Source organism: Pipistrellus kuhlii, unplaced genomic scaffold (genome assembly GCF_014108245.1).
Source record: "Pipistrellus kuhlii isolate mPipKuh1 unplaced genomic scaffold, mPipKuh1.p scaffold_m20_p_10, whole genome shotgun sequence".
NCBI classification, from domain to species: domain Eukaryota; kingdom Metazoa; phylum Chordata; class Mammalia; order Chiroptera; family Vespertilionidae; genus Pipistrellus; species Pipistrellus kuhlii.
The window spans coordinates 27247146-27535503 of record NW_023425405.1 but is presented as its reverse complement, the minus strand read 5'-3'; the positions used below and the strand labels follow the sequence as shown (position 1 = coordinate 27535503).

Sequence of the window (288358 nt, the reverse complement as noted above, 5' to 3'; positions counted from 1 at the left end):
CAAAAATACTTTTAAAATCCAAAAAACAACTCCGTTTAAAAATGAGCAAAGGACAATGGACATCTCCTCAAATCTCTTGCAATGTGTATTATTTTTTTAAAAAAGATAACAAAGGCTGATAAGGATGTGGAGAAAAGGGAACTTTACCACTGTTTTAGGGCATGCAAATTGGTGCAATCGTTATGGGAAACAGTCTGGAGGTTCCTCAAAATATTAAAAATAGAACTACCAAAAGTTCTAGGTACTAGTATATACCAAAGGAAATTGAAACCAGAATCTCACATCTAGGTACTAGTGTAAACCCAAGGAAATTGAAATCAGAATCTTAAAGAGCTAATTGCACTCCAATGTTCATTGCAGCATTGTTTACAATAGTCAACACATAAAAGCAACCTAAATGTCCATCAACAGAAGAACAGATAAAAGTTGGGATATACTTACAATGTAACATTCAGCCTTTTGAAAAAAAGAAACTTGTGACAACATGGATAAACCTAGAGGACATTATGCTAAGCGAAAAAAGGCAGATCCAGAAGGACAAATACCACGATACTACTTATATCGGGTATCTAACATAGTCAAGCTCATAGAAACACATAATGATGGATGCTGGGGACTGGGACAAAGGAAAACAGGAAATATTACTCAAAGGGTACATTAATTATGTAATATGAATAATCCCTAGAGGTCTACTCTATAGCATATTCCCTATAACTAATGATACCGTATTATATGTTTTTAAATTTGTAGAGTATATCTTATGTTAACTGTTCTTACCATTAAAAACGTCTACATGCTGTGTGATTCTATGAGGACAATCTACAGATAGGGAAAAAATCAGTAGTTGTAAAGAGGGTTGATTGCAAAAGGCACAAGTGAATCATTGGTGGAGAGAGGAAACGGATCTATATCTTTTTTTTTCCCCCCCCTGCAAAAAAGCTTTACTGTTTCCATCCGGTCTAATGCATGAAAGAGGGGTCTAGCTCGGTTAAAAGAATGGCTAGTCATTTTAGGGAGTGGCTCAGGCAAAAGCCAGACACCAGGGCATGCAGAGGGGTCCCTCAAAGACCTCTGGGCTCTAAATGCTCCTTGTGTTTGAGGAAGAGCCGTTCTGAGATCCTTCCTCAGCCCCACCTGGGTGCTGGCTGCCTGCTGAGGTGAGTCAGGTGTTGCCCATCTTCCTGATGAGTTTCACTTCTTCACCCCGGAAGTGGTTCTCCCTGAAGTCCCGAGCTGAGCTGAGCTCTGGGCAGGCAGCACCAGGGGCACGCAGCTCCTGGAGGGCCTGGTTTGGGTTCCTCTCCCAGGCCAGGGCGGCTTCCCTGGCGCCCTGAGTTTTGCCCCACTTATCTTGGGGAGGCTTCAGCACATCCTGGAAGAGAACGTGGTCACCGTGCTGATTTTGCATGTTTAAGAGTCGCTTGGGACCCTCGGCCTTCTCCCAGAAGTGGCCCACGCCCTCGGCAGCCTCATTGTCACGGTTGAAGCAGAAGCCCAGCGACAGGTAGGTGTGGCGGGCCCCACAGATGCGGGCCGGCCAGGCGTGTGAGGGCAGCCCCCACCTGGGTGGAATAATGCTGACTAATTTGGGAGCCCATGGTTGTTTGGCAATAAGGTAAAACAACAACAAAAAAGCCCACAAACCCCCTTCCTCCACAAAAAAGGGTGTTGGATGGTCTCGGAGGCTGAAGATGGTTGAGGTGGTTCCAAAGGTGGAGACTGGAAAAGTGGCTGGAAAGTGGTCAGAGGCTGGAAGAAGGGGTCTCTTCCGTCCAAACACCGTTGAAGCAGGAGTCAGATCTGGGGGAGGGAGGGCACTTGTTCTATATATTGATTGTGGTGGGAGTTAATATTGCTGAGTATATTTGTCAATATTTCATAGAATTGTATACCAAAAAGGGTGAACATTATTGTGTGTGTGTATTTCAATTAATTTGATTTAATTACATATATTATATATATATGAAAATGAAGAGGAAATCAAATGTTTTCTTAAAAAATTTTAGCAAACACAAAAGAAGGCAGTATTGGAGGAGATGAGAAATAAGAAAGATATAAGACATATAGAAAATAGCAAAATGGTAGAAGCCCTTCATTATCAGTAATCACTTTAAATGTAAATCAATTAAATTCATCAGTTAAAAGATAAAGATTTGCAGAATGAAAAACAATACATAATTCAATGATATGCTGCTTATAAGAGACTTATTATAGACCCCAAAACACCAATAGATTGAAGGTGAAAGGTTGGAAAAAGATACTCCATAGCAATCGTCACCAAAGGAAACCTAGGGTAACCACACTAATATCAGACAAAATAGTTAAAGTAAAAAATTTTTGCAAGAGACAAAGAATGAAATTATATACCAATGGAAGATATAAAAATTATTATAAACAAATACACATCAAACAACAGGGCTCCAAGAGCAAGCATTGACAGAACTGAATGGAGAAATAGGCAATTTGGCAATTTTAGTCAGAGAGTTCAATAATCCACTTTTAATAATGGTTAGAGCACTTAGAAAGAAAATGAATAAATAACAGTTTGAACAACACTCTAAAGCAACTAGCCCTAACAGTAATATATCACCTAACAGTCACATATATAGAAGGTCTAATATATACATATATGACCGAACAGCCACATACAAAGCACTTCACACCACAAAGGCAGGTACACACGGAACATTCTCCAGGTAGAAGGTAAGTAGGCCATAAGACAATTCTGAATATATAGCCAAAGAATGAAATTATATTACATGTCTTTCAATTACAAAGTAAATGAAGCTGGAAATCAATATCAGAAGGGAAAGCGGAAATTTTGCAAATACATGGACATTAATCAACACACTTAACCAGTGAATTGTAGAATAAATTAGGGGAGTTAGAAAATGCTTGGATATAAATGAAAATTACCAAAACCTGGGATGGAGCAAAAATAAAGAGCAATAAATGCCTACATTAAGGAAAAAGGATGATCTTAAATTAACAACTCAACTTAGATCTTAAAGAATTATAGAAAGAAGGGGAAATAAAATCTTAAATCAGTAGAAGTAAATATAAAGATTAGAGGAGAATTAAATGAAATAAGAGAATAGAAAAACAATGGAGTTAATAAATCCAAAGTTGATTGAAAAGATAAAGAAAATTGAGAAATCTTTAGAAAAAAACAGACATAAATCAGAAATGCAAATGGAGACATTACTTCTGACATTGCAGAAATTAAAAGAATGATAAAAAATACCATTAGCAATTGTAGGCTAAAAAAGATGTGATATAGGTGAACAAATTTCTAGAAAAACAAATCACCAAAACTGACTCAAGAAGAAGAAAAAATCTCAACAGACATATAATAAACATTACAGACATTGAATCTGTAACAAATCAAAATCTTCAGATTTAACAGATAAAATTTGTGGTCCATATGGCACATATAAAAATTAACATCCTGTTAATTTTAAAAGGCTTTTAACCAAAATTTTCTTACAATTAAGTTAACAGGTTATTTTTTGTTATTAATTCACTGTTATTTTTTAAATATTTTAGCAAATAGGACATATGTTGAAAAAACATTATAGTAATTCTGCTGATATAAATATTACATACCTACAACTGTAGTCTATATATTTAAATGCAAGAGTCACCACTCCTAAACAATGTTCAGGGAATGATTAGCAGGTGATCACACTTCACCTCGTGGTAATTGGTTTTGCTGTCCTGTGGAGGGACTTTCTGCAGCAGTTTTAATCCATGAGGCTGACATTCCTACGTGCCCTAAGCTACACTCTATTTGTTTACTCAGTGACTGGTGAATGCATCCGTTCACTAGACTTACTCAGTATACATTTAAAACTACTGTAATACATATAGAAAATTTTCTTTGAAATTAAACTTTTCATACATACTTAATTTTAACTATGCACACATGTCTATATAAGTAAAAACAGGTAATGGAACTAATTTGTCAATTGTTTTAACATAAGCATTCATTTGGAAAAATGCTTTATTATATAACACTACTTTTGGCTTTAACAGACACCCCCTTGTCTGAATTAATCTGTTACATGAAGGTTTTACTGTATATTCCTAAAGGAATTAAAATCAGAGACTCAGACAGATTCTTGCATGCCCATGTTCATTGCAACATTTTTTCTCAGTAGCCAAAAGGTGAAAACAATCCAAGTGCCCTTCATTGGATGAGTGAATAAACAAAAGGTGGTATATACATACAAGAAAAAGAACAGTATTCTGACACACATGTTACAATATACATGAACCTTGAAAACATTGTGCTAAGTAAAAAAAGCCAGACACAGAAGGTCATATATTGTCTGATGCCTTTTATATGAAATATCCGTACTAGAGACAAATCCATAGAGACAGAAAGCAGGTTTGGGGTTGTCCAAGGATAGAGGAAGTGGGGGGTGGAGAGTGATTATGTAATGAGCACAGGGGGTTCTGGGGTGACAAAATAGTTTTGAGATGGAGATTGTAGTTGCCCAACATTTTAAATGCACTAATTGCCACTGAATTGAACACTTTAAAAGGTTAATTTTTTTGTTATTTGAATTACATTTCAATGAAAACTTAAGTTGTTTAACAGTTATATACTTGAGTTCTTACCACTCAGCAGTTATAAAAATTAAACAATTCTTCGGTTCTGAAATTAATGGCTTTAAACATCATCTTACTCTTTCCAAATTATCTTTCATTACTAACTTAATCGTGACTCCATATACATGCACAGAATGAGGTGTGGAGCTAGGGAAAGAGGCTTTTTTCTGTTTTATTTGCTTCATTCAGTGATCATAAGTTGAAATACTTTGGAAAGATAAGTATGTCTGGATGAGTGTTCTGAAGCATTTTGGTCTAAGCCGCATGTAACACTGAGACACTTCAGTGATCTAGAGGTCTGAGCTGTGAGCCACTGAATACTGTTTCAGCCTGCTTTCTTCCTTTTGGCATTTGTGTTTGGATTATATCTGTTGTTCTGCCTAATCATAGCGCCTGAGTCACATACAGGGGACATCAGGCAGAGAAGTGCTATGGGCATGTTATGTCATGACTGTCAAGTCCCTGAATTCTGCCCCAGTGGCCTGAGCTTCCAGGGAGAGCAGTCTTGCTTGCTCTGACTTAAAACAGCATTGAGTAACTGAAAGGAGGTGCCTTTTGCTATAACCCAGCTAGGAATTATTTATTGTCAACAACAGACTTTGTTTTGGTAAATCAGGTGTTCAGCATGATGCTTCTAAAGCAATCTAGGCCGAAACCGGTTTGGCTCAGTGGATAGAGCGTCGGCTTGAAGACTGAAAGGTCCCAGGTTCGATTCCGGTCAAGGGCATGTACCTCGGTTGTGGGCACAACCCCAGTAGGGGTGTGCAAGAGGGAGCTGATCAATGATGCTCTCTCATCGATGTTTCTAACTCTCTATCCCTCTCTCTTCCTCTCTGTAAAAAAAAAATCAATAAAATATATTTAAAAAATAAAAAAATAAAGCAATTCAGTAGCACAGCCCCATTTTCAAAATAATGAAATATATTAAGAACTGTTTTTTAATACAAAGTCTGCATTATTGCAAGGAATACATAATGTAAAAAAAAAATCACCAAAATGGTAGAGTGTGCCAGGACCCCTGCCTTTGAAGAAGAAACATACATAATATAAAGGAAATTAAATACCTCAAGACAATATACATAACAGCTCCACAGGATCAGAGATTTCTTTGCTTCTATTGAGGGTCAAGTGAAATATTTATGTTTAATATTTTTCTTAATTATACCTACTATTCCAAATGAGTCCTATAAAGTTCAAAATTTTAGTGCCCCAAATTTCATCAACATATACTAAAACCCCATTTTACTATTTACCCACATAAGAGAATTAATCGAGTTAGGAATGTTCAGTGTAAAAAGGCCCCATACTTAAAGCAATACTCCACCCTGTGGTAGAGTATAAAAACGCATAGAAATTCTTTTAATAACAAAGAAATGATTGCAAATTTAATGCCTCTGAAATAGGCTTTTTTTCTTTTTTCTTGACTTGGAGATAATGCAAGATGTATAGATTTTTTTTATAATGACTTCTCAAATAATGATTATTCAAAAGTAAAATTTCCATCTAAATAGAAGAAAACAGACCTTTGAGATAAATAAAATACTCTCTGTGATATTACTGACTAATTTTAATGTGCATATATTGATAAAAACACATTTTTAACTTAAAAGAGGTGTTGAGTTAGTTTTCTTGAATAAAATACAAAGCATAAACTTTCTAAAGTATTAGAAAAGTCAAATATAAAACTAAAATTAATATATGCACATGTTATACATTCATAATATAAGTGATTTTATAAATCATGATTCCACCATAACATACTTGATAACAAAAGAATTATGGTGAAGAGTAGCCCAAAGCTTTAAAAAAGAACTAAAAATCCCCACTATTATTCAGAAATCTATATAGCCATTACAGTTTCTAATTTAAAATCTGATCAATCATTTTAAAGTTTAGTAGTAAGTGTTAAGAGAGTAGTAAGTAGTAAGAGATTTTTAAGGATATATTTTTCTCGATGGCATTTTTGTTTTTACTTTTTCAATAAGAACATATCTAAAGTATGTTAATACATTTTGCAAAAACAAACATTCTTTGAAAAATCTGTGCATAGCAAGAACTGTTGTTTAAGCTACCATTAGTTGTGGGTAACCATAGCTAGCCAGTGAATCACGTATTTTTCCTACACTACCTCTAAATCTTTAACATTCCCACATGACAAACCTTATTGTCCCTACTTGAGGAAATAGGTTAAGTAATCTGCCCAAGGATTTGGAACCCTAATTCCGCCAGGGTTCAAACCCTTCCACTCCATAAATACCCTTCTCCTTTCCAAGGCAAGGAAGGGCAAAGGGGCAGCTCATTTACAAAACAAATTTTACAAGTTATGTGAGGATTGTTTTTTATTTTGTTTTGTTTTTTTTTAATATTTTTAATGATTTCACAGAAAGAGGGAAACACCCAAGATGAGAGAGAATCATTGATTGGCTGCATGCCCCACACTGGGGAGCAAGCCTGGGGTATGTGCCCTGATGGGGAACCGAACCGTGATCTCCTGTTTCATAGGTCGATGTTCAACCACTGAGCGACATTGGCCAAGGTATATTGCTATTGTCAAAAACGTTTCAAAAGGTATATGTCAGACAATGTATGAATTCATTGTGTGTAAGTTAACAAGCCAGGAGTTAGAAGTTTCACCTGAGATCAGGATAAATTAGCCTTTTATTAAAATGTCAGGTCTGATTTTTAAGTATCATGATGAAATTACAGGTGAACAAAATTAGAAAGATCCAACAGGAGTTATTCACTCTTCCACAGGCTGAAGTAACGGGCAGGTGGTCAGTTAACCTAAATGAAATATCTTGAAAGTACTTATGAGGAAGAGCTGAAGGGTGGAAACATTACTTAGGGCAGTGATCGGCAAACTCATTAGTCAACAGAGCCAAATATCAACAGTACAATGATTAAAATTTCTTTTGAGAACCAAATTTTTTAAACTGAAACTTCTTCTAACATCATTTCTTCAAAATAAACTCACCAGGCCATGGTATTTTGTGAAAGAGCCACACTCAAGGGGCCAAAGAGCCACATGTGGCTCATGAGCCAGTTTGCTGACCACAAACTTAGGGAATAGGCAAAGGACATATTTATCAAAATTGCCAACCAGCCGAAACTGGTTTGGCTCAGTGGATAGAACATAGGTCTGAGGACTGAGAGGTCCCAGATTCAATTTTGCTCAAGGGCATCTATATTGGTTGCAGGCACATCCCCGGTGGGGTGTGTGCAGGAGGCAGCTGGTCTGTGTTTCTCTCTCATCGATGTTTCTAGCTTTCTGTCCTTCTCCCTTCCTCTCTGTAAGAAAATCAATATATATATATATATATATATATATATATATATATATATATATAAATTGCCAACCATGTCAAAACTGTGATATGGAGTATATCTCTTTGGGGGAAAGAATGATTCATTTCCATAAAGTGTTTACTTTTAGGGAAATGGAAAGTAATGTGCTTTGGAGATGTTCTCAAAAGTTTGCAAAAACCATCCAAATGTACTTGCATTTCTGCTTTTTAAAGGGGCTTTTTAAGGCAGTAAGAATTCCCTTAGAAATGAGAAAAATACCATCAGCAATCGTGGGGTCTTCATGATCCTCACTCAAAGAGCTGGTATCCTAAGCCTTTCTTGTTTAGCTTACATTTCTTTATCTTTATTATTGAGAATATTACAGATGTCCGTTTTTCCCCCATTGACCGCCTTCATCCTGTTCCCCACCCTATTGTCTGTGTCCATGGACAGTGCATATATGCATCCAAGTTCTTTGGTTAAACTCTGCCTGCTCCTTCCCCTTCTCTCTGGGATGTCAGTCTGTGGCATGCTTCCATGCCTCTGAACCGATTTTGTTCACCAGTTTATTCATTTTATTCCAGTGAGTGAGATCATGTGATACTTGTCTTTCTCTAACTGGCCTATTTGACTTAGCATATTCTCCAGGTTTCTTCAAGCTGTCTCAAAGGGTAAGATAAGAAATCCTTTTTTATTGCTGCATAGTATCCCATGGTATAAATGCACCAGATTTTTTTTTACCCACTCATCTACTGATGGGCACTTGATCTGTTTCCAAATCTTAACTATTGTATATTGTGCAGCTATGAACATAGGGGTGCATGGTTTTTTTTCTGATCAGTGTTTCAGGTATTTAAATATATTCCTAGAATTGGGATCACTGGATTAAATAGTTCAATTTTTACTTTATCTTGAGTCAACTCCATTCTGTTGTAGCTGCACCAGTCTGAATTCCACTAGCAGTGTACTAGGGTTCCCCTTTGTCCCCATCCTTGCCAGCATTTGCTTGGTGATACACTGATGGTAGCCATTCTGGCAGGTGTGATATCTCATTGTCCTTTTGTGTCTGACAGTGACTTTGAGCACTTTTTCATATCTCTAGGACATCTGTATGTCCTCTTTGGAGAAGTGTCTATTCAGGTCCTTTATTCGTTTTTTAATTGGATTGTCTTGTCTTCCTTTTATTGAGTTGCATGAGTTCTTTATATTTTTTGGAAATTAACCCTTGATCAGATGTATCATTAGCAAATATGGGTTCCCTTCCCTTTGTATTTTGAGGGTGGTTTTTTTTTTTTTTTTGTTTGTTTGTTTTTTTTTGTGTGTGTGTGTGTGTGTGTGTTTTTTGCTGTGCATAGCTTTTTAGTTTGATTAGTCCTATTTATTTTTTGTTTCTCTTGCCCCAAGCAATGAATGCATCTATGAAAATTCTGCTATGTGAAATATCTAAGGTTTTGCTACTTATAGTTTTCATCTGAAATTAATAATGCAGTCATATAGTGACATTTTATTAAGAAAATCATCCTTGCCCACAAATCACTTACATTAATAGCAAAAAAATAAAAAAAATAATCAATCTTTAGAAGTCAAACTAAAGAAATATGTTAATGTTATTTTGTAAGAGTTCATATTAGACATAAGAAAAGGAATATTGAATAGTTTTTTAAAACAACTGATTTCAGGGAGTAAGGGAGGAGAGGAAGAAATACCGATGAATCGTGGATTGGCTGCCTCTTACATGCCCCCTACTAGGAATGTGCTCACAGCAACTCAGTCATGTACCCTGAATGGGAGTCAAACCATGATCTCCCGATTCGTGGATCTACAATCAACCACTGAGCCACACCAGCTGGCATTTTTTTTTTTTAAACTCAAGTGTGAAGGTTCTAATTAGGATGTTTAAACTAGATTATAGAATTAAGATGCTTAAAAGAACTGTGCTTGGGTCACAGTTAATTTGCACACCCAATGGTGCAAAAAAAGGTCAAAGGGTCACATGAACTGGAAGTTATAAAATTTTATACACAAATGTATATTCATTATAGAGAACTTGAATGTCTTAATATACTGCATGCATTTTTTTTCTTAGAAACTGATAGCACTACCTATCCATTACAATGGCGGGGTGGGGGGGGGGAGGCTGGCAGTGCTAATTGCTGGAGAGGATGCAGAGCAATAGGAACTCTTATTCACTGCTAATGTGAATGTAAAATGAGTCAGCTATTTTGGAAGGCAGCTTGGCATCTTCTTACAAAGTTGAACAGTCCAGCAAGTGCACTCGGGTATTTACTGAACTGATCGGAAACACTGTAGCGGCCTACTCATAATTGCCAAAGTGTAGAAGCTGCAGAGGCCCTCCACAGGGTGGACACAAACCACAACATAGCCATACACTGGCACTCTTCTGCAATAGAAGGGGAAGAGCTTTTGGCCATCAAAAGACACAGATTAAATGCATATTGTTAAACAAAAGAAGCCATCATTGTGTAAGTTAGCTGTCCTTCCTTTATGTATACCCAAGGTTCTGAACTATTTTATTTTGTCTCTTTGAATAACTTTCTACTTTTTTTTGATAAATCAGAGATAGAAACAGTAATTCTTAAAAGAAATAGGCTTAGGAAACAAGTTATGGAGATACAGGACCTTTGGAGTTTGGGCGTGAACTAATGGTGAGGTGCCTGGGTGGGGAGGGGTAGGAAGGGGAATAGAAAATGCAAGGGCCTGCTCTCTGGAGGGAGCACACTGGGCCCCGCACCTGTAAAACTGCTGAGCATTCTACTGGGATCTTCCCCTGGCATCTCTAATTGCTTTGTTTTTTTGTGTTTGTTTTGGCAAAGCTAGTATACTGGCAATAAGTTCCCCCAATTTTTGTTTGAGAAAGTAGGTTGGTGTTATTTTTCTCTCACCACTACAGTATTTCACCCCATTATCCTTTTTACATGGTTCCACAGGAGAAATTCATTTTTTTTTTTTTAAATATACTTCTTTGATTTCCTACAGAGAGGGACAGAGAGTCAGAAACATCGATGGGAGAGAAACATCGATCAGCTGCCTCCTGCACACCCCCCACTGGGGACGTGCCTGCAACCAAGGTACATGCCCCTGACCAGAATCGAACCCAGGACCCTTCAGGCCGTAGGCGAAGCTCCATCCACTGAGCCAAACCGGTTTCAGCTGAATTTGTTATACTTGTCCCTTCATAGGTAAGGTGATTTCCACTCAGGATTTTTCTTTGATTTACTATAATTGGGAAGTGATATGCCTAGGTGTTGTTTTTTGGCACTTATTCTGTGTTCCTAGTCGCCTGGATCTGTGGCTTGGTGTCTGGGCAAATTCTGTCATTACTCTTTCAAATATATATATTTTTTAATCTCTGACTCCTGATATTCACATTATGTGTATATTATGCCTTTTGTAGTTTCTCATAACCCTGGATATTGTTTTAGTTTTTTGTCTTTTTCTGTTTTGGGGGTTTCTATTGAGATTTCCTTATAGTCAGAGGCTCTTTCCTCAACTGTGTCTGGTCTCTCTAATACGCCATCTAAGGTATTCATTTCTGTCACAGCATTTTTAATGTCCAGCATTTCTTTTTGTTCCTTTCTTTGGATTTCTCTCTGCTCATATTGTTCATCTCTCCTTACATGATATTTCATGCATTGAAACACTTAGCATATTAACATAATTATTTCCTAGTCAGATAATTCAAACATCTCTGGTTTTGATGCTTGCTCTGTTCCCTCAAATTGTGGGGTGTTTGTTTTGTTTTTCCTTTCAGTATGCATTGTCAGTTTTTCTTGATAGCTGGACATGATGTACCAGGTTAAAGCACATAGGCTGTGTGAAGGTGAAGCATCTATAGTCCTAGGAGTAGGAAGCTGTTTTGGTGTGCTTGTGCCTCTGGACTGTGACCTTCACAGGTTATGTTGTCTTCCTCTTAGGTGGTAGATGGCCAGAGAGGGCCGGAATTGTGTTTTCCCTTCTCCCACAGAGCAACCTAGAGCTGAACAGTTATTTTCCTTCCCCTGAGCTAGACTCTGCACGTCTCCCAACAGGTCAGGCTCAGGTGAACTAATTTCCAAAGGAGAGCTCCTTAAGAGTGGTCTGGCATATTTCCAAGTGGCTCTTTTCCCTTCCCTGGCCAGAAGCACAAGGGGATTTCCCCCCAATTTTACTATGAGAACCTGGTCAAGCTCCTGGAGGTAAATCTCTCAATAGCGTACACACACACACGCCGCCCCCCCATGACGGGGTTCCCCTGGAGTCTTTTAGACTTGTCAATGACAGCCCAGCTTTTCCTTCTCTGGCACTGGCTTCTGCTGGAAATAGTAAATTTTCAATACACTTTTTAAAGTTTAAAAATTAAATGCAATAGTTTTTTTTTTAAATCTCATGTATTTGCCTCTCTCCAACCTGGGGGAGTGGTTTGCCCTGTGACTTCTCCCTGTGGATCCAAAAATTGTTTCAGCTTCTTTTTGTTAGGATCGAGTGTCGACCTCCAGGCTCCTCCTAAGTAAAACCGGAAACTGAAAGTCCTCCCATGTGTTTGTTGATTTTTAACAAGTTTCTCATAATTTAGGTACATTTGTAGGGAGTAAACTAATGGGGAGGATGCCCTGAAACAAATACCTATATTGCACATTTACTAACTAGAGGGCATTTGAAGGAGTTCACATGAGAAGAGTTTCAGGGGAAGGATATGAAAACGTGAGAAGCGTTAACAGTGAAAAAGGAATTGGAGTTATTACCCTGGGAGCTGTGAAATTGGAATGTTTCTTTAAATGCTCTATGAAGAAAAAATGTTAAAAGTAATGAAATGCAATCTCTCAAGTGCAGATATGAGATATTAACCCTTTTAACTGTCATCTTCACCCCATCGTGTTGGGAGGGCCCAAGCATACTCCGCTTTCCTCTCACAGAAACCTGAACTATTGGGACTTGTTGCCTGGCTACCTCCAAGAAAAATTATATGAGGTTTTATTTAACACAGTTGACTGTGCATGAATAAATTCACTTATTCTGGAATTATCAGTTCAGTTAAATTTTACTTTTTACCTAATCACACCTAAGTTTTTGTCTAATTTTATACTATTATAATCCAATAGTATAGTAATCCATTTTACTTTGGGCTTAACTTTTAAATGTTCAAATTATTTTAGTGATTATTTTGTCATGTAGTTAACTCAATTTTACCACTTAATTATAGTTATTTTAATCTTGCATATATCTCTCCAGTCCTTAATTATTTCTATTCTTCTCAAAACAACCTTCAATTTGTTAGCCAGATCAATGTCTTTTATATATAGCATTATACTTTATAATAACTCCTTGAAAGTTTTTAAGATTTTTTTTTTAATATATTTTTTTATTGATTTTTTTACAGAGAGGAAAAGATAGCTAGAAACATTGATCAGCTGCCTCCTGCACACCCCCTTCTGGGGATGTGCCTGCAACCAATGTACATGTCCTTGACCGGAATGGAATCTGGGACCCTTCAGTCCGTAGACCCACGCTCTATCCACTGAACCAAACCAGTTTTGGCTTAAGATCTTTTTCATATTGAATTTTAGGACTGGACAGTTTTCATTAGCAGAAAAATGTAGAAATTGAAAAAATATGTCAATATCTTCCCCTGCCCATTCATCTTATCAGATCTGCAATCTGAACAATAAAACTTTAGGACTGAAATTTAATGTGACAGACAGCCTTACAGTATAAATACAGAGGGTAAATATTGTTTCATTTATCCCTCACTTCATTGATCTAACAGTTGGCTGATTGATGATTAAAAATAGTTAATTCCTCTTCCCCACCCCATACACATTTTATCTGTTGGGGGGGGGGGGGGAGTGGTTTTTAAAGTGTAAACTATGTCTTTTATAAAATAACATTACATGCTGATACCGGTTTGGCTCAGTGGATAGAGCGTCAATCTGCGGACTGAGGGGGTCCCAGGGTTGATTCCGGTCAAAGGCATGTACAGTGTGTGCAGGAGGCAGCTGATGGATGTTTCTTGCTCTCTATCCCTCTCCCTTCCTCTCTGTAAAAATAAATTAACATTACAGTGATTTCCAGATTTACCTTACAAATCTTGCCCATTTCGTGAGGTGACATAATCAGCTTTCTAAAAATGGTTCTCCACCATAAGCAAATGTTAACTCATTCACATTACTTGGCTATCAGAAGTTTGAACTATATTAGCATAATCCAGAACATGGCACATTGCATTTTAAAAGATTTTTAGTTCAAAGATTTTAGCTATAGGGGAAGGAACAATGTTTGTAGCCTTTTTGTCTATATATGGAAACTGCAAATAGTATGTTTTCAATACATTCTTTTTAAAGTTTAAAAATGCAATACAGAGTTTTTTAATCTCATCAATGTTCTTTATATACTTTGGTCACTCATAAAATGGAGAGGAAAGGAAAAGAGGTAGGAGAAAAATTGTTTAATAACATCCATTCACATGCAAATAATAGTTACAAGTCTAGATAGTTCCTCCAAATAGCGAACATGTCACATGCTCACCAGTGTAGCTTTACAGTGCCCAAATGCATCAGGGCTGTCACTAAACTTAGCCTTACTCAGATGAGGAAAGAGAAGAGAAATGCCTTATTTATTTCAGTAATGGATACTATCAGAAACCTGAGCAACTTTCTATCATCCTTAAACAGTATTTTAAATACTGCAATAAGCTTACATGATTTAACATAAGTGAAAGCCTTACAATAACCAGTCCCTAATGGTAAAGGGTTCTATGGTTGCAAAAAACAGAACTCTCTCAAGGATTCCAATTAAAAGAATGTTTATCATTCATAAAGAGAATACCCTCACGGAAGCCAAAAGCAGGAACTATAGCCAGGACTTACATGAGGTAGACATTTGGCTGGCAGCCAGTCTCTCAAAGACTACCCCTCTGGGTCTTACAATCTATCATCTTCTCACAGATAACAAGCTCTCTTTGCAAGGTCCTAATTTTTGCTTGTCAGTAGTTTAGCTTGCACCAGAATCTAGCTGACATTATCTCTGTTCTTCATGAATTTACAACTCCAAAGTCCATATAATATGCTGGTTCAGTTTCTGGTTTTCTATCTCACCTTTTTCAGAAAGAGAGCATGACTGTTTCCGCTTGTGTCACTGTCCATCCCTGAGAAAATCAGCGTGGCCAGAAAACTGTAGGTGTATGACACAAAGTCCCTTCCTGGAACTGTGGGCCAGACTTGATTGGGTTAAAAGAGAATGTGCAAGGAAGAGAGAATTCATTTTTTATCATAGCTAAACAGCATTTCTCTTCACTTACTTGTGATGAGGATTTTAAATTACATATTTACTTCTGTATGCTAGTTACTCATGTGGTTTCGTTGCGATGGTTATTTTTATAGACTTTAAGTATTATATATATATTTTTTAATAAATATATTTTATTGATTTTGTACAGAGAGGAAGGGAGAGAGTTAGAAACATCGATGAGAGAGAGTCATCCATCAGCTGCCTCTTGCACACCTCCTACTGGGGATATGCCCGCAACCAAGGTACATGCCCGGGACCCTTCAGTCCCCAAGCCGACGCACTATCCATTGAGCCAAACCGGTCTCGGCTAAGTATTATATTTCTTAAGCATATTAAAAAAAACATACATGAATCAGTAAATCAGTAAATTATACTTACTGGAAGAGAAAATAACACCTGGAACCATATAATTGATCCTGGAACCATATTATTGCACACAGGTTGAAAGCCATGAATGAATGAAAAAAAATTATATATAATTTGAAATCAATAGATAAAACATGTTTCACGTGACATGTAACATTTAATTATATTTTCCCCTGATGACAGGTCTTTACTTATCCTTGAAATAACTAAAACAATTATTGAGCAAACACCATTAATTCCTTCAAAATAGTTTCAATGGTCGGGAAACTCATTAGTCAACCAAATACCAACAGTACAATGATTGAAATTTCTTTTGAAAGCCAAAGTTTTTAAACTTCTAATGCCTCTTCTTCAAAACAGACTCACTCAGTCCATGGTATTTTGTGGAAGAGCCACACCAAGGGGCCAAAGAACCGCATGTGGCTTGCAGTTTGCTGACCACGGGTCTAGATTATTGGTCAAGGCTAAATCATGTCAATGATTCAAAAAGATGTAACTTTATTTGAACTCATCATGTCTCATTTTTCTACCTTGCTCACTCTAGTTTAGCCACACAGGTATCCTTGATCAGGAAATACTTCAGAAATCTGAAACCCAGAACATTTCTCCTATCTGTAGGCCTTTACTAAACTAATATTCTCTACCTCTAGAATCCATCTCCTTCCAATAGTGTCTTCATTTACTATCCTGTTAAAAACAGTAAACCTCACCACACTAACATGTCTTCTGCCTTATTTTTTCTCAGAACATTTATATGACATACCACCATATAGTTAAATTTTTGTCTGTGTCCTCCACTAATTAGGCAGTTTTGTGTCTCTCGTTTTCTGACAATTCCAGTGCCTAAAATCAGGTCTGACACATGATAGGTATACACCAAGTACTGGGTGCAGGAATGAATGGCTTAAGACAAAGAGGAAAAACCAGAAACTGTCTTAACTGCAACAAAGCAACTGACCTTCAGCCTCACTCAACTGTAGCCCTTATGGTACGCCAACCTGTAATATTAAGTAGGTTATGCAGTCTGAAACCAAATTTGACAAAAAACGCGATTGTAGCCCTGGCTGGGTGGCTGTTAGCATCGTCCCAAACACCAAAAGGCTGCAGGTATCATTCCAAATCAGAGCAAGTACCTAGATTGTGAGTTTAATCCCCAGTCAGGTCCAAACAGGAGGCAACTGAATGATGTTTCTCTCAAATCAATAAAAATATTTTTCCTAAAAGGATATTTCTAATGCAATTTTAGTTAAAAAAAATTCCATGTAATACATTAAATGCAAAGCTTTTCAATTTTATTGGTATTATATATGTTTCTAAGACAAATTGATAGAAACTCCCCAGCAATGATTTCTGGAACCATACTGATCTCTACTTGAGATTAGAGCTGTCACTTTTATGATCTGAGTTGTTTCGGTCTATAAACTCTATTTGGAAAAAATTCAAAGTCCTTAAAATGTAGGTGGAGGAGTATTACTTATGATTTAAAGAGGAAAGAAGATTGGAGTAATAAGTGATGTTCTTAGAGCTGACAGTATAGAAATATGCATAGAAAATACATTATAGAAACTTGTTTCACTGCATAATTTACTTTTAAGACATAAAATAGGTGTCCAACCAAAAACAAAGCTGGCCTTTTTTTTTTTGAGCTTAGTCCTGTCTAGTCCAAAGTGTTCATTTTGGACATTTTAGAGGCCAGGGGAAAGTTTTCACCATTTATTTTTAAATGGGTTGGCAGAACAGGTTTTCCATATTTTGAAATAAATCAAACTCAAATGCAAAGACAGTTAACAAAGGAACCCAAATCCAGGCTGTTCTCTCCCTGTCACATGTGGATTGGGAAAATATACAGACTCTCCAACACCAGGCTGGATGAAAACAATGCTGCTCTCGGCTTTCCTTTAATCTGCTGACTACACCCAAAAGGGCACTTTAGCATTTCTTTCTGTTTTCATTTGTTTTTCTTGCACAGAGCAATAAACAGCATGCCAGCACCACAAGCCACAGCCTCCAGGCCAATGAATGGAGAATCAAACAATGAATGGGAAGACTGGAATAAACTCTGCTGCCCCCGGCCTGGTTAAAACTAATGAGTGACCTAAAAAACAAATGGCTTCTTTCCAGTTTATTTTAATTTATGATTTTTGAAAGGAGGAAATGAATAAGCCTTGTATTTCACAGAAAGAAAAAAAAAAAGAAAGAAAAAAACTTCCAGAACTATAGCTTACTAAATTTATAAATGCCTCGCCTAATCCTCCCACCACTTATGACCCCTTTGTGATGACACAGGCATATTACCTCTGGGTTATAAAAACAGAACATACATCTTCTCAAGGCTGTATGTTCCCAATTTGGATGATTCATTTAGCAATAGCCTGAGGTTGCAATTTGCTAGTAGATTCAGATGTTAATGTATAATTAAGATGATTCTCCATGAATAAAATGTTGCTACTTCAATCTCATTACTTTTTCACTGAATAATAGAAGGTACAACTCGTCAAAACTCTATTGGGAAAGAAAAAATACAAAAAATGTCACCATTTCAAAAATAATCTAATATGAAAATACTACGTTGTTGAGTATCAAAATGTAGAGGTCACATTTGGAGTATCTGCCTTTTGGAGGGAAACATAATTTTACAAGTCCTTACAAGTTATCGTAAGTCCGAGTGCCAGGCTATCTTAGTGCTACCAGGAATACACCACATCCCTAAACTGGGCCAGTGGGACTAACACTCTCCAAATGGTTGGGTTTGCAGGGAAGGCCTGGGAGTGGTCAAGAAAAACTCAGCCCTTTCCAGAACCTTTTAATATTTCTTGAGGTCCAGCTGCATTCTTGTCCTAGAATCAGAATGGCAGCCCTGAATTTTTATAGCCAACTCTTATTCCCACTTATGCCTTCATTTGCTTGGGGGGAAAAATAATTCTAAATTATAACATGGGAAGATGACTCAATAAACTGAAATTCTTATTTGTTCCAACAAAGATACAAAATGTCAATGTAACGGGTCAAGTCAATGTAGCTTTGAAAAACAAAGCAAAACAAAAATGTTGTTAGTGGCATATAGCTCTAGAGAAGGTAAAGCTCCCTATGAACCATATTAGAATTCAGAAGTGCTCTTCTCTCTACAGATGAATTCCTCAGACCACTGGCCTGCACTCAAAAGGGAATGGAATAGGGGTTCTCTCCAGCGCATCTCCTGGACTGAAGGAGTACACTTTCCATGACTGTCCTACATACTCGGTAATAATCGGTTTTAAAGGGTAAGAGGGTACAAGAAGAATTGAGTGTAATTGTTTTCATAACAATGCATGGTACCAGATGGGTACTTGAATTATAAGAGGTTGTGGTGGGGGAGGAGAATCACTTTGTAAATTATGTAATTGACTATTTTTTATGCTATATACCTGAAACTAATAAAATAATATCAACTTTTTAAATTAAATAGGGTTTTTTAAATTGCCAAATATATCTTTAAAAAATAAAAGGGTTGATGTAGTTAGGGCCACCCAGATAATTTCTCTTTCTTAAAATCAACTGTGCATATAATTATAATCATTGTAATCATAGTTATAAATAAAAATCATCATCTACGGTTATGAGAATAAGGGTGGGACATATCAGGGGCCACGTAGGTCTTCAAATCTGTAGAGAAAATATGGATTGAATTAAAAGCTTGGAAACATGTGAACATCAATTTTGGGGGAAAGTAAATTCCTGCATTAAACTACATACCAATCCAGATGGATTAAAAATTTTAAATGTATAATCATAAAAAATATCTGAGTGTCTCAGTGGTTGAGCATCAACCCATGAACAAATGGTTCAGTCTTGGTTAGTGCAGGCAGTTGAGTTTCAGGCTTGATCCCCAATAGGGAGCATACAGGAGGTAGCCAAGACGGATGATTCTGCTATCACTGATGTTTCTATCTCTCTGCTCTTTTCCCTCTATGAAATCAATAAAAATGGTTGTGTTTTTGTGTTGTTTTTTTAAATAGAAGTTATCTTTTAATCTTGGGGCGTAAGTGCCTTTATAAGAAAAACAATGAGATAAAACTCAAAAGAGATCACTAATTAAATACCTGAACAGCAAATGATAAAGTTAAAACAAATTACAAAAATTGAACATATGCAGGAAAAAAAATTATCATCCCAATTATGGAGAGAGCTCTTGAAAAAAGTTACAAATGGAAAAACACCACACAAAAATCAAAGTGCATGAAGAGAAATTTAAGGAAATAAATGCATAGACAATAAGTGGTTCAAGCTCACTAAAAAACAAATCAGTAACAATTAGTTACACAGCGTAACATTTTCATCTATCAGATTGTCAAAATTTACAATGACAGGTAACCTCCGTGTTGGCAAGGCTGCCAACCACACATTGCTGGTAGGATTGCAAACTGATACAGTGTCCTGGAGGACAATCTGATGATCTATATCAAAAAGTAAAATTATTTATTCCTTTCATACAATTTCACTTCTGTGCTTTTTATCAGTCAAATAAGGATGTATGCTCAATGTGTGTGTTTGAGAGGAAAAATATAAATCTAAATGCTCACCATTAGCAAATGAAACAAATTACATATTGAAATTCTGCCTACATTAAAATTAAGAATACCTTTATAGTCCTGACTGGTTTGGCTCAGTGGATAGAGTGTCAGCCTGTGGAGTGAAGGGTCCCAGGTTTGATTCTGGTCAAGGGCATGTACGTTGGTTGCAGGCACATCCCCAATGGGGGGTGTGCAAGAGGCAGCTGATCGATGTTTCTCTCTCATTGATGTTTTGAACTCTCTGTAAAAAATCAATAAAATATATTTTTAAAAAAGAATACCTTTATATATTCATATGGAAGTATATATCAAATGAAGAAAGTAGGTTAAAGTTCTATGAATGTTTGCATTTATAATTTAAATATTTTAAAGTCCATTTAAAAACAAAAATCTAAGACTATAAAGATGACAATAGTACTTATTTTTGGGACATAGATTATTACATGGGTATGTTGAGGTGGGGGGGTTGTAGAGATCATAACTAGAAAAATGGGGAGATACTTTTGCACTTGGAATTTTTAAAAAAAAATGAATACATACTATGTTTGTGACAAAGTATAATCTTCTTTGTGGATGAAAATGTCCAAGGATGATCCTAGTGGTGAATACATAAGCAAGTAAGAAACTCAATTTTGACCATTTAGAAATTTTCCATTAGGTTATCACTGACACACTGATGGGATAAAAAAATAGTAGAAAACCACATCAAATATAGGCAAAGCACTTAATGCATTAATTGAAGTAACAATGTGTGAAAAGGTTAAAAAAATATATATAAGAGGCAAGGGAATGCCACTTGAAATTGTGCTTTTCATTTTATCAATTTAAATGAACCCTAGTGCACACAGTGTTAATGGAATGCAGACTGGTATAGCCACCTTGGAAAGCAGTATGAAGTATCTTCAAAAAGTTAAAAATGGAACTGCCTTTTGACACAGCAATTCCACTTTGGGGAATGTTAAGAATCCTGAAACACCAATTTGAAAGAATATATGCACTCCTATGTTCATAGCAGCAATATTTACAATAGCCAAGATCTAGAAATAGCCCAAGTGCCCATAATGGATACAAAAGTTGTGTTACATTTACATAATGGAATACTACACAGCCATAAAAAAGGAACTCTTACCTTTTGTGGCAGCCTGGATGGACTTGAAGATTATTATGCTAAGTGAAATGAGCCAGTCAAAGGAAAGCAAAAACCATATGATTTCACAATGGAATCTAACAAAACAAGTCCAGAGGCATGGAACAGACTGACAGGTATCAGGGGGGAGGTGGGAGGAAGGAGATTGGATAAAAGACAGTGAAAGGATTAGCCAAAGAACAAACATACCAATTATTTTTAATTGTATACAACATGAATGAGAAAAGCACCAACTGAAACTATACAATGTGGAAATTTGCTTCTTTTGCTAAGCCCCAATTTATTTTTTCATGAATAACAATTGGAAGCTTCCCTGGTATAAAGGGAAAATTGTTTCACAAAATTTAATTTTCTACATTAAGTCAGACATGATTTCAATTATGTATTCAAATATTTTTAAGGAAGCACTTATAAAACATTTTCAGGGCATGCCACTATATTCAACACTGAGAATATAGCTTGTTTTAAACCTTTTTCAACTCATCCTTCCTTTAAACCAGTGTTGTTAAAAAGAAAGATAATGTGAATCTCATATGTAATTTTAAATCGCAGATCTTTTAGCAAAATTAAAAAAAAAGCCAAAAAAAACCCCCGAAAAGGCTGAATTTTAATATTTTATTTAGCCACCAAAAATAATTTCACTAATATACTAAATTGAGATATTTTATATTCTTTGTACATCCTTAAAATCTGGTATGCATTTTCTACTGACACCACATCTCAGTTGACTATCCACATTTTAAAAGCTTCACACTCATGTGAAACTAAACTGTGTGGGAAGACACTGGTTCGCACATTTTCCCGCTGTCTGGCACACCTATTGTAGACTAACATGGCAAGCTCTGCATTCTATCATTACAGATTTGGATCAAGAAATACTATGAGCCCTAACTGGTTTGACTCAGTGGATAGAACGTTGGCCTGTGGACTCAGGCATCCCAGGTTCTATTCCGGTCAAGGGCATATACCTTGGTTACGGCACATCCCCAGTGGGGGGATATGTAGGCAACTGACTGATGTTTCTCTCTCATCGATATTTCTAACTCTTTATCCCTCTCCCCCTTACTCTCTTTAAAAAAAAATCAATAAAATATATATTTTTTAAAAATACGAGAATTTATACAGTAACGAAAATTAAACAATGTGAGACCAGTACAATTTCTAATGCTACTTAAAATGGCAACAAAAATGGCTCAGTTCAACCATTCACCCATTTACGCATGGTAACACAACTACCAGTGAAAGGAAAATTATTTTTCTTTGTAGCACTTACCAGTTACCAATTTTCTGTGTGTGTTCTTTTATTGTATTGGCATCTGTTTCTCCTGATATTCTGTGAGGGGAGGAACTGCATTTGCCTCACTGGCCATTATATTCCTGGGCCTTAGTAGAATGTGTTGCACATAGAAGATGGTCAAGTACCTGTTGAGTGAAGACTGCCATGTATTGGTTATCAACCTGATCCGATTATCATTTCATCACTCAGTTATCCAATAGTCACGGACTTGGACATGTTAATGCTTGGCATGTTCTCAGTAAAAGCAATGAACAGCTATTTTCTCTTCAGAACAATTTCTAGCAGCCTAACCCAATTATTAAAACGTAATTGGGGAAAGTCCCCACTAATCAGAATCACGTTTTTCCTGTCTTCATCCAATTCTACTTCTCCAGCACTCAACAGAAACAAAATGGCTGAGGCACCAATGAGGAAGTACAAGTGGAACAACTTTCCACTAACCTCAAAGACTTAGACAAAAAAGAAAATGATACCACACGTGCACCTGGAAGGAAAGAACAGTGAATACTGTTCCTACTAGCCAGTACTGACATGGTTCCTAGGAGTGCTGGAGACTGCAGAAGCTCCTGTGGCAAACCACTCTCAGTTAAACAACAGGAATACTGGAGTAGCCATGATAAATGAAAATCGGAAACTGGCAAATGCCTTGAATTTTTTAAAAAGCTGGTAATTTCATGATAAAGGTAAAATCCATTTTTAAAAAAAAGAGCAATATTTGATCTAGTGATCTCACTTCTAGGAATATGTCATAAGATCCCAAAACACCAACCAGAAAGAATATATGCACCCCTATGTTTATAGCAGCACAAGGAATAATAGCTAAGATCTGGAAACAGCCCAAATGCCCATTAGTAGATGAGTGGGTAAAAAAAAAGATGTGGTACCTTTACACAATGGAATAGTATACAGCAATAAAAAAGAACTCTTACCATTTCAGACAGCCAGGGGGGATTTGAGTATTATGCTAAGTGAAATAAACCAGCTGGAGAAAGGTAAGTATCACATTATATGACTTATATGTGAAACATAATGAATACAATAAACTGACAAATAAAATAGATCCAGAGACATAGAAGCATGGAACAGACTGAGGAATCTCAGAGGGAAAGGGGAAGGGCCTGAAGAGATTAACCAAAGAGCTTATATGCACAACCCATGGACACAGACAATACTGCAGTAGGTCTGGGGAGGGGGAGGTGGGCAGAGGGGACATGTGTGGGGTTGAGTTAATGGGGGCGGAGGGAAGGGGGAAGAAGGGAGACATCTGTAATACTTTCAACAATATATATATATTTTTTAAATAAACCAAAAATCCAAGCTCAAATTGACTCTTTAATATAACACTGCATTATAAAGTCTTTTACTGGTATTGAGTTTGTAGAAATAATTTTATTTAGAATGTAAAAACTGGAAAAATGCCAAAGTTATGACTAAGAGCAGATCTTACCTTTCACTCTGTATACAATAAAATGGCAGTTTAATAGTTTCCTGTTTTGAGAATTATTTCATATTATTCAAACATTTCATCTACAATCTTTAAAACAATTGTATTTACAATGTACTAAAGGAAATCATCTTTTCCTTTTCTTTTTAGGAGAGTGTTCCAAAACGGGGGTCAATTCAGCCTCCTCACTGTGCTTTCTTTTCTTTTTCTTCTTTTTATGGTCACTCTGGTAACCACTGGAGTCACTGGCCAGAAAAACAGGGTCGTGGCTCTGATTGTCCTGGTGCTGCTTCTTCTCTGGCTCTTCCTGCCAGGGGCCACCATTCACATTATCAATCTGCAGGTCTGTCTCCCCCCTCAAGGCGACGCCTGGGAAATCTGCTAGCTCCGTGCTCCCACCCTCTACTTCACCTGGCGCTGGGTCTTTCTTCTTCTTTTTCTTTTTCTTCTTCTTTGGCTCTTCCTCCCAGAGGCCATTCACATTCATGGTGTTATCGATCTGCAGGTCTGTCTCTTCCTTCATGGCCACTTCTGGAACATCTGCTAGCTCAGGGGTACCACCCTCTGCTTCATCTGGCTCCGAGTCTTTCTTCTTTTTCTTCTTCTTCTTCTTTGGCTCCTCCTCCCAGAGCCCATTCACATTATTACCTATCTGTAGGTCTGTCTCTTCCTTCCCGGTGACATCCGAGAGATGTGCTAGCTCCGTGGTACCAGCCTCTGCTTCTTCTGGCTCTTTCTTTTTCTTTTTCTTCTTCTTCTTTGGAAGTTTTTCAACAGCTTCTTCAGTCCCAGTTTCTATTACTTCTTCAGAAACTGCAGAGCACTTGGTTTGTAAACTAGAAATGAACAGTTTAAAATTTTAAAGAGCAGTAAGCAAAAATAGAAGAACAAAAACATCAAGAGCATCTCAAGCTACTATGATTTTTCTAAGTGACAGCAGTATGCTGCATTCTATGGTATAAATTTCAAAGTCTTTCCCATTATCCTCTAGCCCTTTGAGATGTTAAAATTACCGTTTCCCAAGTACTTCTCCCAGATTGCTTCCACACACGTGAACGGCATGAAAAGGTTGTCAAAAATATGGCTTCTAAATTCTGCTTTTGTTCACAAAAATTTGGTCCCTACACTACACATCACAATATCCAGGCTTATTAGGTAACAAGTATATTTTCTGTCAGTTTGTCTACCAAAATAATGGAGTTTCCTGTCTACTTTCTCAATCCTTGTTTCAAATAATTGTTCTTCCTAACTTTTGCTGAAGCACATTTCACAGTTGTGAAGTATATCACTAAGATAAAAACAAGGCTCGATGAAGCTGCCTTCTTTCTAGAACTCCCACTTTTTTTCTAGAACCAGAGAGAGCCACATATCTCACTGAAATTATTAAATTTAAATATTTATAACTTTAAAATTTAGCTCAGTTACACTACTCTTATTTCAAGTGCTCAATCGTGAGACTACAGAATTGTACAAATACAGCACATCTCCATCATAATCACAGTTCAATTGGAAAGCTGCTCTAGAACTTGAATCCACATGCTGGTTACTTATCAAAGCAGAATCCAGAAAAATTGCTAAATTAACATTAGCAGTATTCCAAAAGTATCCCACTCCCAAAGTGAGCTCCTAGAGCTCAAGATTCAAGATCAAAGTAATTCTTATAAGAATTTCAATACAGAAAAATATAGAAATTAAATGGTCTACCTGGCATGATGACATTAATCAAATTATTTTTGTTTCAATCATGTACAAACAAAAGCAGGCTAATACTTACACAATATGATTAAATTACTAATTTCAAGCTCAGATATTAGCTATTTTAAAAAATTAACAATTAGAAACTATACAGTAAAACTGAGTTATTAAAATACAGACCATTTAGCTAGATGTAGAGCTTTAGAATATTTAATGCATTGTCTTAGCACTTAAGATAATGATTTATAATGACTTTCTCGTTTGAAAGCATAAGTATAATAAACAATTTTTAAGAGGGCTTATGGTCTCTAAATTCAGAATTAAATAGAAACAAGTACCAAAATGACAATAATGTGAGTAGGAACTGACCTAGTGGTATTTAGTTTTCCCCGAATGCAGAAGACTCCAGCAGCATCTGAGTCTAAACGAAATACTTCAAATTCTAGTTCATCACCCACATTTATCTCCAGGGTCTGCCACTGCTCAGTTGGCATCTGCTCAGGTTTAGGGATGGAGGCATTGAAACACCCATGTACTAAACAGCCAATGTGGCTGGAAGACACTTTATTAACTGTACCCTAAGAAGAAAAAAAGGAGAGTATAACATTAAGAAGGGATCCAAAGAGTTAACAGAAAAATCAAACTTTTTAAGATTCAAACTGATCTTCAAAGAGAAAACATCAAAATAATAGTACAATTTGGTATGGAAAATGTATCTCAAAATTTACATGTTATATTAAAGCAATGCTTTAGAATTTAGAACACTGTAGAGGTTTTAGAAAGTTCAAACTTGATTAAGCACGTAACTGCTTATCAACTGCCTAACTGGATAAACATTTACCCACCCTTTTACCCCTTAAAAAACCCACCTTAACTCTCATCTAAGATTCCTAGGGGAGTGGAGTACTCTACAACCATATTGAACCAAGCAGAAATTACTCTTTAATATGTCCTACACATAAGAAGACCTCAAGGCAGGAAGCAAATGCTTTTTATCACTAGGATTCACACTGTATTTCTATAAACAGTCTGAACTTCAAAGCTCAAAGAGCATTCTTTAATGATTAAATTGAGCATGACGTACTAGTAAGCAGTCCTAACTATTAGAAGACAGCTTACCCTTTATATGTAAATCTTGAACAGCTGTTTGGACTAAATTACAAAAACACTAGAAGCTTAAAAACTAAGATAAAAGGATGTACTACAGAATTTTAAGCTTGAAATAAAAATTTCCAAAAAATTTAGTTTTCTATTCTTCCTATATAAGAACATAGATAAGGTATATGAATAAAAACCCAAAATAGTTTAAAACTATTTTAAATTATAGATTTTTAAATAATATTAACATGTATAATGTCAGCAACTCCTTGTACATGTAATAGAATAAAACTTCAGTCATTATCAGGAGGCAGCTGTCCACAGTGGTACCTTCTGCAAGGTCTGGAAAAATATGGTACATCTGTAAAATGGAGTAATATTCAGAAATAAAACGAAATGAACCAACAAGTCATGAGAAGATATGGAGGAATCTTAACTGCATAAATGGTAGGTGAAATAAGCCAATCTGAAAAGGCTGCCTATGGTATGACTCCAACTATATGACATCCTGACAAAGGAAAAACTAGGGAGATAGACAACACAAAGAATGAACTCTAATATAAAGTGCAAACTTTATCTAATTATCAATATTGGCTCAACAACTATAACAAATGTACCACACTAATACACAATGTCAATTATAGAAAAAGTGTGTTTGTTGCATTTTTTCTGTACCTCTAAAGCTGCTGTAAAAAAAACAAGTCTATCAATTAAAAAATATTCAGTAGGGAAAGGAAAATCTTTTCAATATGTGGATCTGGAATAACTGAAGCTAATGAACAAGGAAATGGACCTCCAGGGCCTACCTCACATTATACACCAAAAATTAAAGCTTGAACACAGACCTACATGGAACAGCTAAAACTACAAAAATTATAGAAGCTTCTAGGAGCAGACAAGTTTCTTAGATAGGATCCAGAAAGCAATATCCATAAAAGTATACTATGCTGAATTGGACTTCACCAAAAGTAAAAGCTCCTGGAAATGCTAATTAAAACCATTATGAGAAGCTACTATACTAAAAGACTGACAGCACCAAATGTTGGCAAAGATACATAGCACCTGGAAGTGCTGTATGGGAAGTTAGTCTACCAGTTTTTCATAAACACACATCTACGCTGCAACCTAGCAATACTGCTTCTAGTTTTTTACCATAAGAAATGAAAATGTGTGTTCTCAATAGTTTTATTCTGAAAACTACCCAATGTCCCTCAATGAAGATGGTTAATCAAAATGTAGTATCTATAATAATAAAAGCATAATATGCTAGTTAGACCAGATATCCTTCTGGACAAAGCCAGGGCTGCAAGAGAAGCTGATGCCAGCAGCTGGGGAAAGAAAGGCCTACTATTGCACGAATTTTGTGCATCAGGCCTCTAGTATTCATACAACTGAATACCACAAGTGCTGAAAAAAAGAACAGTACACACAACAGTATGGATGAAACTCATGGTGAGCACAAGAGACTATTTGAGAGTTTATAATGTAATATCCCACTACTATGAAATTCTAGAACAGGCAAAACTAATTTATGGTCAATGAAATCACAACAGTGGTTGTATCTAGGATAGAGAGAAAGGATTGACCAAAAAAGGACATGAGGGTCATTTCTAAGAACACATAATGGTATATGCCTTTGTCAAAATTCATTTAGTTGCACACCATGATCTATACATTTTATTGCATGTACATTATCTCATATTATTAAAAATAAAGAAGAACTGGAAATAAAAGAGTATTTAAGGACTGGATATTATTGTAGAGGATAGAGTAAAAGGGATCACTTTACTTTTCATTTTATATTTTCTTTACAGTTAGAATGTTATTTCCATGGACATGTTTGCATTTGTGGTAATTTACACAAAACAGATGACAGCTGAGTTGCAGAATTTTTAACTATAAACATACTGCCAACTTTAACAGTTGAAGGCAGGTTGTAGGATTCCAGTTTGGCAGTCCAAGCATACTATTTCTTCCAGGTTAATAGGTATTAAAATTTTTTTAAATTAGAAATGCCATGTAAATCTTGCCGTAGTAAAATCTAAGCTATATTTTTATTAACAGTATCAAGGCTTAGTTATTGTTATTAAACAATTCCTCTAAAAAATTTAAGGTAGAAAAAAATTGCATACATGCATATATACATACACATATATATGAACATATACACACACAGAAGTGCAAGTGAAGAGGATAAATGCATAAATTTCAGATTTCATGCCAATTTTTGCATTTCCAGCTTCTCAAGGAGTAGACTCACCACCCCTCATCCTGGACTTATTTTTATTTGAATTTGCAACTCCAGTTTTATATTCTACAATATGGTTTGAATCTTTTATAAAGTAACCATATTTGTGTATTATTGGGAAATTTTAAAATAATCAAAGCTGATTTTTTTAAAAATGAATGTGTTCTTTTGTGGTTTGTGTTTGTTTTGTCAATTCTCACCCAAGAATATTTTTCTATGGATTTCTAGGGAGAGTAGTAGAGAAAAGGAGAGAGAGAGAAGCACTGATGTGAGAGAAATACACTGATTGGTTGCCTCCTGCACAAGCCCCGACCAGGGCCTGGACTGGGGAGGAGCTTGCAACCAAGGTATGTGTCCTTGACCAGAATCGAGCCTGGGACCCTCTGTTCTGCAAGCCAACACTCTAGCCACTGAGTCAAACCAGCTAGGGCTTTTTTTTTTTTTTTTTAACCTAAGTTCACTTTGGTACTATATGAAGAGTAAGTTGGATGGACACATACTCTACACATGCATGTGAGTTTTAGGATGATGAAATTTCAAAATGTACCTAGATTGAAATGATGGAAATTAATTTCCTTTTATTTTTTAAAATAACTTTTAGTTATCCAAATAACAGTCCCAAAGTGTATAGTTTCTAAAATTTTCAAATTACATAATTATAATATAACTATACAAAAAAGAGACATACATACCATAATCTTTTGCCCTGGTTCAGGACAGAAAATAATGAAATCGGCTTCAATATTAAGATGAATATGTCCTTGATCATCATAAATATCTCCCAGTTCACCAACTACTTTAATGTTATCATAAGCAATGGGAACACCTAGAAGGCTTTAAAAAAAAAAAAAAAAGGAAAAAAAATGGTATTTTTTTTTACCCTCTTTTAATTGGCATTGTCATATCATTTAAAAACTCTTAGTCCAAAAAGTATATCTCTAAATATAACCACCCAAACCAAAAATACCATATAGCATATTACAGGTTAGCCCAGTGGTTGGCAAACTCATTAGTCAACAGAGCCAAGTATCAACAGTACAACAATCAAAATTTCTTTTGAGAGCCAAATTTTTAAAACTTAAACTTTTCTTAACGCCACTTCTTCAAAATAGACTTGCCCAGGCCGCGGTATTTTGTGGAAGAGCCACACTCAAGGGGCCGAAGAGCCGCATGTGGCTTGAGAGCCGCAGTTTGCCGACCATGGCGTTAGCCTGTAATAATTTTAGTAGTCCAATTTCACAATGTTCCTAATATATTGGCTAAGTTAAAAATGATTTAACCTAACTTTAAGATAGATACCCAGAAATGTCCAATTACGCAAGAGCAAAAAGTTGACCCTTCTTCTCTATTTGCTACTCATTTGGATTCTAGTCATGCTAGAATGACAGGAAAACCTGGCCAGTGTGATTCAGTGGTTGAGCATATACCCATGAACCAAAAGGTCACTGGTTCGATTCCCAGTCAGGGCACATGCTTAGGTTACAGGCTCAATCCCCAATAGGTGACATGCAGGAAGCAGCTGATCAACGGTGTTTCTCTGTCATTGATACTTTTATCTCTCAATCCCTCTCCTTTTCTCTCTCGCTTAAAAAAAAATCAATCAAACATATTTAAAAAAATAGTAATGAAAGGAAAAAATAGGACTTGGCAAGAAAAATGTATTTTTCTGAGTATGACTTAGTCAAAGAAATTTTGGCATTATCCAGCATTACTGAATTTCTGTACTAGGTGGCACATAGCAAGAGAAATGTTAAGGTTAAAGCTGAAGCCCCTGAGCATTATAGTCAATGACTTAATAGAGAAAAATCCAAACTGCAACTGTTGCTTAGTAGTGGAAAGGCTAAAAATACAATTATCTTATTGCTGACAATGACTCTGACATTTTAGTCTACAGGCTTGACAGTCAGGATTAGGGAGCAACTATTGCAAAAAGTCATTTCCAGGTTCTTAAGGAATTATACTACAGAGGTAGACCCAGTGGCTTCCACTACCACACCCACAACTCTTTCCAGAAAACTTCCCAGACAAGGCTGACACCTAACGCTCCTTTACTCTTAAAGGAATCCATGCATAGCACGATCGTTCTTAATCTCATGCTATTGAATCTATCTGTATATATGTTTGGATTCCACTAAGATTCCTTTGAGAGAAGAGAACATTTTTGTTGAGCTCAATATTCTAGAATAATCTCTCTATATAAAAGGCTAAGATGCAAAGTGTCCCCTTGGGAGTTTGACCAGGAGTTTGGTCATTTACTATAATATGACGTGTGCTGACCACTAGGAGGCAGCACAGAACGAAGGAAAGCCCTGACCGGCAGCCAGAAGGCCCCGATCAGCCTACTCGCCAGCCAGGCCTAGGGACCCTACCTGTGCATGAATTTATGCACCAAGCCTCTAGTTTATATAGATTAAAAGAAAGAATTTCTCCTAATAGCAGATGTTTAAGCAAAACAGCCAGGAGTCACTGGAAAGGAACTTTAATAACTACTAAATTAGGAAAAACTTAAACTCAGAGACTATTCCGGAAAGCACCCTTCTGAGTTAATTTCTGCATGTGACATTCCTGAACAGGACCACCACAACTGAGACAATATTAGGGGCACCAAAAACAAAGAGTTAGAGAGCAAGGGGAGTAGCTGCCATATTAGACAGAAAAACAAAATTAAGACTGTTTCCCCTAATCAATTATTAGGTGGTGAGTCTCAAGTGTGGGGGGAATACTGCTGTCCCCTAGGCAGCACTTGGGGATTTGTGGTACTGACCATGGCTGTGACAATCACTGGCTAAGGCCAGAGATATGAGACATTCTGCCCTGTGCAAGACAGTTCTATACAATGAAGAAATGTCCCTAGCTCTACACCACTTCTGAATGAGGGGATAGATTAATTTTAAATATCTGGGCATAGAATCTAACTTAAAAACACACACATTAATATTAAAGTCATTTTTGAATGGTTTTAATATGCATTATAAATTCCAGGAATGTAGCTGGACAGATTTAAGGCTAGACTGTTTTGTTTGAAACTTTCCTGAGAATTTCCCATTGTTTCAGAAAAGCATTAGACCACTGGAGACACTGTGTTTGTGAGGTGTCAACTCAAAACCCCTGCATCGATGTACTTTTGTAACTGACACACTCACAATTATTTTAGGTGTAGGTGTGGGAGGCATCTAACTACTTTGCTCTTCCCAGGTAATCATGCTTACTACGCATTACCACATTGAAATGCATTTTACTGTACGGTGTTAGAGCACTGAATGTATTTCTTTTCTTTTTTTCTCCTTTTTTTGCAATTGCGTAGGTAGGTTATATTATCTTTTAATTTTCATTTCATTTCAGCACAACAAAGAGCATTTTCATTTCATTAACAGCAGAACTGCAAACTATTACAAGAGGGAGGGTATAGGGTTCTGTAGAATTCAGAACTACTGACTAGGGAATGAAACTACAGAGCCTAACTAGGCCCCAAAGGATTTGTATAAATCCATCCAATCTTCGGGAAAGCAACTCCCAGCATAAAACTCACTAACGTCATCGGATATATAATGACAAACCCCTTAACCATGTTAATAATACCTGTTTTACTTTTATTTTCAGACACCATCCTGGATAGGTTGGTAGCTTTAGGTTTAGATAAACAACAATTAAATCAAGTTTAATGGCTGCTTAGATTGCACATTTAAGGCTTCTATAGAACTAGTGGGAAGGAACATTATTTATCACTTCCAACTATACAACTCAAGAGAGAAAAATCAATGTGAGACACATGGATTGGTTGCCTCCAGCATATGCTCTGATTAGGGCAGGAATCGAACCTGCAAACCTAGGTAGGTGCCCTTGACTGAAAATCGACTGGAAATTGAACACGCAACCCTTTGGTAGGAGGGCTAACACTAACCACTCTAAACACCAGTCAGAGCAATAATTTTCCCCCTTAATGGCCTCTCAAAGATATAACTTAGAAATTATGTGATTTAGAAAACTACTTGCTCTAAGCAAAGTTTTCAAAATTGATGTGAAATAGCTTTTAAAAAATTATGTCACTGGGGAAAAAGGGTGCAAAGTCTGTCAAATGGAGGATGCTGCTGAGATAACTTGTATGCTACTGAGAGCTATTCTCAATTTCTTTCTTTTCCTCATTTGCTAAACAAAGAGAAGCAAGTCCTCTTGCCTCTACAGAAGTGTTTCCCAAACTTCTCTCATGATGAGAATCACCTGGTGGAGTTATTAAAATACAGATTCCTGAATCTCAACTAAGAAGTGCTAAACTAGAATTTCTGGGAACATATATAAAATTGTATACTTAGCTAGTGCTCTCAACTCCTCCAGGTGATTCTCATCATGAGAGAAGGTTGGGAAACACTGCTCTACAAGATGGCCCCAGTCTGCGGACAAACAGCTATACCTGATATATGGTTGATTGCTATAACAACTTCCTGCGGGTTCAATGTTTGCCCCTCATTAGTAATCACAGTTAAATGTGTGGTGCCTGGCTGCACTGAATACACTGGAGTCTGAGCACATCCCAGAAATAATGGGTGTGAGCCGCAGGGTGAGGTAGGCTGGGTGGGGAGCTGTCCGATATGTTCAGAGTGCAACCTGCTCTATAAACTGACATGACAACACTGTCCAATTCATTTAAAGGAATTATCATCCAATCAGTTCCTAGTCTCTCTGGTGGAATGGCTCCTATTGGAGGCATGTGGGTGAATTTGCCCTAGACCAGTGGTTGGCAAACTCATTAGTCAACAGAGCCAAATATCAACAGTACGACGATTGAAATTTCTTTTGAGAGCCAATTTTTTTAAACTTCTTCTAATGCCACTTCTTCAAAATAGACTTGCCCAGGCTGTGGTTATTTTATGGAAGAGCCACACTCAAGGGGCCAAAGAGCCGCGTCTGGCCCGCGAGCCACACTTTGCTGACCACAGCCCTAGCCTGTCAAGTTGAGACACTGATGTATTTTACAACTTTCTGAAAGCAATTAAACAGTTGCCTATGTTTCCACATTTTCTGACCACCCTGTATATCCATCCTCTATGAACTGGTCTTTTGTCTAACCTATCACCTCCCTTAAATCATCATCTACCACTACCAAATCGTAACCAGATTTGCAGTGTAAGAAATTTTTCATGTCAATTTTCTTTACACCCCAAACATCAGGGACATGTACTATTCTCAACAGTGTGCCAAGCATCAGAGTTAAGAGGATAATGTGCTAATCCTGGTTAAGCAAAAAGTAGAAAACACACACACAACACACACACACACAAAACACACCCAACAATTGGCAAAGCCAAGAAAGAAGAGCAAAATGGCCATCTTCTCTGATTTGTCCCCCCACTCTGTCTTTGGCCCACTGCCCTCCTCCAACTGTGCCCATCGTCTTTCCCGACATAGACTATACTCCAGTTATTTAACACGTCCAATTCTCTGGTCAAAGCATCTTATTTCACATCTACCACCCACTTGCTTATGCCACTCTCTTTGCCTGTAGCACTACCATCTCCTCCTCCTCCTCCTCCTAGTAAGTTGTTCTCAAAGATCCTATGAAGGAATTCACCACTCAATATATATTAACAGACTTCTGCAAGGTTTTAACACTTCATTGCATTTGGCTTGCCGGTATACCTCTAATAGAGCCTAAAATCCCTTAAAACACAGATCTTGTTTTTACACCCCAACTCCCTATTATACAAAACAGGCATAGGGTGTGTTGGTGTTTGGAGGGAAGCTGTATCTTCTATTTGATTCTTAACCTGTGTGAGGTTCAGGGTTTTCTTTGAGAAAGTGGAGAAACGTCTGGATGCTTTGATGAAGAAAATGGACAAGGAAAATTCCTGCAATTTCCAGAGGCTCATGAAATTGGTAGCAAGCAATCTGCTCGAGAGTCTGCTCGGCCTAGTTTTGGGGCGATCCCAGGGGAAGAGCCCAATGGAAAATTCAGCAGCATCCCAGGTGTGTCCGCTCAGGGTCTGGTCTCCCCTGACTGGCTGCTCAGCGCCAGGGCTGCGGGTCATTACTCCGCGCAGCCGGTCCCGAGGGCATCGGTGGCTGGTTTTGCCTCTGAGCCCGAGCAGCCTGGAAGCGCATTAAGATACATCTACCCACCCTCTCCCTCGACCTCTACCTACCCTAGCAACTCCGCGTTTGCAAGTTATTCTTCAAGGTCTTCATTCAAATGCACCTACAGGTTCTCTCACCCCGATCGGAACCAAGAGACGAGGAAAAGTGCCGGCCGCAGCCATGACCATAAAAAAAACCGCCCCTTCGGCCACCGTTGACAAATACAAATTGTACCAAGGCTTCAACAACTTTCTATACAATGAGTGAGAATCAACTCAAGTGCCACACTCCAAACGTTCACTGTCTCCCTTTAAAAACAAAAACACCCACATACAGACCTGGGCCTAACGGGTCTCCAGACCCCCGCTCTAGTCTCAACCCTACACCCCGCTTCTGGAGCGAAATCCCCCCCCCCAAAACCCCCCGCCGACACAGAACACACCATCTTCACACGCTGTCTTTCCTGCTGAGACCGGGGCGCCGCACGGGTCCGGACCCGGGAGGCGCCGGGGGACCAAGCGCACGAGGCCGGCGCGCTCCTCCCGCCACCCTCCCCCACCCCATCCCCCGTGCGCCCCTTTCTCCGGCGCCACCGGCACCTCCACCCCGCGGACCCCTCCCGCGCCCCAAAGGAAGAAGGGGCCGCGAAAGGGGAGGCCAGGCTACCTTTCGGAATAGCGCAGCAGCTCCGCGTCCAGCTGCTCGCGGATGCCCGTGCGTTTCCGGTGCAGGTAGCGCGGCGACAGCGCGATGTGCCTGCTGTGGGGCCCCGCCACCAGGCAGGAGTAGCGGCTGCTCAGCAGCGCGCACGCGGCGGCGTAGGTCGGCAGCTCCAGGCAGGGCAGGGCGCCCGCGGGCCCCGCCACCGGCCCCTCCGAGGCCGCTGGGGCCCGCGGAGGCTCCGGGCAGCCGGCGGCCATGCGGCTGGCTGGTCAGGTTTCCCGCGGCGCGCGCCGCTGACGCAGACGCGACCTACTTCCGGTCGCCGGTCTGACGCAGCCCACCCGCCGCCCCGCCCCCTTGTGAAGGGCTTTGCTTGATTGAGCCGCAGTACCCAGCGCTGACCAGGAGGGGGCGCCCGCTTTCGCTTCGTTGGAGGACAACTGGAGCTGTGGACTGTGGATGGAGCATGCTAAGAAGAAGGCTTAACAACCACCACGTTTCTTAAGGGCTGGCAAACCTGTGTTTTTACTAAGGTTCTCTTTGGATTTAGTGTGTAGGTTTAATAAGAGTTCACAAGTGGGTAAGGTGGTTTGGTAGATTTTTGCAAGCATATGGAATGCATCTATAGGCAGCCTTGATGCCCCAAATGAAACAGTCTGTAAAGGAACCCCTCCCCCCACGCCCCTCTCTCTTTCCAGTCCCTCATTCTGAAATTGCTAATTCAGGAAATCTTACCGCTGGCTTTTAAAGGGCTTATCCAGCTGTCCTCCGTGGGGGGCTTCTCTTGTCCTGTTGTGGGCAGCAGAATGGCACTAGGGGTGAGGCCAGTGGGGTAAGACAGGACCTGGGTTCAGCAACTTCGATACTTGAGTTTGGGCTAGGAGAGGATTCAGAGCCAAGACCCCAGCTATCACAGTTAGAAGTAACTGATAGAAGAAATGGACCAGGGAATGAGTTATGGAGGTAAAGGAAGGGCCGTGGAGCTTAGGAGTGAGGAAGCAAATGGTAATACCCTGAATAAGGGGAGAGAAAAGCACAGGCAGTGTTTTAAGGTTAAAGAATTTAGAGGAGGTCCCAGGGGAAGATCCCAATAGAATATTCAGCAGCATTCCAGGTGTGTCCCTTCAGGGTCTAGGTCTCCACTCATTGGTTGCTCAGCGCCAGGGCTGCAGGTCATTCATTATTCAATGCAGCTGGTCCTGAGGTCATCGGTGGCTGGTTTTGTCGCTTTTCTGGGCCAGCAGCTGACATACAACTGAGGCCTAGAGATTATCTCTAAGGAGGAAAGGTCAGGGGTGTCCAAACCGAATGACCAGCGATGTTAGGGGAAGAAAGGTCACCCTGGGGGCTTGGTCCCACCCTACATTGTCCATTGTTAGGTATCTGGGGCTTTCCACTAATTGCCTACCACTGTCCTCCCAAACATCAAATCCGCCCCAAGGCCTGCGGGAACAAAACCAAAACATGGCTCTCTTGGGGCACTTCTCTCCATTCTAGCTCTAAAACTATAGAACTGCATGTGGAAACTTAGCCTAATGGTCAAGAGGGCTCTTTTGGAGTAGCCAGATTTTCTCTGAAACAGATATGAACATGGCTTTCTCTGTTTAAAGCGCCACCAAGGTGCCCCATTTTCTTCAGCACAGTACACACTCCACAAGTGTGTGTTACATGGCTCTCCAGTCACAGGGCCATTGTAGGATCCACCTACAGCAATTTCATTTATCACACTTCGTCTGCTAGCCAGCACCCATGCTCCTTGATCCGCTTTCATCGCTCTCTCCTCTCTCAATCCCCAGTCCATTCTATTCTTTCTTCCAGGGAATATAGACGCTTCTCTCATAAGGGGAAATTCTACTCCTGCATCAAATTTTAGCTTAAAAATTATAAATATATGTTTTATTTTAGAGAAGAAGGGAGAGGGATAAAGAGACTGAAACATAAATGGTGAGAGAGAATCATTCCTTGGCTCTCACCTGTGCACCCCCTACTGGGATTTGAGCCCAAACCCAGGCACATGACCCCACTGTGACCTTCTGGTTCATAAGCTCAACCTGGTTCATAGGGTCCATGAGCAACACTGGCTGGGCTAGCTTAAATTTTATATTCTTTTCTGCAGTTTACTGCCACCCTTTCTTCTCCCATTAAGAATCAGGTAGTTCCCCATCTTTGTAAATTACCATCATCAAGAACTTGTTTTATGTTGATTTTATGTTAATTGCCTGTTTGCCAGTCCCTTCACAAGACTCCAAGTTAAGGGACCATATCTGTGCCTTCACCACTGCAATCCCTTTTATGACTAAATAAAAAACAACAACACACCACCAAAAAAAATCTCTGTAAAAAGGTCACAGTCTAAGTGAGGAAATAGAAACTAAACATAAACATAAAACACAGATTACACTGTACAAGTGCCAAGAAAATTGTACAGCAATTTAGTGGTGTGAGCACTGGCACACTTGTGCCTCCCATAGCTCCTGTAAAAAGGCTCTCACCTCCTTAAACCAGTTCTCACACTTGTAAAACAGGGACAAGGATGCGGGTTCTCAGTTCTTCTTGCAAGAAAGATCTCGCAACCTGAGTCCATTATGTTCAGTAAAGTTTAACAAAGGAAGGGCTTAGGTAGAAGAGACAAGACATAGGCACAGCAGGGAGCCCAGGTGGAGCTGCCTTGGTCCTTAAGTCATAGAGGCAGAAGAAGTGAGCCATCTGGGCTGCGTGGACTCAGGAAACAAGTTACTGATTCAAAAGAAGGGTCATTGGAGAAAGAAAACAAAGATCTATGCCTTAGGAAAGATGGGGGGAAGGCAGAGAGAGAGAGAGAGAGAGAGAGAGAGAGAGAGAGAGAGAGAGAGAAGAAAGAAAGAGAGAGAGCGCGAGCGAGCTGGAACTGGGACCATTGCTTTAAGAGCTTTTATCTGCTTTCCAAAGGCAGGAATTTTAGGTGAGGATCTCACCAGAATAGTCATCAGCTTTCCAGGTGTGCCTGTGGTAGGCAGTTAGACAGGAGCAGAGCAAGGACAATGGGACAGAAGGTCACCAGTATGGAAAGCCCTAGGTGCCTAGCAAAGGACAGTTGTAAGCAGAACCTCGCCCTCAGGGTGACGTTTGCTTCCCTAGGATTTTGCTGGACGCGAGGTTTGGATTCCCCTGACCATTCCTCCCTATAGATAACGTCTAGGCCTCAGCTGTATTTCAGCTGCAAAACCAGCCACAGAGGACCTCAGGACCAGCTGCATTGAATAGTGACCCTCTGGTGCTGGCAAATCAATGAGTAGAAACCACAACCCTGAAAGGACACACATGGAAACCACGGAATATTCTAAGAGATCTTCCCCTAGTACCTCCCCTAAAATCTCCACCCTTAAAACCCTTAGGCCCAGAATACAGAGAGCTCTCACTCTTGGGAGCATGCCCTCTTCTTTCCCTTTCCCTTCCCTTGCCTTCCTCCACCTCCACCTCCTCCTCTCCCCACATGTGTTATGACTAGATTCCTCATTCCCAAATTCCAAGGGTGCTTCCTTTACTTTTATAACTTTCTTCCTAAGCCTATTTCTTCTAGGAATGACTTCTACCCATAGGATTTTATAAATAAATGTTCTCTTGTTGTTTGAGCCTTAGTTCTGTATTCTTTCCTAGCCAGAACTCAAGTACCGAGGTTGCTGAGCCCAGGTCTAGTGAGACCCTGCGGGTCTAACACCCAATGTCCTTTCAGGGAGGTGGCCTCTACTGATTGGTCAGGGCTAGGTCAGGGGTCATTAATCCATGCAGCTGGCATTGCCTGGTCTGGTTTTGCCACATTTCTGGGCCTGGATCTGAAACACAGCTGAGGCCTGGACATTATCTCTAGTTCAACCAAAACTCTGTGTCTGTGGTCAACAGATTCTTTGACGCTAATCAGAGCCTCCTTGTCCTGAGGACTTAATGTTTGAAGGACTGGCAGTGCCAGAGAGGAGGAGGCAGGTGAGTCAGGGTGCTGATGGGGCCAGTTTGAATGGCCAGCTGTCTCACTTTCCCCATTCCACTAGTAGAGGAACTTTCCTGGATTTTTACCCTCCTGCCTCAATAATACTTGCCCTGGCTACTATAGAGAGGATAAGAGGCTCAAATAAGATAAGTAAAAAGCATTTTCGGTGGTATTCTTTAGCTGACTCCAAATTCAGCAGGAGATGGATGAAACGGCTCCCTAAGCCCAGTGAGAAACATGTTAAGTTCATAAATGGGAAATGTACGAGCCTTTACCTTGATTTTTTTTGCAAAGTCCTACCACAGCCCTGTTGGAACTTTAAAACCTGAGGAACTTTAAAATCTCCTGATGCCTTGATGGCGCCCAAACCAACTAAATCTAAACCTCTTCTTGCAGTCAAGATGCCTCTAGAATGCCTGTGAGTCATTTGAAATAAAACAATTTGTCCAACAGCAATTAAGCAAAAACAATAACAACACAAACAAACAAACAAAAAAACAAACCAAAAACCCAAGCTGGAAACCAGGATAATTCTGTCAAAACAAAACTTACCTGAAATAGCCCAGGTTGGTATGACTCAGGGTGGTCACAGTAGGATTCCCAGCATGAGGCATGCAGGAGGCAGCAGGTGGATAATTCTCTCATCACTAATGTTTCTGTCTCTCCTATCTTTTCCTCTCTGAGATCAATTTTTAAAAAATCTTAGCTGAAATCGATGATCCAGGAATGATTTTCTGCAAATTGTAAATATGGAGTTTTGTAACTGCTTCTGTGTTCATAAACAATTTAGAACTTTGCCTGTTTTCTTTTGAAAACTGTGTTTTAGTTCTCTTAATTCTGGTCTGATTGCTAGTCACTATTCACACTCAGCATTGTTTGGAAATTAAAAGGTAATTCAGCCTACATGTACACAGTCACCATTATGAACTTCCTTTATCAAATTAACCGTTTCTGCCTATCACCCAGGGAAGAGGAAGGGAAAAGAACCATGAGATCCCTCCTACTAACCTCCCATTTCACATACATACACAAAGTTTATTTGATCAGGGACCTATCGTTGGAAGGCACCATTCTCTTTTCTCCAAAAATGTAATCAAAGTGCCATAGAAAGTCAGGCATTGGCGGTCCCGTCTCAGGAAAACCTGTGGAGCCAAAGGTAAGTACATGTGAGGAGAATCTGCTTTCTCCAAAGTGAGGAGAGAAGGTTCGAAACAGCTTTGACCCCGTGTCCACTGACCCCTGAGAACAATGTCCCAGGAATACTCTGTATTATTCTTTTTTAACCATTGACTTCTCCCTCTCCAACATGCACGTATTATGTTAGCATGTTTCTATTCCTCACACCAAAGAATCTCTGGAATAACTAAATGTGCAATGGTTAGCAGTTTGCTGAAATAAATTATGACATGCTCCAATTTTTACAGCTAATACACACGCTTATTTAATTTAAAAAAGAATCTGGATATTTAAACCCCATGCATTCAACTTCCTAATCTGTAGCATAGGGATATGATGATAGGGAGAAGTTGTGAGGATTAAAGAAATAATGACAGTGCAATACTAAGCACAATGACTGGCCACCATTAAATGATCAATATAAGTGATCATATATACCATAAATAAATGATCAATAGTATATCCCTTTTTGAGTCTGTGATCAGCACTTCGGTTACCATATGCATGATTTCAGCGTAATTAAGACTGTAAAAACTAAACTTGGGAGCAGGAGCATATGGCCTCCTTGGATAAATAGCAAGGTGGAGCCCTGGATTTAGGAGGAACATTTTGGAAAAGAGTATGAGTAAAAACTGCAGAATGCCTTGGCAGCCCCTCTGGGAAGGATGTTTTGTTTTGGTATTATTAGCATGATTAACTTCAACTCCACTTCAAGGTACTGTTATTATGAGCAATCAACACATATAAACATTTGATTCAGCTTAAAACACAGATTTCAATATAGCATCCTCTTAAAATATTTTATTGATAAAATTCACTGTGTATATGCACTAGGGATACTGAGATACAAGTGCGCGATTTTATTTTTCAGTAGCAAGACTTACAATAGGTCTAACACAAACTGGTTGTTTGAGGTAATTTGTAAAATAGAGTGCTTCTGGGGGAAACACACATTTTGCCTAATGGGTTTTGAAAATGAAAAAACAAACAAATATCTGAACATAATGCATATCAGTATCCACCAGCCCTTGTAACTCACAAATGTGTCAGCAGATGGCAAACGTGAGCTTTAAATGGGTAAAGTCTCACTTTACCGGAAGTACTGCAGGAAAGGCAATTACTTGCTGAGGACTTGTTTTTAACTACAACCCTTCAAAAGAGGACTTAGGATCAACTTTTGACCCTGAAAGCCCTTCTCACTTCCCCATTAGACTGTTGAACTTAGAGATGTATGCCATGTTCACAAATGTAGAAGTGTTACATTTTATTAAGTGGGCTGTTACTGAAAATACACAAAAATGAAATAATTCACATGTATCTGTCTGTAAGATAAGACCCAACCCCTTTCATAGGGTTACATTTTCTTGGGGGTCCTCAAAGTTAGGTCCCAGAAGTCAGTTCCCAGACCAGGGACCTGGGCATCACCAGGAAAGTGGTTAGAAATGCACATTCCCAGGCCCCGCCCTGGCTTACTGACCCAGCAGCTGGGGTGGAGCTCAGCACTCTGTTCACCAAGCCCTCCAGGCGATTGTACTACCTGCTGAAGTGGGAGAACCAGCACTTAAAGTCCTGACGGACTTACAGGACAGTAGCTCTGAATTGATCCTTTTTATTCATATTGATGTAAAGGCCGTAATAATTAACAATGTAGTTGATTATTTCTTTCATATAGTTCAGTGTTCCAACTCAGTAAAATTTGCAAAATAAGAAACATAAAATACTGCACAATTTACACTGAATGGCCAGATTATTATGATCTCTGAATGCATAATCTGGCCACTCAGTGTATATCCTATATAATAAAAGGCTAATATGCAAATTGTCCCCTCGACCAGGATTTCAACCAGCAGGCAGGCTGGCCAACCACCCACATTCCCTACCTCTGGCCAGGGTGGCCGGACCCCACCCATGGAAGAATTCATGCACCAGGCCTCTAATACACACACACACACACACACACACACACACACACACTCAGAAAGGTAGAATGCCATTACTTAATTTCCACACATTTCTTATGCTGAATGAAGAATTTTACTTTGTATTCCCCTTTGGATTACACAAAAAGTGACCACATTCTGGAAGTTTTGCATTAAAACTTAACTAATGAAACAAGTAAAACTAAGAAAAAAATATGATTCTTCCCAAGGAGTATGGAGCAATCCTCAGGAAAGAAAAGAATTCTCTAGAAAACATGTATTATTCTCATTTGTACTTGCACATATGTACGGTCCACTCTCAAGTGTAGCCAAATCCTCCTGTAAGTCTTCTGTCACTGAAATAAGACCAATGAACAAAAAATGCTCAGGCCATATTTCATTTGTAAATAAGAGAAGGTATACAATAACTGTTTACTTTGTGGTAACTTTATCCTAAACACTACTTTTTTTTTTGCCTCAATTATCTTATTATTTGAAATTACCTTCTTATTAATTAGGAATTTCTCAAGGAATATAAACTACCACTTCCCATCAAAGTGTTTATTCTTCTTCAATCCAGAAGCAACCTTTCCTCATGTCCATAATGTGTAAATACAGTTTTTACATAGTTTTAATAAACAGATTATTTGTATATCATATTAGGTGTTTATGAGGGTAATAATAAGAGCAAAAAACGTAAGTTAATCGTTGTATTATTACTCTCTGAATATGTAATTATGTGTGTCTTTCTCACTTTTGTAGTAACCAGATATAATATTGTAAACTCTGAATGTTATCTACAAATATAAGCATGTGTGTATATACACAATACATATAAGTTTTAAATCTGAACTTTAAGACATGGACTTTGATAAAACCATACCCATGTTCTAGCTTCACCTGAAGTTGCAAGTATCTGTCTAGATGTCTAGATTTGTGGTGTGTTTTTTTTTGGACCTAAGTGTATACAAGATGCACTGTTCAGTGGAATGGCTTTAAAATACATGCCTACAGCCAGACATCATTTCACCTTTTAGCTGAAATATTGATGTATTCCCACATTTTCCTTATTTCATATTAAATAAATTATATTAATATCATAAAGGGATATCTACACTTATAGACAACGCAGGTTAAAATAGCACTTGATAAATCCTTATGCTTTCTCTGCTGCACCACATCCTTTTTACTATTAGGTAACAATAGCCAAAAAAATAAAATAAAAAGGATAACAATAAGCTAAAATTACCACTATTCACTCTATCCTCACTTGGAAACTTGACATTCTCTCCAAAAGTTTGCTTTATTAGAGAGAATGGAGAGCCTTTATTTTATTTCATTTTTCTCTGAGGTTGTATAAGTATAACTATACCTAGAAGGCAGCAAAGACAGAAAAGCTCAGATCTCAAAAGATTTTGAATTGTAATGAGGGCAGTGGACATCTAGACAGCATTGGGCCTTTAGGGTGTGTCTATACGATAAGGTTGAATGTTACCTCTTTGCTTGGCTGATTTATTATGAAGGACAGAGAGAGGGTTAGTCTTGGCTGGTAAAGCCACCCACAAAGAAAACAATAGCTTTTTTAAAATCTTGGCAGTAACATTGGAGGGCCCAAGACATGCATTTCTTCCAGCCCTCCTTACCTCTGCCTGAGTAAGGTGGGGACCAATAGATTAATAACAAGGAACAATCATGAGTCCTGATTTCTTGTGGTTAAAGAAAGGTGTTTGCTTTTGTTGTTGTTTTTGTTTGTTTGTTTTTTCAAATTTGATAAGATTTTAGCTTTTTCTGTAAAGCTTCAGGCAATATCTAGAGGCAATTTTCAGTAATATTTTGAATTGTTGGGGTAAGGCTTGCAATATATTGTATGGCAAAGAAGCAGAACTTTTGGGTGTTAATGAAGAAAAAATTTTGAAATCAAGTTTGTAGTTGATGTGAAAGAAATAAATATGGACCCTGGTTCTTAAAGATTTCCAATTAAATAAGGCCTATCTGCCTATAATTAGTTGATATAGATAATATTTAACTGTGAAAATACCGAAAATTTCTTTATTAGATTTGGAATTTGACTTTTCAAAATATATCGCTTGGGAAAATCATTCTTGATAAGAAGACTCCTGTCCAGTAAGTAATTTTGCTGGCAAAAAGAGTTTTAAAAAACTCTTATGTGTAATTTTAGGTGGCATCTACCTTTCCAAGCAATTTATGTTTTTTTTTTTTTTTAAATATATATTTTATTGATTTTGTACAGAGAGGAAGAGAGAGGGATAGAGAGTTAGAAACATCAATGAGAGAGAGTCATCGATCAGCTGCCTCTTGCACACCCCCTACTGGGGATATGCCTGCAACCAAGGTACATGCCCTTGACCGGAATCAAACCCGGGACCTTTAAGTCCCCAAGCCGACGCTCTATCCATTGAGCCAAACCGGTTTCGGCTCCAAGCAATTTCTGAATTGGTTTCCTCTGCTATCACTAACTGACAACCTGTGATTTATGGATTCAGAATAATTGAATTCTTGGCTGTCATATACTTTGAGCAAGAAATATTACATATGTTTCCAGAAGAATGATCTAAGGAAGAAAAGACTGGAGAGACTCCAGGTTCTGAAACTGTATTTGCAAACTGTGCTCTTAACCAAACGGTCCTAAAGATGCTCTCTCTGACTTTCTGAAACATGTTTGCTAAAGAAGCTTTGAATAATTTTTGAAAGTAGGATTGAACATAAGGTGTCTAAGCATGCTACTTTTGAGCTAAAACAAAGCAAAGAGAAGAGAGCAGCCTATTGTTGTTCTCACCTTTCCCAGAGCAACCAATATAGATTTTTTTTCATTGACGCATGAAATAGGCTGAATAAGTTTCCTCAGAAATAGGAGCTGCACATCTCTTTTTACCTGTCAAATGGAAAATATTTAGTGAAAGCTTGCCATGAATAGAATTTTTAAAAAACCAAACATGAACCCTCTAATGCACCTTCTCAACTTGGTTATGTTTTTGTCTCCATTGTACTTTTGTGAGTTCAGTCAATGGTTGAACTGGTCCATCGACTTCAAATTCCATGGAGTATCTTTTCATACATCCTACTATAACGTCATTGGTTGACAGTGGCACAGCCTAAGTACTGAGTGTTAGGAAGCAGGTCTCCTCTGAGTTTTTGACCAGCGTTGTCCCATAGGACTTTCTGAGATGATGGGAATATGCTGTAACTATTGTCTTTATGTGGCTATTCAGAAGGTGCTAGTTCAATTGAGAAACAGAATATTTGCTTTTGTTTTAATTACTTTATAGTCAAATAACCACATGAGAGAGGATAGTGGTTATTGTATCATAATATAGGCCAACTTTAGAACCGTGAGTTTATGACCCTGAGTAGTTCAGGCCTACATTGATGGGTAGCATTAACATTGGCTGCTCTGGGTAATGTTCAGAGGTTCCTCTGGGTGATTCTAAATGAGGGGGCAATGGTTCCCTATCAAAGAGACAGGTAAAAATTTGCTAGGACATTTTTGGTTGTAACAACTGGAGAATCCTCCTGGCATTGGAGAGTGGGGCCCAGAGGTGATTAAAGGTCTGAAATTATATTGTACGACACTTTGCTGATGAATTATTGTCCACCTCAAATGCCAATGGCAACCAATTTGACAAACCCAAATAGATTAGTAGAGTCCTCTAAATACAGATATACCTTAAAATAACGTTGGAATTACATCACAATAAACCTATCAGACATTGAAAATATCATGTGAGAAATGCATTTAATATACCTAACCTGCTGATTATCAGAGTTCTTAATATAACCTACCTTAACTGTCCTCAGAATACTTAGATCATCAGACATAATCCTACCTTAAGTCAAGGAGCAGCTGTAATTGCCTTCCTCTTTCTTCTCACCAGAAGCAAGAGACACATTGGGCATTTTGTAAACATGATGGGATGAAAAACACAAAGCATGCTATCCAAAAATACTGGCAATACAGTCTTACATTGTAGTGTATCGGTTGTTTACCTTCAGAATCACATAGCTGACTGGGAGATGAGGGTCACCACTACTGCCCAGAATCTCCAGAGAGTATCTTACTGCAGAAGGAAAAAATTCAAACTTCGAAATACAGTTTCTCCTGAAAGCTGATAGCTTTTGCACCATCAGAAAGTTGAAAAATCCAACGTCCAACCGTTGAAAGTCAGGAACCATCTGTATTGTGGTTTCATTTGTGAGGTCTCCTGTGGTCTCCGTCCTATCTGTAGGTAATACTGCCTCTTGTGATCCCATCTTGTTTTCTTCTGCCTCCTCAGGGAACTCACTTTCTAATTATGCTCATTTTATCTTCTATCTCCAACCACTCTTTCTCTATATCTACCACATTCTATCTAATCCAGTGGTCGGCAAACTCAACAGTACAATGATTGACATTTCTTTTGAGAGCCACATTTTTTAAACTTAAACTTTTTCTAACGCCACCTCTTCAAAATAGACTCGCCCAGGCCGTGGTATTTTGTGGAAGAGCCACACTCAAGGGGTCAAAGGGCTGCATGTGGCTCGCAAGCCGCAGTTTGCCAACCACTGTTCTAATCTATCCTATCTCAAATAATGTCTTTTCTTAATTCCAGATACTCAAGCTGGAACCATCTCTGCCCTCTGTCACCTGCCAATCGCAGAACAGAACATTTATTCACCTAGCTATCCGGGGAAATGACTCTATTGTTGTTGTTGTTAATCCTCACCAGAGGATATTTTTTCCATTGACTTTTTGAGAGAGGGAGAGAGGAAGAGAGAGAGACGCATTGATTGGTGCCTCCTGTACACTCACCCTGATCAAGGTGGGGAATGAACCTGCAACCCAGGTACGTGCCCTTTACTGGAAATCGAACCCAGGACCCTTCTGTGAGCAGGCTAACTCTTTAGCCACTGAGAAAAGCCAGCCAGAGGTAGGAAATTACTTTTTTATCATGATGAAAAGAAAGCACACCATATATAGTTTCAAAAGACACAATTTTTATTACATAGACATATCAATAGAGTCATCATACCATGTTCTACTTTTAAACAATTGTAAATATTTGTGTGTAGGTGTGTACACATACACACACACATATGGTTAAAAAATTTCAAGACGAGTCCACTTTTAATCTTCTATGCTTATAACTGCACCTTTTGTAGCTAGTCTCTACACCACCACACTAATTTCACATACTTTTTTTCTATTTTAGGATCCCATTACTTTTTCCCCAGGGAAGGCTCATACTAAAGCTGTAATGCAGTCACTTAAAAATGCTCTAGTTCATAGTTCATTATTTTGTAAAAATTAAATGTTCAAGTACTGCAACAATGTCTCCCTAATCTCCCCTATCTCAAAAAGTATTACTATACATCCCAAATATATCACTCTAAGTAACTGAGCCTGAAAATGGTGGGTTAAAATAACTTACATTTAAAGATATAGCTCTACTTGGTTAAATACACCGTAGGCTATTTGGAAAATTGTGATGATTGTATTTCTCCTTAATTCTATGTCAAAGCAGTGGGATGCCTACTTTTGTCCTTTAAGTGTGATTTCATAAATTATTTCAAAGGCAATAAAAGATCTTACTGATGTATTATAACTGTGTATTGTGCAAACATGTCTATGAGGAAATGTAACCTGAAGTTAGAGTTGGTGATTATTTTTTCAGTGCATCCTTGGATAAATTCAGTAGGACCACATATACACAAAATATCTGCATTGTATAGTTTAGATCTTTCCAGAAACGAAGATCATGCCTGCTTGTGGCATCCAATGAACAGTGCTGATGTTGATTCACCATGTGAGGTTGCATTTATGGCAACTTCTATAATCTACTGGATAATGAATTATCCAAATGAGTTGGGAGAGTTCAAAAACTACACTACAGCCATAGTCCAGTTATTTCTTTTGACTGGATACAGCCAGAAATTTTTAATGAGCTGATTGAAATATGGTGATGACTAGGTTGCTCTAAAACTAAAAGACCCTCAGATTTCCATTAGCGGGAATTATTATTTCTTAGCACAATTAATACCCATATTTTGCTTCTAAGTTATATGTCCTCATACTAGCTATTAAAGGTGTTACTTTACCTAAGGTTCAGTAGGCAAGTCATAAAAAAATCAGTTGAAAATGTATTAGCTTTGGGGAAAAATAAAAGTATGCAATACAGTCAGAGTTATATATTTTAAAATATGAGTTCTTTATCTGCTGCCAGAGGTTATGTTCTTATAAATATTATCAAAAACCATGCTATTTTCTTGCCTATACCTATTGTCTCAGGTTGCTATTTTAACATTCCATCATGGAAGTATTGAATCTTGCTACGTAAATGTGAGCCTATACTTTTATTTTCTCCTACAGATAAGTCTTTCAGATTCTTTGAAGATACGCATTCTTAAAAATGGCTTGTCTGTATTATTCTAGAATTATAAAGCAAACAAAACACTAAATTAAATTATAGCAAAGCTAATGGTGACTTCATCATTTGGGCATACTTCTCCCATCCTTTTATATAATATAATTGGGCTGTAAAATGTTTAAAATGTAAATACCAATAATAATCAAAAGTAATTATGTGGCAGTATATAATTTAAAGTTATGTTTATAAATAAATATTAATAATTGCCATCACATAAATACCATAATAAAATAGCCAAATAACTAAGTAATTTATCTTTATATTACACTATTCAGATCACTCAACCCTATAAATCTCAACTGCAATAATTTTTACAGCAGACATAATAAAAAGAATGAAAATGAACCAATAAAGTAGAAATTAAAATATGATTTGGGGGTATAGAAAAGCCTTGAACAATTGCTTTTCCATCTCTGTAGGAATGGAATCTTGATAACATCCCAAGATATCACAATTTCTTTTCTACTACCTACTTACATTCATGATGCTATACATATGTGCTGTATATATTTTCAATATTTACAGAATATATACACACATACACACACATAGTTTGTTTTGTTCTTAGGCTCATTCATGAACATGCAGATCAATCTGCACAGTATGATCAATACATGATTATTTGCCTTAAATGATATTTAATTACAACTTTTCACTCTTGTGCAAAAATGCAAAAATATCATACAGATTAGTGTTCTCTCTCTAAAAAAAATCTTTTTTATGGTTTACATTGTTTTGTAATTTACAAATAAATTATGAAATATAGTTCATTCACAAGTTGAAAATAATAACAATGTTTTTACAACAAGGCATTGTTGAGGTTTTGAATCATGGCTTTCTTGAAGCCACTATCTTTCAAAACAAAGACGTCAACAGTTATTGTTATTTTTTATACTTGCACTTTTTTGAATACTTATATGAGATAGGTGATAACAAATCTAACACTCATGCTAGTCAAATAATGTTTGTATAGAAGAGGAATCTTTCAGTTTTATCTTTTCCTCTTCCCCCGAAGAGTCTTTTTTAGGACTATCTGTATTAGAACATTTCTGGAAAGTTTCCCCCTAAAAAACAAACAAACAAACAAAAAAACCCTGAAGACACAAGTGAGGCAAAATAGAGAAAGAATAATTTTAGTGGGTGCTCAGGAGAGATAACAGCAAACGCAAGAACTGTTTCAGTTTTATCTCCTAGTCCTTTGGTATTTCCTTGCCTCGTGAAAATCCTAAAAAAATTGTTCAGTCCTTTAAAACATTAATTATACTCTTCCATTAAATATCAGGTGTGGTCCTCCATTGCTCATGTTGTCTGTCATTTCCTGTTAGGAAAATAACATGAATTAATTAACATTTCTTTCAGAGTAAGACATTTATTTGGTTAATGGGTTTGCAAAACAGACATTTCAAGCCATTGAAAAACTTGCTGAGTTTTGGGGAAGGTCAATGATTAATACTGGTGTTGCGTTTGAGAAAATGAAATTTCATGGCATCTCAGGCACATGAAATTGCTGAAGTGACAGTCTCTGAGACCAAAGTCTTCTGCTCTCATAAACAATTCATTCTCTCCCCAGTTCCGATTGATTCCCCATTGGTTCCTTAACTGTCTTTTGGGAAGACCTACCTAGAAAGAAGAAGATGGTTATATGCCCAAGTTTCTCCAAGGCAGGCTCCTTGGCTGAGCATGTCAACAAAGGGCCAACACCTTCATTCTACAGAAAAGTGTGTAGCCTTTTTGCTAAGAACTGAAAAAGGCCCCTGAGGGGCTGATGCTTACTTGGAACTATAAATCACGATGGAAAGAGTAATTTTCCCAACACTGTTACTCATACAGTTAAAAAATAAATAAAATTCTTAATATGTTTTTAAGGATCAATTATTAATAAGGAAAACTACATGGGAAGGCAATAAAATTTAAGTATAAAAGGTAACCCAATATGGTAAGCTCCATTTGCAGTGATAGGAAATATATTAATTTAAGAAAAATTTAGAGGCTTTCCATTTGTGTTTTATTAAACATTAAACTCTTCCCTACACAATAGAAGGTAGCGAGGAGATGTGCGGCCCATACACATTTATAAGTGCACCAGATTATAAATAATTTGGCAAAACTGTGTAAAAGTAGATGACAACATCTTCCCTCTCTTGAACAAGACTATTTAATAATTCAAATGGAAATTATTTTCTCAATGATTTCATGCCTATCAGTTTATATCGACTTATGGTGTGGATGAATGAACAATTACAAAGTAAAGCATTTGCTGTTATAAACTTTATAAACTCTTCCAAATACTTATTTGAAAACGAAAAGTCATCCAAACCTCATTTTTAGCCTTTATCTCTTTGAAAATTCAATACAGAAGGTAAAAGAGTGAACAGGCTTGCTTTTTCGGATTGGGTGGTTTGGAAAGTTGCTTTGGAGGAGCAATGAGGGACTTGAAGTTAGGAATCAGTCTGGTGTTTGAATCTTACTTTTGAAAACTTTGGTCTTTTAGAGGATGGGTAGAGTTTCTTCCAAGAAGATTATGGGAAAGGAGACACTAGGCACTTTTCTTCTCACATCAAGAAGACCTGTCTTGCCAAAACCTGTTTGGCTCAGTGGATATAGTGTCAGCCTGCAGACTGGAAGGTCCCAGGTTCAATTCCAGACAAGGGCATGTACATTGGTTGCGGGCATATCCCCAGTAGGGGGTGTGCAAGAGGCAGCTGATCGATCTCTCTCATCGATGTTTCTAACTCTCTATCCTTCTCTCTTAAAAAAAAATAAATAAAAAAAAAAAAAAATATATATATATATATATATATATAATATATATATAAAATATATATATATATATATTAGTAGTAGTAGTAGTAGTAGTAGTAGTAGTAGTAGTAGTAGAAGAAGAAGAAGAAGAAGAAGAAGAAGAAGAAGACCTGTCTTTGCATGCTATGTGCCCTGACCCCATCCACGCTCTAGGGGGTTAATTGTCTTGCTCCTGGGCAGCCATTATGTCTCCCCTGGCAAGATGGCAATAAATTACTAGAAATAAAGAAAAAAACAAACAAACTGAAAACTCAAACCCATTCAGATACAGCTATGATGGGAAATGTAGAACATCCTTTGAGCCAGCAGCTAGCCTCAATGATCTGGTGATGGTTCAGCTCACTGAGGGGCTGTCTCTGTTAGTGATATATGAGGTGGAAGTAGTCTAAAAATACACTGAGATTATTGAGCTGTGGTTAAGTCAGTAGATAAGAAACTTGACTTGAGGCTTCATTCAAGAACTCAGTGTTGGTGGCAAGATAAGTAGAACAAATCCCTCCAAAACAAAACAATCTTTAACAAAATTTACTCATACATCTTTTTCTGCTTTTCTTACTAGAACAAAAATACAATTTCCTAATGAATTTATAAGAAATAAGTTCCTTAGATTTCTTTTCTTCTAAAATGCTTTAAGAATATAGCTTCAAAACTATTTACAAATTTAATCTAATGTATAATCTTTTATAGCAGTATTTAAAAAATCCAGTTTTTAGAAATATTACCAAAAAAAAAAAAAAGAATTTCCTTAACTAAATTCATCCTAATACAGATACAATAAAATTAGCGATAAAAAATAACAGTGAAAATCAGTTTTTAACTGGATGAGTATCTTTAGGTTATTTGCAAGTGGGCACATCCAACTTAACAAGATTATACTCTAACTTTGGGCCTGACCAAATGGGATTACTTGCAATTGGACATAGTACGTCTACAGTTGGACCACGGTATCTGTGTGACCGTCTGTGGTTCCAATTCTGCTGTTTAACCAAAGCAGGAATGGAGACTACTCTCAGCAATCCACATTAAGGGAGCTAAATTTGAAATGCATCACATCAGATAATTTTACAAGGAGAAAGTTTGCCTACAGAATTGTTACTGTCTTAGTGCGAGGCTTATCTGCTCGTGCAGATGCAGTCTGTCTTTATCAGATCCATCTATGATTAAAAACAAAACTCTGGTCTGTGAAGGATGAGACTGAGTCGGAATCATGATGTAGCAGAGAATAGAGGAGTCAGGAATCATCCAAGCAGAGAGGTGTTTGGATGCTTAGAGGAGGCTGAATATTTTAAATACTCAACCAAGTTTCAAGCTGCAAAACTCAGCCATGTAGGTTTTGGCAGGTCCTCAAAGTCGCTCTCATGAAAGCAGGACTTTGAGGAACCACATCCAGCATCAGTCGAGGCTGATCTGCTGACACCATGGCTTCCTGGAAGAGGCAGCACTTTGGGCAGTGACATTACAACATGGCAACTCCCTAGAAATTCGCGTACCTTGTAGGTAACTCTGGTGTCGGGGGCACCACCGGGCAGCTGGGCAAGTCGGTTATTTCAATAGCCCTCAATCTCTAATATAAATATAACAATTATACAGTAAATATTGCACACACATTTACACAAAAAAACGACATCACACTAGCATAACAAATAGAGCATGATACCCTCTATTAAACATATAATAATAATCTACTTTGAACAACCCATTTCTATAAATGACTAGTTTTACTATTAACTCTTTTTTCAAGGACACATGTAAATCTGTTTAAAATTGCTTTCTTGAAACAATTTAAGAGCATTTATTCTGTTTACTGCGACGTATACAAAATTGAAACACATAAAACTAAGAATAAATACTTTCCCCTCAAAACAACATCATATAGAAAAACTTGGCACTAATTCTTGCTGTTCTTTCCTCTGTTTTGTGGTAATGCAGTTTTATTTCCCTGATCTCAAGTAAATTATGATGTAGCTATTATCTTAGTGAGTTTATGTCACAGATACTTGACTTTTCCTTAATAAATCCAGTAGCAGGAAGTAAATTTTAAAATATATGCAAATATAGTAGAAACACAGACAGCTCACTATATCATTTGTCCTTTTCTGTGGTAAATGTAACTTCCTGTTTGAATGGGTTTCATGAAACAATTATGCAAGGAACACTGTTTAAAATACAGGCAAAGCTACCCAAATATGCATGACATGTTAGACAAGAATTAAGTGAAGCTTTATGTGAATTGTAATTTCTGCACTGGTAGGCAAGGCTTTTTGTTGCCTTATTAAAAGGCCCCTTTATGCTTGAAAATCTAATTTACATAATCAAATGCATCTCCTTACAAGTACAAGGGTGGGCTAGAAAGGCGAATTCATCCGATTTCTAAAACTGGGGTTATTGAGTTGAGAGTGTACTTAGTGTTTTTCCTCAGCACAATACCTAAAAATCCATCTTTATTAGGCATTTGGGTATTTTACGAACTCTTACTTTAGGAGCTGTGCTTTTGTATAGAGAGGCTACAAAAATTATGCTCAAAATAAGTGTACCCAGAATTGCAGAGGAAAAAAAGTAATACATTCCTATCCTTAGTCCAACTGGACCTACATTTCACAAAATCTAGTTTCTCACTTTCTCATCTAAAGCAACGCGTCGGTTCACCTAGATTTGCCTGCAGTCTTCATCACATACCAGCCACGAGCGGAAAAGGGACGAGACTCACTTTCTCAGCCATCTCATGGGAGTGGTGCAGGGAGTGCTCCCTCTCCGAGAACATCCTCCTCTGTTCATAACTGGCCAGCCGACAGGTGAGCCAGGAGGAGAGGGTGCAGCCCCCGATCCCGATGCACGCCAGGGACATGGAGGCCACGTGCAGCGGGTACAGGGAAGACGTCCTTCTGGTCACGGCCCGGAGGAACTGGAAGTTCAGGATGCCCCCGATGAGGCCGCAGATGCAGCAGGCGGAAAAGAGGATCATCTGGCAAGAAGAAAGGAGCGTTAACGTCGAGGAAGGATGGTTGAACTGTTTTTGTGCTTCCTACAGGACAGGAGCTGTGCTTTCCCCAGGATTCTATGTCATCAGACTGAATGGAGAGGGCATAGACCACAGTGTTCCCAGAATGAAGTGCTGACTATACAGAAGCCAGGGATACATCTTTAGAAAACTCTGAGGTGAGCAGAATTGGTCTTCTAAGTAGATTCAGATTTAACTAATATTGATTTAATATCTACTATGTGCTACTATGCAAGGTACTTGAACAGAAATCTCAATGAACCCATCCAGCAATCCTCTGGGAGAGGCAGGTAACAATCTTACTCAGGGACTGAGCCCATATTTTCTGACTCCAATCCAGTTTCACTATGTGAAACTCCCTCTCCCCACAACATATCTAAAGACATTTTCATTGAACTGCCACTAGGTCCACAGGCTTCAGATATTTATACTTCTTTAGTTTTGTGATGTGAGGGAATTTAATTGACTATCCTATATACTAAAAGCCTGATATGCTAAATATTCAGTTGTTCAACCAATCAAAGCATAATATGCTAGTGATATGCTAAGGCCACTCAATCTCTCACTATGACTTGCACTGACCACCAGGGAGCAGACAGTTGACCAACCAGTTGCTATGACGTGCACTGACCACCAGGGGCAGATACTTAGACTGGTACGTTAGCTTGCTGCTGGTGTCTGGCCAATCAGGATTGAGTGAGACAGGGTAGACATGCCTTGGAGCCCTCCTGTGGTTCCTCTCTGGCTGGCAACTTCCTGCATCCCTCCCTGGCCCTGATAGTGCACCAGAAGGGTTCCTTGGCCTGGCCTACTCCCTCTCGCAATCTGGGCTTAGTGTTCCCTCTGCCCGTGAGTGCATGAATTTCATGCACTGGGCCTCTGATTTAATTTATAAAATGTTTATCCCTGTGAACTGACCCTTCATCTTGCAAATCTTGTGTTACCATGAGGTGCCACAGTGAAGCATACACAGTAGATATTCCCATAATACCCTTGGACTGGCTGCTTTGGGGAAACTCGGAATGTGGCTTTGCTTTTGATCCTCCTATTGGCTTGATGTGGATTTCCATTAATAAAACCAAAGTGTGTGTGTTTTTTTTTGTTTATTTGTTTGTTTTTATTCAAAGCAAATATCACAGGGTCTCTGGTAGAACTAAGTATAATTCCTGCTGTGTAACAAATGTTTTGTGAATATTTAATAAATTTAATATATTAATAGTATTCTAATAGCTTTAATAATTTTATTTTATTTTGCACAAGTATCTAGGGTTTTCATGATACCTTACAGTGTAATGCTAATTTAATTAGCATTATCTCTATCATTCTCCTGGCACAGCATCTGTTCCAGTCACCTCTCTTATCCATCAATATAGCTTGTACATTCCTACCTCAACAATATGTTCATTTCCTGAAAATAACTTTGCTTTTTTCTTTGGACTCTTAGATGAAAGGCCCAAAGCCTGTCCTAACTTTCTCAGAACGTTTCCATGATTTTATTTATCTCCTCCTTTGGCATAAATCTTCAGGGCAGACAACTATACAACTGACCTGAGCATTTAATTCTACAATATCAGGTATTTTGGCTGTTGACAGTTGAATCTAGCAAACACATATTGAGCACCTAGCATCTGTTAGGTCTTGAGTGAGGTTGCAGTTGGCATTATAAAAAAGAACAGCTCATAGTTATTCCACTTGAGTACATTGCAGTCTTGGAGAAGATCCAACATTTCAAAGAAGAGAGGTGAATGGGCTGCCCTCAGAATAAGGAGCAGGAGAATTCAGTCTAACCGGTGGTTTCAGACAAGACTTCCCTGACCATATGTCACCTAAGCTAAGTGCATGCAGTTCCCAGTAAGGGGTAAGGCTATGGATGCAAGAACTAGCACAATAAAATAGCATAATAGAGAGAAAGAACTATAAGTAGTTGTTTTTTTAATTTCTCTAACTTTATTCAGCACTCCTTATTGTCTGTCTCATGGTACTCATCATCAAGGCTAAAAATCTAGTAATGGATAAGTAAAATACTTTTATAGTAATTAAATGTAATACTAGGTATCAATTACCAAAAAACTGAATCATCCCCAGTGGGAACCTGTAGCTCCTTCTGGTAGAATCAACCAGTTATATTCCATTTTAAGTATATTCAGGAAATGTAGTTTCTGGATAATAAATATATTTTGGTGTCTAGTCATTCTCAGAAAATATGAAAAGAATTAAATGTTAGCTTTTTATTAAGTCATTACTGTTCATTAAGAAAAATGGCCAATTCAATTGACTATTAGAGGAAAATATATTTCTTCTGATTTTTTTTTTTTTTGTAATTCTTTAAAGGCACCAGACTTTATTAACAAGTGCAGATAGAGCATTCTCACCTAGGAATTAAAATGTAAAATCTACACCCAAATATATGCATATTTGCATATAAAGTATTTGGTTAAACTCTTCCTGTCCCCTGGCCCTGCTTCCTCTGAGATTCAACAGTCTGTTCCATGGATCTATTTTGTTCGTCAGTATATTTTGTTCAGAGTAGGGAGCAGAAAATTTAGCCCAACCAATGGTTTCAGACAAGACTTCCTTGACATGAGTGAGATCATGTGACACTTGTCTTTCTCCGACTGGCTTATTTTACTTAGCATAATACCACTCTTCAGGTCGCACATGTCTAAGCAATGGGGCCTTCATCCTCTTTGTCACAATTGACATTCTCACAGAGAAAGATGCGATTAGAAAAGGAGATAAACAAAATAGCTACACTTCCCCCCCCTTCCTTCCCTTCCTCCGATAATTGGTCTCCGCTTGGAAACCCCTTTTAGGCTCAAAGATCACTTCCTCGGGTCCATGTATATTATTCATTTCGCCAAACTTTAAAAGTGTATTTTCCTATTGTACTCAATAAAGTAAACCGTGCCTTTTCCTTCTTTCCAAAACTCTCATAAAATGCAGGGAAGCCACATTGGAGCACACAGAAGCTGTCCTCCAGCCAACATCTGAGTTAACTGGGAGCATGCTGCCTACCCCGAAGCCCAGGGTAGTTCCATAAAGCATCTGAAAACACTTACATCTGCATTCACAGTAATAAAGAAATAAAATAAAACATCTTTGTGAATTAACTGTCACTATGACAACACAGCTGTTCTGCTGCTTTGTAAAATTATCTTGACAGTCCAACAAAGCCAGCAATCCGTAGGCCCAGGTCCATGTTTAAACAGTTAAATCTCCCATGAACTCATGTTATGTCTTTTTCAGTTTACTGAAGGATTCATGCGAATGTTTAGGAGTCTATAAACTGGAAAAGTAGATACTGTCATCCACCGAAGTCATGAAGGCTGCATATTCAGGCATTTACAGAGTATATCAAAGCCTTTCTTTTTCTCTCTTTCTTTCCTTCTTTCTTGCTTATAATCTGTAATAATCTTTTTTTAATCCTTAAGCAAAAATATTTTTCCATTGATCCCTAGATAGAATGGAAGAGAGAGGGAAAGACAGAGAGAAATATTGATGTGAAAGAAACACCTCGACTGGCTGCCTCCTGCATGAACCCTGACCAGGGCCTGGGTCTGGCCCCACTGGAATTGAACCTTGGACCCTTCGGTCCACAGGCTGACACTCTATCCACTGAGCAAACTGGCTGGGGCTCTAATAATTTTGATGGTTTTCTTTGAAGATAAAAAAAAGCCAGGATTTATTTGTCAGTCTTTTTTCTACCCTAAATGAGTCACATTCAACATATGAAAGTTGACCAGTCACCATTTCCATTTCTGTGTTCTGACATTTCAAATACTTCAATGCACAACGCAAACAAGGCAGAAACTTACGATAAGTCCAGACTTTTTTTTGGCGCACAATATTCCACATATGCCACAAAGAAGAAACTGAAAGGGAAAAGAACAACAATCATTTCACATTCAAAGATAAAAGAACGCCTAGTTTTTAGCTTGTAGTTCACTCATGACATTTGCTCCAGGGAAGCTGGAAAAATTTATGCTCTCATTAAGCTGAAAAGGAACATTCTCCATTCCAGAATAGGAAGAAATAAGTGTAAGCGCTAATGAAAGTTTGTTTTTGCTTGGTTGATATGGGTAACTGTGGGATCTAAGCAAAACTTGAATCAGTTTTACCACCAGTCAAAATTCAGAAGCAAATGAATGTAGACTTGTTCCTCCTGTGTCTATTCATCATCTTCTTGTCCTTTCCCACTTTCTCAGGGAGAACAGTGGTGAGACACAATCATTCCTACTAAGCAATCAGAAACCAATGGGCTATCCTAGCACTAATGAAAAGATAAGGCATTGGACAGGGACATGTTTTTCTACAGAGACATTCTTTATACCTCTCAGGTAAAATGGCTTCCCCCTCCTTCTGCCAGAAATACTGTCCTTGGAGATACATCAGAAGAACACGGGATAAAGCTACAATAGTTCCCCCATCCACTGGGGACACATTCCAAGGCCCCCACGGATTCCTGAAACCGCAGAGTACCAAATCCTATATATACACTTCATTTTGTCCTATTCATACATACCCATGATAAAGTTTCACTGATAAATCAGGCACAGTAATTAATTTATAACTAATAATAGAAGAAACAATTATAATAATACTAGAGGCCTAGTGCACAAATTTGTGCACTGGTGAGGTCTGGGGCCTGCCCTAATTGAGGTATTTAATCTACACTTTATTAGGAATTCCCTAATAAGGTGTAGATTAAGCTTATAATCATTTAATTTTGGAATGTTTCCATTTAATATTTTCAGACAACAGTTTTCTATAGGTAACTGAAAGAGCAAAAAGCAAATGGGGGAAATATTATATTGATGGCATCTAATTTCTTGTAAGAAAATACATGGGTGACGTACTTGCTTGGCAGAATTAATTGCATCAACTTACCTATCAATGATAGTTGTCAAAAAACAGTAAATTGTTTAAGTTATATAGAAACAGGGCCATTTAAATGCACATTTATACATAATTCTGGTTGAGAGAAACCCATGTAATAAAATAATCATTCATTAATAAATAGTAAGCTTACTAAGGGCTTTCAGATTAGCAAAGAAAACTTTGAGTTGTTTTAAGACAGCTTATTGAATTTTCCCCCCACATAATGTTTACCCACCCCAGATGAAACAATTTTCACTGAAATTTACTTCTCTAGAAATACACTCATTGGTGAATAGAAACAGGCTTACATTTTTCTCCTCAAGATAATGAACTGAATCTCAAAGTGAGCTTTAAAACGCTGATAACCTTTAAAGATTTTTATATGATTTTATCAAAACAAATCAATTTTTTTAAAAAGAAGCATTATGCTAAGTGAAATAAGCCAGTCAGAGAAAGATAAGTACCACATGATCTCACTTATTGGTGGAATATAATGAACAACATATCGATCAGACTGTCAAACCTCAGAGGGAAGGTAGGGGAGGGTGGGAGGTAAGGGGGAGAGATCAACCAAAGGACTTGTATGCATGCATATAAGCCTAACCAATGGACATAGACAACAGGGGATAGGGCATGAGTGCGGGACATGGAGGGACAATGGGGGGGTGGGGGAGAAGGACACATATGTAATACCTTAATCAATAAAGGGGAAAATGATGTAGAAAAAATAATAGGAAAACACAGACAAATGTTAAATGTTGACTAATTGATATGGGAGAAATCTATCTTTGGTTCAATAGTGCATTTTCCTTGTGTCTGGATTAAAAGTTTGGTGATTTACTTTGCTACCACCAATTCTTGGATGTTTTTATTCTACTTCAGTCACCAGTTAAAGAAAAACAACTGGCCTCTTTTAAAAGTGTTATTTTGTAGTTTAGTTCACAAAATGCCAGTGTGCTGAGCAATTCCATTTTTTTTTTTAAATACTGTGTTAATAGGATTATGATTTTCTTAGAGGACACCCTGGCTAGACATCTAAGGCTGTCTTCTAGGCCATCAGCTTCCTCCCATTTGGGATCCCATGTCTCTAGTGATTCCAATATAAATTACCTGTGTGAAATGTGGAAAGTTTATTAAGTTGGCAAGCCTGCCTGATGGCAGTGATTCTTGGCTGCGTATTAGCGTTTAAAATTCCTGATACCTTGACTAGCAATTAAAAACCAGAATTTCCAGGTTGGGATTCAGGCATCAGTATTTTTAAATCTCTCCAGTATTTTAAAAATTTCAATGTGTTCTTAACGTCCAGAACTGCATGCAGGTTGCCGGCCAGTGCTTTATCAGCAGAACTGCTCACTTTAGAGCTCATCGCTGAAGCACCGATGTTCCCCTTAATTACTCTCAGGGAGATATGGAGGGACACAAAGCTACATAAAGTGCTCTTCAAGGGAGAAACATCAAGTGCTTGTTTATGACGTAAGGTCAGAGTGTCAAGACTGTTTGGTCTCTAATGGATCTTAAAAATAGAGATCCTTATTTCATTATCTTTTGACTTATTCTACCCAGTGCCTTTCTTTCATCATTGCAAACATGTTTTCTCCCTATGTTCTTCAATTTTTAGTTAACTAGACCTAGAATTATCTGGAAGAATCTGACTAAATTTATATTGGGAATTGAGAAAATAGGCATAAAAAGTCACATATACAAATAATCATCATTGTAAAAAGTATAGGAAAGTAATAGATTGAAACCAAACAAGATCAATGTCAAGGAAATAGCAATTGAATTAAAATATGGGCAAAGGGACTTGACTAAAGAACATTTGCCAATGTCAAGTAAAAGTAGGAAAAAACATTCCACGTCATTTGTCATGAAAAATTATGGATTTAAACAACAATGAAGTGCACTACCCACCTATTAATTGGCTAGAATACAATAAAACAACAAACAAACAAATTGGTGATATCAATTGCTGGTGGTGTAGAGTGACAGGAATTTTCATTCCTTGCTTGTAGGAGTGGAAAATGGTGCAGTTATTTTGGAAGTCAGTATGACAGTTTCTTACAAAGCCAAACACAGACATTCTAAATGATCCAACAATTGTGCTTTTTTTTGGTATTTACTCAACCAACTTGAAATGTTACAGCAGTGTTAGCCATCACTGACAAATACTGAAAGTAGCCAAGATGTCTTTCAGTAGGTCAGTGGATAAACTGTGGTATAGCCATACAATAAAATACCATTCAGTGATATAAAGAAATGACTCCTCAAACTATTGTACTCAGAGACATAGATGAAATTTACAAATATTGCATATATGCAATATTCATATGTTGCTAAATAAAAAAAATAGCAGTCTTTATAATGTATGATTCCAATTATATGGCATTCTGAAAAAAAGTGAACAATAGGGACAGTGACAAGATCAGTAGTTTCTAGGGTTTGGGAAAGGTAGAAAGAGTTGAATAGATGAATAGAGGACATTTTTTAAGACAGCAGAACTATTCTATATTATCCTGTAATTGTGGACACATGATACTATTGTTAAAACCCATAGAAATGTACAACACAAAGAATAAACCCTAATGCATGCACATTTAAAAATTATTTAGGGGGTCAGGGAAATCCCACAATAGAAAGCAGAATATGATGACAAATCTAACTGTATAACAAATGTATAAAGTACTTTCACTGAAGGAGAGGGGAGAAAAGATACTGGTCTAAGTAACTTTGGAAATGAGTGGAGTCTGTAAGACTAAAGGCAGAAGAACATGTACATAAGTACTAAACTCTATTTGATACAGTGTTACTGGTTAATAATTCTTATAGTACTGTACATGTTCTGAAATTGAACAAGTAAATTCAATGGATAATGGGTGGTGGGAGCAGGTTCTCGCGGTTGGATAGAGTTTATAGATAAGCAAGGGCACAAGCTAAAACGATCCTTCTGGTAATGAATTAGCACTGTTGATGTCAGAATGAACTGATTTTTAGCTTAACCTTTATATATTGTAGTTATATCTACTTATAGATCTGTTCAACTTCACGTGTAACGAGAGAAATGCAATTTCAAACTAACTCAAATATACTTCTTTTCACCTGTCAGATTGCTAGTAATCCTGAAGATTGGTAATAAATTAGATCATCTTGTCAAAAATATGGGGAACTAGATGGTCATACATTGCTTCTAGTCACCCAAAGTGATAGAACCTCTACTGAGAGGAACTCAGCAATAATTATAAAAAATTAAATACATACACATATATACAATTATAATGTATATGTATATCTCTTTTGCTTCAGCAATCCTGGACTTGACAATTTATCCAAAAGATATAGCTACATGTCTGCAAAACTATCTGTGTCAGATTATTTATTTTAGCATTGTTAGCAACAATGTAAGGGGAGCAATCCCAAATGTCAATCAATAGATAATTGATTAAGTTCAATGGATTTCTTTGAATCTATTAAAAAATGTGAAAAAGCATTCTATACACTGATCTGGAAAGTTCTCCAACCTGTCTGGTTAAGTGAAAAAAATAAGCTGTAGAACTGTGTGCAAAGAAAGTGACATTTTGTGTAAAAATTCAAGAAAGATGTTAATTTACATACATATTTGCTCTTACATGCATAAAATAATTCTAGAAAAATATAAGAAACAAAGAGCTGTGCTTACCTTGTTTGGAGAAATGCTGGAAACTGAATGAAGTGGCTAAATTTTCATCGAATACTTTTGGTAATTTATGTTTGAGCCATGTATAAGTGTTACTACTTAAAAAGTTCAATGAGTAGCCTTCTATTTGTTCAAGACAAAACTATTTTTGAGGCATTAGGAAACAATTGCCCATCATAATTCATCCTTACTAGTGAATGACTCCCAGCCTTGGGTATAGGCAGGCAAGATAATGGCCTTAGGGTTGAGACTGAAGAAACACCAGCAGAACTCTTTGACTCCAAAGTACAGGCTGCAGTCATCCGGACACATTCTGAATATGTATAGATTGGTGAATGACTCAAAGTTCCATACTCCTTTATGGGTATTTACAAAGAAAAGAAATGAATGAAAATTCCCTAAACTATATGTTTTAAAAATATTTTTAATCTGTATGTTTTAAAAAATATTTTTATGAATTTTAGAGAGGAAGGGAGAAGGAAAGGGTGATATAAACATCAACAATGAGAGATAATAATTGATCGGCTACCTCCTGCACGTCTCCCCACTGGGGATGGAGCCAGCAAACCAGGCATGCGCCCTGATTGGGAATGGATCCGTGTCCTGGTTCAACCAGCTAGCAACACTGGCTGAGTATCTGTTTTTAGAATGTGTCTTTGGAAAGGAGGTTGGACGGCCATATTTTGGGGTCTAGGAGCTCTGCTTAGATTTCTTCAATTTCAACATGTAAGGAGGCCTTGTCTGCTTTTACACAGGTTGGTTTTGCATGTTTGATGGAATCGAATTTGGAACCTGCTAGGGGCAGAACTTTCAGGCACAAATCCAAAAGTGCCAGAGAAATTTACAAGAATTTGAGGTCATCCTTCTGAAATAAACAGAGCTTATATGGTGAATTGAGATTGAAAGCTGAATGTGGATTATTCTGAGTTAAATATGACAAATCATAAACCACTGCATATAAAAGTAGATGTGGTTTCATCTTCCATGACCAACATACTTCATCTTTATTCAGATGAGATTTTGTAGTATTATACATTCATGATAGTAGTGGAAATAAAGGTGTTCTTGTCCAAAGCATTTTAAATCCCTCAACTCTCTAGAAAAAATAAATGGACTGAAAAAAGGAAATTTTACTCCATGATGAGCAAATCAATGAAGAAAATACATTTTGGAACAAAGAAGCAGTTTTGAACCTCATATTACACAAAATACAATCGAATGTATTATTTCATTTGCCATTATTGGTATGGTTATGGTGTGAGAACTTTTATTTTTATATCTAACTTTGCAACAGCTACTCAGACAAAGCTGTGCTGTTGAAATAAAGTTTCTAGATGACATAATGGAATTTGAAACTGAATGAATGAGTTAGTAGATGGATGGATGAATGTATTTACAATATACATGGGAAGAAAAAAATTAATCAAATTTAGCCAATTTCAAGACACATAACTGGCTGTAATTAATCTTTTCACTGAATAAAATCCAATTAATTTCTTTTTTGTTTTTTTGAAATACTCTTGGTTGATCAGATTAAGCTAATTCTCTTCTCAATGGTAGCATTTTAAAATAATTTGAATGGTATTGACCTTTTAAATGTCACAATCATAGCTTTATGGGTTTCAAATTTCCTTCTCAAACCTCAGATGCTCTTTATATGTCAGCATTAGACCTTTCAACACAAAAATCACTGAAAAAGATCTTACCTTCGCACTGAGTGATAATTGCCACATTCTTTTTGAAGGTGAGAAGTCACTTCCCAAACTAGAAAAGGTTATGATCTTTTAAAAAAATTAAAAAATTTTTTTATTGAGGTACAATTGATATACAACATTATGTTAGCCTGTGTTCATAATGATGTGAAACAAGATGACTCGGGAAAGTAACCTATGAGTATATTTCCCAGCTGTCGATTCATTTTCTCTGAGAACACCAGGATTGGCTTCTGCATAGACACAAAATAGCCTTTTCCACTTCCTGAAACTAGAAACTGGGCAGTGTCTCCGGGGCACTCTCCTCTGAATGCTACTGTCCCGCATTGGCTGTTCTGCAGTCAACTGTGCTTAGTGATTATAGTTCAATGTCCCCTATAGTACACACTATATCCCGTTCAGCAATTTGATCCTGGAAGAAATCCAGATCCTTTTTATTCAGTCCAAGATCAAATAGTGTAAAAATAATCACATAGTGTAAAAACAATCACTAAAAGCTTTAGGACGTTAAAATATCAGAATACACATTTTTAAAAATTGGTTTGTTGCTTTGTGGTTGTGTGTGTGTGTGTGTGTGTGTGTGTGTGTGTGTGTGTTTAAGCCATTAGGTACTATACCTGGCAAATCAAACCTGTATAAAAGCATAGGACTGATCCACGTTTCTAGTTTGACTTAATGAGCTGGCCCCATCAAAAGATGGCTGGAGGTTCCACCATATGCTCCACCATAGGAGCAGCAATGGACATCTGATATCTGACCTGAACACTAGGCTTAGCTGACGAACCCCATGTTTTCTCTTTCCTGGAGGGTTTAAACTCTCCTAAAGAACACTTATTTCTCCATTCCCAGGGACCAAGCCAGTTAACAGAAGCACCCTAGCAGAAGTAAGAGTGTTTTGTTCACACATATTTCCACCAACCACAGGAGAGGAAGTTGTGCTAATTTTTCTGGATCCTATTGTAGACATTTTATGCCTTTGCCTGGCCAGTTTTATGTGGTTTATCTTTTAAAAAAATATAGTTTATTGATTTTTATTTATTTATTTATTATTATTATTATTATTATTATTATTATTATTATTATTTACAGGGAGGAAGGGAGAGGGATAGTGTTAGAAACATTGATGAGAGAAAACATCGATCAGCTGCCTCTTGCACACTCCCCACTGGGTGTGTGCCCACAACCAAGGTACATGCCCTTGACCGGAATCGACCCTTGAGTTCGCAGGGCAAAGCTCCATCCACTGAGGCAAACTGGTTAGGGCTTATGTGACAGGTTCATTTTCCCATTATAGAACTAGGGGTATATTTGGACTTTTAAGATCCTTTAAGCTTTTTTATCCCCCCTTTGATTCTCATGAGGGTGAATCATTTTTGGTGATCAGAACACCAAGATTTAAGTGAAAGTGGGGCCACCAGCATTCCACATGGAGCCTCCAAGGAAGGAGAGAATTGCTTCTCTAAAGGGTTATAACAAATGGGAAGTTTTCTTTCCCAAATGTTTCTTATTCATCTCTTTCTCTCTCTGCCTCCCTCTATCTTCTTGTAAGAAAGTCTGAACCAGCTGATTGGAGTCTTGCAAAATAAAAACAGAACATTTTTAATTGCACGGTGTGATTCCACATTATAATTTATATTATTTAGCTAGGCTTCCTCTGTTCCCAACAGTTCTTATAATAAATACTTTGGATCAGGTGGAAAAATTATAGTTTTCTTTTTGAATATATTTACGCCAGGGCCTGTCAGTAAACATAAATGGACTGTGAAAGCCGAGAGGTTGGAAAGAGTCAATCAGAATAAGGTGTTTCCAAAAACCAGGGGTAACCAAAGAGTCGCAGAGCATTATTTATAACTCACCCGAAATTTCCTTAGGGAAAAGCGTCCCTTCTCTCCACAAAGCTATTTAGTTCAGTTCAAACTGGTTTGAAACAAGAGCAAACATGTATTGCATCTTCCCCGTACCTGTTTCAAGTAGATTGCCTAAAACTTTGACAAGGCTAAATAGAGAGGCTTGTAAGTCAAATCTCAAAAAAGGTCACTGGAAAACTTATAAAAGTGAACTGATCATAAATTTCTCATTGCCTTAATAATTTGAAATATCTTATAAGGACATGAATCAGGCTGTTAAAACAAGCATATTCCGGGAAATGATTCTGAAGAGAGGTTTTTGAGGCCTGAGCTTTGGAAGCAATCATTGTAATTGAAGTGCCACAATGGTGAGGAAGATTTATAAACGTAACCTAATAAAGGATCCAGGGGAGATGCCGCGTTTCTGAATTCTCCAGCATACCTCTGAACGATGGTTTCTGAGCCTCGCTGATTTGGGTTACTCTCACGATGGCTTTCAGCTTTCCCTGGATGAAGAGGACCATCATAAACGATTAGAACCCACCTGCCAGGCTTCTGCTGACTCATTTCTTCATTACTCAGCAACTTCATTATGCCAGTGTAGTTGTATAGTCACGTAAATGATTTGGTAGTATTATGAGATGATACTATAGTGTATAAAAAAGTAACATCTACACACAAAAGAGTCATGCAATCTGTTCTGGTATTTATTGAAAAAGGAGCAAAAAGATTTAAACTGACAGATTTCCTATTTCCTGGAGTTAAGGTGTGCTTTTACTGAAAACCACACAGAGATGGCAGGAAGAAATAATAACATGGCAAAAAAAAAAAAAAAAAAAGGAATTTTGGAGCATAAATATACACTTTGGAGAGAGTCCTTGAAGAAAATATGAAACGCTGCACTCTCCATCAATATACTTCAGCGCAAAGAATATTTGCCTTACTGGAAGAGCATGCGCAGGAGATCTTAGCAGATGGGTCTTTCCCTTCACCATACAGTCCCCCCCTTTTTTAAAATTCTTATTTATTGTAAAAATGTGACTCTCTGCAATTTATCTCTGATGAACCAGAAGACATTTTAATTTTAGGTTCCTCGGTGTCCAGGGATATTTTTCCAAATGGAAACACTTTCTTAAGTATTCTGTTGAGATCAATTCTCAAATTTCCGCAGTTTACTTTTGCAATAGTTCATAACACTTATTATTTGGGTTATTCCTCTAAGTATTTCTGGGAAGGCTGGAAAAAAAACACCCTCTTTAATATTTCCATTTTGTGACTATAGGAATTCATATGCCAAAAATCACACAGCAAGTCAGTGGCATTAGTTCAATGAGAACTGAAGATTGGGGTTCCCAAATTATTGCTTGTTTTGTGCTACACCTTGTTTCTCAACAGCTCTCTGTATATTAGAGACTTCTCACCAAAAATATTCTTTTGATAGAAAAGTCATAAAATGTTCCCATGGAAATGCTTTGAGAGAAACTTTTCTGGAGAGAAGAACAGCTGTACAAGTGTGCCTGTCACCTTAGCTTTAACCTTCCCCTTGACATTCTGTTCCGTCTTTCCTCACATTCTCAGGTTATGTATCTCCATTTCCACTGTGGATAAAGCCTAGTATTAAATAAATCCTTTCCTATTCATCTTCTCAAGACAACTAAGATAAGCTGATACCATAAAAAACAAAACAAAACAAAACAAAAAAAAAACCTTGGTAAGATAACCAAGGGGTATGACAGCAAAACTAACAAAGAAAGTGTGAGATGCGGGGCCATGATCCCCTCCCTACAGCACAACTCACCCATATGCAGGCTGTGTTCTTACCACATCCTGTCTGAAGGACCAGGACTGATGATTTCAAGAGGATATCAAACCTGAGGAGAAAAGGCCCAGAGGCCTCCTGCAGGATCACCTGCTTCCAACTAACAGCATCCTATGGGGTATTCTGTGAATTGATTTAATGAAAATGGTGACCTCTTTGCTTTTCACTCTGATCTCTATCCAGATTTTTTTTTAAGTGGATTTTCTCTATGTGCAACTTTCTATCCAGATTTTTAAAAACTGAGTACCTCAAGGCTCTTTATCTTTATTGATTTTAAAGTGCTGAGAACATAAAAATACCTGTCCATTTGGTCACATGATTGGTCAAAGATAAGCTATGCAGAATAGGTGCCTTTTGTGCTGTAGCATGTACCAATTCATAGGATGAAGGTAATAGTACCAAAAGTTTGGTTCTTTGGACTATCTGGGACATGGGGGTGGTTTAGGATGTTGACTATTATTCTTGGATTTATATTCTAGAACTAAGAATAATGCATATGAGTTACATGGAAGGATTTTTTTTACTCATTACCAGGAAAATCTTTCTAATGAATAGACCTGTCCACAAAGTAGCTTGGTGGGAAGGCATAAAATTAATGAGGTCCCTTTGGAGGTGTTCAGGGAGTAACCCAAAGACCTCCCCTTGGGGTACAGAGGACAGGTTGGTATAATTCTGACAAGGAGCTTAAGTAGGATCCTGTGAACTATACTGACATTCTGTTGGCAGTAATTTACCACATGGCTAGATGATCAATTTTTACAGAACTGGAGTTTAGCGATAAACATGTGACTCTATGTAACCTATCTCTAATGAAACAGAGGACATTTTAATTTTAGGTTCTTGAGTGTCCTGGGCTATTTATTTTTCTGACCATAAATTAGTCATGACAATATATAAATGTATGGATGTACTGCTTAATCGAGGCTGCTGAAAATAGAATGTCAGATAATAGTTTACTATAACTGCAAAAGCAGCCTTGCTATTTTTACCTTTTTTTAAAGTTAAGGTTAATAATAGATGACATTTTATGGTTCCTAGTGTATAAAATTATAGTTGGCATTCATATATGGGTTTTGTTTTGCAGGCAACTTTCCAAAGAATTAATTAATTCATATTCTTTTGAGCACTGTGAGTTAGGGGAACTATAAGGGGATTTAATTGCCTTGCCCAGAACCTCAGCAGGAAGTAACTACTGCCAGATCTGATTTAGAATATAGAGGGTTTTTCCATTCCTGCCTTCTCTCCTTAGTTCTTCTCTCTTTGGAATTAGAGAAATCATATAACATCCCTCTCACGACTGGCAAAGTTTGCTGTTGCATTTATTTTGCCTACTTAGCTTCTACTTCTTTAGGTTGGGTTGGATTGTATTAACAATCATTGTATTGACAATAAATATTTAGGTTTATGGAATGTAAATGTAGTGTCATAGGTATAGTAATAAGAATGGCGTGGCTGGAGGGTGTAGTTCAGTGGTTGAGTGTCAACCTACCAATCGGGAAAACACAGTTCAATTCCCAGTCAGGCACATGCCTGAGTTGTGGGCTTGATCCCTAGTAGGGGGTGTACAGGAGGCAGCTGATGAATGATTCTCATCATTGATGTTTCTCTCTCTCTCCCTATCCCTTCCTTTCTGAAATTAATAAAACTATATTAAAGAAACAAGAATGGCCTAACATTTATTGAACACTTGCTAGAGACCAGGCCGTGGGCTAAACATTGTATTGTACAAACATCATCTAATTAAATCCTCATATTCCACTTAGAAAACGGATCCTGAGACCAATCCTTTCACCTCCTGCTGATAAGCGGCAGATCAAGTATCCAAGCATTGGCCTTTCCAACTCTAGAGACTGAACTAAATTAGGAGTTCCCAATCATTGTTTCACCCCAATCCTCTCAGCATTCATTGCAGTCATGTGGCTTTTTCCTTTCTGTACTAGAGGAAGCTCCTGAGACAGAGATCAAAATGAGCCTTAGATTTCTCTTTTGAAAAGAGGATATTTTTGGCAGCGTGGTAACAGAAACCAAAGACAGCTTTCCATTTAATGATGATCACAGCTTGGGTGGATGTGATGCAATGGGAAGAAATGGAGTAAGTGCGGGTCCACCACATAATCACTAAGTTGTGACAAGGGAACTTTCCCCCCAAAGGCTATGGATTCCAGTCTCTAAAGAAACACTTTCCTACCACTTGGTGGCAGTAATGACTAGTTAATTTACAGGATGGTTTTTCAATTTACCACTAAAATACTGGTCTTTATCTCCAGCTGGGAGAGATTAAAAAAAAAAAAAAAAAGATTTCTTCCTTCAATTAATCAACCTTTTAATGAAGCACAATTACCTCTATGAGTTCCTCTCCCATGTATATATATATAATGCCCTCCTGCCTCTCCTTAGTTAAAGTTCTCCTGCTTTCTCTTTAGAATAAAGACCATACATAATTTCAACAGAGAAATCTCTGCCATTCAACCATTATAGCTTTGGAGGTGTTCATTGTGTGTCTGACCAAAACATGATGATGAAAGAACTTGGGGGAAAAGGATAGAAGAGCTTATCAAGGCATAAATGGAAGGGAATTTATACTCACTGAGTATTAACTTATTAGTATTGATTTATAATAACCAAGGAATTTCAAGCATGTTGTCTCAATTGATAAAACCAGTTCATTTTACAGAAGAGGAACTAAGATTTAGATAAAGATAAATGATCTTGTCCAATATATACTCGGATGGTGATAATAAATGGCAGAATCAGAATTTAAATTCAGATCTGTCTGATTCTACAGCGTGTGCACTCCCTGCTGTCTCATGCTGACTCTAATAATGGTATTATTATGTCCAAGGAAAGAAGCAGTTAGGAAAGACATCTAATTTTCAAGCTCGAAAATGAATAACATTCTAAGGATGCCCAACTCTCTAATCAAGAGATAAGAAGAAATGAGTTTATCTTGATAAAGAATACATTTGGTTAGCTTTGATGTAAGGTAGGCAGTTGGAGAGGTCTACTAAAATGAGAAAAAGCAAATATTTTTTTTTTAGGAAGTATAGATTGCATGGAAGTATTTGGAAGAAGAAAACTGGGCTAAATAACTAAAATTTAGTCTTTAAAATCATGTTTTCTTAGAATGTGTTGGGCTGTGATAAAATGCTTATAACATTTATGTTATAAACACATTTTAATGCTTATAATACTTATGTAAACATTTTAATTTTAACATTCATAACAGAATACAAAATGTTATGTACTTTTTATATTGCAAAAATTATTATTTTCATACTAACAAAGCTAAGGCAATATATCACAATATAATCAGTGATTATCTCTGAGTAGTGGTGATTGCTGACTTTAATGTTACTTTTGCTCTTTTTTATTTTCCCAATTCTCTATAGTGAACTATAAAATAACAGAATATTTCATTTACTATTTCTAGAACTTTGTTCTGGGTACATTTTTAAATCAATGATTATGGCTTTAGCCTTTAGAGGAGTTAATGAACATGAACAAGATGGAAAATAAGCTAGCAGAGACAACCCTTCTTAAAAACACAGGACACAAAGTGTAATATGGAAAAAAACTAATCGAAATATTTCTCTCTCTGGTTTTAAGTTCCCACCATGTGAATATATATTTGAATTAAGTCACAGAATCCCCAAAGGGCATTCACTTAAATTCCAACATATCACTTGGGTGGGTTAGACACACAAAAAAATTAGTATCCATATGGGGGAAACATCATTTTCTTGTTTATGTGTACGTCAGAACCTTGGTAGTAATCCAGGGCAGTGCTAAATGTCCAAGAGAGTTCTGTTCCCAATGAAAAAGAAGGTCAAGGGATTGGGGAGTTGGCCTTGTATTCATTAACGGCTCCTCCAGATTCCTCTCTTCCATTTATCTTCCTTCCTTTGTCCTACTCCCTATTCCTACTTCCAAATAAACAACATTCACAAACAATTCTCCTACTTAGTAAGCTGGGATGTCAATGACTCATGTGTCCAACACCACTATTTCTTTTTTTAAAAAAATATATTTTATTGATTTTTGTACAGAGAGGAAGGGAGAGAGATAGAGAGCTAGAAACATCAATGAGAGAGAGTCATCGATCAGTTGCCTCTTGCACACCCCCTACTGGGGATATGCCCGCAACCAAGGTACATGCCCTTGACCGGAATCAAACCCGGGTCCCTTCAGTCTCCAAGCCAACGCTCTATCCATTGAGCCAAACCGGTTTCGGCACCACTATTTCTTTTAGGAAAATTTCCAGATCACTGAGGTCCCCAATGATCACTATGTCTAGTCCATAATATTTACCCTCCTTATGGATATTTGTAGAATTAACATGTCCTAAACTAGTGGAAATTTGCTGTTGGCTGGCAGATATCTTTAAGCAGTGGCCTTCTGTTGTTGTTTGATATTCCAGGCCACTTTCTCTATTCCCAAATAGGATAGCAGAGGTTAAAATATATAAGATCTACAATGTTTAGACCTTTATAAACAAATATAATCCATTATCTAATTCCCTTCCTTTACAGTTTGTTCTATGCTTTACAGAACTCAATCAAATTAATGTCATTCTCTCGGAAAGAAAGTGAGGCTTGTGCAATTTACACCCAAAATACAGCTTCAGAATCTCCAAAGGAGGAAACATAGTGTATTATGTCATTTTAAATATTTGTTTTAAAGCTTCCAGTTTCCCCAAAGCTCATTTCCTTGAATAATGTTTTGTTTTCAAAGGTATATGAGAGAAGTAACTCTAATACTTAGAACAAGGTGAAGAGAATGGTTAAATGTGCAACACAATTTTAAGTTTTACACTCATTTCTTGGGGAAAAATAAAAAGGCATCTGAATAGAGAAAAAATATCATAATTATTTTGGGGTTTAGGGTAGAACTAGGAAGAAGCAGGTTGAGCATCTGGTAGATCACATGAAGAGGAAACAAATATTGGAAGGGAACATATAGCTGACAGATAGCATGGTGGTTGTGCATTGACTATCACATAAGATTACAAGGGAGAGAAGGGGACCCTTGGCTTTTCAAGCAGAGCTGCTGGCTACTAGGAAGCCTTAGAGGAGTCATATTTATGCTTCAGGTAATTTATCGCCCTAAATAAAGATCAATCTATGGGTGCTGTCCACTAAGTCCTGGGTTGTAGAGCCAGCACTACTCTTTATAGCGAGGGTTTAAAATAAATGGATTCCTATTAAAATACCAACAGCATATTTCACAGATCTAGAACAAATACTCCAAACATTTATATGGAACCAAAAGAGATCCCAAATAGCCACAGCAATCTTGAGAAAGAAAAACAAAGTTGGAAGGATCATAATATCAGATATCAAGTTATACTACAAAGCCACAAATCAAATCAAAACAGCCTGGTACTGGTACAAGAAGAGGCATATACTCTGAGTGGCTAGATTATTATGATCTCTGAACATATAATAATCTGGCCACTCACTGTATATCCCATATAATAAAAAGCTAATATGCAAATTGTCTCCTCGATCAGGAGTTTGACCAGTAGGCAGGCTAGCCAACAACCCATGTCCCCTCCCCCTGGCCAGGCTGGCTGGACCCCACTCATGCAGGAATTCATGTACCGGGTCTATCTATCTATCTATCTATCTATCTATCTATCTATCTATCTATCTATACACACACACACACACACACACACACACACACACACACACTGAGTGGCCAGATTATTATGTATTCAGAGATCATAATAATCTGGCCACTCAGTGTAGATCAATGGAATAGAACAGAGACCTCAGAAATCGACCCAAGCCATTATGCTCAATTAATATTTGACAAAGGAGACAATAGCATATATTGGAGTAAAGACAGTCTCTTCAATAAATGGTATTGGAAAAATTGGACATATGCGTGCAAAAAAATGAAACTAGACCACCAATTTTACACCATACACAAGAATAAACTCAAAATGGATAAAAGACTCAAATGTAAGTAATTAAACCATAAAAATCCTAGAAGAAAACATAGTCAGCAAGATGTTAGACATCTCTGGTAGCAATATGTTTGCCAATACCTCCGTTAGGGCCATGGTCGGCAAACTGTGGCTCGCAAGCCACATGCGGCTCTTTGGCCTCTTGAGTGTGGCTCTTCCACAAAATACCACGGCCTGGGTGAGTCTGTTTTGAAGAAGTGGCATTAGAAGAAGTTTAAATTTTAAAAATTTGGCTCTCAAAAGAAATTTTAATTGTAATTTTGATATTTGGCTTTGTTGACTAATGAGTTTGCTGACCACTGGCCTAGGGCAAGGGAAACAAAGGAGAAAATAAACAAATGGGACCACATCAAAATAAAAAGCTTCTACACAGCAAAAGAAACCATCAACAAAATGAACAAAATAAAAAGGGTGCCAACTGTATGGGAGAACATATTTGCCAATAATACATTTCATAAGGAGTTACTATCCAATATATAATTAACTCATATAACTGAATCAAAGGAAGATAAACAATCTAATTAAAAAATGGGCAAAGGGCCTAAATAGACATTTCTCCAAAGTGGATGGCCTAGAGACATATGAAAAAATGCTCAAAGTTACTAATCATCAGAGAGATGCAAATTAAAATGACAATGATGTATCACCTCACACCTGTCAAAATGGCTATCATCAAATCAACAAATGACAAGTGCTGGCAAGGATGTGGAGAAAGGGGAACCCTAGTACTTGCTGATGGGAATGCAGTCTGATGCAGCCATGATGGAAAGCAGTATGGACTTTCCTCAAAAAATTAAATATGGAACTCGAATTTGACTCAGTGATCCCACTTCTAGGAATATATCCTAAGAAACCCTAAACACCAATCAGAAAGTATATATGCACCCCTATGTTCATAGCAGCATTATTTATAATAGCTAAGATCTGGAAACAGCCCAAATGACCATCAGAGGAGTGGGTAAAAAAGTTGTGGTACAGTTACACAATAGAATACTATGCAGCAGTGGCAGGAAAAAAAAAAAAAAAAAAAAAAGACCTCTTACACTTTGAGACAGCATAGAGAGACCTGAAGAGTATGTTAAGTGAAATAAGCTGGTCAGAGAGAGACAAGTATCACATGATCTCACTCTCCAGAGACCATAGAAGCATGGAACAAAGTGAGGAATCTCAGAAGGAAGTTGGGGTGGGTGGGAAGGAATTAACCAAAGATTGTATATGTGCATATATACACTAAGTGGCCAGATTATTATGATTTCTGAACGCATAATAATCTGGCCACTCTGTATGTGTGTTTATGTGTATGTGTGTGTGTGTTTGTGTATGAGGCCCAGTGCATAAATTCGTGCATGGGTGGGGTCCAGCCAGACTGGCCAGGGAGGCGACATGGGTGGTTGGCTGGCCTGCCTGCTGGTCGAACTCCTGGTCGAGAGGACAATTTGCATATTAGCCTTTTATTATATAGGATATGCATTTAGAGATCATAATAATCTGGCCACTCAGTGTACATAACTCATGGACACAGAAAATAGTGTGGGGAAGGCCTGGAGCAAGGGCAGATGCAGGCTAGAAGGGTTCAAGGGGGAAAGAGGGAACATCTGTAATGCTTTCAACAATAAAGATAAATTAAAAAAAAAAAAAGAAATGGGTGGAGAACAGCATACCTGTAAAGAGTACAGACTTTGGAATCAGGAAGGCATGGGCTTTAAGTTTGGGCATGCAACATATTAGTGGGACTTCAAGCAACTCCTTAAACTTCCCCATCAATAAAATTATACACTACAAGTATCCTAATACTTATAGTGCTATTAGAAGGATTGAGATAATGCTCATGTTGAACTTGTTATGATTTCTAAATACCCAATACAGCATACATAAATGAATTACTCATAATTATAAAAATTGTATAATATTGTTGAGCATCTGATAGATACAGACCAGTGTCTGAATTACTGAAAAATTAAAAAATATATTTTATACATTCTTTTTTATATTTATAGAATCTTGTCTTATGCCAACCCATGTGTATATTTGATTACATAACCTCCTTCATGGAAGTGGGTTGTTTGACATCAAATCAATATGTATCCAGGGATTTGGGTATTATAATTCACTCTAGCTTCTTCTGGCCCTGCTATTCCGAGCTGCAATGCTGAAGACTCTAAGGCTTATAAGTGGACTACATTCTAGAAAGTAATAATTAAATGTACTAATTTCTATTTGATACAAGGGAAGCCTTTCAAGTGTTACTGATATTACTTGCCTCTGAATGTGATATTCCAAAGCAAAATGTCATGTGTAAAGTGGGTTCATGTTACAAGAGACCAGAGAATGACACAGGATGTTGGTCGTCATGAAAGCTCCGTCTATTATTAGCTCAGCCTACAATCAGGCTGCAATTCAGCATGCTCGCAGCCAGAAGCTCAAGGATACTGTTAGTTCCAAACACTCAGACAATACCTCTCAACTCTGCTTCTACTCACGACTTCCCCACTTTTTATTACTCTTACTACTATTCTCTCAAAAAGTCGGAGGCCCTTTTGACTCTGCCCCCCCTATCCATAGTGTTCCCATCAAATCAATCACTGCATGCCATTAATTCTACATCCACAGTGACCCTCTCATTTCATTCAGGCCCTCACCAGCTCTGGATTATTTTAGAGTCTCCCTGGCCTCAGATGCCCCTTTGTCATTCTAAGCATGATTTTTCCCTCCTCTGTTCATTCTTTTCAATGGCTGCACACACTTCTTGGCCTGTAATCAGGGCCCAGATGGCCGGGTCATAAACATTTGCCCTTTTGATTTCCATTCCCACTGGAGTTGCCCTTCATTCTGATTCTAAATTTTAACACGAAAGATGCACATAACCCCCCTGGCTCTAATCCTCTGCACTGCTGACTAGGCAATTATCCCTAAAATACTCATGTTACTACTCCTATCCTCAAAACCATTAAACCATGTTTAGTACCTGTCAAGTTCTTTAAAAAGTATATAATTCAAATTTCATAGCATAGTACTCAGGCTCCTCACAGGTCAAGCCTACCTCTCCCGGCTCTCTTCCTCCTTCCTGCACGTTCTGTGCTCAGAAACCAACATGCTTTACCATTCTCAGGCTTCCCTCGGATCAGGCCTCCACACACCTGGAATGCCTTTCTCTCCTCTCCCCCCATCAGTCCCTCTACTTCATTTTCCCAAACTTGTTCCCAAAGAGGCAGCCCCCAGGAAGCCATCTGTCTCTCTCTTCCCTTTCCTTTGTGCATCCATGGAATCAGCATACATTGCATTCTATATGTATTTGTTTTTATTTTCTTTAAGCTAATGATTAAGGGAGACAGATCTGAAGTGAAAGTGGCTGGGTTTGAGTCATGGCTCCATCATTTTCCAGCTGCGTTATTTTGAGAACGTTCTCAATTTATGGTATCATGGTGTTCTCTTTAATTAGGTGCAGGAGAGTCCATCCCTCATAGAAGTGCTGTAAATATTGGATAACACAACAGATGTAAAGCACTTAGAAGAATTTACGTGCTTAATATGCAAGATCATTTCCCCTACCGGCTGTAAAGACCTGGGAGTCAAATTCCGGGGGTATTATCTATCCCCACATTCTTAGCAAAGTGCTTCATTTAAAGTTAGACTAGTAATTATTTGCCAAATTGATATATTGGGACGCTCTAGGATCCTGCATGTTCTGAGGCTTTGTATTATCATCAATCAGCTCAGTCCTGCTACCGCAACAACTACCCTGTTTCCCCCAAAATAAGATGGTGCCTTATATTAATTTTTTCTCCCAAAGTTGTGCTAGGTCTTATTTTCAGGGGATGTCTTATCTTTCCATGTGCTAGGTCTTATTTTCGAAGGATGTCTTATTTTCGGGGAAACACGGTAGGTAGGAAAGGAATGAAAAGAGGGAAAAGCAGCAGAATTTTAAAAAGGGGAGATGATAGGGTAAAAGTGTTAATAATATTATAATTGTGACTCTAGATAGAACACAGAGAGGAATCTTGAACGAACCAGCCGACAGCTTGCAGGAGGCTGCAGTTACACACTAATGAGGAAAAGTTTTGCACCAGGCTCCCATTCAGCCTTCCTTTGCCATTTACTTACATGAGGCCAGTCAATGGGCTTCATCTTTAAAAGGAGGTCATTGGAGTGGATGGGGTTTGTGAGATTCCCCCCAGCCCTGACATTCTCTGATCACCGATCTCAATGGTCCTGTTTTTCTACTCATTTTTAGCAGACGTTTCTCTAGTATCTCCCCTGACACATATCATAGCGCTGTGACACTAAATATATATTGACTCCTTTTATACACATGAGGAAATTCATTCAAATACCCCATGATTATGAATTTAAAAGAGGCAACCATGTGAGAGAGCTTAGCTTTGGGACATAGCAGCAGCCAATAAATGTTTACTTTTTTCATTCCACTTGAAAATTCTTTTTTCCTCCCCCTATTTTGAAAATTCTTTCTTAAACATCAAGATCCAGTGTAAATATTAACTTTTTTTTTTGTGAAGCACTTTTAATGTCGCTATGCATTCCTAGTCAAAACCTAACAAAGTATATGATACTCATGTCTTGCAACACTGATCATATTTTATGGTAATTATTCTCTATATATTTGTCACTCCATAAGGTGTTTTTTTAATCTTTAATTCTTTAGCACTAACACAGGACCTTGCATATATAAGAAGTTCAAATGAATATTTGTTAATAAACAGATAAATGAATGAATGAAGTTCAGGTTAGTAGAAGAAGTGGGGGGAAAAAAACCCTTCTCTCCCAAATACTTTTGGTACTTGCAAAAGGACAACTGAAATCCCCTTTTAAAAAGTCAAGCAGCCAAAACCGGTTTGGCTCAGTGGACAGAGTGTCAGTCTGTGGACTGAAAGGTCCCAGGTTTGATTCCTGTCAAGGGCTTGTACCTTGGTTGCGGGCACATCCCCAGTAGGGACTGTGCAGGAGGCAGCTGGTCCACAGTTCTCTCATCAATGTTTCTAGTTCTCTATCCTTCTCCCTTCCTCTCTGTAAAAAATCAATAAAATACATAAAATAAAAAAAAGGCAAGCAAAGGCCCTTGTCAGTTTGGTTCAGTCGATAGATGGTTGTCCTACTGACTGAAGGGTCCCAGGTTCAATTCCAGTCAAGGGCACATGCTCAGGTTGTATGCTTGATCCCAGTGTGCAGGAGTCATCCAATCAATGATTCTCTCTTACCACTGATGTTTCTATCTCTCTCTTTCTCTCCCTTTCTCTCTGAAATCAATAAAAATATATTTTAAAAAAGTCAAGCAAAGTGCAAATATGATACGATCTCACTTACGTGTGGAATCTAATGAACAAAATGAGTTGACCAATACAATAATACCTGGAGCAGGGAGGCATGGAATAGATTGACTTACTTCGATGTGGGGGTTGGGGGGGAGAACTTATATACATACTAGAGGCCCAGTGCACAAACTGCATGCACTGGTAGGGTCCCTAGCAGCTGCTGGCTGCAAACCAGGTACTCCCTCCCTTCCCCCAGTCACCTACCCTCACCGCCACTGCTCCCTGGTTAAACTCCTGGATGAACTCCCAGTTGAGGGGACAATTTGCATACTATACTTTTATAATATAGGATATGCATAGCCCTTGGACACAGGCAATAAAGTGGTGAAGACCTGGAGGTGAGTGGATAGGGGCTGGGTTGTGAGGAGTAAAGGAGGGGTTAATGTGAGACAGCTGTAATACTACCAACAATAAAAAATATACTTCCCCCCACCCCCCAAACACCCCCCCAAAAGAATCTGTTTTTAAAGACTTCCTGAAGGAAATACAGGAAGGCTTCATAACCTAAGTTGATCACCAGTTCTTGTGGGTTTGGAAACATTAGCGAACTTTAAAAAATTAGCTTCAATTTCTTTGGAAAAGCACCATGGAGAAAACACTACTATTTTTGTAGAAAGTCATTTCCTTGAAACTCCAACTGGAAGGAAACCCCTCAAATCTGTTAAAATGCTTATTATATCTGTGTGATGGTTGAGCAGTGCCAGTAATTTGAGATCATCCTTATTCAGTTTGGGGCGGCAGCCAAATAACTGCATTTTCCCTTTGGTTGAGCACTTATTTTAAGGATCTGTAATATTTGGAGGCATCTGTGGAAATCTTGGTGGACCAGGATTTGGACTCGTCCCGCTTCTGTATCAGCTGTGCTAGTTTTCTGGGTTCCAGTTTGCTTACTTGTGAAGTGATGAATTTGGAATAAATTATTCTCAGGTCATTATACAAGATTCACAGTGCAAATTCTAATTCTCAACCAAACAGGGAAAGAAACACTTTAATGAAATTCTCCTCAAACCCCACTTCTATTTCTTCTTTTCCTTAGCTATCAGATCTCTGATTAGACAGAAAACACAAGAGCCATTCGAAAGGCCTCTCACCACTCACCCTGAAGTGTGAAAAATTCCACATCTTTACTCATATTCATCTTGCTCTCTTTCTTTTACAATAGAAAAAGACAAAACTTATCAACATGAAACCTCCACATCAGCTCTAAATTCAATCACACTTCACCTACTCAGAGTTCCTCGCTCATTATATTTTCACTTCCTACTCCATTATTCACCAGCATTCAAAAGTGTTCCAAAATCTCCCGTAAGTAAAAACCTTTCTAGATTCCAAGTCTTTTTACATATGTTGCTTTATTTTTCTGCTCAGACCCATCTTCCCTTCACCAGGAGGCGTCTACACTGAGCTATTTCCATGTTCTTATTCCCATTCTCCCTTTAGCAGGCTTCAGGCAGCTTACATGCCCATTGCTTTATTGTAATGACTTCTGCTAAGGCAGGCCCTAACTTCTACCTTTCGGTCTCCTCTTACATGGAAGCCTTCTTCTTTGGGCTTCTTGACCACCATACTCTCTTGGTCTTCAACGTATTTCTCTGGTCAAAAATTCCCAGTCTCTTTTATCTATCTCCTAATCAAAACTTTTAGATGAGATCGGGCGCGTTCAGGGTGTTATGGCCGTAGACTCCTCATCAAAACTTAAATATTATAGCAACTAAAGGCTTCATCTTGGGTAGTTCAATCAGTGGGTTCTAAATACATTTATATGGCCTGACTGGTATGGTTCAATGGTTGAGCATCAACTCATGAACCAAAAGATCACTGGTTTTATTCCCAGTCAGGGCACATGCCCAGGTTGTGAGCTCAATTCTCAGTGGGAGCTTGCTGATCAATGATATTTCTATCTTTCCATCTCTCCCTAAATATATAAAAAAAATTAAAAATACATTTACATGTATTTAATGTATTTATATACTACTCCCATGTTCCTATTTCCAGCATAGTCCTGATTTCTGAACTCTGGACCCATCTAACAGTCCATAGCATCTCTCCTTTTGGATATCTCACAGACACCTTTAACTTCACAGATCACAAATAGATCCTTAATATCTCCTTCCCTTATACAGTTACTCCCCACTCCTCACACACACACATACACACATATGAGTTTTACCTTTTCTAAGCATCTAACTTTCAAAAGAGTAAGTGGGATCCTATCAGTTGCTGGGTCCCACAATCTGAGACTCATTCTTTCTACTTTACAATGGCATCTAATCAAACACAGAGTCTTGTCAACTCTATGTCTCAAATATCTGTGTTTTCTCTATTCTTGAACTCTTATCAATGTAGCCATTATACCACACATCCTAGTAGCTTCCTAACTGGACTTGTGACTTCTTAACTTGTCCGACTCTAAAATGTTTTCTAATCTGCAGGCCCAAGTGGCTCCTATTATAATTAAGGGGGAAATGAAAGCATGGTAACATGTATCTTATTTGAGTGTTTTCCATTGGCCTCCCTACCTCCACTAGGGCCTTCTATATTTTCCTGCTTACTTGCCATATTCTAGTCACCCTAGCCTTCTGTCAGGCTCTCAAACACATCAAGCTTTTCCTATCTCAGGGTCTTCATCCATGATGTTCCCTTTGGTTTAGAACAATGCTATTCCTCCTCTTCATCCGGGTAATGCCCCATTCTCCTTCAGAAAATATTGTTTTCTTAGAGATTCTTCCCCTGATTCTCTTATTATTAATACAGTTAAATTCTTCATAAACCTATGTTTCTCTTGTTTAACAAATCATAACCTGTAATTGTCAATTTGTGCATTATTTGCTCATGGTCTATATTCTTTTTTAAATTAAGCTTTAAAAAAGATCAGGGATCATGATTATTGTGTTCACTGCCAGATCCTCCAAATCAAATCCAGAACATAGATTATATGCTCTGAGAAACAGTATTTGTTGAACGTATTTTGACTTTAGTATTAGCCCTGGGAGTCCTGGGCTCTGAGCTGTACTGGCTCACAACTCAGCTCTTTGGACTTGTTCTGCCTTTGTTAGATTTAATGATCTCCTCGGTGGCCTCTGCTCTCTCCTACCCCAATTCTTCTGTATTTTTAGCTTAGTGTTTATGTTAAAATGAATTAATTTTTTTCTAAGTAGGCACTTCTCCAAAGAGGACATACTGATGGCCAAGATATATATATAATATGGGAAAATGCTCAACACCACTAATCATCAGAGAGGTGAAAATTAAAATGACAATGAGGTATCACCTCACACCTGTCAGAATGGATACCATCAATAGATCAACAAACAAGCAGTGCTGGTGAGAATTTGGAGAAAGGGGAACCAAAGTACACAGCTGGAGAGAATGCAAACTGGTACAACCACTGTGGAGAACAGTATGGAGTTTCTTAAAAAAATTAAAAATGGAACTGCCATTTGACCCAGTGATCCCACTTTTAGAAATATATCCTAAGAAACCAGAAACACTAATCAGAAAGAATATATCACCACTATGTTTATAGCAGCATTATTTATAACAGCTAAGATCTGGAAGCAGCCCAAGTGCCCATCAGTACATGAATGGATAAAAAAACAAAAACAAAAAACCTGTGGTACATTCTCACAATGGAATACTGTAGAGCACATGTATAAAACACAAGGCCCGCGGGCCAAATCCGTCCCGCCAGGCCTTGCAATGTGGCCCGCACCGCGCTGTCATCACTGCACTCCGCTGCGTTTCCATCACAATGACAGTTTATGACTGTTCAGTAAACCATTCGGCCCGCGATTTAGGCTGGATTTTAGATTTTGGCCCCTTCTCTGATTGAGTTCGACACCCCTACTGTAGAGAGAACCTGGGAAAGGCCACTTGAGCTGAATGTCCTCTGAATTCAGTGCCTGGCAGAACCATGCCCTGGAAATATACCTTGCCAGAGGATAGATTTCATTATCTACAATAAATCCAGCCAGACACCAGTAACAAACACAATTATCTGGGCCCACCCAGAAGTGATCATTAAAAAGAAGTCACAAGAATGCACATATTTTCTTTATCCTAAACTTTAGTAAAACTTCCTGTTATCTTATTGTTTCTACTCTGGGTCCCTGTCTCTCTACCAGAGAATAGCTGTCCCACCCGGTCCCAGCTTTCCCTACTGTCTTTGTGTCTGTCTCTTTCATTTTCTCAATCCCCTTTTGCCCCTACTCAGAATTCTGGTCCACTCTCTAGTACTGGTCGTGGAAAAGAGAGAAATATTTATAGAATACTATGTAGCTATAAAAAAGAAGGAATTCTTTCTATTTGAGACAGAATGAAAGGACCTGGAGAGTATTATGCTAAGTGTAATTTAGTAAAAGGAAGACAAATATCAGATAATTTCACTTATCTGTGGAATCTAATGAATAAAATAAACTGATGAACAAATAGATCTAGAGACATGGAAGTCTGGAGCTCAGAAGGAAGGGGGGAGGACTGGTGGGTAGAAATTAACTAAAGATCATATATGCATATCTGTATAACCCAAAAACACAGACAATAGCATAGTGAGGTGGGGCAGGAGTCAGGTGGAGGGGATTATTGGGGGGCAAATGAGGAGCATTGGTAATACTCTCAATAATAAAGATAAAATTAAAAAAAAGTCTCTTTTCTATTTATATTTCTCTCTTTCCTTAGTCCATGGGAAACCCTGCTAATTATTCAATGTTCACTTTTCCTCTTAAGCTAGAACAATTTCTTGTTTTCTATCCCCAAAAAGAAGACTGAAGTAAAACAAGGCACATAGATCCATACCATGTTTCTGCCTCTCCAGAGAATTTTGAAAATTTCCAAAGTTCAACTGCAAAAGGGTAAATGTACATGTTTATCAATTGAGCCACAACATCTCACAAATATAATCACCTTCACAGAAAAATAAAATACCAAGAGGATAAGATGTGCAACAGAGAGAGAAGTTGGTGTGATAAGCAGTCCTTCATTACCACCAGACCATCTTGGTTGGATAGCAGATAGCATGGACTCAAAGGCAACCACAGCAAATAAAGAAATTAAACCAAAAGTACTCAAGGGAGAGAAGGAAATAAAAACCCACAGTGGTAAACAGGTCACAGCAGGTACAAAGAGAAACCTTTTCAGAGACTGTAAAGTAACAGAATGAAACCAGCAAAACAAAAGAATGAATTTTAAAAGAAATTGTCAAATATAGCATGTAGCTAGCTGATTGACATGCCAAGCTCCTCTAAATGAATCCAAGTTAAAAAATCTCAGGACCTTTTTCCTGGCTTAAGACCCAGATATTTCATTGCACAGAGAAAATCAGCCCCGATCCTCAGAATGTCTTTCCTTCACATGTCCCCCTCAATGTTCATGTAACCCAACCTTTCCTGTAGTTAATTCATTATGCATTGTGTCCAGTTCCATTCTGGGTTATGATAGTTTTCCTTTTTTAAAAAAATAATCTGTTGAATATTTTGAGTATGCTCACATGAACAGTAAATAGGCTGTTTGCTATGAGAGCTGTGTCTGCTCCAATAGTAGCAAGGAAAATTACAACTAAACTTATGAATCTGAGTCATGGGGAGTTTGAATTTGCAGTATGTTTAAGTGTCAATTGTCCAAATAAATCTTAGGTATAGTCATTGTTCATGTTAGTTCTTAAAACAAACAAAATAAATGTCTTCCATATAGCAGTAATAGAATCTGAAGAGTTTATCCTCTGAATTCCAATTTTTGTTATTTTGATATTTTAGTTATTGCCAAGTTTAAAAATCCAAACTTATATAAAAAATGAAGGTAATGATTTGTACTTTGAAAGAAAGTAAAGAAGGATGCAACCACTATGGAGACTCCAGGTATAGATAATGTTGTCAATTACATTCTCTTTACTAGAGTAACTTAAACATTTAGTATACATTATACTCAGGACCTGTGTACAATATATTTCATAATCACAATTCAATATAAAATAGTTCTATATACCTTAAGGTAATTTCACAAATTAGGTTTCCCCAGTTTGCATGATTTTGTTTATATTTTTATGTTTAAGATTCCTTCATGTCATAAATGAGTAAAATTAACTTAGGTTTGTCATATATTTGGGTAACATTAAAAAATAATGATGGCAGCTTGATATATGTGAAAATATAATCAAGTTTACAATGTGGAAGATGGATTTGGTGAAGAGGATAGAAAAAAAATAATCTGGATAGAAAAAAAAAATCTTTGGACACGTGCCAACTATGAGTGTAGGATTTGTGACTGGTCCTCCCAGAGGTGAAGGTGGCCAGGGACTAGAGGACAGAACTTCTGCTCTTCCCAGGAATTGTCAACACCACAAATGAATGTCCATCCAACAAGCCTGGCCATCTCAGAAAGCAGGCCAGTTATGAAAATGAGCTGCAGTTGATAGAGGGGCACTGCATTGTGAACACGCTCCCAAATCAGGGCTCTAGCAACCTGAAGGCAGCTTATATTGTGCACGAATGACAGTTGTGAACTTTCTCCAACGAATCGCCTATCTCTTCATCTCACATACACACATTCTTTCTTCCAGTGGTTTAGGTTCTTATCCTACCCCTGTTAGCTTTATCACTTTCAGATCTTAAGTCGTTAAATCCTAAATCCTTTAGGTTCTTATCCATCACTGAAGAACCTCATCTGCTGAAATAACATGGTATAATGAAAGCATTTGAAATTCATAGGCAATGTAATATACCATTAACATAAAAAGACATTGCTGTTATTGATGTTATAATTATCACTATTTTAATTCTTCAGAGTAATACATGCAGGAAAATACTTGGCAGGAAACAAGTAAAAGAGAGAACTAGAATATCCAACAGCCCAGCGAAAATAAAGAGAAAATTAAGCTCAAATCTCTATTTAGAAAACAATAATTATTCTTCTCTATCCCAATATTGACCTGGAAAATATCCCTGGAATACTAAATCACAATTAACTATTAATTCCCCAAATTGGTTATGAAAAGTACATATTTTCTAAGAAAGAGTACATGACCTAAATGTTACCAAACCTTGAATCTAAGGTCAATTTCATCAATGGTCTCACAATACGCTCCCTTTCAGATATGTATACAAATAAAATGTCTATAATACATAAATAGAAACCACATCCAGAAAATGGATTTTCTAGAAATATGGCAAAGGCATGCAGCCATTGTTGTGGGTCACTTGTAGTTATTGAATACCTAACATATACTGTATAAAGCCCATATAAGTATTACTTGGTTTTTGCTTTTTAAAATACTATAGTTTATTGAAATTTTAGAGAGTTAGAAACATCAATGAGAGAGAAAAATCAATCAGTTGTGCCCACTGGGTATGTGCCCACAACCAAGGTACATGCCCTTGCCCAGAATCGAACTCTGGATCCTTGAGTCTGCAGGCTGATGCTCAAACCACTGAGTCAAACTGGTTAGGGCTACACTTGATTTTTAGAACAATTCTGTGAGATAAGGAGTAGTATTGCTGATTGCTAATGAGTTAGCTGATTGCTCATTACATTACATTGTGAGACAATATAACTCATTTAAACTTAAAAAAACTAGGAAATGCTAGAGCTAGAATTTGAACCCAAGTCTTCATACCTCCACAACCTATTTTCATTTCTTTATGTCATGCTGACACCTCCAGTGAAATAGCATGAATTCGGGACTGTCTTGCCCAGTCCTGATTGGTGCTGATTGGAGCTGGCCAGGGTGGGGGACCATGAGAGGTTGGCTGGCTGTGGGAGGTTGGCTGTGGGAGCACACTGACCACCAGAGGGCAGCTCGTGCATTGAGCGTCTGCCCCCTGGTCAGTGCGTGTCATAGCTACCGGCTGGTCATCTAGTCATAACAGTCGCTTAGGCCTTTATATATATAGATGTCAGGCAGCTGTAAGAGTAACTGAACAAAAGGAATTTCTGACCTTACAAATTCATTGTCAAACAAGGAAGTCACTTGAAGTTGGAGTTAGGTTTATGATGGTAGATTTATGCTTCCCTTAAGTTTTAAGATTTCCTTCAAGTAGTTCTTTTGATCCAGGGTACACATCTTAGAACCAAAGGCTGGTGTTTTGTCTTAAAACTGTGCAGCAGTGCCTGGCTTAACTACCTTCCCCTCATGATTATCAAGTTCTACCCAGCAGAGCTCACCAAGCTTAGTAAAAAATCAAGAACAGACTTTTGTTGTTAATTCTCATCTGAGGATATTTTTTCATTGATGTTTTTGGAGAGTGTGGAAAGAAGGGGGACAGACAGAGAGGGAAACATCGATGTGAGAGAGACACATAGATTGGTTGCCTTCCACCCGCACCTTAACTGGGGCTGGAGCCTGCAACTGAGGCACAAGCCCCTGACTGGAATTGAACCCCAGACACTTTAGTCTGCAGGCTGATGCTCTATCCACTGAGCTAAACTGTCTAGGGTTTTCTGGACACTTTTAAAGCTGGTCCCATTCTATTTAAATGAAATAGATCTTTACTCAAAAGTCCTGTCTCCTCAATTCCCCACAAACTGCTTTGTTGTCCCTTCCATGATTTTACACATGGTGATAGCAATCTTAGTGCATCTTATCTCCTCTGCCTACTGGAAACATGCCCAATCTCCAATACCTGGAAAAAGTTCTCCATGCAAGAGGAAGTAATCTTTGGTCCCTATTGATAACCTTTCATTTTGAATGAACTATGTTTAAATATGTTGTTTTGTGTCTTCCTGACTTGCCCTCATAATATTTAACAATCAGTTGAGTTGTATATGTTAGTCTTGTTTTTGAAGCTAAAGCTTAAGCTTCAAAGATAGGAACAACTTAGTTGAATATCTCATTCTCCTCTAAGAACAGTGGTTTGAGTTTGTTGACCAGTTGACTATGTCATTCTCTTCTGGAAAGTGGATACATACACTGATCAAGACTTGGCCTTTATGCCATCCTGCCTGACTCAGACACTCAGGAGTAGGAGAAAAGAGTAAGAATAATAACTTCATTTCCCAGGCCTCCGTGAATGACTTTTCCTTAAAATATTTCCACACAATGCAACAGAAAAAGTACATATTTTGAAATAAGATGGCCAGGCTTTAAATACTAACTCAGCTGATGAAATAACAGTGGGCACTAGATAATTTTTTTTCTACATAAACTTTATAAAATACTAGCATTTTCACAAAGTGGGTAAGATTAGAAATAATAATGTATATCAAAGCATCTGAACTGTCATTAACTATTAATAAATCATGCCTACTATTATTTCTACAGGACACATAGCTCAAGCTACTCTGTCTCCCAAGGTGATTTACTGAATCACTAATACTTTCTTTTATCTTTGACCACATAATTTTGTCCAGTATTGTATGGATGAATGGAACTTAGAACTGCTTCTCAGGAATCTTAATACCAGAGCTAAAGATCATGGACACTAGTTAACATTATAAGAATCATTATTGAAATATAGATTCTTCATTGATGTATCTGTTAATAATATAACATATAGTAAACAGTTTCAAAAGCTACATGGGTAGTTCAAGCAAAACTATACAAGCCTCTAAGATATTAAGTATTGTTATTAGAAGTATTAATTTGCACATTTACTTTAACATTATGAGGACTTTGTGACATAAATAGTAGTTATGATATCCTCAAGTTGGAGTTGCCTAATTTAGATAATTGGCTCATTTATCCAATTACAGAATGTTTTTATGTTAGAGTTTCTATCACCCTCTCCACTCCCAAAAGAAAGCAGCCATTTCTCCATTCATTTTTATCTGATGTAGATACTTTGGTTCATTTTTAAAGTTACTAATGTATTTAACTGAATTAAATTAAAGGTTAACAAACCAAATACTATACATGAAAAAAAGGATGAGTCAAACTAGAGTTGATTCAGGGGCTTGGGAAATGTTGAGAAGCAGTGTACCATGGTGTGCTGTGGGTTCCAGACAGTCATGGATCACATGAGGACAGGAGACAAAAAGAGCAGCTGATGCTCCCTCAGCACTTGCTCTCTGCCAGCATGGTCCTGCCAGCTTTGTAAGCATTGCCTCAGCTTCACTGCAACTTCCCAGCAGCCCATGAAATAGTGCTGGTAATGCTCTCCTTGACTTAATGAAGATACTAAATTACCTAGTGCCAGAGTGACACCGAGAGAGAGATGTATGAATCCAAACTACCATTCAATTTAAATAAAGTATTTGTACATTAGATCTGTTTGCATGAGGGATGTGTGGCTTTGAACATCACAGATGAAATGGTCACATAGTTTCTTCTCCCTGTTTCTCTCTCTCTTTCCCCCAGAAAGATGATCATTCAGAGACCTTATATACTATCATTTAATTATTCTGGCATTGTTTATTTGGTGTGTTGAAATACACATCTATCTGCAGAGTGACCATTTGGTAATTAAACTAAATTACTAAGAAAATGAAGTATTTTGAACAACTCTGAACTTAGTTATCTCTATATGTAAAAGACTAAGTGACTATTACAATCAAACTAGCAGAATGACCAGATGACTGGCCAGTAGCTATGACACAAACTGAGCCAGACCTTGCTGCCCGGGCTCTGACAGCCCTGAATCAGGTTCACCCACACCCCAGACGCACACAGGAGGGAGGAGGGAGCCTGATTCCTCGCGGAGCAAGCCATCGGTTAGCTTGCTGCTGGGGTCAACCTCCTGAGGTCAACTCCCCCAGGTGGCTGCCCTCCCCTTACCTCCAATTGGCCCCAATTGCCAGCCAGGCCTAGGGACCCCACACATGCATAAATTCAAACACTGGGCCTCTAGTTTAGGTATAAAATGCTGTTTGAATGAATATCATTTACTACTGCACTAAATATATACATTTACTACTGCAATAAATGTATATATTTAGTGCAGTATAAAATAAAAGTTTGTTCACTTCAGAAGTGAATGACCCAACATTGTTTGAACATAACCTAGATGTTTTTTTTTTCCTCCTTTGGTGGGTGTATTCTAGTTTTTACTGAATTTTCAAAACAAGCACTTCAGCTGGGATGGCTGGGCTATACTCTTACCTACCAATCATATTTTTTCTCAGGGAAAAGTAAATGTATAAAAAGTGCATTACTTGGCCATATTCAAAGCACATAATGGATGATCTGACTGATAATTAGTCACTGCAAAAAGCCAGCTTGAACATTTTAGGCAAAACCATCCAAATGAATGGCTGGCTTTATTTAGATTGTTTGTATCAAACAAATTGTTAACAAGTAGATGACTGAAGGTGACCAAGGTTCCTTGAATAATAACCACATTTCCCAGTAATTTAACTGCCTATTCTCTAATTTCCCTAACCTAACCCCAGTAGATAACAAGTAGCACTTGAGAATAAGAGTGTATACCAGGTGAGAAAGATATTCTTTAACTGGGCTCTACAGAGTTTATAAATAGGCTTTATTATATGCAGAAAATTGATCAAATTGATCCATATGTTCAAATAATACTATTTATGCATGGAGAATTATCTATGAAATAACACACTAAATTTGCAAGTGTGGCTAATTTAGATAATATGACAGGAGAAAGAACTTCAGTTTTAATTCATTCTAATCCTTTGAAATGAGGATATATTTGTTAATTACTTGCATAGTTAAAATTAATTTAAAACTAGGTATACATTGTAATTTTTTCTTAGGATGGGATAGTGTTTTTATAAATATTTTGACTCTGACAAATAACGATATATTATCTGGTCAGAGACATACTAGCTTCAAATTTTTTACATTTGAAGTAACTGAGGGATTTCTTTCACTTGATTGTTTCATTTTGCTTTGGGCTGATTTAAATATTAAAAATTAGACTCTGGAGCAGCTATAATTCATATATAGCACATCATTTGTATTGCTATGGTGTGGATCAAAATGTACAGTGGGTGAATTTTATCACAATCTTAAAATTGGTTGAGTTGTTGCCATGGTGAATCAGGTGTCCACACAACAGGTATGTGCCTTGATTATGTTATACATTCCACTCACCTAAATTATCAGATTTATTAAGCAGATAAAGTTATGATGCACAAAGCAAGTATGCTCCAGAAAAAAATAATCAATAAAAAGTACTCAAACTTTATATGACTTAAATAAAACATTTTGAATATTATAAAAGACTATATTTATATGTGGGGTGAACAGGGTTTAGAAAGTTCTTTTAATATATTATACCTAGTTTATAGAATGATTGTCAGATATACAAAATGGAATATACCATGGGATATATCAACTGCAACTCAGAATCTTGACAGGTTGTTCTGGGCATGGCCCTCTGAATCTCTAGATTTCCAATGGTCAACCTAGAGCAATAAAATAAAATTCTCTTGGACCCATGAATCTCTGTCCTAGTAAGTACAGTCCGTTCCCATTATAGCTAATGCACTGGAGACTGAGAAAAGTACCTATCACACAGCAACTCAGAAACATAGCCTTATCTATTTAATGCCTGGCTAATACATCTTACACATCAATTATATTTCATATGGCAACGTCTTTTCCAAAGCAGTTTACTCAACGGTTCATTCATTATATCTTCTTTTATACATTTAATGAGGTGACTATATATATCGGCTAAAAAAAGAATAAAAAAGAAGCAACATACTATAAAGACATTTATAACTTTCTTTCTCTAAGTCTAAATGATTTTCCCCCTTCTAAATACCCACATCTTTTAAACTGATCGCAAACGCACCCTTTGCCTGATTATAAAATAGCGACTGAAAATAGTCTGTATAAGTATCAATTTCATTGATTTTACTAGTAACTCCTTTATCTTGGTACTATTTTATTTTTAAGCCATCTTTTAGTTATATATTTAACATTTTAGGGGCATATAATCAAAATAGGTATCCAAATTCTTAGTGCATTTGACCTAGACAAAAAGCTTATGATGTTGGGTTCTCTGCTAGTAAGAAGCAATCTTTTCCTACTACAGTTTTTGTTTTCATTGACTTCTAAAATTTAAGTCAGAAGTCTTGTAATAATGATGTTAATGTGTGGGGGGAAAAACTTCATGGCACCAATCAAAAAACAAATTCTGATTATAGACTATGGTTATCCTGAGAGGTTAATATAAAATATCATTCTGTGTTCATAAATAATACAGACTTTTCATTCATAAAATACCAGAGAGATTCATAAGTTTCTGTCTAGTTTTCCTTTGCCTCTCCCTGGAGTCTTTTTAGAAAGTAAGAATTGCTATCATTAATTTTTTAAACTATTGAGAAATAAATCCATTGCCTTGAACTGGCAAACAACCTCCCATGATCTGGCCCCAATCACTCTTCCCAGCCTTCTCTCTGCCTCACAAACCTCCACCCCAGAACACTACTGGAGCTTGTCCCTCCTGGGACATAACCCACCTGGTCCCAGGTTTTTGCCTTCATTCATGCTGCCTGAGAGGTTTTCCCTCCTCATGCTCTTCTCTGCCGGTCTGTGCACCCAGGATTAGCTGCTCACATTTATTCAGTGCTTACTCCATGCTGTGCTTTTTTACTAAAAGCCTTATTTCATTTGTGCCTTCTCACAACGCAGTTTTACAATGTATGATGAAACTCTGGCTAGTCAACCAGGTAGTAAATGGCAGCTCTGGGATCTGTACCCATGTAGACTCCAGATTTCACACTGTGCTACATTACTCAGCACAGTGATACAGTAATTCCCAGTACACTTGTAAGATCAAGAGAAAAATAATCATTCTCCCATGGATGTTTCATTGGCCATCCCCACCACTCTTCCCTTTACCTGCCCCTGTATCTCTCTGAAGCCAAACTCTAATGTGTCACTGATAAAGATGTATCTATCCATCATGTTTCCTTTACTAGGCATTCTGATTCATCTCAAGAGTCTTTGAGTTATATAGTAAAATGCTTTACAAACGGCAATCCCTCTGTAAATGTTGGTTATATGAATTCATCATTGGCAGAATGAAGAGATAATGCAGAGTGTATCAGAAATGACCTCTGCAAAATGATTTTAAAAATCTATTTATCAAGCCTATCATTTGATAAACAATGATCACAACTTGCTATTGATTCTTTCACAAATTTGCTTTTTTAATTTGAGTTCATAAAAGTGACCAACTGGGCATTCTAGTTTCAAATCCATTCATTCAATCACATGTAGTTTTTTTTTTTTTAATTTTCTACTGAGTCAAACTGTTCTAGGATCGTAGGTGAATTTTGGCTACTCTAAAGAACCAGTTAAACATGGAAATAGTTCTTTATGATAATGACTATATATATATATATATATATATATATATATATATATATATATATATATATATAACTATTTTATTTGCTTTTCTCTAATTTGATTCAAATTTTCATTTTCTGTATATACACATATATCAACTCATCTAGATAATAGTAAGTAGTTTGGGAAAAGGGATACAAATAATTTAATTATTTTTCTTATGTGATGTCAAGTAAATGTAACTTTTAAAATTCTTAAATAAAAACAGGATACTTCAATACTATTTAGAGACAACTTAAGTTTGTTCACCCAATCTCTGACACGTCAGAGGGGAAGTGTTTTGAAAGTATTTGAGGCTTCTCCCTCATAAGAAATAAGTCCATTCCCTTGAACTGGTGAACAACCTCCCATGATGTGGCCCCAAAAGATCACATTTTCTTCCTCCTGCTTTCAATGTTGACATTCCATTTCATTTTGATAATTGTCTGATAGAAGTTTTAGAGTATGACTATTTCTGTTAATTATAAAACGACAACTCTCAAAATAGTCACTATTACATATAAGACATAATGTCATATTTAAGATTTGCCTTTCGACTTTCAAACTTAAACTTAAAATATTCATTGATAAGTTTGTATAATAAAGAAAAAGGTAATTATTAAGAGGTTGGTAGTAAGCTATTACTGAATTTAAAACAAGGATTCTTGGAAGAATTCACCATTAGAATTGAACACCATTTTTCTTTTAACTTTGAAAAATTACAATATTAAGATAAATTTTCTAAAGCAGAATGCTTTAAGAATGATAGAATTTTAAGTATGCTAGAATTTCCCTCAAAAAAAAGAATTACTTTAGAAAAACTTATTTGAACTCATACTCGATCATCTTTTTCTCAGTAACTTAAAGCATAAGTAACTAAGCCATGATTGCTAATTATGTCCATTGATTATCAGGGATAGAATAACATCCCATAAATTATCTAAAGTAAGATGGAGAGATAGAGACCCCCAAAGAATAGAGCGGCTTTATACATTAAAGAAGAAAAGCTATTTTTCAAAATTAGGCCTCTACTAGGAATAGTGCTAAGTTACTTCATTGATTCTTGGTGGAAGAGATGGGTCTCCCAGGTTTTCCTGGAGACTCACCCCAAAGTAAATAAACAAGAAGCTCTTTGGGTTAGCCATCTGACCTAGAAAAGATGATGGCATTTTCTCTGAGCCTTAGGCACTCTTTGAGCTAAGTTATTCTCCAATTAGAATGTTGTTAAATACCATACCATTTGTTGTTCAACTTATTGCCTAGAACTTGCAAGAGAGTTTTTAGAAATGGAGTACAGAAGGCTAGCTTGGGAAAATCCAGAGCAGTGTTTGTGGGTTCTTTTTTTTTTTTTTTTTTTTTTTTTTTTTTTAAGGGGGTGGTGGTAGTGGAATAAAATGCTCCTTTTACTCACACCACATCTCCTTTTTTTTTTTTTTTTGTCATACTCGTGTTGCCTTTAGTGTACTCAGACATGAATGCACAGAGTCTACCCTTGCTTGTTCCTGGCACACAACAACGACGTAAACCCTTTCATTCTCATTTCCCTTGTAAAAGAAACAGCCTGACAGGTGTGATCCCCGAATCAGCACCACGGGCAGTCCTCTGCAGATTCAGCTGGTGACAAGGGTCCCCTCCCCAAACTTTAAACAAAGGCATTTAATTTGGTCTTGAGCCAAGGTAAGGAAGGAAAAAAAAGCAAAGGAAAAAGAAAACAATTGCTGGGCTAAATACAAACACAATGTGACGAGGCATAGCCCGTCAACATGAACCTTCATGCAAGCCCGGGAACGTTATGATTTTCTTCCCCCCCGGGGGCTGCGGGAGGTGACTACCGCACTCACACTGACCATCACCTTAAGGAGGTAAAGAGAGTGAAATGGCTCAACGTACACACACCCCGCTCCATACCGGGGACGAGTCTCCGAGCTGCGGCTTGTGCTGCCGGAGGGCCAGGCTGAAGCTGACCGCCCCCACGGCCACGCTGGACACCCCCAGCCCTATCTCCAGCACGGACAGCACCAGGAGGCTCCCGATGATCTGGCCGCTGGTGCACATCCTTCCTCGGTCATCGTTCCTTCCAGATCAGCGTGGGAAACTGACCATCCGCCTTCTTTCTTCCTCTCTCCTCCTCTTCCCTCCTTTCCTCCCCCCTCCCCGACCCCAAAACTTTTCCTTCTTCACCAGCCGAGCACTATCCACAGGGACTGCGTTCCCAGCACCCGAGACCCGCTTCCTTGACCGGGCCACAGGCAAAAGAACCGCTCCGCTCCGGAGCCTCCTTCAGACAGGGATGGTGGAAGCAAGGATCCGTGGTCTGACTCCAAGAGGGGAGAGGAAACAGGTCGCAGGGGTTTCCAAAAAGGAGCAGGAAACCTGGGGCAGCAGGGAGCTCCCAGTGCCGCTGGCTGGCTGGCGAGGCGCTGTCCAGAGTTCTGCCGCGTCCTGGTCTCCGCAGGGAAACCCGCTCCCTCCTGCGCCTCCTCCCAGACGCCCGGGCCCCCCTTCCCTTTCTTGCCAAGGAGATGAGCTTTGCTTCCCGGAGGTGCAGAGCCAAACTGCTCAGAGCCTCTCTCTCTCTCTCTCTCCCTTGCACGCCCGCCCTTCTCCTCGCCTTTGTTTTCGTGGCAACACCAAGCGCTCCTGCCAGTCCCCCTTCCACAAAGCAGAGTGGGCTGAGGAGATGCAGCACCGCGTGCCTGGCAGTTGCTGTGTGGCCAGAAAAAGCAACCTTGTCGGATGGCCTTTTCCAGTCTGGGTTTCTTCGCCGCCCCCCTCCTCCTTCTCCCACCCTCTTCCTTCCCCCCCCCCTCTGGATCTGCTTCTCTTTCATCATGTGGTGACCTCACTGGGATGGAAGGGGTTGATGGAGGAGGGAAATGCTTGGTCTGTTCTTGGGTCTAGAACTGATGCTCTTGGCTGGCCTTTAATTGGTCTCTCTTCGGGACCCTAAATTCAGAGACAGGAGGGATCCCCACTCGCTCCCTTCTGGGCTTCTCTCCAGATGGGAGGGGAAGGGATGCATACGTCAATGGGGCTCCTTCAGTGTAAAACACTTCTATGTGTATGTGTATGCCAGGATAGGTGGGGGTGCAGTGGCTAAAGAGAGAGCTCAGGGGCTGGAGAAAGGCCAGACCCCTAAATTCAGCAGGACTGAAGGACCCTCGCCATGGAACTCCTCTCTCTGGAAGAGCTAGACTCAAGGAGCATCCACGCCCCTGTCACCTTTCTTGTCTGCGGGTGAGGGACATGCAACTGGCCGGGGCCACACTCTGGTGGGGATGTGGCCAGCAGACCCTTGCTGTCCCTGTCCCCTGTGAGCACTGCTATAACTTCTAGGGTGCGTTCCCTGATGGAGCAGGGCTGGGACCTTGTGTGCTCACTGGAATTTGGGAGATGTGTGCATTTAAGTACTAACTATAGTGGAAAGGATGCTGTTAAAAACAAGTATCTAGCACAGTCTACAAAAAATCCTTGGGGATTTTTGTGAGGTAGTCTGATGAAAAGGGGACCCTAGAAGCCTGAACATCACTGGGTCAGGACCCTGTTTCCATGTCTCTGATTTTACCCCATGAAAATCACATGATATTTCATCAAAGAGACCCAGGACATGAAGAAATGAGAAGGTGTTTTGGGGTGTGGATCATCTTTCTCAAAAAGTGGGTGGTGCCCCAGTTGGAAATGGATTGAAGGAAATAGAGGAAAGGAGGATTGATTTGGACACATTAGCAAGACCAGGTTAACATGACCTCTGAATACATGCAGACCAGTGCAGTGCGGGCACCTTTCTCTTTAGAAGCTTCTTTTTTTTAAAGCCCCATTGAGGAGAACATGGAAGCTGAGTTATATACAATCTATAGTATAAGCAGAAGCTTCTATTTTCTTCAATTTGAATGAATTGGGGCTTCTTTCATATTTTAATTCAATTTTACACTATAATTTACTTTTCTTAATGTGATGTTTATACTTTGCATTTAAAAAAATGAGTTTTCTTCCCTTACAAAATAGAAAAGATGGGAGAATTATGTTACTAGGCCTTAAATAGTCTTCAGTTATTGTGATATTTGGAGAACAACTAATACATTGATGTTCACTAATTAGTGGATTCACTTTTTACTTCTTAACAACGAAATCCACCAAGCAGTTAATTGCTAGAATCCTTTAAGTACTTTGTGACTTCAATGAAGCACATATTATTTTATTTAAATCTTGTAGAAGTCATCTAAATGATTCAATTTATATGTGAAAATCATGAAGCATCTCACTACCTAACTTTGCTTTGTTTTAAATCATTGCTGTTCTACTTAAAATATATATAAAAATAAACATATATATATATATATGTGTGTATATATATATATATATATATATATATATATATATATTGGTTTCAAAGAGGAAGGGATAGGTAGAGAGATATAGAAACATCAATAATGAAAGAATCATTGATCCTACTGGGGACCCAGCCCACAACCTAGGCATGTGCCTTTGACCAGAATCAAACCTGGAACCCTTCAGCCCGCAGGCCGGTGCTCTGTTCATTGAGCCAAACCAGCTAGGGCTTTTTCTTCTCCCCCCTCCCCCCGTACCCCCATTAGGAAGAGAATAACAAGCTATACTTATTGTTAAAATAGAACACAGATATATAGAAAGAAATATAACATATAAAGGGAAATTAATTTTTTAGAGAACATATAATGTTAACAATTGATGAATTTCACAGAGAGAAAAAAAATGAGCAAATCATGTATTGTGGTTGAATTTTTGTCTCTGAATGTAATAGAATATATTTACTTAAATACTCCAAAGTCTAGTCATATGCCTCAATATAATCAATCTTGATTGACCCTTTTTATTGGTACAGAATGTAAACCTCTTGAAAATTGAATGTACATAAAAGAAATTAAATTCGTCTTCATGTATTACTTACTACCAATAAATGACACTAAAATGGAAATACTTGTAGGAATAAAATTAAAAAAAAAATCACCCATAGAAGAAATTACTGCTTTGTGTTTAAAAACATGAGAATCAATGTTGTTAAAACTTTCAAAAGAATATGTCATTGTTCTGGAAGACAAAGTATATTTCTTAAATGATGTAAAGATTTTCCCTCCCATAGTAAATGCAAGAGCAGCTAAACTTATCTCTTAATGAATAAAATCACAGCAAAAATAGATTCAAATTGGCATTATACATGTGTCAAAACTATCTGTTGGAGAAAGAATTATAGGATAAAATAGTAACTCAAGAAAAAACTAAATAAGTACATTTTTATCCAAATACCAGTGGCTCTACAATTAGAGGTTTTAATTTTTCTTATGCTATGGTACACTGAAAGAGCTAATCATGAGATTCATTGACACATTGTTTATTACATCTTCCACAAGAGCAATAATACAAAAAATCTCAAGTTTGCCACCTGCTGGCTTGTTTATGACACAATGAATACAAATGTGTAGACAACCTCAAAGTAATTTTTATTAAACATAGCAGTTAATCAGAATAAAATCCTTCATAATTGCTCTCTTCAAGGACCTAAATTCTGCCAATAAGTATTTAAGAATTCTGGGATCCTTCTGTACCCATTTTATCCAAATAAGATTTATAGACATTTTAACATATGAGTAAAGAAAAAATCTAAGATTTGATAAACAAATACCACCTGTCATAGTGAAGTAAATTAATGAAATAATTCAATCACTAATATAGGGTTAGTGACTGAAAATGTCAACATTTGAAACTGATTCATTTTGAAATCTGAATTAGTGTTCAAGCTATTATAAACTAAATTTGTACAGTGACCATAAGCACTGGACTGAATGGCCAAAGTAGAATTGAAGATTAAGGAAAATAAAAATCACAAAATTGTTACAAACCATTTAGCTGTTTTAGGTGCTACAAATATATTTAATATTATAATACTATTGTCACTGTGGTTAAAAATGATTGTACCCAAATGCTTAGCTATGCTTTGATAAAGTGATTCAACTAAAAAGGGGAAAAAAAGAAAACAAAATATTGAGGATTTTTTTTACTTGAAGATCAAGAAGCAGAGACAACAAAATCTGAATTTAGCTTTTTTTGTCTTATAGAAATAACATAGTTTAGAAGTTATTATCCTATATAATAAAGAGGTAATATGCAAATTGAACATCATGCCCTTGCACAAGATGGCTGCCCCCATGTGATTACAAGATGGCTGCCACAAGATGGCCAGCAGGGGAGGGCAGTTGTGGGTAATCAGGCCAGCAGGGGAAGGCAACCAGGCTGGCAGGGGAGATAGTTGGGGGAGACCGAACCAGGCCTGCAGTGGAGAGAGGGCAGTTGGAGGAGGACCAGGTTGGTAGGGAAGAGCAGTTAGGGGTGACCAGGTTGGCAGGGGAGGGAAGTTGGGAGGATCAGGCCTGCAAGGGAGGGCAGTTAGGGGTAACTGGGCCAGCAGGGGAGGGCAGTTAGGGGTGACCAGGCCTGCAGGGGAGGGAAGTTGGGAGGATCAGGCCTGCAAGGGAGGGCAGTTAGGGGCAATCTGGCTGGCAGGGAAGCAGTTAAGTGTCAATCAGGCTGGCAGGGGAGTGGTTAGGGGGTGATCAGGCTGGCAGGCAGAAGTGGTTAGGGACAATCAGACAGGCAGGCAGGCAAGCAGTTGGGAGCCAGCAGTCCTGGACTGTGAGAGGGATATCCAATTGCTGGTTAAACCGGCAGTTGGACATCTGCTGAGGGGTCCCAGATTGGAGAGGGTGCTGGCTGGATTGAGGGACAACATCCCCCTGTGCATGAATTTTGTGCATTGGGCCTTTAGGCTAATAAGAATATCAGTACTTATGAAAATAAGAGAAAGTATAATACTAAACAGAGTTAAGAGTTCTTGTTAAATACTCAGCCTTAGGTGGAGAACACAGGTAGGGCACACACAAGTAGTGGGGCTAAACCATATCTGAAGTAAAGACAACTCTGTATCTTACCTTCAAATGCTATAAAACAGATTCCTTAAGTATCAATTTTTCATTAAGTAACTTGTAAAGTCTAACAACTACATATTGAATACAAGATATAGACTTTAAATAAAAATGCAGATAGAATAAAAACAAATGGAAGGAAATAATATTTTATGCAAACAGTGGCTATGTTAATAAAGGATAAAATATACTTCAAAACAGCAAGAAATGGACATAAAAGGATAAAAGGGTTAATTCAAAAAATAGATTGTGGTAGTTAGCTTCTGACCACAACGATTCCTGCCTCCTGGTATTCAAATCCTTGTATAACATCCTCCCTTTGACTTTGGTAAAAGTGATGGATGTCACCTCTTTGATTAGGTTGACAAAAGACTGACTACCATCTTAAGCTCCTCTGTATTGTCATCTCTGATTGTGTTTTAAGAAAGCATGTTGATATGTTGTGAGGCCTACAAGACAAGGAACTGAGGGCAGCCTCACTCTAATAATCAATGAGGAATTGACACCCTCTGTCCAACAAGAGGATGAGGAACTGAATCCTGCCGATCATCACATAAGCAAATCTTTGACCAGACGTGTCTTGAGATGACTGCCAATCTAGCCAACATCTGACTGCCAGAGAAAACGCACCTAAGCTGCACTTGGGTTCTTGAACCCCAGAAACGGAGATAATAAATGTTATCTCAGGCTATTAAGTTTTGGCATGATATGTTTACAGACCAACAGATTAATTAATACAAAGATAATCATAAATGTGGAAACTCCCAACAACTATGTCAAAACATGAGGCAAAAATTAATAGACTTTAAAAAAGAACTGGAAAATTTCATAATCATACTTGGAGATGTTTAATACCCAACTGATAGACCAAATAGAGAAAAAAAATTGGCAAAGGTATAGAAGAAATAATCAACTCTACTAACCAACTGTTCTAATCCATAAACCAGGGATAATGATGCCTACTGAGACTTGCTTTCTACGGTAAAAAGAATCCGCTGACCTGCTACTGAGTCAGTAAAATGCAGTGTTGTGCCTAAATTCTTGCCAGCAAGAGACAGTTTCCACACAATATCTGATTTTTGATACCCTCTTGAGTACTTTATAAAACGAGTGCTCAGTTATTTAATAATTATGTTATATATTATCTGACGAAACTTTTACAAAATTATTTCAGAGACAAAGAAATCAATGACAGCAAGCTATTAGGTCATATTAACCAATATGAAAAGTAGATTAGCATAGAACAGTAAAAATGATAGGGCCATCAGAATGCCTCTTGTTAGATTTCATCCTGTATTTACATTTAAAGTACAACATTCCTGACCTCTTTCTCAACTCTTCCTTTAACCAGAACACACTACATTAAACAAACACCTATATTTTTATAAATCCCATCCACTACACTCAGTTAACAGAGAACAAGCAAAACTTTTTTTTTTTAAATCATCATGGTCATTCAAATATTTTATAATTTCCATGCCTTCTGTAGAGTCTGACATTACAGGAGAAATTTGCCAGGCCCTTAGAGAGCATAAAAAAGGTCCAGGTCATTGATACCAGCGAGTCTTAACTTTTCCCTGTTTTTCTAAAGTAAAAACACAACTGTCAAGAACCAAGTACAGGATGGTAATTCCTCAATAAGTACATATTTTTATAAATGTGCCTTGTATTAATATAACCATTTTTGGCCACACTCTGAACCATATTTCATTTTCAGTGAAAACCCAGAATATTTTCCCTGTTTTTCCAATCTTGTACTGGTACAGATGATTTCCCCCCTGTATTAAATTTATTTGGATGACATTGGTTAATAGGACCATATAGGTTACAAGTGCACATTTCAATGTACATGATCTGTATATTGCACTGTGTGCCCACTATCCAAAGTCAAATAATCTTCTGTCAAAAAGATCGTTTATATATTTGTCCCCCTTTACTCATTACTAACCCTCCACTTTTTTCCCCCTGGTAACCACCATACCTGTGTCTATGAGTTTCTTACATATGGGTGAAATCATATGGTTCTTAGCTTTTCCTGACTGACTTATTTTGCTTAGAATAAGGTTCTCAAGGTCCATCTAAGCTTTCACAAATGGCAGCATTTCATCTTTTCTTATGGCTAAGTAGTATTCCATAATATATATATGCCATATCTATCAAAGGACACTTTAGTTGTCTCCATGTCTTGGTCACCATGAATAATACTGCAATAAACATAAGGGTACATATATTATATCATTGCAAATAAAGGTTTTTGAGTTTTCTGGGTAGATACCAATTTGGAAGGAGAAGTAACAGTGTCACATTTTTTTGCAGATGAGATGGTTCTGTATATAGAAAACCCTAAAGATTCCAACAAAAAATGATTAGTAGCAATGAACAAATACAGTAAAACTGCAGGAAAGAACTGATTTTTGTTTACCTAAGGGCAGGTTGATTTATTGATCACTAATTTCATCTTTCTGGGTTTGAACCTTCATTCTTTCCTGTAGAGACAGATCTTTTTGAATCCCCTTTCTGTCATCTGATGCATTAGCTATTCTTTCCAAAATTATGTTATATGCCCCCAAGCAGCGGGCCTATTCTGGCCTCATTCTTCTTGTTCTGAACATTTCTAAAACTTGTCACTTTTACCATCTTTGGAATTTTTAACAGGACTCTGCACAGTTATGCCTCTTGCATTTCTGTCTCTATTTCAGATTCCTACCACTCCAGGACTGCCCCACCTTTTAGCTTTTCATATTTCCCTAAAAATACCAGAGTTGTTCCTGGGCAGGCACATGATTTAATGGTTTTTGTCTTTTTATTTTCCCTCAGATGGGGAATTTATAGTTATAGTCAGAATTTTGGTTTCAAGAGATCCCTATCTAATTCAGCTACCTTAAAACTGAAGTATCTGGCTGGGCGCTTGTCTTTCATGACATAGGAATTCGGGTGACAATCTCATTGTGTAAAGCTGTTTTTCCTATTTTGAGTTGACACTAACTTATAAACTCACTGAAGAAATACTTAATAAATATCTGTCAAACAAATATATAAAAAGTAAAAGAATTCATGAAAAACTGAGATATGCTATCATTTTTCTAAGATTTTATCTACTTCAACTTATTCAACTGCTTATGTTTTATTACCAAAATCAAATCAGCATAGTGATTCCTCTCCTTACTTCTCTCACTGACCCACTTAAAAATAAAATGAAAGAGGAAAAACATAAAGCATTTATGACAAAATGACAGTTTCTTTATTCATATATAAATAGCTATTTCAAACCAAAAAGAAAATCACCTGATGGAAAAGATAACCTGATGTATAAATAGGCAATTTTGATACCCAAACAAAGTATTAAAAATGGCTGGTTAACATGTAAAAAGGTGTTCAGGCTCAATAGCAAGATGTCCAACTGGTCATTAATTCTCACATTGGACTGACAAATATTTATTTTAAAATGATCATTAGTATTCATAGGAAAATGCCTGTGAATCTCAATACCTCCAGAGACCACCGTTATATTGAAATTTAATTTAATAATGATAATGTTTGAAAATTAAAGTTATATTATGTTGACTATTCCCAGTTAAAGAAGCCAGGAGAATGAATCACAAGTTTTAAAATAACTTTTAAAATAAGAAATCTTTAAGCTTTAAAAAAAAATGAATTCTTCTGCCCTTTAGGAATGAAGGAACATTGAAAATCCAATAATATAGTAGGATTTATCCATCCAGTGATAGGTTATAACTGTAGCAAATAAAATGCCACAGGAGTTAAATAAGCATAAAGTTTCTGTGATTTCTAAAGGAATCCTTTCTGCTCAGTCAACACTATATTCTCTCAGAATGGATGCCAAAAGCTGGGAATAAATATAAAACACCAGATGTTCTCGCCCTGGCTGGTGTGGCTCTCAGTTTGGCATTGTTTTCTACTCTGAACGGTTGCTGGTTTGATTCCAGGTCAGGGCACATGTCAGAATTGCAGGCTCAATCCCCAGTAGGAGGCAGCCAATCAACGTTTTGCTCTCACATCAAAGTTTTGATAACTTAGGAATGGTTCTTAGTCCAGAATTCTATGCAGTCAAATAGCAACAAAAACTTTTAAGTTTATTGATTGGACTGTTGCATTGTCTGAAAAGAAGTTGGTCAAACTTTATTTTGAGGGGTTTGGATTAGGAAGGGAGATATAATGTTAAAAAAATTGATTAAATTAATTTTTCTCTAATTAGTTTTCCTTTGCCAATACACGAGACCTTGACTTGGGGTTCTATGTATCATCTCAAACCCTGGAACACTTTCTGAGCAGGGGGCAGGCTAATACTGATTTATAAGATAATACTAAAAATTAGTGACAGCTAATATTTATGGAGTGTTTACTAAGTACAAGACACTATTCTAGCCACTGGAGACACCCCATAAATAATAAAGAATATTTTTTTAAAAAATGTTTACATTCTGTGAAGGATTCATCAATAAACAAATCAACAAATGATTATATGATAAAATTTCAGATAGTGGAGTAAATTAAATCAAGGCATTGGAAGGAAGTGACAAATGGGTATTTTGCACAGTGTCCAGATGGTGACACACACAGAGATCCAAATGAGGTGATTGTGTAAACCTGAGGAAGAACTCAAGAGAAACCATCACTGGCAAAGGGCAGAGATGAGCACTGTGTGTTTCTTAGAGAGCTTAGTGAGTTAGGGGGAAAGTGGTTGGAAATGAGAGTGCAGAGAGAGTTAGGGATTAGATTATGTAAGGCTTCTTGATCATGGTAATATTTTTTATTTAATTCTAGGTGAGTAGATTAAAGGTTTTTGAAAATGGAAGCAACACGATATCCTTTACATGTTAATAAAATCAATTTTCCGATCTGCTGACTCCACATACAAACCACTGAAGGATGGGGTGGGGATAGAGGCAATAGGAGACTATTACAATTAATTATAAATGAAGGCGTGGACTAAAGGGGTGATGCTGGAGGCGGTGGGAAGAACAATTTGACAATAGCATGCAAGAGAGAAATATGAATTTTTAAAAAAGTAGAGCTTTGAGCCGTAGTCTTATTTTACGGTGCTGGATTGAGAAACTGAAACCAAGCCAAGGACTGAAGAGCAGACAATTAGGAAGAGTCACTCCTGTAAAGTCGCCTAAGGCAGAGGTTGGTCCTGGTGTCTCACCACTTTGCAGGTGCCAGGAAATATTTGTCTTCAGGGTCTTTAGAGTGGCTGATGGGGTGGGGTGTTGGGTGGATGCAGCCCTTCCTCCTTTCCCTCATCACTTATCCCCTACCCACTGCTGGACACTTCTCGCTGCTAGATGAATCTGCAATCCGCAATTGCAAAGGTAGCAACGTGTTCAGTATCCTCCAGTACTTGCCAATGTGGTACTCTATTTTTTGGGCATCTACGTCAGTAGCAGATGCAAACATGCTCCATGGAGAATGTGAAGGAGACCTTATTCCAGGTGCCTATGGGTCACTGAAGCGGTATAAGGTGTCAGAGTTGGGGGAAGGGAAGTAAGTGGCCAGGTGGAAACTTCTGGAGGGTGCAGCTTTAGTAATAACATCTTCATGTTTATTGGAAAGTGTTTTTTGTGGGTCTTGTGCCCTTTTAAGAGCCCTGTAAGGCAGTTAAAAGCAGTTTTGAGATTCCAGATAATTATTAGAAAAGACTAGATTTAAAAAATGTACTTGAATGTGTCAAGTATTCACATTACTATAAGAAACTTTATCTTATTTTTATTACTATAAATTTTAAAACTACAAAACTGTAAATTACAGAAAAGAAATAGCTTTTGTAATTTTTACATTTCCATTGTAATCATTTATAATGATTTATAGTAATGATACAAAATTATAAACTGCTGATCCAAATATAGTTTCCTATCAAGAATTTGAAATACCATTTTAGCAAAGTTTTCATTGGGGATTATGTATTCATTTTATGTGAAAATAAACTTGATAAAAATCTTATTTTCTATAAAAAATTTTGTTAGATTATATTTGAAAATTTTACACAAATTCAAAAGGTAATATTTTTCTAATACTTTATATAGTTTAAAAATAATTATGCTGTATAAAGAAAATGTAATGACTTTTAAAAAATAAAACCTCATAGATGTCCCCAAATTTCCTCCAATTTTCCCCAATGGGCCATATATTACCCATTATTTTCTCTATGTGAAACAAACTGAAGAAGGGAAGGAAGCTCAGGAAATACTGTAATACTGAACCTCAGGAAGGAACAGTTAAGAGTATAAAGCCAGTACAGATGTTCATGTTTAAATGGACCGAGAAACGATCTTGCCCTATTACTTATTAGGCTCTTCAAGAAAGAATAGAAGGCAATTTCTCTTTCTTTTTTCAAGAGAACAAACTGATTATGAGAATTCTTTGCTCTAGTCGAGAGCAAGAGGTTTTGTTTTTGGTAGAGGGAAAGAACCTCTCGGAAGGGTTGAAAAGAGGTTGGGGAAGACTGGGTTTCCTAGGATCAGTGGCCAGTGGAGGAGGTAATTTCTTTGTGAGTGAGGAAATCTGGCCCCTGGGAAGTAGAAAGACATTTTATAGAGCTACTGTATTTAATTGATGGGACAGGGTCCTTGGAGATGTTAGAAAGTCCCAGTGTCCTGGAGATGAATGGCTGCTGTAGTCAAGGAATGGAATTAAAATGGACCACATGGATTTGGACCACCAGGTTCTAAAAAGAATTAAACTTAATAGGAAATGCATATTTTTTCAGTTCTCCCAGGAATGGTTTATATGCAGTGCAGGTAGAATCATAGGGAAAAAATTAATTTGTTATAGACAATGAATCCTTCACATTTCAGGGCTTAACTGTTCTTATGGAATCCTTGATTGAGAAGTTCTTATTTGGACAATGACCTTCCCAGGTTGGACCATAATGGATCAAGGACAAAATAATTTTCCAACCTTTTGCATTGGGTGAAATCTTTTCAACATTTATATAACAATTCTTGGGTGGAAAAACATGCCTCCCCAGACCTCCATCATGATTACTTTTAGTAGAAACTCTGAAAGTGGTGATTTAAGCCAAAGTATTTAAAGTAAAAACAGAGTGATGTTTCTCACATATAGCTTTTAAGGAAATTGTTTATACCATTTTTATGTAATAGACATTTTACAAGGCAGAGAGCAAAGGGGTGAACAAATATTGCTTTCATGGGACTCAATTACACCATAAAATATAAATTGATCTTAGATTCTCACCATCATGCTTTGTACAATATTATATGGATAACATTCACATAGAGAAGGAGACAGAAGATCCTGGCAAAACACGTTTACTCTGAGGGGAAAAGTAATAACTTGTCCACTTCATCTAGTACAGTTACCTTTTTTGTTCTCTCTGGTCAATGATATTTAAAATATCACATGATCTCACTCATTTGTGGAATATAGTGAACAACATAAACTGATGAACAAAAACAGATCCAGAGACAGAGAAGCATCGATCAGACCATCAAACCTCAGAGGGAAGGTAGGGGAGGGTGGGGGTAAGGGGGGAGAGATCAACCAAAGGACTTGTATGCATGCATAAAAGCCTAACTAATGGACACAGACACCAGGGGAGTGAGGGCATGAATGTGTGTAGGGGGGTGGTAGTGGGGCAATGGGAGCAATATGTAATACCTTAATCAATAAATAAAGTAAAATAAAATAAATGTTTGTAAGTAGAACTTGGTATAGCCAGAAATTCTTGTTATAATTTAATTTGTACATAGGAAATCTAATACTGTATTATGCTTTGACATTCGAAGAGCTTTAAGGAACAAGAAAAGATAAGACAACAGATTTCCAAATACATGGCGGGGCCAAAGTAAGCTTACAGTTGTGACTACACAAAGCACAGTTTATTCTGGTATTATTTATTAATTACTGTATTCCACACAAACTGTAAACCTACTTTTGCCTCACCCTGTATATCAATATAAGGATTGAACATTGAACTTATTCCAAAGCACTTACACTAACAAAATCTGGTATTCAGTATGGTGCTGAACATTGAATCTGGCATGGCATGATAATTTTCCCACTTTATATTTAAGTACTGAGCATAATATAGGTATGTGTAGTTTCCTCTAAGTCCAATCTTTTCAGCATTTATATTTACTGCTTACCTGCAAGGCATTGTTTTATGAGCTGAGAGTAGAAGAGAAAAACATGCTTTTTCTATGGGTCAATTAAGACAATGCAGATACACATTAACATCTTCCATAAAATAGGTCTTTTCTCTTTCTTCTCCACCCACTCAGAGACAAACAATAACAAGGCAAGCTAAAAGCATATATATATGAAATTAGGTATCTCTTGGTATATATTTTATTGAGTCTCATTTCAGTATTTTAGATGCTAAATCAAACCAAATTCTTCTTAGTGAAGTATTGTTTCCTGTAACGCATCCTCTGGTTGCTTGGCCTGCTTGTGCTTACACTGTCTTCAGAATTAGAACTTACATCGCCTCTTCTAAATGAACGTTCCATGTCAAATAGCTGTCACTTTCAGAAGACTTTTCTTTCTGAAGTTTAATCTACATTGTTCTTTTAAGAATGATATCCTACATAGATCTACATTCTTCCACTTGACTACAGTCATTTATCCTTCTCTTATTTTAGAATTGATTCCTTTCCCATATTTCTGAGCTATTATGTTCATTCTCGCTGACAAAACAATACTAGATGCATTTTTAGCACGCCCCCCCCCCTTTTTTTTTATCCCCTTACCAGTATGAAACTTCAGATTCTTTATACCACTCCCTAGGTTTCCTGCCACTTGTCCGACTGCTGGAGGCTCCTTAGCTGCCAAAAATTAAAAACCAAAAAACAAAATGTTTTCCAGGTGTAATCTGAACAGTCATGCTGAAAGTGCTAATATTCCTCTCACTATGCCACTGCCCAAAATAGTGTTGGCATCCTCTGACCCCTGGAGGAAGCAACTTTTATTTTGTCTTATTTCATTTTATAACCACTTGACAATCATGCCATGTGGCACAGGCTCATTAATACAGGAACCCTCTGGATGATTGAGCTTTAAATAACCATTCTCTGGATAAAGAATAAAGAAAGTAATGAAAAATGAATAATGTGCCACTCATTGCTTCACAGGGGTGGTACTGATAATTCAGCAGTCTGAAACCCATTGCATAGGCAAGTGTGGTTAATACCGGTTGAGGAATTTGTGTGTGTGTGTGTGTGTGTACACATGTGTGTGTGCACATGCACATGCAATGCTTGCACATAATTTGATTTTAGTGAATCCTCACAATTAATTCTGTTATTTAATTTAGATGGGTGAACTCAGTTTCAGAAGTTAATTAGCTCAGGCTCTTATAGCTGTTATTGGCAGCTTTCATAAATGCAATGATCTTCACATGACAGCCTAGTGTCCCTCTTGTTTTCAAGTTCCTTCAGGTTAAATATAAATATACAACCAGAAAAGTGCACATAAGTGTGCAGACATATGGGCTTTTGCAAACTGAATACACTCATGTAACTGGCACCCAGACCAAGAGCCTTAGAGCTGTCCACACATTTGGGCCTGCTTTTGTATTTTATATCAGTGGAATCATATTTATACTCTTTTCTACTTGGCTTCCTTAGCTTAACATTTTGTTTTGGAATTCATCCATATTGTAATTCTCTATCCTTATTCTAATTGCTGCATACATTTCATAAATTGTAAATATGCCACAATACTGTTGATAGGCCTTTGGATATTTCTGGTATGTGGATATTACAAACAGAACTATTATGAGCATTGTAGTACATACCATATGGTGAAATATATACACATTTCAGAAATACACATACACACACACCCACCTCCTAAAAATAGGATTGCTGAGGCAGAGGCTGTACAAATATTCTTTGGGAGATTTCACCACTGTCATTTTTGAGTAATAATTATGAGCCAGACACTGTAACAAGCACTATATATATATATATATATATATATATATATATATATAATATGTAGTATATTACATGTAATTATATAATATTTATATGTAATATAAAGTTACATAGATTATATGTAAATATGTTATAAATAAAAATATTATTAAAAAGCACTATATTATAGATACATATTGTTATAAATATCTAAATATATAAAAGCCTAATATGCAAAGTGTCCCCTTGGGAATTGGACTGATTGGGAGTTTGATCAGTTGCTATCATGTGTGCTGACCACCAGGGGGCACCACAAAATGAAGGAAGGCCTTGGCTGCAGCAGACAGCCAGGGAAGGGAGGTCCTGGCTGATAGGTGGCAGCCAGGAAAGGGAGGCTCTGGCCGGCAGCTGGCAGCTGGCAGCCACTAAGGACCCTACCCATGCACAATGTCATGCACTGAGTCTCCAGTACATATATAATGTAAGAACTATCTTATATGTGTCATCTATAATATAAGCACTATATTATATGTGTACACATATACATACATTATGTATAGCAACTATAACAGAGTTATACTCCTTAAAGGTTGTAGTATATTCTTAAAGGTTGTAGTATATACTCCTTAAAGGTTGTAGTATATTCTTTTTTTGAGGATGGAGTATCTATATAAATTCTTTTAAATTATTTTGCATTAGAAACTTATCTTTTTCCCCTGTTTATCTATTCCTCCACTCACCATCCAATCATTCTTTCTTTAAAAAAATATTTTTATTGATTTAGGGAGAGGGAGAGAGAGGGAGAGAGAGACAGAAACATCAATGGTGAGAGAGAATCATTGATCAGCCCTCCAATACTCCCTCTACATGGTATCAAGCCTGCAACCTGAGCATATGCTCTGACTAGGAATCAAACCATGACCTTCTGGTTCATGGGTCAACACTCAACTACTGAATCACACTGGACAGGCTCAATCTTTCATTTATATCAGTATAAACTTATGGATATTTATGTTATACTTCAGGTTATAATACAATACTAATTTTTTTTCTCAAATTGTTCTCATGTTGTCTCTTAAGAGCTCTTTCAATGGTCCCAGTCCCATCCCTAGAATCAGCAATTACCCAAAGCCCCTGGTTCTTTGGTTTTCAGTATGGTATTAGAAACCAAGTTCTGGATTCCTGGTGTGTTAGTTGCTACTGAGGTGTCATTGCTCGTAAGTCTTCTCAGCTGACAAAGCAAATAAACAAACCAGGTTTATGCCAAACTGTGTACATACACATCTATAATATTTCTATATTTAACTTTCAATGTCCATGTTTACCTAAACATGACTTTATATTGATATTTAACTCTAATCCATTTCCACATGGATTTTTTTCATAAATTCCTTATCCATAAATTCCTATAACAGTGAAAAATACAACTGAAAACATGATTCCCACCATTCTTTTACTTAATTGTTCTATTCTAGTATACTAGTTTATGTACATCAATATCAGAATTGCTAACTAATATTCCTGTGGGAAGAAACTTTATTAACTGAAGTGCTTATCTACATTTCCTTTTGCCATGACTCTTTCAGAATTCACTTGCTTTTAAAGTTACCTAGGTGAACACCTTTCCCCCCACTCCACTCAGTGAGGTTGTTGCCTACATTTGTGATGCAGTTAGATGTCTTGTCACAATTTGCATTAGTTCCTGGGGTCCCTGGCCTCCTATGTGATTTTTATAATGCTCACAAACAATGCCAGCTCTTTGCTCTTATGCTCTATTTCTTTTGACAAATCGAAATGTTATGTATTTTCCATCAGAGTAACATACTGAATAGCTTTACTGTTCCCAACAAACTCACAGGTTTCACCTGTTTAATTCTTCCCCCAAACCTTTAGGTACCACTGATCTATTCACTGACTCTATAGTTTTGCCTTTCTACAATGGCATATGATTGTAATTATATAATCATATAGCCTTTCAAAGTGGCTTTTTCTTTTTCATTTAGCAATTTGTATTTAAAATTCACCCATGGCTTGGGTATTTTCATTGACTTCACAGCATATTTATTTTATTACTGAATTTCCACTGTGTGACGGTACCAGTTTGCTTATTCATTCACTTATCAGAAGTTGCATCTATCTCTCGGCAATCATGAACAACACTGCTATAAACATTTATGTGTAGGTTTTGTGTAAACATAAGATTTTAAACCAGTTGACTTTTCAAAACAATTGAAACTGTCAATCTATGCTCATGGAATATTTATTTATTTCTTGAGATTTTAAAAATCAGAGTTGTAGAGTTTTCTGCAGCTCTGGTTACAGGTCTAGGAAGTCAGCAATAACTTTAAGAAAATATATTTTTCCCATTGTGTTCTTCTGCATTGGCTCTTTTCTCAGATTGGCTCTCTCCAGACAACAGCCTTGGAAAATTCATTTATTTTTCAAGTCCTTTAGCAACATCGAGAGAAAGAGATACCTTTTCCAAACAGTGAAAGTTTAGGGTGGGACTTGAGTCCACATTATTCCCTATGGCCATTATAGGCCATTCACAGTTACTCTGATTGGCTAATGAAGCTAGGGGATGATGTCAGACTCATTAGGACCACACAGATTGAGAATAGGAGACTTGTCCTCTAATAGGAAATTAGAGTTATCAGAAACAGGGTGGAAGATTATTGATGCTGGCCAGGCAAGAGCCTACCACAGTGGGGAAGTTTTAATCTAGTCACAATCTAAACATGCATGTTTTTCTTGTTGTTGTTTTTGTTTTTTTGTTTTTTTAGAATATAAAGAAGAAATAAATGGTTTGAAAGAAAGAAAACAGTTACTAGGATGGTTAATCTATATGATAATAACTGAAGTTTGGCAGATTGCTATTCTTAATTGGCTTAATTATCATTATAAAATATGGTCTTAGATTTCTATCTGCTCATGATTAATTACTGATTCATAAACCTGTGTTTACTGACAATTTGCCTTCAGCAATTTCCCAGTAAATATGAAAGCTTGAGAAATGAGTATTAGCTACTTTGAAAAACCTAGAGCCCAGAAAAAAGGAAAGAGAGCCAACTTATATAATGAGGCCCTAATTTATTTAACTTTAAAAGGCTATGCAAAATTTGGGGCTATTGAATTTTTAAGAATATGGTGTAGATGTGGGTTTGAGAATAAATATCCACATTCACATTTATGATGTATTATTATTACTCCAGTAGAAGAGATGAGGTCTGAAGGTTTTTTAGTTGAGATATGATCGACATATAACATTGTCAGCTTAAGGTGTACAACACAATGATATATGTGCATATTGCAAAATGATTGCCACAATAAATGTAATTAACATCCAACACCATGCATCATTGCAAATTGTTTTTCTTATGATGAGAACTTCTAGGATCTACTACTGTCTTAGCAACTGTCAAATATCCAATATAGTATTGTTAACTATAGTCACCACGATGTTCATTATATTTGCCGTACTTATTTATCTTATAAGTGGAATTTTGTACCTTTTAACCAACCTCTACCCATCTCCTTCTCAACCCCAGCCTCTACATCTGTGAATTTGTGTGTGTTTTTTTAAGATTCTACATGTAAATGAGATCACGTATAGTATGTATTCATTGTTCTCTGTCTGACTTATTTCACTATACATACTTTTAAAAAACAAGTCTTGCTAAGCTCTTCTTCCTTAGGAGGAAGCATAGATTGAGCACTATTCTCTCCTTCATATTCAATCATAAATAAAGTTCATAACTGTGGTAGAAAAAAAATAGTCAACTAATATCTCATCAAAGTAGTGTTACTAAAGATTAAGAGAGCAGATATGGATAAACCAAAAATAGTCTACCTAATGAATGAGCAAGTTCATTTTGGAAATGTCAATACAAATGTTCTGTGTGTGGCAGACTCCCTTGAGCATAGGAAAAGTCAATAGAGAAGGAGGCACACATTTAAAAACAGTTCTCATAAAATGTGAATTAGTTAAGAGAAGGAATCTCATATTACTTTTTCAGATGAAATTTTCATGCTAAACATTCCATCACTCTATTCCCTTCACTCTCATTGAGCTCCTCCAGGATCCTTAGGAGGGAGAACACGCTATTTTTATGAGTCCAGGTTACAGAACAGTTTACAAATCAGAAGTAATCTGAATTGGCACACACACATTATTTTTTCCTTTGGCATTATTTTCATATCTAACACTGATATTTTATATTTAAAAAGCTAATCCTATATAATAAAAGCCTAATATGCAAATCAACTGAACAGCAGAACAATGAAGGAGGGGAGGAATGATCTGTGCACACAATTCATGCACTGGGCCTCTAGAAATAATATATCCTGTTCAAAGAATGGAGAAGTGATTCTGTTACCTCATTAAATATTCTTCCCTTGAGTCAGGTGAGTCTTATGCTTGGGCAAGTAACAACTCTAACCTGTTGTGACTATTAACAAAGTAGCTTCTTTCCCATTTTCTGCAAAACTATATTTCTAGGAGGCTATTACTATGAGGTCTACAGGGGCCCTGGTCTAGCTCTCAGCTACTTTATGATTAAATCCAATACACATCATAGGGGGCAGGGTCCATTAAAACATAACCCAATTAGGAAAGCGTGTGGCTATTGAGAGAGTACAGTTCTGTCTTTCCCAAACCAGGTCTTGATTTTAGGCAGATTTCAGCTCACAGTCCTTGACTCTTCCTCATGAATTATGAGTCATTACATCTTTGATTTACTCTATTCACGGATGCTTAAAAATGCAGCAGAATAGAAGGGATAGTTATTACAAGAAGATAAGGCCTTTCAATGAAATATTACTGCAGTTTTAAATTAGTAAGACAAAGAGTATGCAACCATTGTCAAGACATTATGGGCTGACTCTTTCTTGAGGTTTCAGGTTTATAAGCATAATGAAAATCAGCCACAAATGAAAGTTTAGAAAAGAAGAGCAGAAAACATGATTTAGAATATAAACTAAATAAAAATAATTATAAATTAAAATATTGCTTGTCTGTTTATTTGGAACTGATATTCCACACCTTCCCCCCTCCCCCCCCCCCCCCCCCCCACACACACACTGCTTGGGCCATTTCTTTATATTGTTTGAATAGAGCCTAGAGGAAAAGAAAAAAGAGAAGCAATGCAGGGGCCGTGAGTAGTAAAATAAATAAATAAATAAATAACACTCAGGATTGTGCCTGCTCTGTGTCAGCAACTCCTTGGACCTTAATTTAGACCTAGAAATGTGAATGTCTGAAGAGTAGGTCTTGAGATCCCAGTTTCCCCAGGAGAAAATGGAATCTGAGAGGTAAGGACGTGCTTGAAGATGCTCAGGTCTAAGCAGGGAGCATGAAGCATAGACCTCTTCAAAATCTCTCTGCTACTAGTATTTCTTAAATAAACCCTTCAAGAGTTAGAATTTGTTATGATAGTTCAGTTCATGAAAGATGAGAGTTACAGTCAATCAGGGATTTGTTTCAAGACAATTCTATTTATCAATTTCAGTAGGAATATTGACAAGAGACATGGACTGTGTCAGAGCTACTATTCTATTTTCTGATAGCTGAGCCTGATTTCTCGGTGGTCTGTTCTGATTGGCTGCTGCCATGTCATATAGGTTATTAAATATTTTGAATATCTTCTCTAGGAACCACAAAAGTCATGTAAGGTACTAAGTCTGGAGCAATTAACCTTGATGAATGTAGAAAAAATGCCATGTTATATGTAGAGAAGAAAGAGGAATTGAGACATTTTGTCTAAGATCTCCATTAGGAACATTCAAATGACAGAACTGACTGGACAGTACAACCCAGACTAAAAACATTTATAGGCTTTTCATGCCAGAAAGACCAGAGGTATAATTTACTACCTTTTCAACTGCTGTCATAGTGAACAGACTATGTTTATTTTGGAGTTAAAGTATCCTGTGTTCAAGTCTTAACAATGCCAACTGTAAGACAACGAAACTATGATTCTTTGTCTCGGATCCCCAGTTCTCTTATGTATGAAATTAGGACAAGAATACTATACTTGTAGCCTTGTTATGAAAATTACATGAAATATTTTAATAGGTTCATCATAGTGTCTGGGATATTACAGACAATGAATCACACTTTTATTATAATATTAATAGCTGAAATTAGTGTTTTGAAAGAGAAATTTTGGCATGGGCATATAAACAAATTCCTCTTATAGAGGAAGAAATGTCAAATAATTGAAGGTGATACATTCTTGTTTTATTAAGCTAAGAGAGATAGGAAATGAAAATAAAAAGGTTGCACAACTCTGCCAGGTCCTTTCCAATGCTGGCTTGGAGAGCATTAATCTCTGGAGCCCCTCTGAAGGGGACTGCTATATTTTTAACAGAAAAGTGGCCATAATCCTGACCCAAGCTATTGTATTCTCACATACTCTCAAGGGAAGTTCTCAATAAAATTCATCACATAATTCAAAACGTTAGCCACTCTTCCTGAATTAAAGAACTACGCTTACCATGCTAGTCAAGGTCCCCTAAAGTCTGAATCCAATGGGTATTTCCAAACATTGTCTACTATTGCATTTCAGTCATTCTCTGATCTCAATGAATTGAAATGTTGGCTCTTCTCTATCTATTGAATATAATACATCCCACCTTCCCCACTTTTACTCGTTTTCTTGTTCAAGTTGTTGCTTTTCCTTAATATAACTTTCTCATAATCTCTGTTTGTGTCTCCCTAGAACCTTCCACTTTCTTCATTAGATTAGATTTAAGCATTTCCAGCTTCCCTGTGAGACATTATTAGCACCTAGAGAAGAAGAATCATAGCTGATTCACTCTGGACTCCAAAATGCTGGATTCAATACCATAAATAGAGAAACAAAAATACAATAGAAAAATAATTCACCTAGGTTTCCTTGGATGTACTGTATCCATTACCATTTTTACTTTACTTTCTAAGACTTTGGTATTGCCTGTGTCTCTCAGGGTTCACAATAATTGTGGCCTCTGTCTTTTTGAAGACATGTTGCAATTTCTATGCCATAGAATCTTAAAGAAGCATTTTACTTGGCAACCATTATCTGAGTTACACAGACTTTGAGGGATTTTCAAGTCTTTGGTAACTTTGGCTCTTGCCTTCTCTGAAATTTGGTTTCCTCTTTTGTGATATTAGGAGTAAGACCTTTCTTAGTATTGAAAGACATCACAAACAATTTTGAAGATTTTAAGTTTTTGAAGATTTTTTTTTTTACAACTGTTAAAATTGCCTGTGCTGTTTTCTCCTCCTCACATATATTTTCAGCATTTTTAATAAAAATTAGATGTTTGGATATATTATAGATATAATTAAGACCAATCTTGCCTGTCCAACCAGTGTGGCTCAGTGGCTGAGCATCAACCTATGAACCAGGAGATCAAGGTTTGATTCCAGGTCAGGGCACATGCCCGGGGTGAGGGCTTAACCCTTAGTGGGTGGTGGTGTACAGGAGGCAGCCATTCAATGATTCGCTCTCTCCACTGATATTTCTATCTTTCTCTCCCACTCCCTTCCTCTCTGAAATAAATAAAAATATATTAAAAAAAATAAAGACCAATCCCTATGTATTTCAAGTGGATGAGTGGTTCATTACCCTCTAATTCAATTAAATTACACTTCCACATTTGATTGTCAATCTGAACATTTATAAAGAACATAAAAAAGTACTCACACTAAAACATATTTTATATTGAATAGCATTACAGATTTTCATTTTTTTAGTAATCTCATCTTAAGACAATTATATTTGTTATTTATGCATGAAATGTAAAACATCCAGAAATTAACATATTTATTTCTATGCGAACAAAACGCACAAATATTTAAGAGTTCATTGACTTAGTATTTTAAAGTGAAGAATTAAAAATCAATTTCATATTTTAATTTTGTTGAATTCATTGGTACTGTAATTTAAATGCTAAGTATCTCAAAAATGTATATTAAGTAGATAGAAACTTTTTTTCCAATGTTAATTCAGCATTGTCTATATTTTAGAATATGCTCTCCAATGTTTTTAATCCTGAATATCAGTGGGGATTTCTGATAAAATTTTGGAATTGAGAAACCATGATAATTCACCTCCTCCCTTTCCCTGATCCATAGGTCTCATTTAGGGAACACAAAGATGACCAACCTTTTATAGATAAACAAGATAAATCCAAGTGGAAAAAATCACTCCCAGCTAGTAAAGAGAAATAACAAGAAGAAAACAAAACTTTCACAAACTCTAATTTATCTATTTGACTTCCAGCAGAATTTTATGTTAATCACCCTAGAGACTTCCAGAAAAATCTATTACCCATTCAGTGTTTTATAATCCCCAGTATCAAACATTTTTCTATATCTAATGCAAATACTTTACTGACACAATCATTAAAGCTACTTCCTCTATTTCTAACTTCCTCTATTTCTACCTCCAGGCTAAGTGCTATACTCAGGAAAATAGCATATATATATATATATATATATATATATATATATATATATATATATATATTTCCCTACTTGTTATTCAATGGATGGTGGTTATTGCTCATAGTAATATAACTCTAATACTAGCTTGGAAATGCCAAATCAGGGCTGGTGGGGTGGGGAACTGAGGAAGAAGGATGGGCAGAGGGCAGGTAGCAAAAATCACAGAAGACAGTCCATGTGAGGAGAACAAGCCAGGTCCACAAGCAGTCCCAAAGATTTCTGGCAGAAAGAGGAAATCAGCAGGCTAGCCAGAAATAGCGCACCCTAGACTAGAACAAACGTGACAACACTGGATTTCTTGGAAAAATAAAAATGTAACAATCCATACATAGACTCAAGCACATTTTGCCTCCGAAGGTTGTTAACCAGGGAGACCATACACTTATTGGAATGCTGGTGTCACTGTCCAAAACTGTTCTGGAATTTTGGGGAATAAGTCTTCAGAGCTTTTGGCATGATCCTGTAGCAGATGTCCATCCAGGAATGGAATGCTTACAATAGTGTACAATTCTCTATAAACTACCTCAGAATCATCTAAAATACCTAAAAAGAGTAGACATTTCTCAGGGTGGGACCCTGGGGTTTGCATTTTTGTAGGTGTTTCAGGTTCTCAATAAGCCACTAAATTAAAAGATGGTTTGGTAAACATTTAGAATGTTGTGAGCCTAATCTGGTGGCCATGAACAGTTATACAAATAAACAGTCATAAGTATATACATATGACTATCAAGGGAAGAGATGAATTTTCTTGTCTTGGTTGTCATTTATACTATATCTTTCCATACAAAAAATTTTCCAAGTGTTTTCAGTAAAATTATAATAGTGACATTTGGGTCATAGTTCTTTAAAAATTTGAAGGCCCTTGAAAATATGTATAATGTGATTTTGCAATTTTTTTAAAAAGTGCTATTTAAAAATAGTCACACCCTGCAATAAATTATTTAAACCTTTTAAACCCTTGTCTGCACATTTTTATAATGTAATGTAAAATATATTTACAATATAAAGTATATTTATACTATAAAATACATTTATAATAAAAAATATTATATTTCTCCAGGAGTCTTTCATGTATCCCCATGTGAAGGGGATAGGGGGATAGTTTATTGAGCATTATTACCTGTTTCCATTCAAATGAGCAAGAGTTATTTTTTCTCAGTTGAGAACACCATCATACAGAGAATGGACAAGGAAACTGGAAGGTAAACATTTGTACACTTTTTCCCCCCAGCAAGTGTTGCTAATAATCTTAAAACACCCCATCAAAGACAATGTTTCTACCCAGTCCTTTGGAAGTGCTATTTAGCTTACCTAATTTTCTTCTCATTTTATTAAAAACTTCACTTATTAAAGACAATGGCAGAACCTGCCTCCTCCTCCTACATTAAAGATGTCAGTTAAGTAGTGGCCATAGGCTGTGTTTTCTGTTTTGTTTTTCTTATGTGAAATGACAGTGGCATAAACTCAAAAAATAAAATTTCCAAAATTTACCTCTTCAGCACTGCTGTCCCAGCGGACTGCTAAATCTTGAGTCTAAGTTCAACTGGTTCCATCCTGGCATAAATAACGGTATGAAATTTAATGGCGTCCAGGTGTGGAGAGAGTTGCTTCTCTCCTGGGAGTTGGAGACCTGCTTGGCAAGTCGGAAAATTAGTTTCTGAATTCCACATATTTGCATTTTCTTCTTTTTTGTTCAGCACAATAGTTCTGCTGTGCTAAGGAAACTTTGCTAACGTCTAATTTAAGAGTTGGTGAGTGGTAGTCACAGATTTGGCAAAGGAATTGGAAATCTTAATAGGAGAGCAGCCAGATCACAGAGAGAAGGTTTGCTGAAGGCTCCAACTCCCCCCACTTGGACTTGGAAGCTTGGGCTTGGACATTTCCAGAAAAGTCTCACACCACAAAGGGGCTGACTATGACATCACATGCATGTCATCAAGAGCTGGCTAACTTGGCTGCATTGGCATATTAAATGAAGAATTTATGTTGGTTGTCAATTCAGTCTTTGGCATTCTGACTGTGTTGACTGATTTTCAATTTTCTCTAGACATACTTCCCAACACTGAGGGTTTTTTTGGTTTTGTTTTGTTTTGTTTTGTTTTTTGCAGCAGTTTTTAGTTAAGGCAATAATTTCTCATTAAGTTATTTTTGTTTTGTTTTAGTGAGCTGAATAATTAAATTATGTATTATAATAGAAAGCATCTAAGTAATGCATGAAATGCTTTTAAAAAAAAGTTATTACAAAATAGAAAGCCTCTCCTCTACCTAATGTCCCCCCAAAGGAAAAAAAAAATGTAAGCCACAAATGACACAAAAGGTACCACTGCTGTCTGGAAGGCTTCAGCGCAGTCAGAAAGCCTGTTTCCACATAAGGGCAGTGGCTATTGTCATGGAGATGGTTAGCATTTCGTAGGGAATAGGGAATAAGAGCTACCATTTCTGGCTGGATTTCAGATTCCTGAACACCTTAGTAAAGGTGTTCTTGTTTTTTCCAGATGGGGCAGTGAGGGTATGGAAATCATCACCTCATGGGTTCTAGAGAATGGGAAGTAAGGACAATTACTGAGCAAAGACACTTTGCAAGCCAGACACTATCTGGCTTCTGATCATCTGAATGCAAAGCTTTAAGGGGACTGAGGGAAGAATGACTGAGTTTAGGTCACTAAAAGATCTAGGCTCCACCCCCCCCCCCCCCCCCCCCCCGTGATACTGCCTGAACCTACACCCTAGGACTCAAACACACACACACACACACACATACACACACACACACACACACACACAGAGGCAAATTGGTATGTATCTAATCAATTTGCCTCTGTGTGTGTGTATGTGTGTGTGTGTGTGTGTGTGTGTTTGAGGGTCAGTTAAGGCTCTTATTATTTCTTTTTTTTTTAATATATTTTATTGATTTTTTACAGAGAGGAAGAGAGAGGGATAGAGAGTTAGAAACATTGATGAGAGAGAAACACTGATCAGCTGCCTCCTGAACACCCCCCACTGGGGATGCGCCCGCAACCAATGTATATGTTCTTGACCGGAATCGAACCTGAGACCCTTCAGTCCGCAGGCCAACGCTCTATCCACTGAGCCAAACCGGTTTCGGCAAGGCTCTTATTATTTCTGTAGTCAGGGAGGGAGATGGTAAAGAAGGCTCTCTGTCTTGCGGAGGTGTATTTCTTTATACCAGGTTTTCCCTTCCCCTCTTTTTATTTTTTTATCCTCCTTTGAGAATATCTTTATTGATTTTTAGAGAGAGAGAGAGAGAAAAGAGAGAGAGAGAGAGAGAGAGAGAGAGAGAGAGACAGAGAGACAGAGAGACATTGATTGGTTGTCTCTCTTTTGTACCCTGAACAGGGATAGAACCAAAACCCTAGGTATGTGCTCTGATTGGGAGTCAAACCCATAATCTTTCTGGTGTACAGGATGATGCTTAAATTGACTAAGCCACCCAGACAGGACTCTTTATACTAGTTTTGAGGCTTCCTAAATTATTTTTAACTCATTTATTTCTTGAGAATAGGAAAAGATGAAAATTTATCTAATTCTTCAAAGGGAGACTCTAGCTTTATGAAGTTTTTAAGATGATGTATTCCTGACCCATTACCATAATTTTCACCATTATCCTAATGATTTCTCTATGCATTATTGGCAACACCTGAACAGACCAGGATCCTGAATCAGTAGAAAGGCCCTTCTCACCTACAGAATCAATGGACTGTAACTGCCTTCCCCTACCATGGTACCTGACTTTGCTTGGCCTTGAATTGCTCTCTCATAGGCAGTTGGGGAAAACGACACTGTAGAAATGTTGAATAACCACCAAAGGGCTGAGCAGCTGCATCTCGGCCTTGGACCAGAACTCTCAAGTTTGGAAAAAATTATCATCAGAAACTTATTGTCAACAGGCCCATTGAGATCACAGTATTGTTGCTTTTTGGCTGCTCAAAACTACTGTCTACCTGGAAACTGGGAGGTTATATGTGTATGTGGTGTGTGTGTGTGTGTGTGTGTGTGTGTGTGTGTGTCTGTGTGTGTGTTTAATATGTTATGAAAATAAAGACAAAAACTGTACATGTAATATGATATATAAAATATTTGCAGATATTAAGGAACATGTATCCAAAATATGCAGAGAACTTAAAACTCAACAACAAGAAAGCAAATAACTCAAAGATATTAACAAACACTTCACCAAAGTAGACTGACAGATGTCAAATAAATATATATATATAATATATAAACTCAGAAGAATATATAACAGAAGACAGAATAATATTTCCTTATACTACTATAAATCACATTTTTGTAAATATATAGCTTCTTGCAATTATGGAGGCTAAGAGGTCCCAAGATCTGAAGTCAGCAAACTGAAGACTCAGGAAAGCCAAAGAATAGGCCAAGCCTGAGTCTAAAGCCCTGAGAACTAGGGTAACCTGGAGTAAGTTTGTATGAAAGCTGGCAGGCTCCAGACACAAGCAAAGCCCAGGCATTAAAGGGACAGAGCTCCTGCTGACTGCATTCTGGTTTCCAGCTGGAAGCCTGTCCAGAGGCTATTGGGAACACATACTTTGTCTGATATTATAGTGATGGCTACATGACATTATGCATTTGTCAAAACTTACAGAAATGTATAGCACAAAAAGTGTGCCTTGGTGTAAACATTGTTTCAAATAAAAATCATTCAGGAGATAAGAGGATCTCAGGATGGAATGCAGACTTGGATTTAAAAAATCTAATTATAATATAAGCCCATAACCTCCCTGAAGGGGTAGGAGACACCATGCTGACCTAGGTAATTAGTGAAGACTGGGACACTTCATTCTATATTCTCCATATGAAGGTATATAAGCACTGTTCTCTAGTTAATAAAGTTGTTTCCCATGGGAATGAAGAGAGGTTAACAAATATAAAACAATTCAGTCTTATTCCTGTTTAATTTCCCCCCCCCCCCCCTAGTACTTAACTCTTCTAAAATACAGGATTACTTTTTTTACTTATAATGTTCATTGTCCACTGTTTCCCCTATTCAGACGTGAGCTCGACAGAGTCAGGGCATTTTGGGCCTAAATGATAGAGGAAGCACTCAAAAAATTTTCTTGGAATTATTTTTGAATCGAACTGAACAGGCTTTACGTGTCAGTGTAATGTCCTCAGGAGACACTAGAGCAAGAAATGTGTAATGTGAAGATTCAGGTTCAGCTAGAAATAAGTCCTATCTCTAACACGTACTGTGTGCTCTATGACCACGGGAAGGTGATCTAACACTCAGTGAGGGAACTGCCATACCTATGGTTAAAAAGCAGGTTCACGTATCCCTTCATCCTCCCACCCATACACTGACATTTGATTTTCTTTGGGGAATGAGACTGTGCTTTTATTTCTTTTTAAAAATATATACATATTTTTATTTATTTCAGAGAGGAAGGGAGAGGGAGAGAGAGAGACATTAGTGATGAGAGAGACTCATCAATGGGCTGCCTCCTGCTCGCCCCACACGGGATTGAGCCCGAAACCCGGGCATGTGCCCCAACTTGGAATTAAACTGTGACCTTCTGGTTCATAGGTTGATGCTCAACCACTGAGCCACGCTGGCTAGGCTGCTTTTATTTCTTTACCACTACTTTTTTAGTTCCTTTGAAGCCAGTATTGAGGCAAACAGGGGGGAAAAATCTATTATAGATTTTAAAGATATATCTCTAAAGATTTTAAAAAAGCCATTTTATTTACAGTAAAATGTACATGGACAGCCTAGAGTCTTTGAAGGTGAAAAAAATAATAATATTTTGGTTGCCTTAACTTAATCAAAGCTAGGCCACAGCAGTGTAGCTGCAATAGCAGTGTAACGAGGAGATCAGTCAGCACGGCTATTCGTTGAGTAAGCTTCCAAATTGAAATTTTTGGTTTTCTGATTCAGAGTACATAGAGGATACCCACAGTTCTGTGGAAATAAAGGGTTGTTCTCAAAATTGAGCCAATCTGATAAGCATTATCACAGATTAGAATGGGGGAGACCAAATACCCAATTCTGTGAAGTAAAGTTAGGAGAAAATGATTATCTACTAACCACTAAATTCTGAAGACTGAATGCCATAGATTTTATCAAATGTACTTCAATATCTTATTCCCCTTAAAATAATAAGGAATTATGCCTGGAAGGGAACTTTAACTATTATGAAATAGCAGTAAAACTTCTTTTTAGTGTCTTTTAAGATCTAAGACATGTAAATATATTAAATACTAAGAGTTACTAAATTTTCTAAATTTTTAAAAATACAAATAAATACTATCTATTGCCTAGGTCTGAATTATAAGATAACCACAGCCCAACACTATGGAGAAGAAATAAATCTATGAATATAGGATTGAATGACAAATTCTTTAAAATGCTACTGAAATAAAGAGAATCTTAGTAAAACATTAACCCACAATTAAACCATTCTGTTTTCTTGCCAAGGTGAGTCAATGTTGCTAGCTATCATGCAAAGTACCAAAATGGTCTTTACATCTTATGACGCCAGCTGTTTTTCTTCTAGCATTTTATGGCCCTTGCCCTCTCTGACCAACTCAGCCACAGCAGCAGTGCAGTACAAGATAATTCCAATGGTCACTTCATGTAAATAATAATCCTGAAAGATGTTAGCTTCAGCTGGGATGATTCATCTCTTGTTTTTTTTGTTGTTGTTTCCTTTTGTTTGTTTTTCTTAACCAACATTATCCCCAGAGAGGAACCACACTGCACTCCAAATGCCTCAAATACTTCCTAAGCGACCTGGGTAACTATTCCTCAGATTTTAAAACAGAAACAAGAGGGACAAGAAGGAATAATACATTATCTCTGCCCTCAGGCTGTCCAGAGTCTTGCAAAAGAAATAGGTGTGGAAATAAACAATAATAATATGTGTGATGTAAAACATTAGAATTGAGGACAACAAGTTTTACAGAGTTTACATTGGGTTTCACAAGCCAGAGTTTTGAAATTTTCCAAGAGAAATTTAAGCACAGCCTGAGAGTAGGCATTCCAGGGAATAAATGCACTGATAAGGCATGGAAGGGTTATTCAGTGTTTTGATATTTCTAGAGTATAAAACCAAGGATAAGGCCAATAATTAAAATTCCTATCTTTTATCATACTAAAAAAAAATATTATGTGCTTGAAAATTAGGCACTGGAGGTATGTGAACTTGAGGGGGGAGAAGAGAGGATTAGATTAGAATCAGATAACGATTTCAGAAAGAACATTCTGGCGGCAATGAACCTTAGGGAAGTGAGACTGATAGCACACAAATTAGAGTCTGCCTCAACAGTGTGGTGACAGATGAGGGATGTTTGAACTAAAGCAATGAAAGTGAAGATAGAGAAAAAGCAAAAAAAAAAAAAAAAAAAAAAAAAAAAAATTGGAACCTATTTAAGAAATTAAACTGACAGGACTTGGTGATTAATTAGCTCCTGGGGTGGATTGCAAAGGAGAGGGAACTTCTAGAGGAACTCCTAGGGACTCTGTATTGTACTGTGTAAGAAATTGCCTTCTACTGCTGGTAACCGACACCAGAAATATCGGTGGTTAAAATAAGCAGCAGTTTATGTTTCTCTCGTTGACGAGCCAACTGTGAAGGTCGGCTTTCTAGGCCTAGACGATAGCAACACAGTGTTAGCAGAGATCCGGGCTTCTTCCATCTGCTGCTGCACCATCTGCTTTTCTTCTTCATTAGAATGTGCATCATTCAAGCTGATTACTGGAGCTCAAGTATCATTTTCATATCAGACATGGAGCAAAAGGGACAGAATGAGCCCAGCCCGGCCTTCTCTCTCCCTTTTGAAATTCTCCCACAGGATCCCCAGCTAACAACAGCCACGGAGGTCTCTTTGCCATGGTCACACCTAGAGGCAATGATGGCTGGGGAGGGTTGTGTTTTATCTGAACACTTTTCCACTGAATGCAATGAGAATTGAGTTGCTGCACAAGAAGGAGAAAGAGATACTAGATGGGCAATTACTTTCTTTATAAGTATCTTTATAACCGCTAAAAACAAGTATACTGTGATGATTATGCAAAGTGAAATAAGCCAGTCGGAGAAAGACAAATACCATATGATCTCACTAATATGTGGAATCTAATGAACAGAGTAAACTGGCCCACAAAATAGAGCCAGAGGCATGGATACATGGAACATAGTGACAAATGTCAGAGATTGGGGGTAGGGGGAGGGAACTAGAAAAAGGAAGGTGAAGAGATTAGTCAAAGAACATATATGCGTAGCCATGTGAAGTTGGGGTAGGGGAAGGGCTGGGTGATGGTGGTTAGAGAGGGGACATCTGTAATAATGTCAACAATAAAACAAAAAAAAAGTATATTGAAAGAATATTAGGTGTGAGATAGCAAAGGGGGAGGAGTACTTACTTTAGAATATATTGAATATAGTACACTATTGGTTTTATGGAATATACAATCAATATTGATCTTGTATACATTGGACAATCCAATGCTTGGTGTAAAATAAAAAGTAGTTAGCTTGAGTGACTTGAAGGCATCTGATGATATGAAGATACTAAAGGTAAGCAAAGCATATATTTTCCCATGAATAGTATTACAGCTAAAGACAGGCATACATTGTGATAATGGGGTCAGCTATATAAACCACACTGAAGTACATTTCTTCACCTCCTCACAAGGCTGGTCTTATGGGATTTGAAGAAACATAAAGAATAGCCTGAAATACAAACCAGGGTAAGGTAAGTAATAGCTTCTCCTTTTAGGAAAGTATCATTACCATGATCTTGGGAAAAGAGGATGCTTCTGGCTCTTTTATATTATGTAGCCTTATTTCTCTAGATGAATGAGTAGATACTCTTTATACCTTTTTTTTTTAAGAAAATGTAATTTATTTTTAAAGCCCCTACTGCCAAGCTCTAGTTGCTAGACTGGAGAAATGGAACGTAAAAAATGATCTGTGTTACTTGATAAATATGATTCAGCTCATGCCCATGGAAATGAAAATAAGTAGCCTGTTACCTTGACATTCATATTCTTATCAGAAAGTTTTCCAAATCTATGGCACTTGATGACAAAGCAGAGTTCCATTTCTGGCATGTGTGAGAATTCCTGTAATTTTTTTTTTATATCTTACTATTAATATTTCAAAGAGTAAAAGCATTCCTTTTTTCAGAATTGCATTTTGGAGATAGATGAATATATATTGTACATTTATGTTAAGATCAAGCCTACAATTATGGAGATTATTTTCCAATTGAGAATTCTAAGGCATGAGAAGATACAGATTTGGTTGAATGTTTTCCTTATGGAACATTAAGCTGTGTATTATTTGAAAATTTTACAACAAAAATGCTTTCATGTGTTACATGTTGATTTGTTTGATAAGCTACTGCAATAGACTAAATACAGCTTTGTCCTCTTTATACGGTCCTAATTTTCAAGTATATTTCTTGTACTTGGCTTATTTTCACTGATATAAGGAGTCTCAATTATAAAGGCCACAACTTGTTTAGAATGGTTCCTGGGATAAAATCATTTAGGTTTTTTTTTTTTTTAAAAGGTTTGAATTTATCTTCAAGCTGAATTACTAAAGGGACCAAATTATCTCTCTCTCTCTCTCTCTCTCTCTCTCTCTCTCTCTCTCTCTCTCTCTCTCTCTCTCTTTCTCTCTTTAATTTAATAAATCTTTTTTGTTCAGATTATTACAATTGTTCCTCTTCCCCCTCCCCCACCTCCACCCCCTTAGCTCCCCTACACCGGGTTCTCACCTCACCCTCTGTCCTTACCTCACCACCACCCCCTTCACACTGTCCTCATCCAAATTCTCTCGTAGTGGCTCACCAAACATTGGAACTGCAAGGAGTTTTAACAAAATTAGTCTATTTCTCTGGAAATGATCCTCTCTGTGTTAGGATTAAAATTCTGAACTGCTGAGTTATTGACACAAGAGCAGTGCTAATTTTCTGACATCATCTAACTGGGGCTTGCGAATAAGTTAATAAGAGAATATATGTAACTGAGTATGTGTTTTATGTGTGTGTCTAAATTCCATAACTTGAGAATTTAAAACAAAATAATTTTCCAATTATACAGATAAATATATTCCTTTACTTACTCCGTTTACTGTAGATACCTATAATAATAAAAGGTGAACATTAAATTGTTCCCTCAGGAGTTTGACCAACCGGGAGTTCGACCACTTGCTATGAAGTGCGCTGACCACCAGGGGGTGGCACAAAATGAAGAAAGGCCCTGGCCGGCAGCTGGGAGAAGGAAGGCCCTGATTGGCCCTAATAGCTGGCCAGGCCTAGGGACCCTACCTATGCACAAATTTCACTTACAGGCCTCTAGTTAATAATATTTAACAATCCAACCACCCTTTAAAACATCAGTGTAATCCCTTCCTACTAGTATGGAGATTTCATCCAATCTTTTTAATAGTATAATCTCTTTGGTAGCATCATACTCCAAGCTTTAACAATGCAGTATTTAAGGAATTAAATAGAACCCATCTGTGAAATCCTGTATATAATTTGCAGTAGTAGTGTGGTTTAATCACTATATAATCTCCTCCTTAAGTAAATTCTTTCTAATCCTCAGGGCCACATTTCTAAATCTTTAGTAATGTACCTTTTGGAAAGGGATTCTTTATTCCTTATTTTATAGCTTTTCAAAAGCTTTTTCTCAAATAGATGATCTAGATAAAATAGAAAAGGTTAACATAAAAGTATTTTATTGTTATCCATCAGCTATGAGTCCATGTGTTTATCTTTCATGTGATTTTAGTTAAATTTTTTTTCACATTTTCAAATATATAGTTACCTTTTGACTTAAAGAAAATAATAAGCTTTGCCCAACTGGCATGGTTCAGTGGTTTAAATGTCACCCTATGAACCAGGAAGTCACAGTTCAATTCCATGTCAGTGCACATGCCTGGATTGTAGGCTCAGTTCCCAATGTGGAGTGTGCAGGAGACACCTGACCAATGATACTCTCTCATTATTGATAATTCTATCTCTCTCTCTCACTTCTTTCTGAAACATATATATATATATATATATATATATATATATATATATATATATATATATATATTTTAAAAGCCTTGATGATAATTAAGTCTCAAAGTTCAGCCCTATTTTAAGCCTCAATCAAGTGGAGTGCTTAGTTTAACTTTGCTGATTAATTATATGTTACCCTTTGGTTTCAAACCTTGTGATTAAGATTATCTATCAGATATTCTTTCTTATTATTGTAAAAAAAAAAAAAAGGAATGTTAATACTATTTCTTAACTAATTAAGGACTTCACAGTGTCACTATGGGCTAGTTTTACAGTCACTCTCATGGTTTAACACTTCATATGTGTGGATGAAGAAAATGCAAGAAAGACATAGTTAAACTTTCATTTCATCTCTAAAAGCATGTAATTATTTTATTAAATAACTAGAGGCCTTTTGCATGAAGTTTGTGCACTCGGAGTGTGGGGGGTGTCACTCAGCCTGGATTGTAAGAGGGCATAGTCCAGGCAGAGGGACCCCACTGGTGCACGATCGGGGCTGGGGAGGGACACAGGAGGATGGTCAGCCAGGGAGGGATCGCAGAAGGGTTCCAGAGTGTGTCTGGCCCATCTCACTCAGTCCTGATCGGCCAGACCCTGGCAACAAGCTAACTTAGCAGTTAGAGCATCTGCCCCCTGGTGATCAGTGCACATCATAGAGAGCAGGTAAGTGGCCTTAGCGTATCATTAGCATATTATGCTTTGATTGGTTGAATGGCCGACCAGATGACTAGATACTTAGCATATTAGGCTTTTATTTTATAAGATTTTTATGTGAACTTGTTCCTTTTTATTTATACTTATCCCCTTGACCTACAATTAAAGCTAAAAAGCATTTCAGGGAAGTTCACAGGTCATTGGGTTTGAGTACATTGGCATATATAGCTGCAAACAAAATAAGTTCATATGTATATGCCTACAGTTCCAGAGTAAATACATATTTAGACTGAAAAGAAAATGTCTGTTCATCTTCTGCTGAATGTTGTCTTAATATTCCTTTGGTTTTTTAGGTTAAAATATTAATGAGATTTATTGACCTATTTCCACATTATCTTTTAACTCTATTAAGATTCATTACCCTGCAGGTAGTTTTAGCAATAGTTTCCATATTTCAAGCTTGTTCTGAAATTATTAAAAATGTAACAGCTAGATGCTTAATTTTGAATGTTCAGAGCCCTGTCTTGTACGAAAAAGACTCAATGAGAAGTTAGCTTATTACATACATTAACAGATGAGGGGAAATCCATATGCAAAAGTGACTGACTTTTGCACAATACATAGCTCCTGGAAGCACACATTTTCTAAAAGAGAAAGCAACACAAGTAACACTGTCAGCCGAGTACAGCACCTGACTGTCACTGCAGAACTTTTTAATATTGTACCTACTGCTGTAATTGGAAGTGAGAACTATCAGGCTGCAGAATTTTCCTCCTGACAGATGCCTTTTTTGACAACCATGTTCATTCTACCTGAACTACAAACTTTTGCTTCTGTTGCTACAATCCTCCCAAATAGCTTTCAAACATTTCAACTGTCATTGGGTCTTAAAAATGACACTAAAATATTTTGAGGGGAAAAAAAATAGCACCATGGTTTTTTGCTGCTGTTTTCTTTTAGAACATAAAGTATTATTTTTGGAGTCATTTAGGGTTGATGGCTCCAGGATATTTTTGGCATACTTTCAGAGACTTGCAGTTCTTTTCAATCAATTACTCCTCCAATTATGCAGCATCCTCATTACAAGATCATGACGTGAGAAAGCAATTTGATCCTAGTAGAATCTAAAGATCCAAAATAGGAAACTCTGTGCTGAGTAAATAAAAGATTAGTGTCAAGCTAGGTTTCATGCATTGGGAGTACACATTTCAAGCTTTTTACAAATGAAATGATAGACATAAGAAGATAAAATCAGTTTCCTTTCTGAGTTGAGTCTTTTAGTCATTATGTACCCAATCAGTTTACATATTATTAAATGCATGCCTTTCAAAAGAGCAATGCCTTGAAAGAATACTATATGTTGTGCATACAGTGAGGCTATGCAAGTCAATCAAAAGAGTGAATCCTAGGCTTCATTAATATTATAACATGTCCAGCTGTTCTTTCAGGGCAGAAAAAGGAAGAAGTAAAATCAACAGACAACAAATTTGAAGTTAGAATTAATGAAAAAAATTGAAATTGGAATTGATGTGTGGTTTTCAAGTTAGGATTTTAATTTCATTTAACATTGAATTTTTCCCTTTCCCATGTCCTCAGTCACTGATTATATGAAATGAAAGAATAAATGTAATATTTTAAAATTCAGAAGGCCATTAATTTAGAAGGCCTGAAATTATGAATATAAAATCCTATCTAATAAAGAGGAATATGCTAATTGACCATCACTCTGCCACAAAGATGGCTGCACCCACAGCTGAGGCCAAGTTCCCATAAGGAGCCTTAATGAGCAATCAGCAGAGGCCTGAGGCTACACCCTCCCCCACCACCGTGGGGTTTGACAGGGAACCTCAGGCCTGCCCCTCATCCAGCGGGGTTTGACAGGGGACCACAAGGTGCACCCCAGTGCTAGATCAGGGGAACTCAGAGGGCTTGAAGGGGGACCTGAAGCTCCCCCCCCCCCCACCTGGAGGAGTTTACAGAGGACCTCAGGCTATGCCCCCGCCTGGCAGGGCTTGTTGGAGGATCTTCGGCATGCACCCTGGTCTGGGCTGGGGAACCTCAGGCCATGCCCCCCATCCTGGTGCTGGGCCAGGGGCCCTGAGGCTATCCTCCCTTCCTGGCAGGGCTTGACAAGGGTGGGGCTGGCAGGTCTGGATCTAGCCCAGTTGGGGAGGGGAGGGCAGCCAGGTCTGGGTCTCATGCGATTGTGAGGTGCATGTGGGTGGGTGAGTGGGGAATTGATTCTGGGTCCCGTGGTGTGCCCCAGACTCTGACAGGAGGAAGGTTTTCAAATACATTTTACTAATTTTTTTTTCATCTCCAGTACTTCTATTATAGAGAAAGGACAAATAGCAATATTAAATTATTTCCTCTAATTAATCCCCTTTTAATGTGCATGAATTTTGTGCACTGGGTCACTAGTTAATAATAAGGATGCTTACTATTTAAATATCATTGGTATGGATTAATAAATGCTAGTATATAAATTATAAACCTTTTTTAAAAGACAGGACTGATTTAATCTTTCATTATGTTTTTAGGATGAATATTTGCTGTGAATGGTCCTGAACTGCTATAATGACTTTTCTATCCCGGACCCTAGTAATTCAGAATGTTTTAGCTATCTCATTTGGGCCTCAGAAGGTAGCAGGAGTAGAGTTACTAATGTTTTATTTTTTTTTTTCTTTGCTGATTAAGGTATTACATATGTGTCTTTATACATGCCCTTACCCTCCCACCCCTCCCCCACCCCCCCTCATGCTCTCATCCCCAGGGGTCTGTGTCCATTGGTTAGGCTTATATGCATGCATACAAGTCCTTTGGTTGATCTCTCCCCCTTGCCCTCATCCTCTCCTACCTTCCCTCTGAGGTTTGATGGTCTTATCAATGCTTCTTTGTGTTTTATTTATAGCTCTCTGCAGTGACCCATCCCCTGGGATCTGTTGAATTGCTGTAATCCTGAACCATCTCAAATATAATGCTATATGTAAAGGCCAATAATAGAAACTACAGAAGGACCAGGTAGCTAGCAAAGGAATTATATAGCTTTGACCCCTTTTAAAAGGGAATTTAGTTGGATTGTAGTGTGATAGGAAAAACAACATTGAAATGACACTGGAGAGTATGTTGCAATATCAATGCTCTAAAATTTTTTTCTTGCCTTTTCCTCCTGGAATGGAAATTACCATGTGATCATTGAAAACCCTTAAGAGTCTTCAAATGTACTTGTCCCTCTCTAGCCCATAATTTCATAGAAGTCCAAGCAGCCATGACTACATGGGAGATGACTCAGACAAGTAGAAGAAAATAGTTAGAGACAGAAATGGTGAGCAACTATTGCAGGATGCCATGGAGCCAGACAATCTTGACCCCACCTAACACTGTGGGGATTGCCCAGTCCTGGAAGATGCATGCCCATCTTCTCAGGGACATTACCTGAACATGAGGCAGGTACACTAGCCAGAGAAGATGAGGTTCTTCAGTTGGCCATCAAAAATATTTCTCTTACTTCTCAACTGTTCACACTAGGTACTCCCTCTCTATGACTCACAAGCAAAACAAACCAGCAAAACTAGAGAAAGAACACATTTTCCTAAGACCTAACAGAGAGCCAGGTAACATCTAACAAGTACTTACATGACAGTAACACAATTGCAGACTGTTCTTTGTAAGGATTAAGAAATGAATGGAGGAAAAAAAAGATTGAATCTGTTATTTTTAACTGACCTGACCCAATTGGTTGTTCAACTATTGGTAGCTGCTGGAGATCAATGTTGTGTGGGTACTCTATGGTGTCGGGTTGTCGGGTGGTCTGTGAAAATGAAAAGTAGGTTTAGACCAAATCTGCCACATGAACCACATTAATCAATAGGAAGATACAAACACAGTCATCCATGCTCTTACAAAATTGGGGGTGAATGCATTCGTTGTTTTCAGGTACACCAAAGAGGATCTTGACTGAGAAATTCATTCAAAGTTGATTACAAACATATCTGACAGTAGAATCAGCCTAGTTTATTGTTGAGCTTATCTGTACAGTCCTCTTTGTTATACAGACTCTGGGCCAGGCAGACTTTGGATGTCATGTGTTACTCCAAAGGTTTCAGCACCTGGGCTGGACTAGATGATTATATATTGTTCATCAGAAATGTGTTGCCATGTGAACCACATATCTTGAGTGTCACTAAAATTCACCAAACTAATTTCCAACAACCTTTAAGGTGATGTTCCTTCTGGTATACATTTAATTATGTTATTAGGTCTAGTAATAATTAATGTCGTTTTCTAATACCTTTTTAAAATCGAATTTATTTAAACAATACAACAAAATTTAATCAACAATATAGTTGCCGTTGTTTTCTACTACTTGTGCCCAACGCTCAGGAAGCATTTTAATCCCTCTGTTGTAAAATTCTTGTGATTTTGATGCAAAAAATTCGGTCAATGCATTTTTGAGGCATTCTTCATTATTAAATTTTTTTCCAAGAAGAAAGTTTTGCAAAGAACAAAACAAATGGTAATCGGAAGGGGCAATATGCAGGTTGAGGGAGAACTTCCCATTCCAACTGGCGCAGTTTTCCAGCAGTGATTCTTGCAGTATGCGGTCATGCGTTATCGTGGTGGGTGAAGAATTACGCCCTTCTGATTAATCAGCGCGGGTTCTTTTTCTCTTAAAGCTTGGGCTAACCTTTCCAATTGGGCACTATACACTGCACTTGTAATGGTTTGGTTAGATGGTAAAAGTTCATAATGAAGAATTCCTTTAAAATTCCACCAAACACACAACATCACTTTTTTCGCATGCAAGTCAGGTTTTGGCGTGGGCTGCGGAGCCTCATTTATGTCCAACCATTGAGGCCGCCTTTTCAAATTAACATACAGCACCCATTCTTCATCTCCGGTAACAATTTGCTCTAAAAACGGCAAACGGTTTTGATGATAGAGGAGCGAACTGCAAATTGTGACTCTTTGATTACGGTTGTTGTCGGTCAACTCATGAGGAACCCATTTTCCAAACTTTTGGACTTTGCCAAGTGCACGCAATTGGTTGGAAATTGTTTTTTGTGAACAATTTAAAGTTGTCGCAAGCTCTTGTTGGGTAATTTGAGGATTTTGCACCAAAAGAGCTTGAAGAGCTTCTTGATCAAAATTGGACACACGGCCTCGACCACTCTTGTCATCTAACGAAAAATTTCCCTTGCGAAATTTCTCAAACCAACGCTGGCATTTTCTGGCGCTAACTGCATCTTGACCAAGAGCACTACAGATGTTTTTTGCAGCCTCACTTGCTTTTCTTCCTAATTGGTACTCGTAAAGCATGCAGTGCCGAATATGCTCTTCATCTGCCATCTTCTTAGCCCTAGTTTTGCAACAAAAACCAAACCAAACACAAACTTTTTCAAGCAAAACTTGTTAATTGCACTTCACACGTTCTGTAGATACCACGTGTTTGAAGGTTATGTCAATACAAGTCAACGCCAAGCAAGATTTTAAACGAATGTTTAAAAACGGCATTAATTATTACTAGACCCGATATTTTAACCCCTTACTGATAAAGCCATGCACTTAGTGGCTTCAAACATGTGCCTCAGGTGTGAATTAAAAATTAACACCACACTTTTTGCCACTGTATTTTGAAATAAATTACCAATATACTACTTATACAAATTTACATAATACAAAAAAGGGAAACTTATTCTGAGTAATTAAATGGCATACATTCAAAGAATGGAGAAAATTAATAATATACAACCTGGGGTATCAGGGAGACTTAAAGGTAAAATAAATCTATCAAGGATAATAGTCTGAGATTAAGAAATAGTGTCTCCAATGAAAAACAAAATTATCAAATTTAAATGTGCAATGGAAACCTTGACAAACTGATAAGACCTTATGGAAAATCAAGCCAACAAATTAAAGGGCAGTTATAAGAAATCTCCCAGAACATAGCATAAATGGGGAAAGAAATAAATTTAAGAAAAGGGGGGAGGGAGAAGAAAAGACATAAAGGATCCATGTGACATGAATTCCAGAATAGAACAGTGTAGTTTTTAATATTCAGGGTATCCCCAATTGCCAATTGAATATTTATTCAAAAATTATTCATGCTTATAATTAAACTCAAGAAGTTTAATTTCAATGCAGAATTTGAATGATTGTCACTCTAGATTAATATTGTCCAATGTTAGCCACATCCCACAATTGGCTATTGAGCACTTGAAATACTATGTCAAGTTCAAACTGAGATGTGTTATAAATGTGAAATTCACAGTGATTATGAAGACTAAGAATTAAAGATATGAAATATGTAATTACTAACACTAACAGTTATTACATGTTGAAATAATTATATGTTTGATATATAGAGTTAAATATTACTAAAATTTATCCATCTGTTCCTTTTACTTTCTTTCAACATATTAGAAAATATTTTTATTGGACAGTGCTGTTCTAGACGATACTAATTTGCCTTGGAGACATTCTGTTGCTCTTACTTAGAATTATTTTCAAAGACTTGGGGCACATTTCTGGAAAAACTTTAGAAGCAAATCTCATTTGAATGTACACTGGATCTTGGAAAATAATAAAAAATCATTTCAAACTAAACCTGTTAAGTGAGGTGGTGATAAAACTGTATAACACACTAAGGGTCAAAAACAAAATTCAAAACTAAATCTGATTTGGGGTGACTCATAAATTGGATTGTAGTACATCTCTTCAGACCTTTAATTTCCTTTTCTATAAAACGAAAAGTTTCTACTAACCTATTTTGAAGGCTCCTTTAGCTCTCTTAGTAATTTAATAAATAATTTCACATTAGCCTTAATAGTATAAGATTGTGGAGTTGGTTTTAGAATCCACTAAAATACTGAAAGAATTATTTTAGCCATTTCTAGATCCATTGATGGCATCATTCTCCACTGAGAGTAGAGACTTTAACCAGTGTAATACAAGCCCATTAGAGTAAGCATTTCCTATTATTCTTTCTCTCCTCTCATGTGTTTGATTTCACTAGACCTTTTCTTTATAAAATAAATAAATAAATGTGTAAAGGTTTATTTATACTCAAACACTATACTTATTCATCCCTATAATGACCCTTTAGGTTTCACAAAATAGTGTGTGTTTTTTTAAAAATATTTTTACTCATAGAAGGTATTTGTTTGCATTTGATTTATTGAGTCTATATAGTTATACTCTTATTTGTCTTACATTTTGCTAATTATTTCTTTGATGACTTTAAGTCTAAACATTTCAACAAGAACTGAAGGTAATAAAATCACTTTAATGGGTATTTAGAGAAAAGTATTTCAAAGCTAGGTGAATGGATTTATAAATGTAATAAACCTTTTGGTCTTTTTCCATGTGGTTCTGGCAGAGTAGGCAATAGGAAAATAAATAAAATTCTTTCACTGCAAATGTATCTGTTATGTCTCTGGGCAGGAATGTGCTTTTTAATGAAATACTGAATGTGCATATGCTGTTCTAGTCAAATAACCTAAGGGTAAAAATACATATTCGGTCGTAACCTCAAATGCTCTGAAGTTTTCCCCTGCATTTTAGATAAAGTCTACTAAATCACTTTTTTTTTTCAAGGACTCTGGGGAAAATGTATTCTTTAGATTCTCTGTGTGTAGTTTGTGTTTTGGGCTAGTGTAAGCTAGTTTCATATGGCTGCTAATAGATAACATGAAATCAGTCCACATTGAACTATAATGATCAAAGCCATTTGTCAATGAAATAATTCATTAACCATCACATATATGTACATTCACTTCTGGATACAGTAATAGATATTGTGTCTGTGGTCTGCAATTCTCTAATCCTGAAAAATCTATTTCAGTTCTATCTTTGTGTGATGATTAAATACCTTGGGAAAGCAATTCTTAGCATACGGTAGGGGATCACAAAGAATATACTGAGAGAATGAAAGGTTGAACTATGTTGCAATAATTTAAAAAAGCATATATTTATTAAGGGCCTGTTCTGTGTAAGACACTGCATAAGAACATGATGTAATTTAATATTCATAACAACTCTGTAAGTTATGTATTACCCCAATTGGATAGATGAGAATAGGAGGCTCAGAGAAGCTGGGTGATTGATTATGCCACACAGCTAATAAATTATGATGCTGGGATTTGGACCTAGATCCAAAGTACTATTGATACAAGGATTATCCTATGAGGCCACCTGACATTGTCATCCTGAAACTATGGTGTTCTGACCCTGTGGCTCTGCGTTAAGACATACCCAGTTGTGGTCCAGCTTGCTGTTGATCAACTATAAGCATGAAGGGGTGAGAATGGATTGTGATCAGCAGAATTGGGCAGGCAGTGAAGAACTGAGCAGACCAAGTTCAGTACCTCAGCCAGATTGTGGTATCCAGTGTTAATTGTCATAAAATGATGACACTGATTTCACTGTACAGCTCGCACCATTAAGCATGCACAGGAAATTTACTTTTCTGTTGCTGCTGTAACAAAATACCACAAACTTGGTGGCTGAAAACAACACCTACTTACTATCTTACAGTTCTTTAGGTTACAAATCCTGTGGTGAAAGGGTCAACAGAGCTTCATTTCTTTCTGGAGTCTCTTGGGGAGAATTCCTTCCTCTGAGCCTCCAGTGTCCAGAGGCCATCAGTGTTCCCTAGCAGTGGCCCTTTCTTTATCTTCAAAGCCAGCAGTGGGTTGAGTCTTATCATATTCTGACCTTGTTTTCCATTGTCACATGTCTTTCTCTACTTTCTTTTGTTTCCTTTCTCCAGTTTTTTTTTTTTTTTTAATGTTTTTTATTGATTTTTTAGGGAAAGGGAAAGGGAGAGGGAGAGGGAGAGGGAAAGGGAGAGGGAGAGGGAGAGGGAGAGGGAGAGGGAGAGGGAGAGGGAGAGGGAGAGGGAGGGGGGGAGAGAGAGGGAGAGAGGGAGAGAGAGAGACAGAGAGAGGGAGAGAGGGGGAGAGAGAGAGAGGGAGAAAGAGAGAGAGACATCGATGAGAGAGTAACATTGACCAGTTGCCAGCTGCACGCCCCCTATGGAGATCAAGCCTGTAACCTGGGCATGTGCCCTGACCAGGAATCCAACCAGCGACCTCTTGGTGATAGGATGATGCTCAACTAACTGAGCCACACCAGCCAGGCTCCTTTCTCCATCTTTAAAGTCCCTTGAGATTACATTGGGCTCATATGGATAATCCAGTGTAATTTCCCCATCTTAAGATCCAAAACTTAATCACATCTCCAGAGTCATTTCTGACATAAGGTAAGGAAACATTTTCACAGGAGCCGGGGATTAGAACTTGAATATCTTTGGAGGATCGTTATTTTACCTAACATATATACTCGATCTAGTGTCAATAGCCTTCACGATCAGTATTCACTCTCAGTAACAGTATTCACTATCACCATTCAGTAACCTTCACTATGTCTTATATTTCTTGAATTTATAAACTGTTGTAAGCCTGGTCAGCTGAGAAACCAATAGAGATTCTGAGATTGTGGGGAAGCATCCCTAGGATCAATAGGAGTTAATGAAAGAAGAAGACAGGATATAAGATACTAGTATTGAACTGTGATGTAATCATAGCAAAGGTCTTGGCCAATCCCTTGGGGTGGCCTTGAGAGTTATATTTCCTGGAGGCACAGAGCTTGAGCCTTGGAACCCTGCATCAAATAGCTGTTGGATACAGGCTGCCTCTCCAACCATCCCCCAATGGGTGTGGCCATGGATTCCATCAAAGGGACTCAGCTGAGACCCTCAATGAGCCATGTTTCCCATCACCTGGGAAATGAGTGTCTCCATCCTGAAAGGATGCAGCATGGGATTCACAACACAGACTTCTATGCCACTATTCATTGCAGGGAAGCCCAGGAGGAAATACTTCAAGTTAAATGTCTTCATTAAAGATCAGCAGGACTCATTCTCCAGAAGTTAACTTCATTTCTTGTTCTTTCTTGGCATCATCTATTCCCATGGGCACACCATTTATGATTTTTCCTTTGGTTCATTTTTACCTTGCTGCAAAGTGACACCTGAAACAAAATGATGTTCCTTACCAGTGCTAACATGCTTAATCAGATAAAGTAATTAGTAGGGATAGATGAACACTTTACCAAAACAACAACAACACCAAATATGAGTTGCAATGCTGCAATTACTCATTTGTATTTAAGTTATGAAAATGTGTTATCCTTTCCCCATTCTGCACTGTTCTTTGAATAACAAAGGGAAAATATATATTTTTAATTTTTTAATATATTTTATTTATTTTTCACAGAGAGGAAGGGAGAGGAATAGAAAGCTAGAAACATCCATGAGAGAGAAATATCGACCAGCTGCCTCCTGCACACCCCCCACCGGGGAAATGCCCACAACCAATGTACATGCCCTTGACTGGAATTGAACCTGGGCCCTTTCAGTCCATAGACCGACGCTCTATCCACTGAGCCAAACCAGTTTCAGCAAAGGGAAAATATTTTAAATGCTATGCATTACCTCGGGTTCCTTATTTAATTCTACCAAATGCCTCCTTTCTCTAAAGAAAAAAAAAAAAGGAATGGATAATAATTTTCTCTCATACAATTGGCAGAGGGAAATGATCTCACCCTGCTTTGCCTAGCTATATGTAGTGAAGAGCTCCAGGAAAGAGCAGCATAGAATATGAATAAAGAGGGTCAGGGGGATGACATCCATTGTGACTCATTTCCAAAAAAGGGAAAAATGCTACTAAGTAGTTTCATCACTTGGGAATCTGAGAAAAATTAGTCCCAGGGCCCTGTTTCTCAGAAGCATAATTGCACCAACAGTTCTGGAGCCCCCAGGCAGTTTTAGGTCATTTTATATCTTCCACACAAAGCGGGTAATCAGGTAGAAAATGCACTAAGCAAACTGCATGTCAGAAGAAATAAAAACAATCAAAGAAAGACTTCTCATGCTTGAGGTTCACAAGGAAGTTAAACATTCTTGACATCTTAGGTAATCAATGATTCACTGATGATAAAACTTTTGGAGGGGGTGCTGAGAAGAAACAAATTATTTTTAATCTCTTTACTGCTTGCAAGGAAAGATATTTTTTTCACTTAGTTTTATTCTCTGATGGATAAGTATTATGCTAAAAACCATAGCAACTAGACATTAAAGCATATAACTGGGTACCGTAGGCCTTCCATTATCTGTGGGCTCTGCATCAGATTAAACTGCAGATTTTATGTATCTGCAAAATTTATGTATCAGATTGAAAACAGTAATTTTGATACACAGTTGGGAACCCATTGATGTGGCAGACCAACTGTATATATTTTGCTCAGCCTTTGTAGAAGGGACTTGGGCATCCTTAGGATTTGGGTGTCGGCAGGGAACTGGGTAGCAATCCCCTGCGGATACAGAGGGAGGACTCTACTAGTTTCCTTGGGCTGTGGGAACTAAGTATCTCAGAATTAGAGGGTTTAAAACCATGGAAATGTATTTTCTCACAATTCTAAAAGCTAGAAATCCAAAATCAAAATGTCAGGTTGGTTTCCTCTAAAAGCTCTGGAAGAGACTCTGTTCCATGCCTCTCTCCCAGTTCTGGGGATCCCCAACAATCCTTGGCATTGCTTGGTATATAGATGCATCAGTCATCTCTGCATCCATCTTCACTTGAGTCCCTGTGAACTCTTCATGTACCCCCTAATGAGTTTGTGTGTCCATATTTCCCTCATCTTGTAAGGGCACCAATCATATGGCTCAGGGTGCAACCTAAAACCCTCATGTTGCCTTAATAATATCTACAAGGACCCCATTTCCATATACGACCCCATTCACAGGTACTAGGAGTTAGCGCAGCAGCATGTCTCTTTTGGGGGAAGATAATTTAACCCACAACAAAAGGAAAAAATTGACTAGAAGAGTCAAAGGTATAGAGGAGAGGAGAGATTTCGATCCACTGAGGGAAAGTAAGTGTTCTAGGTACAGTTTTGCTCCTTACACATGGTGAGGAGTGCAGACCAGCAGAGCTGGTGAGGCCTGAGGACTTACTGGCAAGGCGGAATCTCGGGCCTTACCTCAGAATTACTGAATCAGAATTTGAATTATCAAAATTTGCCAGCTATTCAAACACACATTTTTGATTTAAGAAGTAAGCTTTAAGCCCCACAGTTTAGAACTTTATTAGGTACATAATTCTATTAACCAATGCCACAAGCAGATGCTTAATGATTTTTCCTGTCCTTTTTAGTTGCAAAATGACACAAAATAAAATGGTGCCTCTTACCAATGCCCATATGTTCAAGTAGGTAAAGTATTTAATTATAGGAAGACACTTTACTAAAATGACACAGCAAACACCACTTTAAATCCTGAATAAATAAAATAAAAATGGTAGTGGCGAACAATAGTTTATTTCTCCCCTCTTATTTTTAGCATATCTGAACTCCATCTGTAAAATATAGTTTATAGCATCTTACAATGCTGTCATTACCTGCACATACATGAACCTGGTCAAAGCCATTTATATATATGCCATTTTAAAATAATTATTGGCACTGTCAGCACCACATATGTTGAATTTAATTGATATTTTTAAGGTCAAGAAAAAGTATACCCAGTCATTTATTGAAACAGAACATGATTAATACTCAGCAAGTCACAGACACAGAACAAGAGGATATCAATTTCTATCAATGAACAAAATACAAATTATGGAAATAATCACAATTCCATAATTTTTTCTTTATGAAAACAAAATTTTAAAAAATTAGAGGCTAGATTAGTGGCATTGTAACCTTAACATTAGATTAAGCTGTTCTCAGATCACGGTTAATAAAACGGCATCTAAAAAATCTTCTCATTAGACCTTAAAATATTTTTTTTCTTCTTCCTAGTTGCTTACTAGAGTCTTTGCCTTTACATAAATAGAAGTGATTTTACATGCCTGGGATATATGTATGTTTAACTAATCCATCCATAATTGTTTCCTGTTAAGAATACTGAACACTCAGAATGGATGCCAAAGGAAAATAGCAGTGCTAGTGTGTTCAAACGGCCATGATTTAGCCACAGACTGCAAATGTGTACAACACCTCCAGAGGATTAAATGCACTTGTAGAGCAAAGCTTTTGTATTATATTTAATTTCAAAAAGTTGAAGTGAAGGGCCTGGTTCACTATAGATTTACATATATTACACATTTTGACATATTGGAAAGACATTTAATTATTAATCAGAACTTTGCTTTTTAAGGCATAATTTGTTGGTAGAAACATAAATTAGGTAAAATATTATATATTTCTAACATTTGCATGGTGATTTTTTAAATATATATTTTATTGATTTTTTACAGAGAGAAAGGGAGAGAGATAGAGAGCCAGAAACGTCGATGAGAGAGAAACATCGACCAGCTGCCTCCTGCACACCCCCCACAGGGGATGTGCCCGCAACCAATGTACATGCCCTTGACCGGAATTGAACCCGGGACCTTTCAGTCCGCAGACCGACACTCTACCTCTGAGCCAAACTGGCTTTGGCTGTATGGTGATTTTTTACAGAATGTATCCCTTAATCAATCTCTCTCTCTCTCTCTCTCTCTCTTTCTCTCCTAATCCTAAACTGAGGATATTTTTCCATTGATTTTTTTAGGGAGAGTGGAAGAGAGAGGAAAAGACAAAGAGACACATTGATGTGAGAGCAACACACTCAGGCCAGGTTGGAGCCTACAACCTAGCTATGTGCCCTTGACTGGAATTGAACCCAGGATCCTTTGGTCTGCAGGCTGAGACTCTATCCACTGAGCCAAACCAGCTAGGGTACCTTAGATATAATTTTTATTAGGAATTTTTAAAGACAGAAAATGTCTTACACCCACCTGAGAGTTTAGAACTAGGAAAACTTGAATTTTGCTCCTGGATATAATGAACTTGGGTACATTTTTTAACTTCCATGTGTACCAACGTCTTCACCTGCAAAATGGGAATAATAATAACTACTCTGTAGAATGGTAAGATATATATGTATATTGACAGAGCCCCTAGATTTCAATAAACAGTAGCTATTTTTGTATTACTGCTCAAATTACAATATAAAATTTTTATGTCCTAAGGTACATATACATTTACTTTTATTTGTCAATCTATAATAATAAAAGCAATCTATAATAATAAAAGTATAATATGCTAGTTAGATCAGATGTCCTTCATCCAGGATGTCCTTCCTTCCAGACAAAACCGCAATGAGTGGGGGCCATGGTAGAGGCAGCAGAGGCCCCCAGCCATGATAGCAGCAGGGAGGGGTGAATTTTGTGCATCAGGCCTCTAGTCCTTATCTAATAAAATAATATGTAAATTGGCCATCACTCCAACACACAAGATAGTTGCCCCCATGTGGTCAAATATAGCAGCCCCTATGGGCAGGCAATATGACTTCCACAAGATGGCCAGCAGAAGAGGATAGTTGGGAGGGATCAGGACAGCAGGGGAGGGCAGTTGGGGATGATTGGGCTTGCAGGTAAGGGCAGTAGGGGGGTACCCAGGCCTGCAGGAGAGAGCAGTTAGTGGGGAGGGCAGGCTTGCAGGGGAGAGGGGTTAGACATCAATCAGGCTGTCAGGGGAGTGGTTTGGGGATGATCAGGCTGGCAAGAAGAAGCTATTAGGGCAATCAGGAAGGCAGCTAGGGAAGCAGTTGGGAGCCAGCAGTCCTGGATTGGAGAGGGATATTCAACTTCCCGTTTAGGCCTGATCCAACTGGAGTTGGACATCCCTTGAGGGGCCCCAGATTAGAGAGGGTGTATGCTGGGCTGAGGGACACACCTTCCGTGCATTAATTTTATGCACCGGGCCTCTAGTTTATTAATAAAATGCAAAAGCTGTAATGATAGAGACTATACCAGTTGTATTCTCTTACATGTCCTCAGCATGTGCACATGATATATATACATATACATGTATATGTTAATCTTTTTATAATGGGTAGATGAATTAGTATTTATTAGTGTATATATATATATATATATACATATATATATATATATGTATATATATGTGTGTGTGTGTGTGTGTGTGTGTGTGTGTGTGTGTTAATCTTTTTATAATAGGTAGATGAATTAGTATTTAGACCCAATGAAGTGAGTATTTAGTGGAGGTTGAACAGGTAACAACAGCAATTTCTGACACTGTCAGCAGCACATGGCTCTTAAATAAACACCTTCAGCTCCTCTTTAGCTTTCCTATTTATGCAGAAGTGTATTTACTGTACCCCAGAACTCTCTTGTGATTTGGTTAGGGCCTGCGTGAATGAGCTTTCCTTTAGTGTTAAAAGATGTAGCGTGACCATTAAATAGCAGCATGATCCTGGGAATGTCACATCCTCTGTGATTCTGAATATCTGTCTGCTAAATGACAGAGTTGAACTAAATCATCGATGTTAAAATATTTTCTTAACAGAAGCAAGTTTTTCTCAAAAGTAATCTCTTATAGAACGCCACTATATAAAACTGACAAAAATCAGAACTGGTGCATAAAATGTGCCGGCATGTCTATGTGCGTATGGGAATGGAGTTTGTGCCCATTGGACAGGAAATATAGTCCATTAAACATCCTTTGAGTCACGCTGCCTACCTCCTACCCCAATCACCCTTGACCTTGCACACAAATCTATTAGCCTTTGCCAAAACTCTAAGAGAATGTTAGAGACCCACTGATTACAGTTTGAAAATCAATATTGTAAACAGTAGTTTCTACTCATGCTTTAACATTTTATGAACTTGTGATTTTAAAGTTCAGAAGATCCCGTATTCCTATTACTATGTAACATTCATTTTGATCTTGTTAGGTTTCATGTGTATATCAATATTAATTTTCAACAGGAAGCACAAAGAAAGCTGAGCTGTTGGAAAATGTGCTAATATATCACACACACATTCAAACACACAATCTGTTCCAAAGCCAGAGAGCATTTCCCTGTGACATTCCTTTGGAACTGCTTTGTGACATCTCATGCACCAGTGCTGGTAGCTTTGGATGAAGTGGTTTCTGCTTGGTCGTAAGTTCCACTTTGCATCATTGTACACATGGAACAAACCCATCTCATTTGTTTTCTTAAAAAGGCAGAGTTTTTATAGGGTTTTGTATGTGTGTGTGTGTGTGTGTGTGTGTGTGTGTGTGTGTGTGTGAATGTGTTTGTGTGTGTTTACATAGTAAAAAATACATGCCCGGCTTGTGTTTTTCAGTGGTTGAGCCTTGGTCACGGTTTGATTCCTGATCAGAGTACGTGCCCCTATTTTGGGCTGAGTCCTCAGTATGAGGCATGCAGGAGGTAGCAGGTCAATGATTCTCTCTCATCAGTGATGTGTTATTGTTTTTTTCCTCCTCTCTCTCTCTCTATTATTTCTGAAATCTTTTAAAAATATAGAGTGGCCCTAACCAGTATGTCTTAGTAGATAGAGTGCCGACCTGCAGACTGAAGCGTCCCATGTTAGATTCTGGTCAAGGGCACGTGCCTGGATTGCAGACTCCATTCTTGGGGGCATGCAGGAGGCAGCCAATCAATGATTCTCTCTCATCACTGATGTTTCTATCTCTCTCTTCCTTTCCCTTCCTCTCTGAAATCAATAAAAATGTATTTTAAAAAATAATAATAAATAAAAATATAGAGTGAAGCATGGGGATTCTATTTAAGACATATCAATGAATATTCATGTATGGATTGAAGAATATAAAATATGATATAACTTTCCTAGAACTCATCTGAATAAAATTTCTGTGGAAGACAAGTATATTACTCAAAAAAAACCCCCCGACAACACAAAAACCAAAAAAGCCCACAAAAAACAAACAAACAAACAAACAAAAACAATCACCCAAACTTCAATAAACAAACCAAAGCCACAGAAGCAACTGATTGGAGTATTTAATCCTATTCATAAAGAAGAACACTTTTAGAGAAACATAAAGAAGGAACTGGCATGCTATTGTTAAATATTATTCATTATGTTGTATTTATCAAGTGATGGCAGTAAAGAAAATAGAAATATGAAAAAAAGAAATATGAAAATATTAGTAATGGCATTTCTAATATCATTTATTGTTTTTATTGTTATATCATTAGAAATGGTATTCATAAAATCATTTGCATTTTCTCTCTCTTCTTACTATAAAATGGGTCTCCTATTACAATATAAGTATGTTGTTTTGTTTATTGCTGTATCCACAACAATTTTTTTTAAAATATATTTTTATTGATTTTTTACAGAGAGGAAGGGAGAGAGATAGTTAGAAATAGCGATGAGAGAGAGTCATAGATCAGCTGACTCCTGCAGACCCCCCCACTGGGGACATGCTCACAATCAAGATACAGGCCTTTGACCGGAATCGAGCCCGGGACCCTTCAGTCCACAGGCCAATGCTCTATCAACTGAGCCAAACCGTTGGCCCCAACAATCTTTTTAATAGCTGGTACATAGTAGGTGACAAATGTTTACAAATAAATAAACTGATATGTGGTAATATGGGCCGAGAGATAGCCTAGTGAATTTCATTGAGTATAAAAAGAAACTCCTTCTGAGGTCAAGGCAAAAAGCTCAACTATGAGTGGGATAAAAATAACCTGGGCTCCAATTCAAAGGACATTCAGGGCTGGAGGGCCATGAAGAGATGCTTGTAAATGGCATGAAGAAAATTAAGTTTAGATTGTGGTAAAGATAGAGTTCCTTATATATTATATATCAAGGTTAACTCTCCTGCAAATGACTATTATAACAAAATAATCTATAAACCAATTTGAACGCACATTAAAATGACCAAAAGGAAGCAAAAATTATGATAAATTCAACCCTCAAAAGAATTAAGTTGCATTAGGTCAGATCCACATTTATTTGACTTTTTTTGTGAAGGTATTTTCCAAGTCATATGGCGCCAGGCAGTTATAATTCAAGCAGAAATCTGCTGTTTTATCAAATTGAGGTAACAGAGGCAAGTCTCGTGCTAAGAGAGGAGATGTAAATGGAAGGGGAAATCCTGAAAAGGAAGGAACCACAAGGGGAAGAGTCCCCAAATCAGCACATAAATTCTACTGAAGTCCTTGGTTGACCTTTGAAAACACAAGGAAAACTCCAAGAAGTTTAGTGGAAAACAACAGCTGGATATTTGAAAAAGCTGAGCAGCTATCTCAGCTCCTGTCAAATGCAAATGAGATAAAATATAGCATCTGACTTTTGTTTTATTCACGTTAGGATTTCCATAGAAATTACAGAAAGCCACAACTTCATACTAAAATAGGACTAAAAAGTTATCTTTAGATGGAGGACAAAACAAGAAAGATCCATGTTTTTAAAAAGTAAAATTAAAAGTGCTACCTGTTCTAAGCAATTAGCCAGTATTATTTTTTTGCTTTCTAACACCAAGACAATAGTCCAGCATCCAATAAAAATATTACTAGACTTTCAAAAACATAGGAATATGTTAAATTGTAGTTAAAGGAAAAGCAACGTATAAAATTGGACACTGAGTTGATCCAGTTGTTTAAATTGGCAAACATTTTAAAACAATTACTGTAAATATGTTTAAGGACATACAAACCATAATGATGGCCATAATGAGTTATTATGTTGAAAGTCTAAGCAAAAATTGTAAACAATTTTTAAAAACAACTGCAATATCTTAAATAAAAAATTAATGGATTTGAAGAGCTGATTGATGATGACAAATTAAAGGGTAAGTAAATTTGGGCTTAAGAAGAGCCAATTGATGATGATAAGTTAAAGGGTACATAAATGTAAGCAATAAAGGGAAAATATTCAACATAAATACATAAACGGTGCCTAATGTGATCTGTGAGAAAATGCATTTGAAGTTGCAGAGGAAAGGAAAAAAAAATGACTGAACATACAAAAATTATGACAGTAGCCCAGCTGGAGTGGCTCAGTGGTTGAGCACTAACTTATGAACCACAGTCACAGTTCCATTTCACATCAGGGCACATGCCCTGGTTGTGGGCTTGATCCCTGGGGCATGCAGGAGGCAGCCAATCAACAATTCTCTCTCATCATTGATGTTATATTTCTCCCTCTCCCTTCATCTCTGAAATAAGTAAAAATGTTTTTTAAGCTGACAGTAAATGACAGATACAGGTAACTAAGCAAATCACGAGCCACATACATAGAAGTGAACTACGTGCAGACACATCATTATCAAACAGCTGAAAGTCAAATACAAAGTGAAAATCTCAAAGTAGCCAGATATAACCTTTGGATGTTATTATTTTACATTAGGGGTCCATTGCACGAAGATTTGTGCAAGAATAGGCCTTGCTTCCCCTGGCTTCACTCCCAGCCACCCGGGAGCCTACAGTTTTTGCTCCCGGCTGGAGCACCACTCCTGTAGCTCCCTCTGCCTCCCACCCTCGGCCTCATAGCAGGCGTGCTACCCTGCCTGGTCCCTTGGCACCTGTGTATGCAAATTAACCCTCCATCTTTGCTGGGTTAATTTGCATACTCATGCTTAATTGGCTGATAGACATCATGGATGTATGGTCAATTTTCATATTTCTATTTTATTAGCATAGCTAAGGATTCCCATGTAATGATTATTTTTCTTTTTTTAAGCCTTTTTTAAAATTTTGTTTTTATTGTTTAAAGTATTACATATAGTAGTACATATGACTCCTTTTTCCCTCCCCATTGACCTTCCTGCAGCCTCCCCTACTCCCTGTCACATGCCCTCATCCTACAGCTCCTTCCCCCCCAGTGTCTTGTGTTCATTGGTTATGCTTATATAAAGAGATCAGGGTTGATCTCTTTCCCCCTCTCCCCAACACTCCTCAGCCTTTCTGCTATAATTTGACAGTCTGTTTGATGCTTTATTGCCTCTGTACAATTTCAAACTTCCTTTTTATTGTTTGGACTGGCTATTTCTATTATTTTCTGCTTAAACATAAGGGTATTTTGTTCTTTTGAATGATCAAATTATTCTTTTTTTAAAAAAATATATTTTATTGATTTTTTACAGAAAGGAAGGGAGAGATATAGAGAGCTAGAAACGTCGATGAGAGAGAAACACCGACCAGCTGCCTCTTGCACACCCCCCACTGGGGATGTTCCCGCAGCCCAGGTACATGCCCTTGACCAGAATCGAACCTGGGACCTTTCAGTCCGCAGACCGACGCTCTACCACTGAGCCAAACCAGTTTCGGCGATCAAATTATTCTTAAGAAATTCAGTGAGGTTTCTGCCTATTATACTTTTGTGATAATGATAAGTCTCTATTTTCAAATAATTTCCCAAGATTATGCCATATACATACTTATATACATCTCTATATACATATCTATGTGTGTATATGTGTATAAGGTGTCCTAAAAATGTATACACACCTTGAATGATTATAAGTCAGTGTTTATTAAACATACAGTTTATTTTCAAAATTTAAAAAAATCTACAGAAATTAATACTTATTTTTATAAACACCTATTTTAAAACTGATGATCATTCTGGTCCAGGCACTGCTAATAACTCTAAGCAAAGAATGGCAAACATCAAGACTCATTTTGTTTGGTATTTGTGTGCTATCAATGCATCCACTGTTGCTGGTGTTGTAATGTCAACTCCACCTTTTATATATCCCAAAAAAAGTCTAATGAGAAAATTTTCTTTGTGCAAAGTTTAGTGTGGCTTCACCCGTTATTTCAAATCAGTTAAAACTGAAAAGAAGTGAAAATTAAGTAAGGTATCAAATGTTAGTGTGTGTATTCATGTTTTTGGGATACCTTATATACAGTACGTTAGAGTAAGTCCCTTATCAAACTTATTTAAAACCTGACAAATTGTCTCTAATAAAAAACCCAAAGCTAACATTAAACTTGGTGGTGAAAATTGAGTTATTCTGCTAAGATCAAGTAAAATGCAATAATTGCAATAATGTCCACTTCCACAAATCCTATTCAATATTATACTAGGGATTATAGCCCTTGTAATGAGGCAATAAAAAGAAACACAGCAAATAGAATCAGAAAGAAAAAGGAAAATTATTTCAATTTATTAAATTAACATAAAATCAAATGTTCATTTATTTGTATATAGTTCTATGAAGTTTAATGCAGAAGTCAACTCTTTCTGACAGTCCTACTTGCCACGAGTCAGCCAAATGAATCTTTCTCCTATCACTCTTCTAACCCAAGGGTTGAACACTATGCCCTACTCCTTGACCAACCTGTACCATTTCAACACATAGGAGCTGAGATTATAGCTGCTAACATCACGGTGAGCAACACTGAAGTATGGTCAGCACAATAAACACCAAAGGGAAGGCAACAGTGATGCCTGAAGCCCCAGAAATCTATATTACCTGTCCTGCATGCAGAAGATGATTAACATGGGTTAATCCATGTTATGTAGGATATATTAATCAGGTGGAAAACATCTGTTTGAATGACCAATAAAATAGCACACAAAATTCTATTTTCTATTTGGATAACATCTTTGATGCCAAAAATAAATAAAATAATTCACTTAATGCTTAAACTGTGTGGGAGACACCTGCCTTTGGAAAAACAATTATCTTCAATTTATGATCTAAACTATCAAATGACTCCCGGATTGCAGGATCAGTTGGTTGGTGATTACCCTGGGGGCCTCCCCATCTGACTAATACCTTTGCCGTTTAATTTACTAATGCAGGGATAAAATTGTGGGTTGGAATTTGTCCTCAGCTGTTGATGATATGCCCCTTAATATTCTTTATTTTATGTACAATCTGATTATGCTCATCCCTTTGATGGTTGCTGGGTGGACACTCCCATATCCAAGCATTTCCATAAGACAGAAATGAAATATCATGAGTTATATCATTTAGTAGGACTGGAAATCAGACAGAGAGAAAGAGAGACTTTAGCACAGGGCTATAAGACATGATCAGGAGCTGAAAATGTGAAGCTAAATAAATAAGTAAATAAAACTTGGCCTCTGACCCTATTTTTCTACCACAGAATTTAGGGTTGGCAGACAATGTGCCCTACCCCTGACTTATGAGACACTTGGACTCAAGTCTTGAGGCTATGACTACCTGACATAAAGGAAACCTTGCTTCCTGTCCTATTTTACCACTTGGGGTTTATGAATGGAGAATAGCCCTTCCTCCAGCATATTAGAAGTAATGAGGTCTCATTCTATAGATAGCAACTGTATGGCATGGGCACCAGCAGCCTCTGGTCCTGAGTCACTACCTCCGCACTGTATCAGGATTGCTCATTTTATCCACCTAATTGGTACCTGTTTCCATGGAGCTACTAGGAGTCTAGTAGCTTCCTGGCAGGGTGGCCTATAAATAATGGTCTTCAAAGTATGGTCCCTGTCCTAGCAGCATTGGCATCCACTGGAAAATTGTTCGAAATTCAAAGTTAATGTATACTGAGAATTTCCAAGGTATGATGTGCAGTTCTCCAAACATATTAACCACAGAAACTTTTCTTTGGTATATAAGCATCTCTTTAGGTTTATCTATATATATAAAAGCCCAGTGAACAAATGGAATGACCAGAATGATAGGTAGACCAGTCACTATGACACACACTGACCACCATGGGGCAGATGCTCAATGCAAGAGCTGCCCCCTGGTGGTCAGTGTACCCCCACAGCAGGAGCAGCCGATAGCAAGCTCAGGGTGAGGCCAAATCTCTGCACCTATCAAATACTTAGACAGTCCATACTCCGGCCTGACCCCACCAGCTGATGCAGGCCCTGTAAGGTGTGTGCTAGAAAAAGTGCCGGGAGCTGGCATAGGTGGATGGTAAGAGGGCAGGTGACTATGGACTCCCCAGGGAGGCTGTCCTGATGGCTGAGGATCTTGGAGGATGGCTGCCGTGAACATCCCTGATGGTGCCACCAACCTGACACCACACATCAAGGACATTCACGGAGTGGCTTTGGGGTGCAAAACTCTCCGCCAGGCTCCTCCAGGACACAGAACATGCCTTTACCCAAGACAGTACCTTGAAATATCAGCTCAGACTAAATCCCTCATTCAGCAGCCACTCAAAGGGTGGTTCCACAGCTGCTCGGCTGACCAGGGTGACCACAGTGGGCCAATCCCAGCGGCCACCCCTCCACTAGGCCTCTAGTGTTCAATAAAATACGCTTACTAAAACAGAACTTTAGAGCATGAAATGCAGTTCAGAATTATGCCCAATGATATTTTATTTCCTTTAGTTGAACAAAAGGCACAAAATTAAAAAGCACATGAAGAAACCAGGCTGTTTCTTTAAAAAAATAAATATATTTAAAGTGAACGGATGAATTCTTTGTAGTAACTAATGTTGAAATCTAGTTGTTAATTTTTTTTACTTTGTGGTTAAAAAATTTTAAATTCCTAGCATGTGCCAACATATGCTTACTTGTCTTCTTTTATAATAGTCCTCATTTTTTACAATACTTGGCAGATATGGCTATAATCAAGACAACGTAGATTTTTAATTAAAGAGGTAAGTATAGAAGACTGAACTGAAATATAAAGGTTTATTTTAACCAACAGATTCAACTAAGCATATAGCTGCATCTTATTCATGGATAAGCCATTGAAATCTAGATAATGAGAAGCAGATCTACTGTGACTGTATGTTCCCACAGTTCAATGCCTGTGAGACCCAGTCTGCTGGAGTTTGTCAGTGTTCCAGGTTTTAAATAAGATGTCTGTATATTTGCTCTAAATGATATTTCAGGAAGCTCTTAAACTGATTTTAACTGCTATGTCACAACAAAGTTACTTAATTTGAGCTGAGAACTGAATGAATTTCCATCCAAAATCAGTTCTAAACTAATATGTCTTTGTACAGTCATTGATGGCCATTTTCCCATATTTCATGAGTTAGGAACATTCATAGTTCTACTTCCTTGTAAATTTGGTTGAATGATTAGAACCAAAGGGATCTGGAAATTCAAATGGGAAATGAGTTTAAATGATAGTCCTCTATCCAGAAAGAAAAAATGAAGATAATCGAACATTTCACTTTTCATATAAGTAAGCTAGCAATTAATAATAATATAATCACAACTTATAGTTATTAATTACTTATATATTTCAAAAAATTAAGTTCAGTAGGTTAAAGTAATTATTAAATCAAAATAAATTCACTTATCTAAACTTATCTGTTGATATACTTACACATATATTAAGAAATATATGTATAAATATATATTTATATGTATATATGTTCACACACACACACACACACACACACACACATATATATATATATATATATATATATATATATATATATATATATAAACTAAATGATCATTAATAAGACTTAGGTTAATAAATTTAGTACATGTTTACAATGAAATGCTATTATGGTAACAGATCATTGTATGTTCATATTGTTAAGTTCAACCTTGGTTAGAAATTTAAAAGCCACCTGCTTTAAACCTGAGCCTGTAACAAAATAATTTAAAGGAATGGAAAAGTTTTGACACAAAGATTTCAGAAGTTTCTCAGATATTTTCCTTGAAGGCACAAAGCATGTAGACAATAAAACAGAAGGATTTTTAGAAGCCATTGATTTGAGTGGTTAGGTACTTTATTAGTGCTCACAGGACAGGCTGTAGTTAGAATAACAGTTGGTTGAAGAAGCCCTGCATTCTGGTTTGTGTTGCCATGATTTTGGACAAGTCCCTGAATTTCTTTGAGCAACATCCTCCACATTTGTAAAATTAAAAGGCCAGATCAAACAACCTCTAAGAACCCATTGCAATACAAAATTCTGTAACCTCTTATATCATTGCCACTTAAATTTTCCTCACTCCTCTTTGGGAGATCATGCTTTTAACAAGCTGAAAAAGACTTGAAAAAATTTCTTCAGAACCAAATACTATACAGCAGCATGTTTGTACTCCCAAGTCCTCTGAGAGATGCGGAGGCTTCATGTTTATTAGAAGATCCTACTGCACATTCTGGCTACTGGTCATTCCTGTGCACAGGCCCTGATGCCAACCTTAAGTATTCTTAACATCAAGCCTAGACTTATCCACTTACAACAGGAAGGACAGAAGATGTGAATAGTTTGGGCCTAGAAAAAGACTTTAGCTTGGTTCTAGGGCTCTCTTTATTCTCTTTACAAATACTGTGTCTTTCTTTTGAAAATGTGGTTATAAACTATAAGTCATGTTTGGTGGGTGATTGAGAACTATTAGATAAGTAAGTGCTAACCAAATGGGTAGCAATTGTGTTTTAAATAAAAATACCCGATTTGCATTAAATGCAAATGCCAGAAAGTTATATGCATTTTTGCATAACATTTACATATATTTTTATTGATTTCAGGAAGAGAGAGGGCTAAAGAGATTAGAAACATCAATGATGAGAGGGAATCATTGATCAGCTGCCTCCTGCATGCCCCACACGTGGGATCCAGCCAGCACCCTGGCATGTGCCCTGACTGGAGATTAAACTGTCACCTACTGGTTCATAGGTCAACATTCAACTGCTAAGCCACTCCAGCTGGGCATTTCCATAATTTTTAAGGCATCTGGCCTGTGACATCACATGCAGAAGAGGCTGCTGGCAGAAGGGAGTGGATTTCTAATGATCCCTGCTGATTTACACAGTCTTGGGTAGATCAAGTTACCAGCAGATGAGTTATGCTTTTCTGGAAACCTCTGAAAGCAGAATTTCTAAGTCAGGAGTTACTAATAGTATAATTAAAAATAAGCTCAGGATTCAAAGCCGAATCCCGAATGATAGCAACAAAGGCACTGAGTTCTTCATATAAAGATAGTAAAGAGATTCTAACAAGCTCCATGCAGTTAAGATGCTGTTACTGTCCATGCAATATCATTCACTTTAAATGAAAGGTGACCACAACAAAAAAGGCCATTGTCTTGCAATGATACTTAATGCCTACACAAAAGCTTCCAGAAAAACAACTTGTGGACATAAATAGCTTTTCAGAAGAATTCAGGTATAACAGCTATATTAAATTATCTTTCCAGTTTCTTTATACTTTTCTTCCCAGTAGCTCAACCCCATATTATTAATTCTTCTAACTACTATGATCACTTTTATTGAACTCAGAGATATAGCTAAAAATATAAACACATAGGGCCTTCAGGTGGGGCTCATGAGTGGTCTCATTTAACTACACATTTCTGATGTGCCCCCTTAAGATTCTAAGGAGACTATCAATCTATATTCATCAGCAGTCTGTTACATTGGTAGATTCTAGGATTGAGAGTTACCCAGTATAATTTGTATTTCAGATTAACAAGGTACAATGTTTCAGTATTTCAATTTCAATTATATTTTACCTGACTACTGTATGCTGGCTTCTAATGCAACACATCTAAGATCCACACACTTTAGTCACTCTCATCCCTTATATGGGCTGGGCTTGTGGCTGCTAAAACAGCTTTAGGCCCAAGAGTTGGCAAGAACTGGCAGCTTCTGCTTTTGGGGTTTGTGGGTTTTAAATCATCATATAAGCAATCCAGCTAACTGGTATGACTTCATGGAAGTTAGCTGAGCTGAGGCCCCAGTCTTATGACCTCAATTGTCCTGTGCCAGTCAGCCCCCGAGGATTTGAGTCATCTAGTGGAGGCACCAGACATGCGAGTCAAAAAGCCATGTTGGGCCTGAACCAGAGCCTTACCCCTACAGTGCCCTGTCTGGTTCCTGAGCCACAATTTATGAGGAATTATAAAGAGATGCTGTTTTTAAGTGCTAAGTTGTGGAGTGGTTGTTATGCAACCACAGAGGACCAAGATGGACAGTCCCAGCCCTGACTATACAGTGAGCCTCCAGTTTCTCTAAGGAAGTTGTCTAACTTCTCCACTCTCCTTTGCAAAGTAAGAGAATATTTACCTACTTCATAGGCATAACAAGAGAGTTAGCACATTCCCTGTGCAATGTGTTTGAGAATATAAAAATATGTATAAATGTTAAACAGAAACATGGGAAGGTTTTCTAAAACCAAGGTAAATATTTAAACTGAGCAAACTCAACATCAAAGAAGTAAGTTTGATCATCATGGTAGAATACTCACATGAATTCCTTTTATTTTATTTTTTTAAACATTTTCTCCTTTTTATTGATTTCTTTTTAAAAATATTTGTATTGCTCTAACCAGTTTGGCTCAGTGGCTAGAGCATCAGCCTGCGGACTGAAGGGTCACAGGTTCAATTCCGGTCAAGGGCATGTCCCACACTGAGGCTTGAGCCCGCAACCTGGGCATGTGCCCTGATTGAATCATGACCTCTTGGTTCATAGGTAGACACTCAACTACTGAGCCACACCGGCCAGGTTAATTTCTTCTTTTTTAAATAGCTTCCCAGAACTTAAATTTGAATGGGATTTTGCAGCTGACTCTGTAATTTTAACTTTTCTATACTTAATTTATATTAGAAGATTTAAAGTTTTTGTCTCAAAAACAAGAGTGAAAACCATTGGAACAATAAGTCACACAGCACTTTTTCACATCAGGAAGAGGGAAATAAATTCTCCATAGATGTTATAAAAGAAACAAATTGTCCATTACAATCTTGATGAAAGTTATACAGAATATCAATTTATTAAATTTACATTATAGCAAAGCTGGATAAACCCAAAGATATCCACGATATTAATTAGGATAACATTTGGCTATAAGAACCATAAAATTAAAATCAATTAACAGTGCTTAACAGCACACATTTTCGTTCTGTCATGTAAGAAAAGTCCTGAGAGGCACAGAGCAGGGCAGTGTGACAGCTCTGCCAAGTGTTACTTCTTCTCTGTGGCTTCTCACAGTTTGTGAGTTTCCTCATGACAGAAATACTTGCTTGAGTTCCAGTCACCACATTCACATTCCAGTCAGTGGGGAGGAGGAAGGGACAGAGAATGCTGTGCCCATTCCTTGGAAGTAGACCTCCTAGAATTTTTACAAGAAACTTTGCCTAATTTCTTTCGGGCAGAACTTAATCACATGATCATATGGTTGGGAAGAGTAGCTTCAATTCCAATCACCAGGTTTCCATTTTAAACAGAGATGACTACTACTGTTTCCAAGAAAGAAAAGGAGAATTCTTATTGGGGACAATTAGCATACCCTGATTCACATGGCTTATTCTTAACTGACTGATACTTAATAACTGACTTCGCATATATTAGAAAATTATTATTTAGTCCTGGCCCATGTTGCTCAGTGGTTAGAGTGCCAGCCTATGCACCTAAAGGCTGTGGGTTTGTTTTCCTGTCAAGGGCATATACAATTTTTTGTATGTGTACTTTCAAGTAAAATTTCTAAGGAATTTCTTGAGTATCTCCCATTACATACAGGGAAGTCTGTTAGTTCTATGAAGGATATACAGGTGAATAAGCTAGTTTTGGCATCAAGGAGTACACAATACATTATGAAAAGATCCTAATACAATGTTTGATTACTAAAGGAAGCCCCCCAAAATATTATAACAATAGTCTTCTAGCCCCACTTTTTTTTTTTTTGATACCACTTCTAGCTCAATATTCTTTCCCTCTCTTGCAAAAATCCTTCTTCTTTGAGAGGCTAATGTCCTATACAGTACCACTGTCACTCTCTACTCTTCCTCATCATTGCCCTCTATCAATATCTCACTCTCTCCCTAATCCATGAGGATTTTGAAATCTGTCTTACATTCTGCCTCCATATTCTTCTGTAGGTTGTCTTGGGTAAGCTCAAAGTTCACATGCTTGACCCATCTGAGACCTTGGCCTCACAGCCTCTTAAGCTTCAGGATTCTATTGTAGCTCCTTTTACCTGTACTGAACCTTAGCCACTCACAATAGCAACATCTTTAACCTGCATATCATTATGAGTTGAGCTATTTCTAATGTTTTAGACTTCAATGCCTAAGATGTACTTCTTGTCTGATAGTTTTGAAACATTAATAAAACTTCCAATTTCTTCCCTCTTCCTTCATCCATTATTATTCACAAATTTCCATTTCAAACCTTGTGTCCGTGGAGAGTGGGAATGACTTCAATTATAACTACTGCTTTTAAATTTTTATTCAGCAATAACTGTGCACTGTTGAAAAGTACTATTTCTTTTTAAATTGAGATAGCACAATTTAGAATTTAAGCTTTCTTCAGTTGTAAAACAACACTAAAGATATAGTCTACAGTGTCTCTAAACCACAGTCTGTCATTCTATTAATCTACTTGAAGAATAAAATGCCAAATGCAAATATCTACAGACAAATCAATTCATGTTAAAATACTTTCCTTTTGGACAGTGCTTTATTTCTAAGAGAGATGAACTGAAATCTACATTTCTTATATTTTATTACCTCATATTAGAACTTATTCCATTTGCTAAATGAATCTGCTTGAACTATCGATACAATTTGTTGAATGATTTTCTCTCAGTGAGTAAAACTCACACATGTGATTCCTCAACATTAATTAAACCAGAATGTAATGAATATGAGCTTTTCTCAAGGTCATTACTGAATCAGTCTGCTCTCCCTTCCTTCTATGCTCTTCTGTTCTCACCTTCCTTTTCTTTCTCATTTATTCTTTCTCTTGTCTTCCCCCCTACCCTTCCTACCTCCTGTCTCTTTCATTCATTACACACATGCATACCCACATACATATATGCATACATACACTTACCATATAGACAGAATTTACCAAATTTTCTTGATTGCTTAATTTGTTGTATGAACTTTTTTTCATATGTATGGGACATTATCTACATGTTATATATGAACACCATAACCTATAGTGAATTTTATAGCTTTCCCACACTCCTCTTAGAAATGTTCCTGCTAACAATATGTTTCGAGTGTGTAACTCCTTTTCAGACCCTGCAGCAGTTGTCATAGTTGAAGTTAAGTTTTTCAGGTCATTTCCCTGGTATTTTTAAACTTGGGAACATGTAGAGTGAGTTCAGTCCTTCCCTGTGGAGTAGGCTAGAGTTGTTGGTGACCATTCCAACAATGTGGGGAAAATTGAAGAAAGTAAAAGCAACCCATGTAGAGAAGCAGAAATAAGGGCAGCAGAGAAAATCATTCTGGATTCTAGGCCTGGTTCTGATTGACCATGAGGTTATCTCTAGCCTGCAGTTCCTACATTTTGGTTGCAAGTACCAATATGTTTTCTTATTTCTTTGACTTAATTTGAGTTAACTTTCTGTCAATTGCAACCAGACTCCTGAGTTGGATTTATTTATATATACATATGAATATTGATATATCAATTAATATATATATTGGTTGATATAAAATAATATGCAAATTGACCATCACTCCAACACACAAGATGGCTAATAAAATAATATGCAAATTGACCAATCCTATATAATAAAAGAATAATATGCAAATTGACAGTCACTCCTACACACAAGATAGCTGCCCCTATGTGATCAAAGATGGCTGGCCCCATGTGGACACAAGATGGCTGTCACAGATGGCCAGCAGGGGAGAGCAGTTAGGAGGGATCATGTCTGCAAGGGAAGGCAGTTGTGGGCAATCAGGCCAGAAGGGAGAGCAGTTAGGAGTGACCAGGCCTGCAGGGAAGGGCAGTTGGGGGGAGGGAACCTCTGGCAAGCAGGGGAGAGTAGTTTGGGGGACCAGGCCTGCAGGGGAGGGCAGTTAGGGGTGACCAGGCCTTCAGGGAGGGCAATTAGGGGTGACCAGGCCAGCAGGGGAGGGCAGTTAGGGGTAATAAGGCTGGCAGGGGAAGAGTTAGGTATCAATAAGTCTGGCAGGGGAGTGGTTAGGGAGTGATCAGGCTGGCAGGAAAAAGTGGTTAGGGGCAATCAGGCAGGCAGGCAGACGAGCAGTTGAGAGCCAATAGTCCTGGATTGTGAGAGGGATGTCCAACTGCACCTTTAGGCCAGATTCCAATTGGAACTAGGCCTAAATGTATAGTCGGACATCCCGCGAGGGGACCCAGATTGAAAAGGTGAAGGATACCACCCCCCCATGCATGAATTTTGTGCACTGGGCCTCTAGTATATACATATATAAGCTTATATATGTATATACTAGAGGCCCAGTGTATGAAATTTGTGCATGGGGAGGTCCCTCAGCCTGGCCTGTACCCTCTCCAATCCGTGTCCCCTTGGGGGATGTCTGACTGATGGTTTAGGCCAGATCCCACAGGGCCTGATACTGCTGGCTCCTAACCGCCTGCCTGCCTGATCACTCCTAACCACCTTTGCCTGCCAGCCTGCTTGCCCCCTAACTGCTTCCCCTGCCAGTCTGATCTCCCGCTAACTGCTCTCCACTGCCAGCCTGATCACCCCTAACCACCTCTGCCTTGTCTCCTGCCACGTTGCTTTGTCCGGAAGGATGTCCAGAAGATTTCTGGTCTAATTAACTTGTTACCCTTTTATTAGTATAGATATATTGATTTCAGAGCAGGAGGAAGAGAAGGAAACATCAATAATGATAGAGAATCATTGATTGGCTGCATCCTGCATAACTCCCACTGGGTATCCCACCCATTACCAGGGCATGTTCCCTGACCAGAGACTGAACTGTGAACTCCTGGTTCAAAGGTTAATGCTCAACCAGTTGGGCTATTCATTTTATAAATGTACCTTTTATGTTTCTCATAAAGGAAAATAAGCACTCTATTTAATTAGCTATGATTATTGAAATTGGGGCATATGAATTGATTATTTTTATTCTGTGGCAGAGGAAAAATTGTTCTCCTAGGATATCTTTGTATCTCCTTGCTTTTTCTTTGCTTGCCGATATCCCAACATTGAAACTGTGTTCCTTTAGATGTATGTTTGTAATGAGGAATCTACTTACAAGTAGATGGTTTAAGGCAAATTCACTTCCATTGAGGGTATATTGCAAAAAGCCACTCTAGCTGGTTTGGCTCAGGGAATAGAGCGTTGGCCTATGGACTGAAGGGTCCTGGGTTAGATTCCAGTCAAGGGCACATGCCTGAGTTGCAGGCTCAATCACTACTAGAGGGTGTGCAGGAGGTAGTGATCAATGATTCTCTCTCATCATTGATGTTTCTATCTCTCTCACTCTCCTTTCTCTCTGAAATCAATAAAAATATATTTAAAAAAAGAAAAGCAAGGATATACTTATTCACTTTGCTCATGACATTGATCATTTTGCTAGAGTTTTAGTGTTCTGTTTTCCTAAAATTAGCCTCAGTAATTTTTGGTGTCAAACTCCACAGTGAAATTAATGTCAATAACAGAAGCTGGCACTGCTGACAATGTGTCATTTCATGCCCATTTGGCTTGCTAGGATAAGCCTCTTGGTTAGTGTTCATATTACTATCTAAAACCCAAAGAACCGCTGTGGATTCAGTTCTAAATTATTTTTGAGTAGTTTATAGGATATAGGCATGTAAACAGCAACACATTTAAATTTCTAGAATTAAGCTGAATTACACTTTTGCTACTTTTACTTGCAAAACAGTTTCAGTATTTAAATGCACTGCAATAATTGTTTTCGTTGCATATGTGTGTGTGACTTTGCTTGTTTTTGCCAAGCAAAAACTAAAAACTAGAAACCGTCTGCCTATCCATAATGTTTTGCCTTTAAAATATGTTTTATTCAATCATCGAGGTTCTTTAGTCAATTAAGACCTGAGTTAACATACGAGACACATGCAATTAGGGAACTACTTGCCAAACACAAACCATGTTTACATAGCAGAGACTGGATGATGATGCCAAAAGTACTTGGAGAAATATCTGAAGAATCATCCTTATATAGCTAATGAGAATTTCAATTAATAAAGATAAAATAAAACTATAACTATTCATTCTTTCTTTGAAATATATACAACAGCATATAAAATATTAGCAATAATACTGTAATAACTGTGTATAGTGCCAGGTGGGTATTAGATTTATCTGGGTGATCACTCCATAAGGTATGTAAATACGGAGTCACTATATTGTACACTTGAAACAAATATAAGATTGTATATCAATTACAATTGAAAAATAAATACATAATAGCAAAAGTGTGTGTTGAAAATGAAGTCATAACTCCTCCAACCAAAGTATGTGGAGATCCTGAAAGACAAAGTTCAAAACCAGGAGACTCAAAAGTCAATTACTTATGACAAAGCAGCCAAAATATATGATGTTAGGAAGAATGAACAGCCACATGAAAAGAATAAAACTGTACCCCTATATTACACCATACACAAAAATGAACTCAAGGTATATCAAAGACTTAAATGTAAGACCTAAAGCCATAAAACTCCTGGAAGTGATAGAGGGAAAAAGCTCCTTGACATTGATCTTGGAAATAATAATAATAATTATTGTTATTATTGGATTTGAAACCAAAAGCAAAGGCATAAAAGCTAAAATAAGTGGGACTATACAAACTAAAAAGCTTTTGTACAGAAAAAGAACCATCAATAAAATGAAAATGCAACCTACAGAACAGGAGGAAGTATTTCTAAATCACATATCTGATAAAGGGCTAATATGCAAAATACATAAAGAACTCAATAACAAACAACAACAAAGCCCAAACAATTCAACTAAAAATATAAGCAAAATTTCTGAATAGCCTTTTTCCCCCAAAGAAGATATACAAATGACCAACAGGTACATGAATCGGGGCTCAACATCACTAATTATAAAAGAAATGGAAACCTAAGCCACAAGAATAGCTATCATCAAAAAGCTAAGATATAACAAGTGTTGGCAAGTATGTGGAAGAAAAGAAACCTTTTACACTGTTGGTGGGAATGTAATTTGTGTAGCCACAATGAAAATAATATGGCTGTTACTCAAATAATAAAAAATGGAACCATTATAAATCCAACAATCCCATCTCTGGGTATACATCCAGAGGAAATGAAAAAAAAAAAAAAAGATATTGAAGAGATATCTGCTCTCCCATGTTCACTGCAGCATTATTCACAATAGCCAAGATATGGCAACAACATAAGTGTCCATGAATATATGCATGGATAAAGAAAAATTATATCATATATACACAATTGTATATACATAATGAATTATGTTTTATATACACAATCCAACCATAAGAAAGAAGGCAATCCGACATTTGCTGCAACATGGATGGATATTGAAGGCATTATGCTAAAAGAAATAAGCCAGATAGAGACAAATGCTTCATGGTATTGCTCACATGTATAACTGAAACAAACAAACTCAACCTCATAGAAATAGAGAAAAGAAGTTGCTAGGGGTTGGAGTAGAGATGAAACAGAGATTGGTAAGGGCACAGATTTTAGCTATAAGGTGAATGCGATCTGAGATCTAGGGAAAAATTTCTTTGTCTTCCCAACTATGTTCAGATTCATATTCACCCAGTTCTGTCTTGCCAAGTATTCTAGACACAGTTATTGCGTCTCAGTGAAGAACAGCTGATCATGAATATGCCGCCTTTGCACACACTACTGCTTTTCCTAGAGTGCCATTCTTCATTTTTCTGAGGAGGGCTGCTTCATAAATACTTATTCTATTGCTTTTAAAAAACGATCTTTAAAAGGCTAGTTTCCAAGGACATTCAACACATGCAATTGTGAGGTCATTCTTTGGGAATCTTTGTTAAAACCCCCTTTATCACACCTTTTATTTTAAGACTGAAGAGCAATTTTGTTGGGTGAACTGTGACAAAACCAAATTAGCATTGAATTTAATCAGGTTCCAGATCAAAATTATCATTGAATCTGAATGGAACTTGGCTGTTCAAACTAAATTCAGTTGAGAGGGCATTGCATTAATGTGCAAAACTTCCAAAGAACCTGGATAAAAAGCAACTCTTCCCCCAAAGGCATGTTTTTGGAAATGTAAAAACACATGTTTTATATTAAGGCAAATACAATATATGACTTCTCATGATTTAAAATAAATAAGCATGTTAAAATAAAAATGTTGAAATTTTTCTCAAAAGGAAAAATGTGAAGACTTTCTTTCTATTGTTTCTAGTATGAACTGAAGATCTGATCCTAACACTATTAGGTATCCTAGCTTTGGAGTTTTCCTCTAAGCCCTGTTACCTAGTATAACTGACTTGATTATACAAGAATATCTTCACTTCTTTTTTTAAAAATACATTTTTATTGATTTTAGAGAGAAAGGGAGAGGGATAGAGAGATAGAAACATCAATGATGAGCTGCCTCCTTCACGCCCCCTACTGGGAATCAAACCTGCAACCCAGGCATGTGCCCTTGGCCGGAATTGAAACTGGGACCATTCAGTCCACAGGCTGACACTCTGTCCACTGAGGCAAACCAGCTAGAGCAGAGGTCGGCGAACTGCGGCTCACGAGCCACATGTGGTTTGCTGCTCTGTTGACTAATGAGTTTGCCAACCACTGAGCTAGAGCAAGAAAATCTTCACTTCTATAGCCTATAATGTGCATGAAGAAGTGGGTCTTTTTTTTTTTTTTTTTTTTTTTTCTTGAAAGTTATGTAGCAGAGCATTTTTAAAGGTCATTGCTATGGCCCTTATTGCATTGTGGAAAGTGGGAAATTATTAACTGAGGGTGACAGGAGCTACAGCTCATTGCTCACTTGCTAGGAATTGTAGCCTTTGTTGTAATGACATGAGGGAAAATTGGGTACCGCGTTATTTCTTGTATGACTCGCAATAATTAGATTTGGCTCTTCTTCTAAGCTTACAGGAGTCTGATGAAAATCATAGAATGCTTACGTAAGCCAAACTGTGTTTTGGGAAAGCAAGTCAGGGATAATGTGGAAATTGGTACTGACACGTTACATGGCCTACACTTTGTTCCATAATTGAAGGTTGGAGAGACTTACAAAAATGCATGCCTCTTGTTAATGATTGTCAGCTGGTTTCTCCCAATCCTTGATTTTTCTGGATCTCTTTCAAGAAAAAAAAAAATGGCTTGATAGAAATTTGACAAGACTGACTCAATGATGTTTTTAAAAATTATTTATTGATTTGAGAGAAAGAGAGAAATGTCGATTTGTTGTTTCACTTATCTATGCACTCACTGGTTAATTCTTGTATGTATCCTGACTGCAGACTGAACCTGTAACCTTGGCACATCCGGATGATACTCTAACCAACTGAGCTACCTGGCCGGGCAGGGCCAGTGATGTGGCCTTCACTGCAAACAAATCCATTAATTAATATTTTGGTTACATTTTAAAGTAAGTTACTGATTCCAGTTTGGGGGCATTATTGTTTACCTTTAAAAAAAAAATCCTCTTTTGTTATGACCATCTCTTAATATTGTCCCACTAAGCCTCTTTTTCTCAAGAGAATAAAAGTGACAAAGAACTTGCTGCCTTTCACCAAGTGGGAGTAAACGGAAGCTTTGGGTCTGAATACATCTTTCAGGGCAGGTATGAACTCTAACCGGTGAGGGTACAATGAACAATGTGTACAGTCCTTTGGACACTCTTCTCTGGAAGCGAAGGGACTGACTCAGAAGCAGCAAATGGCATTAGGATTAGTCACTCAGCGGCAGAACAGCAGCACTTACGCTTTCTCAAAGCCTGTCCTTTTCCAGAAGGGGACAGCAATAATGAAACATGGGTTTTGAATTTTTTTTTTAAAACATATTTTATTGATATTTTACAGAGAGGAAGGGAGAGATAGAGAGCTAGAAACGTCAATGAGAGAGAAACATTGACCAGCCGCCTCTTGCACACCCCCTACTGGGAATGTGCCCGCAACCAAGGTACATGCCCTTGACCGGAATCAAACCCGGGACCTTTCAATCTGCAGGCCGACTCTCTACCACTGAGCCAAACCGGTTTCGGCAGGTTTTTAATTTTCAAATGGGATAGAACACAAATAATTTTATGGTTGGGGGTCACCACAACATGAGGAACTGTATTAAATGGTCTAGGCATCAGAAAGGTTGAGAACCACTGCTATAGGTGAGAAGCCCTATGAAAGTATTTCTTCATTGTCTCTCCCCATCAACCAATGACTCTCCAGAAGTTTCCATTAATCATTCACTTGCCTTTTTTTTGGTAAAAGTTTCTATTATTAATTTTATCACTGATATATGTTTTCTTAGAAAATATGTGGTTTCATTTTAATTGCTTTTAAACTTTATATAAATGGAATCCAACTTTATTATTCCACTGATGCTTCTTTGATACATTAGTTTTTTTTTAACTTCATCCATTTTGAGGCATGAAATTGAAATTCATAATGTTTCGCTGTGTTCTCCATATGGCAAATATTAATACCAAGAAACAAAATTATTCATTTTACTGTAGTCAAGTTTTTGTTTATATTAGCTTAAATACAAAATTATATTTGTTTTTAAGAACCACAGATTTTTATTGTTCATTTTAAGATATTCTTTACATCTGAGTGCATATTTTACTTCCTCTAAAACTTTTACATTTAATTCTTTAAATAACTTATTTTAGTATTTTTTGAGTTGAAATTCCAGTTTTATTTCTCGATGTGTGCTTTGCAAGTTATTTAAGAACCATTCATTACACTTGGTTAGGAGACAGTTCTCCATAGGCCGTTTGTGTTTCTGTACATATTCAGAAAGGTTTTGATGTACACTATTTTTTCAGGAATGTTATTTCTTTAAAAAATATATGTCTTATTTCTATATCTGATAATTCTAATTTCGCAGTTTCGGACAACCATATTTTCTTAGTTGAGGTGCAGAGCTATGTTTTAGTTCTCACTAGCATTGAAAATGTTACTTTTCAAGGTCCCAGTTGTATGTGTGGAATGATGTTCTATGAACTCCCTTAGGTAGATATTTGTCTTTGCTACTTCTTCCCTACTCTCAGACAGTATTAAAATTCTAAAATTCATGTTTCATACAATGTCTCAGTGGGAAACCTGGCTTCAAGTTTCATACTTTCTCATTGGGTTTCTCCCTTCATTTGTTTGGACTAAGTATACCAAAAGTTCTGACAAACACATTAATGCATTTAAGAATGGTATTGTACTGTTAAATAATTTATCTGGAGTACCAAATCATCATAAGAGAAAGCCTAATGCTTTTGACATACAATAGATATATGAATGTCCTATTTTGTCTGCTTCTGTATCCTTTTTTGTGGGTTTTAACTCTCTTATTCTATAATTTTCTGGGTGTACTACATATTGAATTAGCATGTATTTACTTGTTCTGTATCAATTTTGTTCTTTTTCAACCTGAGTTCTATTAGTGATACTACAGATTGATTGAATATCAACAAAATATGTTTCAGATTTATAAATAAATGAGAGGCTGTTATTTTCCCATATAGAGTCTGAGGGTTAAAAGTGATATGCCTTTCAATATACTCAGAAGCAAGCCTCTTCATGAGCTGAGAGAGGAAAATAACACAGCTGGGAAAGACTATCAGCTAAAAAAGAGAAAGGACGTGAAACTCAGAATAAGCTTCAAATGACACAAGCCTAAGAGAAAAAAAAAGACAACCTGAAGTCCAACACTACCAAGAAGAAAACTTAAGGAGATCTAAGTAAGTACAGCACAGTGAAAGGCTAAAATAAAAAAAATCTATGAGAGTCCAACAAATACTTAGAAGATAAATTGAAGGTAAGAGCAAATATTGCTGACATTTGCCATCATTTCAAGTAGGAAAAACTCCTTAATCTTCAAGGTAAGAATTGAGGTCAGAAGGAAAAAGCATAAGACTTTGTAGATAAAGGCAACAAGAGTTCTGAAATTGCACAATTGATCGTAGAAACTGGAGAAAGATAAGAAGGAATAAAGTAAATAAAAGTATTAATCAAATAGAAAGGAGTTTAAAGGTCTAGAGAACATAAGTACATAAGTAACTTGGCTGGTGTTGGAGAGTGAAGAGCCACTAATTGAAAAAATAATTTGTAAAGAACTATTTTCGATATACAGTATATAAGATGTGTTTAATGTACTTTTTTCTCCAAACTCTAAATTTGAGTGAAAGTATCAAAAGAGAAAGCAAGCCAATGAGCACTGATTAACAGGTCTTGCTGGGAACACATCCTGGGCCAGATGGCATTGTCAGCAGAAGGTATTTGTGGATACTTGTTGCTAAGCATTGCCAACAAGTTGGTCCTTGATGAGCAGCTACATGTTCAAAAGGCTCTTCTCATAGGGTCTGTGCTGAGATGCCAGTAGCAATTTGTGGACGCTGTTTTAGTACCTAAAATAGCCTCTCCTATATAGTATATAGCTTGGGATAAATCTATTTTGGGACATATGTATCCTATCTCTGTTCAATAATGATTTCTGTTTTCCATTAACTTGGTTTATGTATGTCTTTATGGAATTGACTTCTTAGCATTCCCTGGACTCTTATAAATACAAATATTCCCACCATATTGAAAGAATAAAAATGGTTTTGTTCACAAAACTCATAGATCCAGACAACATTATGGTGGTCAAAGGGGAGATGGGAGAGGATAAAGGGGTCAAATATATGGTGATGGAAGGAGACTTGATTTTGGGTAGTAAACATACAATGTAATATACAAATAATATATTATAGAATTATATACTTGTATATTATATTGTATAATTGTAAATAACCTACATAATGTTATTAACCAATGTCACCCCAATAAATTTAATAAAAATATTTATAAGATTTGTTGTTGTTACTATGCCTGTGAAGATTAGCTTTGCACACTTGCAATAAAACTATCTACTTATTGGCCACAGCTAAAATTATTTTATATGTTAAAATATACACATACAATCTCCTCTAGCTTTTACTATTGGGCTCCTGATTACCAATTCATATCAGCCTCTTTTGTCATCTCCCCTCCAGTATTTTACCCCACATAGCATGAGCACATAAAGTCAGTAATTCCAGAAATAAGAATTTGAATGGGCCCAAAACTTAAGTTCTCCAAATACTCTTACATCCTTTTCATACAACAAATGCTGTTCTTCCTTCCCCTAATTTTCTTTTCTATGCTTCCCTGATAAGCACTGAGTCTAATGTAGACACATTGAACTCAATCTGCAAACGGATTCTTTAAATTAAGAGTCATGGCTGTATAAGGCTCTAATTCAGCATCAGTTAGTAATCAACTATTAGGTTTACTAAGTGTAAGGTATTGTTTAAAAAATATTTGAGAGACACAAATAAGCACAACGAGGTCTTGGTCCTCTTGCCCACAGTCCTCATTTAGGTTTAAAAAGAGACACATATACCTTAGGTTGGGAGAAGCTCATCTTTGGATGTTTTATAGAAGCTACTAGAGGCCCAATGAACGAAAGTTGTGCAAGAGTAGACCTTCCTTCTCCCAGCTTCCAGCACTAGCTTCCCTCCGGCCACCAGCAGGCACCTGGGATCCGGGCATCCTAACAACTCTGGCTTCGTCTGGAAGGATAGAAGGACATCCAGAAGAATGTCCAGTCTAATTAGCATATTATGCTTTTATTATTATACAATAGATTTCTCCCTTTCCTGGGACATCCCCCATATTCTTCCCCCTGCCTCTTCATAGTTCTTTGTCCTCCCTTTAAACCTTCATTCATTCTAGGTTTTTCCTGACCCGCAGATCACTTCATAATCTTCTGATTAGCCAATTGGCAGCACCCTGAGTTTTCCTTTTACCATCACCCTCAACTGCAATTATTTTTCTCATAATTATTTGTCTTCTCTACTAGGTCTATCAATTATTTGTCTTCTCTACTAGGACCTTGTTTGTTTTATTCACTCCTAGAGCTTTCAGATTAAAAAAAACAACCAGCCAAGACAGGTTTGGCTCAATGGATAGAGCATTGGCTTGGGGACTGAAGGGTCCCGGGTTCGATTCCAGTCAAGGGCATGTACCTTGGTTGCGGGCATATCCCCGCTGGGGGGTGTGCAGGAGGCAGCTGATCGATGACTCTCATCGATGTTTCTAACTCTATCTCTCTCCCTTCCTCTCTGTACAAAATCAATAAAACATATTAAAAAAATAAAAAAACAACAACTAATAAACAGGTACTGAACAAAAAAATCAAAATGGATATCATAAATTTTTGAAGCAGGGTTAACATATTAAAAAGTGCCATCGACATTTCCAGAAGGAAAGAGATGACCAGGTTGTCAGAAAAGAAATCTTCATGCAGTAGGGTAGGTTTTAGGTTTTTGTTAGTACCAAGGTGGAAAGTAGTGGTGATAAAAACACACGAACACAAACTTGAAAGTGTGGGTTGACACCTAAGGAAAAGTAAAAATTGCTATTCATCTCTGGCCTGTGGTTTATTTCCAGAATTAAACTCAACCAAGATCACATAGTCCATTCTTCAGATAGCTAACAGTTCTAATTGATGGGCTCTATGTGTGGAGCATCATAGGAGCTGACATGGCTGGATTAGAATCAAACAGCTTTTTTTTAAAAGCTGAAGGGTTATAATTGAGACACCTTTAAGTTTTATTACTTTCAAATAGCTTGATTCCAGGAGCAGTGTGTGTAAAAAGATAAAATGATTATGAGAAAAAAGTCATTCCTACAATTTTTAGATAGGCCTAATACACTTATAGATTTAACGATGGGAACTATTTTTTATGGGAATTTCAACCAATCTTATAAAGTTTTCTTCTTAAGAAAAATTATAGGACCAATTTTTTTTTTTTTAATATCCAAAGAATTTCTCTTGGGTTTCTGAATGTAATGTACCTTACTTTTTAGCTTCTGATTCAGATCATATTTTTTCCTTGGCATATTCTTCTCAGGGCAACTTGTATTACTTTCATTCACCAAAGGACTGTGAAAGAATGGATTGTGCTAACCAGATGGCAGTACCCATTTCAAACTACGCTAGGACCAGAATGCTTTCAAGAAATTCCATGTATTATAGTTATATTACCAGTGATGACTAAAGTGTAATTTTAGAAGTCTCTACTTTCATTCTATACTAAAGGCCTGGTGCATAAAATTTGTGCACACCAAGGGGCCGTCCCTCAGCCCAGCCTGTGCCCTCTCACAGTCTAGGAGCCCCATGATCAATCACCTCGCAGAAAGAAGCCCTGCCCACCCAATGCAGCACTGCTGGCCAGTTAACTTGGGTCTCCCTCTGGGGATGATCGATCATGGCACTCTGCGATTCATCACCCCTCAGAGGGAGGCCCCGCCAACCCGCTACAGCCCACCAATCAGTGGCCTGGACCTCCCTCTGTGGGGCCCCGTGACCAAACACATCACACCTGCCTTGGCTGGCCTGGCACCAGTGCCTGCCACTGCGTGGTCATCTGGACGGTCATTCTGCTGTTCAGCTCTTCAGTAAATTTTGAATATTACGCTTTTATTATTATAAAAGATACATAAAAGTTCTTACTTTTTTTTTAATTTCTATGTATACTTTACATTGTAATTTTTCTTAGACACCAGATAATTATTTTCTAATTATTACAGCATTGCTTAATACTTGAATCTCAAAAAAGTCTAAAATTGAGATTATCATAAGACTCAGCAAAAGCAAACAAGGGGTAATTCCTTATAAATTATGAGATTTTTTTTCCCCTAGGGATGATCCCCATCTATAAAAATATAGCTCCTCAAATTTCTATCTGTCACTAGTCATTGTTAGCATCTGATTTGGGAACTTCTTGTTTGGCTAGAATTTTTTAAAAAGCTTCAAGAGTTGACTAACAGTTTACTTCATCATGAGGTGCTTCTTAATCCAACATTAAGAGAAAAGCCAGAAGTAGTAGTTGGTGTATCGGGATGACATTCTAACCAACTGAGCTACCAGGCCAGGCCTTTTTAAAAAATTTCATTGTTAGTATATTGAATACAGTGGATTTTTGTACAATTTTTTAATTCTGTATTTCTACTCTTTTCAAAAGTTCATAAACACCTTTGATTAATAAAAATTGAAATATTAGCACTTGAAATAACACTGTCAAAGAGTCTATTTGAAATCTGTCCACAGATACTTAATTAAAGCAAAGTAATTATTTAATAATATATCTCTTTTTATTAATAGATAAGCATCTTAGAAGAGTATACTTCATTCTCTAGTCCAGCACAACATAGCTTTTGTCCCTTACACTCTTCCAAAATAGTTTTTATTATGATCATTAACAAACAAATCCAAAGATAATTTCCCATTCTATTTTATAGTCCAATGCCATGAAACTTTATCTCATGTTTATCTGTGACCTGAATTATCATTTCTAGTCCAATAGCTCCCATTACTCTATGTAGAGACCAGATTTTTTTCTTCTGAGATGCTGGCTCATATTCCAAATGCCTAATGATACCTATATGTGGATGTCTTCTAGAAACATAAGACCCACAATTTGAAAACGAAATACATTCTACAACTTAGTTCCTTTACCTATAAAATTTGGATAGTAAAAGAACCTATATATCATAGAAAGTTTAGTGAGAATTAGAAAGCCTAGCACAGTGCCTAGCATAAAGCAGTAATATTCGCTATTATTATTATTATTATTATTATTGATATGAATACTATTTTCCTAGTTGCTTATTTGATTCCAACATATACTTCATCTCTTGGATATTCCATTTTATCAAGGTTAATTTTATCCAAATTCACTTTCTTTGTTTTTAAGCCTCTAGCCTAAGCAGTGACTGACCAAGTCAAATTCTTAGTTATATTCTAGATATTAGATATATAATCACTCATAAAACAGCATCTCCAACAAAACAGCCCCTCCTAAACCTCTAAGGACAGTGGATTATCCTGATAAGAGTGCTATTATGATTCGAAACTCAGAACAAAATGCAATATCCATATAGACTTCTAAATTTCTTCTCTTTAAAAAATTAGCCATATCACATTCTATTTGTAAGTTCACACCCTTTAATTCTTCTGGGTAGACTTAAGTTTTATATTTCTGTAATCTGTCCCCACTTATTTCATTTTTTGCTTACTATATGTATAAAATGTTAATTTTATTAAATACTGGAAACCTATATTTCTATGATGGAAAATGGGTCAAGGTTTTGCTTTGTTTGTTTGTTTGTTTTTGTTTTTTTAGGATCTTCAGGAATAATTAGGTAAATTTAAGCATTTATTACCAGAAAATACATTAAATGAGTGAGAAAAGGATATAACCAAAAAAGTCATTCATTTTCAAGATGTCTCATAACTGAGAATTCTTATTTATAAAATATGGAACAGAACGTCTTACTCATATATTATCTTTACCCCCTAACAGTATAAGTTTTATTTTTAATGAGATACTCAGAGAATTTTGTTTTTAAACAAGGAAATTAATGGGCCAGACGATGGCTTGTTTCTTCATTTTTTTCTATGATTCCCAATTTTACAATAATTCTCCTCAGATAATCCCCAACTGTACATAAGTTGGAGCGACTGCTTTTCAAAAATCCTTTAGAAATGGTTTGTGATTAGGTCACACCACCTATGTGCATGGGATCCACTAATATTCAGGTAACCAGGCAAGACTCTTAAGCAACTCAGGGATGGAGATGCTATAAAATGGTTTTTCAAAGCTATGGGGCTGTAACTTAATGTTATTTCCAGAGAATTAAAGATGGATTCCAGAGGGAGAGCTTAGTGACGTAAAACAACTGAAAACCCATAGTGCTCCTTAAAACAGTCATATCCTTTTGGACAAATGCCAGAATGTTCTCTGAAGTGCTTTACATAAAGCCCCCAAACTCCTAGTTCTTAATAAACTGTTCACTACTTGTCATAATTAGATTATTTCTCCAGAACAATGCTGTTTCCTACAGATTACTGAAGCATATGCTGGTATGTGGCTCTGTTACAAGCAAAACAAAATCCTTTATTCCATGAGTTCAAATATCCCAATATAAAATTAATTTTCTAAAGAGTATGTTCACATTATGCACTTGCCCAGTAATAAATATACAATTAGTTACACAGTTTCTAAGCCATTAGAAAATGTTGTGGTTCCATACTCATAATAAATTGTGGGCGATGAGAGAGGTTTAAAAGAAATGGATGGGAACACTCTTTTGAAGGAAAGCGAGTTGTTATGGTTCATACATTCTCTTAGGTAAATCATAAGAGACTGATTAATTTTTTTGTCTTCCTCTTTTTAAACTCAGGCATGAAGATAACATTGAAATTCTGCCCGAATCAGCTATTGCTGGAATTTATAGAACAGATTTGGACTTACCAATTTAAACCTCATAGTTGGCTGAGAACCCAGCTGTGTCTGTTCAGCCAGGGAATGTAACGAAGGTTAGACATTGACATCATCTGACACCAAGCAAGAAGGGATCTGGGGGAGGTAGGACTTCCCACAAAGAGCTGTTCCTCTGTAAACAGTGACCCCTGGGGAGGGGGCAATTTTTCATTCTGGAAGCAGACTCTTACTGCCGTGAAAAGTGTTAGCTTTAATGGTAGCGATTTAGCAACACTCGCTTTAATTGTAGAAACAACCGCTGTAGTCTCCAATGTGTGTGGCTTGGAGCAGCCAGAAGAGCACCACCATCGCTTGTCCCAGAGGTGAGAAAAGCTGTCTGCCAAATGGCCAATTAAAGCGAATGTCCAAAGGCACCATGCCAGATACAAACGCATTTTCCGTGGTGGCTATTTTTAACTCTGTGCAGTATCTTTTGACCTATTTCCCCTGGCTTGGCTATCTTCAATGTTCCCATTCTCAAGGATGACGTATCTGAACCGTATGCAAATATCCTTCTCATTTCCAAAGCAGGAACCATAAGGTGGGGTCCTGGCCCTTAACTAAAGGCGGAGTCTCTTGGCCAGCTCACGGCTCACCCAGGTCACTTTTCCTGCTTTGCTCAGGGTGTTGGCTCAGTGTCTTGACCGGAGAAGCCTGGTCCTGCTGCATGTGTGTAGGGACCTAGGGGGCACTTCTCCAACGTCATTCTCAGAGAAAGAGACCTCTGAAGGGAAGGTGTCTTCTCCTCCTTATAAAATCATAAATGTGTCCTAAGAACGCTTGCTCTTCTGGCTGCTGCGATCCCCGAATACAGGAAGGAACTCTGATTCGGGTGTGCACATGCACAAATACACACCCAAACACACACACAGTGCATGGGGTGTGGGAGCTGATGGGAAGGTTAGAAGTGAGGACATGGACACTCTCTCTCGAGGGAATAGACTGCCTGCCTTGAAGCCAGAACTTGAGTTTTAGAGAATGCCACGGTCAAACAATAAGGGAGAAATATATTTTTGACATCCCCAAAACTTTACTACTAGTAGCCTACTATTGAACAGCAGCCTTACTGGTAACATAAACATATCGCGTATATCCAGGAATGCAAGAATGGTACAATATCCGCAAATCAATAAACGTGATACATCACATAAACAAATTGAAAGATAAAAATCATATAGTCATATCAATTGATGCAGAAAAAGCATTCGATAAAATCCAACACCCTTTCCTGATAAAAACTCTTAACAAGGTGGGAGTACAAGGATCATACCTCAACATAATAAAAGCTATATATGATAAACCCACAGCCAACATTATACTCAATGGGCAAAAACTAAAACCATTCCCTCTAAGAACAGGAACAAGACAGGGATGCCCACTCTCGCCACTCCTGTTTGACATAGTACTGGAAGTACTAGCCATTGCAATTAGACAAGAGGAGGAAATAAAAGGCATCCAAATTGGAAAAGAAGAAGTAAAGTTATCCTTATTTGCAGATGACATGATATTGTACATAAAAAACCCAAAAGACTCAATTAAAAAACGAATTGACTTAATAAATGAATTTGGCAATGTAGCAGGATACAAAATTAATGCCAAGAAATCCATGGCTTTTCTATACACCAACAGAGAAACTGCAGAAACAGAGACTAAAAAAGCAATTCCATTTACCATCGCACCAAAAAAATTAAGATACCTAGGAATAAATTTAACTAAGGAAGTAAAGGACCTATATGCGGAAAACTACACGACAGTGAAAAAAGAGATAGAGGAAGATGTAAGGAGATGGAAGAACATACCATGTTCATGGATTGGTAGGATCAACATCATCAAAATGTCCATACTTCCTAAAGCAATCTATAGGTTCAATGCACTCCCCATTAAAATACCAACGACATATTTCACCGACCTAGAAAGAACTCTCCAAAAGTTCATTTGGAACAATAAAAGACCCCGAATAGCCACAGCAATCCTGAGAAAGAAGAGTAAAGTAGGAGGGATCTCAATACCAGACTTCAAACTATATTACAAAGCCACTGTTCTCAAAACAGCCTGGTACTGGCACAAGAACAGACATATAGATCAATGGAATCGAATCGAGAACCCAGATATCAACCCAAATCACTATGCTCAATTAATATTTGACAAAGGAGGCACGAATATACAATGGAGTCAAGACAGTTTCTTCAATAAATGGTGTTGGGAAAATTGGACAGACACATGCAAAAGAATGAAACTAGATCACCAACTTACACCATTCACAAAAATAAACTCAAAATGGATACAGGACTTAAACATCAGACGAGAAACCACAAAAATACTAGAAGCATCCACAGGCAGCAAAATCTCAGACGTATGCCAAAAGAACTTCTTCACTGATACTGCCCCTAGGGCAATGGAAGCTAAAGAGAAAATAAACAAATGGGACTACATCAAAATAAAAAGCTTTTTTACAGCAAAAGAAACCATCAACAAAACAACAAGAAAGCCCACAGTGTGGGAGAACATATTTGCAAATGATACCACTGATAAAGGTTTAATCTCCAACATCTACAAACAACTTATACAACTAAATAAAAGGAAGAAAATAATCCAATTAAAAAATGGGCAATGGACCTAAATAGAACATTTTCAAAAGAAGACAGAAGGAAGGCCAAAAGGCACATGAAAACATGCTCAAAGTCACTAATTGTCCGAGAGATGCAAATCAAAACAACAATGCGGTACCATCTCACACCTGTCAGAATGGCCAATATCAACAAATCAACAAACGACAAGTGTTGGTGAGGTTGCGGAGAGAAAGGAACCCTCTTGCACTGCTGGTGGGAATGCAGACTGGTGCAACCACTGTGGAGAACAGTGTGGAGTTTCCTCAAAAAACTGAAAATGGAACTCCCATTTGACCCAGTAATCCCACTCCTAGGAATATATCCCAAGAAACTAGAAACACCAATCAGAAAGGATATATGCACCCCTATGTTCATAGCAGCACAATCTACAATAGCCAGAATTTGGAAACAGCCTAAGTGTCCGTCAGCAGATGATTAGATCCAAAAACTATGGTACATCTACACAATGGAATACTATGCTGCCATAAAAAAGAAGGAATTCTCATCATTTGCAGCAACCTGGATGGAATTGGAGAACATCATGTTGAGTGAAATAAGCCAATCAATGAAGAGAAACACCACATGACCTCACTCATTTGTGGATAATAAAGAGCATTATAAACTGATGAACCAAAAGATAGATATAGAGACAGTATATCAACAAGTAGACTGTCAAATTACAGCGGGGAGGGGAGGAAGATCTGGGGGAGATAATAGATCAACCGAAGGACTTTTATACATGCATATAAGTACAACCAATGGACACAAAACTCTGGGGAGGGAGGGGATGTGTGGGAGGGAGAGAGGGGGGCAAAAAAAAAAAAAAAAAACAACAACAACCATATCGTGTATAAGTTTTATATGTGCATTCTTACAATAAAGCAAGCTAGAGGAAAGAAAATGTTAATAATAAAACTTATAGAAGAGAAAATACTATTTGCAATAGCATAAATATTTATTTTTTGAAATAATCTCCTTTTGAAAATGGACCTACGTATGTGGTTCAAGGATCAACTGTACTTTTATCATGAAGACAAATAAATCAAGGCCCAAGGCATTTAATTAACTGATATAAGTTGATACGGAAACAGCAAAGTAAGAGCCCCGGTGTAAGTATAACCCCCCAGACATTAGATCATGTCCTTCCCACAGGGTTGTATAATTTGCCTTTGATATCTCAGGCCAATCTGGTAGACTTAGAAATCTGGAAAGCCCACCCGGATGATGGGTCCTACAATCTAAGGACTGGTTCAATGCGGAAGCAAAGGTGTCTGTTTCAGGGCAGAGTCATCAGCAGGGAAGTCCAAAGTTGCATCTAAGAGAATGCCAAGATCCAACATCTAAAGGGAAATATATTTCTGGGTCTAAGAGAATAATGTGAGGTTGAGAACAAATGAAGCCTCAAAGGTCAAGATCCCTGGTAAATACAAGAAAAGAGTAGGCTGGGATACCCTAGACTTTGACCCCTGTGGGACAGGTGGCAATATCTGGAGATATTTTTAGTGATCAACTGCATGGGAGGGTGGTTGCCATTGGCATTTATTAGGTAGAAGTTAGGGATACTGCTAGACATCCTACAATGCACTGGACAGCATCCCACAAGAGATTATTCTGCCCAAATTTTCAATAGTACAGAGGTTGAAAAATGCTGGTTTACTTAGGGTAGTCATATGGCAAATGGCACATCAGTTTGATTAAAATGGGGGGGGAATTAGGATGCTTGATATTTATTCCACCACTCTGGACATCCTCTGATGTCTTTCCTCAGAGGTAGATCAGGACATAGTAGGTTAGATGGAGAAGAGGACTTAAAGAGAGAAGCAGGTGTCATTTCTTTTCTCTACTCTGGTCTGAAATTAAGTTACACAGATACAAGTTTCTCCTTTCCTGTTGTACCTGCTAAAAATAGTTTTTAAACTCATTTCTTATCAGGGGATAGAGTAGAGCTATTTGTGATATAATTATTAGCTCCTTTAGTATAAGGATTGTGTAAGTTATATGGTTGTATATTTTAAATTACATTGTGTCAAATTTCAGAAACCATGTAGAGGAGGTATTAACTATTCATTTTTGCACATCCTTTTTTTAGTTGCTCAGTAAATGTATGCATATCCAGAGATTCACATCAGCACTGGCTGCAGAGAAGGAAGCAATGTATAATTAAGTGGAAATCTGCAAAAACCCCTGGCTTTGCTGTCTGGCTCGACTGAAAGCAATTTTGTCCCATGTTTTCTCGCCCAATCTCATTTGCAAGGAAGCTTCTGCCAGGGGCATCTTTCCCCGTGCTGGAAATGAGCTTTCTGCTTTGAGCACATTTAAGGAGAGATGTTTTGTATTTTCTCCTTTTGTAGTGTTAAGATGAGCTAAGCACACACAGCTGCAAAAAGAAAATAAATAAACAGCACAATGGAACCAGGAAGTTGAGGTTCATTTAATATTTACTAGAAAAGACCAGCCTGAGGCTGTTGGAGGCAGGCAATCACTGCCCTCCTATGATGCAAGCCTGTGTTATCCAAATTGATAGTCAGATAGAGCTATTTAAATTTTTAAAATGAAAACTAGTTAAAAATCATCTCAAATGCTATAAAATAGTGCTAGTGGCTACTGTAATGGGTAATGAAGGTATAGAGCATCCCCATGATCACAGGAAGTTCCATCAGACAGTGCTTCTTGGGTGGGATGGATGCACAGGTTGATAACAATCTGAGGACGCTGCTAAAGCCAGAGAGCTCCTCTGTCCTGAGCATGCAGGGTGTCCCGCACGGTCACTTGAAGCTCTACCTCGTAGGCTTAATAATTGTAGAGGCCTCACTGCATTTTTCTTTAACTTAACAATTACTTATTCAGTATCTGCTACAGGTCAGGTATAATTCTTGGTATTGAGGATGGAAATGAACAAAACTAATAATGTTCTTGCTACAGGGAGGTTAAATTCTAGGGTGGAAGCCCAATAATATATACACAAATAATATGCCTACGTATATACATATACACACATTCAAAAATATACAGCCAGGAAATGACCATTGTTAAGAAGAAATATAGGGTTGGCTTTAGCTCAAGGGGTGACCTTGTCATGGCAGACACTAAGAAGAAATACAGCCCTGGCCGGTGTCACTCAGTTGACTAAGTGTCACCCCATGCACAAGGGTTGGGGGAGGAGGGGTTGTTGGCAGACAGCCCCTCTCTCATCATTGCTTCGCTATCCCCCTCTCCCTTCTTCTCTCTCTAAACATAAAAATAAAAAGAAGAAATAAAAGGCAATGTGAGTAGATCAAGTGATGTGGTAGGTGCTATTTCAAATGAGTTTTCAAGGAAGATTCTTTTGAGGAGGTGATACTTAAATAGAGACCTAAATGCAGTTAGGAGTGCCCCATGATCATATCTGGAGCAATGCATTTTAGACAGGAAATAGAAAAAGCAGAGCATCTATGTTCAAGAAAGTCCAAGGAGGCCAGCATGGCTGGAATAGAAGGAACAAGAGGAAGGGCAGTGAAAAGTAAGGTCAGCTCTAGGTACTGCCAGATCATACGTGTATCAAAACTCATGGTAAGGATTTGAATTTGTTCTTAGAGAGATTGGAAGCCTTTTTAAGGTTTGAATAATGAAACAACATAACCCAATTGACATCATTTAAAATCTCCTCCAGCTCCTGTGTGGAGGCCAAGATTGCAAGAACAGAAGTGGTGTGAACAGTTAATAAGCCATTATTGTAAACTGGATAGAAAATAATGGTGATTTAGATTAGAGTGTTTGTACTGAAGGAGATGAGAAGCTATTCAATTAAAAAAATCCACACACATTGAAACCAAAAAACTAACAAGATTGACTGATTACTTGAATGTAGGCTCTAAAATAAAAGGATGGGTCAAGAGTAATTCCAAGATTTTGTTTCAACAACTCAGCAAATAACAGTGAGATGTTGTTAAGATTAAGGAGACTGGAAGAGGAGTGATTTTGGGAGAAGCATGGTAATCAAGAGTTCACTGTGGGAAATATTTAATATGAGATACTCATTGAACATCCAAGAAGAAGTTTCCTGTAAGTAATTGAATATAAAAGCCTGGTCAGGAAAGAGATTTGGAGCTTCTGGTAAAAATTTCAATGTTATGTGGTATTCAAAACTGAATAGTAAAGGAAGAAATTATACGTAGAAAAGAGATAACCAAGAATTGAATTTTGAAACATATCTACTTATGGAAATTAGGAAGGGAAGAAGAAGCAATAGAGTTTAAGAAGTAGCCATCAGCCATGACCAGTTTGGCTCAGTGGCTAGAGCGTTGGCCTGCAGACTGAAGGGTCCCAGGTTCAATTACGGCCAAGGGCGCATGCCTGGGTTATAGGCTCAGTCCCCAGTAGAGGGTGTGCAGGAGGTAGTTGATCGGTGATTCTCTCTCATCACTGATGTCTCTATCTCTCTCTCTCCTTCTCCCTTCCTCTCTGAAGTCAATAAAAGAAATGTATATTTTTAAAAATGAGCTTTTCTTCCATCTGGTTGGGATAAATAGTCTGGCATTGATTTAAAGCAGGTACAGTATTATAAGCTCTTGGTTTGCTTTCATTTTGAAATGGATATGGTCCACTCCCTAGATGTGAGTATCTGTGATTGTCAACCATATGTCCCCGGGGTCCCTGGAGCCAAGCAGTTTAAAATTCAACTGGTAAAGACTGCGAAATATTTTGAGGGCCCTTCCAGCTGAGGTGAGAACTCACCATCTGCATTGAAACCATAGGGGCAGTCAACCCTGCTTGTAGCTAACTCACAGGACATAATTATTTCAAAGAGGAGAGAAGCCTTAGGCAGCCAAATGTCAAAACAGCTGACTTCTCCACATACCTGGATGCAGAGTCAGCACTGCTGCAACGGAGCTTTGAGGGTGAATAACTGCACAGGTCTGGGGCCCAGCAGCTGGGCAGGAGATGGTGATGAAAAACCTATCTATCTATCTATCATTAGTCAAAACCAACCCTCCGGTGAGTCATGGTTTCTTTCCTAAAATAACTTTGCTTACTCCCACAAGGTACAAAGGACTATGACACGGGATTGATTATTCTGAAACAGTGCCAAACTTTTGTAAGCAGAAAATGATGAAAAAGAATCAGATTCCTGCCATTGCTTTCCCCGAGTTAAAGAAATCAAAGTCTCCTACTATGTTTGTACTAGAGGCCTGGTGCATGAAATTTGTGCATGGGGGGGGGGGTCCCTCAGCCCAGCCTGCATCCTCTCCAATCTGGGACCCTTCTCACAATCCAGGACTGCTGGCTCCCAACTGCTCACCTGCCTATCTGCCTGATTGCCCCTAACCACTTCTGCCGACCAGCCTGATCACACCCTAACCTCTCCCTGCCAACCTGATTGACAGCTAACTGCTCCCCTGCTGGCCTGATCGCCCCCAACTGTTCTCCCCTACTGGCCCAGTAACCCCCAACTATCCTTCTCTGCCAGCCTGGTCACCCCTAAATGCCCTCCCCTGCTGGCCTGGTCCCCTCCCCCCCCCAACTACCCTCCCCTGCTGGCCTGGCCCCCCCTCCCCCCAACTGCCTTTCCTTGCAGGCCTGGTCACCCACAATTACCCTCCTCTGCTGGCCATCTTGTGGTGGCCATCTTTGACCACATGTGGGCAGCCACCTTGTGTGAGGACGTGAGGGTCAATTTGCATATTACCTCTTTATTATATAGGATTGCAGTTGATCTCTCCCCTCTATACTTGTGTGCTCCTATGTTGAATCCATATATGTTTACTAGAGTTCTATCCTCTTGTTCTATCCTTTAATATTATGAAGTGACCTTCATTATCTCTTGTTATGGCCTTCACTTTAACAATCCATTAAATTTACTGAATCTTCTGCTGTACAAAATTTTCCCTTTAAGGTAAACTGTTATGAGAATTAAGGTACTCTTGTTGAGAGCAGCAGACACAGATGCTGGCTGAATTAAGATGAAATGGAAAGTGTTAGAAGGACATCTTTGCACGTGGGAGCTTTGCGAGAGAGGAGAATAGATGAGAAGGATGCAGTGGGCAGTAATCAAGCATCTCTAAGTGGTCTTTGTGGCTCTCGAGTCTTACTGGGCACCCTGTCCATGTGTCAGCTGACTGTAGATTCAAGGTGCTGACAGTCTGACTTATGATACAGCCACATGCTGCTTATTGACAGGAATACGTCTGAGAAATGCATCACTGGGCAATTTCATTGCTGTGTGAACATCACACAGGGCACTTACACAACCTAGATGGTATAGCCTACTATATACAAGCCTGGGATATATTTTATAGCTTATTGCTCCTAAACTATAGGCCTGTACAATGTGTTATAGCAAAACAAAGGAAAACGTAATCAAGCACAAATCGAGGAGGAGGTAAATACAAGATATATGAGGCTGCTGCCAGCATCACAAGGCATGCTGTTTTAGCAAACTATTTTTCTTTATCCTTACCTGAGGACATGGTGTATTTTTTACATTGATTTTAGAGAGAGAGAGAGACAGAGAAACATGGATGTGAGAAAGAAACACAGATTACTGTTTCCTGTAGGCACCCCGACATGCGGAATTGAACCTGCAACCTAGGTATGTGCCCTGACTGGGAACTGAACTACAATGTTTGATGCATGGGGTTTCAACCAACTGAGCCAGGGTCAAACTAATTTTTTATTTATTTATTTATTTTTTAATATATTTTATTGATTTTTTACAGAGAGGAAGGGAGAGAGATAGAGAGCTAGAAACATCGATGAGAGAGAAACATCAACCAGCCACCTCCTGCACACCCCCCACTGGGGATGTGCCCGCAGCCAATATACATGCCCTAGACCGGAATCGAACCTGGGACCCTTCAGTCTGCAGACTGATGCTATACCACTGAGCCAAACCAGTTTCAGCTAATTTTTTTTTTATAAGTAGAGAGAGTACACTCTAATACAGTGATAAAAGCATAATATAGTAAATCCATAAACCAGGAACATAGTCATTTATTTTTATAGTCAAGTACTGTGTACTATACCTAATTCTTTGTGCTATATGTTTATATAACTGGCAGCATACTAGTTATATTTACACTGGCTTTATCCCAAGCACATAACTCTTGCATTGCACTATGACCGTAGGGTATTTATGACATCCCCAGGTGATGGGAATTTTTCAGTTTCATTATAATCTGTATAAGCAGTGCATCATTGACATCGTCATGTGGCACATGAGTGTTATCACGTTACATGTCATGGCCAGGAGAGAAACAAGAAAGGTGTTCCAGCATCCCCTCCAAGAAGTCTAACCTGCAGCTGCGAAGGAGCCTCCACGGTGCCCGGGGCGGGGGGCTGGGTGTGTGAGTGTCTGGGAAGGGATAGAAGGAGGTCCTTGCAGGGATGGAAAGGCTGTTTGTTGTGATTCCTTTGGGGTTACCCAGGTGTATAACTTAGTTAAAAACCAATTACATGTACTTTTAAAAATGGATACATTATATTGTACAGAAACAACAAATTTAAAAAGTTGATTTTAAAAAGATATCACCCTAGAGCAGTGGTCGGCAAACTCATTACTCAACAGAGCCAAATATCAACAGGACAACGATTGAAAATTTCTTTTGAGAGCCAAATTTTTTAGACTTAAACTTCTTCTAACACCACTTCTTCAAAACAGACTCACCCAGGCCGTGGTATTTTGTGGAAGAGCCATACTCAAGGGGCCACAGAGCTGCATGTGGCTCGCGAGCCGCAGTTTGCCAGCCACAGTCCTAGAGGATACTGTGAACACTACTGTAGTAACTATCTATGGTGCCAGGTGGGCACTTGATTATTGAGGGGTCACTTTGTAACCTACATGGACACCTAGCTCCTGTGCGGTACACCTGAAACCAATACAAAAAAGTGTTGAATGCAAACTGTAATTGAAAAATAAAATTAAGAACATATCGGAATATTACAGCTCACAGATACTAAACGATGCTGGGAAGAAGTTTGATGGTGAGAATTAATGACCCAGCTCTGCCCACCACAGCTCTAGAATGGCAGAGGGGGACCCTGGCATAGCAGTGTGAGAAAATCCAGAAAAAACAAAGGCGATGTAAAGCCCAAGGGCAAATGGCAAATGACAAAACATCGATTCACTAGCCTGTTTGGCTCAGTGGATAAGAGCTTTGGCCTACAGACTAAAGGGTCCCAGGTTTGATTCAGTCAAGGGCACATGCCTGGGTTGTGGGCTTGAGATTCCCAGTATGGGGCGTGCGGGAGGCAGCTGATCAATGGTTCTCTCATTATTGATGTTTCTGTTTCTTTCTCCCTCTCCCTTCTTCTCTGAAACCAATAAAATAAGATAAAAAAGAGTATCTATGGAAACGCTGTAAGAAAGTAAGTCCATTCTCTTCCTTGCCCTTTCCCTATTCCCCACACCCCGCCCCCTCTGTCTGCAGCCAAAAATATGGGCCCCTTTTCCCTTCACTCACAGTTGAAGTGCTTTCCTCCTGGGAGGATCATGATGTCAGCATGTCCATCTTACCCCCAGCTACCCGCCGCTGAGGCTAACACCTGGCAGGTTAGTTAAGAAGTTGTGTCCTTTCATCTGCCCAGATCCCATTCAAGGAACAGACTTTCTACCTCGAGCGTCAGAATACTAGGACCCCGGTCACTCCTGTCTGGTTTGTGAGGCAGAGTCAGTGCCGGGAAAGGCAAACCAAGAGGACTCCGGCTGCTGCCCCACCCTCCAAGGCTCAGCTTCAGGTCCCCACTCAGAAAGGATTTCAAGATTTTGCCAGGAGTGTGGAAGGGGGAGCAGACCATAAATAACGCCACCACCTCATCTCTGGGCAAAGGAACTGACTTTGTTTGCAACATATTTTGGATAATGGAGAGTGTAAAGACACTTTCAAGAACAGTGGAGGCTGTGAAAGACAATGGAGAGGGGATTCAAGTTCCAGTCTAAATTGTAGGAAGCGAGCTTGCAGGAGAGGACAATGGAATCACATGGAGGGAGGAGCTCTCCTGCTTCCAAAAAGCCCCAAAGGCTGATCTCCAAAAGTACTCTTTCAAAGAAGCCAAACTCTGATTGGTTACTTATAGAGCAATGTATGCCCTGGTGTGTTGTTGAAAACAATGGTGCTTCCATTGAGCAATTACTGAAGTTTACCAGCTGGGTGCAGTCAGGGAAAGAGGAAAACAGAGCTCAGCTTCTGTCCCCCGGAGACAAAGCCAAACTGTTCCTTCCAGAGAAAAGCATGGGAGGCTTAATTAGCACCGAGGGGGAGGAGGGTAGATTTCACTAAAAGAATCCAGCCAACCACAAAACAAGTAAAGCAGCCCGAGTTGTTACAATCCATTGTCTAAAATGCCCGGTTCCCAACAAACAAGTAATGAGGCAGGCAAAGAAATACAACATCATCCACACAGCAGAAATGCAAAGGGGGCTGCACAAACTGCCAGTGAGAGCAACTAGATACTGTGTTTGCCAGAAAGAGATTAAAAAGGATATGTTCCTCAGTAAGAGCAGTCCGTGGGTCATCACCGCCTTCCCCAGAAGGGGTGGCCTGAGGAATGAGGAACAGGCCTGTCTGAGCTCAGTTGCCTAAGGAACGATGTACCCAGACCCAGCATCTCATTGAACACGGAGCTATTCTCTTCCCAATGGGAAGGATGCAACTTTTCAAGCATCTGTGGGACTCCTAGTACTTGGCCTTTTGCCAGCAGGCTCTTAAACATCTTAAACAGTAACTCCATCCTCAAGTCAGACAGCTTGCACCTGGATCTAAGATAGTTAAGGGCATTCTGTAAGGATTGAGGCGCAGGAAACGAGGAATGCCATACAGGAGTGAGGTCTTTCTCTTACAATATAGCAGCAGTGTGGCCTCTAGGCCTCGGGCCAAGCACACCTCTCTATAAAAGGGGGGCCCTTATGCTCTCCCCAACTCCCCTTCTTTGGCTTGTAAAGGTTCCAAAAATACCCTGTCTTATTCCCACATGTCCACACAAGGAATGTCTTGGCTGCTCATTCACCTTGCCATGCTTTTTAAGATTAGGGGCAATGTCTTTTCCAAGTTCTTTTCCCCCCTTTTCCCAATGTTTAACATGGCACCTGGCATATGGTAGACATTTTAATAAAAACATATGCTGTATTAAATAATTAAGTTATCATGGAAGGACTGGAGGTCTGGAGAAGCTAACTTAAATCATATTTAGCTTATATGCAGGGAAGAAAATGAGAAGAAATATGGTTCAGAGGGTAAACTGGATAGGAGAATGTCACAGAGGAATCACAACAAATACAAATAGTGTATTTGGAGAAGGAAAAAGGAGGCCTGACGTGTGTAGCCTCTGGGTACATGTGGATCAGGCAGAAAGCTATGTGGAGGCTGAAGCAAGTTTGGGGCTGTGGACACTTGCTCTGCACAAATTCTTCCTGAGTCTCTTTAGCCATGTCCCCTAGGACTTCTCCCTCCAGAGGCTGTGCTGATGACATGGCTTAAATAGGATAGCTTATGGTGTGTGCTGGTCAGACTCTCCTGGTGTGACCACTGCTCACATTACATTTATTTTCAAAAAACCGTCAAAAACATGCTGAAACTGGTTTGGCTCAGTGGATAGAGCGACAGCCTGCGGACTGTCAAGGGCATGTACATTGGTTGCGGGCACATCCCCAGTGGGGGGGTGGGGGTGGGCAAGAGGCAGCTGATCGATGATTCTCTTTCTCATTGATGTTTCTAATTCTCTATCCCTCTCTTCCTCTCTGTAAAAAATAAAATAAGATAAATCATCAAAAACAAAATCATCCTGTTGGTGCCCCGGGTGTTCTGGGAAGATGAATGTTAATATTTATTGACTCCATTGCCTACAACATTGTTTTGCCCATGCAAATTCTCTCCCCTGCTTGACTTAGTTGACAGAATAAAGAGAGAGTAAAGAGGACACATTAAATAATGAGAAATCAGTGATTTTATCATTCAACTTTCTAATCATCTAGGTAGAAAGAGTACTGTCATTTTAGAACAACCTATCTTGTTTTCCCGAAAATAAGACATCCTCCGAAAATAAGACCTAGCACATGGAAAGATAAGACATCCCCTGAAAATAAGAACTAGCACAACTTTGGGAGAAAAATTAATATAAGACACTGTCTTATTTTCGGGGAAACAGGGTATTACTGAATGCTCGCCAATATACATGTATTGATAAATGGAAGATCTAATAAACATTGTCTTCATCAGAGTTCAGCATGTCTATTTGAGAACTGCCCCAGTGGTGCATATTGACAAATTATTACCAAGTTGCTACAAAGTTAGAGCAAAAGGCATTCTAGCTAGACAGAGGCCTGAGAGCCATCAGCCAGTGACAAGATCAGCAGAACAATCACTGTAATCTATCCAGCACCAAGCTAGTGTTGCCCCCTTTCCAGAAACACTTCCTTAGCCCCCTTAGGCAGACAAGTCTCCCAAGAAGATATGGCAACCCATATTTTTGCCGCCCTGTTAAGTGACTACAATAACTTTACCATTAGGATTAATTATAATACCAGTACCCTGGAAATATGAGAAGTGTGGGAAATTCCTAAGAAAAAATCAACTTTAAAAAATAAAGAGGGAAGATGAATAAGAGGCTTTAGATACAGTAGAAGAAGGTTCGTTCCAAAGAAAGTTTGCTCTGTAGTGGCTTGATCAAATTAGAGCCTCTGGGAATATTAACCACAAAGGAACCAAGGAAGGAAGCTATGGCTATAACACTACCGGAAAAAAAATATCCATGCAAAAGCATTTCAGAATGTGTTACTGACTGTTACGTTCAGCGACCCCCATTGAATGCTGCGGATATGTTTAAATATACTGTAAATATTAGAAAGAGAGAAAGATGCCTAAGCAAAGGGAAATACAAGGACAAGAGCAACCAAGCACCTGGCTAACCTTGAGACAAGCTGACTTTGCTGTAAAGCTCTCCATCTGATTGAACTCTTTGAACGCTATCTTTAAAAGTATTAGTACCGTATTTTCCGGCATATAAGACGACCCCCTAATTTTACAGTTAAAACATAGGTTTAGGCCTATATTCTCTGTATAAGACTACCCCCCCCCACACACTTCCGAGGCAACACCAGTTCTTTTTTTGAACTAAATTTTTAATGAATGACATTTTTCGAACATACCGTAATATACCGTACATTGATATAATAAATGGAAGGTCTCTTCACAAATGGCAATGCCATGAACTTGACCTAGAAACAAGAAATCCAAAAGAGAACATTAACAATGATGGCATCATCTGGAAAGAAAATTACATGAAGAACTTGCAGAAAATGCTTGTTTGTGACTGGCTGGGATGATAAGAGGTTTTTCTAGGCAGAGGAGCATTGTGAGCTTAAAATCCTTCAAAATCTTCATCATGCTCTTCTTCTAACATCATAAGTTCATCAATGACCTCTTGTGGTACATTTGTAAGACAGTCATCATATGGATCAAATTCCGAATCAGATGGTGTGGCTTCAGCTTCGGCTTCCCCTTCATCTTGCCACAAGAAGTCATCCTCCATACCCTCCAAAGAATTTGATATGCCACACTTCTTGAAAGACCTGATTACTGTTTCTTCAGTAATATCATTCCAGGCTTTTAGGACAAAGTTACACAAAACATCCAATTGTGGCGCACGCATGTTTCTTCCTTTTGTGAATAGTAACTTTCCGCCGCTAACCATCCACTCATTCCACTGTTCTCTAATGCGATCTTTAAATGGCTTATTTAGGCACACATCCAGTGGCTGTACCAATGATGTCAATCCTCCAGGAACAACTGCTGCATCTGTGTTTATTCTTGCCAGCCTGTTCTTTATGCTGGTAGTTAAATGGGCCCTGAACATATCCCACACCAGTAGGCTACGTTCTTGATGAAATCCACCTGGTCGCCTATTCCATACATTATCAAGCCATAGCTTTACCCCTTCTTCATCCATCCATCCTTTTTCATTCACATGTACAAAAACTCCAACAGGGAACTTGATTTTCGGCATTGTTTTTCTTTTAAAAATAATCATTGGTCTTAGTTTGGCACCATCAGCTGTACATGCTATTACCACTGTAAAACTGGACTTCTCATGTCCTGTTGTCTTAATTAACACTGTTTTTGCACCCTTTGGATTAACAGTTTTATTTCTAACCATATTGAAATTCATAGGAGTTTCATCCATATTTCCGATCTGACTTAATGCATAGCCATTTCTTGCGCTGTTGTATTACATATTGATGGAAAAGACTTACTTTGCCGTCAAGATCTGCAGGTAATTTTTGTGCAATTTTGGTCTTTTGCCTCAGTACCAGATTGTGCCTTTCCACGAACCTAGTATTCCAGGATACAGTGGCCTTAAATCCTTTGCGTTATCTGGGTTAGATTTGGCCCACTGAAGTGCAAACATACGTATTTTGTTTCGTGTCACTACATAACCATTTGACGATGCTCAAGAACCATGTCTGCTACATGCTTTTCGAGTTCTGGCCAATAAAGGGTGCCTCTTCTTAATGCACACTTACTCCTTGGCATACTCTTTAATGCACCTTCATTTGCTTTCCAGTCTCGGACCATCTCTTCTGTTACTTCATATTGTCTTGCCACAGCACAGTTATTGTGTTCCTTGGCAAAGTTCACAACTTTCAGTTTGAAACTGGCTTCAAATTTCCTTCTTGCTGAAGCCATGATGGGTTCTTTTCTACCAGCCATTTGTTGTACACCCACAGTACTGTAGCTTCAGCTACACACAGAATGTTCTATTACGGTACCTTTTAACTCACTGTATGTGTCCTGATACAGCAGCTTTGGCTACACAGAACGTTCCTGTGCTGCAACTGTATGTACCACAGTGAGCCAATCACAACAAGCAAAGGTTCAAAGGTTATAATAGACTGCCTCTCTGACTCTGGCCAATCTGAGTAGGCTTTTTACTAGAACACAGTGTAGCTTCGGGTACAGAACATGTATAATTTGCATGCATAAAAAACCTGCTTGGATTGGCTTAGTTAGAGAGGCGGTCCGAGCAGCCTTGCAGTGATTGGTGCGGGATCGAGTTGGAAAATTTGTTTAGCGGCATATAGAGACGTTTTTTCTGGATATACTCGGCGTATAAGACGACCCTTGATTTTTGGTTGACTTTTTTTTCGTTTCAAAGGTCCTCTTATACGTCGGAAAATACGGTATTTTAGCCTGGCCAGAATGGTTCAGTTACTTGGCGTGTAGTCCCATGCACCAAAAAGTTGCTGGTTCCGTTTCTGGTCAAGGCACAAACCTGGATTGTGGGTTCTATTCCAGGTAGCAGTGCTATGGAAGGCAACCAATAGATATTTTTCTCTCACATCCATGCTTCTCCCAACCCGTCACTCCCACCCTACCCCCAGCCCACAGACCCTTCTCTTCTCTAAGCATGTCTTCAGGTGAGGATTAAAAATATTAGTATTTAAAATTTTTATCAATTCTTATTATTTTTAAGACAAATACAAGTTTCAACATTGACCACATTTATCTTCACCTATCCATTTCATCAGTCCTTATTCTTCTGCTGTGCAAGACAGAGAATACCCAGATCTAGAGCTGAGTTTCTTAGTGTTCTTTGGAGAGGTCTCAGGGAGCCCATATGCCACCTGATATTTTATGCAACATATTATGTTATGTTATGTTATGTTATGTTATGTTATGTTATGTTATGTTACGTTACGTTACGTTACGTTACGTTACGTTACGTTACGTTATGTTATATATTATGTTATTTCAGGTTGTTTGGGGAGAGAGTCTGTCACCATGTTTTAATATTAGGAGGTTTTATATAAGATAAGAAAAAGGAAGGATTGTTCCTTTGCTAATGCATGGTTGACCTCTTCCATCCATGTAGTGTTTCTGTTTGTGCATTCTTAATGATCCAATTTCCAACCATAGGATGGAAATATGGGCTTGTAGGGGATGTCAACAGTAACACATGAGACCTAAAGTCCAATATCATCTCAGGGATTTTATTTTACCATAAGTTCTGTATCTACAGAAAGTATTTTCCTATTCTATTTTCACCAGGCACTCTGTGGCTTTTCCAGGCCGAGTTACAAGTTATCTAGTGTGTGTGTGTGTGTGTGTGTGTGTGTGTGTGTGTAAATGAACATCTCAGTACAGAAGAACCTGTCTGACTCCAGTGTTAACTTGGATCTGCCTCTGAACCCTTTCTCTCTCTTCACCTGCTATGACACCTAAGAGTTTGACTTATGGACCTGGGGAACTACAATACCAGCAATTTCGTTCATATAAAATCATTACAATGCTTAGTGAGGATGAAAGGGCAGAGTAGCAGTAAAATCCACAATTCCTCCATGAATTTCTTCTATGATTTCTGAAGCAAGACTAAAGATTCCCGAGTTGGCCTCATTCTGTCCTGATTTTATTTTTCCAGTAGCCCCAGACTGTCAGCTTTTTGTGGTCATAACAGTGTTCCCTCATCTCACTATTGTATCTTCAAGTCCTTCAACATAAGAGGTGCTCAGCATAGATTTCTGGTGGTGCTGTCAGTGTTTTTGTTGGCATTTTTAGGAGCCTTCTTATCCACCTGACTTTACTGCAAAGATTGCATGAAAGCTGCACATGAGGTTACTTTGGCTGGCTCCATGAGATAAACAGATGTTTCTGCCACACCATTCACTCTGCATTGACATAAAACCAGTGGGGAGAGAACAATGTTATCTTTCATTAAGTTGTGGCAGACTGCCCTTGTATTCACCAATTTATATTTTCCAAAAATGTCTGCTGGCCAATGTGTAGGAGATGATTATAATAAATGTTAATAGCTTCTAGCAGTTTGTCTTTTCCATCACAGTCACCTCTTTGCACTCAGTCCAGTTTCAATCAAGATACACAGATGTGGAGTTTATTTGGATGAGATAAGCTGGGGATTTATAGTCTTTATACCTCCTACCAATTAAGGGGAATTACCCAAATAATTCTTGTTCACTTTGATTAAAATGTAGGTTAAATGCAATTATGCTTTTCTTTAAGATCAATCAAGTTAGCATCTTGCATTTTTATTCAGAAATTAATACTGGTGAGCAAATGGCTCTGCTTCTTTTCATTGACCAATGGTGGCCTAAGTCACACTTCCCTGTCAATTTATTGGCAGAGGGCACCTGAAAATCATAGAAGAAAAAAAAAAAAGATATGTTTCTTAAAGGCTAATTACATCCTTAAGAGCTTAACATTTAGAAACAGTTGGCAGGAATGTAGATGAATGCCTTTAAAAATGACTTAAGCTGAGTTTAGAAAGTCCAGAAAAATACACATTAGCAAGTCTTTGAGCAAGTTGAAAGAAAATAGATATGTTTGGGCATAGTTAAAACATCCTATCCTTCTGGTGCCAGCACCCACTTCCTTTTCTAAAAGTAATTTCTCCATCCCTCCTAATCCATGTGGGTCTAGTGGAGCTGCTTGCATCCATGATGCCAAAGGTGAGCACGTGACCTGCCCTGGCCAATCAGAGTAACTTACTCCTTTGGTTAGAGTGATAAACTCATGCATGGTTATTACCCAACCTCAAATAAATAAAACTCAATTTTAGAAAGCTTTGAACATCTTAGTGCAGGGAAGCTGATCTGCTAAGAACAGATGATACTTTTAGAATAATTGGCAGCCCTATTGCAGTAATTTAGGGCCTTTGCTTTACTATGAAAACGAATTTTAAAAAAAGAAGATAGAGCTAAGGTTTAGAGACTAATTATTAGGATACTTATTGAATCCCCAAATGCAACCATTTTCTAAAATAATATTCTAAGACTTTTGAAAAAAGTATTTGGTGTTTTAAAAATTTTTTAAATGTATAAAAATAATATATATTCTCCTAAAATGATCAAATAGTACAGATAAATTGGAGTCCATATAAACATTTCCATCTGCCCTTCTCTCCAAATTCTAGACTGCCAAATAGTCAATGAGACAACTGAGAGGTCTCATAAAACAATGACTGACCATTATCTACAAATTCAGAAATTTAGCAAAGGTCAGTGGTGACAAGGAGGTAAGCAGTATTAGTACAATATATTAGTAGGGCTCAAAGTTGGATTTAACCATTGAGAAGAGAGAAATTGAGACAGAAATTAAGTACTAAGTGTGGTTTGTATAATAGGTTTTTTGTTTGTTTTAGCCTTGGTTTTTTTTTTTTGGTTTTGTTTGTTTGTTTGTTTGTTTGTTTTTTAGAAGGTTTGCTAAAAGGCAAGCAAACAAGTAGAGTGATGTTGGCTGAAGTGGAATCAATAGCATTCACTCTCCAAAGGACTCCTAATGCATTTGAGTGAAATTGTGCTACCTACTTACCACAGGTGGCTGCCTAGCTGAGGATAAGAGAGTGCAGTTCACCCTGCTAATTCCCTGGTCACACTCATTGCAATGATCTATTGGCATGTCAAATTTTTTCAGTGTATTTTTTAATTTAAATTGTATTTCTAAAAATATATTTATTTATTTGTTTATTATTTAAATTCCATTGGTATATCAATTGCCTCCACTGGATTGGGAGCTCACTGAAATTGAGACATTTGCTTTACTTATCATCACACCTCTAGTCTAGCACTTCATAAAATATGGCATATAATGGATGATCAATGAATGGCGCTCTCAGTGAATACAATATTGATATAAAAATAAAATATCATTTGTACAATGAAATTCACATACTAAGGACCCATATAATGTGTATGGAATGTAACAGGCATAAACATCATGTCTATGGCCCTGTTGACTCTTCCCTCCCCTGCCCCACCAAAATGTTCTCAATTGTGCACATTCTTTCACTATTGATAGACCCTATATTTTAAAAATAATTGTCTTCCAGAAATCTATAACACTTTAATATTCCCTATTTATGTTAACTTTAGGGTTGAGTTTTTATTATTTTTAAAAAATAGATTTTATTGATTTTTTACAGAGAGGAAGAGAGAGGGACAGAGAGTTAGAAACATCGATGAGAGAGAACCATTGATCAGCCTTCTCCTGCAGACCCCCCACTGGGGATGCGCCTGCAACCAAGGTATTTTCCTGCGTATAAGACGACTTTTGAAACGAAAAAAAGTCAACCGAAAATCGGGGGCAAAAGACCAAAATTGCACAAAAATTACCTGCAGATCTTGACGGCAAAGTAAGTCTTTTCTTTGAAGTGGGGGGTAGTCTTATACAGCCAATATAGGCCTAAACCTATGTTTTAACTGTAAAATTAGGGGGTCGTCTTATATGCAGGAAAATACAGTACATGCCCTTGACCAGAATCAAACCTGGGACCTTTCAGTCCGCAGGCCGACGTTCTATCCACTGAGCCAAACCGGTTTCGGCTAGGGTTGAGTTTTTAAAAAAGCAAGACTGCATTGAAAATGTTAGACCAATAGACTGGGGAAACTTACAAAACTGGGGAATGGAGAGAGCAATGCTGTTCTAGGAGGGATTATCTTTGGGAGCTCTTGATTTCTCCGTTTAGCCATTTTGTGTATACTCACATCTCATTAGTGCTAATAGAGAAAGAATTCCATACTTCATTTTCCTTTCTATTTAAAAGGTCTTCAAGACTTTTTCTCACAAAATGTATACACCTTTGCTTTCCATTGCCACAGGAAAAGATATGTGCATCTGTGTGTGTGTGTGTGTGTGTGTGTGTGTGTGTGTGTGTGTGTGTCTGTTTGTCTGGGGGGACAAGGGAGGGAGGGAAGGAGAGAGAGAGAGAGAGAGAGAGAAAGAAAGAGAGAGAGAGAGAGAGAGAGAGAGAGAGAGAGAGAGAGAGAGAGAGAGAAATCACCAGGTCCTCTAGACTCTCTCTCTACTGTAGTGCAGCTTAGGAAAATTTAAAAAGCCTGAATGTTTTTGTTTTCATAAACACAACCCTGAGAAAATTAATCAAACTGATGAGAGAAGGCAGGCCAATGAAGGAGGTTCTCAGAGATTCTAGCACAATTTGCCAAGAAAATGGAATAACAGTCATTCTCTGGCATATCTTAATTTTCCTGTGACTTTTAAAAATACACCTATTAATTGATACAGACCCTAGAAATATGAATAAAAACACTTTTAAAATATGTGTGTTGTAAACATGCAGCCTCTGTTTCCCTGTGTGATGCTTAGCAAAAATGTTATTCAAAAAGTTATAATTATAGACATACAAAATTATAGAATCATTAAATTATCAAAATTTGAAATCCTGAGAAATGAAACACATTGCTCTCTACTAGGCTAGGTCAGAATGAGTCAGATGAGATATTATTTAAAGACAAATATGAATCATAGAACCTGTCTACTCTTGGGCCAACCACCAAAGGCTAAATCATTCACTAAGAACTGGGTACATTTATCCCTTTATCATAGTGATTCTCAACCATGGGCCAACTCTCCTCCCAACTCTCCTAACCCCCAACATCCTGAAGTGTCTGGGGTTTTGGGGCTGGGTGAAAAAGGTACAGGGATTAAACAAACAAACAAACAAACAAACAAACAAATAACAACCCATAGATACAGACAACAGTATGGTGATACCAAAGGAAAAAGGGCTTGAGGGAGGTAAAAGAGGGTTAGGGATAATAAATGGTGATGGAAAGAGACTTGACTTAGGTTTGTGAACACACAGTACAATATACAGATGATATTACAGAATTGTACACTTGAAGCCTTTGTAATTTTGTTAAGCAATGTCACCCCAATAAATTCCATTAATAAAAGAAGAGATGTGAGAGAAGCTGGAATCAGTTGGAAGGCAAAGAGAGGTGGGTGGGACTGGCTTCAGTTTAGTGTATTCTTGTATATTGTGTAAGACAGTGGTCCAGTTTTATTTTTTGTTATAAAAAAAATTTTTTTTTGGTTATCACAACTGAAAAGAGTGTTATTGTCATGTAGTAGATAGATACCCAAGGCGCTACTAAACATCCCACAACACAGGAAAGAACCCTACAACAAAAAGTGACACATTTGCTCTGCCGGTATTGCTCAGTGGTGAGTGTCCACCCATGAATAAGTAGATTGTGGTTCAAATCCCTGGTCAGGACATATGCCCGGATTGCAGGCTTGATCCCAAGTAAAGGGCATGCAGGAGACAGCCGATAGATGATTCTCTCTCATTGATATTTCTATCTCTCTCTACCTCTTCCTTCCTCTCTCTGAAATCAATAAAAACATATTTTTAAAAAGTGACTTACTCCTAAATATTAATAATCCCATGGTTGAGAAACCCAACTGTACCGGAACTCTAAGTTAGCTGTAGTTATAATATGTGATATTGGGCAATACAGTTATTAAGTCAATAGACATTTGATTTTAACTGGAAACATATCACATTTTAGTGGGAGTATGCCATGCTGAAATAGTAACTACTTGTGAGCATAAAAATAATACTATAAATAATTTTTTATGAATGATTAATCACTAAGAGCTTTGGAAGTTACTCAAATCCGTACAGCTGGTGTTTGCTATTTCACGCTCCAGTTTGCTAAATGCTGTAACAAACTTCTGGTAAAACTCTAATTATGAAGCAACTTTACAATGAAATTGGATATGAAACACTTCACTTTTAGTATTTCCCCATGTCAAGCCCATTTTATTTTTATATGAAATCTTAGTTGTAAAATAATTAACTGTGTTGTGATTACTTAGGCATTTTCTTTTATGGGAAGCAGTTAAGCTTTATAGATTTCATAATGGTTATAAAATATCATTGGTGGTGCTTCACCATTTAAAATGGACATACAGCCTGGATGGCATGGCTCAGTGGTTGAGCATTAAGAGATCATGGTTTGATTCCCAGTCAGGGCACATGCCCGGGTTACAGGCTAGATCCCCAGTAAAGGGTGTGTGCAGGAGGCAGCCGGTCAATGATTCTCATCATTGATGTTTCTCTCTCTCTCTCTCTCTCTCTCTCTCTCTCTCTCTCTCTCTCTCTCTCTCTCTCTCTTCTTCTCCCTTCTTTCTGGAAATCAACAAAAAAAATGTATTTAAAATGAACATACATCCAGAGTTCCTTTTGAAAGAAACCATAGCGTGTACTTTTCAGTTCTAAGGCCTCTCCTCACCTAACTGTCACCTTCTTAATGAACTTCTACATCTCTCTGAGCTTTTCTGAATAAAACAGTACTAGTCACAGAGTTTATGTATTACGATGGTTCTTTGGAACTAAAAAAAGGGGGGCATCGGGTTATTTTTATAAGTGAAACATTAATAAACTAACCATACTCAGAAGGTGACCAATTATCCTCTGGACACCATTCTGCACCTGGATGATCTCATTCTGTCAATCCCATCCCTGGTCTTCCACAGGATTCTAATGGGACACTCCAGGGTCCTGCCCTGTGACCCTTCTCTTCTCCCGCTGCTTCCAAACTTAGAGATGCTGTAACCAACTCTCTAGGTTCCCTTCTCTCTGATTCTTTTGTGAAGGAGAAATTTCCTATGCTTAGGAGTTACTATCTCTTGCTTTCCAAGGAATACACTCCCACCACAGAGTACCTGCTGTAGGGTGGTACTGTAATTAACCCAAAGAATGTGTGATTCCCACATTGGTAATTTTCAAATCTACTATTAGCCTAGCTTTGAGAAAGACAGAGGGAGCTTAAGATATTTATGATTTACAGTCATTTAGGTACTTGCCAACTTTTACTACTACAAGTGTGTCTGATGAGAAATGTGCCCATAAGTCTGCTCTTCAATAAGAACATTTTAAGACTTCTCACATTCAAATACCTTAGTTTTTTTTTGTTAAATTTCTCTTGGCAAAATCGATGCTCATGTTATATAATGTATTTTTAAGCTTAAGATCATAGGCTATTCTAAAAGCCTAGTTCGACAATATTTTTGCTTTATAAAGAGCTGTCACAAAATATGGGTGTTTCTCACCCCTAAACAAACAAACTGCTATAGACTGAATTGTGCTTCCCCTCCAATTCATATGTTGATGCTCTAGCACCTCCAATGCGATGGTGCTTGAATATGGGGTCTTTAGGATGTGATTAGGTTTGGGTGAATTCACAATGGGATTAGTGCTGCTATAAGAAGAGACAGCAAAGCGCTCCCACAAACCATGATCTCAGACTTCACAGCTTCCAGAATTATAGAAATAAATTCCTATTGCTTAAGCCACCCAGTCTATAATATTTCCTCATGGCAACCCCCAGCTGTATAGAATAACAAACACAGAATGAACTGACTTCCTTCAGAGTAAATTATAGATATTAGGAATTAGCACTATTTTTTCCTTAAAAATTTACTGTAACAAAATTAACTGTACAACTGGTATCATAATGGCAGTATAAAAAAATAAATTGCAAACAGTTATCATAAGAACATGGCCCAAACAAAGGAACTATTTTGTTTTAGAATATACATATGCTTCCAAATTAGGTTCTTCATAGATTAGTCTAAGCCTTTCTCCAAGGAGACTGAAAAGCGTAGCTTTGAGAAATGTTCTTGTAACTTATTGGGCAATCTTAGTATGTGTTGCCACTCTAGCTATCCTAGTAGCTTGCACATCTGTGAAACATTGATATGCCACAAAGAATTGTATGCACCTGGTAAACTTCACTGAGACCGTGAGAGAGAGAGAGATCACTGGTATGTATTCATTGGTTGCTTCTTGTATGTGGCCCGACCGGAGCTTAAACCCCCTCCTTGGTGAATTAGGAAGATGCTCTAACTGAGCTACCAGGCCAGGGCCCTGCCGCCTCATTCTTAAGGAGGAGATGTGATTTCTCAGCTAAACCTTTATCAGCTGCAGCAAAGAACGTGAGATGCTACATAGAGCATAAAGACTGCAAAAAACAACATATTTTCAAGCAGAGGCACAGTGTGTGGTCTCTTTCCACTCAGTACACGGTCAGAGAGTCTCAAGAATCCTGAGCCTCACACACCCACTGCTATAGTAACAATGTGCAGGCAGACACAAAGCATCATTCTATCCAAGAAGTGGGCATTTGTGGAGCTGAAGAATAAGTCATTGGAAAAAAAAAATGACTTCTAGATGTGATACATATTTCTTCTGCATATTCTCAATTCTCCCAATAATTAAAATGACCTTAGTTGACTACATAAACTCCAGAATTTGGAGATTTTTTTTTAGTTGTGTGAAAGTACACTTGAATACAGTGTGCCAGACAGAGTCAGGCTGTATATGGAATAACTACACATCATTAGGTACCCAAAGTATTTCCGTGTCACAAGGACAAGTATTAAACCATCAAATAATCTTGGGGCATTTTGCAGCCAATCTAAATAAACACCTAATAAAATGAGCTCATAGGCCCTTGGGAAAGCAAAGCTGGCTAATTTTGGAATTAGTCAGCCTTGCTTTAACTGACTTCCTTGTAAATTTTGGAGAAAGGCACTCAGGTTTTTCCCTAGGGATTGAGGTCCATCTCTAGGTATCCCTATTTCAGAGTCATGCTAGTGTGCCACAGGATGTTCCTTTTTATTTATTTTATTTTTTTAAACACACACACACACACACACACACACACACACACACACACACATATATATATATATATATATATATATATATATATATATATATATTTTTTTTTTTTTTTTTTTTCCGAAACCAGTTTGGCTCAATGGATAGAGTGTCAGCTTGGGTACTGAAGGGTCCTGGGTTCGATTCCTGTCAAGGGCATGTACCTTGGTTGCAGGCATATCCCCAGTAGGGGGTGTGTAAGAGGCAGCTGATCGATGACTCTCTCTCATCGATGTTTCTAACTCTCTATCTCTCTCCCTTCTCTGTACAAAATCAATAAAATATATATTTTTTAAATTAAAAAAGCACATATTTTTTTGATTTTTTACAGAGAGGAATGAAGAGGGATAGAGAGCTAGAAACATAAAAGAGAGCAAAACATTGACCAACTGCCTCCTGCACACCCCCACCAGCAATGTGCCCACAACCAAGGGACATGCCCTTGACTGGAATTGAACCTGGGACCTTTCAGTCCTCAGACCGATGCTCCATCCACTGAGCCAAACCGGCTTCAGCAGGATGTTCCTTCTTAAATTTTCATTTCTTTTTATTGATTCAGAGTGGAAGGAAGAGAGAGAGAGAGATGGAAATATCATGCACACCCAACACTGGAAATCAAGCCCACAACTCAGGCATGTGACCTGACCAGGAATCAAATCACAACCTTCTGATTCATAGGTCAATGCTCAACCACTGAGCAATACCAGCTGGGCAAGATGTTATTTTAAACATCTTGGATGTTTGGATCATTTCTCTGAAGGCTTGAGTTTTTTGCACTTGGTAATTCTTCCAAATCTACTTTAAAATGCTAAATGTAATATTCATTTAAATAGCAACATAACCTTTAGAAATATAATTGAGAAATTGAAAATGTAAAACTCAAAGAATGTACACAAGATGAAATAAAAGAAGAGGAAAAAAGAGATAATGAGGCCCTAGCCATTTTGTCTCAGTGGATAGAGTGCTGGCCTGCAGATAGAAGGTCCCAGGTTTGATTCTGATCAAGAGTGCATGCCCAGGTTGCGGGCTCGATCCCCAGTAGGGGGTGTGCAGGAGGCAGCCAATCAATGATTCTCTTTCATCATTGATGTTTCTATCCTTCTCCCTCTCCCTTCCTCTCTGAAATAAAAATTAAAATACTTAGAGAGAGAGAGAGAGAGAGAGAGAGAGATGAGAATTGGTGAAAGGGAAAATACACAAGGGAGAAACTGCAGCCACTGGATATGGGAAGCTTACAGATTTCCATGCATTCTTGCCTTTCTCAGGAGGCCGTGGAAGGTGGTTCCCAATGCTGAGTCAGCCTGGGGCTGAGCATCTGTGTCTCTGTAACGGAGCAAGTTCACTGCCATGGCAGAATACGTGCTAAGCACGCGTTCCAGCAGCAGCCTTCTTTTCTTACTCAAAATATTATTTGTATTCTCAGGCTCAGTTATTGCACCCTGGAGACCTGTGCGCATCAAGCCTGCTAGCTCCTTGTGTCTTCCTGCCTTCTGAATTCAGATGCGTACTCTCCCAACTGCAGTTTATCAGGCTGTTTCCTTTCCCACATCACTCATGTAAACACTCAGAGCAGGCAACGCACTGTGTTAAATGCCTGATGCTGCAGAAACTCAGAGGGGTACCTTGTCATTGTGTTGGCCAAACTGCTCAACTGTTGCCAGCCATGTTTGCTGTCTGATCAGAAACACATTGCCTTTGTTCTCATCAGCCTCTGAAGGCTGATAACCAAATCAACACCATCCACTAACTAAAGACAAATGAGGCCACTTGGCCTGCAAATTCTTTGTCGCTGATGTAGGCACTCTAATATATCTTGCCGTTTCAATGTGAGACTACTGTTAATTTTTCAGCGTTATCTGGATAGCGAGCAGGACTTGACACATTTATTTGCAGGTATATTATGCTTCTTAGATACTCAGTTATCTCTTCATGCTTGGAAAGGTTTATTAACTAAGAGATAATGAGTGAGCACACCTACTTTTTATGTTTTGGTAATGTTTCTCAGATTGATATCTATAGACTGCCTGCATCAGAATCACTTCTGAGGTAATTAAAGATAATTATTTATCAACGGAAGAATTTTTAAATGAATTGTGGTGTATTTACAAAGCAGAAACCTACCCAACAATAAAAAGAAACAACGGATACACTTACTAACATGGATGAATTTCACAGAGGTACTGATGGAGAGTTTAGGTACAAAAAAAAAGGGGGGGGCATACTATGTAGTACTTTTACCTGGATCTCTAGATTAGGCAAAACATAGCTATGGATACAAAAATCAGGTCAGTGGATGCTCTGGGAGGGGCCACTGACTGGGCAGGGAATGAGAAGCTGTCTTGGGTGACAGAGATGCTCTATATCTTGATTTGTGGTCATAAAAACAGGTTGAATGGAAGAAGAAAGATCTTAGTATTTCACTGTATGTAAACTGTAACTCAATTTTTTAAATGCTGCCTCTTCTGTCCTACCACCCAAGCATTTGCATTTATCAAGATAAACTTTTGATTCTAGGTTTTAGATTTACAGAAAAGTTATGAATATAATACAGAGTCTCTTTATTCCCTGTAATGTACCCAATCTCCCACACTGTCAACACCTTACATTACTACAGCACATTTGTCAAAAGGAATGAACCGAATTGACATGTTATTAATTACACCTCATGCTTTATTTGAATTGCATTCATTATTTTCCCTTACTGTCCTGTTTGTTTGTTTTAGGATCCCATCCAGGATACCATATTTAATCATCCTCTCTCCTTTGGCTCCTCTTGGCTGTGACAGTTTCTCAGACTTTCCTGATTTTTGATGACCTTAACAATTTTGAGGAGCACTAGTCAGACCATTGTTCTTGCGATGGCCCATTCTCTCTCTTGCATCATCATCTTTCTCTATTAACAGCTTGCTTTTAGGACAGATGTATACTGTCTTAAAAGAAAATTTCCCTCGATTCTATATCTCTTCAAAATTTCTGCTCCATTTCTCTTCTCTCCTTTCAGCAATATTTCTTAAAAAGAACTTCTGAGGACACAATGTTTCCTTCCTTTTCCTCACATGCCCACTTAGCTCCTACTCCATTTTGTGCCCGTGAAATGTTGCTCTTGTCAAGGGCACAAAAGACCTCTATATTATACCATTTTTAAAAAGGTCAGTTATCCAGTTTGACCAATCAGAATCATTTGGTATGAAAGATCATTGTTACTTAAAAAATGTGTTTTGTACTTCACCTCAGAGCATTGACTTTGCTTTCCCCATACCTGGCTAGATGCCCCTTTTCGGTCTCCTTTGATAATTCCTTTACATACCCCACATCTCCAAACATTGGATTATTACGGGGCTCATCACCTTTTAGCCTTGCAGATTTAAATATTCTTGCTACTCAGACAGTTCCACAATCTATCAGTTAGACTGCCAAAATTTCCTTTCACTCACAGTAAAATCTATGCTTAGCCTATAAACCAAATGTACTCTTCCTTCTGCTCTCTTTTTTACATTACTCAAACTTTTTCTGTCTCCACTCCTAAGCATTCTTTACACCAGCCACATTTGCCTCTTCGTTGTTTCTCATATTCCTGTTCCAGGGTTTTTACACGCACTTTCTTCTTAGTCTGACGTTCTCTTCCTACAGATGGAGAACCATGTGGCTTTCCTCCATCTCACCTCCAATGTCAAGTGTTATCCCCTATCTGCATCCTTCCCTAAGCTTACATATCACAATAGGAGATCCCTGCTTTAGTTTTCTCCCTATTATTTTGTTTGTTCAATGGTTTATTTTCTCTCCAAATAGAATGTATGTTCCATAAGAGTAGAGACTTTGTATATTTCTGTTCACTGCTGAAGTGTGCCAGACACGGGGTAGGCAATAAGTATTTGTGTAATAAGATAAATGAATTCCCAGCCCTACCCCAAAGTTTGAAAATGGCTATTGACCTCTAAGAAGGCTTCCTCTCTATCTTCAATGAATTCAGTGCCAGTCTCTTTATTGTCTTCTCAGCCCTTGCCTCTGTTACCATCAACAATTGAAGCATCAACACATTTGCTTATCTTAGCCACACAGGCTTCATTATCCCCAGTGTCTCAAACTAAGTATTTAATGAAAATGCTATACTTGAATACATGTTTTCAAATTTGGGGGTAGATACCTAGAAGAGAGATTGCTGGGTTCTATGGCAATTCTATTCTCAATTTTTTTGAGGAATGTCCATACTGTTTTTCAAAGTGGCTATACACAGTTACATTCCTACCAACCATGAATGAGGGCTTCTTTTACTCTCCAACACATGTTATTACCTGTCTTGTTGACGACAGCCATCCTAATTGGTGTGAGGTGGTATCTCATTATAGTTTTTATTTGCATTTCCCAGATATACAGATGATGTATCATAGAATTGTCACATAAGATGTTAAATGTCTTTCTCCATTCACCATACACCAGAATTATCACTAGAATAAATGGTTCATTATTTCAAATTTGGGGTGATGGTGAAGGTAGTGAAATGCTCTTTAGTTAGAATATTTTATATTCTATGACAATTACATTAAAACATTCCAAAATCTGCCGGGACCTGTTTGGCTCAGTGGGTAGAGTGTCAGCCTGCATACTGAAAGGTCCTGGGTTCGATTCCGGTCAAGGGCATGTACCTCGGTTGCGGGCACATTCCCAATGGGGGGGGGTGTGTGCAAGAGGCAGCTGGTCGGTGTTTCTCTCTCATCGACGTTTCTAACTCTCTGTCCCTCTCAATTCCTCTCTGTGTAAAATCAATAAAATATATTAAAAACAAAACAAAACAGAGAAAAAAAAACATTCCAAAATCTAAGACTGTGTGCTGATGAGTCTTAGACCTCATTTCTTTGCTCTGTGTTCACAGCCCAGTGGATGATTAATGGAACCCTACACCACTTGCATTATAACGAGTGAATCTCCATTGAATCCAACTTCATCCATCAGTTGTGTTGTCTGGAAGAATCTCAGGAAATCACTCCTAAGAGTTCTAGATTGCTCCATTTGACCTTGGAGACAGATTGATCTTCAAATTGTACTATGCAACCAAAGGTTCCATTCTTTCTTAGATGCAAAAAAAACAAAAAACAAAAGAGCCTATAAATATCAAAATATATCATCTTTTAATAACGATAATACAGGGGTGAGCATAAGGAGGTTTGCAGTTGCAAGTACACAAAACACAGAGTTTATTCCTATATTATTATTTATTTATTATTGTATTTGTTACTATTGTTTCAAGTGTTAATATACTGTTGCCTATCCCTGTGTTCTATTGATTTTCTGAAATTACATTTTAAAAATTGAAACAAAGCCTAAATTTCATAGTTTATTATAGTGTATTTCATTTTGCAGTTATTAGAGGGCTCTCTATCATTGTCAAAACACATTATGGTCCTTTCCTAATTCTTGTACTCTCATAAGGTTCAGATCTGGTAACAGAGGTGGCAAAAACATCTCATTATTTTTATTTTAATAAACTTTTTAATATACTTTTTTGACTTAGATACTCAATTGGCTGTCTACACTGCTTCCTCTGCAAGAATTGTTTTTTAATGCACTTTTAAAATATTATTTGTTATAACTAAAGGAGAAACTAAAATTTTTACAAAAAAAAAACAACTCCCACCTTCATAACTCTCATCAGAAATAGATGGTTTAGGCTCAAAAGAGAAGGAGAACAAAGCTGAGCTCTGAATTCTTTCTATAATTAGGACTCTATGGAATTTTTAAAAATGCTTATTCCTTAAGTTATTGAATTATAAACCTGGACTTGTTGACTAAGTAATGTATAGTAGGCCAGAGAAGGTTATCCACATCCTAATTTCTGGAAGCTGTGTTACCTTTTATGGAAGGAAGTTCTACACAGATTAAATTAAGAATCTTGGGATGGGGAGATTATATTGAGTTATATAAATGCTATTCTATGTATCCATCTGAAGGGACACAGAATAAGATTTCTCACATGTTAAAGTGAAGATGGAGGCAAAATTCATGTATGTGGCCACAAGCCAAGGAATGTTGGCAGCCACCAAAAGCTGAGATGGATAAGGAACCGATTTTAAGAGAATACAGAAAGAACATGGCTCTGCTAATTTAATTCTGACTCCATGAAAGTGATCTCAGACTTGAGGCTTCAGAGCTCTGAGAGACTACATGTCAGTCATTTTAAGCCACCAGTTTGTCTTATTTGTTACAGTAGCCATAGGAAAACAATATGTAGTATGAACACTTTATCTAGAGAAAGAAACTGGCTCATGTAATATTACTTACATAAAGTTACATTGATAGTGAGAAATTTAGGGCTAGAAACCAAGTTTCCTGACTGACAATTTAGGAACATTTCATTCATTATATGATCACTTCCTCTTCATGCTCATTTGGATACAAATGACGATAGCCATGATTCCACTGAAACTTCTAGAATTAATATCCTTGTTATACCCATTGTCCTTCACCTGCCCTCTCCACATACATAGCTTCATGTTGAATAAGGATGTAGCATTTATCTAACAACTACCAAAGAGCTAGAACTATCAGATGCCAAAGATTCAATATATTTTCCATTCTTTCCTTTCAAAATCAGCTAAGGAACCAGGAACAACAAGCATATCCATGCTAGTTAGGGCTGGAAGATTTTTTAAATTATCAACCCTTTGAAATATCTGTCTTTAATGTTATTACAACGGACCTATGGAAGTGGTCAGAAATACAGTCACCTTTACAGGGGCTGCAATCATTGAGTTGTACTGTCCCCACTCTTTTCTTGGATGGCCTGACAAACTTCTTACTTCATCTTCCTTCCTCCTCTAACCATTTATTACATATTTCATACTCTGAGTATTACTCATGGGCAGGGGTGTGTTAGTAATTTTAGTGTTGATCAGATATATAAAAGCCCAATCCCTTTCTTTTCTTTTCCTCTCCTTCCAATCATACACACACATCTTTAAATTCAAACATATGGCCCTAGCCAGTTTAGCTCAGTGGATCGAGCACTGACTTGTGAATGGAAGGGTTCTAGGTTCAATTCCTGGTCAAGGGCACATACCTGGGTTGCAGACTTGATCCCAAGCCCTGGTCAGGACATATGCTGGAGAAAACCAATTAATGTGTCTTTCTCACATTGATGTTTCTCTCTTGCTGACTCTCCCTCTCCCTTCCACTCTCTCTTAAAAAAAAATTGGAACAATATGACAAAAATATTTTTAAAAATTAAAAATTGAAACATATGTGTATAAATATGTGATTCTTCATAAAGTACAATGATTGGAAGAGTAGCCTTAAAATCAGTATAAGTTCTTCATATTACTAATGAGTTAAACAAAATCCAAAGAAGTTAAGTAATTTTCCTAAGGTCACATTCCTAAATTGTGGTAGAGGCATTGTTAGGAGTCTCTGAAAGTCATATTTATAAAACATTTGGTAAATGCACAACCCTGTCAAGTTTTCACATGTGCATTTGTGTTAACTTTTACTATAACATAAAAAAAAAGAAAATTGGAAACTTGTCCAATTTTCACAAGTATAAATAGTTGAGCTGCGTTTTAATTTTGTAACTTTTATTTTTCCTTTATTATAGAAATAGATTATCATTGCAAAAATATAGAAAATAGAGATAATTAAAAATAGATAGGGCCAAAACTGGTTTGGCTCAGTGGATAGAGTGTCGGCCTGCGGACTGAAGGGTCTCAGGTTTGATTCCGGGCAAGGGCATATATTGGTTGCGGGCATAACCCCAATGGAGGTGTGCAGGAGGCAGCTGGCCGATGTTTCTCTCTCATTGATATTTCTAATTCTCTATCTCTCTCCCTTCCTCTCTGTGAAAAATCAATTATATATATTTTTAAAAAAAATAAAAAATAAATAAAAATAGGTAGGGCAAAAGGATATTGCAGTCTTATCATACTAAACTCATCACTGTTTCTAGTTCTGATGATATCATTCAGATTTTATCTATATATTCAAATACACTTCTCCTTGTGAAACATGGCATTACATTTTACATATTTGCAGACATATTTTTTCAATTAACAACAGATGATGAACATTTTTCTGACAATGACTGTTTATTATCTAAAGGCTAACCATTTATTACATAGCTGTATCATTATTTATTTAACTCCTGTATGGTTGAACATTTGGATTATTTTCTTTAAAATAAAATGCTGGTTGTTATAAGCCAGACTATGGGAACATTCTTATGTTGAGGCCTTTGGGCCTTTTCCCATTTCCCCTGCTAAGGATAAAGTGCTTGTAAAAGAAATACTGCTAAGTAGTAGGGAAGGAACGCTAGGATTTTCCCACTGTGGATAAGGCCCTCAGCAATTCATGAATATCCTCATTGTTACAACTTCTCTCAACATAAAATATTCATATTTTTAATCTTTAAAAATTGAGTAGAGGAAAAATGAATTTATTACTAGTCCCATATTCTTACCTCCAGAGATTCTTCCAGAACCCTGTATTTTCATAATGTAATGCTCTTAGTGATTTATTATGAATTAATCTTTTAGAGTCCAAATGAATAAGAAAGTTTTTTTTTTTTTTTATTGCTTTAGTAATCCATTTTCTAACTGGAAAAAAAAAAAGGCTTATATTTTGTATTGATTAAAAAGCCACTTTAAAAATCTGTGATCCGTAAATCCCTGTTCTCTGAAACTCACATGCACTCTATTCTCTTGAAACTTTCTGTTTTTAAAAGCAGGGATTTGTGTATAATGGCCTTATCAGTGGCGAAAATAAGGATTTCATGTAGATAATTTAGTTAAATGGTATTCTGAGTTTCTAGTTGGAGGTCATACTTAGTGGATTAAATTCTTTCTATTTTTACTTTACCTTCAGTCAAGAAGGAGGAAATGCTATTAATCTTATATTAGCTTTAATACTATGTTATCTAAATATAGCTGCATCCCTTCCTCTTTAAAATGTTTATTTATATCAGCAAAAAGAGGCTATAAAATGCTAATGGTTGAGCTATAAAATACAAACAACAAAATAATTAGTTGCTTTCTACTTTAGACTTCAGAGTAGAGACCAAATGAAATGTTAAATCTATTTTAAGAAAAAATTCAAGAATGACAAAATACTACCTTCCTAGCCACCTCCATTTTCCCCTTTCTACATCAGCAAAATCTCATAAAAGGATAATAAGGAGACCCTTTTTAAGCCATTGCTTTCAGTCAGTATATTACTAATAGAGTGAACAAGAATGTCATATAAAATAAAGTTACTTAAATTAGAAATTTATATTCAGCAGAAATTCTTATTGAAAGCAAAAATGCATCATTTTATTAACTTTATGTCTCTGGAAAGAATTTCATGACATTGCTTTCTTTTTTCCCTCCAGGCTAAAATATTTAGTTTAAAAACTGAGAACACAGATACATGTATTATACAAAGAAAGGTATTATACCATAAAAAAAGTATTGTTGGGTATGTCATTGACTTTTATTAAAATTATAATGCCTGTAAAAGAAGAAAAATACTGAAAGTAAAAGTTCTACCCTCAAAAAAAAGAAAAAGAAAAAAAAAAAGACCAGTTGGTGAACATTATTCCAAGCCTCTCCCTGTCATCCATATGAAGGCAAACCCTAAATACGCCATGAAGCAGAGGGACACAGTAGCCTGGCAGGGTAAACTAAAGGGATGCCATACTTCAGATTTCGCCAAAAGCTGACCCTGAAATAAGGTCAATTTAGTTGGGTATTAATCCCAGAAACATGAGTAAGGTAGGAGAGAAAGAGATCTAGGGAAGGAAATACTTCATGAAGAGTGCTTTGGTGAGCGGACTGCTTCTGTGGACAACGGAAGCTCGGTCCTGTAGAGAACCTTTAGAGGGTTCAAGGTCCCTGTGGAACAGGAACATAGATGAGAAATGCCCCATTAATGTATGTGGGAGATGGGATATTTGCCCCTGAACTATATTCTTCCTCGCTGGTTGAGGACTGCCCCAGGGGGCAGACTTCAGGGTGGCCAGTGGCCTCCAAACAAGCCCTCGGGCGGAGAAGCAGGAAATGCAGACACCAGAGATGGGAAGAGATTCCGTGCCCAGAAACAGTCCACGGCATCTGCAGGGGAACTCAGAAGGATGGGATTGTGGGTCAGCAATACCTGCTACCGGGGACTTTGATCTAGTCTGCAAGGCCAGGGAAGGATTCCCCAAGGGAGAAATGTTGAAAAGTAGTGATAAGGACATACCATTATTTTAAGTAATGGGTTGAAATAAAGAGATATGTATCTCGAAAATTTTAGGCTGTAGAGTGGAAATTCAATTTGAAAAAAAACCCAAAAAACAGAGCCAATGATGATATGCCCCTTATAAGATCACTGCAGTTATCCTAGCTGGAGGCAAAAAGTCGGAAGGAAATAGATGATCTAAACTGCACCATCAATCAACTTTATGAAACATATATATATATATAGGATACACCATTAAATAACAGCATAATATACATTAGTTTCAAGTGAGTATGGAGCATTAAATAAAGTAAACCACACCCTGAGGCATAAAACAAACTTTAGCAAAATGAAAAGGATAGAAATCCTACAAAGTGCATTGTCAAATGATAATGGTATAGAATGGGATGGAAATTGGAAATAGAAAGGTGAATGGAAAAGCCCCAGATCATTGGAGTTTAAACAACCCATTTCTAATAACATTTGGCTCAAAAAAGGCAGCTCAGGAGAAAAGTTTTTTAAAATACATTTTTATTGACTTCAGAGAGGAAGAGAGAGGGAGAGATAGAAACATAAATGATGAGAGAGAATCATGGATCGGCTGCCTCCTGCATATCCCACACTGGGGATGGAGCCTACAACCCAGGCATGGACCCTGACCAGAATCAAATCCTGACGCCCTGGGTTCATAGGTCAACACTCAACCACTGAGCCACACTGGCTTGATAGGAGAAATTTAAAAAGATATTTTGAATTAAGTGTAAAAAATTCAACTTATCAAAAATTGTGGGAGGCGCCGAAACCGGTTTGGCTCAGTGGTAGAGCGTCGGTCTGCGGACTGTAAGGTCCCAGGTTCGACTCCGGTCAGGGGCATGTACGTTGGTTGCGGACGCATTCCCGGTAGGGCGTGTGCAAGAGGCAGCTGGTCGGTGTTTCTCTCTCATGGACGTTTCTAGCTATCTCTCTCCCTTCCTCTCTATAAAAAAATCAATAAAAAAAAATAAAATATATATATATATATTTTAAATTGTGGGAGGCAATTATAGTGCTTAGAATGAAATTTATAACACTAAATGTATATACTATTAAAATGAAAATCTAAAATTTTTTGAAAATCTACTATCTATCTTATAGAACTAGTCAGTAAAAGCAGATTAAAAATAAAGCAAGCACCTGGCCAGTAGCTCAGTTGGAACATCATCCATACAAAGAAAGAAAGAAAGAAAGAAAGAAAGAAAGAAAGAAAGAAAGAAAGAAAGAAAGAAAGAAAGAAAGAAAGAAGGAAGGAAGGAAGGAAGGAAGGAAGGAAGGAAGGAAGGAAGGAAGGAAGGAAGAAGGGAGGGAGGGAGGGAGGGAGGGAGGGAGGGAGGGAGGGAGGGAGGGAGGGAAAGAGGGAGGGAGGGAGGGAAAGAGGGAGGGAGGTAGGGAGGGAGGGAGGAGGGGAGGGAGGAAGGAAGGAAGGAAAGAAGGAAGGAAGAGAAAAGAACGAAAGAAAAGAAAGAAGGAAGGAGGGGGAAGAGAGGGAATTAAAATTAGACAGGAAAACAATGGAGAAGAGCAATGAATTTAAAAACTGTGGGGGGTTTTTTGTTTTGTTTTTTTGTTTGTTTGTTTTAAATACCAGTAAAAGTATAAAAACTCTCACTAGGATAACAAAGAAAAAAACCCAGAGAAGACGCAATTTATCAATATCAGAAATAAGAGACCTGGTCATTATTACTGATCCAACAAAAATTAAAAGAACAATAAAGAAATGATATCAACGAATTTATGTCCCAAAATTTGATAACTTAGATGAAATGGACCAACTACTTGGAAGACACACACTACCAAAATTCACACAAACAGAATAAACAACCTCAATAGGCTTATATTTATTAAAGATTTAATGAATAATTATTAACTCTAAAAAAGAAAGAAAAGGTCTATATAATTTCTTTGGTGAGTTCTATCAAACATTTAAGGCAAGATAGTACCAAATTTACATAGTTTCTTCCAGAAAACAGAACCAGAAGAAATACTTCTGAACTCATTTTAAGGTCAGAATCATTTCACCATCAAAACCAGATAAAAGACATCACAAGAAAAGGAAACAATAGACTAATATTTCTCATGTACATAGATGCAAATTTTCTCAACAAAATATTACCAAATTGAGTCCATTAATGTATAAAAAGATATAAAGATATACTTTAGAGGAGAAAAATATAAATGGCCAATAAACTCAGCCTCGCCACTAATTAGAGAGATACCCATGAAAACAAGATACTGTTGGCATCAATTGGGTTAGCTTAGCAAAACGTTTTAATTGCATGGTATTAATGAGGATGGGATGAAATAGATATTCTAGAGAACATATAAATTGGTTCCAATCTCTGGAGACTAATTGACAGTATCTGACCAAATGGAAGGTATGTATTCTTTAGTGTAGTGATTCTCAACTGTGGCTGATTTTATCTCCCTGGGAACTTTCTGGAGACATTTTGGTTTTTACAACTGCAGGGGTGGCACTGTCACACTTACCTTCTGTTCACCAGGACCATGAGATGCAGTAGCGGGGCCTAGCTTCAAAAGCTGAAAGCTAATCTGCATGGCAGACTCAGCACCATCTCAGGCCAAAGGAGCTCTGCTTCCTGGAGGTAGAATGAGACAACAGCGTGAGTCAAAGCCCCTGTGTCTGCGCATCCCTAAGTGGGGTAGAACACAGGATTCTCTGGGAATGGAAGCCCTCTTTTTTTTTTCTTTTTCTTTTTTTTTTTTCAGTACAATTCTGAACTGCATCAACAAATGACACTTTTAATGCTGTGTAGTTGTTGTATTCCGGGGGTGGAGGGGAGGGTGGAGTGTGTGGCTACATTGGAAGGTTCCCAAACATGGAAGCCAAAGCAAGAGAAAGGCAGTGTAGTTGAATGCTCCCAAATGGGTAAGTTGGTGTGGGAGCTGAGCCAGGGACCCAAGCAGCTAGCAGACTATAAATGGAAGACTGAAGCAGAGAAAGCTAGTTGGGCAAAATCAAGTCAGATTCCCTAAAGGAGATACAAGAAGAGATGGAAACCCAAAAGAGAGCAGATGCCAAAGTCAATTCCTTCATGACGTTGTGACATAAAACTAGTTTACTGCAAAATTCTTTAGAAAAGTGACTCATCCTCATAAAACTATCGCAATGTTAGCCAGCTGGAATAGAATCATGCATCTATTTTACCAGCCATCTCTGTGGGTTTATCTGATGATGATCAAACTCCAGTGGACTTCTTTCACTCTGACATGTACTCTGTGTGCTGGATATTAACCTGAGGCTCAGCTTCACACTCTCCAGACTTTGGACCTACAAACTCGGACTGGATCATTGTCAACAGACATTTGTTTTTTCTGGCTAGACTTGTGATCCAACTTGTTTTCTGTTGGCCAGGAAATAGCAAAAGTACAGCCTTTCCTGAAGAATTTGGCCATTTAGCTGTAAATTCTTTGCCAGAATTTAAACATGTTAAATATAGGGACAAAGGAGATGCAAAAATATAACAAAAAGGAAGAAAAAAGAAATAGCACAAATTTTTTAAACTAAAAAGGGACAATAAATTCTTTTGGAGTATTACCGTATTTTTCGGACCATAAGACACACTTTTTTCCCCCCCAGAAGTGGGGGGAAAAAGTCCCTGCATCTTATGGTCCAAATATAGCCTACACATATACTTTAAAAAAAAAGTTTTTTTACTTGCCCGGCTCTGTGTGGTCTCTGTGTGCTTGCCCGGCTCTAAAATGGTTCTAAATGCTGCTGTTTACTTTACAGGGTTGATTACATGTGTTTATGACTGTGATGTTGGGTTTTAATGCACATAAAATATATTAGGACACTATTTGTTTCAGAATCTTTTTTTCTTCATTTCCCTTCTCTAAAAACTGGTGCGTCTTATGGTCCGGTGCGTCTTATGGTCCGAAAAATACGGTAAGTGAAGAATTTTGAAAGGAATCAGGAAGTAAATATTTTATGAGCAATTTGCTTTATTCTGTAAGATTGATGATTAAAAACAACATAACAAAAAACTGAACAAAATAAACAAACAAATAAAATAGAAACAGACTCAGAGACACAGAGAACAGACTGGCAGCTGTTTGGGAGCATCATTGGGGAACTGGGTAAAATAGGTGAAGAGATTAAGCAAAACATCCTATATAATAAAAGCCTAACACGCTAAGTGTCTAGTCGACTGGTTGGCTGGTCAATCAACCAAAGCATAATATGCTAATGATATGCAAGGCCTCTCAACTGCTCGCTATGATGTGCACTGACCACCAGGGGGCAGACAGTCAACTGGTTGACCAGTCGCTATGACATGTACTGATCATCAGGGGGCAGACTGATGCTCCGACTGGTAGGTTAGCTTGCTGTTGGGATCCGGCCTATCAGGACTGAGTGAAAGGGCTGGACATGCCCTGGAGCACTCCCACAGTCCCTTTCCAGCTGGCCAACCTCCCACATCCCTTCCTAGCCCTGATCATGCACTGGTGGGGTCCCCTGGCCTGACCGGAGCCCTCTCACAATCCAGAACCCCATTGGGGGATGTTGGAGAGCTGGTTTTGGCCCTTTCCCGCAGGCAAGGCTGAGGGACCCCACTGGTGTATGAATTCCTGTACTAGTAAATAAATAGGCCTCTAGTAAATAAATTACTTATAACAGACAACAGACATCAGTATGGTAATTACCAGAGGGAATGGGGGTGGGGTCAGATAGAAGAGGGTAATGGGGGTGATAAATAGTGATGAAAGGAGACTAGACTATGGGTGGTGAACACATAATGCAATATACAGAATTATATACTTGAAACCTACCTAATTAAGCAATGTAACTTCAACAAACTCAATAAAAATAAGTTAAAAAAAAACAATATTAGAGCATATATTCCCTAATAATCATTAATGAAATATTTTGCTAGTGTTTGTGTGACTTGTTGGATCAGTTTTCTTGGTTCTCATTGATGAACAAAATGGTCATTATAGACTACTTCAAAATGGAATTAAAATGTCAGTTGAATAAGACTGATTAAATATTATTGCCAATTGATATTAGATTAGATGAGAAAAGTCAAAAGTAGAATTTTAAACATTTCCCACGCATGTACCATATCTATTCCTTCATATCATCTCTAGTTGGAAGTGTGAGTAAAATTGTTTCTAAATCTGTATAAAGAAGGCACATTTCCAGAAAACAATGTGGATGGCAATCAAGTCTGGCAGTACCACAAGAAGAAGGATCAGAGGAGTGCATGGATAAGGTGATAGGCTTTGGTCTAGACACTGTTAAACTCCATTTGGCCAGTATAGTATTTGACTTGGGACTTAGTGAAAATCCTGCAGTGGGTGGTTCTGTAAATAATATCCAGTTAAACCATCTGGCTCTTCAGCTATGCAAAATAGAAAACAATTTGCCTGGCTCCCCTCTTTCCATCACTCCATCTCTGATTATTTTCATTGCTAGATTCTATTTTTAGTATTTTTATTATTCAGAAAAACATCTGCGCATGCTGAATCCCCCTTCTACCAATTGGTGTTGATAGGGGAACTTTACAAAGCATAAAGTATTGACAGTCATAGATAAATTAGCTTTTGAAAAATACAAACATAAGACATTAGACCAGATGATACTTTTCAGACTGTATTTTACTATCATAGTGGATTATTTTTAAAAAATATGTTTGTTATTGATTTCAGAGAGATGAAGGGAGAGGAAGAGAGAGAAACTACGATAGGCTGCCTCCTGTATGCCCCCTACTGGGGATTGAACCCTTAACCCTGGGCATGTGCCCTGACTGGAATAGAACCGGCAACTTTTTGGTGCATGTGGCTCAACCAAGTGAGCCACACAGGCCCAGCTATGTTATTTTTGACATGTGGTTATATATTGATGCTGTTTACTTAGTCTCCAGTGGTTGGGTTTTAAGGTTTTGTAAGCTATATAACCAAGTTAAGTAATAAATCTCATAAAATGGAAAACAGCCAGTCATGAAGTGATAACAATGCAGGGCAAGAAAATAAATTCAGGTACAAATTCATATTTAATGGATATAACCCTCAAGGCTGTAGAATTGAATGCTAAATATAGTTCATCTAATTTACTAGTAAGCTTCTTTAAAGCAATCAATATTTTCTCAGAAAATTAAACTATCACACACTTTATTTTTGAATGCACACTTTTCTTTGTTAAGTGTGTCTAGAAAAATACACATATAAGGTTATTCAATATATGACACAAAAGGGAATGTGTAGCTTATGGAATAAGACTTTTTCATTTTAGTCTCATTTCTCATTTGTCCTGGCAAGTTGTCACTTGGATCATAAACATAAAACTGTGTAATATTAGTAACATTTAAAAAATTATACAGCCAAGCAACAAGAGGTCACTTAAAATGATCAACTTGAAAAAAAATTAGAAATTACTCAGTGTTACGGAGGTAATGTAAAAATATGCATATCTATGCCCTGATGGTAAGACAGTAGGAAATTTTTAGAATGTTATATGACAATAAATATTAAATATTTTAGAATAGACTTGCCTTTTGAACCAGAAATTCCATGTATAACAATTTATTCTAAAGAAATTAGAATAGTGTACATACACATACACATATATACCAGCCACAAGAAGGTAAATGTTTTTATATTGTGTATGTGTATGTGTGTGTCTGTGTGTGTGTTAGGGCAGCATTATTTATTCATTTTCAAAATTGGGAAAAATCTATGTAAATATATGCAATCTATGCTATATGCAAAAATGCATTGTTAAAAAGCCAGAAAAAATGATTAAAATTCTTATTAACATGGCAATTTATTGATAATTATAGTATTAAAAGAAGGACATTTATGATGTTTTTGCATGGTATGTCCTTCCTGTTTCTAAGAGTGTGTGCACATGTGTGTAAAATATGGGAAGGAATGAAATAAATAAGACAGGTAAAATGTTGTCCTAGCCAGTTTGGCTCAGTGGATAGAGGATCAGCCTGTGGACCAAATGGTCCCGGGTGGGTTTGATTCCAGTCAAGGGCACATATCTTGGTTGAAGGCTCCTCCCTGGCCTGGGCTTTGGTCAGAGCTCATGCAGGAGGCAACCAATCGATGCGTTTCTTTCACATCTATGTTCCTCTCTGTCTTTCCCTCTTTCTTCCCTCTCTCTTTCCCTCTCTCTAAAAGTCAAAGGAAAAATATCCTTGAGTGAGGATTAATAAAAAAAATAAAAAAATAAAAAGACAGATAAAATGTTAAAGCTGAGTGATATGTACATGAGAGTACATTACACTAATATTTTAATTTTTGTGTGTTTGAAAAATTTCACAGAATTTTTTTAAACACAAAAGAGTTTACACCCCTTTTTAATAGTAATATATTTAGTGGGATTATGGTATTTCTTTCCTCCTGCTTATCATCAATATTTAGAAAGTTAAAATGAATAAAAATTAAATCTATAGAAATAAACAAGTTTTGCTTGCTGTTTCTTCAACTCTGCACTCCATCCAAGTGTTGTTGACAATTCCATCTCCTCCCATATTTACTTGCCCTCCAGAGCCAATTCCTGCTTAGGGATAAATGTATAGTAGGCAATACCTTGGAAAATCTTTGGTTCAGCATAGTTCTCTTTGCTGCTGCTAAAGCCATAACACTGGCTGGCATCCTCCCATGGCTCTGATTAGTGATGTTACCTAGAACCAATATTTAAGTCCCAGTAGTTTTCTTGGATGGAGTTCTTTGTCTCCCATTGTTCTGACTTGCATTTATGTGTACACTATTGGCCCAGTGCATGAATTCATGCATGGGTGGGGTCCCTCAGCCTAGCTGCAGATCAAAGTCTATTGGGGTCTATCAGAGGACTGTTAGCCAGCAATGGAGAGGGACTATGGGAGGCTGGCCAGCCACAGGAAAAAACTGCAGGAGGTTGGGTGGCTGGGGGGGGGGGGGGCGTTAGGGGGAGAGGGGAGGGGACCAGGGTCTGCAGGATGTTGGCCTGGCCCACGCCCCTTGATTGGGGCCAGGGGAGAGGAACCAGGAGGTTGGCTGGCCGGGAGGAAGGGCCACAGGAGGTTGGTTGTGGGAGCACACTGACCACTAGGGGGCAGTTCCTGTGTTGAGCATCTGCCCCCTTGTGGTCAGTGCACATCATAGCACATCATAGTTCCAGTTGTTCTGGTCATTTGCAGTAACAGTTGCTTGGGCTTTTATATATATACTAGAGGTCTGATGCACGAAATTTGTGCAAAGGGCTCAACCCTTGCAGCCCCAAAGGCCTCGACCCTCAGAGCCACAGCTGCCCCGAGGCCCTGCCTCCTGCCCACTGGTCATTCTGGAAGGTTGTTCCTCTGTCTGGTCTAATTAGCACATTAGCTCTTTATTATATAGGAATAAGGGCCTAATGCATGAAGATTTGTGCAAGAATGGGCCTTCCTTTCCCTGCTGCCATAACTGCCTTTGCTCTGGTGGGAGCCGCCTTTCCACCTTCCCACACTGCCCAGAGGCCTGGAGCTGCTGGGGCAGTGTGGAACACAAGCATCCTGCCCCACCCCTGGCTACTTGGTGCCTGTGTATGCAAATTAATCCATCATCTTCATTGGGTTAATTTGCCATATTCACTCCTGATCGGCTGATGGGCATCATGAAGGTACGGTCAATTTGCATCTTTCTCTTTTATTAATGTAGATAGATGGACGTACACATCTGCCTACTCCTTCTGATTTTAGTCCAACCTTGTCCTATCAAATCTATCCTCACACCTGCCTCTGGCCTTCTATTGCCCCTTTTCTCTGTAGATTCATTACGTCAATTAACTTTTCTCTTGTTAATTATCTTCACTCGTCAGATTTACATGGAATATTGTTGCTTATTTTTTTATATATCCTGCCCAAAACAACCACCTCCAAGGGCTGCACAGCTCTGATACAGCCTAAGTAGAAATAAGACAAATCTTAGCAAAGAAAATAAAACCAAGTTGTGTCAGTTGTGAATGATCTAGCTAGAATTTTTTTGACATTTCTATGTTCTCAGAGATGAGGCACATGGCTGGAGGAAAAGCTTGATCCTGGAGCTAGACAACCTGGACTCATACACTAGATCTGCAACTCAGTAGCTACAGAACCTTAGACAAATTAAGTGCCTGCGTGTAACCATCTATAAAATGGGAGTAATATGGGCTGTGAGAATTAAATAACCAAACATACATAAAGGTTTTAGACTAGAGCAATGCTTGACAATAATGCTTAAAGTCATATTTGTTTTTATTACTAATATCTGAAATTTATTTTTAGCTCCATTGAAGATGTGTGAGAAACTTAGAATGGATATTAAATAACAAAAGAACAACATAACGCACAAAAGGTAAGCCTTGAATGAAAGTGTGAATACATTCATTCCTTTAGTAAGTATTGAACTGAGCTTCTGTGACAGATAGCCTCTGAATCAGACACTGGGCACAGGGCCCAGAACAGGATAAATGAAGCCTTTGCCCTTATGGCTCTTATACTGAGATGGAGCTTAAATTTGAATTGATGAATAAATGTCTCAGTGACATTACTGATGCCAAAGAATATAATTGTGACCTTTGTTCCGAAGTGGCTTTCTCTCTGCCAGATAAGTAAAGTCATCTCTGAATACATTCCACTATTTTAGAAATTTTGTCTCAGTTCTTATGACCTTGAAAGGTTATTTATGACTATGTAGTTATTAATCAAGTAAAATACTACTTACTCATTTAATAAGATTAGATTCTATTAAAATTATATAAAGAACTGAATAGAGTAAAATATGCTTCACATCAACATAGCAAATAAAATATTAGGCCTGATAAAATATTCAACTTTTTTTGCTTTTCCTTTATAATTTTTCTAATAATTTTCCATGGCTTTCTAGAGTAGCCATAACAACTTAGAGTCCAAAAGCAATTTTTGAGAATTCTTATTGCTCCTCTGCCTTATTAATAGTTCAAATATTCAGGGTTTTATTTATTTTTAAATAATTTGGTTAATATAATAGTATCTAATTTTAATTTAGTTTCACATTTCTCTGATTCTTCTTTGAATTCTCTTCATATGTAGGAATTCATGAATATTATAAATATGAGCTTTTATCTTTCAGAAATTATATAAAATTTCAGTATTTTTCCTTACTACCGTAGACTTCATTATATATATATATTTAAATCAGGTTGTTTATTTTGATCAATTTTATTTTCCATACTAGAGGCCCAGTGCATGAAATTTGTGCACAGGGGTGTGTGTCCCTCAGCCCAGCCTGCACCCTCTCCAGTCTGGGACCCCTCGAGGGATTTCCGACTGCCAGATAGAATTGGCTTAAACGGGCAGTTGGACATCCCTCTCACAATCCAGGATTGCTGGCTCCCAACTGCTTGCCTGCCTGCCTTCCTCATTGCCCCTAATGCTTCTGCCTTCCAGCCTGATACCCCTAACCACTCCCCTGTCAGACTGGCCCTAACTACCCTCCCCTGAAGGCGTGGTCACCCCTAACTGCCCTCCCCTGCAGTCCTGATTGCCCACAACTGCCTTCCCTTGCAGACTTCAACCCTCCCAACTACCCTCCCATGCTGGCATCTTGTGGTGGCCATCTCGTGTCCACATGGGAGCAGGATCTTTGACCACATGGGGGCAGCCATCTGTGTCTTGGAGTGATGGTCAATTTGCATATTACTTTTTTATTAGATAGGATAGAAGCCTGGTGCATGGGTGGGGGCCAGCTGGTTTGCCCCGAAGGGTGTCCACATCAGGGTAGGGGTTCCCTTGGGGCATTTAACAGCCTGGGAAAGGAGCCTGTGGTGGTTTGCAGGCTGGCCATGCCCCTCAGCAACCCAAGTGGAGGCCCTGGTATCTAGGATTTATTTATCTTCTATAATTGAAACTTTTTAGCCTTGAGTGGAGGTGGGAAGCTTAGCTTCCTCCATTGCTGGGGGAAACCCAAGACTCCTGCTTGCTCCAGCTACATGGCTGCCATCATATTTGTTGGGTTAATTTGCATATTCTCTCCTGATTGGCTGGTGGGCATGGCTTGTGGGCATAGCAGAGGTAGGGTCAATTTGCATGTTTCTCTTTTATTATATAGGGTTACTTTAATACCCTCTTTTATTCAATCAAACTTACTGGACATACTTATTTAATTTTCTATTCTATATATCTGATCATTCAAAATTGGCAGTATATTTGCCTGTAATTTTGCAGAGATTTGTAGTATTTTATTATTATTATTATTATTATTATTATTATTATTATTTACAAAAGTGGAATCTTAAGTATTCTAGGTATACAGTTATCATTAGCAAGTATATATCTTTTTTCAAGATTTATACCAGTTATTTCACATTTCTTGCCTAATTGTATAACTTGAAAGCAATATTGAATGTTGTGGAAAATAGTAACATTCCTGTCTTATTCTTTAATTTTCTATTACAAATACTGATAACTAACAAACTTGGTACGTAAACACATCAAAGTACATCACAAACACAAAATGCAAACAAAAATGTACATTTATTATCTAATGATTTTTTAATGCATTACATATGCAAGGTATTATTTGAATAGCTCTAAAGAAAAGGAAGTAAAATCCACAAAAATTTTAGTGGTTTATTGTAGGGAACGGTTATAGGGTTAAGCCTTGGACTGACCTGCTGTCAAAGCTGCAAACAAGTCCCAGCTTAGAGGGCACAGCCCTCTTAGCATAATTAAGCTTGATCTTATGACTGCTCCCTAGATCTTTCCTGGGTAGCTAATGGGCTGTGGTAGGTGCAGCAAATGCTGCCAAAATAAGTGAAACATGCAAGAACATTGTAAATTACCTTGTTTGCTCCTCACTATAAATAAAGCATCAGCTTTGCAGTCCGGATGTGTTCTGTGGCCTCAGCAAGGCACAGAAGATCCACCTAGACCCAGCTTATTCTCTTGCCTGTCTTTTTCTTCATCCTTCACCTCCCTCCCTCAGGCGCTGAACCCTTGGCTGTGCTAGCACAGCCAAGATTGTAATGATATTAAGTATTTCTCTTACCCAAACTCCTAGAAAAAACACAGATGTTTGAAAGAATTTAAGATGAGCAGACTGTGTGAGAAGGAAATGACTACAATACAGCTTTGAAACTGGGAAGCAGATGGATGGATGGTGTGTAAGTTTTGTATGACTGATTTCAACAATTACAACAAACTTGGTGACTTAATACAATACACACTTATTCCCTTACAGTTTTGATGGAAAGAAATCCAAAATGATTTCACTAGTTTGAACTAAGTCGCTGGCAGTGATTTACTCCCTCAGGAGGCTGTGTGGTAAAGGCTCCTTTTCCCTGTTCTTTTCCAGATTCCAAAGCTACATTCTTGGCATTCCTTGGCTCATGACCTCCCATCCCCACTTCAAAGACAACACCAAAGCATCTTCAAATCTCTACTCCCTTATCAATTACCTTCTTCTTGTGGTCAAATCTCCTTCAGCCTCCCTACTTATATGAGCACTTGTTACTAAATTTAGGGACCACAGGTATGATCAAGGGTAGTCTCCCCATCTCAAGCTAATCACATCTGCAATGCTCTGTTTCCCATGTAAAGTTCATTCTCGGGTTCCATGGACTAGTCTTGGATATCTTATGGGGCCATTATCCAACTTCCCAAACATGGTCAAGAGTACATCAAAGTTGACATCTACACTGTCCATAAGGAAAGCTACAGAACCAGAATGTTTTGTCAAAGAACTGCAGTGTGACATGGCAAATGAACACACCAGCCATGGACCTCTGCAACAGGGGGTATTGGGTGGGGTGGAAATCAGGAGAACTGGTTAGCCATGGAAGAAGTAATTAGATTCCTTAGATCACCTCCCCAGGCATTTGCAGTCAGGGAACTGTCCCTCATCTAAGGTGGACTCAGGGACACAGCACATTACTAGGCAATGGAACCACAGGGAAAGTTAGAGTATTCATTAATTACCATAGCAACCCAGCCATCTTTTCCTAATAGGCTATAGGAATGTATAGAGGTAAGGTGATACATCCCTGGCACGAGGACGAATAAATATTCTCTGAAGAAATGTACAAGAAGAATAAGAGAACAAATACTGACAAATGTGGAGCTCCTAATCAAACCAAATAAAGTAACATGTCAGTGAATCCCACCAGTGAATAAGACCCATATGCATACTACGTACTTCCAAATCAATTTTTAACATCTATTTCCTAAATCTGAATTAAAAGTCACATGTAAACAGACATCTGAAGAAAGCCTAGAATATAAAAACTAAAGACTAAAATAAACAAAAGGGATCTCAGCAAAGAGACAGATCTAAAAAAAAATAAAAAACACCTTAGCTCTTATGAGAGATTATTATACTCATAAAATGAGAACATGAGGTAATGTTTTAAACTGCTGTGCATAGAAAAAAATTCTTGGAACAAAAATTATGACAGTAAAAATGGAACATTCAATAAAAGGGTTAAAGGCAAAGTAGTAAAAAACTACTCAGAAAGCAGGGAAGAGAAAAAAATAGAAAACTATTCTAGGACTTAAAACACTGAACATTTAGAATTCTAGAAAGAAATATTAGAGAAGATGGAGGGGAGAAAAATGACAGAAAATGTTTAAAATATTTTCCAAGCTGAGGCATATGAATTTCCACATTGAGTGGGATCATCAAGTTCTCAGCACAACTGTTACATAAGACCTACAAAAACCGTAAAGCACTGTGAAATTCCAGAATGCTTAGGGGACCAAAAGGAACTTCTAGAGGTTTTCCAGGAGAGGTACCAAGAGCTTGCAATCACGAATATTAATAATATCAGATTTGCCCATGGAAATGCTGGAAGGTGGAACACTTTGGAGGAATGCTTTGAAAATTCTCAGGGAAAATGATTCCCTACTAAGAATAATATACCCAGCTGAGGTATTAAATGAAGTAGAATAGCTCATGTTTAGACATGCACATTTTCAGTAATTTTACTGCCCTTACATTGTAGATATGTCAGAAAGCTACAAAACTTATCATCAACTAAGATGAAGAGTTTAAACAAGGAAGAAGAAAACAAGAGCTCCAAGCAAAAAAAAAAAAAAAAAAAGGAAAGAAAGATAAGAATCACCCCCTACCCAATATGGCGATGAGATATTTAGGACAGTTTTACTCAATTGAAGGTGATTTATCTCGCTGGGGACATTGGACAATATCTGGAAACAAGTGGGGTAGTGGGAGAGTGCTACTGTCATCTAGTGGATAGAGGTCAGAGATGCTGCTAAACATCGTCCACATACCAGACAACCCCCTCCAACAAATAATTACCCAGCCCAAAAGGCCAATAGTGCCAATGAAACTGAGAAAACCAGTTCTAGGTAAATAGCTGCACAGCAGGGTGAAACAGGAACCAGTGCGAGTTAAATAAAGATTTTGAATTTATTCTGTGGTCAAGTCAGAACCACTGACATATTAGAGCTAAGCCTCAGAAAGTCTCTTTTAACAGACAGAAAACGATGACATAATGTGAGCAGTGTGATAATACAGGCAGGCGGAAAGTACTTGGGGAAGTATGTCTGATATTCTTTTCCTTATTTGAAAATATCAGGCTTACTACCCTGAGCCTTTTTTCTATGACTCTGATTGCTGCATTAGTTTTTAATTTGGGGCCTTGTATAAAAGACACTTTATGATATTCTCACTAACTATGATGGCCACCAGATCTGCTGTCAGTTTCCTCCACAGTACAGTTTGTGAGTCTTTAAACACACATCAATTTAATTCTCCATTCAATATACATACTATGCTTCCCTCTGGGATTTCAGTATTGACCTTGTCTTCCCAACGAATTGATCGCCATTATCCAAAATAAGCTCCAATGTCCATAAAGCAGGAGTCAATTAAAAGTAAATAAAATGGCCCCTAAATATCAGTTCATTCTTACTTAGTTCTGAATCATATACCTAGCTTCATCAGTATATGTATTAGCTAAGCTGATGCCAGCTACTGTAATCAACAACCTCAAAACATACAATAGCTCAAGCTTGATAGTTTTTGGCACATAAAATTCAAATCCCAGGTAAGTATGCATCTCTCCACCCTATAATGATTCAGAGTTCCAGGCATCTTCTATTTTATAGTTCAGCCTTTTTGGCTTCTAATTTTAGTTCATTCTTCAGCATTAAATATGTAGATGGATAAAAGCCTACAGAGGAGGTTTCATGGTCCAGGCCTATACGTGGCATACATCACTTTCAGTTTGAATTGGCTCAAACTCAGCCACACCACCAGACATCACTGCTAGGCATCTGGAAGGTATCAGCCACCCGAAGGCCCATGGAGAAAAAGAAATGGCTGTTGAATAGACAGCCATTCTCTGCCATGGTGCTGTTTCCAAGACAATTTTAATATTGTTCAGAAACAAACAAAAAAACAAAGTCCAAGGAAATTTGGTTTTTCAAAAGGCAAATATATAATAACTAGAGGCCCAGTGCATGAAATTCATGCAAGGGGGAGGAGAGCAGTCCCTCAGCCAGGCCTGTACCCTCTCACAATCCAGGACCCCTGCTTCTAACTGTTCATCTTCCTGCCTGCCTGATCACCCCTAACTGCCTCTACCTAGGTCCCCCCCACCCCGCCCTGCAGCTTTGTCTGGAATGACATCAGAAGGTTGTTCTGCTGTCTGATCTAATTAGCATATTACGCTTTTCTTATTATAGATTATCACATGGGTATTAAAATCATAGAAACAATAACAGTAAATGGAAACATGAAGATAAAAACATTAAAGAATACAGGAAAGTTCCCCAAGTTTCTAAGTATAAAATAAAGGAAGAGGGTCAGGTAAAGAAATAGTGTCAATTTCAGACATGGGGATGCTGGTAAGCGGTGGAGAGCAAGGAGATAAGCATTGCCACGGAGGGCAGAGAGAATGCGGCTCTTTTCCCCTGGAGTCAGGAGGATTAGAAGAAATAGCTCTTTTAGTTATTGAAAAAACTAGAAAGCCAATTTTGTCCAGCAGGTTAGAAAGTGCAAAGATGGCTTGGAAAAAAAGTAGGTATGCTGAAGAGAGGGTTTCTTAATACCTGAGGGATTTCTTCATGTGGGTAATTGTACAAAAAATGATGGCAGCATGGGGTAGGAGAGGGTTCTGAGTGAGGCTCTTATTAAGGTGATCTTTTGCTTCACCAGGCTGTAGGCAATAACAAAAAGGAAAGACAAAGTAATTTAAATTTATATTACTGGTTTAGTCATGTGACCTTTTATTGTGATCTTTGTGCCAGGCACGAAATTTGGTAATTATCAAATCCTTACAGGACATTGACATGGGTACCACATGTCATCTTTTACTGAAAGTAAATCAGTCGCCATATGTCATATATGTAGATAAGGGGTTGAGCTGAAATTAGAATCTTGGTCAAGTTACTTCCAAGGTTACTTCCAGAATTCCTTACATATTTACTCAAACTAACTATTATTTTTTTTGTTTCTGCTTATCTGTGGTCTATGTTTCCTTAATCAAGTCTACAGACTAAGTTATAATTACTATTTATAATATTTTGTTAATATAATGTCATAAAATTTTCACCCTATTTAATTATTTTTCAGTATTCATTAAAATGATGAATATTAATCCAATGGCTGAAAACAAATTCAGGGCTTTAATGTAATTTTTAAGAAGAAACAGGAAGGAGTACTTACAAAATAAATTAAATGGTTTTTTGAAGTTCTTTCTGGTTCTAGCATCCTATCTTTGAATGTAATAAGTTTAAGTGAAATATATGTCTCTAAAACTTCTCTCAGGAAATTTAATTTAGAATACAACAGTGATCACACACCATGTAAATTTTTAAAATTCCACTGGATATAAAAACTATTGCCAAACTCAGATATGTAAAGAATCCTAAAAATTGTCATTAGGACATCTATTTCCTAAATAATTCTTCTGAAGCAATCATTTGGGAAGGTATCAGAGCTAACATTTAATTGCTACTAAATATTTAGGAATTTTAGCTCATTCCTTTCTTTTACAAATTATGTTAGCAAAATGTCAGTAGAGAAATATGTATTAAGAAACTATACACTTGCCAAAACCGGTTTGGCTCAATAGTTAAAGCATCGGCCTGCAAACTGAAAGCTCCCAGGTTCGATTCCGGTCAAGGGCATCTACCTTGGTTGCGGGCACATCCCCAGTAAGAGGAATGCAAGAGGCAGCTGACCAATGATTCTCTCTCATCAATGTTTCTAACTCTCTATCCCTTTCTCTTCCTCTCTGTAAAAAATCAATAAAATATATATTTTTTAAAAAAAGAAACTATACACTCTAATTAAGGGAAACTGGAATTTAAATAAAGTGGGTGTCCCAAGTCTCTCATATTTAGAATATCCTTTCATGTTGAGAACTAAGAAAATAAGGGTAAAGTTATTTCAAATGTCTGGCATATGCTCCTGCCACTGCAATTTCTCTGCTAACAACTTCCTTTCGATTGAAATTTAAATGTCACCTTAATGAAATCTTACCTGACCCACCAGAAGGTGTCAGGTCAGAACTGCCAGGACTCAGAAAGATTCAAAGAATATCAGACAGATTATTAGTGTCTCCCATGGACACAGCTAAAAGAACTATGTTTATGTGCCATAACCAACGCAGATTGTTAGTGGGAAAAGCCAGATACTCCTGACATCCTATAATAGCAATAATATTAAGTCAATTTATTTACTAGTTTTGTTCAGATTATAATTTTGGTGGGGAGGGGTACATATATAGGCTTTAAACAAAGACCTTATTCCGTATTCACATTTTTCTCCTTTAAAACCCAAACTATTCTACAAGTTCCAGAGACTTCAGGATATCATTCTATTCAATCTTTTAAACACAAGTCAACCCAGCCCAGCCTGTCTGCCCAGTCAAGCTTACCATGAACTTTCCCTGCTTTCTTCTCTAGTTGAAATTTCCAACTCAATGTGTGCTATAATTTGACATTTCTTACACGTTTCTGCTAAGCTTTTCCTATGTGATTGTGCACTTGTTTGTTTTTGCTTAATCACAGCCTAGAGGAGGCCATTTTACCATGATATCACCAAAAAGTCATCTCAATATGTGTATCCAATTTGATAAGGTCCAGGGTATCGTTTAAGTATAGATTTTTGATTATGACTAAGGAGAAATGCCCGCAATCCTATTGTGTAATAGTTCTTCCAGTTCTCCAGGTAAATATCCTTAGATTACAAGTTCCTCAGTGATAAGAAGGGTATTTATCTCTTGCTCTTGCCTGGCTCATAATAGGCAATCATATGGTGTCAATAGGTTTGCTTAAGTCCTAAAGCACGGTATTATTTTTTTGGTCGTTGTTACTAATATAATGCTTTTAAATTTAATATGCTTTCAAATGAGATTTTCCATTTTGCCTATCCATTGTGTGCAATATTGTAAATAAGACGTGAGTTTATTTCAATCACTTTCCAGTCCAAAGGTCAATGTTTTCATGGAAAAGAAGCTGAACGTTTCAAAAGCTCAGGGAAGGATCTACTTTTGTTTGACTTAACGCAAAGGCCATGAGAATCTGACATCCTGATCCATCTGGTCAGACATAAATGTCCTTATAATGATACTTTGGAAAGTTACTCTTGAAATCCCATTTGGTTAGACAATGTAATGAAAGTGGCACCAAGGGTTGCATAGTCTGTATCACATCCCCATTCCCCAGAGACAGATCATCTTTTGAAGCATTTAGAAATTTAAAAATAGATTCTCGTATAGAAGTCCCATTACCCCATCCTTTACCAAGATTGGAATTACTGAGGTTGAAAATTTTGTGGACGTCTTTAATCTGGTTTGTGTGTAATAAACTGAGACTGAAAGTAGCCTTTACACTTGTGAAGGGAAACACTACCCACCCAAGGAGTAGAAGGCAAACCAAATCTCCCACTGGGCAGATATTTACTTCCTGTTACTGAAACCCAGATTATTTCTTTGCTATTTTTTAACCGTAAAACACCAGGGAGGCCGAAACTGGTTTGGCTCAGTAGTAGAGCGTCGGTCTGCGGACTGAAAGGTCCCAGGTTTGATTCAGGTCAAGGCATGTACATTGGTTGCGGGTATATCCCCAGTAAGGGGTGTGCAAGAGGCAGCTGGTCTGTGTTTCCCTCTCATCGATTTTTCTAGCTCTCTATCTCTCTCCCTTCCTCTCTGTAAAAAATCAATAAAATAAAAAAAAATAAAAAAATAAAAAAAAACACCAGGGAGGCATCTGGGTATGAAATTTTAATATCTTTTGCTAGGATCAGCACTTGAGTCCATGCTCAAGGAGAAAGCACAAAAGGTAGAGAGGGAAGGAGAGATGCTGCTCCCCTGACCAGCCTCTTGACCTGTGCAGTCTCCACAGTTGAAGACTTCAGTTTACTTCCCCTGCAAATCGATCTGACACCACTGAACTCTGGCGCATTCACTTGCCTGATCAATTTTTTTCTTGAGAACCCGAACTCAAAGATAAGCACTTCTGGAGAAAATAGCTAAACAAATCCATTGCCAGCATTACATCAAACTCAGACAGGAAATGCACTCAACAGAGATCATCCTACTGAGTCGAAGATGTTGAAAATGACACTTTTACTGGAGAGTTCACTCCAGGAGAGAGATTGTTTTCTCAGAGAGGGAAGTGCTCTCCCACACACCTTCCTGGGCGCAGCAGTCTGGAGGCTTTAAATCAAAGCAAGGCCTGTGCTGCAGGGGACAATGGTGGCTCTAGTTAGGGAACCTGGAGTTCCATAAGCAGCTCTAACAAATGGAAAACCCAGCTGGAAGCCTGGGGTTGGAATGACTTTGACTCTCTGCTTTGTCAGCCAAAGACTGTGCTGTTTCAGTGAGCTCTATTTTTGGAATCATAGAGAGGATGATGCTACAAAATCATCATGAGGTTAGCTTACCAACTGTACTAAAATTTCCATTCCTTGTATCACTCAGGAGTTCCTCGCTCTTAAAACCTAGCAAGGATATTTACTTGGCAAAGACCAACATAACTATGGATATTGATAAGGAAGCTATTTTGCAAACAAGGAAATATATTGAATAATATCAGGGTACCTTGCAAAATTTTTCTCTCCTCTCCACACCCCGCCCCCCCCCCCCCCCCCGCTTTTTTATCTATGTTTTCTTTTGTTTAGTTTTGTTATGATTAGGGCACAAACCAAAGTTTAAATCTTGGCTGCTTGATATGTAGCCTAAAGAGTCCTCTAACATCATTGTGCTTGAATGTCTTTATGATAAAATGGGGATTATATATCACTTCAAGAGGTCATTGCAAAGCTGACAGGAAGTGCCCAGCCAGTGTGGCTCCATGGTTGAGCATTGACCTACGAACCTGGAGATCTTTGTTCAATTCCTGGTCAGGGCACCTTCCTGGGTTGTTGGCTGGATCCCCAATGTGGGGTGTGAAGGAGGCAGTCGATCAATGATTCTCTCTCATCATTGATATTTCTCTCTCTCTCTTTCCCTCTCTGAAGTCAATAAAAACATTTTTTTTTAAAAGATGACCACCGGAGGCAATGCGTGATAGCGTCTGCAGGCTATCTGACATGCATAAGACATAACCACTAGGTCTTCTATCGTCCTCCTCTGCTAGAAAATCGTGGCTTATATTCAAAGGAGCTCCTTATAAGACAGGAGATTTCTGAAGTCACTGATCATTTTTAATGGTGCTTCTTAGTCTGTCTCTTGTGCTCTCCTATTATGCTGTTATGTTAGATCAAAACAACACAATGCTTAGAGTGTTAATCTTATTTTATATTTTGATACAGTTCTAACCAAAAACTTCAAGTACTGAATTATTAGAAAAAATGTGTGGACCTATTGATTTTGAGAAACTTTTATTTCTAAATTAACCATTAAAACACTCTAAAATAAAAATTGGGCAGGTAGCCAGCCTAATTCACTGTGTGCAGCATTAATTTTTTTTAACTTATTGATTGATTTGAGAGAGAGAGAAAGAAAGAGGGAGAGAGAAGCATCAATTTGTTGTTTCACTTGCTTATACACTCATTGGTTGATTCTTGTATGTGTCCTGACCAGATATTGAACCCACAATGTTGGTGTATTTGGACAACACTCTAACCAACTGGCTACTAGCCAGGGCTATGTGTGCAGCATTTTTTATTTTACAAGTCATTTCACAGAAGCTTGTTTTCTCATAACAACAATATGAGGTTGTACATTATTTTTCCCCTTTAAAGGATGTAAAATGAGGAATCAAGTAATAAAGTCACCTATTTAAGAACAAATACTAAATTATAAAGACAAGACTAGAAACTCAAGTCTTCTAAACTGAAGAAATATTGTGTGGTTTGGTTTTAAGTGTTGTGTGTGTGTGTGTGTGTGCGCGCACACACACACACACACACGTGCTTAAATGTTCTCTCAGTACACATTCAGCTTTTCTATCTATCCAGGTCAACCTGAGCAGGTTGCATAATCTTTCTGTATCTCAATGGGAATAATTATACCTGAATGAGTATTTCACTAGGGAGACTTCATTAAGATCATGTAGTATATGAAAGATTTGAAAAGCATCAAATTATTATTATCATTTCTCAGGAGAGGATTATCAACATATCTCCCTATGACCTCTTTCCAACACTGGGGAAGAGGATATAAATTTGACATATGACGAAGAAGAATAGATAAGCTGTTTCTGAAACAAAACTGTAAATGGTACAAGACTGTACAGCTATGCATTCTCACTATGGGTCACCCTTGAGATAATGAATGTGATAACACAGATCCTAGAGAAACACATTTCATATCCCTAGACTGTGAACCTATGGCAGATATCAGATGCTGCTTTATGGCGGTGTGTCAGGGTTCTCCAGAGAAACAGAACCGAGAGGAGTTACGAAGAAAGATGTGCATGAGAGGTGGTTGTGACTTACTATCCACAATCTGTAAAATATTTATCTTATTTTCTCCTCTTCTCTATCTGCTCCTGTGAATTGTGCATTTAATGAGTTTCTCATATATTTTACTCCCAATTAGTTCAAAGTGGTATAAATTAAGCCACATTTTTAGCATTTTTTTCATTAACTACCCTGTTTCTCCGAAAATAAGACAGTGTCTTAGATTAATTTTTGCTCCCAAAGATGCACTAAGTCTTATTTTCAGGGGATGTCTTATTTTTCCATGAAGAAGAATACAGTACACATTTATTGTTAAATGAAGATAAAGGAAATTTATTACCTGCGTACGGTACGATAGTACGGTAGTTGTCAACACAAACCAGACAAACTGTGAATCCTACAGTATCAAGAATTTACTCATTTATTCAATGACAATCATGTCATCATCTTCTGGAACATCATCATAACAATCCAATTCCTGAATTTCCTGGTGAATTTCTTGTGACTCCATTTCTTTCAGAATCAGTGGACCAAATCTCTCATGTTTAGCCTGGGGTGGGGGGCTTATTTTCGGGGGGATGCCTTATATTTCACTCAGAAGGAAACCTGTAAGTAGGTCTTATTTTCGGAGGATGTCTTATTTTGGGGGAAACACGGTAATAGAGATGAATACATGTTTAAAGGCCTTTAGCAAGCATTCAGGTGAGGAGGAGTCTTGGTTGTATAGGATTTTCTGAATATTTTTAATAATTCATTGTTTTCAGTACTTTAGGGAAATATGAGGTAAAGGTTCAAGGAAACTGATAAAAAATGGGCTTCTTGGAGTGTTTCATTTAAAGACTCTAACAAATATAAAAGTGAGACTTGAAGAGTGATCTAGTTGCTCTGTGATAGAAATTACTCTTTGAAGGTTGCTCAAAATGAAGAACCCAAATGAGATGTGTGCTGGGATGAATTAATGTGACTCAATTTATAAAAAATAGAGAAAAATAAGAAGGAAGGCTAAAGGAACAGGTTAATGGCCATCAGTTTCCTGAGGCTTTAAAGACAAAAGAAAAGGAAATAACATTTATGAGCTTATTTTATATGCAAGATTTTCTATTTGGAATTTTACATGTTATAATGTAATCGCTTTTGAATACTATAATTTAATCACTTTTGAATACTAAATTAAGATGTAGACTTAATTTTTATCACAGTTTTAGGTTTTCTGAAAAATTGACACTCGCATAGAGTTTCCATACACCCCACACATTTCCCCTATTAATGTGTTCCATTGGTATGATATGCTTGTCACAAATCCATGTGCACAGTAAAACCCTTAAGATCCTTAAATTATTTATTGTCATTTCTACAGATGAGAAACTGAGGGTTAGAGAAATGAAATTTCCCAAAATATGTGTCTGTGTTTTACCCACACGACAACAGATCTTTTAATGCTCCAATAAAGTCTAAAGTGCCCATTTAGTTAAAGACCTCTCACATTATCTCTGTCTCTTACACCTGTCCTTATTATAATACAGCGCGTATAAAATAAGGTTTAGTATAAAATACACTGTATGTAAAAAATACAAATCAATTTGAAAAAGAGTATAATCAAATGCAAATAAATAAAAGATGTAAACCAGAACTTCCATAGAATCGATGCTGCTCTGTTTCATCCCTTTAAGTTTTTATTGCCCAAGACAATCCTAATGTATGTCACTTATCCTAGTAAATAATTAATAATGTACCCTTTTACTTTCAAGAATGTCCTAATGTTTTCACCAAATTGTATGTTCATCCCTTTTAATTTTTCTATTCTCAAGCCTATCTTTTATCCCTAACTTCTAAGACATCTGAAGCCTGTACTTCCAGGGCCCACTGGGGTTTGGCAGAATGAATCTTCCTGCTTCTACGAGGCTTCTCCATCTAGAAGTTCCTGCTTTCTGTTTTTGAGTTTTCTATTTCACAAAATGTTATCATCATTTCCTTCTCCCTTTGTCCTTATGAGTTTATAATACCTTATTTCATCACCGTCATCTCAAGAAGGATGGAGAAGAATCCGGAATAAGTGATTATACTGAAGCGTCACACTTTACCCTAAGTGCTCATTGTACTGCTATCAGCTCATCATTTAAATGCCTGGTTGATTCATATTCACTTGAGAAATCCTTCACAATGAAATAGGAGATGGTGATATCTTCCTCCTTCATCTTGATAAATGCACTTACCTTGTCGCCTATCTGGTCCCATACATCTGCTGACCTTTCTGCTATATTGCTTTTGAATGATTTTTTTCTTAGGATTATATTAATCCATTATGTCTATTTATTCACTGTGTGGCATGTATACACTGAAAGGGAATTAATGCCCATAAAATAGAAACCTATAAATCATTAACATTGTTTGAGTTTTGCTTATGAGCCTGTTCTATAAACATAGGTCTCCTTAGCTTGTTTTAGACTCTGTAGTCAGAGATATCCTGGACATTCACAAAAAGATGCTGTTTGCTGACTTTCTATTCTCTTCCTGGTTTTTATTCACAATAGCATTTGAGAAAGGAACCAAATTGATCTCTTAAAAGCTACTGCTTCTTTAAGGACATCAGTCCAGATGCCAGGGACACAAAATAACAATTAGCAGAATTTATTTTGAATGTTAGCTGACAGGACAGGGGCCACATTTTAGTCCTCTTGGGATCTCTGGCCGTAAATGTTCAGTCCCCTCACCGAGTAGGAATAAATATGCCATTTTTACTGAGGGTGAAGCACTAGGGCTGTTCTATTTTCTCCCTTTAAGTTTTTATTATCTTGGTAATAAAGACAAAAGCATGGGATGGACCTGCCTAAAGAGAAATGGAGTTGCAGTCATACTTCAAGTAGGTATGTGTAGTATCCACATATCCTAAGAAAATGCTTTTGTGTGCTGATAGCTTCTTTAGAAGGTGGGACTTTCAAAAAGATTCTTTTGCTTGAGGGAAAAAAAATGGTAGAAAAATAAACCATTTACAATTTCTGTATACTTCATTTCTATTTCCCCTCGCATAGCAAAAGGATCACAGGAAAGTGTCAACCTGAGGAGAACAGATTGTTGCTTTCTATATCCCTGTCATGTTCTGAGGTTCAAGCACAGTCCTGAGTCTTAGACTGTGGAATCTGTGCTTACAAGATGAAATTACATCTTTGCTAATCATCGTACAGCAGTCTGTGTCCCTGAGAAAATTTTCTCAGAGAAAATGAGAGGCCATGAGGAGCATCTTTACTGAAAATCTGCTGAAACTGGGAACAAGGGAATTTAAATGATAGGACTGAAGTTGCTTTGCCCATGGTGGGTTTGTAATTAAAACATAGATCTCTTGACTCAAGGTTGGACTACCCTCACTGGGCCTGGGAAAAATCCAAGGGCAATGACAGAAAATAGCTCTTGTCAACTCCACAGAACCTCCAGGTGTGCAAAGAACCCAGCCCTTCATTGTGTGTCCCAGAGAGGAAGCAGGACTTGGAGAGTACAATCTCCACTTCTCCTTGGATGATTTCTATCCCTGTAGAGTGAACGAAAGGTAGTGACCTATAACGGCCCCAGTGGTGTGGTGATAGGGGTAGAAGATGAGAACACTAGATTAGTCAGTTTCTGAATGGAAGTGAGAAAAGTTATAAGGAAGGGTAGTCTAAGCCATATACCCCAGGTCTGATACTAGCCCCATAAATTTAAAATAAAATAGTCACAAGTATTCATTATACTTGAAGGTTTACAAATTAATTTTTTATATACATTTATTTTTTGGATGTAATCTTCAAAGCATTCCTATGCCAAAAGTGTTAACATGTCTAATTCTATAGATGAATAAAGGAACTCAGAGAAGGTAATAACTTACTCAGGATCATCCAAGCACTAAGAAAGTGAGAGTAACAGTCTCAATAGAGACCTTGAGTTTGATTTCTCCTTTCCCTTTTTACAAAAGGGAAGGGCAAATGGAGACTTTTACTGGCAGTCACTTTGGTAGAGCAATGTAGGTGACTTCAAGCAAAACATGATAGCCTCAATACATTTTCAATGCTAAGAAGAAATTGTGCTTAGTATCAAGATAAGTTGGGAGTCACCATTTTAAAAAACCTAATAGAAAATGCAATCCTTTCTTTGGACCATTTATAGTCAAATGAAAGAGTATATAAAAGTTAGTGTCATGCAAACCAGCCCAGACAGACACTAGATCATGCTTAGCATGTGCATGCTGGTGACCCTTGAACGGGAAGGTTTGAATCACACAGGTTCACTTAAACAAGGATTTCTTTCAACAAATATAGTTGGCCTTCCAGATCCCCGGGTTTCATACACACGGATTCAACTCATCGTAATCCAAAACAGTATTTTTAAAATTGATTTTTTAGAGAGTGAGAAGGAAAGAGAGAAACATGGATATGAGAGAGCTACATGGATGGGTTGTTCCCACCCTGGTATGTGCCCTGGCTGGAAAGTATCCTGCCACCTTCTAGTGCATGGGACTATGCTCCAACCAACTGAGCCACACCTGCCAGGGCCAAAACAGTATTTTTTTAATCTGTGTTTTGGAACCCCTATGTGGAGGGCTGCTTGTTTGCATTGTTCCACACAATTTTAAAAGAGGGATCTCAAGTGCACAAGCTGATTTTAATACAAAAGTTCATATGAAACCAAAAAAAGACCCTAAATAGCAGCAGCAAGCTTGAAAAAGAACAAAGTTGGTAAAAAAAACAAAACAAAACAAAACAAAAAAAAACCTAATTCACCAACTTACACCATACACAAGGATAAACTCAAGATGAATAAAAAAAGACTGAAGTCATGAAACCATAAAAATCCTTGAAGAAAAAATAAGCAGCAAAATCTCAGACATCTCATATAGCAAAATTTCCACAGACACATAGCCTAGGGCAAGAAAAACAAAGGAAAAATATAAACAAATTGCTGCAGTAATAACATTTAAAAATATTTTTTATTGATTTCAGAGAGGGAGAGAGAGATAAAAACATCATGAAAAAGAATCATGAATCAGCTGCCTCCTGCACACCCCCTATTAGGGATCAAGCCCACAACCTGGGCATGTGCCCTAACTGGGACTCAATAATGATTCCCTAGTTCATGGATTGACGCTCAACCACTGAGTCACGTTGCTGGGTAGTAATAACATTTTAATAAATAATGATTAGACATTACTGTTTCCAAATTTCTTGGGCAGCTTCACAATGTGACTCAGGCTTTGGCTCTTTCCCCCTGTATTTTCACATTTTTAACTATGTCTATTGCTTCCTAGACTTCCTCCTAACCTTCTTCTCATGGTCTCATATTCCATTCCATGTAACCCCTCTGGGTTTTTCCCTAAAGAGAGAATGTTTCCACTGGTGCCAGCTATTAATATTAATATTTATTTTCACTCTGCTACTGAAGACACTTGCTTTCTCATGGGAAATCTTCATTTCACCGAAAAGTGTCATGTAAGGTCCTTTCCTTAAGTTATCTCCCTAAGTAGATTTTGATTATATTGTTTTTCATAATTATAATGCAATTACCTTGATTTCTATTCAATAGCCTCTGGGAATAAAGTCTGGCCAGAGTGTGATCACTATCTTATCCACTTTCACCAAAGAATTCTTGTACACTGGAGAACATAATGGCTTAACATTGATTTCACTGAGCCATATTTCACAATTACAGAGCCAGATGTACATGATGACTCAACAAAATAAAAAAAAACAACACCTAATTAGAAGTTCTAATTAGTATGAAATAACTGGTAAAAGGGGGCTGGAGAGCAAAAATTTAAGCAATGAGCAATGCTATTTCCTTTTGTTGGAATGAAGAAAAACAAACAGAATTTCTTCCTTAAGCTCTTTTACTGAACCTCACAATGCTGGAATGTGTCAGGTCCAAACATCCTCAGCCTTACTTTATTTTCTATACTCACTCCTAGGATGAGTTCATCTCATTTTATAAGCTGACTATAGGCCTGGTCCATAAATGTGTGCACTGGTGGGGTCCAGCAGGCCCACCCCAATAGGGGACATTGGGGGCAGACTGGCTGGGGTTGGGGGCAAATTGAGGGTGGGGCCATCTGAGACGAGGGGCTGTGGGCAGTTTGCCAGCTAGCCCTGTCCCCAATTGGGATGGAAGTGCCCACTGGGGGTGGGGTGGGGAGGAGGACAGGGCTGGCTCGGGTAAGGGGCCGTGGGAGTTCTGGTTATTCCACCATTCGCAATCAACTTGCATATTACCCTTTTATTATATAGGATGCTTCCAAAAGAAATCTGAGCCTCATTCCTCCTCTGAACTCCACCCAGCCCATCTTACCCCTCGGGCTCCTTACAAGCACTTCTAGCAAACAAGGCAAGGCAGACTCTTGATTTTCCTATCTAGCTCTCCAATCTTCCCCCGAAACAACATGTCACAACCATTCCCTGGATGAGTCCAATTCCTTTTGCTTGCATTTTTCCAACCTACCTACAGATTGTATTGACTCTGCCTTCATCCTAAATTCTATCATGTGTCAGTCTATCTGCTGCTAATTGAGGTGGCCATCACCACTTGTTCCAACCATTGCAGTTAATAATGGCCTACTTGCTTTTTCCTTCCTTGCCTCTCTATAATTTTCCACTCAGCTGCCAGAGTAAGCATTTAAAAATCATGTCAGATCAAGACATGATTTTCCTATTCAAAACCCTCTAACACCTTCCTTTTCACATTGTGAATAATATAGAAATGTTTTATTATGGCCCATAGGTAACTATGTAATCTAGCCCTCGATTCTCTCTTTGACCTCACCTTTGACCTTTCATCCTGTCTTCTTTAGCTCCAGACTCATTAATCTTCTTTTAATTCATTGAATATTTCAACATATTCCTACTTGAGACTTTTATGATCTTGAACTTTTGACCTAACATAAACTTCCAAAATCATTTGTTTTCATTAAAATCAGCATCATTACTTGAATCCTTCCTTCCTCTTATCTTTCTTCCTCACTCTTTTCCTTCCTTCCTTTCCTCCTGTTCCCCTTCCTCTTCCTCCCTTCATCCCTTCTTTCTTCAATGAAATTTATTGTTTTTATTCCACTGAACTGCTCATAGCATAATGGCATAGACCCTGTGTCCAGAAAAATGCTTAGCACATATTAAATGTGAATAAATAATTTCTAAATAAATACATCGATAAATAACCTATCTTCCAAATCTGAAATTGTAGAGAAAATTAGATATGTCAAGGAATAATTGTATAGGTAATTAATTCCTAAAATAACAATTCTATGTTGAAAGTTTCTGTAATGTAACCACAACAAACAATCTTAATAATAGACAAGCATGTAAATTGACCATACCTCTGCTACACCACCAGCCAATCAGGAGTGATATGCAAATTAACCCAAAATATGGCAGTTAATTTGCATACACAGGTGCTGAGTGATGGGGGCGGGACACTTGCATCATCACCATGGTGATGACACAAGCATTCTGCCCCACCCCCAGTCTCTCAGGGCCTCTAGGCAGCAACATGGGCCAGAGTGGAAAGATGCAGATCCCAAAGCAGAAAGAAGTGGCTCTGGGGCCTGAGCAGAAAGGGGCTGGGCTGGAGTGGAAAGCAGTGCCTTCAGCCAGGGAAAGGAAAGCCCATTCTAACATGAATCTTCATGCATCAGGCTTCTAGCACTTAATATTCTTCAGGACATTAAGCTAAGTACTGCATGGATATCATTTCATTTATTTCTCACAACAACCCTCAGAAAAAAATGTTCTTAGGTTTCCTATATTAATAAGAAGACCTGTGGTTCAGAGAAGTTTAGTGACTTATTTCCCATAGTTACACAATGAGGAAGTTGGGTCTTGACCTGGTTATATTCCAAAAACCATGCTTGCAAAAAAAATAATGTGGTGATTGTTGAAAAGTAGACTATCTGAACTCATGTCTGTATTACCTGAAGGTAGTGACAACACATAATTTTTTGCAAGAATTTAAAGATTTCTGAAGGACATATAAATGTACTGCAAAAGAGTCAAGAATGGTAGTGGGGGTGATATTACTGTATTAGGGGCGTCAGAATAACTGGGTTCTAGTTTTCTGTAGGCTGCTTTCTAGTATTATAAATTGGAACTCAGTCTCCTTTTCTACAAAGCAAGGAAATTATACTAAAATTAATGGTTCAAAGTGACTAGTTATAATTCAGTTCCCAGAAATGTTTTCTTAGGTTACCACTATCTTTCAAAGAATCTTTTATGGTAGGGAATTTAGGAATTTTGTTTACTTCCTGATTGTCCCAAGGAGTTCCTTCTGTTTTTTGTTCAGCCCAGTTAACTTATTATTACTTCTCACCCTGGAGGGCATTTGATTTTGTGACCCCTGAGCTAGAGTTCAAGGCAAAGCATGCTATCCATGAGAAGTTATCCATGGGTTAAATAGCAAAAAAAAAACAAGACAATAAATAGTTGACTCATGGTTTTCAATTGTCAACCCAAGCATAAACTAATGCTATTCATATCTTGCATATCTGTATAAGGACAAAAGCATACTAAATATATACTCATAATACATCTCTTCAAATATTTACTTTCAAATATCGTTTTAACTGTGGCTTGACAGATACATGGAAGATATGTAATTTGTATCATTGCTGTCATTTTAAAATAACTCTATTTTAAAGAATCATTATAAGAAACAAATGTTTCATATAAACAGCCAAGAGAATACGTCTGCAGTTGTAAAACATTCAGATGTGAACTGAAATTCAGTCATGTGACAGTTTCCGTACAGAATGCCAAACATCTGGAGAATTCAGAGAACTTGACAATTACCTCAATATTTCATTTCTTATCTGAATGTTTATTTTCCTGTAGCTTCAATCTAATCTGGCACATTGTGAGTAAGTATGGGACAGGTGGGGTGAGTGTTAGATTCTAAAGAAAACCCTGCATTTTCCCAAAGATCTATGTACAATATTGTTTTATTTATTTTTAAATATATTTTTATTGATTTCAGAGAAGAAGGGAGAGGGAGAAAGAGATAGAAACATCAATGATGACAAAGAATCATCAACCAGCTGCCTCCTGGCAGGCGTCTTCAAACTACGGCCCGCGGGCCACATGTGGCCCGCAGAGGAGTCTGATCCGGCCCGCCAGGTTTTTTGGGCAGTGAGCGCAGCCGAGGTGTTACAGTAGGAATTAGTAGTTCATATAGTCCGGCCCTCCAGCTCTCTGAGGGATCGTGATCTGGCCCCCACTTTAAAAAGTTTGAGGACCCCTGTGCTAGGGATTGAGCCCACAACCAAGGGATGTGCCCTTGACTGGAATTAAACCCTGGACCCTTCAGTCCACAGGCTGATGCTCCATCCACTGAGCCAAACCAGCTAGGGCTATTTAAGATATCATTTTTATTTCTTTAAAGAGATTTAGTCTAATCAAAGGTTATTTCTTAAGTTTGTCTGTATTTCACATAGTACAATCCTAAATCATGAACCTTTTAGGTTTTGCCTTTAAATACATACCTATTTATTTTTACATGTGTGTGTGTGTATGTGTGTGCACATGTGTATGAAATATAGGGCAAAGAGAACCAAATAGTTGTAATTGCATAATAAATCTTTTCTTCTTGTTAAAATTGTATCAATTCTTCATTAATCTGGTCACAATGGTGTATGCAGAATATGTATCTTAAAAATTTTGGAAGAAAATAAACTAAATGTAACTTGTTTTAGAATATTTAGAATTTGAGAGGGTTTTCTTTTTTATTTTACTTTCTCAATTTTCTAGAACAGATTATTTTCTTAAGCAGTCAATGTTGTCTATCAGCTGATCAGAAACATTTATTAATTTAGTTTTCAGAAAAAAAACAAAACTCTTTTCAACATCACATTCCAGGTAGGATACCTTATCAACATGGTTTCTGTGAAGGATACCCATGGCCTTGGGAATCTGAGCATTGGCAGCCTGCTAATATTTACAGAGTGCACTGGCTGGCGTTTTACCAGGCAAGCAGTGTAATGCAGATGTTTCTCACTAGGGAATGGGGCAAGCATCTTTAGAAGCATCAGACTCTCACAATGCTCCATGGGACATTCATACATACATACTAGAAGCCTAGTGCATGAAATTCATGTACCGGGGAGAAGGGATCTCTCAGCCCAGCCTTCACCCTCTCTAATCTGGGATGTCTATTTAGGGGATCAGGCCTAAACTGGCAGTTGGAAATCCTTCTTGCAATCCGGGACTGCTGGCTACTAATTGCTCATCTGCCTACCTGCATTGTCACCCCTAACCACTCTGCCTGCCTGCCTGCCTGATGCCCCTAACTGCTCCCCTGCCTGCCTGATCACCCCTAACTGCCTCTGCCTGCAGGCCTGATCACCCTTTAACCACCCTCCCCTGACTTCTGGTTACTCCTAACCACCTCTGCCTCAGCCCCTGCCACAATCGCTTTGTCTGGAGGAACGTCCGGTCTAATTAACATATTACCCTTTTATTAGTATAGATATTTATAGATTTCAGAAAGGAGAGAGGGAAAGACAAAAACATCAATGATGAGAGAGAATCACTGATTGGCTGCCTCCTGCACGCCCCTATGGGGGTGGAGCCACACCTGGGCACATGCCCTCACCAGGAATTTAACTGTGACCTTCTGGATTATAGGTCGATACTCAACTGCTGAGCTATGCTGTTTGGGCTAGAACACATTCTTTTTTTTTTCTTTTATTTTCTTAAAATATATTTTATTGATTTTTTACAGAGAGGAAGGGAGAGAGAGCTAGGAACGTCGATGAGAGAGAAACATCGACCAGCTGCCCCTTGCACACCCTCTACCGGGGATGTGCCCACAACCAACGTACATGCCCCTGACTGGAATCGAACCTGGGACCCTTCAGGCCGCAGACCGATGCTCTACCACTGAGTCAAACTGGTTTCGGCTAGAATACATTCTTAATAAAACTAAAGAATTTCCAGGAATAGCTCCAGTGATGTAATCAGCTTGTGGTACTTAAAAGAATTTATATGAAACTAGTCTTGAATGTTTAGCTCACTCATAAAAATGAATTGTGCAAATAAATATTTGGGAAATAAATTTGAAAAAGAAAAATATTAGAAACGTCCAAAGAAGAACTACCAGAAATTCAGACACCTAATGACTCAAATTAACAAATTTATTGACAGAATATTAACAAATTAACATTAAAATATTTTGACAACTTTCTTTTACCTAGTTCTTCTATTATAGTTAAAATGTGTGCTGTCAAATTAGACCATCTGAGTTTGAATTCTGCCTCTGCTACTATTTTTCCTGGGTGACCTTGAATTCTGAGCAAGTCCCTCAAAAGGAGATAATAAAAATATGGTTGTTGTGATGATAAAATGACAAAACATGTAAAGCATGTAGAACAGTGCCTACTGTATAGTAAGTGTTGAAAACAGTTAATGATTAATGTTATTTTTTAAAGTTGCAGAAGCAATAACCACAAGGTAGAGATCATGTTCCACTACTAGTCTGACTAGAACTTAGAGTTCACCTTACTGCTCATAAATCCATCAAAAACCTGGCAATAGAATTATATGAGATGGAAATGTTCTCACCATAACAACAGAAATCAAATGGATAATGCGTGAGATGAAAGGATATGCTAATTAACCTTACCATGGTTATCATTTCTCAACATAGAGGTATATCAAATCATTTCATTGTACACCATAACTTACACAACTCTATACGTCAACTATATCTCAATTTCTACCTTATACTCTCATCCCAGACACTGAATAACTTAATATAAATAAAGTGTTAAACGTCTAAGAAACAAAAGAATAACATGAGATGCTGTGTTTATAATTGCACCAGCATGCATGGTTAGATTAGAAATTCCTTGAGAGCAGAGACCACATCTGTCCATCATCTTCCTTTCTGAGGGTTAGGGGTGAGCTTAATCAGTCTAAGCAACTTAATAACTCAGGGATGTGTGGTGGTCCTATCAGCATAAGGAGCCCAGTCACTGGGGAATAATCAGTAGGGGAACTTGAGCCAATATAATCAGCTCCCTGGATCAACAAAACAAAGATGTTCTGTTAAATAAGGTAGAAGACTGTTGTCAACAGTCTTTTTACTTGGGTGATGTAGATGGAGGGCTGGAAGCAGGATTTCACTCACTGGACCTTCACAACAGAAGAGTTAAAAGCAAACAGGTGAGGAGACCAGAGATACTAAAATCACATTAGTAAAACTAAGGATTGGAGTAAATGCTTCCATAGTTGTTTTTCTTTTTTGTAAATCCTCACCTGAGGACATCCTTAGGGAAGGTGGGAGGGAGGAAGGGAAAGAGGAAGGGGGGGAGGGAGGGAAACATTGAGGCAACAGAGAAACATAGATAGATCGCCTTCTGAATGTACCCAGGGATCAATCCCACAACCAGAAATGTGCCTTGACTGGGTATTGAATTGGCAACCCTTCCATACACAGGATGGTGCTCAGTCTGACTCTAGTTATTGTTTTAATGCCTGATATTCCTCAGGCTGATGTGATGAGAATAAGGATTATATGTTTATCTGCCAAAATGCCTAGTGCATATTGGCACATAGTAAGGTGCCAGTGACTGTATGGTTTTGGGCATGTGATGTGATAAGGATGAGTAGTGACCATTATAGAACTGACACTCCGAGTCTCCCAGTCCAGCTGTGGGAAAAGGAAAAAGCAGACAAGTAAACAAGAAACAGCAAATGAATAAAAACAGAGAGAAAGAAGGAACTGTCCGTTAGGCAAAAACAAGCATTAATTCACAAGAACTGTAGTTTCTGTCTCAAAGGACTGGGGGGGGGGGGGGGGGGGGGGGCGGGAGGGGGGGGATGAGACAGCCTTTGGCAATCAGGACTTCCTTCTTTAATCTGTTTGAGGAGAGTGCCCTGAAACAAGGGTATGAAAACACTGCATGTACAGCCTCCGGCTGCCTGCAGCGCTGAGAAGCTGCTATTTTTAGCCCAGGTTCCCGCTGCTGCAGGTCAAGGTGGGGGGCATCTGCTGAGAGAGGCATGAGTTCCTTGCAGTGAGACAAGTTTGATGAATAATTACCTGTGTTATAATGTGCAGTCAGGGCATGCTCTATCCCACTGAAAAGGAAGACTTCCAGGAAGTGAGCATGGGCAGGTCCTGGGTGGCTGCTCTGGCTTCGGGCGTAATGAGCCTTGGCAGGGCTGCGGGCATGACCAAGAACAAATTGATCTGTCGTGAACCCTGCCAAAGGTCAGTGCTACATGGTGTAGCTACATGGTCAAGGCACGCCAGAATCATTAGTTATTTTTTTGTATCCATATTCCAGAAAAATAAGTAAAAAATCTGTTTTCTTATAATTCTGCAATCCTTTCTACTTTTAATTTCTAGCCCTAGACTTTCTAGTAAGTACAGAGGCTGGTTCACAGATCTCATGACTCAAGTGTAGAGTAAAAATTTCTCCTGTGTTTATTCACTTACAACTATTTCCTGAAGCAGGTACCAGGCTTCTTTCTTTCTCTTCTTTCCCATAACGCAGTGTTGCCAGCCCCTGCCCAGCTCTGATCTTGTTTATCAGAACATCCTAACATTAGATTAGGTCTTTAGGTACTTTACTTCTGAATCTGGGTCCAGTTTTAGGGAATTCGGTCACAGCTTCAATTCCTTTAAAAAAATAGAATTCATTGCCCTGGCCAGTGTGGCTCAGTTGGTTGGGCATCGTCTCATGCACCAGAGGGTAGCCAGTTTGATTCCTGGTCAGGGCACATACCCAGGTATGGGGCTCAATCCCCAGTATGGGGTGTGCAGGAGGCAGCTGATTGATGTACCTCTCTTACATCAATGTTTCTCTCTCTCTTCTTCTCCCTCTCTCCAAAAGTCAATAACAAATAATTAATTCAGTCTTTCAACTGGTATGCTGTGGCATGCTGGTGTATGGTTCAAATTTTTAAAACATGCAAATACCTGACTATTTAGTCAAGGGCACTGACCTTGTTTCCCTTAGATCAGTGGTCGGCTCACGAGCCACATGCGGCTCTTTGGTCCCTTGAGTGTGGCTCTTCCACAAAATACCATGTGCGGGTGCGCACGTACAGTGCAATTGAAACTTTGTGGCCCATGCGCAGAAGTCGGTTTTCAGCTCTCAAAAGGAATTTCAATTGTTGTACTGTTGATATTTGGCTCTCTTAGATTAACAAACAAACAAAAATGACAACAGCCAACACAATAGCCATCAGTATGAATAAATAAAAAACATACCTATTTTTTGTCAGATAAGCAAAAAATAATTTCTTGGTGTGCCACAGAGTTTAGATAATTAATTTATGTGTGCCATGAGCAGAAAAAGGTTTAAAATCACTGCATTAATTGAACACATTAAACAAGGACCCACCAAGTGCAAGAAATTGTATGGAATAGTTGTTGACTTTTTTCATTGTAAAAGCATTACATATTTCTTGCAAAAATTATTAGACAAAATATAGCTACTCAGCATTTGGAAACATATCCTTCCTTTTTATTCAATGCATATATATATTTATATCATGCCAAATCTTTTGAACCTGATTTCTTAATAGATATTTTGTGAACTTTTCTACATATGCTCAAAATTCTCAGAAAACATGATTTTAATTGTTTTAACTATAGATACAGTGTGAATTATTTAACCAATCTCTTATTATGGAACATCTAGATTTCTTATTTTTCTTTCTAATCTTCTACAGTATAAATAATGCTGTAATGCATATCCCCATAATATTAATTACCCTTAATCTACCTTTGACCTTTCCTTAATAAATTTCAAGGAGTAAAGTTATTGTGGCAAAATTATACACATTTTCAAATCTCTGTTACATATTGTCAGATTTCTGCTAAGATCATTTCTCATTTTTAAATTTAAACCTAATTATATTCTCACCACATATGGGTTCAAATAATTTCAGTTTATTATTTGTCTTTATGATGTGTTATCATTTATGATGAGAGGGGTTGATAAAATGAGGCTGTAAATATTTTAGATAGTCAAGTCTATAAATGTTTTTCATAGTAATTTATTTTGTGCTTTCATACTTCTGTTTTCTTCTCTCACTCTCTCCCTTGGGCCTAGAAGTGGGCGCTACACAGCCCAGACCTAAAATGAGTCCTATTGATTTTGGAACCGGAGAGAACAGAGTGTGTTAGTGAAAGCTTGAAGCACAACGAATAAATTATCACTAGAGGGTGGGGAAAAAGGAGAACAAAGCTATGCTGGCAGAACAACTAGTGAATGTCACCTGCAATATCCTGGAAGACAGAAAGGTTTCTTAATAAACCGACAATTTTGGTCATAAAGCTTTCAGTCAGAGAGACAAAAGGGCTTCTTCTAGATGCCTATGATCAAAAGGGTAGGAGCAAAAGAAGTTTAAAACAGGGGGGAGGGACTGCCCAATTTTCCAGAAGAATTTAGAGAAAATGTTAAGCATACAGGACTTGCTGAGTTCATAAATAATACTGTTTTTCTTCAAACAACAAAAGACATTCTCAAAGTAAGAAATGACCTCAGGGCAAAGAAAACAGCAAGAACAATGTCATTAAAACCTGGCCTCAGGAAAGTGTTCATTGTCTAATGTGAGATGCCTTGTTAAGACCTCAGAAATACTTGAGGTACCTCACAGACCCTCATAATGATTAAGGAGGGCTTCTAAAAATCTTAAGGGTGCTGTCCCACAATTCCTCTCTTTTAAGCAAAGGGAAGAGAGAGGCCCCTCTCAAAGAACTGGGTATTTCTTTTGTCTAATACACATGTGTCAAACACAAGGCCCGCGGGCCAAATCCGTCCCTCCAGGCCTTGCAATGTGGCCCGCACAGCGCTGTCATCACTGCACTCTGCTGCGTTTCCATCACAATGACAGTTTATGACTGTTCAGTAAACCATTCGGCCTGCGATTTAGGCTGGATTTTAGATTTTGGCCCCTTCTCTGATTGAGTTCGACACCCCTAGTCTAATAGATTTAAAACCACAATGAGATTCACGGGAAACCTGAAATATGGTTGCAATCATACTTGGGTAAAAACTGCTGTCCTTCACTTACTTGCTTTGTTCATTGCACAATGGGCTTAGGGAGGATGAATTCAAATTCTAAGCAAGGTTACAGGCAGAACTTCCTTTCTTTCTTTCTTTCTTTCTTTCTTTCTTTCTTTCTTTCTTTCTTTTCTTTTCTTTTTTTTTTTTTTTTTAATATAGTGCCTGCCCTATGTGCACTTAGTGGTTATCTCAATGCTGGCCTTGAAAAACAATACAGTTCTATTCAATTGAGAAGGTGCACCTGGCATGGTATTGAGATTGTGGGCATATCTGATCTCTGGCCTACAAGGTCAGACAGCTAAGTTTATCTTCATCATTCTTCAAACGGGCTAAAGCAAACTAGAAAGCAACATTTTATCTAGGAAGAACAGCAGAACATTCCAAACAACAGTTTGTTGCAAAATAGGAATTTTCCTTCTCAGAACCTTTAAAAAGAACTACCTGCCCCTGAAGCAGTGCAGTCATGTGAAGTCCGCCTGCGTGTGGTGCTCTTGCGGCTGTCCTGGCCAGATATTTCAATAAATCTTTGTCTGCTTTTTTAAAAAATAAATCATCAGCCTCCGGTGGTCTTATTTTGAACCTAGGGTTCGATCCCACAACAAAACCCACAACAAAATCCAAAATGAAGAACATTAGCATGAATGTAAGCAGTGTGCACATGGACCAAAAGGGATAGAGACAGTTCAAAAGGAAAGCATGTCCTGGAGAATTCAACCTTCTAGGATAAGAAACAGCTACCTGCTTAAATTCAAACATGGGCCATTTCCTATGGTACGGAAGAATGACAGGAGGGTGGTGTCTTGACAGCATAGTTAATGGCATCAGAGGATCATTCTCAAGTAGGAGGGCTGGACCCTAACAAAGAGCCTGGCAACATGTGCCCACCTGTACTTCAGAATTTCTATGGAAGTGACTGCTATATATACAGATATCTAGATTAGGGGTGTCGAACTCAATCAGAGAAGGGGCCAAAATCTAAAATCCAGCCTAAATCGCGGGCCGAATGGTTTACTGAACAGTCATAAACTGTCATTGTGATGGAAACACAGCGGAGTGCAGTGATGACAGCGTGGTGCGGGCCACATTGCAAGGCCTGGCGGGATGGATTTGGCCCGCGGGCCTTGTGTTTGACACATGTGATCTAGATGCTACATACAAACATATATGTCTACATACACATCCATAGGATACATAATAAGATTAGCAAATCAAATAATCAGCGTAAGCAACTTAACCTCTCAATTTCACTCAACTTCACTTAAAGTGAGAAATTACTCTGATTTAGTGATAAGCAAGCTAGTCCATCAATGCACAGGCTACAAATGCTATGTGCAAGCCATGCTCAAATATGTTCGTTATTATTATATCATCATTATTTTCACTATTGTTATCACTATTACTCCTAGCTCCATAATTTTGGCCAATTATATATCCTATCTGTGTGGGGTTAGAAGACATTTGTCTAGCATACATATGAACATTTAAGTAATTGTAAGTACGCAGTTGAATACTTACCACAACAGAGTTTTAAAATAATTTTTTATTGAAATAGGATGTTTAGATAAATCTAAAGCATGCTACAAATCTCCCTAACTTCTGAAAAGCACGAAACGTTATTTCAACTTGTTTATGTGTCAAGGTTACAGTAGGTCCTCGGATTACATCGGAGATCCATTCCTACGGCGTGACGTAATGAGATTTTTCGCTGGAAGTTGGAACCCACCTATGTAAGCACCTACATCACTCACATGCAGCACATACACAGCAGTAATGAAATGAGACAGTAAGGAAAAAAAATTAAAAGAAAGATAACAATTCCTGACCTATACTGGTAATAAATAAATAATTTAAAAAAACATAAAATACATATGTACATACGGCAAATTGGTGGAACTTTTTTTAAATAAATGGGTGATGGTGACGTAACGACAAAAGGATGAACATGGAGTCTGACGTAACCGAGGACTGCCTGTACTAGAATTACAAAATATTTTAGGAACTATTAACTTGCCTTTTCAGTAAACTACCTTGAGGACATGGCAACATTTCTTTGTGCTTTTGGTGTTGACTCAGTCTTCCTCCCAAGGGCTGGCAAGGTATAGGGAGCAATTTATCCCAGTCCATAGCCCAATGCTACGTATGTTTTCACTTCCTTCTAGATTCTTCTTGAGATCTGGTTCTCTCAATGTTTCTAATCTGCCCTGATTCTCATTTCCCCCTCTATTTAACTTTTCTAATCTCTTGCTCTACCTCTTAGGTTCACTGCCATTCACTAGAATACAGCTCAGCATCGCCTCTTCCCTTCAGGTTAGAGATGTGAATTGAACAAAGGGAATTAGTGGTTTATTTTCCATATTTCTCACAGACTGACAAATCTCCACTTGTTGTGCACTTTTAATTCATTCCAAAGTTGCCTTTGCCAAAAATCTCATCTCCCAATGAGTTAGCCATGTGATTTATAATAATGTAACATATGTTACAACTAAAGAACAAAACATGTTAAGATTTTTAAAAATACAATGCTGTTTACTACAAAGAGAAACACATGCAAGGAATTTCCACTTTAGATTCTATTCGAAAGTGTTTATTATGGAGATGCCAAGGTAAGTCCCTCTTTCTTGTACTGAATAAATGGAAAACTGTTAATTGATAATAGAAGGGATTCCTATTTTTCACTACAATGTTCAAGTCTGCTTTTCAAAGTACACTTGCCCTGGCCGCAGAGCTCTTAGAAGCAAAAACAGTGACTAACTACCCTCATCTCCTTCCTTAGATGAACTAGTTCTTTTTTTTCCCCCCTTTAATTTTATATTTTGAGAAAACTTTATATTTTCAAAAGTTGCAAGAAGATTAAAAGAATTATATACCCTTCACCCAGATTTCCCAAATGTTAAAAATTTATCTCATTTATTATCATTCTTTCTCTCCTTCCCTTCCTCCTTCCTCCTCCTCCCCCTCCTCCCCCTCCTCCTCCTCCTCCTCCTCCTCCTCCTCCTCCTCCTCCTTCTTCTTCTTCTTCTTCTTCTTCTTCTTCTTCTTCCTCTCTCCCTCTCTCTCTCTTTCTCTCTCTCTCTCTCTATATATATATATTCAACTATTTCAGAGAAAATTAATGTGAAAATATCCTCATTTATCCCTAAATACTACAGAGTGTGTTTCCTAAAAATACAAGGACATTCTCAAACATAATCAAAGTACAATCATGAAAGTCATGATGACACAATACAATCCACAGACCTTCCTTGAGGTTTTTTTAATTGTCCTATTAAGGTTCTAATAACCTCATTTCTTGAGAAGGATCAATGAGTTCTGTTCATTGCTAACTCACCATCAGGTATGGGCTGATTTTACTACTTTAGGGCTCATCCAATGGGGTCCCATACAGGACCTGAGCTTCATTTTCAGTTAGTGTGAGGGAGCGGGCCACTGCAGAGGTGAGCTTAGGCAATGCCACATATTGGTTGTGGTCAGGGGGAGTAAGAAGTCACCAAACACCAAATCATTCTTTAACTTAAAAAAGAAAAAAAAAAAGAATTGTGTCTTATATAGGTCTAATGTCTAAAACACATTATTTTTAAAAAATATATTTTTATTGATCTCAGAGTGGGAGGGAGAGGAAGAGAGAGAAAAAAACATCAATGATGAAAGAGAATCATTGATTGGCCGCCTCTTGTAACCCCAGGCATGTGCCCTGACTGGGAATTGAACCATGACCTCCTGGTTCATAGGTCAACACTCAACCACTAAGCCACAATGGCTGGACTAAAACACATTCTTAGATTCTGAAGAAGATAATCCACGTCATGCATTCCTGCCCACATCTCTGTGGCAAAGAGAAAGATGTTACAGGGTCCCTTGTGATTTTACTGAGTTCCAACCCATTAGAAAAGCTAGAGTGTGAGAACTCTGAGTTTCAGAGTAAATAGCTCCTGGCTTCCATCACTGAGAATAAAGAAATCTCTCTGTTCACCCCTGAACGGGAGGTCACTAAGTGAGATGAATAATGTTCTGCAATTACTGAGCCATTCAGGATATGCTGAGTAATATATTTATGTGCAATCTGCACAACTTCTTAATTAGTTTTAAATATCAGCCTTATCCTAGATGACATCTTAACGTCAATATTATCCGATTCAAGCAAATATGTGGTTTTGAATTTGCTTTGCAAATAGTATGTTCTTCAGGGTTGCTTATGCAGCAATATCCTGATCTCTGATGCTACATGATCTGTCTTAAGAATGTTGGCCAGATACTTCTATTTAGCTGCAAAAAATAGAATACAAATCTCTGAATAGATCGGGTGAAATAATAATTCCAGAATAGGATGTTCATCTGACTTTAAAAAATTGATAAAAATCTTTTCCAGATTATGATTTTAAAAAAGATCAAGTAATCATGTAATTTAGCTTCCTTCAGAAAAAGAACAACAGTCATTCAAGCTTTTGCAAAGGGAACTTAGAAAACATTCACAAAGAGGAGGTAAACACCAGATGGGCCCATGGGGACCACAGATACTGTGTAGGACAGAGGCTGGGAAGAGGGCCAGGGGATGCAGAACCCAGCTCTTTACCCTGCCATCACCATGTAAGACCTGTGTCTTCTGGAGGGAATGCCTTTTCTTAATCCACAAAAAAATAACTGGTTTAGCAAGCCCAAGAAGGCCCACATTAAAGTTGGCAGTGGAGAAAACAAAGAACCCACACTTTTATTTCAAGGAGCACAGGGGCCGAGCACTAAGTGGGTACTGAGGCGACGGACTAGTATGAGTGCTATTTGAAAAGTTGGGTCCTTCTCCCACCCCATGCCTCGGGGGAAGTGACTCATACCCCCAGCAGAAATCTGGAGGTTTAGTCTTCAAGCAGGTGAAAAAGGGTCTCTGTTGGAGGGACCCCAGAGGAATTTCAGAGCTACATTTCTCACATGAGGATGAAGTGACCACTGACAGTCCAAACCCTGAACAGGGAACACACCCTTATCCTTGAGTTGGCTGCCTGAACAATGTCAGTTTCAAGGTGTTGATCTAGGGCACATGTGTCAAACACAAGGCCCGCGGGCCAAATCCGTCCCGCCAGGCCTTGCAATGTGGCCCGCACCGCGCTGTCATCACTGTACTCCGCTGCGTTTCCATCACAATGACAGTTTATGACTGTTCAGTAAACCATTCGGCCCGCGATTTAGGCTGGATTTTAGATTTTGGCCCCTTCTTTGATTGAGTTCGACACCCCTAATCTAGGGTGTCCTCAGAAACAACCCACTCAGGTAAACCTAGAGGCCAACGTAAGTCACACAGAGATTCAGTCAGCTGTCTGTCTCCCACTCATGCGTGAGCACAGTGCCAAGTCTTCACTGACCTCTGAGGGATGAGATGTCTTTCATGTGGACTATACAGTCCTGTACAAAGATATTTGGGTCAACAAGGGATTCTCGTACAGGACAGTGGTCCCATAAGATTATCACAGAGCTGAAGAATTCTTATTGCCCAGTGACGACATAGCCGAGGTAACGTCATCTGCTGCTGGCAGGGAACTGTAGCGTGGCTGCCAGGCACCTGGTGCCTCTTACCTGACTTCCTCTTAAGACTCAGTCCTCCCTTCTTCCTTTTCCCCCCTCCGCCATCTCCTCCCTACTTTCTTTTTCCCTCTGTCCTCACTGCACCAGGGCACAGTCCAGGAGGAACCTGGAGTCCAAAGCCTGAAGTTACTCTGCCAGGGGCCTCAGACACCTTTCAGGGAACAGGTCTGGTAGCGCAATGTATTCGTTCCTCACATATTTGTGGTCATGTTGGCATAAACAAACCCACTGCACTGCCAGTGACATAAAAATATTGCACTCACAGTGGTATTATCATTACCTACAGAGTTCACCCAGTAACGTGCTGCAGAGGTGTGCAGCCTGGGAGCAATAGGCTATCCCGTGTAGCCTAAGTGGTTAATAGGCTAGGAGCTTAATCAAAAGAACAACAGCCAGTAATTATTGGAACCAAGAGTTTAGGTCAGTGGTCAGCAAACTCATTAGTCAACAGAGCCACAGTTTGCCGACCACTGGGCTATACTATCTAGGTTTGTGTAAGAGCATTCTGTGATGATCCCACTCTGATGAAATTGCTCAAGGACCCACTTCTCAGTATACAGCTATGTCGTTAGGCCATGCGTGACTACAGCGATACAAGCAATCAAAAAGGAGACAAGACAAATCAGAAGAAACAGAAATCATGAGGGACAAGAAAGCAACTGAATATGTACAGATATGAGAAGATAATTGTTTATATTGCTTTGGGTTGCTTGAAAAAATTGACAAATAAGGATGCTTACAAATTAACATATATTATAGTAAAAATGAAAAATTCAAAAGAAGGTGGGTAATTGGAAGATATAATTGAGGAAATCTTCCCAAAGAGTACAGCAAGAAGACAAATAAATGATAAATAAGGAAAAAAGAAATTAGCGAAGCAGACTAGGCAGTCCAACATCTGTCAGCATTTTTATGTCCTCTTTCCTATTCCTGTAACTCTTTTAATGCTAGCCTGAAATGGCATATATTCTCTCTCTCTCTCTCTCTCTTTTTTTTTAATTGATTTTGTGTAGAGAGGAAGAGAGGGATAGAGAGTTAGAAACATCGATGAGAGAGAGTCATTGATCAGGGGGTCTTGCACACCCCCTACTGGGGATATGCCCGCAACCAAGGTACATGCCCTTGACCGGAATCGAACCTGGGACCTTTTAGTCCCCAAGCCGACGCTCTATCCATTGAGCCAAACCAGTTTCGGCCATATATTCTCTTTTGAAGAATCTTTGAAAGGCATATGTTGTCTTGGGTAGCAATAATCAAAGCTCGGAAGACCATCAGCTTAATGAGTTATTCATTAGGGCCAGTGCAATTCTTCTGTATAACCCTGAATTAGTACCCACAGCATATCCACTTCAGGAGCAGCACCATCCGCACTGCAAATCATCGCTGTCACATACGTGAAGTTCTCTCCTCCGTAACTGAATAGTCTGATCCTGAGTCACTGCTGTCCCCATGTTTAAACTGTATCTCTTGGCACATAATGAACACCTACTAAAGTTCTGCATAAACATTGAGGGAATTTCCACAAACCCCCAGTAGTGAAGGGATATGTTTTTCTCTGATATATATAGAAATTGAAGGTGACTCAACGTCAGCAGCTGCAGTTAATTAAATAATTGCTGTTTCCTTCACTTAATGCCTCTGGTGAGGTCATGGCAATTTAGTCACAAAAATAAACAAATAAACACCAACCCACTTTGCAGAATTTATTCACTGATCTCTGCAGCTGTCGAGTTACTCTATGATGAATGCATTCGGCATTGAAGAACATGAAAATATGCTAAATTGGCCAGAGATGGGCTATGACATTGATGAGGCTAGAAGTTCTTTGGATTACTTAGTTGTTATGTATTAAAATAATCAAGGGAAATCTGAGGTCCACCACAACTTATGCTGATGCCAAGAATAAAGTATTATCAAACTATGGCAGCCCCAGGAGAAGCAGTAATTCTTCCTTAATGGAGGGGACTTCTGGACTGGATATAGCTTCTCATGCCCAGTTTCTAGTTGTCACCGTTAACATGAGAAGCTCACAGAATGGTTGAGTCACTAGTATGGATCACCACCTAATGTTGCCTCAGAAAAGGGACCCATTTTATAGTAAAGAAGTGGTAAAACCGGGCACACAAACAAATGTTCTGCTAGTGTTCTACTCCAGCAATTTACAAATAATCCACTGCAAGCAAGTGTAACTCAGTGGTGTCGCACCTGCACTGCTCAATGATGGCTCACTTTCTGCCCCCATGCTGCTCTGCTTCTACCACGCAGGATGCATGCAAGAGCTTGCTCAGCCATTCTGACACATGCACAAATCAGAAAAGGCAGGGAAGTTTATACCCGGTGGGGGAGCATTTGACTGATGGCAGGAACTGGCCAGCGGCCAGCCTGAGCCCCCACCCCATCCATCCTGACTCCTCTTCAGGGTATTTTTTTTTTAACATGGGTGATCTGCAGAGGTGGGTATCTGGAGGGCTGGAGGGGTGGTGAGGATGGGGCAAGGTGACAAAGATTCACTCTCTGTCTCCTGCCTGCCTGCCTCGCACCTCATATCTCAGCAGAGAAGCCAGTGCTAGCCATTCAGCCTTATAAATTTGGGTTTGATTTCTACAAAAATAAAAGTTTCTTAATTGTTCTCCAGAATTAAATGATTCATGCTGAATCATTCCTAACAAAAGTTCAAAGTAATCATGATATGGATTTAGAGGAAAATAATGGTCATTATATTATAGACATATTATGAAATTAAAATAAAGTTGGGTTTTGAATATATCCAAGGAATCATTCTTATTATACTGAGATACAAATGTACCTGACTTATTGAGTCCTATTATTATAGTAGCAGGCACTATTGTAAGCTATTAGGAAAAATAAATTAGTGAAGCAAACAAACAAAAGATCCCTGGCCTTGAAAAAAAAAATGTACATTTTAAGGAAGAAGGAACACAGTAACATTATAAAATTATAACTTATATAATATTTTAGTTGATAATATGTTACATCATCAGTAATTACTGTGAAAATATAGTGAAGGATAGGGGAATTGCAAATGCTGTGATGTAAGGGGAGGAATCATTCTTAAATAGGGTTTTCAGGATATAAGAGGTATTTGAACGGTCTACAAATAGCCTTGTAGATATTTGAGGGAAGAGTGATCCTGGACTTTAAGGATTCATAAGGAGCTAGTGTCACTGAGAAAACTGAACAAGGGGAAAATATAAAAAGATAAGGTAGCACCTAGCAATACATCCAAAAAGTCATACACCATGACCAAATGGGATTTATTCCAAGGATGCAAGGCTAGTACAATATCTGCAAATCAATAAATGTGATACATCACATAAACAAGTTAAAAGACAAAGGACAAACAAGTTAAAAGACAAAGGGCACATGATCATATCAATTGATGCAGAAAAGCATTTGACAAAATCCAACACCCATTTTTGAAAAAATTTTTTAACAAAGTGGGAATAAAGGAATCATTCCTCAACATAATAAAAGCCTTATAAGATAAACCCATAGCCAACATCATACTCAATGGGCAAATACTAAAACCATTTCCCCTAAGAATGTCCATTTTCACCACTCCTGTTTGATATAGTACTGGAAGTGCTGCTAGCCATAGTAATCGACAAGAAGAAGAAATAAAAGGAATCCAAATTGGAAAAGAAGTAGTAAACTGTCATTATTTGTAGATAACATGATATTATACATAAAAAAAACCCTAACAAGTTCATCAAAAAAATACTAGACTTAATGAATTTGGCAATGTAGCAGGATACAAAATTAACACCCAGAAATCTGTGGCCTTTTCATACACCAATAATGAACTCACAGAAAGAGAAACTAAAAAAAAAAAAAAAAAATCCCATTCACCATTGCAACAAAGAAAATTAAGATACCTAGGAGTAAACTTAACTAAGGAGATAAAAGACCTTGGAAAACTATAGAACATTGAAAAAAGAGACAGAGAGAGATATAAACAAGTGGAAGATTATACTTTGTTCATGGATTGGTACAATCAACATAATTAAAATGTTTATATTACCAAAGCAATATACAGATTCAATGCAATCCCATTAAAATACCAACCACATATTTCACATAACTAGAACTCTCCAAAAATTTGTTTAGAATAAAATAAAAACTGAATAACTGCAGCAATCCTGAGAAAGAAGAACAAAGTTGGAAGGATCATAATACCAGATATCAAGCTATATAACAAAGCCACTGTCCTCAAAACTGCCTGGTACTGGCAAAGAACAGACATATAAACCAATGGAACAGAACAGAGAACCCAGAATCAACCCAAGTCATTATGCTCAATTAATATTTGACAATGAAGGCAAGAGCATATAATGGAGTCAAGACAGTCTCTTCAATAAATGGTGTTGAAATAATTTGACAGATACATGCAAAAAATGAAACTAAACATACACCATATATTAAAAAAAATCAAAATGGATAATAGACTTAAATGTAAGACAGGAAATCATAAAAATCTTAGAGAAGAATCCATAGGAAGCAAAATATCAGACATATGTCACAGTAATATGTTTACTGAGACATCTCCTAAAACAATGGAAACTAAGGAAAAAATAAACAAATGGGACTACATCAAGATAAAAAGTTTCTGTACAGAAAAAGAAACCACCAACAAAATAAAAACAACGCCCACTGCATAGGAGGCAATGTGACATTCGATAAGGGTTTAATCTCCAAAATTTATAGGGAACTCATACAACTCAACAAAAGGAAGATAAACAATCCAATCAAAAAATATGCAAAGGACCTAATAAACACTTCTCGAAAGTGTTTATTATATTGGACATACAGAAGGCCCAAAGTCACTAATCATCCAAGAGATGCAAAGCAAAACAACAATGAGGTATCATCTCATACCTGTCAGAATGGCTAACATCAACAAACAAGTGCTAGTGAGGATGTAGAGAAAAGGAACTCTTATACACTCCTGAAAAAGGAACCCTCATACAGTATTGGTGGTATATCTACAGCAGGACTATTATCCTGCTGTAAAAAAACAAAGAACTCTAACCGTTCGCAACAGAATGGATGGACCTGGAGAGCATTATGCTAAGCAAAATAAGCCCATCAGAGAAAGATAAATATCACATGACCTCACTCATTTGTGAAATATAATGAGCAACATAAACTGATGAACAAAAATAGATCCAGAGACAAAGAAGCATGAAACAGACCATCAAACCTCAGAGGGAAGGTAGGTGAGGGTGGGAAGTAGTGTGTGTGTGTGTGTGTGTGTGTGTGTGTGTGTGTGTGTGTGTAAAAGATCAACCCAAGGACTTGTAGGCATGCTTATGAGCGTAATCAATGGACACATACAATATGGGGGTGGGGGCATGTATTGGGGGTGGGAACAGCCAGGAAGAGGTCAATGGGGGGAAAAGGAGACATATATAATACTTTCAACAATAAAGAATTTAAATTAATAAAAAAAGAGAGAAGGTAAAGTGGGTTAATTGGCAAGAGCAACTGAGAAGATGAGTTGGCATTAAATGAGTTGGAGAAGGTTGCACAGAGATAGGAGTATCATCAGTTTAGTGTTATGCATATTGATTTGTGATGTATATTCCATATCCAAGTGGAGATGTTAAATGGGCATTGAGATATCATTACAGATTTGGCCAGAGATCGACATTTGGAATTCAGTAGTGATTAGATAGAATGAGATCATCAAGTGTGTGGGAATATGTGGAGAAGGGGTGGAAGAACTGAGCCTGGGATAAACTTATTGGGGGAAAAACAGGAATCAGCAAATGAGACAATTAAGAAATGACCGGTAGGAAAACTAAGATCGTACGGTATTCTGGAAGGCGTGTGAAGAAAGATTCTCAAGTGAAGGGGTGGATATCTGTGCTAAGTATTGCACAGGTAATAGGTTAATGTGTACTGAGAAATGAATGCTTAATTTAGCAACATGGAGATCTGACCAAAAATCCTGGTGCAGTGGTGAGGTGCAGAAATTTGATTAAGTTAAAAAGAAATTAGAAGAGAAGTAATTTCAAATAGAATATATAAACAGAGCTCACAAGGAAAGTGAATGAAGATTTTTTTTTTAAATACGGGAGAAATAACAGCTTGCTTGGATGCTGATGTGAATGATCCAAGAAACAGTGAACTAGAAATAATGTAGAGAGGAAAATTTCTAGAGATGCATCAATGAATTGACTAGTGGGGATGAGACCTAATGTACAAGTAGGGAGATCACTTTAAGTTATGTCATCTACAGGAAGAGGCAGGATGGCAAATTAGGAAACTACAGATGCCCTTTCACGTATGTTTTGCTTTCTTGGACAAAATTATTTCCTATTTAGGAGTTATATATTACTTTTTTTCATGCCATTTATTAATAACCTTTTCATTGATGATGCCTATAAAAAACACCATCTATTTATATGAAAACAATATGTCAACCACTTCCTCCACCAACATTCTCTATTCCCCAGATGTCCCACACATAAAATGAAACCTTTAGAATACTGTAACTACCCCCCGTCTTTTCACTTCCTCTGCTTTCCTTCTCCCACCCCCCCACACTCTTTTCTTCCACCCTTAGGGGAACTCTTTGGAGTCCCTTTACTTCTCTCTTTTCATCATGAGTCTAACCCAACTTTTAAATTCTACTGAAGTCACTTGACACTTTCAATTTCAAGCTATTATTAGAATCTCCCCACACAAATTTAAGAACCTTTATTAAAGTCTCTCAGGCCTTCAGTCACTATCTCTATCATTGTACATTCAGATGTAACCAGATACTGTATGGCTCCTTTCTAACCATTGTTCCTGTATTCCTTGTTTTTATCCCTTTTTTACTAGTTTCATTTATTTGCTCTTTGAGGAGAGTTTTTCCATTTCCAGATTAGGTAGTGATATATTTTCTAAAAATATGTTTATCTATAAATAGTCATTCCTTCACCTTAGCACATAGATAGAAAATAGGACTGTCTGGGCATAAGATTTTTAAAAATATATATTTTATTGATTTTTAGAGGGAGGAAGGGAAAGGGATAGAGAGACAGAAACATTGATGAGAGAGCTGTCTCCTGCATGCCCCCCTGTGGGGATCCAGCCTCAACCTGGCATGTGCCCTGACTGTGAATCAAACCATGACCTCCTGGTTCACAGGCCAGTGTTCAACAACTGGCCCAGCTGAGCAAAGCATTTTGAGGGTGGATTACCTTTTCACCCAGTATTCTATAGATCAGATGGCAATGTTAATCATTTTTAGAAACGCCCCGATATCTAAAAATACACATACTAATTCTTTACTCACCTCCAGATAGTCTGATTTACTTTACCTAAGGTGGTGCCTGACATCAGAATTTTCCAAAGCTATCCAAGAATTCTGAGGTGCAGCTAGGATTAAGAACATATAGATGGTATTCTATTGTGGTACTGTCATGCTGTTGACACTGCTGTACTGTGGTTTAGCATGGGAGACCAGAAGCCCATATTCCAGTCTGCCTTTATAATTTACTAGAGGCCCAGTACACAAATTCATGCAGTGGGGTCCCTTGGCCTGTCCTACAGGATCGAGCTGAAACTGGCTCTCTGACATCCCTTGAGGGGTCCAAGACGGTACAGGTCAGGCCAAGAGACCCCACAGGTGCACAATTGGGGCTGGGGAGAGATATAAAAGGTTAACCAGTAGAGGAAGGAGTGTGGGAGGGCTCCAGGGTGCGTCCAGCCCATCTTGTCCAGTCCCAATTGGCTGAACCCCCAACAGCAAGCTAACCTACTGGTCAGAACATCTGCCCTCTGGTGGTCAGTGCACATCATAGCAACTGGTTGACCAGTCTACTGTCTGCCCTCTGGTGGTCAGTAACATTATATCAAGCAGTTAAGTGGCCTTAACATATCATTAGCATATTACACTTTGATTGGTTGAATGGCCTACCAGTTGACCTGATACTTAGCATATTAGGTTTTTATTATATAGGATTCTTTCCAAATAGAAACCTTAACCTTTTCTCTTCTTGTCTAAACTTTCAGAATTTTACCCAACTTTGGTATGAGGTGTGTGTATGTGTTTTTTTCTCTTATAAATCCTGACTAGAAATGGGAAATTTTTTTAATTGGGCTTTTTTTCCAACTCAAAGAAATTTTTTTTTATTATTCAATTAATTCATGTTTTGACATAATCCTCTTCTTTTATTCTTCTGGAATTCCTGTTTTCTAACTATCTCCTTTGTCACTTAGCTCTTCCCTTTTGTTTTCTAACCCTTTTTATTTTATTCTATGATATTTCCTTTACTTTTCCTTCTATGCTACTAATTCAGTAATCAACAATAAACATCTCTATTGGCATGCTGAACTTTTAAACTTTTGAAGATGGTGCTATTAAGTGCCATAAATTGCTTTATATTATCCTTAAGTTTTACTAAATACTTTTTATCATTTATATTCTCAAATGTCCAGCAGGCATCTAGTTTGAGTGTTGATCAGTTACTTCTCTTTTTGTTGAGGGAAGTTGAGGTCTGCTTGACCCTGCTGTGACATATTTTGTTGATACTTCTTTCTTATAACCTTTGCCAATCACTTGTAAAGTTTGGTGCTGGGTAACATTTCATGTGAGTCTTATTGACAAGCCTGGCTTTTGTTATTTATTATGTAGGTGGAATGCCTCTACTTCCTCCTCATTGTATCATGAGCTCCATGAAAGCAGAAAGATGACTCTTTTATCTGACAGCTATATTCCTGGGATATGTCTTGGTTCTGGAGTGAAGGGTGCTCACTCTGGCTTGAATTAGCAAAGAAAAGCCTCTTTGTGTGGCGGATTGTGGTCTCACAGTTTACATATCTCATCATTTCACAATCCTAGCCACGTGATTCACTGGCATTCATCAGCACAGCTGCAGTTCATAAATCTATAACTTATAGATATATTTACAAGCAACAGTCCAGACAGATCAGGTATATTTGTTAAAAGCATTCCTAGTGACTGGGAGCTAGTAAATTTCACAGTCAATATTTGCAAGATGTATGGTCGGAGTTAAAAAAAAAAAAAAAAAAAAAAAAGTACCTCAGCCGTTTCCAAGGTGAAAAGAATGCTCCAGACCCACTGTCAACATCTTCCTGTGTAGCAGCTGATCAAACAGTCAGCCCAACAAAACCTAGCCTGACACAGTGGTGAGTGTCCCCAAGGCAAAGTGCATCTTACTAGGAAGGGGAGAACTGACAAGTCACGGGAGTCAGAGAAGATCTGTGTGAAAAAGTGGCATTTGAACTGAGAACTGAAGGTGACAGAGAGTAAGAGAGAATTCTCCAGGGAAAGGAAATAGCATGTGGGTAGAGGGATCAACATAGGCAATGGGGTAAAAATGCTTTCTGAGAGATCTGAAAGGGACACTGCATGGGTAAAGCAAGATAGATTAGTGATCAAAGAGAAACACTGCAGTAGTTTTAATGGGGGTACACAGAGAATGATGCAAGCATTGGAGGTGAGAAGCAGCTGGAAGTAAGGAGATGGGGTACCTCCTGCAGACATCTTAGGAGAGAGCTGATGACATAAATTGGGATGGTGTCATGTAGAGGAAGGTGGTTTCATGCAAAAGATGGTTTGGAGGAAAAGTGACTGAGTTGGTGATAGGTTGTATATGGACTGAAGACTAGGGACATCTCCGTGCTTACTTCCATGATTTGCATTAAGTAGATGACACCATTCCCACAATAGGAAACCCTGGAAGCAGAACAGGTCTGAGCCACTATGGGAGACAATTCAAAACCAAAGGAGCCTATTCTTGGCCTCAGCACTCAAGCATGGTCGGTCTAGATGTGGGATGAAGTTGTCCAGAAGGCTCCTTTGGGAATAAAATTATGACTGCATTTTAAACAAAGAATATGTACAAGAGCGGAAGGTCAATGTTGAGATCAGCAAACAGTTGTCCAAATGTGAGAGAAATTAAACAGCAAATTGGTAATTGAAGTATCATTGTTGCATCTTTCATTTTATACCTGTTCAAACAGCTGAGGGCTACTGGAAAGGAAGAAATGGGAGTGTGGTAATGAAAGCAGAGAGAAAAGGAGAGGGAGAGAATATTTTTGCTAAAATGTATGATACATTATGAGATATTAAACATTAAAGAGTGTAGAATGCCCTTGTTTTATATAAACAGATGGTTCCTTTTAAAAATAATCACAAAGAAAGAAATAGCTATGAGCATAAGAAAGAGTAGGAGGGGTTTCCAAAACATTTGTCAAAGTTGTGCAATAATTCAGTTCTAGATCCCTCGCTGGCATGTCATAGCTATGTGATCTTAGACAGGTTGCTGATTCAATACATGCTTATTCAGAAACATTCATTTATTCAACTTCAAAATATAATTAATAATAGCTGTCCCATCCATATTAAATAAAATGGTGTATGAAGGTAGTTTGAAAATTGTAAAACAGTTTTATATTTATACAGACATCAATAATTATAAAATATTGTTACTATTAAATATAATTATTAATTCTCAGAACCAACTGCTACAGCCCAGAAGAAGTTGAAGGAATAAAGACCAGTTTAAACAGAGCAGGGTAAGTTCACAGTTGGAAACCCATAAAAGGACAAATAAGGTGAAGTCATGACTGTTTATGTTTTGGGAGGGTTTACTGGAAGTTCAAGTGCAGGAAAACTCAACTTCCAAGCAAATAATAAAAATCATGGAATTATCTTGCCAGGAATAAAATCTTAGAGGAGGGGACTTCCAAGTTTTTCTTTCTTTCCCAATTGTTTTTGTTTTTTTAAAAAGGTGTGAGGTCTGGGACAGCATACAATTTCCTGTAAATTGTGCAGAGTAAATATGTGGTCACCTTTTCCCCTCAAACTTAATCTACTGGATGGTCCCATGGATTCTTCAATAATAAAGACATTAATAGCAAACCATGGGAACCTTTGAAGATGTGAGGGAAAGAAAGGTGCGTGTGTCATGAATGTGCAATGTAGTCATCAAGAAAGGCTGGGTAGAGGGACTTAATGCATGTCCAGTCAATCATTTCTAAAATGCATTCCTTTTCAGTTTTTAATATTTTTGAAATTGGGATGCAATTTATGAATATTTTAGTGCATTATTTCTTGCACACATACACCCCTAGCACATCATCAATAAAACCTTCAATTGTGAAATTGTCTTCATCTGGCATTGAAAACACATGTCAGTAAGGAAATACAATACTTCATATATTAACTTAGAGTGATCACAATTTTTAATGATCTTGGAAATAAAAATAAAACAAATTATTCTTTTGCAAAAAAAAAAGATATTTGGAGAGGATTATTCATCTTTTTTCATTCATTTGAAAAACTTAATTAAATGCCTACTAGGTGCTGGCCCTGTCCTGGAAAAAAAAATTGATAGTCTCTTAGAGGTGAGGAGGTCAGCTTATGCTGAAAAGCCATCACTCCCAGAAAGACCTGGGTTGCCTCTGCCATGTAGCAAGGAACTCACTCAGGAGGCATTTCTTTGCATCATCTCTCATTTCCTCATCCAGGCCTTCAATTCTCCAGAAATTAATTTACTAATTAATTTATTTTAAGACCATGGAGTCTCTTAGAGAATACTCTTGGCCAGTTCTTGCCTAGGTTGAGATGAAGGTCATTGATTCTGACACTTCATCAGTAATCATAACCTACTGAGGTGTCCTTAAATAGGAACAACAATATGCATTCTGGAAGATGCCCAAACAATTCTTCTAGTCATCAGTTCACCCCAATGATGTTCAAGAATAAGTGTGCGAGAATGGAATCCCCAAAGTCTACCTCGGATATAAGGAATAAGTTTTATTTTATCATCATGGCATTTAAGATTATAAAAACTGTGTGAAAGGACATTTTCAACTCTTCCTTCCACTTACCTATTATATATATCCATCTACTTATCAAAATTATTTAATGCCTGATTATTTTCTTATTACTGCCTGAGGTCTTTAATTATTATATTCTTTTTTTTTAACAAGAAAGGAATAAAGTAAATATAGTTCAGTGCACAAACTACTCCATTTTTTACTCAATATAAGTAAACCTATGTATTCACCACCCATACCAAGGTACAAGCCATTTAAACACCCCATAAGACTACCTCATCTGCCTTTCCAATTATTAACATCCTTAGAAATAATTATTTTTGTTGTGTGTTGCCATAGATTAGTTTTTTACAATATGGCATGACTTAATTATCTAACAAGAATAAAACAATGAAAGAGGAGGGTAGTATAGAAAGGAAAACATATTTCAGTTTTTTCTGATTGGTTCCCTCTTTCACTAGCCATTCTATAACATACCAAGAACCACAAGTTTAACCTGGGTTACCATTTAGCGATAGCAATGTCTCAAATTAATAAATACTGAATCCACAGTTTTACTGCTATCTTCATCTCTTCCATTATTTTTCCAGTAGTGTCTGTGAAATAGGCTGACCAACATGTGATCCAGGAAAAAGAAAAAATTTCACTATGAGAGAAGTGTCTTAGGAAATGACTTTATTTCACATGAAGATAGGAAGTTATAAAAGTAAGTGTCCAAACTCATAAATCCCCTTCTACTTCTGCCACTAATTTTATTATTGCTGAAGCTCAGAACAAACAGACAAACAAGAAAGTAGGTGATAGCCCAACAATTGCTGTGTGGAAATATAAGGAATCTGATCCCAAGAGTCACCAGATGCAGCAGGAATTAATATGCCAACTGACACACATCCTCTTTTCCCTTTGGTTAATAGGAAGAAACTTAGAAGTCATCCAATGTCAGTTAATATCAAATCAATCACTATGAATAGGAAAGTCCAACTCAGCATTGCATTTTCACTGGCCTGAAAAATTATGCTGAGAATAGTCTGGCTAGTATTAGAGTTCAGCTTCTTTGCTTCTTTGCTTATCTCTAGATTGAACCACTGTCTTGTGACATCAACCAAAAGTATAATGAAAAGACTGAAGAGGCTATCTATCCCACATCTACTCCTGATACTTTAATGCACATCGTAAATGTATTTTTTATATATTTGTCAAAGAAATCTGTATACACATCTAGCTCCTTATACATCTCACTTCATCTATTTCATGATAGCACATTTTATATTTGTTCAGGCATTCTGCTGTACAGATGGTTCTTGATTCATGGAAAAGGGAAAAAAGATTTGTTGGTTTTCTTTGCAACCTATCTTTTTATATACTTGGTGGATATATAACATTCCCAAATAATTCAGTGAAAGAAATAGTATTCTTTGCTCTTTTTTCCCTCTCAGCTGCTCATTTCTCTCAGCCAGTCATGTCAGTCTTATTCAGTGGAGTGGAACTCTCTTATCTTGACTATTTGAGTCAATTCAAAATTGTTTTTGAGAAATGCTTGTTTGTCCATTTTTAATTTCTTAGAGTAGGCACTCTAGTATACCTGAGAGTTACTTGTCTTTCAATAAAACAAAAGCAAAAACTCATCTTCACTATAAGTGAAGACTATTTATATATTTATCTTGGCTGCATATTTCTTAAGCAAGCCACTAACCTTCTTTGCACCTCTCTTATCACTGAAACTTAAGATGTTATAATGATATTAGTAATGAAAATTTTTAATAACTGGTGGTTGACATTTTATAATATTTTAACTCAACTTTCTACATACATCATCTTCTGCATTCTTTCTCAACTTGAATGCTTTACATAAAAGGTCATGTAGACTATCTCCAGCTTCATACTATGTGCCAGATGCCAAAAACATATACATGAGAGGATTCTTGAACTCTCAGAAGAGGCCATACAGAATATCAGTAATTCTTTTCTCTGTTTTCCTTGTGTGAGTCTATCTATTAATGTTACATTTGAGTTTTAGCTCATTTGTTTAGCTTTCTTTAAAAGTATTTTAGATCACAATAAGAGAATTCATATTATAAAGAAGGGTCAAATTCAACCCCTTTCCACAATTGTAGTTACTGAATCAAATGGTGCCAGTAATGTAATACATGATATAAATGCAATCTCATCAGTCATTTATAGCAACATTTTTAGTGACATGACAGTTTTATTTCTAAAGGCAAATCAGATCATGATACTATCTTCTCTAAAACGCTTCGATGACATCTTATACCTCATTGTTGAAGTTAAAACTCCTGAGCATGAAATATAAGGGTCTTTGTTATTTTGCTTCTGCTTATTGCTTCATTCTTTGTCACTTATTGCCACAACCCACATTTTTCTCTTTGGCTTATAGCTGAGGCAGCAGCCTTGGTAATCTATTTGCAGTTTTCAAACACAACATACTCTCCACACCCATGTGTTGCTTGGGCTGCATAGAGACTACCTCCACCTCTTCACTTTCCCACTGAGATCACTTCTCTGGAAATGTCAGTCATCCAGAATACTGACTAATCTGAGATGAAATTAAAATAGATTCTCAAAAAAACTAAAATTGATGTTACAAAGACCAAAGAGAGACCAAATTTAGAGCCTGTCAACTCTAAATTTAGATAAGAACTATTAATCTTGTTTCTATCTCTATAACACATTAGAAATAGCTAATTTGAAAAAAGCTGTTAACTGATTGAGGGGGCCTGGTTATTAGTAAGAGTTGAAATAGGAAAAGCTGGAAAACATCAAAGGAAGAGACCAGAAAAAATTTAAAACTGTTATAAAAGATTGCAATATAGAGCAATGTGCATCATTCAGAAATAGCTAAGTTATGCTTAGAATATATATTATGTGCAGGAGTAATATGCATTGGTAGAAAATTTTATCAGAAATTTTGCAAAAACTGTGATAAAATATTGAATAACATGAAAGGGGATAATAAAGAATGGGAATTTATTATCTAAACAGATTAAACATGTGAAATAATGGCATAATTATTGATAAGTATAGTATTTTATTTGGAAGTCTTAACACATTCTAATAAAGTTGTTCTATATTAAGGAAAGCTTCCAAATAAACAACCACCAGATTTTTTTTTTCTTAATTGTATTGACTCAACAATACTTTTTCAAAGCAAAAAGAAATATTTGCAAGGCATTCACAGATTTGGTTCTCAGTTATACCAACTCTTAATATTTGTATTTAAAGAGGGTCCTAGGAACAGGTTTCCATATAAAATAACAGTTTGTTTAAGGTATAATACTAAAATATTAATGTAGATGTCTCAGGATATGAATACCTATTAGGCTATTGAGTCAAGCAAGTCAGGAAAAAGAGTTTTCAGGTGCCCTGGTAGCTATTTGAGTCCATGAAGTTGTAAAGAATAAATAACTTGATTGAAGGAAATGGTAGCTCAGAAGAACATTCCATGCTTCAACATCATTCCTCCACAAAATTTGGGAAAAGGTACATTTATTCTCATTAATGAAAAAAAAAAAAAAAAAGCACATTTCTGCAAAATAAATCCACAGGGTGTTTTGTATTGTGCCACAAGAAAAAGAAAATGTTCTCAATGATGAAGGGTAACCTTCTTTCTTAGCAGTAACTAGATACTTCCTTATGGGCTGAATGATATCACTAGTCATTTCCTTCTGAGCCATAACTAGAAAAAATCTTTCATTTCACTGCCTATTACTAAGTAGGAATGAAAAGTGAATTTCCTCTAAATATTTATGATTCACAACCTCATTTCCATTTCTCCACTGTGACCTGCTTATACATTACACATTTCTGTGATTTAAGGTTCTTCTTGTGGTTCATTTTTAGCATCCCCCTCCACAAATACCATTTTGTCTCTCTTTTTTTATATATATACATGATGTAATATATGCATTGAAAAAGAGTGAAAATACATATTCTCTTGAAAATACATATAGCAACTTGCTATTTCTCTTCCTAAAAGACTAAATCTTTTAAAAAATTATTTGGGCATTAAAAAAAAATGTCTAGCACATGACTGAGAAATTTAGAATATATTCAGCAAATAATCCTCTTATAATAGGTCTTTGGTCAATAATCTGATACCTTGCCGAAACTGGTTTGGCTCAGTGGATAGAGAGTCAGCCTGCAGACTGAAGGGTCCCGGGTTCGATTCCCGTCAAGGGCATGTATTTTGGTTGAGGGCACATCCCTGGTGGGGGGTGTGCAAGAGGCAGCTGATCGATGATTCTCTCTCATTGATGTTTCTAGCTCTCTATCCCTCTCTCTTCCTCTCTGTAAAAAAAATCAATAAAAAAATTAAAAATAATAATCTGATACCTTAATGACTTTACTAATAATCCTTATAGCCATCTGATATTGAAAGAGAGTTGGGCCCTGGCCAGTGGGTCTCAGTTGGTTGGAGCATTGTCCTGTACAGTGAAAGGTATACATACCTAGGTTGTGGGTCACTCCCCAGTTGGGGTGCTGATGGTAAGCCACCAATGGAGGTTTCTATCTCACATGGATGTTTCTCTCTCTCTCCCTTCTCCTCTCTCTAAAATCAATAAGCATGTCCTCGGGTAAGGATTAAAAAAAGAGAGTTGGGAGCCTCATCGCATCGAAGGAAGTGTTGCTGAGGCTAATGTTGCTATTTCAAGTGGACCCTGAATCTGGGTTTGGAGTTTCCTTTTCAAAACGATCTTGTTCACACAATGCAAGTGGCACCTGGCAGCAGCAGCAGCCCTGGACAGACCACAGGCTTTTTAAAGAACACTGCCAGAGTGTGGCTCCACCGGAGTTCTAGTCCAAAAGTTTGGCTCTGGGGCCTACCACTTAAGCTTACAAGCTGTGTGACCATGAGCTATTTACTTAACTTCTCAATGGTAAAGCCACACATGATAATAGCCCTACAGCTCACAGGTAGGTATTATGCACATTAAGGCACTTAGTAGAAACGTCTGGCATATGGTTAATGCTTAATTAACATTAGTTACTTCTATCATAAAGGTAAGGAGTTATGTAGAAAAGAAAGCACTGGTAAAATTAAAAATCCCCTGCAAATTCATTTTCAGCACTTTTGCTGATAGCATCAGAGAACACACAATTAGATCCTCATTCTCCTGAGCCATGTATGGAGTCATCGGGGTCATTTCAGGAAGTGGTCTGGAAATTTTGTGTTGTTTTAAGCCAAGTAGGGGTAACAGGAAAAAATACTTTAGTTCCAGCAATACGTCACTAATGGAAGGCTCTCAGATGCTTGGTGCCACTCTCCAAAGAGCCGCTTTCTGGCTACGCTAAGAACACAGAGAACACCACGACATGAAAACAGGAGTCAGTTATCTTGCTGTGTAGCTTCCATTTAGCCAAATGCATAGGACTCTTTGCTTGTTCTTCCTTGTGAAAGGCGACACAAAAGAAGGGGTAGGAGAGATTAAAATATCTGAAAGTTTCAGAGCCTGCTGAAGTGAATAAAATTATAAGTATGGGACAAAAAGGAACACATTCACTCAGGCTGGATTCTAAATCACTTTCTGTAATCACAGACTTAGTTCCATGAAAACCCTCTTCAGAAAACCAAAAAATCAACCAACTAACCAACCAAACAAACAAACAAAAACCCTCTTCATTCAAAAATGTTTACATCAAATGAGAAATTCAAATAAATAACAATTTAAAAAACAAAAAACAAAAAAAAACTTAGATGTTGGGAGGACATGTCCAAGGGCTTTATGAAGGAAAAGCTGTAATCCTCATAGAAAAGAAGTTAATAACTATGCACAACAGAGCCTGGGCTGGGAAACACACCTTATTTCTTTAAATGGCTGGCGTGGTATAAGAAATATGCAACTTGCCCTGGCTGGCATGGCTGACCCATGTGCTGAGAGAGAGGTCGCAGATTCCATTCCAGATCCAGGCACATGTCCTGTTGCAGGCTCAAACCCTAGTAGGGGGTGTGCCGGAGGCAGCCAGTTGATGTTTCTCTTTCTCCTCCCTTCCTCTCTCTAAATAAATAAATAAAATAAAAAAGAAGAAGTGTGATTCTATTCTGTTCATAGCTGTCTTCTCTCTTTTAACTAACAAAAGTATTAAATTTGTATTTCAATTATTTGAGATTTGAATTTCCTTTTTACATTTTCTAGAGAATTAAAACATTAGATCTCACTATTCTGAACTGCAGTGGATTACTTGAATGAAAGAGTGGAAAAGGAAAGGTGATGGGAATTATTATGGATATTAAAATTTTATGTGCCACACAATTGGATAACTTTGATTAGTTTCTTTTTCTAAGAATGTTCCATGAATTATCTTGTTCATTCTCACAATAATCCAATAAGATAGATCTATCACCCTCCTTCCCACCATTTTACAAATAAGGAAATAATCTAAGAGAAGCTAAGTAATTTGCCAAAATAAACTCAGTAGATTGTAGAAAGTGGAGGCCAACCCAGATCCATCTGCCCTTGGGCCCTCGCTTCGTAGTTCACCACGCGCCAGTCTGCCAGAGAAAATCTGCCAGAGCCTGACTCCCACGATGGACTACTGGCTAGCAATAGAAGGGAAGCCAGGCCACCTTCCTCCTGGGGGAAGGCACTGCCATGCCAGAAAACAGCGGTAGGCAGCAAGGCTCTGCTCCAGGCTTACTTCCTCCTCCTGTGGGGGCTGAATTATTCTCTGGGTTCAACCTAAGAAGCATAAAACCAAATGCGCTGCCTCATTGAGCAAGGAAGGTATCAGGAATGAGCGTGCACAGGATTCCTGGCAGAGAGGATTACAGAGTAAATAGCTTGTTTGGAAAGAGTCTTTGAGCTTTAGAACGGAATGAAATTAATTCTCCTAAGTGAAGGAAAGTAAATGTTGGCACATAACTTCTTGCTTCAGAGAGAAGATATCAATCCATGCCCTAAACTGTAAATAATTAAGCCAGATTCTTCCCAGAAGCCAGAGCCTTCCTTGTTAGTGATGCAAGCACTCGGGAACATTGTGATTCCATTTCATTAATTAGCACTGCATGGTTGACAGGGGACTAAGATAACAACGGGTCCGGAGACTTAGTGAGGGTCCCAGGTTATTCAGTGAATCATTTTTTGTCCCAGCTCAAATGCCAACACTGCTGTCTTATCCCTGATCTCCTCCCGTAGGTTGATGTGAACCTCACAATGTGGCTCTTCACCTCATAGAATCTTATATGGGCTAGACATTGTCTCATATACTTTACCTTTCATATTTCAACTACACTGTTAACTCCTCAAGACCCAGGACAAGAGCAATATATGCCATTTCAATTCTGGGATGCAGGACATAGTGGACATTACTTTACACACAATGAACCCAAACATAGCATTTAGCATCATTAGCTTTCTTAAGTCTTGTTTCTGGGCATCTATAATAATAAAAGCTTAATATGCTAATTAGACCCTATAGTTGAATGTCCTTCTGGACAAAGCCGAGGCAGCTGTGAGGGCCGAGGGCAGGCAGCTGAGACAGGGTGATGAGGGCGGCGCCTTCCCCTGACTGACCTGGTTGCCTCCCACAGAGGAAGGCCAGACTGCGGCTGGGGAATTAAGCTGCTCAGTAGGACATCCCCTGAGGACTCCTGGACTGTGAGAGGGGGAGGTGGGTTGAGGGGGACCCCCCGCCCCAGTGCACAAATTTCCATACACTGGGCCTCTAGACTATAATAATAAAAGTGTAATATGCAAATTGACCAAATGACCAAACAGCAGAATGAATGTCCAGAAGACCTTCCAGATGACCATGCTATGACACCCACTGGTGCCAGGCCAGGAAGGTGGGTGCAATGTGATTGTTCAGGAACCCGGCCATTATCCCATGATCACCCTCCAGAGGGAGGCCCAGGCTATCCTGCAGTAGCTCTGTAGTGGGTGGGTGAAACCTCCCTCTGTGGTAGCAATCCATCATGGAGCCCCATCCAGGGGGGCAGGGCCTACCTCTTTGGGACATTCAATCACAGGGCTCCCAAACTGTAAGAAGACACAGGTCAGGCTGAGGGACTGCCCCCCAAGTGTAGGAATTTTGTTCACTAAGCCTCTAGTCTACCTATATAAAACCCTATTATGCAAATAGACTAAATGGCAGAATGACCAGTGTTGGGGCAGGGCCAGAGAGTGGGCGGCACCAGGCCAGCCAGCAAGCAGCAGTGACCAAGAGGTAGGTGGGGCCATCCAGTAGGTGGCTTCAGGAAGTCAGCCAAGGTGGGTGCCAGCCGGGGCCCCTCAATTGCCCACTGGTTGCCCGACAGATCAGCCCTGATTGCCAGCCAGGCCTAGGGACCCTACCCTACATATTGAGAACAGTCTCCTAGATTTAAAAATTAAAGCCTGGCAAGGCTACTCTAACACTGGAAAAACAGGATGATGCAGCGATGACATGCGTGGACTCTGGCTTGCACATTTTATGGTCAGCCCTGATTCTGACACTTATAAGTATGTGACAAAGCCAATTACTTAACTTCTCTCTGCTTCAGTTTTTCCACCCATAAGGTAGGGGAAATGGTACTACTGCCTCAGAAGGACCATGTTATGTACCACTTTTTATAATCAGGGCAAAAAAAAAAATGTAGCTGCTCATACAACAGCAAGATGCCTTTCACCTGTATGAAAAGTATGGTCACTGGAGCATGCAGCATCTCAGTCTGTGAGAGGGATGTCTGACCACCAGTTTAGGCCTGTAAACCATCAGTCAGACATCCCCTGAGGGAGCCAGGATTGCAAGAGGGCACAGGCCTGTCTGAGGGACCATACCCCATTCTCTCCCATTCCTTCTCCCCCTCCCCCGGGATGAATTTCTTGCACTGGGCCTTTAGTACAATAAAAAAAATAAAAAATAAATAAATAAAAATAAAAAAAGAGCTGAACCCTTTTAGATTTGCTGGGCCCTGCAAATATAGTTATGTAAAATAGCAGAGCCAATATAGTTCTAACAGCTATGTCTGGATGATTTAATTTAGTCCTCACAAGCATTTTACAAGGAAGGGCTGACACCTCCCCAGTCTCACCTCAGAACCTACTTCCTAACACTCTGCTACTTTGCCAACTACTAAGAAGACCCAGAACTAGAATGAATTTCAAATCTCCTATTTACAGAATGAGAACTGAAGACCCAGAGTGGGTAACTACTGTGTTTCCTCAAAAATAAGACATCCTCCCAAAATAAGACCTACTTACAGGTTTCCTTCTGAGTGAAATATAAGGCATCCTCCTCGAAAATAAGGCCCCCCCCCCATGCTAAACATGAGAGATTTGGCCCACTGATTCTGAAAGAAATGGAGTTACAAGAAATTCACCAGGAAATTCAGGAATTGGATTGTTATGATGATGTTCCAGAAGATGATAACATGATTGTCATTGAATAAATGAGTAAATTCTTGATACTGTAGGATTCACAGTTTGTCTGGTTTGTGTTGACAACTACCGTACTATCGTACCATATACAGGTAATAAATTTCCTTTATTTTCATTTAACAATAAATGTGTATCATATTGTTCTTCATGGAAAAATAAGACATCCCCTGAAAATAAGACCTAGTGCATCTTTGGGAGCAAAAATTAATATAAGACACTGTCTTATTTTCACGGAAACAGGGTGGCTTGACTATGGTTAACTACTATTAAGTGGCAGAACTCAATAGACCCCAGTGTTCTGGTCCTAAGCTCAGTTCATCCACTACAGCATACTGCCCTATTTGGGAGACAGTACATACATGTAATTTGTGTACACTTTTAATGTTTTAGGCTCTAAAATTTAGAGGAAAACTGTAGTAATCACAAAGGTGATAAAGTCCCTTGCATACTCCATTCATGGCATATGAATGATCTTTGAAAAACAGTAATATCTAATAACTATTTTTTAAATATATTTTATTGAGTTTTTTACAGAGAGGAAGGGAGAGGGATAGAGAGCTAGAAATGTCGATGAGACAGAAACATCAACTAGCTGCCTCTTGCACACCCCCTACCCGGGATGTGCCTGCAACTAATGTACATGCCCTTGACCGGAATCGAACCTGGGACCTTTCAGTCCGCAGACCGACGCTCTACCACTGAGCCAAACTGGTTTCAGCCCTAATAACTATTTTAAAGGTAGCATCCCTAACCACTTAATGTCAGAAGAAAATGTATTTATATATATATATATATATATATATATATATATATATATATATATAGTTGGTTTTTTACAGAGGGGAGAGGAGAGGGATAGTGTTAGAAATATCAATCAGCTGCCTACTGCACCCCCCCTGCTGGAGATGTGCCCACAACCAAGTTATGCCCTTGACCTGAATAGAACCTGGGACCCTTCAATCCTCAGGCTGATGCTCTATCCACTGAGCCAAACCAGTTATGGCAAAAAGTGTATTTCTTAACTACTAAATGGGGAGGTCAGCCATGAGTCCTGAGTGATTTGAGATTCTGCTTGATGAGAAATCCTGCTAGGATTTCTAAACTGGGAGTTAGGCTTTTTTTGTTCATTTGTTTTAATTTTTAATTTATTTTTGGTTACCAAGTATTTCAAACATACTAGTAAAAGTAGAATACATGTTGCCCATCAAGCATCTATAGGTAAAAATAACTAGGTTAAATGCATGTTAATATTTTGCTGCATATGGTTCAAAGCTCCAACTAGAAAAAAAAATGTAATGAAAAAACAGCCAATGGATGCACATGCTTCCAGACCATGTGTGCACACCCTTCTACATAGAAGTAAAGACGTTTGCCTTGCTGCCTGGCTCCTAAGTATGTGTTGTGTTCTGCCAGGACCCCTGAATTTGGGGCTCACCTTCTTTCTTACAGAGAGTCCTGTTGTCCTTGGACAGCTGCAGCCTGGCACTGACCAGGAGATCTGACTGCTGATCCACCACAGAAGGCACATTCTACCCTGGCTGGTGCTGGAGAGGCAGCCCTTCCTCCCTGTTTGGTGCTGCCTATTCTCATGGAAAGATGAACAACAATGCTGCAGAAACCTTTTGAAGATCCCCAGCCCCTTTTGCCTCCCTGCAGCCTGCTTACCTGTTAACTGCCCATCCTGCACTCCCTTTGGCTCCTTCCCCATGTAACTCGAGCTTTTGCACATCCCTAAGCCCTTTGAAGACCACTTGTCCTTTTGCATATCTGTAAACTGCCTTTTTGCCTACTTTTCCTTTGTGCTTTCGCTATACAAGCATCTGATTTATGGTGAGCTGCAGAGCAGATTTCTGTGGCTGGCATGCTGGCAGTATTGAAATAAATGCTTAAATATGATACAAACAATCAATGACCCACTGCCCATCTGCTTCTTTATCTCTAAATGCGATCACTCTTCTTGCCTGCATTTCCCGTGTGTGTGTCTTTCATACTTTCGCTATATATAAAAGAATGTAATCATAAATACTTAAAATACACATAAAGGGGCCTTTCTCCAGTGGGAAGGATGCTGGTGGCAAGGCAAATATAACCGCCAAGTCTTCCTGGGCTTTGACGAAACCTCAGATATGTGGCCTTATGGCCAAGCAGCGTGATTGTGTTATTTGTTGGAGCGATCACTGTATCCCTGGGGGATTGTAGCTTTCTGTAACTTTGCTGTGACTGAACCAGGAGAGATGCCATACTCAGGTTTCTGTGGAGATTATGATCCCAGGAAAGGTTTTGAGGACATGAGGAAGGCTGGTAACTTTCAGAGGGCAGTGACCCTGGGATGTAAAAAGTATCTTTGGGTTGAATTCCATGGAAGTTTGTCACTGACTTGTGTTCCTGAACAACAAAACATGATAGTTAATCTCTTTTTTCTTGATAAATAAACAATTAAGAAATACTATGGGTAGTAAGTATTTTCTTAGTTATTTTCAATATTGTAATTCTGGGCACTTATGTCAGAATTGGTTAGGGATTTAAACTGTTTATGAACCTTATAAAAATAATTTCAGTATTAAAGATGTCATTATTTTAGGAAAAAAATATGTATATGAAGTGTTACATATTGTATGAGTCTTTTTAGACCTTACTTTCTTCATTCAACACATACTTTTGCTTTAACCTTTAGTTAGAAAGTGTTATCTGACTTAAGGTATATAAATTATAACCTTAGGTGTTAAGGCATCTGACAAGTATGAGCATAAGATTATTGAAGGAAAAACCTCAAATAGCAGATCTCGTCAAGGTAAAAGGTATTATATGCCTTAAATTATCTTGTAATCTTTAATGTAGATGGTATACTTTTTAAAGGTGAAAAATTGACGTAATGAAATTGGGGTGGAGCCCTGTAGGTGTGGCTCAGTTGGTCCCATGCACCAAAGGGCACATGTCTGCCGAAACCGGTTTGGCTCAGTGGATAGAGCGTCGGTCTGCGGACTGAAAGGTCCCAGGTTTGATTCTGGTCAAGGGCATGTACATTGGCTACGGGTACATCCTCAGTAGGGGTGTGCAAGAGGCAGCTGGTTGATATTTCTCTCTCATTGACGTTTCTAGCTCTCTATTCCTTTCCCTTCCTCTCTGTGAAAAATCAATAAAATAAATAAATAAATAAATAAATAAATAAATAAGGGCACATGTCTAGGCTGCAGCCCAATCCCCAGTGAGGGGCATGCAGGAGGCATCTGATAGATATTTGACTCACATCAATGATTCTCTCTCTCTTGCCCTCTCTCTCTAAAAATTAATTTTTAAAAATCTAAAAAAAAAAAAAAATGAAGTAGAGATCCAAGTCCACTCAGGCTTTAGGCCTTCTGCCTATCCACTACCTTCCAAATTGCCTATCCCCATCTGCCATCATTCCTTATTCTCTCTCCGCCCAGTGGGAACTCATCTTCCTTTCCCTTGAAAACCTGCCTCCTAACAAAAATCTCGTGGCAAGCCCCCCACCTCCTGCCTAGGAGCTCTCTTGCAAATGCCCTCCCTATGACAAATTGTTTTGCATTTCTTGTTGCATTATTCATGCTTTTAGTGGGAGAAAACTCCTCAAGGCATGTGACACAAATTTCTCATTTCCCACAACTGTTGTGTGACTATAGCATTCGCATTTATAAGTAATTTTGATAACTCAGTGGCTTCTTGAGTGATATTTCTCCAGGACTCCACTGTTGAATAGATGGTGTTGACTTTATAAAGAGGCAAAGAGATAAGGCTGTCTGAAAATCAGAGATACCAGTAAGCGTGCTGGTCTCTAACTAGATGAAAGCTGACCCCAAAACTAGATGAAAGCTGAAACACCAGCACAGGGGCCAAATCACTTACAAAGTAATGACTAGCTTATGGAGAGGTCACTTAATAATTTTGCAAAAACCTTTTTGCTTATATTACCTTATTTGATGTTCACAACAGGGAGATGTTAAAAAAAATTGATATTTAATGCTACAGACTAGACCCTGGCCAGGTAGTTAAGTTGGTTAGGACATTTTCCCTGTACAGCAAGGTTGTGGGTTTGATTCTGGTTAGGGCGCATACAAGAATCAATTAATGAATGCATAAATGCAAAATTGATGTTTCTCTCTCCTTCTCTCCCTCTCTCCCTCTCTCTCTCTCTCTCTCTCTCCTCTCCCCCCCCCACCAAATGACAAACAAAAACACAAAACTATAAAAAATAATTTAAAGCTGTAGACTACACTTCCTTCTAGTTTGCCTTTATCTTCAAATGTTTCATCCATTATAGAGTACTGAGACGCAAAGCTGGAGATAGGCTTGTCTTTTGGGATCCAAATCAAAGAGGTAAACACATAGCACCCACTGAGAAAATGAGCATTTTTCCAACAATGTTCTCAGAGGGAGGGGCCTGCTTGCCCTCTGACAAAGTCCACTTGGCTGTTGACATTTTGATGAAACACTAAAATTAGGGCTAATTAGCCTAACTATCTGTAACAGTATCTGGGAAGTTGTATACTTCTGAGCTGCATTAAGATAACAAAAGATTAGGTGAGGATGTCATACTCTGCACTTGGCGATTCTGTTTGTACTCCTGTGACCCCAGCCCCATGACCCTGAAAGGAGTGGAATGTGGTGCGGCCCATAATAAAGGTCTGGCCTTAGCCACGTACACACTCTGGCAGCTGGAGAATGTTCTCTCGCTCCCCACAAAGTCTACACAGTACCTGGGATGTGAATGTCTCCTCTAGTCTATTTCACTTGTCTCTGGACGGCCATACATGGCAGTGTTATAGGCTGAATTGTGTTCCTTCCTTTACACCGATAACACCGGCCCCCTTTGCTATTTCAACTTTGATATACAGTGCATTCTAAGAAGTGTCTTGAATTGGTTTTGGGGAGGTTTAGAAAATTCATCCGACTGCACCCCCAGTACTATACAGTTATATTTAGCATTAAGTATATATCCTTACAACGGCTTAAATCTGATTTCTGAAATTACTTTGCAGTTTCCAGTTTCTTCTTCTTCCGGTACTAGTGATAACCAGCCACCAAGGTAACTTTATATTTGTATTCTGCCTGAATTCCTCTTTGTCTAGTTTCTGTTTTCCATGCTGTTCTTTTCTTTTTGGGAATTGGCACTTCTTTGCATCTCAGTCTTTATGTCTCAACCCTGGCATATGTGATTCCCCAGAATGAATGCAAGAGCTTTCTGTATGTAAAACCTTGGCTGCCTATGTATTTATGGCCCTAGGACTGATACCTGCCTGTTTTCTTAACTCGGCAACGCTGCTCACCGACCTGAGAACCGGTGGCTTTTTCTCCATCATATTGGGAGGACAGAGGATCACTGTGAACCCCCATGGGCAGAGCTATCTCCAAATGCCTGAGCTGAACTCACGGGGGCAGGGGTGGTATTTACAATATTTAATAACAAGGCGTGGGCACACATTAATCAATACTGATACTTAATATTATGCAGCAATAACGAATCATCTTCAAAATGATCCTAAGAAAGCCTCAAAGGAATACTGAAGTTCATCAAATATCCTGTGGGCCTGGCCTTGTTAGGGGCATAGCAACATGATACTTGCTAGTCACTTGAGAAGTTCAGAATCCTGTCAGAACCATAGCCACCTTGTCGCTTATTGGAGTGCCACCCTTTGTGATATCTCTGACCCTGTTGGCATCATTTCTCCATCACAAATTTATGGCTTCCTGAGGCTGCAAGAAATCATGTTCTTGTTCTTGACTATTAAGCAGATGAATCTTAATGTACTGCTTGTCCTCTTTCATGCAGTCACTCATTCCACTGAAGTTAACTGAATTCCAAATATAGACCAGGCACTGAACTTATTTAAAAATTTAATAAATAAAATGATTTGAATATGTGTAGGAATGAAAGACTGACTAAAGCCACTTTGTTCTCAAATTCTCTTTGTAGCACAGGTCTGAACTATACTTAAAATAAAAAGCCTTATCACAGAGCACAATGTGGGCAAGAAGCCTCCTCTCATTTACAGAAGCTGCAAGAACAAAGAAGAGACACATATATCCAAGTCATCACTGATAAGACTGTGTTATAATCTCAGGAGCTGTCACTACTTGGCAGAAAGAGGAAGAAACAAAAATAAAATGTTATTAATTCATAATGGTGCCAATGTGTAAGGCTAGTTTTATCATAAATATCTGTATGTAGTTTTCTTTTAATCAGTATGGGTTAGAAATCTATTGCTTTGTTAAAACTTAGCACAACCCTAAATAGCTTTATGTCACAAGGACTCCATTTTACATATTCAAAACTGACAGGTTTGTTGTTTCTCAAGTCTTCAGTTGCAGATTGTTGGCTCAGCTCAGTGAATTTTGCTGTATTTGGACTTGGATCTTGGCCCACAACTCCTTAATTTAACACAAGAAGGATTAAGTCATAAGTCTATGGAGACCCACTTCCTTATCTGCAGAGCTCAGACTGAATTAATGAGAGGTGTTCCCAAAATTAGAGAAGCAGTGCCTTGTTTACCCATTCTGGAACTTCCTTTAGATTCTTGAAAACAGAAATTATGACGATATGTACCTTTGTCTGTCAGGTGCTAAATAAGTGTTCTAAATGAATGACTAAATGGATTAGTACACTCTGGACAGATCTCTCCAAGACCATTAGGCTTAGTACTGGGCAAACATTTGAAGAGGGGTATGGGCAAACCACAGAGAAAGTAACAAATGCAGGGAAGAATCTGGGAATTCTTTATTTGAAATGAAGGAAGTTGGGATGTGTAGCCTGATAAGAAAATATGTTATGGTTGAGGGAATTATAGTTATCTCAAGTGTCTGAATGTAGAATGGTGTTGGTGAAATAGGTTCTACCCACAAGATCCAGGAGAGCAGGGAATAGGTCCTTTTAATCATTTTATCCCCAGCACTTATGCCACATATTAAGCACACAACCAGAATTGTTAAGTGATAAAGGAATGAAGGAACACATTAATTAATGACATTCAGAGGTAGATTAGGGCTCAAGTATAGGCAAACCTTCATAAAAGGAGAAATGATCAAAATTTAAATGACCTGCCTTTTTGAGTAGTGAATTTTGCAGTATTTAGGCTGTTGATCTGGATGATCATATGGTGGGTTTCTTTCAAGTGTAAGATTTTCTGATCTATTTTCTGGACTTCCAAATTATTACCCTTTATTTTCTGGGTCAATTGGTTCTGACAACTATACTTAATATGAATGTGACTGATATTCACCCAAACCTCTTAGAAATCATGATGGTTGACCCAAGAAACACCAGAAAATAAGAGACAGGAATTCAATCCATCATCACTGGCAAAGGAAGGCACAATGAAATAATAAAAACTTTTAAGTAGGTATTCTATTAGACTCTTTTTTTTTGTAAAGCACTTAAAACAATTAAAAATATTTTTTGTATGGAAAATAAAAATGTTTATAAAAATAGACAAATAAAAATATAAAAAACCAACTGCATTACATATGCGTATATACTTTTTTTATATTACTACAGTATGTTTACTGATTGGGATGGGCCACCCTATATAATCCTATATAATATGCTAGAGGCCTGATGCTTGAAATTCATCCAAAAGGGCATCTGGAAGGTTGTTCAGCTGTCTGGTCTAATTAGCATATTATGCTTTTATTATTATAGGTAATTTTAGATAATCCTTTTACAGGTGGCTTTGACAATCTACACCTTTATTCATTAGTGTGTTTTAGGGAGATATATCAACCCCTTTGTTCTAGGGATTCTTTCCAATTACCTTATCCAATATCCAGAAAATACTTATATTTTCTTATATCCCAAAATGTTTACTGTTTCTCTTCGAAAGACAGGAACAACTGTCAAAGCCACTTCTTCACAGTTAATTACAACTGAGCCTCTCTCAAGATCTTTTCCGGTATAAAGTACTTAGTCACACAGAATTATTTCTATTTGATATAATTCTGTTTAGACAGGGTTGAGGTTTGTCTAAGACTTTTTTAAACAGTGGAATGTTTTGAAATACAATCTCCTTTATTAATGTAAGATCCTTGCCTGTAAACTTGAGTTAATTCTGTCAAGTCAGGAATTACTGATAGATTCCTGAATTTACTCAGACCTTTAAATGTTGTGTTCCAAGTGCCCTTTGCCCCATGAAATCAAGAAGTGCATTAATGCATTTGTCACTCTAATATTTAATATGAAATCTTGTGTGCAATTTTTGAAACTTTCCATTTGAAGGTGTGTTTTTTTTCCTCCTAAATAATACAGAGGCTGTCAATATACAAATAGGGCTGAGAAAGCAGGCAAGCTGGTCGATGATGCTTACTCTGCATTCCCAGTACACAGAAAAATGGAATTTAAAAAGTCTGTAGTCCAGAGAGAAGAAAAGTCTTCAAGTCCTCTGTTTTTAGTATGTACACAGTTGAAATTAACTGTCAAATGAGCTTTAAATCTTGCTAAGTATAAACAGAAAAAAATAAGAACTTATGTTAACACAACAATGTCTGTTGTTATGCCACAAAACCACAGGGAAGCAACAGGAATGCATTGCAGTAATGATAACAGCTTGTGCTATTTTTCATGTTTAATGTTTTGTAAATCCTTTAAGATAGCATTCATTTAAGGCCTCTCTACATGTAAATTGAACTTTTGACCAGTTATAGTTTTTGCCTTCTCTGTAATTATTTGCATGTCTAGCTCCTCCACTAGATAGAAAATGAAGTAACAATGGATTTTCTTTGTTTACGTCTCATGCTGTGCATAGTGTTTTAGACATGGATAGACAATGAACACTGTTTTCTCGGAAGTAGTTACTTCATATATTATTCTAAGGCTATTAGGTCTCCTTCTATTCTTTTTTCTAATGAGAAAAAAGAATAGGAAAAAGAGGAAGATAAGGAAAATGGTGAGGAGGAAGTGGGCAGGGAGGAGACTAACATCGACTGGATTGTCATAATTAAAACAATGAATTTCCATTCAAATATATTTGGATCATTGCTCATACACATGGTACTTGTCTTGGCATAATTTAATGTTCCTTAAATGCGAATTAATGGTTAAGTCACTGTCACATTCTAGGGAATCTTGAGAAGGATTTCAAAAGATGCTTCACAAAGATTGCAAAGGAAACACTGTAAAGCTTTTTACACCTTCTCCATATTTTAAATGTAATGTGCAAATGAATATGCCTAACACTGGTCTTTGCAAACCAAAATAACGTTTGACAAGTACTTTTTCCATAAACTTGCCAGTAAAGTTGCAAAACTGTGTAAGTATGTATACATGTGTGTATATATATATGTATATATGTATGTATGTATACATACAAATATAGTTGAATTAAGCTAATTCAGTGTTTCTTAATCAGAAAAATTGGTAACCAAGTAACTTATAGATATCCTTGCTTTCAAAGATTATCCATATCAGAGTGGTGTGAGCTTTATCAAGTCTGGTCCTCAGCCAAAATGTTAATTAGCAAGGTTTGTTCTTAGTATATCTCCCTATCAACTTTTGCACCTTATATTTAAGTTTTTGTCCTTTCCTCAAAATAGTTTGTCTTCAAGTCAGTGACACATTCTTGTTATGATACTTTCCATAACTCCATTCACCTATAAAAATAGCCCAAATCCCTTTGATAACACAGGTTTAACTACTATGATTATTTGAGTGACAGTGCAAAAAGCCTGGTAATGATTTGAAGTCTTCTCCTTCCCAGTTTTATTTTTAAAAGTGATTTCAGTGTTTTGTACCTGAAGTAACTGTCTCAGTTTGCCGGGACTTTCCTGGTTTTAGCAATGAAATTCCCAAGTCTCAGGAAATCCCTCTGTCCCAGTAAATTGGGAAAGGTTGCTTACCCTACTTGCACTGAAGAACCTAAAATATGATCACTAGGGAAGACTTTAGCTTTCTCTCTCAAACTGTAGTTCCCAGTCAGAGGTCTCTCATATCCTTGTTGTGGATAATCTGCTTGCTCCACTCAGAGTCCAGCAAATCCTGCCTCCCCGTCCCCCTACCCCCCAAATTTCCTAGATTTGCTCAGTGTACTCTGTGTGATCTAAGCCTTCCATTGTTTTGGTTGTCTCGGTAACAGTTGATAATCCCTGGCATTTCAGTGGTCAATAAAATATAAACAAATTCATAAAGGGGTCCAGGTGCATGTCATAATCCCTACTCAGGACACCTAGTCTGTTCTTAGTCTTCATAGTTTATGAAGAAAGAGCATTCTTTATCCGAAGCACTGAGATCCCATAGTGACAACAAAGAAAACCCGAGGGAAATTCTCTAAAAGTGTGTGTTATCTACACCAATAGTTTTCATTAGTTCTAATAAGCAGAGTCTAATGATATATCTTGTCAGGGGTCAGAGGACAATGTAGTGAGAGAGTTCCAGCTGTCTAGGTCTGCCATCTTTCTGCAATTCTGCTCATTCTGTGGGTTTGAAACACCTACCACTTCTTCTGGCATCTATGAGTTAGTTCCCTGTGCTAGAGAAGGAAACACAAAAAAGTTCATTGCAGGACTGTTCAAAAGTCATTTGAACAAAGTAGTTGATTTCAGTAAATAAGAAGAAACAAAAAATGGCCAAGTCATTTTTGTTACGGGCTGAATTACCATGTGTTTTGATACTAACCCCCAGAAGCTAGGAACGTGACTGTAGTTGGAGACAGCAACTTTCAAGAGGTAATTAAGTTAAAATGAGATCACCAGCATGGTCTTAATCGTGACTGGTGTCCATAAAGAAGAGAAGATTGGGACACAGACTCAGGGAGGAGGTAAAAAACACGTGAAGACACAGGGAGAGGATAATGATCACAAGCCCAGAGGCCTGGAACACATCCTCCCCTCATGCCCTCAGGAGAAACCAACCGTGACACAACTTTTCTCTTGGCCTGGAAGAAAATAAATCTCTGTTGTGTAAGCCACCAGTCTGTGGCATTGTGCTGTGTCAGCTCTGGCAAAT

The 288358-nt window shown here is 37.9% G+C and overlaps 2 protein-coding genes across 6 annotated transcripts; both read right to left on the bottom strand.

Moving 5' to 3' along the window:
• Nucleotides 1-23857: 23857 nt before the first annotated feature.
• Nucleotides 23858-36064, bottom strand: POLR1F (RNA polymerase I subunit F). The gene is made up of 4 exons (XM_036429227.2): nucleotides 35764-36064; nucleotides 29721-29862; nucleotides 26052-26260; nucleotides 23858-24823 (listed from the first exon to the last, which is right to left on the bottom strand). Exons 1-4 carry the CDS (start codon nucleotides 36015-36017, stop codon nucleotides 24115-24117), a joined length of 1314 nt encoding a protein of 437 aa, XP_036285120.1. The 5' UTR covers nucleotides 36018-36064; the 3' UTR covers nucleotides 23858-24114.
• An 11727-nt stretch (nucleotides 36065-47791) lies between these two features.
• Nucleotides 47792-215719, bottom strand: TMEM196 (transmembrane protein 196). Of its 5 annotated transcripts, XM_045578087.1 has the most exons (7): nucleotides 215290-215719; nucleotides 145395-145488; nucleotides 135280-135364; nucleotides 58857-58913; nucleotides 54751-55005; nucleotides 53534-53607; nucleotides 47792-50559 (listed from the first exon to the last, which is right to left on the bottom strand). In XM_045578087.1, exons 5-7 carry the CDS (start codon nucleotides 55003-55005, stop codon nucleotides 50553-50555), a joined length of 336 nt encoding a protein of 111 aa, XP_045434043.1. In that variant the 5' UTR covers nucleotides 58857-58913; nucleotides 135280-135364; nucleotides 145395-145488; nucleotides 215290-215719; the 3' UTR covers nucleotides 47792-50552. The 5 variants fall into 5 exon arrangements, with proteins under 5 accessions (XP_045434043.1, XP_036285121.1, XP_036285122.1 ...); XM_036429228.2 differs by lacking the exons at nucleotides 135280-135364; nucleotides 145395-145488; nucleotides 215290-215719 and adding an exon at nucleotides 96392-97270; XM_036429229.2 differs by lacking the exons at nucleotides 135280-135364; nucleotides 145395-145488; nucleotides 215290-215719 and adding an exon at nucleotides 96410-97269.
• Between the last annotated feature and the right edge of the window lie 72639 nt (nucleotides 215720-288358).

What these genes read in the sequence shown, in the direction of transcription:
- TMEM196 (XM_036429228.2), bottom strand. Translation starts at nt 96,556, where the DNA reads ATGTGCACCAGCGGCCAGATCATCGGGAGCCTCCTGGTGCTGTCCGTG. An exon ending in AAAAAAAGTCTGGACTTATC is followed by an intron (nt 55,006 to 58,856) that starts GTAAGTTTCTGC and finishes TCTTCTTGCCAG; the next exon opens with ATGATCCTCTTTTCCGCCTG. An exon ending in CCCATGAGATGGCTGAGAAA is followed by an intron (nt 53,608 to 54,750) that starts GTGAGTCTCGTC and finishes TATTTATATTAG; the next exon opens with AGATTGAGGGCTATTGAAAT.
- POLR1F (XM_036429227.2), bottom strand. Translation starts at nt 36,017, where the DNA reads ATGGCCGCCGGCTGCCCGGAGCCTCCGCGGGCCCCAGCGGCCTCGGAG. An exon ending in CTGCTGCGCTATTCCGAAAG is followed by an intron (nt 29,863 to 35,763) that starts GTAGCCTGGCCT and finishes TTTTTTTTAAAG; the next exon opens with CCTTCTAGGTGTTCCCATTG. An exon ending in GGAAAACTAAATACCACTAG is followed by an intron (nt 24,824 to 26,051) that starts GTCAGTTCCTAC and finishes GTTCATTTCTAG; the next exon opens with TTTACAAACCAAGTGCTCTG.